General features: G+C 44.1%; 1 protein-coding gene across 12 annotated transcripts; it reads left to right on the top strand.

Moving 5' to 3' along the window:
• The first annotated feature begins 106,935 nt into the window (after nt 1-106,935).
• On the top strand, nt 106,936-209,443 carry TSC22D1 (TSC22 domain family member 1). Of its 12 annotated transcripts, none has more exons than XR_012671759.1 (4): nt 106,937-107,426; nt 108,079-110,936; nt 147,036-147,295; nt 151,457-151,478. XR_012671759.1 is itself a non-coding variant. In XM_075139414.1 (4 exons), exons 2-4 carry the CDS (start codon nt 108,112-108,114, stop codon nt 208,274-208,276), a joined length of 3,135 nt encoding a protein of 1,044 aa, XP_074995515.1. In that variant the 5' UTR covers nt 106,963-107,426; nt 108,079-108,111; the 3' UTR covers nt 208,277-209,443. The 12 variants fall into 12 exon arrangements, 8 of the variants coding, with proteins under 8 accessions (XP_074995517.1, XP_074995523.1, XP_074995522.1 ...); XR_012671752.1 differs by lacking the exon at nt 151,457-151,478 and adding an exon at nt 148,278-151,447; XR_012671755.1 differs by lacking the exon at nt 151,457-151,478 and adding an exon at nt 148,117-148,230.
• Nucleotides 209,444-288,358: the final 78,915 nt, after the last annotated feature.

The following is a 288,358-nucleotide window of genomic DNA, read 5'->3' as shown; positions in this document are numbered from 1 at the left end:
CACTGTGAAGGTCCTGTTTTAGACCTGTTAGGGTCTCTACTCGGCCCACTTAATTCATTCTGCCTCCATGAGAGCCTGGTAAAACCTGAAGGCTGTAGGTGGGGAGGTCCGCAGCTCTTGCCACCCAGCCTTGTGCTCAGACCCCTGTGCAACACTCATCTCTCATTGAAAAGATGTTTTCTTTGCCCTTGACACCCAGCACTGCTAGTCGAGTGTCCTTACCGCCCAGGTGAGAGCTGAACACAGGAGCAACAGCAGTGGCTTCGCAGGGTTCAACCAGGAGGTTGTCCCAGTGAGGGTTATCGGCTGTTTAAAAGCTGTCCCCGGCTGCCGGTCCTGCTCGTGACCGATGGCCACCACCACCCCTGATCTCAAGGGAAATATGACCTGCGCGGTCCTCTGGGCTACCAAGCGAGCCCTGAAAGCCGGAGCGAGCCGCAGGAGGCTGGAAAGGGGAGCGCACCCCTGGGTTGCCGAGTGAGCTCGCGCATGTCTGAGCGTGGAAAATAACCAGGCGTGCAGGAGGCTGGGGTTTTTGGCAGCGGAGCAGAGGCACAGCATTCCTCCCTGTGGTTCTGGGGAGATCTAGTTAAAGTTTTCTGGCTGACTAAAGCTGCAGTTGCATCGTCTGAAGTACATCCCATGTGTTATGATTTTCTGCTCCCCGATGAATTAGGCTCAGAGCTTTAGAATTACCGTTTTTTTGATGTGTGCCTATATTTAGCTTAATTTTTAATAGTCTGCTAGACTTCTCTGTCGTTAGCTAACGAGATCTGGTTCAATAGGTTACTGTGCTACATCCGTGGCCGGTTTGACTTGCAGCTATGAGAAAACCGGGGCCAGGGAATCTCGGAGCATGCATTTGTACACTGCTTATTCTGCGCTACTCCGGGAGCAAATGTGCCTCTGCACTTTCCCCTGATCCCACCCAAGCATGGAGTCCCAGGGTGGCTCGTGGGAATGGCCTGTTTAATTTTATAAGCCTGGGATTTCTGCTTAGGGTCATGGGTGGTGGGGATGTAACCGGAGAGGAGCTGAGATCCGGCAAAACCACTTCTTGGCTGTTAATGGCTCCAGGGAGTAATGATAGAAAAGGCTTCTCCAGCCTGCGTCTTGTGCTCCCCTGAGAGCTGGGATTGCTGAGTAGCCTGAAATTTGGTCTGCTTCAGCAGAAGCTTGGCCACCACTAAGGGAGGCATTATGGGGCAGGATGAAGGAGAGGAGGGGAGGGAGGAGAAGGAGACGGTTCAGTCTCCGTAGCCAGCCCAGCTCTGATAGATGGCTTTGGGAATGCATTGCCCTATTAAGGCCAAGCAAATGAGAGGGTGCTGACTTACAAATACCCACAATTTCTTGGGAGAAAAGACCTAAGAGACAGATGGGCAACCAGCCATCAGTTTCTGGACTCAAGAAGATGCTGTTTATACCAGCAGCCAATGACAGTATCTAAGTATGCATCTAAATCCATAACTCCAGCAGTAAGAATCAAAAGGGTTAACCATAATAAAAACCTAGCTTGGCATTGTGTCTTTTCACTGAGAATCACTGAAGTAGAGATTTTCCCTCTGACCCGTGTAGTGGAGCTCCAGTCACTTGAAGGTCTCTTTAAATTCAGGCCAGCATCCCCCTGAGACAGCACTGATGTTTTCTTGTAGCCCTTTCAAATTTGTGTTAAAAATGCTATACCTGAAGCCATTTTGATCAACTGATATTTGCTATGTTCCAAACGAGAGAGTAAGGTTGCATCCCACCTGATCTCCCTAAAGTGAGACAGTTTTGCTCATGGGCTTTTTTTTTTTTCCTTAATGGTTTTAACGGCACCACCAGGAGAAACTTCATCATTGCCTTCAGCTTCACGTTGCAGTACATCAGAGAAGGAGCATAAATTCAGCAGGCTAACGGGGACAAAGGGTCATGGGAGTAGACCTTGGCAGATAAGCTGATGTGCGGAGCCTGGTGAGTACCTGGGTGGGTAATATATCACCGCTGCTGCAGGGCGAGAGGCCACCCTCTATTGCAGCTGAAATGGAAACCGCTGCAGTAACGGAGGTGGGGTTTCTCAGATGGATGGTGGTGGGGTGAGGTAGATAGGGGAGGGGGAGTTGTGGGCACTTGCAAGTGCACGGTGGGGGAGGCAGTGCCTCTGGTTTTTTCAATCAGGTGAGTCTAATCCCTAAAATCACCTCCTGATCTCAACTAGAGATGCAAAATTCAGTATTAATCTTCAAACAACTTGCTCTCCTCAATGGATAAGCTTTGGCCTCCAGAAGTTGGACCAGTTCCTCTTTGGGACAGGAAGCCCCAGTATAAGAAGCCGAACCCCTGAAAGAAACCATTACCCTGGTCTTTCTCCCTGAAAAAACTAACATCTCGTACTTTGTGTTTTCTGTGGGAGATGTGCTCACACTGGATACATCTTTAGGGGATAGCGTATGCCCCTTTGAGTACCTTGACCTCAAATTCCTAACAGAGGCGCTCTGGCTTTCAAAACAAGGATCCCTTTTTTCGCCTGCAAGGGTGATGACCTTATAGCTCTTGCATTTATGGGTTCTCAGAAATGAAGCTGATGGGTGCTCTGTCAGCACCACTGTAGGCAAGAAAGTTCAATGGGGTGGTGTTGACGTAATTTGTAATCAATCACATCATTTGCAAGTAGCTGTGTAGCATTTAGACAGGTCATAGCACCAAAACATTGCTTGAAAAATTTAGCCTTAGGTCTCTCTTGTGCTCCCCCTCCAGCAATGTCAGTCTGTCTATTTGACAATCCCGTACCCACCGTCCACAGATCTTTAAGGCTAAAAGTGAGCACTGGGTCTGGTTTGCAGGTAGAAGGATCCCAACAGTTCAGGAAATTGTCTTGAGGCCTTGAGCAATGCCGTGGGGAGTTTTTTATCTCAATGGAGTGGAGATGGGAGCTCGGAGGTTGGAGAGCAGAGCAAATGCTAGCAGGCAGCCAGGTTGGAGGGGAAGGGGATTCAGGTCAGGGTAAGACACTCCTGGGTTAAAATGCACTGAATTTGTAAAGCAGTCCTTTTAACTCCAGTGGGACCACAGCGAGACGTACTCCGCATCAGTACCTTCCTCTAGCAGGTCCTGAGAGCAGGGCTGGTTCGAGCTATTACTGAAAGCTCTGAAAAACTCACCCCTGAGTGCTAAACTAGAAAATTACTCCTCGCAGCCCAAATCTAAGATGGCTTTATAAGTGGGAAGGAGTCTTGGGAAGACCCTAGGGGGGCTGTGGCTTCCTACTCCTTTCCCTCTGTTAACGTTGCCCAGTGCGGCGAGCGTTCGTGCAAGAGCTGCCGCGTGCGATCTTCCTCCCTCCTTCCCCCATCAGCGCTGCAGCTGCATCCAGATTCGCAGCTTTCTGTAATAGCAGCTATAACCAACCCCGTAAATCAGGCTCTGTAATTATGGGACCCAATGTGGAATAACAGGATGAATGTATCGGTCAGCAGCCACTTTGAGGAAGACATGCAAATACACCGAGGGGCCCTGGTAGGTGCTGAAAACCGAAATCCTGATCGTCCTAACAGTTTGTCTTAGTGGTGATTTGTGCTTTTGCTGTCTCCAAATGTAGCTGAGAATCAGCTCCCTCCTTCTCACCCTCCTCTGTTACCTTCTCAAAGGGCAACCGCAACCACACAGCGAGCCACGTCTCTTTGCAAAAGAGTTTGGAAATGAAAACAGTGGGCAAGGCTTCGATTTCCCTCTCCGTCCTCTACGACAGACATTTGCAAAAGTGTCCCGGTAAAAGGCCCTGGTATTCTGCAGAGCACTGCTGTTGTTCCTGAGAGCTCCAACTTTGTGCTTTCGGGCTTTTAGTCATCGATAAACAGAGCGATTACACGCTCTTTCTGGATGCGCTCTCTCTTCTGCAGTGAAATTGTTTGTTGCCATGGATATCGCTTTGTCTTGGGAGACACATAACCAAAATGGATTTAAACAGACCCTCGTGGGTCAATATTTCCATAGGAGCAAATGCACATCTTGAGGCTTCCTAGAATTATTTTACTTGTCCCTGATGCAAGGAGCATGAAGCACCCAGAGCTTCAGCTGGAGAGGTAATGGATGTCCCTTAACTGTAAGGAAAGATGGAATAAATTTTGTAAATTATTTTGCCCGAACCCAGAAAGGTAACGGAACCTCTCTGATCTCAGCAGCCAGAAAGATCGGGTAGAAGTTTCTCTGTATTTTGTTCTTGACAATTTGAAACTACTTTTTCTTGCCAGTCCTTATTTTTTTTTTTTCAGAAGTGCCTTTCAGTCTGGGGTTTCCAAGATGTGTCGTATTGCAGCTCATAAATGGACTTGTGTTCTGGGCGAACAATAGTTGTTACTGTTTAACGCAGAGATTTGATAAAATTTGCTAATGACTGCTGCAGAAAATGGGCAGATCGAGTGGAGAGAAGTTTTCAGTTTCTACCCAGGAGCAAAACTCCCACTCCCTGGCTTATGAATTTCATTAGGTGGAACTAATTAAAGGGATGTTTCTTATTACCAAGATGAGAAGCAGTCCAAGAGGAGTCCAGGGAGGTTTGTACGCTGCAGCACAATTGCTCCGCTTTTAAATGCTGTGAAAGCGTTGTGTCCTATTTAATTTGACATTCCTTGTGTTTGTTTCTCTTCGTGACTCATAGCACAACACTGGCAGCAGGCCTAGGAAGTAGGTTATGGGATCTGGCGTGGGGACACTGGTGGATTGTATTCCAAATGTTGTGCTTACATTGCACCACCAGCCATGAGAGCATCCAGCAAACTGTGTTCGTACTGCCCAGCAAGCCGGTGGCTTCAAAAATCAGATTAACAGCTGCAGCAGCAGGCCAAGACAGGCTTGACTTAGCATTTAATTTGCCACATCTCTTAGCCTAGCTTGTTTAATATGAAACAATTTTAGTACGTGAATAAAAAAGCTCTGCAAAATATGCACTACTTCTCCTAGCTGTCGTATTCTGGTTTTAAGCAATAGGTTGATCCCTTCCAGCCTCTCACCCGTCCCCTGACAGAGACGTTGCACTGCAGCCATCAGACCTGCACAAAAATAGGGTGATCAAGTGATTGTTGACAGAAATTGCACGAGGGCTCTGATTTCACCCACTGATGGGAGGAAAACACATTCATTTTCACACTGATGGGGACTTGATGGCAAGGCGGGGTTATGGCGGTGGCAGCAGCTCTGCCTCAGCTCTTCAGCTCTCGGTCTCTCTGGTACAGCCCAAGAGCTCAGATCTTTGCTCCCTCAGGCTTAAGCTAATTAAAAGGCAAGGGCATCATGCTGCTCTTCTGGACTCTGAAGCTGAAAACGCTAGCGGTATGTCTTGGGAAAGACTGGGTAGTTTATCTAACATTGCTCTTCATTTGGTCTTCTGCAGAATAAAGAATGTGCAGCAAAGCAAATAAAGTGTTTAGGAGGGTCCTTTGGCTTTGCATGGACATTTCACAACCAGTAAAGCCAGCAGGGCATAAAATACAGCTGGACGGTAGGCTCTGTCCAACCCCGCTTCCTTAACCCGACCCCTCTCTGCAGAAGGGCCAGAGTCAGGATTTAGGTTGTCTATCTTTCTTTGCTGATTTCTTCTGAAAGAAGACAGATGATTTCGTGCAGCTCGGTGACAGAAAATGAGTGATATTTGGGGAAAGCACCAGAAGAAGTGATTATTTGCAAGCAGAAGAAATAAAAGCATCATTAAAAGATATTTGTCTGTAGTGCCTACCATAATCACGTTAGTGGCTTCTTGTGTCACTTAAAATGGTATGTGCATTTTGCAACGCTTGTATGTGTTCTGTTGGATACAGAGCTAAGACCTCAACTAAATTAAATTTAGTTTAGTTTTGTAAATTTTTTCGGAATTTACAAAGTGGGAGGTCAAGGGCAAGATGCAACATTTATGCTGGCTTATGAAGATCTGAATAGCAACATTACTTTTGAGTGATTCAGGATTGATTTTTTTAAATATTAACTAGAATTCACCTAAGCAATAAAGCAAAACAAAAATTATTTCCTATTGCCTTTCTTGGGACTTGCTTTCTTAAGAAAAGAGTTTCTAAAGAGCAGGCCTGGCCTTCAGGATGACCAGGTCAGCAGAAGCAATACAAATCCAGCTCTTCTGCCACTGTGCAGCATCCAACGCCGCGAAGGAACAGGAGTTTCCTTGGGAATCCAAGGCAGCATGTACCCACCTTCGCAGGTGTTCCTGGAAATGCTTGTTTGCATTTTATCACGCTCTCAGGCACTCAGGGAAAATGTCAGAGAGCACTTAATTCTCCCTGAACTGAAACATCTCCTTCTTTATTTTTTTGCAAGCCGTAGGTGTGAAACAGGAGAGTGTTATTTACTGTTGGTGAACTCACGCCAGCTCCTCTCTCCTTTCCCACAGTTGGAGACTGCCAGGTGGGCCATTCCCCCCTCCTTTATTTGTAGTTGCACGGTGAAACATCTCTGGGGCCGCACCAGTACCGGGATACACGGAAAAAGTGAAATTAGGCAGGTCATTAATACGTTACTTAGGTTTTTGTTTTTATGGTTATTTTGCAGCTTGGAAACAAAGACGAAAGCCAGCGTCATACTGTCAGCCAGCTGGAGACGGGCCAAAACCTGGAGACACACACACACACTCTCACACTGTCTCCTTTTCCTTTGAAATTCTTGACAAGATTTTTTCAAAGCTCCTTAAACATCTGTCTGGCTTCCCTTCCGGAGCAGAGGAAATGGAAGAGGGGAGCCATGACCGAGGCTGTCGGAAGCGGTCACAGACCGGCCGCTCCATGGGCTTGCCGTCGCAGCGGGCTGGCTGCCCGGGCGATGCTAGAAAATAGGTCCCAGGAATGGCTTCATTGGTGTCAGAGCGGCAGATCCTTCTTCTCCAGGGAGGAAATGATGGAAAACACATGATGGTTGGAGACTTACTCCAAGTTTGCGTTTTTTAAATACATTACACGATGTTTCGATGGTAAGTGCGGTGAAAGGGCAGTCTTCATTGCGCCGCTGTGGGTCCTAGCGTAGATTAAGCTCCACAAATGTTGTTACTTTGATTGTCAATTGGTCCAAATCAGCTTAGCGCTGGTAAAACATTGCGTTATCCGTGAAAAGCAACCTCTGCCTCCAGCCAGGGCTGTCAGCTCTTCAGTGCTCACTTTGACTTTTTCTGCAATAATTTGTTCTTCTCCAAAGCTGTAATTTTCTATGAAGAGAAACATTAGATAGAGGTCTGATTTATCAATTATCCTGATAAAAATTACGTGGCTTCCCATCGCAGGTTGATACTATTTTTAGAAATGACATTTTGCCACACACTGAAATAATAAACACCATACAATGATGACTTCTTTTTTTTTTTTAATCTTGTGTACATGAAATCAATGAGTTTATCCAACTGAGAGGAATTACTTATCTTCTTTCTTACTTTTCCCTCCTCAAACACTGCTTCTTCCACCGGGAAAGGCGGTGTGTCAGCAGGATGCGCATTAAAAATGTAAGTGCACTTTCTTCTTGAAATTTTAGCACAAGGTCAGAAATATCCAAATGGAATAACCTGACCGTGAGGTTGACAACTGCAGCCTGTCAAAACCCAAATGCAGCATTGGTCACTGGACTATAAGAAACACATCTTGATAATAACTTTTGCTCCCCTGCAGAATAGCATGTTTTAACAGTATATCTGAAAGATCAAATAATGCCCCATACATCATTTTCCCTACCTCAGCATTGGATGGCTACACGGGAAGAACAATAATTGGTATTCCTGCTTTCCCGAGCTAGAAGATCCATCCATCTGCAATCTTACTGCTCCGTCTTAAATAATGCACACGTCCGTATGTGCATGTGATTTCTGCATGAGAACAGGATCTATAATAGCTAAGCAGTAAGCTCATAAGAAGCTCTGCCTCACCTGCAGGTATAATCCTTTATTTGTGACATCCCAACTAGTTACCACTGGGAAGGATTATGGCTCCGTGTGAGAAGCAAACAGGACCGGTGGAACCCAAGAGGCTAAGAGGTGAGTTTTTTCCACACATTAAAATGTCTCTAAGACATATTTATTAAAAAAAAAGGAGGCACTTGGGTGAAGCTTTGCCCACAGGAATGCTCCCGAGTAAGTTCGCTCCTGGTATGTCTTGCTAATGTCTGCCTCTGTCTTACTTGGACCTTATTGCCAAGGAGAAATGGATACGCTATACAAATTTAATATACAAAAGGAAAAATCTGAAATAGCAAAAAGCACCCATGCTTTAATCCTGTAGAAGTAACCATGATGAATGTTATCTGATGTGCTTTTACCGGTATAATAAAATGAGGGTCTTTCCACTAAAAATCAAACAGCAGAGACTCAAGATTTGACCTGAATTTAGTGCTGGGCGGTTTTGCCCATCCCCTGCCGAGCCCTCCCGAGAGGCGCTGGCTTGCTCAGGGAAGGGGTGAGCTGTGTCCGGTGGCAGCGAGGCGATGCCTCTCCCCGTCCAGCTCTTCTGCGTGGTGCAAACCTGCAGACCCAGCCCTGCAGGACCGTACTGGTAATTCCTGATCATCCCGGGGACCCTTGGAGTATCATTTAGTTTTTCAGGAAAGTGCACCCTGCTCCAGTGACCTGGCCCCACTCAATGTCTCGTATTATAAATACAGGCTTGACCTCGTGGCCTGACTGTCCTCAAATGTTCGTGCCTGAAGGGTTGGAGTGTAATGCTATACCTCCCCATAGAATCAGGATAGGGAGAGATTTCTTGGAACCTGCTAGGACAGGCACCAAAAATAAAAGGCATCTGAGCAACAAGTGGAACCACACGGACACAGCGTTGCTGTTCTCTGTTTGCTTTTCTGGTTGGCGCTTTTATGTTATCTTTTCCTCTTCAGGACGTTTGTGGGAGGTTATAAATATATAGAGTCTGTGCAACTCTCCCGTGTCCCTGTGCTTGGGACTGAGCACCACGGTGCGCACCTGGCATTGCTGCCGTGATGGGGGCTCTGCTGCTGGGCGGCTCTTCCAGCAGCTTAGGGAAGGGAAAAGAGAAGCTTGACGTTTTGTGGTTGGTACTGCTTATGTGGCACAAGTGAAGGCACTATATAAGGGCTGGGAACATTTCTCCTAATTTGGGATTGTAACATACAGCTATTCTGTCTCTCTTCATCCCTGCCCCATCATTGCTTGCATAGAAATCCCACGGCGATGAGCGGCTGGGGCAGAGACTCGGCTTGTTCTAAAATGTGCAGTGAAACATCATTATGAGGTCTGAATTACCCCAAAATACTCAAGCCTGGGAAGGCTCCTGCCCAGAGACCCTCCCACACGGCTGCACGAAGAGCACACAAAAATTCGCCTGCGCCTGTTTTACTGGGAACGCTACTTGTAGCTGTGAGCAAAACCACAAGATTAGTGATGGAACGCAACCTCTGCTGCTTTTCGTGGCAGGGCGCTGCAGCGTTAGGTGGTTTCAATTACAGCGCTGGGACCTGGATGGCCTGTGCGGGCATGCCGGGGATGTGCTTCCCCGCAAACGCCACGGGGCAGGTGGGAAAGCGGACCAGGCTCTTTCCCTCCAAACGCCGAGGCCTCGATTCTGTCTGGGGCTGGTGCACGCCTGTAAAATGAATTCTACCGCTCCAAGCTGACTCCAGAGAGTGACCCTCTCTGCTTAGTTTCTGGTTACCGAGTCCAGGGAGAAGCAAACCAAGCCAGAAGGGTGACCAAGCCCTCTGCCCGCTAACTCTGAACCTGGAAGCTGGCGCTACCGAGCGATGGCTGCGCATGGGATGTTGTGACTTTGTGCAACGCCTGTAAAGTCCTCTGAAGCCTGGGAGCGAGGACAGGGAGGTTTTGCTCCATCAATAACTCCTCAGCGCAGTGGAACAGGCCAGGCAGTAAAATAAGGCTAAATGAAAAATTATAGGGTGAATTTGGCCTCATAATCACACACAGATAATTTGTTGCTTGAACAGAGTCGACTGAATATAAACAAATCTACAATGTGCCTCATTAATTGGAGCTATTTTTCTAGCAAGCCCCATGGAAATATGAAGTGGCTTCGCTCTGCAATTTGCGATATAGTTTGCTATTAAACACATTCAGTTTAATTGTGGTAATGCGTCTCATTTTGGAAGCTTTGACAGCCACCGAGTAAAAATAGCAGAAGATGGCAGAGACCAATTCCCCAGCACAGATGTCCTCCCCCATTTGCTGCGTGCTGTTGGAGCTGACAGGTGTGCTGGGCGAACCTAAGCTGCGAAGCACAATAACGCTGATGGCAGTGAGAGGCATTTTGGGACAAGTGACTTTCCCCTACCAGTAGCACCACATGGGATGGGTTGTCACTGATTTTCACTGCCCGGACAGTCACGATGCCCTGCCTGACCTTCATCCAACTTTGGCTTTCCATCTGTAGTCACAGACCTGTAAGTCTCTGCACAGATATAATGCCTAATGTTAATCATATCTGACTGGTTTATGCAGTAATCCTGTGACCTCCCAAAGATGAGAGAGATCATGCTGGGCTGCCATATACCAAACACTCACATCAGCCTCCTGTTGACTTTGACCTTACGGTGTCAGAGCAATGAACCTTGACAGACTGGCGCTTAAAACAGTAACTTAAAACATTTTTCCATACTTGGGGGTACAAAGCCTTCTCTTTAAATGTACGGTTTATTTAAATCTGTGTGCTTTAGATTGGACAGAAACCTGTGAGTGGGTAAAGGCCAAAGCTGATTAGGATCCAGGTGAGCTTGCCCAGCCCAGAGATCTTTGTTTCGATGACAGAATAGGGCTGCTGCATCCCCAGCCATAGAAGTCTATTACTTGGTACAACTGAAATAGACCTGCACAATATTCGAGAGATTGGGTTTGTCGATCACACTGCATGGATCTGGGCTTTCAGCAATCTGAATATAGCCGAAAAGGGATCATCCAACTTTTTCAAAGAGCTCCAGTCCCAGTGCTGGCAGGTGGCATGTAGCCAAAAGGGGTGAACAGGAATGTGAGTTTGAGAGAATGAAAATAGCTATCAAATATTTATCCAGCATCTCTCTTTTGCCCTTAAGGCAATTGCTAGTGGTGCATGATTGCTATGCTGTGAGGAGCACACCTGAAGCAGCTTCTGGATGTTAAGGGACTTGTGATAGACCTTGAAGTTGTGGCTTTACACACCGCAGCGAGGAGGGCAGGTCTCATTCATGGGGGGAGCAGCAGTGCAGAGATATCTGAGGGAGAAGGTGCCCAGAGGTCTTATCTGTACAAGCTAAAGCACGCACGGTTCGGTGACGATCTGTGAACTCCGGTGACCTCCCCATCCCCTAGTCCAGCTTTGATGCGGTGGGATGGACAAGTAGTCTCTGGACCAAGGTCTTCTGACTGCTTTCTCTGTGCACGCGAGCAGCACGTCCTGGAGAGCGTCAGTGCAATTTCACAGTGCATATTTTTCAAGGACACGTACTGTGATGACACGTGTCACGCAGTGTCATCTGTGCCTGAAAAAATATGGCATTCAAGAGTAAACACTTGGCAGAAACAGCAGCACAGGCTCAAATTTAGACAGGAATAATTTATGCTGTGCAGACCCCGGCTTGCTGGAAGGGGGCACGCTCTCTGGAAAGCAGGGAGGGAAATGTGTTGCTAATTTTGCTAGACAGCTTCTGCCCTCCCCTCCTTTTCATTTTGTAGTTGCCAGCCTGCCTGGTTGCTCTTAAAATAGAAACATCTGACGCCTTGTTTAACTTATTCTGGGGGCCCGCGGGGAGGAGGAGGAGGGGAGAAATCCCCTCTCTGTGCTATGTCGCTCAGGAAGCCCTGCTGGGAATTGCATCCCAGTTTTCCACCTGCCCCTAGCTTCACAACCCCCTCCACGCTCTCCTTTTCCTGCCCCAAGTTTGTGCCGGGTTGGGGACTTCCCTGCCATCGTCCCACTGTCTCACATCACTCTCCGACACCTCCCGGGCATGCTGCTGTCTGAGGCGCAGAGCTGGTGACAACCGCCACGTAAAGGGGGACTTCTCCGTGCCACGCAGGCAGGGCACCCACACCAGCAGCGGGGACAGAAGCTTGAAATGCAGAAAGGGTATTTCAACGTGGTCGAAGCAGAGCTCTCCTTGCATTTCAATGAGCCCTTTATTGTTGCCTGCTTGCTTGCAGTTAATCTCCCCACGCGGTATTAGTGTCGGGAAGGATGGCTTGGTCATGTTGCCATGCTACTGAACACACTGAGTTAGCCGTGAGCGGGGCAGATTGTGCCTCCAAATAGTTTGAGTGCTTCCCAATCCCCGTACGATGACCCCTGCAATGATTGGCGTTCTCCTTACTCCTCTATCCCATGGGGGATCTCCTTTCCCCTTAGTATGAATGAGAAACCAGCTTGATTTTTGCTTTTCTGAGGGAAATACATAGAGAGAGCCTGCAAGGAGGTCCATGAAGTCCTCGTGGAGCAGGTTTATTCTATCCTTTCTCTGGGGAAAATGCAGACAGCCCTCAGAGGCATGGAGCTCTCAGCGGTGAAGTGCTTGGGTGCTCTTTCTGAGCCCGAAACGGCAGCACATCCCTCCCCAGAGGAGACAGGCTTGCAGTTGAGCACAGTGGAGGAGCTCCAGCCCATGGGAGGTACATGCCCACCTCCCCTGTAGTCACGTTGCAGCCACGTCTGCCATCTCATTTGTCCTGAGGACAACCATGGGACAATTCTCTGGAGAGGATGCCCTGCTCTGTAGGTGATCTGGAGGCCACTTTTTTTTTGGAAGGGGTTGTAAAACAGCCATGATGTCATTGGGCTAAATTCTGTCCAAGCCATGTCCTATATAATTTTCTAGTCCTTGTTACCCTGCCAGCTCAAAAGTTGTCCTGTCTTCTAAAATCCTCAATTACAAAGCAATAGGAAATGTAACAGAGCATAAGAAAATTCCAGTGAGAAATACATACAGATGAAAAAATTAAGAAATCTTTCCTGGCAGAAAGCCCCTGAACTCTGGAGATATAAGAAACTTCTCTCCTCGATTTCTCTCTCTTTTTATTATTTAACAAGCTGCTCCCAACCTCATGTCTGGTCTCAAGCTGAAAAGTCTGGCCAGGCCTGGGAATGTAGTCTTTTTGTGCGCGTTGCTTCTCTGTTTTCTCATGGCTTTGCAATGAGGGCAGAGGAACAGGAGACAAGTATTAACATCCAGCCCCGGTTGTATTCCCACCACTCGGCTAAGGACGACCTCGGTTTTGCAAGCATTAAGCAGGATCTCTACAGTCGCGGGAATGTTTGTGTATCATGACGGAGACCCGTAAAGCACTTAGATGTGTTAAGGCTGAAATGACCAACAGGCTTCCAACTACTTCAAAAACAAAGTGACATTAGAAATTTCTATTTAGATAGATGTGACAACGGCAGAAGCATGTGACAAGCCCATCCTAGCTCTACTCCAGGACTGCAAACATAGTTTGGGCATCTGGCACCTGACAGTAGGAAGTTTAAATTGGATTTTAATAATACATTGCACTGTCTGATACCATGATGACTCGAAGGAAACCCACTCTGCTTATACCTTGAAGACTGCAGCCTGCGCTGAATCCCAAAGTGTGGAGGAATCTGCTATTACTTTTCAAAGGGGTGTCAAGCCCTTTGCTATTAAGAAAAAAAAAAAGACAATAAAAGCAAATGACTTGGGTTTGTCATTTCTGTTTTACAAAGGAAGTGACAATTAGGTGACAGGTGTGGAAATTCCCCAGCAATACTGCTGAACACAAAACGCACACTGATTTGAGTCTGTTCTTGGAAATCCTTTACCAACCCATCTCCTAGAAGGAAATGATCACACTAAACCCATTATTTCCTCCTGAGCTTTGAAGAGTTTTTTTTCCTCAGTTGTTTCTCCAGAGAAACTGAAAGGTTTGGAGATTGAAAACATAATGATGGGTCTTAAAAGAAACTGACTTTTAAAATTAGAGACTAACTCAAGAGAGAGGAGAGATGAGTGATGGTAGCTAGCAAGGTTTGCCACTCCTTCCAGGCTTTGTGGTATTGCAACTTGAAACAGCTGTAAATCATTTCCACCTCTGACCTCTGCAAAGCATTGTCTGTGGGCCCCAGTGTAGCATGCATGGCTTGCACGTCTCCCTTTCACTCCTTCCTGGTCACCAGGGTAAAGGCTTCAAGTCCTAAATAACTGGGGTAAATTATTAATCACATGTGCTGTTTAACTAGCTACCACATGGTTTTCACCTTCCAAACTGGAGCCAGCTCAAATTTTTTCTTCAGGATGAAAAATACATCTGGATGCAGCCATGTGGGTTTCTCTGCAGCTTTTACTATGTGTTTGTCAAAGAAGGCTAAAAAAATGGCTCTGTCCATCTCTGTCCTCTGTACCTGTTGCAGCTTGAATTGCAGAGACCACACATTAATGGTGCACGTTATTTTGAGGAGGTCTCACTAGGGCTCCCTGCAAGGGCAGCAGCCTTGCCTGGCCACCATCACCACCTCATGGGAGCTGCAATCCCCGAGCCGTTTTGGGGGCGAGATGGACCTGGTCCAAAATCTGAGCCATCAAATGTCTCCGCCTAACAGGAGGGATGGAGGTGGATGGACTGTGAAACAAGGACCATATTGTCTGAGCACAGAGGGAGCTGCAGGTGACCATCCCCAGTCCAGGCATACGGCCAATCCCATCTTCACTGGTTGGCAGACCTTGCCACTGGACGCGTGCTGAGCAGTTGTGAAATGCAGTGATTAGCTGCAGGGTCAAAACCTTCTCATGGCGAGAACCACTGCCCGAAAGATCTGTAGCTGGGCTGGACAGACGTTACCCCTTGCTCCATCCCTGCTTGGGCACCTCAACCCTGCTCTGCACTGTCAGATTTGGCATCACCAAACTCTTGGTGCATTTGGTCTGTAAATGAACCAGCCAGTCTCCAAGCTGCCGGGCTGATGTTCTTCCTGAGCAGTGACATTCAAAAGCAAACAATTAAAATTGGAGCTACTGCTTAATGTTCCTTGTCTGGTTGTGCATTGGCTGCACTGGCATAAGGTCCTGAGCCATAACGTAGACAGTGCACACGAGGATGGAGGACAGTGAAAATGAAGATATCCCTGCTGCTGTTCATGTCACCTCTCAAAGTCCTAGACAGTCCTGGGAACACCAGGCGGTGGAGGGTACAGGACACCCAAAATATGCCTTGGTCATGGCTTTTTTCTGGGTTGGGTGGGGTTTTCATTTTTTTTTTGGGGGGGGAGGTTGTTTTGGTTTTTTAGGGGAAGATAAATACTTTCCTTCTTTTAGAAACTTCCTGTTGTTTTTGGTTTTTTCCCCCCCTTGAGCTCTTAACCTTAGCAATGATTGATATATGTATATTTTAAGTGCATCAGTCAGCATTTCAATCAGCTGAGCATGAAGCCTGACATGACAGCTCTCTCTGCTACAGCTGAGGTGTGCAATTGGAGTCTGCTTTACCTTTCATTTTTGTCTGACAACGAAGAGGTGAAATAACTCACTACATATTTAACTTTATGAGGGCTCACAGTCTACATCACTGTGCTGCATGGTGACCTGGCAGCACCGTGCCCTTACAGATGTTTATGGAAAGGGACAAAAGGGAGTACTAAATTCAGGACCAATCAAGTTGGTAAAGACAGTATCGTTATGATTTTGCAAAAAAAGAATCAACAGTGTGTTAAGTATGTACACAGGAGTGTCTTGTGTAAAGCGTGTAATGGCCTTAAATACATCAGTGGAAACACGGGTTAGGTGTTAGGAAATGCTGTGTGCAGGAAAGGATAACGAAGCATCCAAACAGGCTGCCTAGGAAATGTGCAAGATCTCCATTGCTGCAGATTTTTAAGACCATTTGAGAAGGGCATTCACCAGAAATGAGATAAATATGTTTAATCTTTCCATGGACAAAAGGAACCCTTCCAGCCCATTTTCCATAATTCCCTACATTATTGCATAAACCAGAAAGTTCTCTTTTCCAAGGCAAGATGGTAAGGTGATGGTTAGATACAGACAGCACCTCCTGTAAGACAAACTGGTTTATTTGCAAAAAAATATTAAAAACTCAGGCTCAGAACTCAGAACTTGCTCACTTCTTCAGGTGTGAAACAGAGACAGACTTACTTCAGAGCTGGGAGACTTAAATACATCCACAAACTTAAACTTGCAGCTTTCCTGGATAGCAAGAACTACAGTCTCGTTGTCGATACAGTTTTATGGTACATTACAATCCTCCCCAACTTTACATTCCAGGGGATGTAAATGAATTATCTGCTTCCCCGGAGATTAACTATTGCTTTTCTTTCTCCTGCTAACATCCCTTCTTCTCCACCGGTATTAGCTACATTACCTTTCGGAGGTGGTCCATCTGCTAGGTATTTAGCTCGCAGCTGCAGCAATCTACATACTGATCTGAAGTTAGGGATGGAGCACCTCCGCCACATTTTGAAGGCTAGCATTCCGGTCGCCTCGAGCCGGGAGTCTGGTTTCATGCCCAAATCTCTCTGAAATGCTACCTGTCCCAGGGCATGCACTTGCTCCGCAGGGGAAGGGTCTCTGGTCCACCTTCTGCACAAGGGCAACATAATTCCTGACAGATGTCTGTCCACCCGTCAATGGTGGAGACCTTCAGCAATGGCAAAACCACAGCTTTCTCAGACAATCTTCTCCAGTGCTTCCTTACTTTCAGTTTTAGAAAGCCTTCTGTGCCCTAATGTCTAACTTCTCACTTTCACCATTAAATAATTTTGTTCTAGACCTGTCTGCCCTCCTCTGACCTCTCCCTGCTTGGTCCATCCATCGTACAGCTTGTGTTTGAAGTACTGTTGCCCAAATCGTGCAGTTCAATCCCACTGAGGACTTTGAGAGAAGATCATCAAGCAGAGCAGAGTGGAATTATCTTGTGTTTTCACATTGGGACACTTGTTTTTATATATACAGTATAAGACTTACCTTTTTTACAGCAACAAGATATTGTTGAGTTATGCTCAGCCTGTAGTCCACTTCCCCAAAACTCCTCCTGACCTGGTGATTCCCCAGTGTGATTTTGTGAAGTTGTTTTTTGCTGTGCAATGCAGAACTTTGTATTTGACTAGTCAAAACTGAGTCTACTGTTTTGCAGGGGATTTCTTCAATTATTATTTTTTTTTAATTCTTAATCTATGCACTAACTTACATGAAACCTCTTCCAGCTTCACGTCGCTAGCAAATGTCCCTTCTTTTCTATTCCCAGGTTATTACTGAAAACGTGGAGTGCCATCAGACTTGGGACAGATCACACAGACCGCGGCCTGAATGTCCTTTCAGTCTGACTGTGAGGTGAGACTATGGCACTGAGAACTACTCTCCAGCTATGATTTTCCAGCTGCTCTTGTAACCACCTCAAATAATTTAATCTAGACCATACTTTCCCAGCTTTGAAAAGTCAAGATATGTGACGTTTACCGATTCTCCCACTATCTTGTCGTGAAAACAAATTTAGATGGTCTGACATAACGTGATACAATTAGATCAGTTTGATGCATTCTAGCTATTATTAATCTCCTTGTTTTCTCCCAAGCACTTACTTACAAAATTGTGTGTGATTTGTTCCAGCAGGGTTCATGGAAGTGAAGTTGAGCAACATGAGCTACCAGAGTTAATCCTGAAGTCCTGAAGTCCATGGAGCCAATCCAACCTCTGCCAGGAGTACCATGGGCAAAGACGTGCTTTAGGTCCCAAATATTCTGAATTTTCTGTGTGTTGCAAAATAATGGGATCTTTGATATTTAATTAAAGCAATTATCTTTCCTATCCATGCGGAAATGTGCCGTAAGTATTTTGCAGGTAGAATAGGCGTGTTCAATAGGAAACGCTCGAGCAGCTCTGGAAGCTGGTGGCAAAGCTGAACTCGCCTTCCCCTTAGGTGAAACTAACCCCTGGCTTGCTCACTGCGGGGCTCTCGGGATCGCGTGCGAGAGGAGGACACCAGGCTTCTTGGAAGTCAAACAGGGGGATGTTGGGTGCTGTGGGGGTTAGGCAGCAACTGAAGTTTTTGGTGCGGTCTAATCAGGGTTTGGGTGTCCAGTGCCATGGTTCTGCGTTCAGGCTCAGACCTTTGCTCGCTTACTTTGCACGCAGCTGTCATGTATTTCTACGGGACTGCAGCTGTCCACGAAAAAGGAGGGCAGATCTGGGCCTTGAGAGAGAAAAAACCCTAGCTGTCTGAATAATTATTGTAAATGGAGGATCCATGCATATTTTTGGATGTGTGGGCAAGGAGGAATCTCATGGCTGTCTCCAGCACAGCTGTGATGCACTGAGGGGCTCTTAACCCCAACAGCTTGGTCTGGACAAAAAATAGTCCTCCCATAGGTACTACTTTCACTGTTTCCCTTATTGCTGATCTAAGAATGTCTTTCAGCTCCTTAAGCATGATAGGAAATACTGCGGATGAGTAAGCTCCTCAGCTCCGACGAGCATGTTGCTCCTTTCACAGCACTCACAAACACCCTGTGTGTTTTGGCTTTTCATTCCTGATGTTTTCCCACACCAAGCCTAGGCGCTCTTACTTTTTTTTTAATTTATTCTACGACATGGTGTGTTTATTCATATATGTTTCTCTCCGAAGATCACTGCAACAATACCATGAAAGGGTCTGTGCAACTCCAGCCACGACAGGTGCACTCAGCTGCTGCTGAAACTACGTAAGGCATCTAAAAATAAATAAACTCGCCAAGTTCCAGGGCAAATCTAGTTTCTTGGGATCTACTGCAGCCAGAAGGAGGAGGGGGCTGGCTGGGGCTGAGCCCCCCCAGACCCCTGCCTTGTGGCAGGGTGCGCTGAGCTGTGCCCCTTCCCACGCGTGGGCAAGGGGAGCTGAAACTCCTGCGGCGGAAACCCTGTGGCTGGGCTGGTGTTTTCAGAGGAAGGTCTGGTTTCTGCCGTGCCAAACGCCGGGTTTTGACAAGCCAGGCAACGTCCTCTTGGTATGCTTGCCTCTGTGCAAGCCTTCTGGTTATAATCTGGGGGAAGTGTAGAGATCACGCCTTAGCTATGAAAACAGTTCTGTTCTCACGACAGAGGCTCCAGCACACCAGCACATAGGAGCGCTCGTTCCCTTCGAGCGGCACTGGTTTGTATCAAAAAAAAAAAGGGGGGGGGGAAAGGCAAGCAAGCCACAGTTTTGCTTCAGTTGTTGCTTAAGTCACTCAATCTGATGCCAAGGAGGGGGGTGCTGAATTTCCAAACACCCTTTCTGGGTAATTTCCCTTCCTCTTCTCACATCCTCAAGGGAAGTTTGATTTTCATAACCACTGTATTTAGGGGTTTTCTTACTCTACTTTTTTTTTTTTTTTTACCATGTCAAATATTTTAGATCAGGCTTATGCAAAAAGACTAAAGAATATGACTGTATTCAGTCAAAAGTGATTATATTCTTATGGGATAATTCGACTAATGAAAGTTTAATTGTATTTCAAGGAACTGTATGCCATTGTGGTGCATTATTTTTGTACCTCACGGCTTGTGCTATTAAAAGGTTGCAGCTGATACAGAGTGATATGGGAGGATGCCAACTGGATCAGAGTATTTAATCAGATTACTTTGGCTTTGAAATCTCTTCATTGGTTAGTTATAAATTTTCCTACTCATTCTAGGGCATTTCTGCTTACTTTTGAGGGCTCTCATAGCATTAGGTTGAAACCTCAGAAATTATTTGGGAAGGAAGAGGTATTTCATGTTCATGTTCTTATTCTGTTTTCCTCTAGTCATTTTTTTCTGAAGTTTCAGCTTGCGTAACCTTGGGATGGGTGTTGAATACCTTTCGAAAGCATGTGAGCGCAGATCATTTTAAAGGCTGTTGTCCACATATCCGAAATCACCTGTCTTCACAGATTTGAAAGGCTTGACTCCATTTTCATTTGCAGCCCTTTGTACAGCTTTTAAATTTTGAAGTTTCCTGTTTGAATAAAAAGCATGCAGGTGCAAAAGGCTGTAAAATATTAGTTACAAATTCAGCCTTTCCCCTCCACCGGTACACTGGGGTGGAAGAAAAAGCAACTACTAATGCTGGGTACCGCAAGCAGAAAGATGAATAACTGACTGATGCTTATGAGAAGCCCAACTGAGTTCACGTTGCTGGAAAAAAACGCCCACCAGAAAGGACATCAGATAGGAGAGTACTCTGCCTGGCGAGGTAATTATGATCCAAACAGTAGATGTATTCAAGGCAAGATGAGAGAAACCCTCCCAAAGTACGGTGCAGGCGGCATGGCGGCGCGGGGGGAAGGCCAGGGCCTTGAGCCCCCGGCCTGGCGTCCGGTGACCCGCTCCCCTTCCCCACCGCTCCTCCATCGCCCTCAGCCTCTCCTGTTCGTGGGGGGACGTGGGCAGGGGGCTGGCAGGGCGCGGGCAGTGGGTCCCGCTGCATTTCACAGGAAGGAGCCGGGGCCAAGATAGTCGCCTAATAAAAACAAAATCAGTGATGTTTTGGACACGGGACAGACGGATGCACTAAATAAGGGCGGCCAGGGCCCGATTCCCAAGGGTTTGAGCTTTATCTGAGCCTGTTTGCTCTCTTCTTATCGAGTAGGGGTGTATCTGGTGCCGGTGCGGTGCCAGTCCCGGCTGGGTTTTTTTTCAGCTTCTCATTACAGAGAAAAGGGGACTTCTGTTATATTTAAAGAGCAGGGGTGGGAAGAAAACCCCACTGACAGCATATGCCTTATGACAGCACTAGCACATTCATTGTGAAAGTGATGGGCAGCTAATGATGTCAGTGCAGGAAAAAACCCAAACCTTGTTTGTTTTTTTTTCTCTCAAAAGCTCTGGCCTGAGAAGGGGCTGCAGAAACAATCACAGCCTGTGAAATCAGGGCAGGATTTAAAAAAAAAAAGAAAAAAAAAGAGGTGGGGGGGAAAGGAGGATATATAAGTAGTGCCAGCTGGATGTGAAATCAATCTGGCATTTCAAAATAATGAAAATATTTCTTTCCCATTCATTTGGTCTGGCATGTAACATCAGCGCTGCTGCCACATCATCATTCAGAGTTAGCACGCCGGAAAGGAGACACCAGCAGAGACCCAGTAGAACAGGACACTATTGTGGGATGGTGCCGCAGATACAGCAGCACCGGGAATGATGCTCCAAGCAGCAAGTACCCAAGCAGAAGCACTCCCTGGATCCAGGGCAGCAGATGGAGGGGGGTCCTTAGAAAAAAAAAAAAAATTTTGCAATTTGCAGGAGCAAATTGAAAAAGGGAGGGCTAGCTGCAGCTGAGATAAAAGAGGGCTGATTGCAATGGTACAACCTTTCCTATGTAAAATCTTGCACTATTTGAGTCGGGCCTCATTCAATTGAGCTTCCCATACACACAAGATGAGAAAAATCTTTCTAAAACGTATGGCACAGCCTTGAGCCAGGTTCTGTTGGCTGGTCTGAGCATCCGAATTCGCAACAGGAGGAACGAACTTCTTCAGTCTTCTTTAGCTTGACCCTCATTTCCAGCCACCTCTCTCTTTCAGAGTCATGCTACCACCAGTAAGTGCTGCCAAAGCAATGAGGAAAAGCGACTTTCACTTCTCTGTGCTTTGGACACACGTACCTGCCCCCTTTTCTTCACCCAGAGCTGGGAGCTGTGGGGATGAAGAGCCATTTTAATGAATCAGGCACCTTGTTAAGCAAGCAAACCCCAGACCTGGAAGTGTTGAACAGGGAGATACATTTCACACTTTGTTTTAATGCCTGCTCAGGGGCCGCTCTCTGATTAAGATGAGCCAGAGACACTGGAGAGCCAGAAGAGCACATCTGGGGGACCACGGCAGCATGGAGGTGCAGGCGGCTCCCATGCTGGGACAGGTGTCACAGAGCTGTTCAGGAGGAGGTGACACCTCCCCACCCAGGGAATTGCCATGTGCTCGGCTGCTGGGACATCCCCCTCTACCCCTGCTCCGGGTTTGACACTGCTTTTCCTGAGGCAAGACACACCAAAGGTAGGGTGTCACTTTAACGAACTGGATGGACTTTGCAATGGAAGGCTCCAGACCTCCTTGGACAAGCGACGGAGGGAGAGGGACCAAAAACAAATTGGGAAAAGCAAAGAGGTCTCCATGGGTTAATATAAAAGGGAAGCTGCTGTAAATCAAGCTGAGTTAGACCCTGCAAGGACAGCAAGCAGCTAAGTCCTTTCCATGGCATAAACAGAAAGCAGACAAGAGGTGAGTAAGGAGGCAGTAAGGGAAGAGGCAAGTTCAGATGTTCAGATAATGCATCAAGCTAAAAAAACACCATAATTCAGTTTTCTATAAGCAGATGTTAAATACTTGGGGCAAAACCAGGGAAGCTGTTAGGAATTAGGGCATGAAAATTCAAGGGGCCACACCATGGGTAAAAACAAAGCAGTGTGGTCAATGCACTTTACCACATAGACAAGATTATCTCCATCCCAGGACCCCTAAAGACTCATTCATCAGATTGCATGAAATCACTAATCCAACAGTAACTACTTTTTCTGTAAACCTACTCAGTCAGAGGTGCTAACCCAGATTTAGAAAATGGGAAATTATTCCTAGCCAGTTGACCACTGTGGTCTTGATGTTAGGAAAGGCCTAGAACAAAATTTGAAGGACAAATAGAAATTAAAAGGGTGTTCAAGAAAAAAAAAAAAACACCTGTGACATTCATACTAGGTTTAGCAGGAGTAGCTCAAGCCAGCCTAGTCTGATAGACAACCGATAGACGGGTAGATAACTGATAGATAAATTATATTCTAGGCATGAGAGATTAGGTAGATCTGATACAGCTGAATTTCAACAGGTGATTTTGATACAGAGATACCTGGAAAATTATCAGGGAAGCTAATGAAGATGGGCATTATTGTAAGAATGATGAGATGGGTAAAGGTTTGGTTCACGATGAGAAACAGCTTTTATACTTTAGGGGAGCATCAAGCCAGAGGGAACCTACCAGTGGCATTCTTTACAGACAGGTCTTGGGTTTGCTTTTCTTAAATACTCACATGACTGTTTTTGGCACAGACAAATGGGAGCGTGCTGATGAACCCTGTCACTACAGAGTAGGATCAGGGCAGTTTTTGGGAAGAACTGGTTGAGTTTGAGGAGCGGGGTAATATGTGCGAGATGAGATGGGGTAACACAGAACTGCAAAGTGATGCACAAAGGAAATTTGTCCATTGAAAGTCATCTGGCCTGAAGAGACCTAAGCACTGGACTTGACTAGGGGTGACTATGGAGAACAAATGTGAGGTGGCTATGCAAAATGCAAAGCAGCCCCAATAGGTGCGAAAGCTAGTACGGAGGAAGGATATCCTCAGCCCTAACAAAGGCGCTGGCAAGCCCTGACTTATACAACTCCAATTACTCACTTTCAAGAAAAAAAATTTACCGAAATCAAGTGCAGATAAGGATATAAAACTGGGCTAAGGAGAAAAAAATGACCTAACGGATAAAAGGTGAATAAAAAGCTTTGGCTTGCTTTCCTTAGCAAAACTGAGGCTGAGAGGAGCTATGGCTGCTGTCTATTGAAAAAATGCAGGTTATCCCAAAGGAGGGATACAAACTATTTAAGCTGGGGAGACACAAAAGCAAATGGGTCTGAACTGTCTGCTATTAGCTAAGGCTGGAAACTAGGGGATGTCTCCTGCTTGAGAGCAGCGAGGCTCTGGGACAGCCTTCAGTCAGAGGCAAATGCCCAGCTGGCATGAAGACGGCGTTTGAGGAGACTGAGAAAGAGCTGTAAGCAAGGGGGGAAGACTTGAGGTTATATGAATTTAATTCCCACCCTATCTTCTTCTGTTTGAGTAGCCAGTAATCCCTTGATGAGCCTCACAGCGGACTCTGTTTGCTCTGCTCTGTATCAATGTTTATCTCATTCGCAGTAGAAAAAGCAAAGCCGGGGAATGGGAATTTCACTCTGAGCAGAAACGCCACGGTGCCCTCGCTCACGAGCTGTGAAGGGCAGATCTGCCTCCGGGTTTCAGCAGACTGTTCTTCAGCCATCTTCCATTCATCGTTGGGAACGACAGCTAAATAACTCCTAGCCTGTTTCATAACGGAGAGACTAGCCTCTCTAAGAGGTAAGAAAGACACTTCCTTTCTTTGCTTGAAACATCATGAACTTTCAAACTTGGCAAGGCTTTTTTGAGTTCGATCTAATAATAAACCCAAACCTTCCATCGCACAAAAGCAACGAGTCTGAACTTGCCTGAACTTGCCTCGGGGAGCTGAGATCCAAAGCTCTGTCATTCCCTCAAAAGCCATTCTCCTCTTTGCAAGGACAGGATGTTGCTGTAACAGGGCATCCTTGCTGTTCGCTCAGCCTCCCTTCCTCGTGATGAAACCCCTCTATAGCGACTCTGGAGGTCCTCCTTCAGCTCCGGTTTTGGGCATACAATGTGCTGCCCAACTAATCCCCGCTCTTTTCTATGAGTGATTTATGGAGACTCCAAGGACATTGAGACTCAGCACATTCTCTGTTTTCCAAATGTTGGTGCAACGAGAGTGGTACTTTTCCTGCCAGTGGGAACCTGAAAGACCTGATGGGCTTTTCTGGCAGGACTCGATGTCAGTGAAAGGGGCGCCAAGCCGCCTGCGGAGCAAGAGGAAGTACAAATGTGCGTTTGCTTTGACTTCCACTGGGAACCGCGGAAAAAATATTTTGACTTGATTTTACAGTTCAGTTTCTCGTTAGCACAATGCGAGCGCTCGGCCAGTGATCAGAAATGTCCTTGCTTAATTTGCATTGGTTCCCGTTCAGTTATTAGGCACAATTGACTTTAGAAGAACAAAAAAACAACCACCACATTGAAGAGCAAGCGAAACACTTCTTCTTTTCTCAATAATTTTTTCTTGCGGTACCAGTTCTTTTTTAAAAAGAGAATGATCTTATGTCATCATGAAGTATTTATTCTGGCAGGGAGGAGGGGAGTCTGAGATGTTTGTTCTAGGTATCTAAATTTAAATGACTAACTTAAGCACATAATCTCCCTAGGCTGCCTATAAAAACCAATGGAGAGGGAAGGGCTCCTCTAGTGAGCAGTTCAAAGGCTCTTGCTTAAGTGAGCAATATTTTATTACCATGCCGTGCAATACAACAGGTGTTTAGGGTTATATTTTATTTTACCCTCTTGCATGCTCCTGTTCTCCAGGATGATGTGAAAAGCACAAGAAGTTCTCTGTATATCTGGATTTGTTACCCACCATCTTCCTGTATTTCATTATGCAAAACACAAAATTACTACAGCACAAGGGAATGAAATAGGTGACTTCCTTCCCCTTGTATAAAAATAAACAGCCCACTCCGATGTCGAGTTTGAAGCTCAGCAATTTTTTACCTATGCAGGAGTGGAGCTCGCTGGCGGAAACCCATCCCTTATATTTGGAGTTGGAAAGTGAGTTTGGACTCATATGGGCCTGATCCAAATCTCATGGAAGTTGGGAAGCCCCTGATTTAGGAACAGTTACACAAAATTATTCCCAAATCCATTTTGCCCATCATCCTATTTGCAGTGGGGACCACCAGCAGATGCTTTTGGTGAATGCTGAAATGGGTTTGCAACAGGCAGGCTGCGACATTTGCCACATCCTTATCCTCCACAGACAGAAGCCGGCTGAAGTCAGGACTGACGCATGGATGTTCGCTTCCCTTCTACATGCTATCTTAGCATTAAGTCTTAATACAGGTTTTCTTGCTGCCCATATAATAGGGAGAAGCTGTAGCTACAATATCTCGCCTTTAGAGAAGCAGTACTCTTATAAGAAAATCAAGGGGAAAAGGTTTAGATGAAATTACTGAGAGTACTCAGAGAGCAGTTACCAGGTTAACACTGTCAAACTGGAAAGATTTATTGGGCTGGATCCCTAGGGATATGGCCTGGGTTCAGGACTATTCAGTATTTTCATTAATAATTTGGATGAAGGGGTAGAGAGCCCCTTTGTTAGAGTTTCAGCTAAGAGCAAGAGACACTAGGGAGGAGAGGATTAGTGCTCAGGAGGTCTCAGTAATTAGAGGAATGGCCTGGAAATAAACAGGATGCAATTTAGTGAAGACAAGTGCAAATCTGCACCTACGTTGAAATAATCGGCTCCACAGGCACACGGTGGAGAGAGCAGCCAGGTAGCAGCTCTGCCACGAGGGAGCTGGAGATATTGTGACGGAGCAATGACTCAGCTGTGGAAGGAAGAAACATCGGGCTGGGTTGGACAGACGGGGATGTCGCGCGTCAGGCACGGAGAGATAAGCCCTTCAGCTGGATCACTGGGACCGGTTTCTGGCATTACACCTCAGGAAAGACGTGGCCGCAGCCCCGAGGAGAGCGAGGCTGCAGAGAGCCTACAAAACAGCGCCTGCGAGGAGAGAGAATGCATTTGTATTTAGCCCGGGGAAGGCAAGGCTGAGAGGAGACACAATAACAATCTTCAAGCGCAGTTAGTCTGCCAAAAAGAGGAAGGTGGTGAACTGTTCTGTGTCCAGAAATTATCCTTTGTGGTTTAACCACGATTTTCTGTGGTTAGGAAAAAAGAGAGAGGGAGAGAGAAATTGAGATGGTAGATAAGTTGACTTTACTGCTTTACTTATGAAGTGCCTTGGGGCATAAAGCACATGATCAAACATAGTCGAGCTACTGCAGCTTAATGAGTTATTGCCTGTTGGCTGAACCATACTAATTAACCATGTGTGTGCTCTTAGCCTGCCTCAATTGCCAGATGAAATGGGCTCACTTAAATACTTGTGTTTTACTTTGCAGAGGAGGCAGGCTGAAAGCTTGCGTAAGATCAGTGATTACAGCTCAGCTGATGGAGGGTGACTTCTAAGGGATGGAAACTTGTCCTTAGTGCTCAACAGTAACGCTGGCACTGTTATATCTGGGAATAATAAAAGGGATTTGACAAGGGAGGAGGAGCAGAACACAGACCTAAATATATAAAGTATGTTAGTTCACAGGCTTATGTCAATAGGAAAGTGGCTCCATACGAGCGTATTGGAAATGTGGTAGCACTGAGTTTCATAAAAGTTCTCAGTGTTTTTTGTTTGGGAAGGCTTGTAATATGGTAATTTAAAAAACGCAGCATTAAGAACGCTACAGAGCACTGCATGCATTTCTCTCGCAACTGCACACACACTTGCTTTAAGTCTGTCCTATTTTTTTAATGTCTTCTAGTAAATTACTCTTTTTGACTCATATCCTCATGCTCCCCTCCAATTGTTGCTCTTAGCCATCAGTAGTGGCTGTTGTAGCTTCTCCTTTCGATGAGCCGTCTTCTTCCTTTTACTGTGATGAGTAATAGCTGTTGGAGTTTCCTGGTGCTGGTAAGTGTGGAGTATACAGTGCTCCAGATTTCTTCTGATGTCCGTCTGTCCGTCCGTCCATCCGTCCTTCCTTCCTTCCTTCCTTCCTTCCTTCCCTCATTACTTCCTCTTTTTTCCCCCTTTGCAGCTGTTTTTCCACTGTTATCACCAGTTTGAATTATGTTGCTAAGGTTGTACATTTGGATGTCGCAATCTTAGGGAAGTTTTTTGTTTGCAGCAGTATTTCTGTCTGTTTGCTCTATGTTGTCCCTTTTAAAGCAACTTACTCTTTTGCGTATAGCATGCCATTTAGGGAGGCAGCAGACTTGGCAAATTTGCTTAGCAGACATACCTGAGAAGTGCTGTGTGAAATGGAAGCAGAGACTTCTACTTTGTTAGTTTGTTGCTGTTTTATAGAGAGTCACACAAATTAGCCTGGAGATGACCTTAGGAAGTTATCTCGTTCCTTTCTGTGCTCAGGGCAGGATCAAATACATCACCGCCCTTTCTGACTGATGTTTGTCTAACCTGTTTTTGAAGCCCTGCAGTGGTGCAAACTCCAGTCCCCCTGGACAACCTTTGCCTGTACTTTCCTACCTTCAACCACTCCATCTGATCCAAAATACATACCTGATGACAAGTCACACACTGTTCAGCCTAAGCCAGCCAAACTACATTCATTTGCTGCTATGATCCTTTCAATTTTCTGTAGGAAAGAGAAATTCTAGAAATCTTCATAGAGATTATTTGATAGCATAAATGTTTTGTAATCTAATTTAGCCTAAAGATTACTGTTTTCTCTTCAGGACACAGATTTTTGCATTGGGAGAGAAACGACCACATACCGGGAGCTATAATGCTACAGCAGTAATGCATACACCGCATCTCTCAAGTGCCTGCAACATGGAAACAAGTTTTCATAGCTGTGTTTTATAATTGTGGAAGGAGGTACTATTATGTACCTATTCGGTGTTAGGCTTCCTTGCTTTCCCAGATACATGCTCTAGACTGAGGATGTGTGACTTAGTTGGAGCTGAAATTTAGTCCGGGTCTGGGGAGTCTATGTGCTGCAGCATGGAAATAATTAGCATCTGCATGAAGTTCATATCCAGATGTGGATCTGCAGCGGGGGAAAGTCTGTGGCTGATTCGAGCTGGGGTTTGTCTTATCTCTAATTTTACTGCAAAGAAATTCTATCTTAAAACAGTACTCTCGCAGAGTCCTTCCAGTACTGCTAATGCCCCTCCGGTATTACCAAGGAAATATCAGACAGTAACTGCTCCATGGAGATCCGAAGTGAAACCATCATACAAGAAGAATGTGAGAACTGAGCAGACTGTATTTCCAGTTATCTGGGAACAACTGTACATCTACAAGTAGCTGAAAATTGTGATGCTAGTACGATTCTGTCACATCCTTCAGCAGATTCATTTTGTACAGACAGATCCTGGTACAGACAGATAGATTAAAGAACAAACAAACCATTTTCTCCCCCTTCGTGCAGAAGGAACTGTATGCAGCTTGAAAGTGAGGGGGGGCGCTGGAAAAATGATTGAACTAGGAGGGTCATCTTAAAATGGATGAAAGAAAGCTTATTTCTTATACAATGAGTAGTGAACTTCTGGGATTTATTCCTGCAGAAGGCTATGGGTACAGGTACTACCAGTTAGTTCAAGAAGTGGTCAGATAAATTTATGGACAACAGGTCCGTAAAGAAACACTAAAGGGAATAAGCAGGGTTGCACTCACTAAACTCCCTATGCAGCATGTCCTACCACCATCAACAGAGGCGTGAGGTGGGACATCGGTCTCGCCGCGGTAGCACAAGTCTGATGTTCATACGAACTGCATCTCCTCCCCATCCCGTTTGCCCTGTCCGTGACTCCAGACCCAAACCTACCTATCACAGGGGTAAAAAAGTTCTTTGCTGGGCTTGCAATAGTCTACAAAACTGGAGCTGGCCTATGGGGAAATGACTAACTGAGGTCATTAGCATAAGGGATACTAGATCTGGATCTAGGTTAAAGGTACTTAGATCTACCAGCATCAGTGTCCAAAGACTGTAGAGAAAGGTTGGTGATAGCAAAACACAGCCTGGGAACAGCTAGCTATTCCTCAAAACCTGCCGGGGTTTGCATCTGGATTCCTCATTCGCTGCTCCAGGAGAGGAGGGACAGACTATTGAACATACAGCTTGTCTATTTTTTGCTTTCACTACCTTTGGTGAGGGTTGGAAATGTGATGTATTTTCCAGAGCTCACAGCATCAAATAATTCTCAGTAGTGGCACAAATAACGTTGTTTCAGGTCTGTGAGGGATTTATGGACAAGAGCCAAAGACCCTTGAAATCGATATCAGCAATTCTGCTGCTCAAGCTGAAGGCAAATCTCCAACAGCTGTCAGGGGCTGGTTTCTTATACCCCCTCTAGCCGCAAGGAGGCAAGACCGTCATAATTAGCTGCTAATTGAGAAACCTGCATCTGAAAAGCACAATTTCAGAGAACAAAGAGCCAGAGAGGCCCATTTCCAGGGCTAATTAGAATTAATTCATAGCTATAAGTAGAAGGGCTCCCACAGTCCTGGGACTCTCTCTTGCCCTCTCCTGAAACACTAGTCTAAACATATGCATACCAATCATAGAAGGCTCAACGTGACTTGTGCGGCTCTTGTGCAATACAGAAATAGCACTGCTTGTTAAAAATGAGTCTGATTTTCATTTTTTTGCAGCCCAGAGCTATGTATCCCTTCTGCAGCCTCTGGTACCTGCACTTGGGTGTGAAGCCTTCTGCCTTCATTGCCTCTGGGGGTTATCATGGCACTTGTCCACGCGGGGACTTCAGTACCGCAGTGCTCACCCAGGCTTACTGCGAGCGCCCAAGCGGCTTTGCTACCTGCCCTTCCTTCCTTTTGTGAATCTGTGTACTAACAAACAAAGTGACAACCTCAGCACTTTTTTTACCACTGCAGGAACAGAGCCTTGAGAGAAAAAAAGGTCTGCAAAACCAGGCCACGCTATCTGTTGCGCCCTCCTGAAGATGGCTCAGGCAGGACTAACTTCAGGCACCTCCATGAGCTTCTGGAGCCCATTTGTTTTTCCCCCAACCCATCCACAGCAGCTGTTTTCCCACCTGAACTGGGGCTCCACCAGAGTCCCCAGTAGCCCTTGAGGTGGTGAGGACACAGGCTGCAGCTTCCAGCCTTCATGTAGTCTCTTAAAAGCCTTCAAGAGCTGATTTTATTCTTTAAGTCCTGAAGTTAAAAAAATCCAAAAAATTCTGTACAGTAAACATCTCAGTAACAGGTCGACCTACAATATTCCTATCTTATTTGAGATCACCATGTCTCTCTTATTTGTGTTTAGGCAACCACCCACCAGTGCCAGCACTTCTTATTGCTTGAGGACTGAATCAATGGAAGGGTGCTCCAGCGAGAAAATGAACCAGATCGTTCCCTTATGACAGCCAAAATTTTCAAAATGCCTCCATTTTTGGTGCTTCCATTTTTAATTGTGCGATATAAGGTGCTTTTAAAAAGAGCCTAATTTTTTTCAGAAGGTGTTGAACACCTATCTTTGGAAGCCTGCAATTATTTCAAGTTGCTTCAAGCTAAGGACCCAGAAAAGAGCAAGATGATAATTGATTTGGAAAAATGCAGGATAACACATTGTCATTAGTGATGATCTTGTTATAGAGGAGGTGGTCTGCTGAATTCTGCTGTGCTGGCCTCCCTGTGTAAGGATGTCTAACAAACCTTAGAAACTTCACAGTTTAATCGTGGGTGTCGGAAGCTGATGCTCCTAAAGCAGACAAGTGGCTTAATTTGCAGGAAAGAGGAGTCGGTACTGCTCAGTAGTTGTGAGGTGCCTCATTTATGGCTCCAAATATAGATGCATGTCTATATCTTTAGTTACCCACAACTGAAAATCTGGTGTGTGACACCTCTGTGAGCGTGTGCTGGGGCCCGCGTGAACACCATCTTGCTGAGGTCGAGAGACTCTGAGCTCCTGGAATACCTTTAGATTTCCTGTTGAAGGAAACTGATTTTCTGAAAAAAGATTTTCCAAAGGATTTTCTGCCCACAAGTACCCATCTGGATTACTAAATTGCAAGAACAATCTTTCAATTCTTTTCTACGTGGCTTAGGCACGTCCTCCTTTGTGTGTGGTGTATCTTGTATTATTACACAATTCCCATGTGCTCATTTTGGTGAGGGATGGTATCTACTGCTGTCATAAACGAGGCCAACCTGCCTTCCCTTGGCCTCACAGCCCACTGTGGAGAGGGGATCCAGCTGCCGCAGTCTGTGCGTGCATTAAGGCTTCAGCTGGAACCAAACCCAGTCATAATCCCTCTGCTCCCCTTCCCCTGCCTCCAGGGCCCCAAGTCCCCTTCTGCACAGCAGCTTCAGCCTGAGAGCTGGGACTTCACACTTCCATCTGACCCGGAGGACCAGACCTGCCTCCTCAAACTTCCCCATCGCTTAGAGCCATGTTTTGCCAGGAGCCCACTAAAGGTTCATGGATAGCTTGAGTCTTCAGGTGCTGCATGCTATGTAAAAGCAACTTGGCAAGCAGAGAGCTGGTTTGTACAAGGTTGCCAAACACAGTAATGCTCCTCACTTATGAGGCAAAATAACACCCTCACCCTCCCCTTCATACAGCCACCGCTCCTGCCCTGCCACCCCAGTCTGAGACCCACCACTTCTGACATGGCTTGTGCTGCTACAAACCCAGGTGCTCCTCGAGACAGGAGCCTCTCATCACTTTCGGGGAGGCTCCCATCAATTTCCTTCGCCAAACATCTGGATTCCCTGTGCTGTCTTCAGTAACTTTACACTGCTCCAGTCCTGCAGGCGAAGCTGGAGGAGATGGCTTGACAAGATCCCAAGTAGTTCACTCTTGCCGAACACCAGAATTTCCTTCCCCTTTACACATCCGATTCCTGCTGCATTGCCTGCAGTCCTACCTTCAGCTGCTGCTTGAAACACTGAGAAGCAGTCGCAGTGGGACTCGCGGCTTTCCGTTAGGTCCCGGTGGCTCATGGTTGCCAGATTTGTTTGTGTCCGCAGTGGCTCGCATTCCTTGTATTAGGTCAGCAAAGCTGGTTAAGGTTGTATACTAGTCTAATTTTAAAGACTTTAAAGCTATTTTTATTTAACATTTCACTGACCTAGCCTGTAGCAGAGCAATCAGATGACTACAGAGCCTACTGCTTGTTGGGCATTGTTCTCCTCCTGACCTTAGGTCTCTTCCCCTTGAAGGCATGAAGCATGGTATCAAATGAAAACTCTTTCCATAAAAGTTATAAAAGTTTCTTTAACACCTTTTTTTCCTCACCACTTTGTACACAAATGAACTGACTGATTGGGATTAGAAGTGGAACCAGAGATACCGAAATACCATTACGATGGTGCTGGGACTGCTCTGTACCTAAGTGATACCATATGTTGGCCAGCTTCTAGCAGTGTTTACTGTGTGACTGCATCGGCTCGGTAGGGATCTGTCTGGAAAAACAGTCAGGGTGGAAAAGAATAGCTGAAGAGAGCCTCTCTCAGCAAGTGCAGAAAGGGCTGCTAAGGGGCAATGCCAGAACTGCCGTCTTTGATGACTTGTTTCCAAACCAGCCAACCTGCAGAATTGGTTATGACCAAGAAAAGAAGACGACTGTTCCAAAATGCACCCAGGAGATGTCTTTGCTCCTCCTTACTCGGTCTGTACACAACGATGATCATCAACCCTGGGGATGGCACCCAGCCAGAATACCAAATACCCCTTTGCCGTGACATTGCATGGCAAGAGACTGCGACCTGCAACAGGATAGAAACTAAAAGCTGGCAAGTGGCTCCAAGCTTCGTATCTAAACCCCATCTGTAGTATTAAGAAGTGTCCGAAGATTTCAGTGCTTGCATGATCCTGCTTTCTGTAGGACAGTCAGACAAACTCCCTACACCCAGTCTGAAAAACAAAGGTGGCAAAGACAAAACTCCCATTGCCAGCTTCGGACATAGGCTTAACAATTAGCTGGCCACATTTTGATCTGTTGTGAAGGGGAATTAATCCCACGAAGTCCTTATAGTCATGCACGTGTGGAGGATGGCTGATACCTCATTTGTATCTCATAATTACTGCAGTTATAACATTTCTAATTTTAAGCAGAACTTTTCTTGCGCTGTTCCCTAAATATTTCTTTTTGAAGTCTTTCATTTACTCCCATTATGAGGCTCAGAATGTCCCAGAATCTGAAAGACATTTGATCAAATCCCGCAGCTGCTATCCCAACAAACATGTAAATAAAACAAAGATTCTGTGAATGGGGATCTCAAGCAGTTGAGGGGAGGATTAGGGATTAGTGAAAGATGATTCTGCCATTGTACTCCTAATTGATAAAAGACGGACCACTGTCATTTTGAATAATGCTGTTACCACACAAGCCTCAAGTAACTCAACAGAAGATCCTGTGTAATCGAGAAGAACCACTTCTGGATGTTTAAAACGTTCCTGTGAAGTTACTCAACTCCAAATGCTTAAAAATGAGGAGCAAAGTGAGTGAGGCGGTATCTCTGCGTCCTCTTTTTAATTGAAAAAATTTCTTTCAGATGAATCCACTTCATTTTTCCTCTGAAAATTGCCTTTCCTGAGCTGCATCTCTTCTGTGCCCGAGCTCCTTCCCAGCCCTGCCAAGGCCCCGCGGTGTGCTTTGATGCTGCATCGTCCCGGCCGGGTCAGTCACTCCTCCCCTCCCAAGCCCAGAAGGACTGGAGAAAATATAAAAGCAGCTCTGCATGATCCCCCTCCCACAGCAGCTTTCCATTCAATGCTTGTTCATCACCTGAACTTGGCATCAGGCAGATTCATGTTTTTAACAGTGAAAGCAGCCAAGCAAATTCGGTGAGATTACAAAGAACTCAAGATAGCTTTACGAGGTGTACTTAGAAATGTACACCTTTATTTACTCTGAACATCAGCTCTTCTGTTGAATATTGCTGCATACTTAGAAGGAATTCAAAAGAAAACATGTGAAAGGGAGCGGCACACTTGTACAATGTGTGAGCGTCACCCTAATGCAGAGGTCGTATTTTAGAGGACAAAAAGAAGATGCCTGGCAACTCAAAACAGTCATCTGTAAATTCAGAGTGGATTTAAACATGGGATTTAAAAGCAGCTCATCTCTGCAGGGTATCTGAGCAAATCCTAACACAGACCTCACTAACTTGGCCTTTCAGGAGCTCCCAAGACAAACCAACTGCTGAGCCCCAAAGCCTCTCATGGGATTGTGGTGGGATCATGTGTGCAACACACCCTGAATAGGGCTGGTCCCGTATAAGCTTTGAGCAAATGCCTCCGTGCCAGCCTCTGGGGGAATGTGCAAGGTGAGGACCAGTCCATCCCTTTGAAGCTGAAGTGATGGCTCTTGATTTAGAGCTGTAGCAGCATCTGTCTGGTTGGTGGGCATTGGCCTCATGTGGGGGAGAAGGAGAAACCATCTCCTCAATGAAACTGGAGCAATGAAGGGTGAAAACCACCAAAGGGTTTAGGAGGTCATACCACTCCGTATACGATACCATGGCAAGTTAGACACTGCACTGAGTGAGCTCGCATGAAGCATGCCTCATCTCCAGCTCCACCATGTAAATATCTATGTCCTCCCAGGGCTGCTCTAGACGCCAAATTTGCCTTTAATACCATTGTGTGGACCCAAGACTATGTCACACACACTTTAAGGCGCCTTTTGGGGAAAGGCTCCAGGGAAGATTAGGTCCATGCATGTCAGAGGAAAAATGGCTATCTTTGGACATCAATCACTCTCCTTTTCTCCCTCCCAAAAAGCAAGTGTGTAAGCAAACTGGCCAAAGGCCAAGGCTGTGATTTTCCTTGCACTCTTCTAGCTAGGACCTCCTGTCCTTCCCCTCATGTCATTCAGGAAAAAAAAACCAGAAGTGCTCTGCTTCTGGTTGTTTGGCAGCTGCTCACAAGCCTGCAAGAGAAGTGAAGAGTGATGTGCTGGGGAAATCTGACTCCCAGTGGGACAAGGATCTGCAAGCAAAAAAGAACTGCTGAACAGATACAGAGGAGCTAAACCGTCGCCGATGGTCCCCTAAAACTCCAAGGAAAGCATTTGATATGCTTTAAGTGGACAGCATGAGTAGCTGGGTGAAATTAAGAAAGGGAAGCTATAGGCCTTGAAATCAGGGAGCTTTTATTAAAAGTGGGATTTTATACTTTCTAATAGCACCCCAAGAGAAGAGCAAAAGCTGTGTGACTTCAAAATTTTAAAACTGGACAAGACAGAGCCCTAGTGGATGAAACAGCATCAATAAATGAAACAGAGTCAATAATCCTGCTTGGGGATGGGGTGAGCTGCTGGCCTCATGTCATGTGTCTTTTCCATTCCCCACTTCTGTGATACTAAAAAAAAAGCCTGACCCAATCCAGGGATTACACGAAGAATGCACTTCAACAAAGGGAAACGCATGGCCTTTCTACTCGCCCTCCAGCAGCATTCAGGACCAGAAGAGGGGCTGGTCTGAATAGTCAGAATTGCATTCCTGGTTGTATCTAGCAAATGCTATGTGGATTCAGAGGCAAAATACATGTACCCTTGCATCAGAATATTTTCTCTCTGTTCTCCTGTAAGCCAGGTGTTAAATGGAGGCAGTGATGGCCATTGAAGCCATTCCTGCTTAACAGCATGTCTGAGACATTATTTCTCCCTGTGTCTGTGCGAGAATGGGCTAGTCCCAAGCACAGCTCAGCAATTAGAATATTAATAGTCCTATTACTCTGCGCCATCTAGTTTGCTTTAAAATTCATGGTGCAGTTAGCCAAGGTTTGTTCATAACAGGAAAAATACAGAGATGCAGGAAGACTGAGTCAGAACAGAGCTTTGAAATGCATCAAGCAACCATTTAATTAAAGAAGGGAGCTCTAATATTATGTTCCGAATGATTACTTATTTATATACTCCTCAAATAGTGCTATTTTTAAACCAGATTTTGAAGAGAAGACAATTTGTGTTTTTACATGCAGACAGTCTTAAAGTTAAATGAGCTGCCAGCACAGCCCTGCCCCAGAGGAGTAGGAAAAGAAAAATCTCCGTGTCAGTCCTTCTTGCTCTTCTGCTGCCTCACGCACCATGAGTGCTAGAGATCAAACCAGGCACCTCAACTTACGCAGGCTTGGCAGCTTCTCGCCACAGTCCCCCTGTGGCAGCTCATCGCCTGGCGTTGTTAAGAGATGGGTTTGGAGGTGCCTGGAGGCAGGTGCCCACGAGCCTGGGGAGATAGTCAGGAAGAAATGTGGGCGTTTGAGGGGGGCTTGTGCCTCCTGGTGAGAAAGAAGGGTTTTGAACGTCTAAATTGTGGACTTCCATGGGGTGAGGTGCAGGCAGGACTTTCATTTTACGGTGCTGAAATTAAATTGGAGGCAAACCTTGCGTCCAAGTGATGAGCTTCATCCTTCACTCCTCTGATATTTGCTGAATGCACCGGTACGGCGTGTGAAGTTAAGCATTTTATGCCCATTTTTCACTGGTCTGAATAACTATGGAAGTTGCAAGGAAATAAAACATTAGCTTCAACAGATGTTTGAAAACTTCAGTTTTTCTTAGGAGTGGAACTGAGAAAGGCCTGTGTCAGAAGAATGAATGTTTGCCGAGTTCCCAAATAAATCTGAGCCCAGCTTGAGAGACTCAAAGCTCAGTGGCTTCTTCCAGTTCCTTCACTAACAAAGGGCTGGACCCAAGCGCACTGAAGTCAGAGAGAGACTCTCATTGACATCAAAGGATGTTGAATCGGACCTGATGAAGCACAGCCCCAGCCAGGGACCAGCAGAAATAACAGCATGTGATGTACGTGACCAACTGCCACTAACCAACCGCTCGGATTCCAGGCATTAAATACTGCAAACAGCGAACTTGCAAACAATTCATGAAAATATGCCAAAAAAAATTCAAAGAAAAATATGTAAGGAAACTGCAATGTGTTTGTGGGTATTCTGTGAGCAGAAAAATATGTTATATTTGTGGAATAAATTAGTCCCTGAGAAGTGTTCCCTCAGCTCAGAGTTGTGTGCAATTAAGTCAGCTAATCGAACTAAAGCTTTTTTTCTGCTGCCCAAGGAAGCGGGTAAGTACAGAGACATGGATGAAACGAGTTGCGTTTTGCTTTTAAAACGTGAGTTGCCAATTATCTCTCATTTCAATCGTTCTCATCTTTTGGATGATCATTTTTGTTGCTATCTAAATGCTTCGGTTTATTCTCTCACAAACGCTGGCAAGCTTTGGTCTGGTGTTTATCCATATCAGACACTACAAAGCTTGTCCAGTCTCTTATCTCCTTCTGATTAGATTACCATAATGCCCTGCCGCGAGGTTCGCCGGGCTGCTTCCCCGGCAGGGAATGCCACCACTGTGAGAGCATCGCGCGCGGGAGGAAATCCAGTGCATTTTATTCCAACCGCATCATACCTTTCGCTGGCTATAAACAAAAAGGATTAACTAAAAATGGAAATATCTGCAGCCGCGATGCAGATCAATTATAAAATGGGGTAACACCAAGAGCAGGCATCTCTCTAAGGTGGTGAGCAGAGCTGTGCAGAGGCAGCACGGTAAAGGAAGGAGGGTCAGGCTCAAACCTTCGACTCACATTTGGTCCTCTCTCGAAGCGTTAGGGCTGCTTGGGGACCGGTTCTGTGCCTCATTTATGGGCTGTCTCAGGAAATCAAAAAGACCCATTTAACTCTTCCCTGGGAGGATCTGCACTCGGTGGCAAAGAGTGGAGTGGAGGTGGGATTGTCCATGCCTACAACACGAGATGGTGGCTTCTGATGGTGGTTGAAAAGAGTCTGCCAGGAGCTCCGTGGGTACCTATGGTTATCTGCACACAGGCAGCCCTCACTTCCAATAAGCCATGCAGAATGAGAGGCAAAGGAACGAAGGAGTTTCGGGGTGCAAACAAGCAAGCTCCGGAGAGAGCCACAGAGGTTTTTCAGATAAGGGATCAGATCCTTAGAGACAGGGAGCATGGAGAAAGACAGGACTCTAGGATAAACTTCTCGTTTGCCTGTGCGTGTTGGCAACCACCGCAGCTGCTCAGTTGCAGGTTTGGGTGTGAGGGTTACAGCTGTATTCATTAAAAACTGGATTTTAGTTCAGCTTCTAAGGTGGGATAGCAACAAGAGCTGCTTTAGCTGCTTTAGCTGTCCCACTGCCGGCTGAGCTGCTGGAAGCTCCAGCTCTCCTTACAGGCGGGCAGTTATAAATACAGGTGGTCATAAATGCTCTCAGGCGCCAACCAATTCTCAATCCCAACAAGCAAGCACCTCTTTCTATCCGAGCATCTCAAACTGCTCTACCAACCTTCACAGACACACTCTCATAAAGATTATTTTACGTCAGGTCACTGAAACACACTGGATGACTTCTTCAAGGTCACACACGAAACCAGCGCGGCATAGACTGCAGGTTGCTTAAATCCCCAAAGATAACACATCTCCTTGCTTCTGCAGCGAGTCCCTGTCACTGAGCATCAGTCTTTGGCCCTCTTTGCCTTTCAGCTGTTCAACTGACTGCTGCTGCTCTCTGCACGATCGAAATCCTGTTTGATATGGTTCTCTTGCTACTGATGTTATTTATAAATGCTCTTACCTTCGACCAGACTGCCTTTTTTTTTAAGCATGTTCAGCCCGTGATTTTGCTTCAAGTGCTGTGAGTGTCTTTTGTGCAGCAGGTGCTGCTCAAAATTAATTGTTTGCCTTGAAATTGTACTCTCATCCAGTGATTTTCAGGTGCACCAGTTGTTCCATTAGGGCTGTCACTACCTACATCCTTTTGGTGAGCACCACATTTTACTTCTCTCACAGCCAGTGTTTCTTCACTCTTTGCAAACTATTTTCTGATTGCCAAGCCTTGCAGACCAATACCTCCCCCTTTTTGTCTGTCACAGACAAAAGGCTACTGAGTGCTGCTCTGAGGCTCATTAAAGTTCATAGCATCGCTTGTTTAAATGGGTTTTTTTAAGTTACCATGTCAAATGTGCTTAGCGTGGGGTGTTGGCTTGCTGCGGTGGTGGGTGTCTGCATGCTCTGCCATGCCCCTGTCGATGGCGGGCGGGAAAGTGCCTGGAGGGGCCCCTGGAGGGAAATCCCTTGGCCTGGCTCTGCAGTGCTGGGGCGGTTTCACATCTCCATCAAGCCTGGGGATGGCTTCTGCACTGCAAGGCAAGCACCTCTTCCCCATCTCCCTAGGGATGCTGCGGAGAAATGGGAGGAGAGCAGGCCAGTCTGGGCTGTGACCTACTGAGGGCCTTTCTGCACAAGGCAGAAATGCTACAGCAAACACTTGGCGTGAGACCTTGACTTGGCAACAATACAGGAGCAGATTTACTGGTGGGGATTAAGTGGGCCTGTGCCATTCCTCTCCATTAACACCATCCAGCACATGGGTGGTGTCACAAGATGCCACGGGAAGCTCTGCAGCTGTCCCCTTTGCAGCTGTATCCAGTTTTGACATCCTGCTCGCTACTTCTGCAGAAGCCATGCTGGCCACTCAGTCACGAATTCAAGTTCTTCAGTCCGAGGATGGTGTAAACGCAGATAGCAAAAATGCATATTGTCTCAAAACAGCTCTAAACATGACAAAGGTTGGGTTAGTCTGCCCTGCAAGGACTGTCCTGCAAATCATGGTCTCCCACTTTTCAGCTAATGCATTGTATGATGTTGTCTCAACTTCTCTCCCTTAGGATCCTGAATCTCCAGTGCAGCTTTTGGTCTTGCACTGGCAATAAGATCTGCCTCGTACACTTCTTTCAGCTTCTGGGAACTATCCAAGTTATTCTGCAAAAGGCACTCCATAGTAGACTTGGTGGTCTCTGAGTCTTGGCTCTGCTCTGCTCTGGGGCTTGCACTACAAGCTAACCAAAGGCAGAGGGGAAAGGTGAGATATTTTTACGTAATTATACAACTTAAATCACACCTAACAACGTAAGGAATAAAGTACATAAGAATGGCATAAACTAGTGTCTCTGTCCCTCTTTTTGCTTGCACTGTTCAGGAGCTATTTGGCTTCTTGGGTCCTGAGTTTATGCATGTACCTAACATTGCCTGGGTGAAGTCTCCCTTGGCTTCTGTGTTTGTCTTGTAGCACAACAGGGTGCTGGTTCCCTCTGAGTCCCTTTGGCTCTACTTACAGAGAAATACAAAGCAACAATAATTTTTCCCTTGTGTCTTCATGGTGCAAAGGAAATGCTGCTTGCCACTTCTGCTTGGAATCCATTAAACTGACTTTTAATGATGAACAAATCTTTTACTGATGATAATTAGTACTCTCTTAGCTTTTAGCATCCGGGTCCTCAAAGCCCAAGGAAGAGTCCATTTCCCAGAGCACCAAACCGGTGCGCCTAGATATGATGGTGGGAGTTAGCCATGGAGGTGAGCAGGACTTGGGTTTTGGTTTTTTTCATTTGTTTTTCAGGGATTTGGTTGGTTCTTGTTTATTTATTTGTTTACTAGTCAGCTGCTCTTTCTGCTCTACTCTCCACTTTCAAAAGCTTTGCTATACTTCTCCTCACGGTCATTACTCTGAGCAGTCATTGCTGCATTGTCAGCTTCTGCCTGTGGCTGAGGTGGCTTCCAGGGGTTCCCTGAGGCCTTCTTTTGCCTTTAGCAAGGATAAAGCTGGGCAGAAAGCTGTGTTCAGTGGCTTCAAGGAGCTGATACACAATTCTTTCACTGCAAATGAAGTTTTCTCGGTTTTTCTTTGCTGAGAGAGGATATCCTCCATTCTCAGACGCTGCCTGCTGCCAAAGGTAGATTATCTAATTCAGCAGTGCTTTTACCATTTTCTTCCTGCCCTTGCTTTGCTTTACCTGAGGCAAAAGGTCTCATTAGCTTTGTAGGAGCTCAAACAAGACAGGTCTCACTCGCTGGTTGCAGGTCAGAAGCTATTTGGTGAGCAAAGCCCTAACCCTTTTCTTGAATACTGCTGCAGCTCATGCAGGTGGGCTCCCTCAACTGTGCTGGCATCTTCGGCTGATCACAGAATCCACGTAAAAAGAGAAATAATTCAGTCCCAGTGACAGAAAGCAGCAAATATTGCATGTCAAAGCCCATCTCTGCCCCTAATGCTGTTGTTTTGGAGTGCAGCCAGCTCTTCCCCGGCAACCAACCCTTCTTCTCAAGCTGTCATCTGCGTAGGTGAGCTTGTAACTGAGAGGTCTGCGAACCTGCTCAGCAGCAGCAATTTTAGAGGGCTGTAATTGTGCTGACTAGGAAGGACTTCTGGTTTTTAGCTCTGTGAATGGAGAATCTGGTCTACAGTAGGTGTGGGAGCTTCTTTTTTTTTTTTTTTTTGAAAGAAACCTCCGTCAGAAGAAATTGGTTTGAGTTCTGGGAAGGATTTTTGTAGGTTTTTTTATTAAACCCAGAGGCTTTTGGAATTTTTTTGTCACTACAGGCCACAAAGTTGCATTTTCTTCACATTACTGAAGCAAGTAAGAAATCCAAAGGCGGCAACTACTGTGCAAACACTGCAGCTATTGGCACATACGCCAACAAGCTGTTCTGGTGGAAGGTGAGCACAGGGAAACGAGAGGAAGAGAAAAACTTAAATGATGCCAGCACAAAAACAAAATCTGAGAAGGAGAGCTTCTCCCTTTTTGTTAGGTTTTGGTGCTAAGGATCTCCTCATTATGTGCTGAGGTAACCACACCATATATTCATTGTATATACAGTATGTGTGTATACAAAGTATATACCATTGAATTTTGCATGGATTTCTAATAACATTCCTGTTTCATGGTTTTATAGTGTTTTAGTGGTGGGAAGCTGGGGTTAATGAGACGAAGGCTCAAACTTATTCAGGTCACATGAGAAGTCAGAGAGGAGGGATTTCCTGAGGCTAGTTTAATTATCTCTCCTCTCTGTTGCAGAGCTCCTCATTTCAGAAATATAGACAGAGAGTTTTCACTTGGGTTTTTATAAAGGAAACCACTTAGGCCAATTGTGAGTGCTCTGGGAGATCTCGAACCCTATGCAAGCTCCTATGTTAGTGTCTTTGGAGGAGAGAGAGGCCAGATGGCCAAATAGCAGGTAGGGCATTAGGAAGCCTCAGGTGTAGTCTCAGGCTCTGCCACAAGTTTGCCCTGAGCCTTTGGACAAACCTCTTCACTTTTTGGTCTAGTGTTTTTCATCTGCTAAAACACATAAGGCAGCTTACCTGTTTTACTGGAGTGTTGGGAAAATTGATCAGTTCCTATTTTAAGTGTGCTTAGAACAGTTGATGCTAAACTTTGTTAAAAAGCTATCAAAGATGAAAAATTGAGATAGAAATTACATAAACTGTAGCCACCCATTTGTATTATTATTGATTTCATTTTGCATTTCTAGTGCAATTTATTCTGGAAGGTCTTGGAATAGAAACAACAAACCTTTATGTGGTTCTGTCCCAGGAGATGATAGACCAAAGATTCTGTAGCTGGCTGCACAATGCAGTTATATATATAGATTGCACAATATTACCTCTCCCTGTACCCTTGCCTGGCTCACGTCTTTAGACCGTCAGTGTTACAACTGAATCGCTGCTGTTATTGCCTTTGCGTAGAGCCAATTGCCTGCCATCATCCTGTCAGACACTTATACCTAGTTCTCCTAATGTAATTTATATTAAGCCAATTTATATTACACAATGAGTGCCTGATGGAGAAGGTACCCACAGGAGGCTTACGTGCTGTTTTCCCTCAATGGTACTTAGCTGATCTACTGACAGGTATTACCTCTCCCCATAGGCTTTGCCTCATTTACATCCTTAGACCATCAAAGCTGCAACAACACAGTTACTCCAAGAACAACCCCTGTTTTTCAGGAATTACTTTGCTGTCCTCTCTGTGGGATACAGGGTAAGTACCTATCACCTGGCCCTCCAGGAGCCCCAAGCCGTGCACTTTGATTTTCTCATTTGGTCTCAGATCAGTCCCTGTCTAGATATGTTTGCATTTCTATTTATTTTAGTTCTAGTTGTGTTTGCGTCTCCTTCTCTATTGAAGTTTTCTCCAGTAAACATGCAATTTGCTCAGCTTCTGGAGGTGCCGTCCTTTCAATGTCTTCCAGTAACAGACCCAACTCCAATTAGGATTTTTGCCTACGTGAGTTAGTTGCCGTTTACATCTGTGGAATTACACTTGTGGAAAACCAACCTGATGCCAGCTCCATCAAATCCTGTTAAGTTTTTCTGTTGCTGGAATTCAGCTTCCTCACCTATTTTTCATATATCTTTTCATCTTTTAGATCTGTAGGGTGCTCTGCTTGCTGGGTGCTTTGGGAGTACTAGGAAATGGGCTAGCAGACAACCCAAAAATAGATGTAAGCAGCTTCAAGTCACCTGAATGGAGGGAGTATACACCTGGGAGGGAGTATGTAACATGGCCATTACTTTTACTTGAGAGAGGAACAGGGATAGGTGTTGATATCTGGTGGCTAATACGGAGGGACAGAGGAGGCATTAATCCCCTCTTTCTCCTTTTGTCCCTGATTAAATCTATGCCAGGCTATGATATAAACTTGCATTTACAGACACAATTCTGCCAGGTAAACCTACAAAATCCCTTATAGAGCAAACATGATGAATCATCGTTCCCTCGTTGCTGTTGTTTAGGAGCTGAACACGCTCCTCTTCTTCTGCCTTGTCCCTCTGCAGAGGGGGCAGTTAAAATGCCCGCTGAAAGGCTCTGCCCATCAAACCGGCTGTAAGAAGTTTGACGGCCAAAAACATCTGGATGTGATGTCCTCATGTGCTGCAGGCTGCAGCGCAGGTCAGCCAGCCCAGGGAGAAGGTTCAGTCTTTTCTTTCTCTTTTGACCTATTTTGTGAGTAACATTTTATGCTACCCCTTGTTGTTCTCTACCTGACTTGGTAGCGTGACAGCCTCAGGGCAGAGAGGGCTCTCAGATCCCGCAGGCGAGGCCACCGGCGCTGGACTCCCTGTCCGATCCCACGGCACTTCACTCATTTCCATAGTGGTCAGATTGCAAATCCGCTTTCCAGAAGGCAGCTTGCATGGCACGGCAAGGGGTAGAGAATACCCTACGAAGTCCAGGCCAGCACTTAAGCCAGAGATGTACCCTTTATTTTTTTCAGTGGCTTTTATTTTTTGCTCTGTAGAGTTTTCCAGGCTTCGGCTCCCAACCTTACTAAAAGAATTATGTGACTTTGAAAAAACAATTCATTTTTCACCACTTCTCCAGCACTGCCAGCTTTTTGTGGCTTTACAGAAAATCTTGTGCTATTTGATGTTTTGCCTAAAGTTACATGCAATTAATCAAAGAAGCTCAGCCTTCACTGAAAAATAAATCCCCAGCTCCGTCCCCGAGTCCGAAGCTTTGGGCTGGCTGCGACGTGCACGCGGTGCCCTTTCTGCACCTCTCACCGCCTCCCTCCCTGCAAGGTGTACCCCACCAACACCATCCAAGCCGTGGACACAGCTTGAGCAGTGGTACTACACAACAATTTTCATTGTAGTTGTCTGCAGGGCTCCTGTGAATTAACACAATGAGACATTTACCAGCACAATGCAACATTTACTGGAGGGGCCCGTGGGGTGTTAGTCGTTCCCCCTCCACGCACGTTAGCTCCAGCTGGCATGGCACGTGCTCCCGTATCACAAAACACGGTCTTGTAGCTGCACATCCCCCCATTCAGATCAGGGCCATCTCTGCCCTTGCTCACCCTGCTTAGGAGTAGAAAAAGAAAAGTTCAGCAAAGGAAAGATTAAGCCTTTCAAAAGGAAGTAAATTATTTGAATGAAAGTATTTCAAGGAAATGATTTTATCGCTCTGAAATTTTATCCATCCTTTAAAAAATAAACAACCTCAGTAACTACTTTTTCAGGCTACATTTTGCTGGCAGTTTTTATCTGCAGAAAGGATTAGCTTATCCGTGGATGGAACGTGCTGCACACACCCTGTTCCCATGCAGATTCATGCGGCGGGGAGCTGCGTTTCCAGCTCAGCGCTAGGACATTTTTCTGTAGCTAAATCAGATGACTGCAAAGACCATTAGAGCAGTTTATCGTTGGAATCTGCAGGAACGTACTGTACCCAAAAGGAAAATGTTCATTGATAGGGGAACTGCAAGATCTGTGATCCTTGTAATTATGCAGATGATCCTCTCCAGAGGGCTATGGTATGTGAGCAGGTCCACAGCGATGGCTTTTGGTTGCAGCACTTTAATAGTCCACTGAAATCCAGCTGTTCCTGCTCTCAAATCCACTTGGCTGCAGCCCTGACTGGCACACCAGCATGAATGGTTTTGTTTCTCACTGGGGACATGCAACGATGCTGACATCCAAAAGGCTCTTTGAAATTAAAGTGCTGCTTCTTCTGGGCTGTTTGTGTTGTTGCTCCGTTGAGACCTAGCAGAAGTTTGCACCTTGCAGCTCACCGGTGGTGGAGACACCAGACACAAGGAGATGACCGATTTTTGGAGCGAGGTGCCATCATCGCCAGCACAGTTTGGCAGTATGCAGGTTAGTCGCTTCCTCCAAAAATCTCCAGTCAAAACCTGGTCCAGGGAAGGATCCCTTGACATAAATACCTAGGTAAAAAGAAAACCTTCTCCTCACATGGCAATGTTTCTGCTCGATACACAATTTGTGCAAGAGCTGCATGTTTCCCAGCATGAAAGCAAACTCATGTACTAAGAGCTTAGAAGGCTTAGAAGGCTCCATGCAAGAAAATTTACATCATAATTTCTTGAAGGGAGGGCATTGCAGAAATCAAAAAGAATTGGGAACCAAAAGAGGTTCTCAAGGGTTTGAGAGCTGTAGCACTGATGGACAAAACAGACAGTGCAAAAATGTGTAAGGTTTGCCGCCAGTGCCCTGTCTTGCCAGGTGAAAGCCATCCTCCTCCCTCAAACACTCTATTCCCATAAAACCATGTCCTCACCGGAGAAGCCAAAGCACCTTAAGGTTGCAGGGCTGTAAATTTCTGGTGACCCTAGGGCGGCTTTTTGGTGGGGAATATGATCCCTGTTGATCTTGAGGAAAACTGTAGCTGTTTCCTGAGGTTTTATCAGGGAGTTTAAAGAAACACCCGGCTGAGTTACGCCTCTCTGCATTCAGAAGATGATCCTGCCAGCCCCCACTCCCCCCAGGTCAGGACCTGGTTGTGCTGTACCCGTTTGTAGGAAGACCCAGCTCCTTCCCCGTAAAACTTAGGGGTTTTAAAATCTCCGGTGGGCAGGATGGGTTGGGAGTAAGGAAATGTTGTTCCAGTTTTCCTGATAAGGACCCAAAGGAAGCGGAGAACAAGTGGTTTTTTGCACAAGGCCGTAAAGGACAACTGTTTCAAATCTGGGAAACAAGCCTGAATTTCTTGACTCTTAGTGCTCTCTCCTTTTTGGCAGTAACCTAACACACTTTTTCGGCCTCAGGGAGCTGGGACTGGCTATCTCCAGGGCAGAGTACAGCCAGGCCGACACAGAAGGAAGCTTTGGTGGCTGCCTCTTGGAAGAGCTCATCAGGCTTTTTTGATATGATTTAATGCAGCTGGCTGCAGCACAGAAACTGCAATGACTTTAGGCCTGCAGTTTTGGTAGGGGAAATGGCCTGGACTAGCTTTTGGTAAAATTTTTACCCAAAAAGCTGTATACCCAAAACCTGCATTATTTTCAGTGCAGGTTGTCCGGGCCTGATGTGAGTTCACCTGTGCAGCTCACTCCAGAGCTCCAGTTATAGGAGGTGAAAATGAGAATTTAAATAGCCAGGCACAGACAAGGGGTAGCACATCAAGTGCTATCTGCCTACTCTCAGGTAGCATTAAAGGGAGCTGGAAAACAGAGGGCAGAGGCCTTCTGCAGTGCCAGGTCCCAGAAGAAGAACTAGATATATCCTATTCCCACAGTACAGCATAAAATTGCAACAGGCAGCTTCAAGGCAAGAATGAAGGCTGTTGCGCAAAAGCATGGTTGGAAGACAAATTGGTGAAGGGTTAGGTGGATGTTCGGAGCAGAAACCAGGATTTATTGGCAGGGCACAGCCCCTGCATGTGTTTTATCTGCCAACAGTCTATTTATATAGGGAAAGGCTTAGCTGAGCTAAACCTGGTGCTGGAAGCCTACAAGATGAAGAGCTGCCCATCCAGGAGCCCCAGAGAGACATAATCCTATGGAAATGCATTTAATGGGGATGATACGTTTTCTCGTATCTGGGGGGCGTGTGTTTCTGCAAAGAAACCACAGGCAATCCGTAAGGCAGAGAAAGCTGCAAAGGCACGAGGAAGCCTGGGTGAATCGGCAGCACCCACGTTTCCCTGCTCACCCAACCCGACTGCAAATGCGTGGGGCTGGGAAGAGGGGCGGGGGGAACTTTGCATGCCGGGGAGCACTGCGGGACGGGGGTCACCTCAGATGAGGGAGAGGAGGGTTTCAGCGGTCATGGCTGTGCTTTGGGGAATGAGGAGCAGGTCGTTGCGTATGATCATCAGGAAAGCAGCTTCACTCCTCTTGCCTTGTTGCCAGCTTTAATGGGAGAAGAGTGCTGGCTGCTAATAAATATTTCACGTTTGTGAATTGGCTTTTCTGGCTGCTCTAAACTTCTTTCTAAGCCCAGTGATGGCTGGTCATCTGCCTTTCAAGCTGTCTCGGATGGGGGTCAGGGCACCCGCTAAATTTCTCTCCTGCCTGCCCAACGCCTACATTTGCTTTGCAGCCGTGGCTCAGAGCAGCAGCACACGGATCCCCCGAGTTGCCTGCTGCTCGATGTGGCATATCCCAGGGGAAGCGCTGCTCCTGCCGGGGAGATGGTGAGGTGCCACCGGAGCATCAGCTTGCACCCCTGGGGATCCCGGCTCCGCGAGACTTCAGCCCCGGGACCTGAGCTTGCTCAGACGGGCACTTTTCTGATGGATCAGCAGCCCCTCGCCAACATGGGGGCTCCACTTTGCTTGTGCTGCAGATCACAGTGCTCGAAGCATTGAAACATATATATTTGTGTATGTATGTGTATATGCATGAATGTCAAACAAGGCATTATAAATGTGCAGTGAAGAAATAACAATCTAGCTTCTTTGATTAAACAGCCTGATTTATAGGGCTAAACAATAGGTTTATCACTCGGTGCTACGTAATTGTTATTGGAGGACACATCTGGTCTCTGAGTAGAAATGCACTTTTGTGACGACAAAGCATTCAAAAATGTGAGGAAGAAACAACTGTCAAACTGGATCTATATATAAAAAAAACATTCAGAAAGGTCAAATAAATTTTGAATGATATATATACTTTAAAAGGTTGTGGAAGAGCATGGCTCTTTAACATTATTGCGGCCAACTTATGACATTTATAGCTCTTCTCCTGCCTGGCCACTGGAGGCTTCTTCATTTCTAAGCAGCCGCTGCGACACGCTGCCAAAAGAATTTACTGTTTTTCCCTAAGTTCAGATATGGAGTTGCAGCCACTTGAGGTGCAGGCCGTGCTGGAGATCGCATGGAAAAATAATGAATTTGGCTAAGTACATGGGTAAATGCATGGAGCAGAAAGTCGGTCTCCAGCCCGGTGAACCTGGAGGGAGGCGCAACTCCCGCTCTTCAGCTCTTACTGCTGAATGTGAAGCCAGGGACTCAGAAATGTTGTCTCATGGCTGACAGGACTTATCACCATCACAAACCGGGGGAAAAAACCCAAACTCACAACAAAGTTAAGGAGATTAGAGGGACTGAGCAGTGAGACCTCACTTGGGTCTCTTCCAGTTTTTTAATGAGGCATAAAGTAGGCTTTTTTTTTTCCTGCTTGTTTACAACATTAGAAATTTAGATTGCCCTTTTTTTCCCAGGAAGACTAAACTGATGAAGGACTTCCAGCAGCACAGGAGCACTCCAACCACCAGCAACCTCCTCCTTCTGGCCACCGACGGCCGCGGCCCTCAGCTTGCTGCCCTCCTGGTCATCCTCACGCACGGACAACACCGAAGGGCCACATTTTCAAAGGTGACCAGCAATTTCCACCACTCGGCCTGCGACATCCTAAAAGGAGGTGAGGTTTCTGAAAGCAACGAGCACGCACGCTATGGAAGAAGCCAAGTCATCTGGAGGTTCTCCAATGTGGCAGCCAGAAATGAAGGCTTTCCACACAAATAACATAAATAAAGCTCAGACTGGCTAGAGAATTCACCTTTCCCTTTAGAAGAATTTAGTCATAACACACTGTTAGCCTGGGAGAAACATGGGACCTCCTACAGCTGTAGGGCTATGTATGTGCAAACTGCATTTAAGGGAAGAGATTGATTAATGAACATTGGGAGAAGAGGTTTGTGTCATCTTTAAAAATACACACTTGCGTGTCCAGATATCTCACATGACAGACGACCACATCACAGAGGAAGAAAGCGTCTGTTAAAACTGGTTTTCTCATATATGAACTGGCGTTTTCAAGCCGCCACATTCATGTCTGTGTGCTACCAAGCGCTACTGTCCCATCCAAGCGTGCAAGAAAGCATGAGTCACGTCCCTTCGTAATTAGGAAATGAGCTTTAAAAAGTACCCACTTTCTAAAAAAACCCTGTTGATATATTTTATTTTTCTCTCTGTATTTATGGGAGTCACAGCTTTGGAAGGAAAACTTAAATTTTTACAAAAAATCAAATGTAATATTTTTATGTAATCCTGTGATTCCAGATGATGATGCCTTATGGGATCCATCAGGCTGTGATACTTGCACTTAATTTGTGAGTCTTAGAGACTGGAAACTGGATACATGATTGTCCTACAAAAATGCAAACAAATCACAAAGATCCTGAGCTTTTCTTCACAGCAGCAAAGAACTTAATAAAGAAAAGATGTTAATACTAAAACTGGTGTATTTTTGTCTTGCTCTGCTTCTTATATCAGCCTCCATAACCTTCCTCTAATGAAATTAAAAAGCATAAGGGCACTTTTTTTTTTCCTTCTTCCTGAAGTCCCCCTTTTCTATGTAAAGGAAGTTAACAAAACAACAAAAAATAATTAATTCCAGAAGAAAACCTGATTTCCTTTGTTGCACGAGGTCTGACCCTGTTTTAGGCTCTGCCTACCAGATCAGCAGCTCTTGGTGGTGCAGTAGAGGTGGCACCTTGTGGGGAAGGTGCTGTCACCCAGTGTTGGGGTCTGCCCGTGACAGCAGCGGCTGCCCCCCCCGAGGGTGCTGGGGACACCAGCTCCTGGAGGGTGTCCAGCGAGGCTCCGGCGGGCAATGCCCCACAGCAGAGGGGTGGGGAGGTTCGTGCTTCATTCTCACAAAGGTGCCAAACACAGGAGATGAAGTTTTTATCTCCAGATTAGCAAACGGGCCTTTCTGGGCATTTTCTTGTGCACGTGCATCAGTTCAAGAAAACTCACACGTGGCTGCCTGTCATCTGTTTCTAGCAGATGGTTGATATTAAGGAAAAGCATGATTGTTTTATTTTCTAGTGTGTTAGGGGTTATCACTCATTACCTTTGGAATTATAAATGTATATTTTCAGCTATGGAAAAAATTTGGGTGGAGAAACATATTGAGATACTTTAAAATACGCAAAATAAAGGAAAAGTAAACATTGAACCCTTTCTGAGGCTAACAGAGCTGCTTCCTCCCTGGCGCTGCACTCAACATGGTCAAACTACTCCCAAAAACCTGAAAAACCACATGAAATCAGAATACGTGGAAACCACCGGGTGCAAACGTAAGGACTGATCCTGCAAATCTCAGGGGCAAGATTGCTTAACTTGGAGCATGCAAAAAGCTCACAGGAGCCGAGGGCATCACACAGGAGTCCCACGCGAAGCCCAGGGTGCGGCTCCATGGCACTTTGGTCCCCATCCTGTCGGTACCGCAGGGGTGGGATGAGCCACTGAGCCAGACCGGCAGAAAACAACTACCCATTAGTTGCAGGGAAGTTTCTTGCTGGTGGAAGGGCTGAGGGTGCACACTGTGGGGCCAGGCACGTGTTGGTGCTGGCCCATGGAAGAGATGGGAGCATGGGGATGGAGGGGGTAACAGGACAGTGGCAGCCCCGGCTCAGACTGATGCAAGTTGCACCCATGGAAAGCAAAAAGCTCTGTATCCCCACCGTATGTAATGGGTTGCCCTGGGCACTGCACTAAATACATTAAGCAATGATGAATATACATATTTTAAGATTAAATCTACTTCCTAATGGAACTTTTCACTGGCAAACGTTTCTTCTCGTGCCTTTGAACTCTGTGTACCTGAACAACCGCTTCTGGGTGGAACGGCTTCCCGAGTCAAAATATCATCATCAAGATTGAAGAAAATTCACAACATCCAGAAAATAGTTTTTGTGGATACAACCAATGAAACCAGCTTCCATAAAGCTCCCTCAGATTTAGGTCTTGATCTGCAAATTTGGTTTAAAACAGCTGAATTTTCTCCGTGGGAATCCTGTTACAGGTGGTGGGACTTCATGCAGGGGAAAATACCCACAGTACGAGACTATTCCCTTTTTCTTGATGTTAAAAAAGGCTTCTAAAATCTATTCCCAGGCTGGCTGAAGCCTTCAGAAGAGTTGGGCTCTAGCTCAGGTGCCCAATCCAGTACTTTTTTCCCAGCTCACTTTATCTCGAAGGTAGAATAAATTCTGTGGCAGTCTTTTGGCAAGAAGCAGCAGCTTCATGACGTGGCGTTATGGGGATATTTCTCCACCCAAAAATCTGACAGCATGTTGAGGTCCCCATCTGAAGACATCCTTCCAGTGCTATCTTGCAGTGAGGTGGTGCAGTGGCACCAAAGCAAGCCTGGTCATACAGGCTGCAGCCCTTTGATCCCCCCAGGGTGGGGTGCAGCCCCCCCACTTTTCTCTAGCCCCAGGTAGGGCCAGGAGCTGGTGGTGGGTCCTTGGAGAAACCAGGGTGGCAGCCTGGGTCTTCTTTCCAGTAGATGGCACTGACTGATGAAGGTACGGCGAAGGCTGGTGAGGACAACCACAGCATGGTCCCAGTGACGCAGGGTGGCTGCACCGACCTCCTGCCCACGCCGTGTTGTAAAGCAGGAGGAAAATGGGGGAATTACATCAGGGCTAAGATGGAAGGTGTCAAAGCTGGAAAGCCAGGCCCCCCACTTCGCAGCCCCGCTGTGCCTCCAGTGAGGCTGGCCGCATCCAAGCCGGCTGGTCCATCTCTGCCTGCAGAGGAGGATGCATTGCCACAACCACCTCTAAGGATTTTATTATAAAGTTTGGGAAAACCATCAAACCAAACAACTCCTCTGCCAGCTCTCTCATCCATCTGGCCTTCGACTTTTCCCTGGAGCAGGGCCAGCTGAAGGGGACAGTCCCACAGCTTTTCCCAGGCCATTTCGGGGAGCACCGGCTGCATCCAGCTGGACCTGCTGACCGAGGACAAATCCTATGGGTTTTCTGCAGTGCCTCCTCGGACACAAATTTCACTGCAGACAGCGGCAGCTTTGCTGCAGATAGCTGGAAGCAAGGACAACAGAACAGGATTTTTTCAGAGGCAGTAAGACTTTTTTTAAAAAAGTCAATAAATAGGAGAATTGTGGGGGTTTAAAAGCAGGAAGATGAGAGGCTGAGTCAGACAGGGTTGCTGACCACAGCTCTGCCTGCGAACTGGGAAATGCAAAGAAAATCATTTCTGCGCTACAGAAATATCTAATTATCATCTGCCATCTCAAATGCCTGCAAAAAGAAACTCCTGCAGAGACCGTTGAAGCTCTTTTAATACAGAAAGCAGGAAAATACTCTGTCAGACTGAACCAAGATGCAGAATGTGATCATATAAATCCCGTGCCTTGGAGCACAGCCCAGGCGTTTCTGACTTCGTTGTTTTTTGCCGCAGTTTAGCAATTCAGCAGAATCACATTTGCAGTCCTAGATCCACCGGTTTTGGTAGCGATGGTACTTGAACTAATCGCTTATGTAAATAAACATTTAAAAACCTAGAGAACTAAGATGGCTGCGAAAAAAGAATTACAATTAACTTCTAGCGATATATTTGGGTGTTACGAATTATCATTATTTTTCGAATTGACAAAGGCCTTATTTTTAGAGAGGATAAAACATGCTAAGCCTGCAGTTCCTGACACATCTCTTTGGAGTGAGGAGAGAGCGATAGCAATTAACGGGGAGGTCTCTGGCAGTGCCAATGGGCAGGGGCTTGTCTGTGTGTTTTAATCTTTCAGCCACCTAAGAGAGAGGAATTGGTGAGGTGGGCAGTGCACAGGTAATTACAATACAAAGGTAATTATTGGTATTGAAAAGAGAATCACCGCTTCAGCAAAACGATCCTGGCCAGCGCGGGTGGCTCTGGGCTGGTTATTGATCTTCCAGAAACCCTCACAGCATTCGTCGGAAGCGGGTTGATGTGATTCCCACGGGACTGCCGCCGTCACCTGTCCTGCTGGCAGCGGTGCTGGGAAGAGCTGCAAAAGGGCCGTAGGTGCGGATGAACCGCACCAAAAATACCTCTGGTGGGCCGGACCTTTATTTTTCCCCTTTGGAATATCTTTTAAATTAAGCATCTCTGGTGAAAAGAAGAGGGCGAGCAAACATTTAGAACTGTTTATTGAATAAAACAAGGTTTTAAAAGCCGTGTTATTGTTCCAGGACACAATGGTCGTTACTGTTTTTGTTAGTAAGTACCCGTGTGATTTAAAGCTGCTGACAGCACCAGACGCTCACAATGAAATCATCTCTCCCTCCCCTCCCCGCAGTTCAGGCAGACGCTCATTTGTATGTATGGGTTCAGCCTGTCTGCTGCGGCTGGCCAAAGCGACAGATACTAATGGCATATGTTAATTACAACGCAACAACTTCCTTTCATTTGGGTGTTTATTAACATTCTCACTTCTGGCCATGGAGGCAGCTGGCGGGAGATGCCGAGGCTGCCGGGGGCCACATGCGATCTTCAATCTGGGACCGCGATGTGCACCAGATTACGCCTGTCAGTCGGCTGGCGAATCCAGCGTCCCAGCGGAGGTTTTGTCCCCCTCTGCTTATAAGGCTGCAGAGAGGTCGGAAAGGAGATGGGAGCTCAGGAGCAAATTCCCAGCCGCGGCTGCCCGTCTCTCGACCACTCCAGGTGCAGCTCTGCTCCGAACCTGGGATTTCCCTGGGAACGCCATTGTGTAACGGGCCCACATAGTGGGAAAACAGCTCAATAATTTGGAATTTAGGGGGATCATAAAGTCTCTGGTGTAACTGGCGAATACAGCCAAACAGGTTTTGCTGGGATTAAGAGGAATTGTCGTCTCACGTAGAGCCAGGATCCATCTACCCTCCTGCCCAATTTCTGAGCATAATCGGAGACAAATATTTCAAAGGCAAATGCAAGAAACATTTAAAGGGACAATTAGGGAGCAACATTTCAGGTGACGTTCCCTTATCTTTCCCTTCACAACTGGTTGGTGACATTGGAAAAATAAGGTAAAAAGTTATTTTTTAAGAAAGAAAGGATATCAGATTCTCGTTTCTAAACCCCTCAACCTTATTGAGGGCCATCTATCTCAATGATTTTTTATGGCATGGAGGTCCAAGGTGGTCAGTTAATTCTACAGTATATTTAAAAAAAAATCCTCAAGTCCCTTTTCAAGTTGTTGTGCTTCAATTTCATGCAACTTTATTCATATCACTGTGCTGGCCAGGAGTCATGGCCAATGGAGTAGGACTGCATGCAGCCAGGTTTTGCAGACAAATAGAGCAAACCCACCAAGCTCAAGGTATAAAACAAGCAAAAAGTCAGACACAGGACCACAAAGGAGAGCAATATGAGCAGACTATTCTCTGTCGCCTTTTAAAAAAATTGCATCAATCAAAAGGCGCTTTCAGGAGCGGTTTGTAGGAGGCAGCTGTGTGGCTGATGGGAAGCTTTGAGGCAGCATGAAAGAAAAATAGGAGAGTCCCTTTGCTTTTGTTTTTAGACTGGTTTTGATGCACGTCAAACCCTCTGTGAGGTATGCCTGAGTATTCGTGGCATTCCTCTCAGCACGCATCAGGCTGCATTTGGTATCTGGGGACTTCACGTAGCACTGTGCTGCTCTGGTGACTATGAGTTGTTAAGCCCCCGCACAATTCCCTACAGCCTCCACTCATCTGGAAGTAAAGCATAATTAGCAATTTTTGTTACCTCACTATTTAACCCTTCTATGGGTTTTCTTTATGCTGTTCATTCACAAATATCCAAGCCAAAATGGTACACCTGCATTTATTTGTTGAGACGTGCAAAGAATTATAGTAGATTAGTAAGACACAACTGTCCTTTACAGTTTGCTGTTTTCTCTTCTTCCTTCAGAATCCTGTTTACCTTCTTGAGGTTAATTATTTTAGCTACTGGTTTGACCAATTTTGTTGAACAACATTTATAAAATAAAATAAAATAAAATAAAATGCTTGATGCTATGCAGATCATAACGTAAATGGCCAATTGAGGAAGAGTTTTGATTTTTGTGCATAGTTCATTCTCAAATTCGAGGATCTTGCATTTGGCCCTGGAGGCTGTTCTTGAGCCTGTTCTTGAGGCTGTTCAGTGTTGCCCAGTGGAGGATCTATAGGGTGAAGCCAGGCCAGGGGATGCTTCTCCCTGGCTTACAGCGCCTTTTTCCCTAGAAGAGATGGAGAATGGCTCCTCTCCTTCTCCTGTGGGACACAGGACAAGGACATACCCCCGCCTATGCGGAGCTGCCTGTGTATTGTTTCTTCTTTGTGCTGACCCAGGGCAGAGCTGAACGGGGTTACCCATGGTCTCTAAGGCTCTCAACAGGACTGGAAAAGTCGTATCTGGGATAAGTAAGCCAGAACAGCAGAATAAACAAGATTTTTTTCAGGGTTTGCATCCAGCAAAATCCCCACACAATCACTTGTCACAGAATACGAAATACAGCACCGAAAGCATGTCAGATGAGCAAGGACACTTGGTTTAGCAGCCTCTATTGAAAATGACTTTGTTTCTTGTTTAAAGACAAGACATTTAATTATCTGGTCACACATTGTTCTCACTCCCCATGCTACTGGACTGATGGAACATTTTAGTTATTTATTGAGATGTAGTAAAGCCAAATACTTTGAATACTACAGCAACGAGAAGTTTGCATGCATTGTACCAGTCCTCTGTATCTCATAGAAAGAGACTATCCACAAGACAGAGGAAAACCCATTTCTTTCTTAATGAGAAAAACACAATCCTATACTACAACAACCATCTAACCAGGATGTGTACATGGGGCTAAGTTTTAACAAGAGCTTACAAAAAAGGGCTAAATCCTTTGTCATTACCCCAGCGCAAGGGCAATCACGCCGTCTGCATACATCCATGGGCAATTGCACGGTGAAGGGATTGTTTCAATGCTCTGTGGCTCTGACCCTACTTTTATATTAATAGAAATGATAAAGTTAGAGCAGGAACGTCCTTGGATGGCTTCTGCTGTGTTCCGTGGGAATGTGCCCCGTCCTAAAGGGTTTCACAGGACAAACCGTCCTGCATGATAGTCTCTGGTTGGTAAATCCCAGCTATCACACAGACGTTCTTGCTTGTGCCCCTCGTCCCTATGTACATAACCACATACCACACTAAAGAGTCCCTTCCCCCCCCCCGAAGTTATATCCTTTGTGTGCATCCACTGAGAAACCATGATACAGGGTTTTTCCAACCATGAGCTCCCCACCGTTGCAGGTATATTCCCTACCCAGTTCAATATGCATAAATTCGTCAGGAGAAACAGATAAAACTGCTAGGCTGAAAGAAGCAATGTGAGAGGAATTGGCAAGAGTTTGTCATTGACCATGGCAGAGGGAAGCAAATGTGGCCCATCTTTCCAGCAAAGCCTGGTGACACTTGTCGGTCGTCTTCTCACCTCTGTGTTGGCCAACATCCTCGTTGGTCCTTGGTGAAGCCAAACGCTCTGATTGCCAGGAGGTGCTGCTTCTGCAGAAGCCCTCTGGGCAGCCGCCTCTCCCTCTAGAAGCACTCTCCATCACAACCCCCAGCTCCCTGGGGATGACCTTTGAGGCAGGACCTCAGATATTGTTTCCCAACCTGAAAACCCAAACACTTTGGAGGCTCATTACTCTTTTCTTTCCTCCTTCCCGCACCATGTATCAAACAACCAACGACTGGAACTGATACGAGACTAAGTTGCCAGTAAAAACATCCCCCCTAAGTCCTAAAGGAATTTGGGATATTTGTCTCTGGACTGCTAAGGCCCTCCAAAGCACAGCGATTGTACCAGTCTTGAAAATAAAAGCTGTGGACCAGGAAGTCTTGAGTCAGGAACAGGAAGCACTGGCTGAACTGATAACTGAAACGCTACTTTAAAACAACCTGGTGAATATAGCGGGACAGCAGCAGACCAGCATGGCTTCTGCAAGGACAGGCTGTGCCTCTCCCATCATCTCTTAGCTCACCTGGAGTAAACAGCAGAACCGATTCAAAACTGGACTTACATTCTCAGCAGCGTTTTAAAAACGCTCCTCAGAAAACTGAAGAGGCACGTGGGTGAAATTCGGTCATGGATAAAAATTGCCGACAAGAGTGTAAGGCAAGAGTTCACTCGCACTATGGCAAAGGCAGCACATGGCTACAGGTGTCCCGGTGGGCAGAGCAGGAGGAGGGGAAGGGAAGAGGAAATATGCTGAAGACATCAATTTGCCCAGGTTAATTTAGACTAGAACAACTTGTGAGGCACTTCAGAGATGAGGTCAAAATAGTCTGAAGGAGTATAGAAAGAGCAATAAAAAGATTTGAGAAGCGGAAGAGACTGAAAGATGAAAAGGCTTAAGTGAGACTGATGGTAAATATGAAGGAACCTGACAGAATGACTTGAGATAACATAAAAAGTCAGCTGAAGTAACACAGAGAATTTCAGCTGAACACATTATTTCCTTTTATTTAACACAAGAGCAAAGTGACATCAGATAAAAATGAAAGACAACGGGTATAAACATCCCAAAAAGAATTGCTGCTTTTTCAGAACAATACGCACCTTAATTGCCATAACTGAGCAGGTGGCTTTTTCCATTCTGCCTGCATACAGGGCCACATCCATAGGTGTGTGACTTCTTGTTTCTCTCGTGACACTAACAGCAAATGCTTCATGCACGGGAATGATTTTCATAAGGTAGCGTTGGAAGTGATAATTCAGTCGGATTCCAGGAACGGCTGGCATTTCCATGACTAATAGGCCCAGCAGGTATGTCAAGAGAAAAAAGTGGTCTATGAGCCATCCCACTTTGAGGTGTGATCCAATCAGTAATTGCCTAAGATTAGTGGAAAAAAAATAAATCCCATGAACGATGTACTCCAAATGTACCTGATTCTGGGATCCTTTCACTTCTAGGATTAGACACTTCTGGAAGCAAATAACTCAATTGATTTAACTAGTGGGCTGGGACCGTGTCCTTAGCAAATGTCTGCAGTCAGGTGGAGATGCTGTGCACATGTTACAGGAAGCCAAATAAATTCCCATTTTAAAAAGCTTCTCTTTAAAAGACAGTGAAAATACACGCAAACCTGCTGGATGAGACTCCAGCAAAAGCATTTCCCTTGTGCATCCCCCTGGAGCCCCAGGAATTCCCACGGGCCAAAGGGCCAAACCCAGGGAGGCTCCGTTGCTACCAGGTGAAATGAGAAGCCCAGTCGCCAGGGCTGCAATACGTTCATTGTGCATGTGCTGCTTAAATAGCATGGCATGCAGAAAAGTTAGTGATTGCAATAATGTGTGCAAGCACAGGCCAACCAGGTCTTTTACTGAGAGCCGGGGATGAGCGGCTCCCCCAACCTAACCCCACAGCTTTCAGCATCTGAGCTGCAAAGGGAAGATACTGCAGCGTGTTTGCAGGAGCAGCCAGCAGCAAGGGGCACAGGACAGAGCACAGACTCCAGCTGTGTAAGTCCTTGCTGTCCTGCAGGACTAACTCTGAAACCACCAGTGAAGGTCACGCAGGAGTGGGAAAGCTGCCAAGCGGTTATATCCCAAAGCAAGAGAAAGTGAAACTGTTACAGTTTAGGCATTTGTTATTATGATGCTGTTTACCTACCTCATTCAAAATTCCTTTTTGCCCTTTACTAAGCATATTTCTTGCTACCCATCTGACTCCTGTTTGAGAATGTTTTGAGAATGACTGCCCATCAGATGGTGCAGCCTGTTTTTCCCAGGTGGCTGGGTGTGGGCTCATGCTAGAGTGTTTGTAGTGATGCCCTTACACTTGAACTCACTGCTGCCCATCGAGTCCTGGCAGAAGGGTTACGTACACATGACTCTTATTCACTCCTTTGGAAAAGTTGGACAGACGTCCAAAGACAGGCTTTGTCTCCATGAGCAAGACACAATATCTCATTATGGTCTGGAAGGATCGTTCTCAGAGATTCAGCGCTGGGATGACAAATCCATAAATTCCTTGGGGATCTGTTTCTTTGTAAATATGCAGACATGACTCAGATTATACTAATGTAGTTATGTGTGAAAATTCAGGGGGAAAATAAAACCCCAAACCACCTTCGTAAGAAAATAAGCTGCAAAGCCAAACATTACTGCATGCTTTTTTTGCCTGGCTATCAGCAGTTTACAAGTTCTGTCTTGTTGGTCCTTGGGAAACAACACATCCCTATGAGACTATGAGCGTCGAGCAGTTCAAAGCAACGCCAATGCTCTCCAGCGTGACAGAAAAAGCAAGCTTGCAAAAATTTGTTGGTATTCTCAGTTGGCCTAGATGGTCCATGAAGTCCTTCCTGTACGCCTCGCTGTCTGATCCTCACAGGAGCAAGTATTTATCCCCTGGGACGCTTGTAGCTCTTGCGCTTGCTAAAGGCTCCCAGATCTCACCCTGCTCACCAGCAAGCCTTCGGAGGGTTTGATGTTGCAAGTCCTCCGCTAATGGGCTGTGCACTAGTGCTAATGAGATTCAGAGCACTGATCACAGGGAGGATGGACCACTTGTTATTGTCCTAATTAATTCAAGAACTAATCGTACGGTAGCATGCTCCAGAAGACAGCCCATCTAACGACCGAGTTAAGAAGTCTGCACAAATCTGTCCCCTCTGCATTCGCCTCTGAGTATTTTTCTCTGCCTTTTGTAACGCATTTGAACAAAAGACGGTAAAAAATCTTGTTCTACCAGCTGCTTGTGTTCTCCCCCATGGCAGCTCATCCTGTACATTAGCTCCTTCTGCTATTTTAAATCATCTGGCATTCCTTTTGGGCCCACCCATCCTGTATACGCTGAGCTTAAATTCTTGACCCCTACTGGGAGATGACATTAGCTCTCCGCTTCACTGCCTCTCCCATCTTACTCAAAGCTTATCTAAACCCACACTTGCTTGTATCTCTGATTTTTCTTTCTCTCTTGGTCATAACACTCTAATTAGAGCCTTGAAGCGTACAGAGATGTGATTTGCATGAAAGGCACTACTCAAAATGAAACTGGTCCCAACACGTGCAGCGTAGCAGCAACATTTGAAGGCGATACGTTATTTAGAGCCCCCACTTCTTGTCGTTATTTTCTAAAACATTCAAAGCCCCCCTCCGTATGCTTTTTTCTAAAGAATCAGAGCTAGTTTCTCTAGTTTTTCTGGATGAGTAGTAACCTCATAGCTCTGCACCGTGTTAAATAAACTCTGGAAGAGTTTCCACATTCCTCTTCAGTGTGTATATATTTACTTGAATGTATATCACCTGCTACCCAGCCCACACAGTGGATGTCTATCTTGTATGTTAAAAGACAAGAAATAAGGCCATTAGTATAAACATCTGCGCTCACCACTTTCTTGCTCCTCCAAAGCTGCTTACTAAAAAAACAAAGATGTGAAAAGTTAGTCAAATCAGAGTGGTAGGTAACTTCAAAGCGAAGTACTGATAGACAAGATGAAGACATCTTCGGAACAATTATTATAGTTAATGACCATTATTAAATATTAACTATAACATTAGATACGGAAAGTTTGTAAATACCACATTTGCACATCCAAGTGGTTGTCTTACATTCGAAACCTTCCCTCAGAAGAAAAGCAGCTCCCGGTGCCATTTGTCATGAAGGGGACATAAGTTACAGAAGACCTGACAGAAGGAATTTGTGCTGTGGCTATTCATGGTGCCAATGCTTTCCACGTAACTCTCCTTTCGTGGCCTGCTTGGGGATGTGTCCCAGGTGCTGGAGAAAAGCCAGAAAAGGGCCATTTCTTGGTAGCATATTCGAAACAACATTTTCAAAACAAGTTCAGTGCAAATGCAATGGATTGGTTCGCTCTGCCCCTAGCAATATTGACAAATCCTTGCTTGGGGTGTCCACGGAGAGCAAGTCACGTCCTTGCCGAGGCATCCTGGCTGTGCTTTGTGAAAGTCCCGCTGCCTGTAAGGATGCTTTCCCCGTCCTAAAAGCCGGGAGAGCTCCCGGCACGCTGTATGCATGGCTAATCCCACGAAGATTTCTGCTCCGTGCTGTTTCAGCAGTCAGCCAGGCGATAGCAAATTGGTTGTGCGGAGTCAAGCGCTTCCCCATCCCCCTGCCTTTGAACCGGCAAGGATGAAGAACAAACTTCTAATGAATGAAGTTCAGTGCATTGAACACACCCCTGGCTGGACTGGTGTAGCTCCTCTGGCTTCGGGGAGAAACGCTGCAGAGGAACAACGTAGGGAACAAAGCGCTCATGCATCAGAGCTGAATTTGGCCCTGTAATTTAAGCTACACAGCACTACATGCAAAATTGAATGTTGTTACCCCAAGGATCAGGCACAAAGGCCAGGCCAAGGCTGAACGCGGTGGCATGGCAAGGGGAAAAAAAAATCAATGAGTCTGGATGGAGAGCTGAGATATTGCTACTTCTCGGAAGGTGCTCCAGCCAGATGTCTGCCCGTAGGACACGAGAGCTGAGCAGAACAACTCCCGCTGCCAGGGGAGGCTGTGCCCCTGCTCATCGCGACACCCCAACCTCTCCTTCAGCAGCATCAATGCCGGTCTCTCTGGTTTCCAGGGCTCTGGCACAGGCAAAGTGAAGAGCAGGGTCACAGACCTTGAGCTCGCCCCTTCCCTCCTCCCGGCTTCAGGACAGCCCTCCCCCGCGGGTATCTGCCCGCTTGGCCCATGCCTACAGCTGGTCCTGCTCCGTGGGGCTGCGCTTATTGTTTTATACAAAAGATCTTTCCAAGAAGAGCAAGCGAGAGAACGTGTCAGAGGAGGGGAAGAAGTGACTTTGTAACTCCAAATAAGTGCATGCAAACAGGGACGATTGCCAGTGATTACTCCCAGAGCTGTGCCTCCCGGACCCACCACATTCCCTTCCCATGCTGTTTGCTCTTCTCTCCAGGCCGACTGCAATCGTTATCCACCAGATATTGTGGAATTTCACTGCCAACTAGTAAAACGAGGCACTAGAAATGAGCTTCCTCTGTAATTACTTCAAAATCCTCAGAGGAGCAGATGTTGAGGCATGTGGGAAGGGCCACCTAGAGCCAGTTGCCCAGGTCCATGTCCAGACTGCAGCCCCAAACTCCAGCAGTAAGAATAGGTCCTGGAGAGAGCTGGCTTCTTGGAGGGGAGGGAAGGGGAGAAGACTTCTCAGAAGATGCTGCAGCCAGATGGCAAAAACCGCCTTTGTGGCTTCTGTACAATGAAGTAGAAAGGGGAGGGAGGCTGGGGTTAAGGTGGAAATGGGTTTTGGCCACAAGGAAATAGATGGGTTCTACAGAAGTGGGGCTGCCCCAAGGTAGAAGAATAATAGTCCAAACTCCCGTCAGTGCAGTTTCATCCATCCCATGGAGCTGAGTTAAGGGTCGTGCTTTAAAAGGAAAGAAACTAATGTAGGGAAGGCAGTCCAGCTGCCATGTCTGGAGGGAGACCCAGCACCCAGGGACCTGGTGGGTGGGAGACCCAGGTTCATGTTTCTGCATTGCATCAGGCTTCCTATGCCGTCTTGGGCAAATCTCTCAGCCTGATGGTGCCTCAGTTCCTCACAGGCACGAGAGGAAGGTAAGAGCTTTTCTTGGGCCCACAGCAGCAGACATACTTGGACGGGATAAATTTTAAATGCTAAGGTGCTGGGTGCCAGGCGAAAGTGGTGGATATTTAGGTAGACAGACAAAACCGTGAGCTGGTGCTGCCAGGTCAGCCTTGATGAAGACACGTCTAGCAGTCTCAGAAAAGAGGTGATTTGAAGACCTCCCTGAAGTGTTTCACCGAATAAATCCTGATTATTTGGTCTTTGTGCAGACAAAGTGATTGTTACCCTAACTTCTTAAGGCACATAAGCATTTAAGCTGCCTTAAATCTTTAAGGTAGCACAATGTAAGCATTAAAGCCAACTTAAATCCTTATTAAGTCTTCTAGGTGCTTAAAGCATTTAAGCCATTTTTAAGTCTTTTTAGAATGACTGCTGATTTCCATGGGAAGGATGCAATGTTGAACGACACTTTGTATGCAACTTCCCCTTAAAGTTCACGCTGTCACACAAGCCAATGTCTCATACGCAGCCTTATCAGGAAAGATTTCAAAAATGTCTAGACTTTAATTTCCTTGCCATTTCAGGTTTGGGCCTGGGTTCATAGCGATGCTTATAAACGTGACAGGGTTTCGAGAACACAATGATCGAGCCACCAACTCATCCTGGTGGTTCATATTATCTCGTATCGTGGCTTTACCACACCGGTCTGTGGTATATACTTCAGAGGACCATAGAGGAAGTTGCAAATGAGTGAATTCCCTGAACATACAGGGACAATCACAGCTCACAGCCAACCAAAAGCCTTTCGCTCTGACTTTTTAGCAGTGACCTTTGGATTGCAATCAACCTTGGAACGTCCCATCTGAAAAGACAACATTTTTGGCATGCCATGAAAGCAAGGCTTTATAGTAGAAACCACTTTTGTAACTTTTACTGTATGATTTGCACTCAGGAGGATGCCGTAACAAACTGCTGAGAACAGCAAATCTTTCTATGAAAAGGGATCCAATCCAGCAAACCCTGTCCTGTGCACATAGTCAAAGAAACCACTTAACTCCATGAACAAGGGCTACATATGCAGCAAATGCTCTAGAGGACTGGGTCGTCAGTTGACAGAGTGCTTTTCCAATAACTCCTGCGATAATTCTGACCTTTTCTGGTTCTTAAGTTCCCTTGCTTGGTTATATCCCTTATACAAAGTAAGACTCTGAATGGCTGATGAAGCCTTCCTGTCTGCTTCTCCTTCAGGCCCTTAGCTTGTGCTGATATTGCAGGCAACCACTGAAGCTATCCTCCAAAGTCAACAGAGAAAGAAGACCTCCAGCAAGGAAGGGCAAGCCAGAGAGACATCTCACCTAAGTGTAGATCACTATGCTAGGACACACGCTTTCCAGCTGAGGCTGACACTACAGGATTCTCGAGGAACCAGGGCACGATTCGTCTCTCTTAACTGTACCCTAACAAAATCTATTACTAGATGGGTCATCTGTGCCGGAACTAGTCACCCTTCACAGTCAATGGGCAGGGATGGGCACTTTTAGGAAGCCATTCACCTGACCTGTTTCACACATCTTAGTACAAAGGCAGCTGCACCTTAAAACAAGCTCATTTCTCCCCTTTATGAATCCAGACAACTAGTGAGATGTAGGCATCCACAGTGTGCATTTGAGCAGATAAAACCATGCACTTCACGCCTAGGTGCGAGCTAAGTGCTTAAAATGGCCAGACTGGATCTTAACTACTGCTCCAGTGTGCATACAAAACTGAATGACTTCCTCGCCCACATCTTGAGGTCAGTTTTGAAGTCCCTCTATACTCTATAAAATGCCATTGCTATTGAATCATGGGGTCAGTCTAGTTTTTCCTCCTTTCACTTAATTGCAAACTGTTAGTGTGTGCCATAAAAGGTTTATGCAAGCATACCCAAGTGGTTTTGAATGCTTTCCACTTCCCTGCATTTGCACGTGAGAAGTTGCTAACTCCCATTTGCAGATTCTCAGCAGATCCGGGGTTTATGACTGAATGCCTCCAAGTTGGGGTATGCAAACGGACGGCAGTGTTTGGAGTCAGTGACCGCACTCATGCCCACGATAATCATGAGCATGTACAAGCCACAGGGAATTGTTAAAATGGAGACTGATTTGACTATAACAAAAGTCTCGACTGAGTTTTGTTATAAAGTGCCTCATTAGTCTGATATTTTTTGTGACATCCCATTGACAGTAGATATGAATAGAGTTTTTTTTCCCGTCTCACACATAAGCAATAGGCACAAATTCCCATGTCAGCTGAAAACAGACCTGCTCTCCACACCAGAGCTGTGTATCTGAAGGACCCGAGCCTGCAAGATGCTGAACATCCCCCGCTGATGAGAGGAGCCAGGTAGTTATTTGCCTCAGTCTCTGGGATAATCTAGCCCAAAAAGGGAATGGAAAGTTCAAGAGCTTATTTAACAGCTCTGTGCCCAAACTTAGCTCGTGCAAAAGGAATCTGCAGGCTGAGCGAGCACAGTCTGCTGCACAGCCCTCTCTCCTTGTTACCTACTGGGATGAGTTAAGCATCCCAGCCCGAGCAGACACCAAACCGAAAGGGAATTGCCACACACAGAGTAGCATCCGGCGGACGGATACAGCAGCCCAGCTCATGGAGCTGGTAATCCAACACGGAGCACAAGGAGCAAAGGGAAGAGGGCTGGCTCGCTCCTGCTCATGCAGCCCAGGGTGATGCTGATCTCCTCTGCTGCCATGAGGCACTACTGGCTCATGGTCGTCTTCTTGGCCACCAGGACCCCTAGGTCCTCCTCTGCAGAGCTGCTTTCCAGCTGACTGCCCCCAGCCTCTACTGGTGCATGGGGTTGTTCCTCCCCAGGGGCAGGGCTTTGCATTTCCCATGCTCAACTTCATAATGTTCCTGCTGGACCGCTTCTACCACTTCTCCAGCCTCTCAACGGCCCTGTGCATGATAGCCCTGCTCTAGAGCTCATTGACTGCTCCCCCTGACTTGGTGTCACTGGTGACCGCACTGATGAAGCAATCTGTCCTGTTGTCAGGTCATGCTCCTGAATCAAAACCTGACAAACTCCTCCAGCTGGACTCTGAACCACTGACCACCACCCTTTGACTGCAGCAATCCAGCCAATTTTTCACCCATGTTATATCCAAATCACAATAATCGGAACAGGCCCTATCAAGCATTAACTTTACAGATGAAGCCACTACGGTCAGGAATTCAAATCCTTTTGAATGCAGCTACCCCTGTTTGAAAGAGAGTCATCCCTCTCCTCCCCCACTATCTAGACATGCAAAACGATTCAAACTGCTGATCCCATGAGAAACAGCACATGTCATCAGAGACATCACAGAAACTATCCATTTGGCTCTGTAACAATAATTCTCACTAGTGAGGAGGTATAAATTACATTTAGTGGATTACAGATCAAAGGCCCTGAACCAATCCTTGGTATCACCTCTCTTATTACTTGGCCGGAGGAAAGACAATATTCCTGGTACACCAAGATATCTCTGTTTATCTGAATGACCTGAAAGAGAGATTTGTAGTTGTTCCAATGAGATTCATAAAGAATAAACTGCATGCTTAGCTATCGCAGAGATGGAAACCATGTGCAATGCACGATTGTTAAATTGCTGATCACCTGCAGAGACAATGACCTTGATTCTGTAGCACCCTCTTAATAGCTAATCGAGCGATCCTTTGCGATTGCAGTCAAGAGTTCATTCTGTGGGCTAAGCCATTACAGTCATTATTCTAATTATCTATAGAGTCCTATTCTTGTGCATGGTGCTGCACAAAGACAAAGGGAATATTGTTTTTGTCTCCCAAAGTTTGCACTCTTAGTTAAAGAAGAGCAGCATTCAGGCACCTAACAAATTGCGTAAGTTAGGGAAGGGTAGAAATTAGCCCATGAATTAGCTAGGCAACATCTGTGAGAAAAATGTCTGAGTGAAAAACTGATGAATTCCTGTCAATCCTCAGCCCCTATATCCTCGCAAAGAGGGAGTGCGGGAAGGCTGAGTGTGTAATAGCCTGGTTCACAGGCAGTAATTCCTCTGGAATATGGTGACTGATTTGCTTGACATTTCCTCCTGACGTTGACAGTATGAGAACCATCAGGCAATTTCTGGGAAGCTAATTTTTTCCTTTCTACTATATGTTGATAAGGAACAAAGAGGTTAAGTGCTCGAATCTCTCAAAAATCCAATATGATTTGGATGCAAATCTCAGGAACCTTTTCTATAGTGTAATGTAAGAGTTTATACAATTCCCTTTTCTATTTCATTAACAAAGTTTCCTGCTGGCAGTATCCAAAATAAATCTGAGGTCTGGCATAACATATAGAGATGACACTATAGAAAATTAGCTTTTTAATTTAATCAATAATATGCCCTTATATGGAAATCATGTCAGAATATAATTATATATCCAAGCAAATGTATAGCTGCATGCTTCTTAATACGACTATGGCAGAGCAAAGCTGTGAACTGAAAAGGAATTGAGAGGCTTCAGATGCCCAAAATATTCTACAGTCCCTGCTCAGATGAATTTCCCAGTGCTAGTATGGCAGGGCTAGGAAGTCATCGTAACGCTCTTGTTTAACAGAAGCCGCTATTTGGGAATATTTTTTTACTCTTTTTTGGGTTGTGGCTGAGAGCATGCCAGTCCCCACTGATACATCAGGTTCACTAGACAGCAGTCTCTTGGCTTGGGTTCAAACAAGTTTGTACTGAATTAGACAGCTTGGCCCAAGAGACTGACCTATTTACTTTTGTCTATACGTCTAACCTTTCCGTTCCTGCTTTTTGTCACCTATATAGCTCTTCAGAGACAGTACTTCTCCCATGTTTATCGTGGCTACTTGGTGATGCTCAGCTTGGCTTTTTTCAGTGCTTCTGCTGCACAGATAGTGACTACTCACAACAACAGCCGTTTGAGAGCCCACGGCTGTCTGTCCACGGCAGGACAGCCCTTATCCTGATCTGCTGGAGCCAGCACAAAAGGTGAGATGGGTGCTCAGTATGCAGAAATATCTGTGTTTTTATTGCTATGGCCCTTCCCTTTTTCTTCTTCCACCATCTGTTGCTACTCCCCATACATCTAGGTCTTGGGCACAGAGTTAGTATTTCCTGTTGCTTTGTCCAAGGCGCAGGTTAGACACACACAGGCATGAGCTCCTTCCTACGTGCAGGAGCCAGTTGGGCTAATTATCTCATGTGAAAATGAGCTGAATGGCTTTCAAGGTCACCTCGTATCTGAGAATTGCTTTTGTGCTACATAAAGCTCAAACCTCCCAGCGGACTCTTCCGCTCTACCCCTATTCTCTGCATTTTCCCATTATTCGGCTAACCCAAGTCCCTTGTTATCCTAGACAGTTGACTTCACTCGTTCTTCAAGCTCAATGGAACGAAAGATTTGGGCCCGGAGTCTTGAGGTATCAGCGAAGCACATATAACAGGGGTGATGAGCACATGCCTCTTTGCTGTTTGCTGCAGGTTGAAGATCAGTGCTTGCTGTGGGTGAAATCAGCTCCTTGTGGAAGCCCAGGCAAGAATTCAGATTTTTCAGCTTTTAAAAGCTATTTGTTATTTACTAGTACAAGCATTTCACAGTGTGCAGCTTCCTACAACACGATATTTTTTTTCTCTTTAACAGTTTAAAGAAAGGAAATATCCTTATAAGAATAAATTAGTGAGAAAAGACGAAGCCCCAGGTGTAAGCTGATCTCAGACCCAGACTTTGCATACACTTAGGGTGGTGCAAGCTACTGCGCTCAAAGGAGTGTGCCGGCTCGGGGTGGCACAGCTTGGAGGATGTTTAAAGGCATGCACTGAATGCTAAAAAAATTGGCAGTTTACTGACGATGGTTCTGCTAATATGTTTATGCAAAACTTGTCCTTTGATTCTCCCAAGGCATGGGCAAATGCATGCAAGCAATGTTAATGATTAGCTACAGAAAGTATCAATGACTGTGAGCTCTTATTTTACTAACAGCATTGCGTGCGTAGGCAGGCATGAAGCTTAACCATCTTATTAGGGAGGGCCAAAGGGCTGGGATCCACACAGATGTTTAGGCACTTATATCCCATGTAGGCACCGGCAGCCAGACTCTCCCCACCTGACACTAGGCACATTAGAGAGGTGCTTATGCTTGGAGCTGAGTCACCTAAGCCAGCTAGACAAAATAGGTGCTTTCGGCAGGGATTCAGACCTGAGCCACCCCTCAGAGCCACCCGTCTCTGTGGAAGATGCACTGCCACAGGTGCTTGAGGGCGGCGAGAGCAGATTTGGTGCTTTGCAAGACAGCAAATGAAGATAACCACTGTCCTGCAGAGCGTGGTCCATAAACAAGCCTGGAGAGCTAGACGGCTGTTGCACCTTCATTTCTGCCTTTCAGTTCCTTTCCAGGAACTGCCTTTCTTTCCATTCCTGTAGTTGTGTCTTCCTGAGGACACTGAGGCTTTTTATGCTGTGAAGAAGTTTCAAGTTATGCTTTTATTTCTTAAAGTTATTCTTTTATTTCTGCACTGCTCATTCAGTTTTTCTTTCTGCAAACCACCTAGCATGGAGAGGAGGAAAAAAGCACAAAAGCAGTTACCTGCAGGTAATGCAAAAGAATACCTAGAAGGTTTAACCTTTGATAGAGTGTGTTTGTCCAGTACCTACAGTTTAATTAACTTACTTCTAGAGCTGTGCTAGCCTGTTTTAGAGCACACCAATGCAAACATTTATTTGCAGCTGCCTGCAGTGAGGTTACAAATCAACTAATGATATAATATTTTCTCTTGGAATTTATTCTATGAAGATGATTCATACCGGACAGCTAAATGCCATCAGTGTTGTGTCAGCTTTTACTGACTAAAGTATTTTTCCATATGTGATAGTGGACTGTTCTCATTAATGGCTGAGCTGTAAAATTTTGCTTTCCCTCTTATTTATGGTACTGGAAAAGATCCAATGTAGCACAGTACATGTGTAAGTCATTACCCTCCCTCTAAGCTCCCCCCCAAGTATGGAATGTTACTGTATTTTAATATATTACAGAAATAAATAAATGTTATACATGTGGGGGATGAGTATAAATCAGACATGACTCAAAGGGCAAAGGGGCTAAAACAGAGTTTGCTGGGCCTGAAAATCTCCAGAGCTCAAGGGCTCTGGTGGGGGGGGATGCTGTGCCACTGCGCAGTGCTCCCGCCTCACTGGTTTGGCCATGTCCAACCCTGCATATTGCCAGGTTTCCAATTCATGCAAGTTTTTGGGGCTGGTCTTTAAAGGGCTTGCGATATCCAATATGGTTTGGGTTGTGTGGTCTGTGCAACAGGCAATGATGCTTCTCACTGCCGTGTCCCAAAGCCTGGCGCGGGGAGCCTTTCCTTCCCAGCGGCCGCCGGGTTCCGCGGCACCTCCTCAGCGGGCACCAGAGCTCCTGTCCTCGAAGCCTCCCGAGGGCCAGATCCAGACCCTGAGCACTCCTGTCCCCACCTCAGCGGCTTCAGCCAGCCACTGCTGTGGCTGTCCACATTTCTTCTCACTGAGACAAGTAAAGGCTGGTGGAAGATAAACGTAGACACCCCTGGGAAGAGGGACTTCCTGAGTGCCTATAAATTTTGGCTTTCTCCTGTTCCGGCCCTCCAAGCCTTGCATTTCCCCTTGTATTAGTGGCCTAGATTGCAGAGAAGGACTGTGGTGATCGACTTCCCTGAGGAGCTGTGGCTTAAATGTCCTCACCCTGGGGAATAAGATGTCCCTTGGCTGTTGGCCCTCACCATTGACAGTGTCACCTCCAAAAGGGCAGGAGCCTTTTGGAGAGCTCTCACAGCCCCGCCGCGTGCAGGACCGTGGTCTGTACACCAGCAGGTGCCATCTGCACTGGCAGGGAAAAGGGGCCACTGAGAACTGATGGCACACACAGCGTCCGTCCTTATAGAATCATAAAATGGTTTGGGTTGGAAGGGACCTTTAAAGATCATCTAGTCCAACTCCCCTGCAGTCTTCAACTAGATCAGGTTGCTCAGAGCCCCGTCCAACCTGGCTTTGAATCTTTCCAGGGATGGGGCATCTACCACTGCTCTGGGCAACCTGTGCCAGTAGTTCACCACCCTTGTTGTGAAAAATTTCTTCCTTATATCTAGTCTAAATCTACCCTCTTTTAGTTTAAAACCAATTCCCCCTTGTCCTGTTGCAACAGGCCCTGCTAAAAAGTTTGTCCCCATCTTTCTTATAAGCCCCCTTTAAGGACTGAAAGGCTGCAATAAGGTGTCCTCGAAGCCTTCTCTTCTCCAGGCTGAACAACCCCAACCCTCTCAGCCTTTCTTTATAGGAGAGGCGTTCCATCCCCCTGATCATTTTTGTGGCCCTCCTCTGGACCCGCTCCAACAGGTCCATGTCTTTCCTGTGCTGAGGGCTCCAGAGCTGGACGCAGTACTGCAGGTGGGGTCTCACCAGAGCAGAGCAGAGGGGCAGAATCACCTCCCTCGATCTGCTGGCCACACTTCTTTTGATGCAGCCAAGGATATGGTTGGCCTTCTGGGCTGCGGGTGCACATTGCTGGCTCATGTCCATCTTTTCATCCACCAGTACTCCCAAGTCCTCCTTGGCAGGGCTGCTCTCAATCCCTTCATCCCCCAGCATGTGTTGATACCGGGGGTTGCCCCGACTCATGTGCAAGACCTTACACTTGGCCTTGTTGAACCTCATGAGGTTCAAACGGGCCCACTTCTCGAGCTTGTCCAGGTCCTTCTGGATGGCGTCCTGTCCCTCAGGTGTTCTGCCTGAACTCTTTCACCTCTCCCCGAAACAGGGTGGCTTCATCCACCCTACCTATGGACAATCCTGAGTCTATGCCCTGAGCTCACCAGCCTAGCTGTAGGCACCAAATCCACCCCTAAACATGCTGTGTAGGTAATGTAGCTGCCTAACTTGGGCCATCAGAGATAGCTGATAGGTGGCCACCCAAGCGCTGGGTATCACATCTCCTATCCTCGACGTGCCCAAGTCCCCCTTTGGATCAGGCCTTGAGTTAGACGTGCCGAACTCCCCAGCCCAAGCATTTATGCTTTGATCAATTCTCCATCACAGAGGGAGCGAAGAAAAAAAATATTCCTCCTGCAAGAGCCTTTTCTTCCCTCTGGATCAATGCGTACAACTTCATTTGACATCAGTGGGAGCTCTGTCACAGATCAAGAGCAGTAAATGGCCTAATGGAAAGAATAATAATGCTCTCATGCGTACATACTGCTTCTCATCCATCTTGTGGTTTTAAAGACCTTCCTCTTAGCAAGCTTGCTGATCATAATGTTCACCCTCAGCTAATTCATATCTTTTAATTATCTTTTCAAAGGTGCTATCGAAAATCAGGAGGAAAATGGAAAAGCGCAGAATACGCAGATTACAAGCTGAAATGAGATGCTCTAAAAGTTGAGTCTTTCCTCCTTTGAAATATAATAGGCAATATAAGTTAAAAAAACCCCAACAGTAACTCTTATTAGAAGCACCATAATTTAAAAACTGTGAGCCTGAGGTTTAATTTTATCCGTAAGCTGCAATGTAGTACTTTATTGACCTCAAGTTTTTTTTATACTGTATTTTTCTTCTACCTCCTAATGCTAAGAGGCACATCTTTATAAATCACTGGATTATTCACTAATGCAACACTTTCTTTGTATTTCATGTGGGAAGAAAATTTATTTGTTGTGGGATTTTATTTTTCATAGCGTTTTTTCCATGGATGTTGCATCTTTGTACCTTTCATCTAATACAATATTAGCATTCATGATGGAGCTAACTGCTTCCTTGATATTCACTTGAAGCTGGATAACAAAGTGGGAAAGAGTTAAGAGAAAGACAATAGAAATAGAAAAGTCTTGCATATATGTGACAGTTACTTGTCTAGCAGCAGCATCATTATGTCCCAAAAAACCTGTTTCTCTGTTTGAGATTTCATTCTCATTTTGATGTTTTGTGGCTCAGTGGACACTTAAAATAATTATTGTTATTTTTTCCTATTGCCTGTATAGCAAAAATGTGCTGGCACTCTCACAGATTCAGTGGTCTCATTCACTTATAGTTCCAGAAGTGAAATTATCAGAAAATGTTTTTTAGGATATTGTGCAGTCACCCAAGTAGCACACACAGAAGGGATGTGAGTAAAGCTAAATTATTTTCTATATTTATTTCAGCATCGAGAAAAATATAAATCATCATCCTGTTACTATAAGTGGTTGTTAGGAAGAAATTGAGAGTTTCTTGATGATATAATTGATGATAAATTCTTAAAAATGAGGATGTTAAAAGAGTATGATTGTGTTAACAAATCGTAATGGATTGATTTTCAAGAAATATTCTGTCTATGTCAGGTATCACCATATATTCACATTATGGAAGACTTCCTACACAATGAATAAATAATAATAGCCTGAACACGAGGAATCACAATAAAAGCATTTGCTTTTAGTTTCAAAATGTACTAAAGAACTAAAATTAAACGCGTGCTTCCCTTCCCTCAGCCGATTCATCTCCATCTTCAACAGGGAAGCAGAAGCACATCTGTATGTTACACAATAGAATGCAGAAATTGAGACTATTGATAGAAAATGATTTTATTGCATTTAGCCTACTCCTTGGAGATGAGCAAGTTGTTATTGACCAAATGTTCAAAACCATGACATGTAAATCTGCCTTCCTTGCATGGCTCAAGAGAGGAGTCTCTGAGAACATGAAGGGTTACTAGGAGGAGAGAGACATTTTAGCATGAAACATGCACCAATGTGTTGTAGTCCTTAAACAAAAGGGACAACTTCCTTCACGGTAGGGAAGGAATTCATTCAGGAATTCTGAAATTTTAAGAGAGGGCTATTGGGGTTTAATTCACGCGACAAAACAGCGCACCAGAAGGTGGCCTCTTCAGCGGAGCCCTATTTTCTACCAGGAGGGTTGGGGAGTACTTGGCTTGTCCAGCGAAGCCTTGGGACAAATGAAACCATATGAAAATGTTTGATATTTTCCCCACGAACACTGGGGTGTGAGAGAGCACAGGGCAAAAAGCCGAAATGCCTTGTGAGCAGCTGCCCGTCGGTCGTTTGGGACCCTGCCAGCCGCCGAGTGGCGGGGAGATGTGCGGCTCCGGCAGGCTCTTCATCAAGGGCCAGCAAACAGGCATGCCAGGTAGCGGGGCACCACTTCTTGGCAGGCTGGCACGATTTAGACAACAGGAAGGATTATCGAGACCATACGCTATTTCTTCCTCCATTTTAACTCCTTTGAGCTCCCATTAACAAGCACCCCAAGCAGCTCACTTCCAGCTTCCAGACTGCTTCTCATGTCAGGCTCTGAAGCAGTTTCTTTTGCAGAGGTCACAACTGAACCTCGGAGAGGTTAAGTGTCTTTCCCAGGACTGGAGGGTGACAGCAATCAGGGCTATGGGGAGCGATGACGAAGATAGGTCACGCAGCAGAACAATTGCAAGTCAGGAAAGGAATCTGGGCCATGGGATGCTCAGACCCCCGCACAGCCGGACGTACGTTCACCACGGTGGGAATAAGAAAGAGGACATTGTTTCTTCACATGTCTTGGGCCTGAATGCTTATCCACACGGAGCCGTCTTCAGATTTTTTCAAAACACGGTCAAGCCCAGGGCTTTCCTGGATATCGGGGGACTGCTTCGAAGGAGTTCATAAAAAGCAGTGGAGACTAACGGAGTCTTTGGTAGGCTTGAACGCCTTATTTCGGCTTTGCAGGATAGATGTCTGCAAATCAAAATAGTTTGAAAAAATCACAGATCCTACCTTTATCCAGAAAATAGAACCGTGTAACAAAAAAAAAAAAATCTCAGAAAACATTCACCAGAAAGATATCATTATCCAGACTCCTTTAGGAAAGTATGAAAAAAAAAGATGAGATCAAAGGTAGCTACACTAACTGCCTTAAACCGTGTTTATACATAACATTTTCCATGCATTCTGCTTGTAAAAGTAGATTAGGATTGGAAATGATTCAAAAGCTTCTTCGAAATAAGCAAAAGCCCTCTGAATAGGGACGCAGCTTTAGGAATACCAGCACCAGGATGAGGAAATGCACAAAAAGAGGTTCAGATGCAGATGAAGGGCTGTAAGGGAAGCTGTTGTAAAGCTGTTGGGGAAGACATCTAGACATCCAGACATCTGGACACAGGGAGTTGCTTGTGTCACACGAGAACCTCAGCCATGAATAGAGAGAACCCACAAGGACAGACCAAGGAAAAGGACTCTTAAACTGAGCTTCTGGCAGAGAGAAATGAGAATAACCTCAGTGTAAAATCTCTTATTCTTTTTCTATTCCATTCTGGGTGCAAGAGAGAGAGAGAGTATGCATTTGACTTATCTTTTAGTCTGGCTTTTCCTTCTTTTTCTATCACATCACAAGAATGCTCTTATTTAAGGAGCTAAGGTAAGCCTGGGAAATGAGGGTGGGTACTTACCCTCTGTGTGGATGGACAGAAGCACAGAAGGAAGCAAAGGGAACCTGCCAGCAGCTCCTGGAGTCTAGGATTCATTGGAGTTTTCGATCTTCTACAGCTGTCACAGAGGTTCATCAGTGGCCTTATTTCACTAGAAGATTTGGGTGTGTTAGATTATCCATGGGAAGCGCGTAAGAGCTTCTTTGCAGACTTCATGCATGCAGTCTGGGTTTCTTTGTTGGGTAGGAGAAGGAGGCAACAAAGGAAGACATCTGCTTGGAAAGGGCTGCTTTGCATGGGGGTGATTCTTCCCCCGACCATTTTTGACGAGCAAAGTTCTCTTTGCACCATTTGAGAAGGATGAAAGAAAAGTATCCCAGTGCAGAACAGATCCTAAGGAATGGCAAGTGTGTCCTCTATCCAAAATACACTTGAAATACAAGATCTCAGACCTACTGTTCAAGGTATAGGTCCTGCCTCCTGAGCACATGCTTTGCTTTGAGTCCCACTGAAATCAATGCCCCTTTGAAGTGCACTTTCCTACTTTTCCAAGAAGCACAAGGGATATACTTAAAGGTTAACCTAAGGTAATGGCACTGTAAGCTATTTTAAACTTTGATCTATAGTCTTTCCATCAGCAGCTCTATAGATGGGTAAATTCCTTTTGATGCCTTCAACTGTGTTGCTGTACACCAACATTTAGAAATTGCACCTCCTGATTTATTGCTTGAGTGAATTTCTCTTGTTGCAACACAAGGCACAAAGGAGCTTCTGAAGACCTGGCCGGTTCAAGGACTGGTTTGGTCCGAGCACTTCTGCTGCTGTCGGTGTCGGGAGAGGACTTACACCTTGTGTGGCACAGCAACGATGGGCAGGCGAGAAGACACCTGGGTGAAGACAGGATTGCTCGGACTGCTGGCGGACTACTGGACCGTAGGTGTGTGATGCAGAAAAGCTTCAAGGGAAAGCAAACTCGCTCCAGCACAGGGATACCTCACCCCGCCGTGCTTTCAGCTCTATGGTCCTGGCATCACGCGTGGGCGAGTGGGCAGCAGGCTCCAGCGTGTACCACTGACATCGCCCTGGCTGTCCGTGGGGTCGTGTAACATCAGGTCAAAATCATCCTGAGCATTTCCTTTCACGTTGCCCTGCAAAGCGCATCCTTCGCTTTCTGTCACCCCCGGCTCTCCTCCAGAGCTCTGACTTTCTAGGTTTCTCGTCCCCTTGAACATCTGCCTTTCAGCTGGTTTTTCCCTAGATGTATTATGTTTCATTTTCTGAGTGAATGTCACTTTGTTATTTCTCAGCTGGCATGTGCAGACTTTTTCTATCCCCACTGGTGTTTGCAACAGTATTGTCTATGAATCTTAATAAACCAGAGTGCAGACTATCAAAGACAAGCACTTGGGTTGTTAGGAACCGCTGAGCTAATGAAAGGGGAAGATGAACGCCCTGCCCTCAGCCCCGGAGGTGTGTTCAGACTCTGGTGGCACAGAGGGCCTTTGAGCTTATGCCTGATCTGCAAAGATAAAGTTTTCATCTGTTTGAAAAGAAAACAGCAGCGATGGTAACCCCCCCAACCCTGATGGTTTGTATAAATGTACGGCAGTAAAGATGAAAAGCAATAGGGATGGAAGAGGAAAAATCATCCCTCTTAAAAGTGCAATTGGCATTTCAGAGGCTGCTTTTGCTTTTAATTTGTGGGTTTTGGAAATGAATGCACATTCGTTGATGTTACAAAAGAGGACTCGTGCTGAGTGGGCAAGTTTGGTGATGTGCAGAGGAGCTGAGCGAGGAACAAGTGCTGCCTGAAGGAGGTAGGCGCTCAGCCTGGCTTTCCTCTGGGCACCCAGAGTTGACCTTTAAACCAGACGTGAGTTCTTCCTGAGGCCACCAGGATTTTTATCGCATGTGCTGGGATTTGGGGGGATGCTTGGAGGCTGGCTGGGGCATATTTATAGGGGCAGGTTCAGACTGCCCCACAGTTACCTTGTCTGTCCATACTTCAGGGTGCTGCCCACTGAGACAGCCTGGGTCTGGCATTCCCTCCGCATCGGAATCCTCTTTTCCCCTTGGAGAGGACTGTTTTCCCCAACCCCATTTCAATGCATCTGCATGTCCTAACTATCCCTTAGCCATTATAAACAGTGAGTAAAGGGTGGTTTTTAAAACAGCACTGGTGTATCCCTTTAAAAAATACTCCTTTTCCCCTTCTCTCCTCACCTTTCCCATCTCTTTCTTTGCTGGCTTCAGAGTGAACGGTCAAGGGCAAACTTGATTTCACAGGCTTGGTATTATGTATGGTAGGCTGGAGAGCAACAGCTTTCTGAAACAAGTATAAATATGGAAGGTCTCGTGGGAAAAGAAAGGAGGATGCACATATAGCAAAAAGGAAAGCTAGGATGAATGAAAAATAAAACACTGGGGTGATTTCCTTATGACTGGTGAGTACTTGTTTAGTTCAGGACGAAAGGTATTATTGTAAAATGCATTAGCTAGCGTGTTCTAACTGCTACCTCTTAACATTCATATTAAAGAATATTTTTAATTTTAATATATTATCATATATTTAAAGGTATGGCTCAGACTGAAGTGAAGGCTAATGAGGAGCTGACTTTGCTCTAGCTGGCTAATCTGTGCTAAAATAGTTTTCCTTGTCTAGATTAAGGGCACAGGTCCATGACTGCAAGCAGTTGCAGTAGCTGATCAAGTTGCCCCTCATCAGCTGATCTGCAGTACTGGTTGAGTGCCCACTCTTAGCTCAAGACATTGAACTCACGTGATTTCCCAAAGGGGACCCTCATGGAAAATCCGAGCCACAGTTTATGTTAAGACGTATAAGGCAAGTAGTTGCTGTGGCCCTGGTAGGCACTTTCAGCAGAGGATCTGCTTAATTTTTGTTCCAGAAGTACATCTCTTGATACCGTGAGGTCTGGGATCTGGATCGCTCATCAGTCCTTTGATCCTTTAAGAGTCACAGCATCTACGTGAGGCACTGCTGATAGGCAGTCTGAATAAAGCCCCTTTCTCTATCTAATCTGACCGGGCTGATGTAATGCACGATACGAGCCAGCATCTTCACGAGATAGGAATCTAGGAGCTGCTTATGTGGCTAAGCCTTATACCAGACACTGCCCGGTAATGTTGATTGGATGGGGGAATTAACTAGAGGAACAGTCAAGGCTCTTTGATTAAGGGATTGCATCAATTGTCATAAGATATGTTTGCAAGAAAGATCTGTGGTTCCTGCTAGTAGGTCGCTATCAGTTGTGGCTAAGAACACTATCTTGCCATCTGTTCTTGGCAGGAATTGTACAATCCTTTCTTTCAAGTCGCAGATATTATTACACTTACTCAGCCTTTGTCAGCTCAGGACTTGACCATTATAATGCTCCCTGCAGGATGCTGCTCGCTGCGACCATCTGGAAAAAGAAGCTAGATCAGTATACAGCTGCTTGCTTATTCAGTAGCATTTCATACCGCAAATGTCTTACACATCTGCCTTATTGTCTGTCCCAGCTATTCATTTGTGGGTGTGGTAGGAGGTGTTGCTTTGAATCTATACAATGCTGTGCATGCACACACAAAATTACGCTACAGGAACATTAGGCCGTGCAGTGGGGTACACCTGGGAAACATCGGTATGAAAGTGGACTGTGAAATTTCTAGTTTAGAGGCTTTGCAAGAAGCCTCTGGACTTCGTTAACTGCATGATAAAGGAGTATTCACACCTCCCATCTCAGGCTACATGGGCACAACCTCTCCCCACCAATTACATCTCTAACTTCTTCCTCTGAATTGCCCTCAAGCCAGATTGCTGTGGTATCCTCCACTCACTGTGAATACACCGTCTCCCCACCAGTCACAAGCCCTTGCCTCATTCCTTGCACAGAAAGGATGGTGCCCACCAAGTGAGTTCAGTGTTTTGTTTTCCATCGTTGTTCAATGCATAGCCCAATGCCCCACTGACCACACGTTATCCAAGCCTTTCTCAGAGGCAGATCTGTTCCTCTCCCCACGGTCCCTTCTGTGCCACCCATCACTACTATTTATTCTCATAGCCTCGTTGGTGGGGGAGACGGTGGTTTTATCTTCATCTTGCCTGACTGTGGTTGCTAAATTCTCCTAGGGTCTCACCTGCTTTAAGCATGCTTCACCCTTTCACAAGCCCTCACATACCAAACACACTGCAGAGCCATCACCCCTGAGGGCTGGAACCAGCTCAGGGCCGCAGGTCTTTCCTCACTGTCACCATGTCTTGCTGCTGGTGGCCAGGGTGGCTCTCAGCTCACGAATGGAGGACATGGTGTCTGTCTCTCCCGGCCTTTCGACATTCCCCTGCCTGGTGCCCAGGTTGCATGGAGAAGGAGGTGCCCAACTCAAAGGCAGAGGAAACAAGCGCTGGCACAAAGATGGGAGGTCATGGGGAAAGGATCTGAGAACCGGGCGTCTCGCAAGGAGGGGAAGGAAGAGAGGAATAAAGACTGTGACTGAGGTAAGGCCACTGGCTCTGTGGGCTGGGGTGCTACAAAGACTGCACCAAGGACTGGGAGGAGATGCTGGGTGAAGGATAAATAGCTCACAGGTTGGAAAATAGGAAAGGCTGGAAAGGTTAGGAGACCAGGACAAGAAGCCAGGGATGAGAAAAGAAACAGCAGAGACTGGGAGAGGCTGGAGCATGTTCTCCACCATGGTCTTGGACAAAACCCATCCTGGCACTCCTCTGTTGGCAAGAAACAGCCACAAAACTCACCCACAAACTGTGCTATCATCCTCATCTTCTTGCTGGTCCAAGGACTGGATGGCAACCTATCGCTATCAATTACTCCCCCAGATCAAGTGTCTGAGTTACTTCAAGTCTTGGAGGATCAATCTACCACAGACCACATCTAACCTACTGGCTTTTCAAGGCAGATCTTACCTGTGGAGACAAGGTAGAAGCTAAAATTCAATTCACAGTGGAATATCTTTGGAGCTACTGCCAAACTAAGTGTCGTATTTTCCCGGGTAGCGTTCACGTTAAGTTGTAGCAGCAATGAACGCGTAGCTCTTCTGTACGCAGTTACAACTGCATGAGGAAATCACATAGTCTATTTGTACAGCCCGTTAGCTGCATAACTGGTCTTTTGTACACAAAATCTCTGATTCAGCAAGTTCTTTAATCATGTGTCCCACTTTAAGCATGTCTCTGAAAATCGGGCCTTATGTCACGTACCTCTGAAAAATGAATTTTTGTAGCAATTTGCAGCTTTTTCTCTCATTTTAGCTCTCCTGTTGGATTTGTCTGAAATTCTGTGCCTGAAGCAGAACATCAAGCAAACATAAATGTTCATATAAATGATTATGTTTGTCCAACAGTTATCTTTTTATGGCTTAAAGTGACACTTTCATCATTTTCCATTTTTCTGCATTATTACCCCACAAAAGAGGACTACCACTGTAAAAAAAATCTGCTGCTAAAAGTACCCACGGTTTGGGGTTTTTTACCTCCTTTTGGTTAATGGGAATAAAACCAGACACCAGAAAAAGCCACATTTTACAGGATCTATCTACCTCTATGTCCTCCCTTAAATTCCATAAACTGTATGGGCATACCATATAGCTTCACAAGTTTGTTTGCACTTCTTGAACACGCTAAATTGGCATGATCCCACACAACCTATCATGCACTACATCCAACCACATGGTAAGAAATTTGCCCAACTAACAGTTTTATATCTAGCTCATGTACACAGTACAAGGCTAGTGATTCAATGTTGTCTGCTGAGAAATGGGAAAAAATTATCTGTATTATTAAAACCTAGCAGTTTTCCTATGCGTTTAGTGATAATATTTTTTGACTGGAGTTATCTAAAATGCATCTTGCCTCCTACTCCTTGTTATGTGCATGACAGCCTTCATTGCTGGCTTCCCCAGAGATGATTGATTGTACTTGGGTATCAGAGAGCACGTTCCCAGGTCTCGGGAAGTTTTTGAAGGCAGACCGTGCGTGGCTCCCCTGGTGACTCTCAGAGGAGGTATATGCCAGCCGTGATGGAAAGAAACGATGACCTCTCTTTTTGTCTTCAGAAACTTTACAGAACTGTCCATGGAAAGCCAATTTGGGAATCAAATAACCTTTGCATTTTCTAGGCTGCAGCCTGAATAGGCAGAGAAGGAGGAAACCACTGTCAATAAATGCAAAGCTAAAAATAGGCAGACCAAAAGCCTCAGCAGAGCTCTGGAAAAATTCTGAAGGTGGAAATAAGAGTTATTTATAAGGTTGGGAATTGAGAGGGGAGAAAGAGGTCAGTAGAAGACTTTATTTACATAGTTCGGGTTCCAGAGATTACTTTCCAGTGCACACAGCATCATTAGGAAGTGTTTCTGCTTGAGTCCTGAGTCCTAGCTACCTTTTGTGCCTACGCAACACGCTATGCTGTGCCAGGAAGCAGGTTTCTGGGCTTTCCCGAGATGCAAGAAGGACAGGACTCAGGAGCTGCAACTCCACGTTTCAGAGCAGAGATTCTTACTTGCAGATACATGTTTTGCGAAAGCACTTTTTGGAGTCTGAAAGCAGGTTAAGCTGCCTCCATAGGCATGGTCCTAATTGGTAGGTAGGTACATAGAATTATAGATAGATGCGTGCCTGGGGTGGAGTCATCTTCTCTAACCTGAACTGCAAAGAAGTGAGTTTTCCAAGTTAGCTAGGGTGTATCCAGACATCTCCACGATGGCAGGTGAACTTTGATGATTAGCATTGACTTAGGCCATCTACACTTAAGCAAGTAGTGCAGTGCAATAGGAGTAGATCGAGAGAGAGAGAAGCGCTGCTAAAAACTTGACATTTACACTATACACATTGGTCTCGCTCTAGTCTCATCCCATTACCACACCAGATGTGTCCCTAGGGCACATCTTTTGGTTTAGTTTCATCAGCAAAGGATCCAGCTGGTGCCTCCGAGACCACTCCATAATGCGAACCATAGCCTGGAAAGTAGGGATGCCTGGGGGATGCATTTCAGAAGCACTCTCCCAGTGCAAACAAAAACTCTGTTGCAGACACATCCTTAGATTAATAATTTTTATACACCCAAAATAGCTACCATGATACCTATGCCTCAATCTGAGCAGTACAAATGTGAGGTCTGAGACAAAACCAAGAAGATTGATCTCATTTACACTTCTAAAATTTGAAAAATAGGTCTTCACCTCGCGTTTTCAAAGGAAATAGAGCGAAAGTTTATTTCATAAGAGATCACGTATATTCTTTCTATCTTTACTCTTATAGGTAACTAAAATATTTGGTTATTTCACTTGAGGCAGATAACCAGCACGAACAAATTCCGCATTATAACAACTGTTACAATTTTATTTAATGAGAAGTCTTGGGCAAGCTTAATAACAGATGGATATTCCAGCCTAATGTAATGTAATAGAATATAAATGACCAGTAAATGTGTATTTAAATATCTCCTCTTGGGTGTATTTTAAATTGGCTATTTACATTAATTATGAGTTTAATTGCTAGTGAGTTTCATGAAGAATTTAATCTAGTTTGCCATATATGAGAAAGAAGGACAACAGTGATGCAGGTGCAGTGCCCTGCCTGGTGGTTTGAGTGGACCCCCTTGGCAGTGGAAGGACACCTCTGAGAAGCTGCCTGCGCAGAGCAACATCAGAAGGAAATGCTGGGACAACCAGCTTCTTGCCCAGCTCCTGGATGAAATCATCGACAGCATCCCATGGAGAAGCACTAACAGCTCAGTGACCTGATTTACTGCTTGCCCTCACAAAACGATTGCACCGGCGCAAGTGCAGGACGGTGAATTGCAGTGTGGAGGTGGGAAGGAGCAGCCAGGGCAGAAATCACTTAAATCAGCTTTGCTGCATGAGTGAGATAAGGAGCGATGAGGTGGGAATGTCTCTTGCTGAGGCTGGAGCTTGAAAAGCAGCAGTAGTCCTTCAGCAGCTAATTTAAGAGTAGTCCTGTATATCAGAAGGACCCACTGACTGCACAGAATAAATAATACTTGATACCTTGCGAAGGGGACTATCAGATCTCAGTCAAGCTGATGGGAATTAGCCTCATTGGAGGGGATGTTTGCAAGGCCAGACCATATGCAATACTGATGCTAAGTGATTTGGCTATGACATAACGCAGACGTTAACGACATGTCAATATTTTGTTACACCATTTTACTCTCTGCTCTTCATTAAACCCTTTCAGTGTCTGAAAAGTCATTTCTTCCCAGTCGCCACCACACTTGTTAGAGCCCTCTGTCCCCAGCAGCCTGGTGACAAGGCTGAGAGGGTCTCCCGATTTTCCTGCTGAAACAAAGCAGTTCTCTGGAAAGCGTGCGGGCAAGAGGGACCCAGCAAAGGCCATTTCCACTGTGAAGCTTCTTGGGTGTTACACTGTTTGGGAGTGAAAAGACTGAAATTCTTTCTTAAAATCGAGGCTCAGGCTTTTAAGGGGTAGGATCCCGCAAATGGCACCTCAGAAACAGCATGGGTTCAGCGGCACCGACTGGTTTGTAGGTAATGTCATGTCTTTGGAAGGGAAGACTGGCTGTACAGCCGTTGTGTAGGAAAGCCTGTATCACAGAGGCTTCATTTGCGCTAGCCTGGGGACAAACCCTTCTCCAAGAGAAAATCCTACTGCGGACTGTTCGGTCAGAGTCAGTGCCTCACCGCTCGACTTAGAGCCTCGATGAGGTACGTGACAATAACCTGTGAGTACAACACAAACAACAACGCGGGGAACAGCTGTGAACCAGTAAGGCGGCGAGTGAGGCTGGTCTACGAAATGGCTGTGTGTCTTGGTCCCAGTCTTCACTCCCATGCTCTGGATCTATCTGCACGCACTTAAAATTTAGATGAGAGATTTTGCCAGAGATTTTGACACCTGAGCCAGCAGGAAAACAGAGTGCAGTGGGAGTAAACCCACACCCCCTATCTTTATCAGCTACCTCTGCATCAGAAAAAGGAGACAAAACAAGGTTTTAATTTCTCAGGGACAGGCTGTTAGACCTGGGAGCTCCTGAGTATCACAGCGATGACTGCTGAGACCAAAACTTTTAGGGATACAGGGCAAAAGTACCCTCCATCACAAGGTCAGGGGGCTGAAAGCTCGTAGCACCTCTTGCTCACATCTCAGCGGTGCAAGCCCTCCGAACGCAGCGCGCTGCTGCAGCCAACTCCCAGCTACGGTCCCAGCCTGCAGCTGTTCCCGAAAAAAACCAGCCCAGGTCACCGGCTCCACCTGGGACTGGCCGGGAGCATGCCCCAAAGCCTGGCCCTGCATGCCATACATACCTCAAGCCCCTTGCAATCAACGGGGGAGGCGGCTGCGGGGGAAACGAGGGTCAAGCCTGTCTCATTAACTGCTAATGAACAAGCTGCAAGGGAGGGGGTTGTTTTTTGGCTTCCTCCGGAGAGGGAGCCTAACGTAACTAGATATGAAGACAAAGGTGACAAGGTCATTCCTGCTTCTGACGGCCCCGGGTCGCAGCTCTTTCCACCGGCGCTGGGTCACAGCCTGTGCCGACCCACCGGGCAGCCGGGTGAAGCCGCCGCACTTGCCCGATGTCAGTCAGGGAAGGGGCAGGGAAAGGCCACGCGCTCCTTCACGCCGTCCTCCGAAGACAAGCCGTGCTGCACGTCGCCTTCAGTAGCACTTGGGTAGCGCCTGAAGCTTCGGGAAGAGTTTGAAGAGGCTGGTGTTTTGGAAATAGGGAGGTCTACTTAAAAAATGGTACCGTAGCTGGAACCTGGATGTGCTCCGCCAGACTTAAACCTGTGGAAATCGCCACTTTGCAGCCTGTACCACTTTCAAAATCCTGGAGCTAAGGTCAGAGGTGGTGTTAGCGGTGATGTAGATTATCTGACATTTGGCTGAGATAAACAAATGATTTGGAAATTGCCACCTTATTAATGGGCAAGACCATTTTACCAAAGTTTCTGGAAACGTAAATGCCGCCAGTGAATATATCCTCCCAAAACATGTCTGTACTGTTCCCTGGACTGGTGAAGAACTAAAGAAAAGGACACTGGGAGATAAAGTGACTTGCTGAAAGTCATACAAAAGACCCACTGCCTTGCTTTTGGCATTCAAGCCAGGTACGCACGTTGGGAGCAGACTCACCCCACGTTCCTTCTGTTTTCTGAAATGAACACCCCCAAAGGCTGAGCTCTCTGGAGGGGCTTGTCTCTCCCCTTTTATTGCAGAGGGAGCCTTATCTGGGTACATGGGAGTAACTGGAGACAACTGAGCCTTTCCTGAGACGCTGTCCAATACCCTTATAATGATATTAATGGCCATTCCCAGCTGTGCTATTCTGTCTGGGATCAGGATTTAGCCTGTGATGGAGCATGTTTGCATTTCATAATCTGCCTCTGAATTCTAACAATAATCCACCATAACCACTGTAATAGACTCTTCAAATTAAAATGCTGTTTAACAGGAAAATGAAGTTCTAGAAATGTATTGCAAAATTAGAATTACCCACAAAATAAAATAATTTTGACATGACATATCTGGCTGTAAATTTGCCTTGCAACAGAAATATTCATAATTACAGTAATTTGCAGCTCAGCCTCTTACTGTAGTTATATGATCCCATAATTGCTGAGTTGTCTGCAAAGCGCCGGTTGTGCTAGCTAAACCAGTTTGCTGCTTTAAAGGAACAGACTGTGAGCCAGCTCCAGTGCGTCCTGAAGCCATGGAAAACTTCCCAGAGACTACAGCGAGCAGCGGGCTGGACCTTAAACTGGAAGGGAGGATATTCAGCCTCCTGCAGAACAGCATTTCTGTAACATTTGTTCAGAAGTGTGGAATACTGGGATGGAGAGACATATTGGTTAAAACTGTGTCAATCAGTCTCTACTATAAATCACTGCATCTTAACTGAGTAGTTCTGGGTTTATACCAATACAAATGGAAAATACTCTGGTCAACATCATGGATAAAACTCTGGCCTGTAGTTAGCATACAAAGCTGTTGATTTCCTCAAATTCAGAACCGAATGTTCACTTCCTGGGAGCCAGAATTAGGAGAGGTATAATTCAATAAATACTACTTCTAGCTTAAATGAACATGCTCCCTAAAAAACATTGAATATTTGGGCTCTACTTGTAATTAATGACCTTGAGAAGATAGTCTGTTTCTGCTGATCACATATGAAATGGCACAACCCATGGAGGTATGTTCTTAATAACACCAGTGAGCAAAGAACTTGCATAGGAAAGGAGAGCCTGAAGTTCAGGTCCTTGATCCCAGGGCAGCACCTGCATTTAATGTTGGGTAAAACACAAAACGAATCCTAAGATCCTGTGTTGCTAAACCCTGAGCCTTCAAAGCCATCCTCAGCCTGTCCTACCATCTTGTTTCCATGAATCTGTGTTGCATAGTGGTTTATATTCAGCAAGAAGAGAGACTGCACCACCTATGGAGCTATGGTTGTCTCCCAAGATGTGGACATTGTGGGTTTGAACTCCTCTAGATTGAGGTGCAAAGAGATTTCCCACCTCCTAAGAAAGTCCTCTTACAACCAAGCTGTCAGAGACAAGCTGTGCTGCATGGTCAGACAGTACATAGTGCTGGTGGGACCATAAATAACAGATAGTTTGGGGTTTTTTTATAAAGCATGAAAAACAGGGTTTTTTTGAATAATGAATGACTACTATGTAAGCTATTTTTCTTCTGGTATGTAAAATAAATGTTACACTCCATCTCATATTTTATGACACTAGGTAGAAAAAGAGAAACTTGGAACAAATAGGTTTTTTTATTTATGCCAATGTTATAGCTGTGCTTGTTCAGTTGTTATCCTTATTGAGTACATATTGCGCATTGATAACTCCTCTATTATCTAATGTATATCAGTAATGATCACCCACTTATGAAGCACCTGTTGCAGCCAATAGCATGAGATTTCTTCGATAAAATTCTGTGATCAAGGTTGGCCAAGTACCAACCTAATTCAGCTAAGAGACATACGCAGTAAGAACTTTCTGCTGTGCCTGGGGAAGAAGCAGCAACAAGCCACTTCATCTAAGAGCTTAGGAGAGCAAGAAGGCCCAGTGTCATAACGCCTCTTAGCAGCCTGAATCCTGCTGCTGATGGGATGTCTGCTTGGAAATGCCCCATCCGTCCAGGCTCATACGTTATAGTATTTCATTATGTTCACTGTAACTTAATACCTCCTACAGCGAGCAGGCTCCCAGCACATAAAAACATAACCAGCTTGCGTGGACTCACTGCTGTGATGAATCCTGAGTAGCGTGCCACAGTATTTTATACTACAGGTTTTATGGCAGTTGGTTACAAATACTAGTATTATTAGAGAAATAAAATATGGCTATTCAGCTTGTGTAAATCCTTTCAAAAGACTATTTCAGTACGTGACCTCTGGAAGAAGAGTTCACATGCACGTACTCCACATTTTCCCTTGCAGCGGGCCAAGCAGAGAAGCTGCCAGTCAGGCTTTGCCCACTATGTTTCAGCAGTTTGATCCTCCTTCTGACCTTGTCGCACCAGGCTTTTCTCATCACTTATGTTTAACTAGGTTTTCTGTCACAGTAGTTTGAACAACACTGTACATCGCTGACCTTCCTGTCCAGGAAGGAGTCCAACTTCAGAAGCCAACACAGCTGGACCAGAAGCCAACACAGCTGGACCTGGGATTTGGTTCATCCCCACTCTGCAGTGCACCCTCTTCCTCCCTGATCCGCACCCTGAGCTGCTTGCCCTTCTCCCCCCTTCATCCCTAGCAAGCCTCCACCTCCTCCTCGCCAGCCCCAGGGGTCAGGTCCAGGATGCTGTGGGTGGGGAGGAGAAAGATGAGGTGAGATTGTGGTTGCTGCCATGCAAGCAGAAATGGGAGCTGCAGGGACAACTGCTGCTGCTGGGAGGGCCACCTCCATCCCGGCCAGTCTGTCCTCTGCAACCCAGTGGCAGCTGCATCAGTCCAGCACATGCAGTTAGTCTACGGCTGGCACTGTGCCACTTTCCTTTTAAGAAACAGGCCAGGGGGAAGGGACCTGCAAGCCACCTTCAACCTGCAAGCCCATGGGCAAATGCCTGTGAATAAGCTCAGTGTTTCTTCTGGAAGTAACGGATTGCAGTACAGGAATATGGGGACCCAGAGTGCAAGCTGCAGGAACAAAAATCACCCCTCCCTCCTCCCTGCACGCACACCATCCTGAACTAAATGTCGATGGCATCAGTGATCAGAGCAGCGTGCAAGCTAATGGACCAACAGCAAGAGATGCACCGCTACCACCTCAACAGAGAGACCTTTTGGAGTAGGACTTGATTCAGCGCTGTCTCTATTCTCCATTTTTTTTTGTTTCAGGTAGGTCTTTGGAGTGGCAGGAATCCAAGTGCTTCTTTCAGGATGTTCCTCCATCCTCTGCCCCATCTCTTTTTTATTTTGTAACACCCACCATGCCTGCAGTTTTTAATTGCAAGTACCTTTCTCCCACCCGAAGAGCTGTCAGTACCGATTCCTGGTGTCTAACACAGTGGTTCCTATACAGGGAGACACTGCTGCCTGCAGAGATGGAGCTGGAGCCCACAGACAGGCTCTGCAATGGGTCCCACAGTGACCTGCAGCATGTGATACCAAGGATCCAGCTTCTCAGCAGTTTTTCTGGCTGTATTCCAAATCCTGGGTCAAGTTTATGCTTCTCCATGGACAACCAGCAATCCTGCATTAGGTTATCATCTTGTATCATCTATTTTTTTTCCCTCTCTTTAAAAAAAAAAGAAGAAAGAAAAGAAAATCTACATGACAAGAGGGTTGTTAGATCAATAAGAAAAGCAATAAAAACATTGACTTTATGGACCCTCCTGCCCTCGGCTGTATGTTTTGTAAAGCACTTTTTCAGTCAGTGCCAGGCTGGGATTACTAAGTGTGACAACCAGATGCAGATAATCTGCATGTACAACAAGCTGAATAGCTGGACAGTGCAAATGGCATTGATTTTTGTCATACTTAATGAAAGTTATTATTCTGACCTTAACGCTTCCTTAACTTTCAAAGCAGTGCATGGTGTTTTAGCTTGATGGCTTCCTGGCCTCACACTGCTCCTCTTCAAGACAATAGGAATTTTATCATTGATTTCAAACGGAACAAACTCAGACCAATGGTGTCAATAGCAATTGCACCGTAAGGCTATTCTCTTGGAAAAATGAGCTACCTTATCAGGTTACTTCTGACCATGAAGTACCACAGTACGTGTGATGGCACCAAATATTTGCCATGTGACATCATACGGCTCTGCACATTTCCTCAGAGTTTTCACAGCTAGTGTGGCAGGCTTATTTTCAGGTGTCTGTTTCCTCTAGATTCAAGCCAAAGTCCAGATCTGTTGGCAGTGATTCCGCAAAATGTCGGTAGAGCTTATGCTTCTGTGGCCAAAGGTAAACTGAGTCATTCTTTTTAATGAAGTGTTCCTTAATTGCCTTTATTCCTTTGAATAGCACAGTAAATAGAATATACATTTCATAAAGAGATCATAGAAAAGGAGAGTTGCCAATATAATTATATAATCTTGCAAACCCTAAACCTGAAATTTCCTTTTGTTTGCTGTTTTACAGCACATCTTTTCATCGTGCCCTCTATAGCTGACAGAATAATGTTTGTTTAAAAAAATATGTGACAGAAAATACCATGGGAAAAAATGTATTGTTAAATCTCAGCCAACCCGCGGGAAGGCTCAAGCCGGGACTGTCAACACATACAATCCCAATTCAATGTCTGCTCTTTGCAGCAAAAGAAGGCAGTGCGGAACTAAGCAGAAATTAATTAGAGGACTGAAAGGAAAGAACAGAGCAAATTTTATTTCTTTCTAATCCCAACCCAAACCCAGCTGGCAAATACCTGCCTACTGTACAGGCATATAGTTTCACTTCGTAGTTCCTCCCTAGTGAAAGCTATGAACTAGTTTACAGTGAAATTATAATCTTTCTTTGAAATCCCAAACAAAACTCCTACTGATTTCAGTGGAGCTAGGCTTTCATTTGATAAGCTTATCTTGTGCTATTTCAGCACTTCAAGAAACCAATATTAATATTTTTTTTCCAAATCATGCATTTCTTGGTCTGTGTATTTCAAGTAACTCATCATAAACACTGTGAACATATGGTGTGATGATATATATTTCTCAGAGCTGGGGGATGTCGTTTTACTGCTTGCCCCTCACCAGAGGTACACTACATAAACCAGGCAAAAGAATTCTGTGTACCTCTCCTGGCATAAAGCAAGATCAGCTCTTCAACTGACCTTTCTGATAGGAGATGTGCCTTGGGATTGCCGAACTGCTCAGGGCTTGAAGGTACCCACAGGCTCTGCCTGCAAATGCCTCTTTATTTGGCTCGGTTCCACCAGCGAAAAAAAAATTGTGCCACACCCCATCAGATTCACTCAAATCCATTTTGGACGCTTTGGACACTCTCCAAATGAAAGCAGCTAGTTTTGCTATTGCTAAGCAAAGGTTTGCACCTTTGATGATGAGTTGGAAACATTGCTATGGAAGCAAAGCATTAATAAAAAACCCACCCAGGCACTTAAACTGTGTTTGATAGCTGCTTATGCCCAAGCTGTCACTTAAACTTTCTCTGAAGCTTGATGTTAACCACAGGAGCCTAAGCCACAACTGGTGAGCAGCTGGTTTTTGAGGTGCTGTCGTGTTTCGTACACCAACCTTCCCAGACTGTCATTGCACCCAACAGTATCAGGGTTTCACTGTGTGCCAATGAACCTCGGAGTTCACAGGATCCCTTCTTCTGCTAAGCTACTAAGGAACCCTGCACTATTTTTGCAAGCCTTTAAAACTGGTCTGGACGTGGGATGTACAGCCAGTGCCAGGCTTACCGCCCTGTTCCAGAAGAAGACTGCCCTTCCCAGATGGCATGACTTGCGTGGAGAACTTCTGATAGCGTCATAGCAATGTACACATTGCTTATCACACAGAGAATTACATACAGAGCACTTTGACAGCCTCTGGATTTGTGGGAGACTAGCGCTGGCTTTCCATAGAGACGTTATGAGTTATGGTAGGTGTGGGGCTTGGCGTGTCACCTTCCCACCTACCTTACATCAGTATTATAAAGTCATCATCACATATGCTATTGTATTAGTAATGGCTATACAACCACCCTCCACAGCTGCTGCAGCGCAGGGTTGCAAGCCAGTCTGCAGCAGGACTAGGAGAGCCTGGTTCCCTGCAGCTGTGCGGCTGTGAAATTCGGGAGAGCTGTGACTATAGGGTTTTTATGCAATATCCTTGGCTTCTCTTTCTCTTACACTCCTCTCTCCATCCTGATGTCGTATCAGGAGTGAAAGTTGCACTACAACCTTTCTCCTCTACTTGCACTAAGCTTGTACTAACTAAAGGTGTTTGGGACCTCTATCTTTTTGTCAATACGCTAAAAATCCCATATTGCTCAGAAATATAAGTAATTGCTGGGGTTTGTAGAAAAAAATGGGAAAAATATGCACTCATGGAAGTTTCAAATCTTTTGGAAACTAGGTTAAAAAAGTAATACATTAGATGCAGGGCTTTCACTTTCTACCATGCTGCTGAACAACGGGAGTAAAATGGTCACAGTACTTTATTTATAGACATAGTGCTAGGACAGTGCTGCTGGGCACCTCGCTGGCAGGGGCACTTCTGCTCTGTAGAAAAACCCTTTCATCAGTCGGAAGCCAATCTTCATCGCTTCCCTCTAGTAACGTTTCTAGCTACCAGGCACACTGGAAACAAAAGGCACAGGATTAAATGCTGTCTGTGGTTTGTTGTCACCAAAATTTGGGTATAGTTATAGCCACATTATTAACTCCCTGAATGTATTCAAGTGCCTTTCTGAAAGATGGGGTTATGCACAAGACAGAATGGAGTACTGCTGGGATGTGATGTCTTTAGAGCAGCTGTGGCAGAGGCTCCAAGATGTCCGGCATTCCTACAAAACTGAATATCCTGGGATTTGTTGCCCACACCCTTTGTTTATGCTGTCTTTTCTACTAACTTCTCAGGTGAGCAGGTAGTCTGCATGGAGTCTGCTGCCTTTGAAGAAGCAGAATCCCTCTCACAGCACAGAATAGGGACTGGTTTGGAGGTTTTTTTGCTAAATATGCACTTCTTTTGTCCACCAGCAATTTAACAACTGATTATGTGGCTTTCTAACAAATCACTGGCTTAAAGAATATAGAAAGAAATAACAACAGAGCAGAGAGACTGTAAGTCCTGCAAGACCCTTGTGGAGATCTCTGCCAAAGTAGGTCAATGCGTTTGCACATCAGTTTTAGCAGAACTGCTGGAAGATTCCTGAGAGAGGTAAAAATCTGAAATTGCTTTATTTGTTGCTGGTTTTGCAATCTGCTTGGACTTATTTAAAGAAGTGGTTAAAAATATACTGAAACAATTATCATGGCAACTGAGACAATAGCAGTCACGTTGAGAAGAGAAGCAAGACGTTTGTATCATTATGCAAAGCTCTAAATGATTACTTCGGTAGGCTGCAAATGTTTCTGATTTAATCCCAGACATTTCTCATACTTATTATAATTTTTAGCCTTAAGAATTAACAAATTATGAGAACTTTCAGAAGCCCACAGCAACATTCATCATCTTAAAAAAAATTAGTTTACCTGGGATTTCCTCAAACAGCAGGAGAACAAACAGAAAATTTCTGGGAAGTTTCATGAAAGATGTGCCAATCCAAATCCTGGTCTGTATCTAGGAGCCATAGCATTTTCTGCATCCTAAATATTCATATCACTTGATGTACAGGTTTTGCTAAAATATCATTACACTTATACTAACATACCGTGCAAATTCTTTGGTGCCCTAATACCTTTCTCTCAAACCAGTACGTTTTCTAAAAAGATTCCCAAATTTACTTCTCCTTTCCCAGTCTCCTGTAGCTAAATTTAATTCCTGTTTTTTCAGCTTTGCTAAACAGCTACAACTGATAGCCAATTATAATTTTTGAGCTGTGTTTTCAGCCAAAGAGCTGGGTTTAGGGCTCTGGAATGTAAAAACTCAACCAGGGCATTTGTATCACATGCGATTGCAAGCCTTTCCTATAAATAGCTGGGGCAGGAGAGCACCTGTGCTTTTTCCTCCCAGCATTTTGATGGATAGCTTTGTTGGCATCTCTGCAATAGACACTACACTAAATTCAAAAAAGAGGCTGAGTCAGTTCTAAGTGATGGAAAGCGTCCAAATTCTCCTTGGCTTTGATTCTAACAGAGAAAGACATCATTTTCTTGTCTCCTTCCAGATTAAACTCCATTCCATTTTCTGCTGCCCTCAATGCGCACTCCTGAAAATCCCACAGATGCATTAACATTCAGTCAATGAGATATTTCTAGCAGCTAGACTACTATAATGTTTAGGTTCTTCTGTAGTTGCAAGGCCTTGATTGTAGCCTGCCCTTACAACACGTAAATTGTCTTTAATTTTGACAGCCTTGAACAATACCATCTTGACAGCCTGTAATGTCTTGTACCCTTGCTAGCTGCACCATCCTATCTTTAAGGCTGCCACTTTCATCTTCTGTTTTTTCCTGATAGAGAGAAAAAATTCATAATCACTATCCAAACCATGAAGAACCTGGATTTTCATGAGTGCTCATGGAAATTCATGAGGAATCTTTTCCTTTTCAGCGCAGATTATTTGGAAATCGCTCAGAATGTGGGTGAAAAACCAGCGTTTACATGTTCTTTCTTCCGCTTGTGCAGGATAAATAAACCACCCTCAGCTTGTAGCGTATCAACAATTCCACGTTCAGGCATTGGGGGAGCAGGATGAAGGGAGGGATAGTATATCAAGGGAAGCATGAGAAGCAGGTTCAGGCTGTGAACATAAACTATATCTACTGAAGAGACCAGATGTGAACCAGCTAACGTTGTCGACCTCTTAAACCCTCCTTTTGAAGGTTTCATGCTAAAAAAGTACAAGTTTGTTTCTGGCCGCTTGCAACCTTTGGTTCAGTTGCCTGCAGACTCAGGAAGATTTGCTGCCCAAGTTTACAGCGGATCATATTTTCAAGGTTTTCTTTGCAACTTCAAAGGACAGGAGGGTACTTCAGGCTGGAAACGGACAGCAACAGCACAAGCTTTAGACTGTGCAGAGTGCTGGCACTGTTTGGGTGCAGGCCATTCTGACATATTGCAATATCCTTGACCTAACCTTGTATAAGCCACCTTGCATATGCTAACATATGCATTAGCTCGGAGCAAGCTCACCAACCAAGAATTTACCCCATCACTCAAGTGGCTTCTACTATCTGTGTAGAGCTTCAGATTACTACACTGCTGAGAGTCCCCAAGCTGGCTTAATAGTAGCTCATGTACATCTCTGCACACCCACAGTCGTAGATTGCTTGCTACACAATGTAGTCAAATGTGTTCAAAAAGCATTTGAGTGGCCTTTTTTCTGCTTAAAAGTCAGTTCAATTGAAGTAATTCAGGGGGCCTGAGCAAATGTAGAGCTCCAAAGGGCCAGGTTCCCTGAGAAATTACAGCTCACCTTACATAAACCCCATCAAAACAGCCAAGATTGGTTACAAAGCATGCTTCGCCAGATTTGACCAGTTTGTGTTTGTCCACCACGTTTCTAGCCTGATTTCCTTAGGAAAGGTTTGTGACTGCAGCCTTTATGCAAGCACACATACTTGCACAAATGCGTGTGTGCATTTGCATGTCTATGAATTCCCCTTCCCGTCACTGTCCATCACCTACTAATCACTTTGAAGCTCTCAGCCACTTCCAGCCAAATCTGACAGCAGAGCAGAGATTTCTAACACACTTCTTTCCTATGGGTCTGTATAAATAGGCAGTTCGTTAATGGATAAAAGCTCTATTAGTGTCTCAGTAGTCCTGAGGAAGAGGTGTAACTCCTATTAGATACCAGAGACTATGTCTACACTCTTACATTAAATTTTCCAGGATGATTTTCTGACATTAAGGGCAGCAGGCAGTGAACAGTCCATGCCATGTACTACTAAATGCTCTTGCCCTCCAAAACAGGGTGGCCAAATGGAAACTACCTGCTGGAAATGCCCTTGGCCAAAGCTCGCTCCCAAACTGTGTTCGGCAGCCACTTGGGAGACTACAGGTGGGCACAGGCCAGCACCGTGCCAAGCACCGTTGGGACAATTTGACAGTACAAACGAATGAATTCAAGTGGCCACGAATGTTCTGTGGGACTGTTTGATTTAGTACAGAAAGGGGTTAGAAGTGCCCCATCCACAAGAAAAGTTTGAATCAAGGTTGCTACCACATTAGACAATGGAGAATCCAAGTATGAAGTGCAAACCCTCAATACATCTATTGCTGACAGAACGACTTGTTTAGCTGATGGCACCTTATTTAGAATTCACTCCCACCAGCAACCCATTTCGGATATGATATAGCAACTCAGCCCTGGATGCCAGATGCATGAGCTGGTTTTTTTAGCATTCATTTAGCTGTTCATATTTTGTTCTCTAGTTTGTTTGTATTAGCTGTCACTGTGATTGTTTTTTTGAGACACTGTAATTATGTGCACCTTTATCGCTTAACGTGTGAATCAGATGATTTACCTTATTTGCTATTAGTGGTCATGACTGAGAATTCAGACCATGACCTCCAGAGCTAAAGCATGAAGATGTTAAAATCTTAGGGTATGAAGTCTGTTAACCAGCAGCTGCAAAGTCTCATCTTCCACAGCACAAAGAGAGATAGAGGACAAATACTGAGTATCTGGATACTGGATATCTGGAGACCAGCCTCCTGCAAGAATAAACAGCTGAAAATTGTAGCAATGCTGAGAGGAAGGTTAAGACTCTGAGGAGCTGGAAAGTTGAATGCCCAGGAGAACTCCGAAAATTGCAAGCTTTAGGCTCCATCTCTTGGGTGCCAAAGAATGAAGTCTAACACTGCTGCTGCAATATTATTAACATCTCCTGTTTGTATTTCAGTGGCACCTAGTGACCCAAATCCAAGACTGAGCCACCCAACTGAAAAATGAATACACACGCAGAGTGAGTTTATGATGTGCACACATTCTTTCCAAGAAGAGAAAGACTCATGTGAAGGAAACTCTTTTTGCATGCTTTCTTCGTCATAAATACACTTGCTCCACGAACAACAGCAATCATGAAACTCCGTTGCCTACAGACTTTTGTCCCCCATACAGAGTAGGGCTCCCTCCTTCCCACTCCATCAACGCTTTTCTCCTCACCACAACATCCCCCCCCTTCAAGCTCTTTGCCCCCGGGGAGGGACGCGCGGTGGCTGGCCAGAGCCCGCAGGCTGGACCGCGATGCCGTGGCCACTGTCGCCCCGAATGGCCGTGGGGATGCCTGTTGTCCCACGAGAGCAGTGGGACACCTCCCAAGTGCATGAACTTTAGGGCCAGCATACCTTTGCAATCTCTACCCCAGCCTGAAATCAACCAACAGGTTCAAAGTTATTAAAGAGAGGCTGACAGACAAGCAGACGGACAGCCTGGCAGAACAGTTGTGTAAGCTTTGTTTCCTCAGGAAAGCAGGCTAAAAAAAGAAACAAAATGCAGTATCCACTCATCATTGTCTACAAAAACACTGAAATCAGCTATTTAACACTTTGTAACGAGCCTAATGGCTCAGCAGAGTTATTTATTCTGCTTGAAAAACCTGTTTCTGGGCCTCAGAGGATTAGCTGAGAAGCAGCACAACCTCTCTATGACCCTACCCGAGAAGAAGCTGGTCTAACTGGAAGTCTGAAAGCACTATTTTGAAAGCGGTGGCTGCTATGCATAGATGTGCTAGAGCTGATCTAAGCTAAGGGAAGGTTTTACAGAGAAAGAAAATAATCTAAGCATCAGAAAGGAGAAAGAGTTAAAGAAAAGGAGAAGTGAAAAGTTAAGGTAGAAAACAAATGAAGGAAAAAACCCAGAATCGGCACAGCAACGAATGCATTTCAGTGTGCTGAGGAACACGGTATATAATTTAAATGTCAAGTTAAAGGTATGTTAGGTCAGTCGATAGAAGCTGAACAATGAAGAAATTTGTAGAATACAGATTTGGTCTTCTTAAACACTTTTTAAATCAACATGAAGCATCAGTGCCTCCAAATGCAGCGGATGCCAGAGCGAAGAGCAGGCAATGTCTGCAACATGTAGCCAGGGCTGAACCCACAAGTCTGTTTTCATCTACCTGCCAGCATTTGGTTTGGGAGGTCATGTTTATGTGGACTATAGCGAGCTGTCCAGTTTTGTCAGAATGAAGACAAGAAACGTGGGAAGGAGCTCTCGGCTGCCCAGGCCAGGCTGAACCCGGCTCAGAGCACCCTCAGCTAATGGTACCTAACAGCAGGGGGATGCAGAAGTGTCAATTAGCAGACACTGAAAGCACCACCAAGCTTCAGTTAGGAAAAAAAATATTAAAATTATATACATAAGTAATACAATACACATATATTCACATATAAAACCACATATATAAATATTTACATATATATGTATATGTTTATATACATACATATATTTATCTATATAAAGAATGTGATTTTATTCCCCAGCATAATGTTGAGGAATAAAATCACATTCTTTCCTGCACTGGATAATCACCTGCCACTTTAATCCTGGTATCAGGTAAGAGCCTTAAATTATAGATTATTGTCCTTTGCCAGATAAGAGTATTGTATATATTAATGGTAGGAATAATCTTACAGATTATGCGAGCCCTCTCCTGATCAGCATAGGATTACTCTCTACAGGCAATTATTTAGTATTGTATCCTGGCTAAATTTGAGTGTCCCTGTAATTGATTTTCTATCACTTTCTCATGGACTGTATTTCACTGTTAGTGTCCAATGTATCTTCAAAACTGCTTGTTCTGATGTTCAGTCTAAATATTCTTTTTATTATGGCATTGGCTCACATACTTCCCACCTTACTCTAGGTCCCTACTGAGAGACACGCTAGACAGCTAATTACCCTGGGCTCCCCTCGCAGTCAATGGAGAGAAATGAGCAGCTCCAGAGGATGCAGAGGTTGTAGGTGAAGGTTCCTGTTTTCTATGAGAAATTTTACAGCAACACTTCTAATTCAGCTGCCTCACTGGGGGTGAGCTGAATCTGGGTCTGAAATATCACCCCCCTCCTTTAAATAGTCAGAGGTTATTATCTTGTGATTTAATGCCTCGGCCTGCAGACACTTGCAAAACAAACACACATTATGACTGAAACTCCAGCTTTTTCCAACATCACTTTTGTTGCATTTTTCTGGGCTATTTCGAGTCCTCCAGTATACTTCTAGTACCACAGCATCCTTAAATTATTACAATTCCTAGGGTATACCAGCAACAGCATCTTTACAAATGTCACCAAACATTAAAAATGTTACTTTGCATCCATTTTATATTCCAAAACCATATCTAATTTCGTGTTTACTAAGTGTGTGAACTAAGCAAACGTGCTTTTTCTGGAAATACTAAGCCCGCACATTATTTCCTGGACCTGTCTGGTTTCCACACCATCTCTCATCTTCATGTCTGTGAATTTCATTTGTATCCTATTAACTTCTTCCTCTACGCACCAAGTAAAAAAAGTACCATCTCCTGCAGCCCACGCCAACGGGGAGTTGTTAGAAGTCCTCTCACCAAGGACTCCCCTTTGACCATCCTCGCTAGGTGCTGAGAAGACACCTGTCAATTCGAGAGCAAGTGCTCTGGATGTTTCTGAGCTGGATTTAGCATGTGTGTTAACCATGATTTTTGTCTCTTGCTTCCTACAGATGGTTTAAAAGAGATGACCGAGTCATTGGGGAGACACCGGGCAGGGGGTGTTAGCTGCAGGAAGCAATTCCCGAAGCAATTCCCGAAGCAATTCCCTCTCTTATGGCATCGCTGTATTTCGTCTCATGGGACAGGCGCACTGACATACTGCCCCTTATTCAAGTAGGACAGGCTACTTGATCAGCACAGTCTGAGGCGTGTTTTGACACTATTTCTGCCTTTCCTCGTTTATTATCTAAGAATTCACTTGGCAGCGAGGTGTGGCAAGCAACCCTGAAGGTTTTTAAACTCTCATCAGTGCTTCCATGCCGAAGTACTAATAAAGGTATTAAGACTGAGCAGAAATAAAGCACTTTCTAATCAACAGAAACATGCTTTTTTGTTTGATACCCTATCTAAAATAGGCAATTTTCTAGTCTCTTACTAACAACAGTTAAAATGCCTTAATGAGTGGTAAAACTGGAAATGAGTAATGTGGCTTGATCCTAAAGCACTGAAATACTGCAGGGCTGCCTTTTAAGCTAAGACACAAAGCTCCTATCAGACAAAAAGTTAGCATCTTCCAAAAAATATTGGCGAATACCTGGTCTTGCAGCATACGGAGTAACTTTCTTCTTGATAAGGACTCAACACTGTTACCAACTAAGGTCAATATAATCCTAAGGCTCCATAAGACCACACCTTAGCACCTACCTCATCGTTTTGTCTTCTGAGCCTACAAATATTTACACATTTAATGTTAAGTTTTTAGGGCTTTAGTGACCAAAAGTTAACAGTCAAGGGACTATTCACATGACTGAAGTTAAACCTCTGACTATGTGTGTGAACTCTGCACATCTTTTGTTCTACTGAAATTGATAAAGGCAATTTTTTCTGGTGCTTGATTTGGAAATCCTAAACCTGTTTCCCACTGAATTTTGTCACAAGGACATTTAATTTGTCTTTTCAGTGCTTGTCAGTGTATGTGTGCAGAAGCAAAAGTTTCACATACAGTAATTTAAAATGCAGAGATAATCAAAGAGAAGATGCCTGAAAAATTATAAAGTAGGGAAACAAACCAAAGACCTCACAGAAGTGGAGGAATTAAATTTACTATTACTGTGAACAAGTTTGTATGTCCTTTAGCAGTGAAATAATATAGTATAGGTGATTTTTATTATTGGAGTTATGGAAAAACATACCAAGTGACTACTTATAAAAATTGTGTATACTTCTGCTATGCTCATGACCAGTCTGTGCTTGCTTTCAGTAAGCAGTACAGTTACATTACGAGTAATGCATATAAAAACCAAAGTTTCAGTTTGCTCAAGTACTGTCCAATAGAAAATTCTGGATTTGTGCAAACAAATATTTGCTTCCACAGAATATGTTTTAGATGGGAAGAAATACTGTTGACACAGCCGAAAGGCAGATGAAAATTAGATACACAAGATTCAGACAATTAAATGAGTTCAAGAAGGATTTCTCTGTATCCTTCACAACTAGGACAGCCTATCTGCCTCTAGTTACTATGTGATAATATAATGACAAAAATTATGTGGCTGTGCTAAATGCTAACTAGCTACACATTCTACTTTTCCAAAGAATTCTGCATCAAACAAGCCTGGCACTTCAGGGGGAAAAAAAAAAATCCAAAAATCTCTTTATTTATTCCTAGCCTGAGATTTTAAAGATTTGTGCCTCATCACAACAGACGCATTCACCCCTGATCATTCAAGAAAATCACACATAAATTGCAGAACTTTTAGACATCACAGAACTCCCAGTGTAGTCAGGGGACACAAAGCACATTCTTAAACAAAGCATTTTCCTAAGTGCTTTCCTCTATCAGGGTTAGGATCGGTCAAAAGAAAACAATTCCACACAATCTCTGCAACTGAGAACTACAAACTAAGAGCTCACATTTCCAACACTATTAAATAGTCCTGTGCAAATGTTTATGATTAATTCATAAAACCTAAAACTAATCTAAAAAACTGGTTGACTGGCTATTTTCCTCATAGATTTTCCAGAGGTAAGAAAGGGAGGGTCTATTTAACATCTGGACCATTTTTCAATGACTTGATCATCTATTTTATTTGATCTTCAGCTTAATTGTATATACCACTTGGCTGACTAATCAAAGATCAAACAGTTAACAATCTAAGACCTGTACTCTACAAACACTTAATTAAATAAATGATCTCAGACTACAATGGAACTGCATCCATTAAGTTGTAGGTTGAGCTATCTGAGAAATACTTTCCAGAACTTGGCGCTTCTATAAGATGCAATTTCATCAGTAGACTACAAACGCGAGTGAAAATGGAGAAGTAAAGGAGAACAAGATGATAACAGTGATAAAATCATGGTGGTCTTTTGGCTGGTAATGCATCAGTCACGGGCTGGTGGAGGATTTACTTTTCACCCTCGCTCCTGCAATACAGTGCACATAGTCTATACACCCATAGTCTATACAGTTTAAAGTGATGATAAAGCTTCTAGAAATCTTCCATAAAATCTGAATTTGAATGCAATCCCCATAAAAAAGAAACTACCTACTTGGCCACATTCCCCAAGTGCAGGTATAATGAATATTTTAAAACAACTTTTCCAGATGATCTAGAAAGATATGATTTCTAGTATATCGGCATTGGAGGAGCCCTGACTAGTCTAAAGGAAGCTGATTTTTTTCAAGATTGCTAGAATTGTCAATTTCTGCAAGCATTTATTTAATAAAACCCTGTGAGAAAACTTCCCTTTCCAAACAGTTCAACATTATTTCATAAGAATTAAAATATGGACTGAAAAATGTCTCAGTAGGCGTTTTGGAATCAGTCAGTGAACCCAATCAACCAACTAACCAGCCAACTAAAAACAAAACAAGAAAGGAAGATCAAGACTTGACTTGAACTTTCTAAGAAAATGCAGAAGTAGAATTACAACTTTTTCAGAGCTGAAAGGTGAGAATTTTCTTAGGAGTACTTCTCTAAGAAGGAAGAAAAAAATTGCATACATCTTTGCAAATCAACTTAGAGACTACAGTCAGCAATATTAATGAACACAGAAAAGTCTTCTGTCTAAACTAACCATGGCAGCTTCATATCATAGAAAAATCTTTTCATTAAAGTTTTTAAAAAATTATTTATGAAGCAGTCACACAGGATTTAAAGCACACATCAGACTGATTTGCCATGATTCTGACCATCTTGAGTGAAAAACCCATAGTGTTCCTGGTTTTGGTTTTGTAATTACTCTGTACAAAGACATAAACTACTGCATATGCTAGGATGAACGCATACAACTGTGTCAAACAGTAAAGGAGCTAAAGAAAGAAAATATTAAAATACTACTTTTTCGGGTATCCTCGGAGAATCTGTGGTGGCAACAAGGCTTGTTGTTTCCTGTCCTGGTTTTGGCTGGGATAGAGTTAATCTTCTTCCTAGTAGTTGGTATAGTGCTATGTTTTGGATTTAGTATAATAATGTTGATAACTCACTGATGTTTTAGTTGTTGCTAAGTAATGTTTACACTGATCAAGGACTTTTCAGCTTTCCATGCTCTGCCAGGTGCACAAGAAGCTGGGAAGGGGCACAGCCAGGACACCTGACCCAACTGGCCAATGGGGTATTCCGTACCGTATGACGTCATGCTCAGCATATAAGGCTGGGGGAAGAAGAAGGAACGAGGGGATGTTCAGAGTGATGGCGTTTGTCTTCCCAAGTCACCGTTACGCGTGATGGAGCCCTGCTTCCCTGGAGATGGCTGAACACCTGCCTGCTGATGGGAAGCAGTGAATGAATTCCTTGTTTTGCTTTGCTTGCGTGCGCAGCTTTTGCTTTACCTATTAAACTGTCTTTATCTCAACCCAGGAGTTTTCTCACTTTTACCCTTTCGATTTTCTCCCCCACCCTATCGGGGGGCAGCGAGCGAGCGGCTGCGTGGTGCTTAGTTGCTGGCTGGGATTAAACCATGACATTCCTGTCTGAAGAAATATTGGATATATGAGAGACAGATCTCGAAATATTTACACTGTGAAGATCTTGTTCTCTTGCACTAACCTGAATGATAAGATTTTAAGGTTGAAATAAGAGTTCTTCCAGACACTCACTCTCCCTGCCTGGCAGCAAGGGCCGCATCAAGCCTATCTGTGCTTGCTCATTCAGGAAGCATGTATATAGGAGATGCAATCCAAGGGGATTCCTCTCTCTATACTGGCAACCCTCCAGCGGTCTTTAGTCTCCAGCTGAGGCAATGACGGGATTGCAGGGCCGTCTGCCCTGTAGTTGTGAGCAGTGACTACAGTGCTAGTGAACAGGGTGCTGGATCCATCCAGTGATGACACAAGCACCTCTGGTTCCAGCTAGTCGATTGATACAGTTCATTAAAAAACAGCAGGTGGACTTGTTTGGAATAACTATTGGGTAATTTCACTTACTGTCCATACATGAAGGTGGTCAATTGTGTTGTGGCTGAATTTTGAAATATTTGGTGTTTTGTAAATGAGGTGTATGATGAAATTTCTTTTCCCACAACTAAGTAACACAATTCGTAGCAATTAAATTATTAATTTCAATGGTTTAATTTTAATTTAATAAACCTTAATGGATATGAAAAGGAATTAAAATCTTTAAGAATCCCATTTTCATGCTTAGACTAAGGCTTACAAAAAATAAAGACAGAGAAGTGTAAGCATATACCTGATGAAAACAGATAAGCAAAGAAAAAAAGGTGTAACATGAAAATGTTCGTATTTACGAACTAAGAAGTACTAAAAAGTTTATAGCCCAAAAGATTACCAACTATTCAAAATGAATATAAGTTAGTGTGGGCAAAATCAGACCTTTAACCAATGACAATACTACCGTTTTAATTCTTTTTCAGGCTTGTTGATGTCTATTAGGTGCATACAAACTTTATAGCTCAATCCTTTTTGAGTTACTTTTGCACAAATTTTTAAGGTTAGAAACAGATTCATCTGCATTCATAGCCTATGTGCTTTAAAAGTAGTTGGACTGTGTTCAAACATTCAAAAAATCATCTTTGAGCTGGGACTAATCACAGAAGACTTAATTCCTCGAGGAAATTGTTCTGGGAAAGTTATAAGCAGACAGAACAGGAATTTATAATGGAAGTTGGCTTGCAACCTCGGGCTCTCATCTCAGAAATGTTTACACATATGAGTATCTCATTAAAGACACACATAAGGCCTCTTGATGCATCAAGCATCAAGACATCGACAGATTGTGGGCACCTTTGTGATGCTTTCCTGAAAACTGACAGGGTTACACGGAGGCTCCTCCCCGTAGGCAGCTCACATTCAGGTACTCTTCAAGCTGTTCCATCTGATCACCAGTTTCAAAAAATAATACTGTCCTGCTCTCAGAAAAGGCAGAATCTTATTTAATTACGTGTCAATTGTTTCGTAGTGTTCAGCACCGTCTGTATACAGGCAGTGTCCTAGAGCCATGGAAGGAGCAAGGGTTGCAAATCTACCTTTCAGGTACCTGGAGACCTGAGCTGAATGTCTGCATTCCAGACATAAAAGGAATTAGGCTGCAAAAGGCAAGATTTTCTTAAAGCCACCCCTGTCCGCACACCCAGTGAGAGCTAGATAAGCTAAGTTAACAGGGAGAGGCAAGATGGAAGGGTGAAATTCAGGAACAGGCTGCAAAAGCTCCCACTGTGTGTGTGACCTTGAATCCTCACCCTTTTCACAAAATGGAGCTAGAAAAACAGCTTTTTTAGTACCTCAGTGATTAAACGCCATGCACCAAACATGGGAGACTCGAATCTCTTCTCTGCCTGAAGGAACTAACATTTACATCTCCCACAAGAACTCTCTAATGACTCAGCTATATGATATAACACCTCAGACTCTCACAACTTCTCTCCCGTTAAAATTGTACTACTCTTCATGATGTGCTTAAATACTCACTGCAGCAAACGCCAAGCCCTGTTTTTTGTCCCGTGCCCTGTTGACTGTCCTAACCAGTGGGCTTCATAGTCAGAAGAATTACAGAATTAGCCTGAGCCAGTCAAGTCCTGCAAACATTTTATTATTCCACGCAAACCAGACCAATTTCAGTGATGTGAGACATCTCCACCTGTGCTTGGAGACGAGGGGCGTGCTGCCAGGAGGCGGGAAACACGAGCAGCTCTCCAGGCACTAGTGTGCACCCTACCACCGGGCTGCTGCAGAAACAGGGAGAGGGTGCGAACCTGTCCCCCTCTCCATAGGAAAGCGGGATGCCCAATTTATCGTGCTCTGAAAGCGCTCTTGGAGAGGGTCCTGCTGATGGGAGAGGTGGAGCAATTTGGATGGTGTGAATCTGTCAGGCTTGTGTGGTATGAGATACCTGCCTACCTGCCGGGCAGCTCTGTGCATGCTAACAGCTACAAGGACGCGAAGGAAAATCTCCTGGCGGACATGCACGCGTCAAGCGTTTTCAGAGATCAGATGGTCGTGGCTCCACAACGAGGAGAAGCTCTGTTTGGGACAGGGAAGAGCTGGAGCAGCCCCACCGTGAGGGGCCCGTCGAGCTTCGCAGCCCAGCTCTGAGAGGGCCATGTGGTCTTTCCTCCCCGGCGGGATGCCAGCACTGAAACAGCGAGGGAAGATTGGTGGATTTAAATTAAACCTAAACCTCAATTCCGTTTAGTAACTTAAAAATACCTTTGAACAGCATCATTTTTGGAGCAGCGCTTCGGTGCGTTTCCTCTCGAGGCCTCATCAGAAGCTCCTCCATGCACACACGCAGGTACACACGTGCCGCTTGTGAATGCAGATGAACAATTCCACCTGACCCGGCCGCCTCCGGCCGTCGCTCCCCTCCGGCACCGGCCGTGCCCCCCGCCCCGCCGCAGCCCCGCGCCACCGACACCGTCTCGCCGCCTCAGTGCGCGCTGCGGCATCAGGCTCGCACCTCCACCCTGCCAACGGCGGGTGCCGCGGTGGCAGCACCCGGGGCCCCCAGTCACCGCCCGGTGACACCGTCCTCCCGCCCCGGGGCCCTTCCCGCCCGGCCGGCTGAGCGGGGGGAGCGACGGGTACGGAGAGGGCGGCGGGCGGCGGCCATTTCGGGGCGTGAGGGGAGTCACCCGCGGCGACCCCCGCCCCGGGGGGTCGACCCGCCGGGGACACAACGGGGAAGGCGGCCCCTGGGCGAGGCGCCTCGGCTTTCCCCAGGCGCGGGGAGAAGGAATGGGCAGGAATATTCTGGACCGAGGGAGGGGAAGGAGAAGGTGATGAATAACTTGAATAAATCTGCAGCGGAGCTGAGGAGAGGGAGGCGGCGGCGGGTCATGTGAGGCACAGTCATGCTGCGGGCCCGGAGAACAGGCAGAGAGGGGCACCTGGGGGGCGAGGCGGCCGGCGGGGAGGGAGGGCTGGCTGGCTGGCTGCCCACCCACCCGCCATAGACATAGCCCGGCGCCCCCTCCCCAGCCAGGAGCGCCGCCACGCGGGGACACCCCCGCCCTTCCCCCTCCCCGGGCTCGGCGCCGCTCGGCAATTTCCGCCACGCGAGCTGAGCCTATTTCCGTCGGCCTCGGCCAGACGGGCTTTATGTCTGCCAGCGGGGCGCGCATGCGTGGCGGCCGCCATCTTACGTTGTCTCTCGCCTGCCCTCCCCTTTGGCGAGCTTTCCCCTCCCCCCTGCAGCCCCGCGCAGCGCCCTCCTCCAGCGCTCCGTGAGGAGACGGGGCCGGGAGGGGGAGAGAGCCGCGGCGGCAGGGAAGCCGGGAGAGACCCGGAGGGAAGAAAGGACGGGCAGACGCGTACGCGGGAGGAGGGCTGATCCCAGGCGCGGTTCTGCGGAGGAAGAGCGGGTGCCGCCTGTTATAAAGGGGGAGGAGGCGGAGGGGGAAGGAAGACCGTGCGGAGCGGAGCCTCCTCCAGAGACAGCCAGACACAGAGGGAGGAGAGAGAGGCTGCCTGGCTGGCTCCCCCTTTCTCCCTCCCTCCTTTTCATGGACTCTCTTGTCGGGCTGCTGCTGCTTTTCTTCCCTCCTTATTCCGTCTCTTTAATACCCAAAATGATTCAGCTCCATGGCTGCCACTGACGGGGATGTCCCTGCCCGGCTCAGCCTGCCGCTGCCGCCCTGCTGTGCGCCAGTCCTGTACGTATCCGCGCTCTCCTACTACTACTACTACAGCGGTGATGGCGAGGGGCGCCGTCCGCCTCGCCGGGCTGCCCTGAGGGCCCGTCGGCTGCCCTCGCCCCGCCGAGGAGGCGGCGGCCCGGCGGCTGCGCCCGCCGCGGAGAGGGCGGTTCTGCCGGCTGCCGGCGAGCCGCGGCGCCCGGGTGAGCCGCGGGGAGGAAGGGGCTCGCCCCCGGGGCCGGCCGGCTACCGCGGGCATTTCCTCCGCTCGCTGCCCACCCCCCGGGAGAGGCGCGGGCGGGGGAGGGGGGCGGCCGAGGAGAGGGGTGGTGGTGGAAATCAAAAGGGGGTGGGGGGAGAGAGGGCGAAAGAAAGTGAATGGTGGAGGACTGGAAGTGTCACATTCAGAGGCGCTAATCTAGAGGCGGCGGAGGACCGGTCCTTGCCCCCTCCCTGTCTCGGAGGGGAGGAGGAGGAGGAGGGGAGGGGGGTGGTGGTTAGCGGCGGTGCCGAGGCGCCTCAGCCCGTGCTCTGCGGGAGCTGGGGGGGGTTGTGCGTGGTGTCTCTCTGCCCTGCCGTGAGCGCAAAGCTAACTGTGTGTGTGTGTGTGTCTGTCTCTCTCCATACCGGGGGACTGCACTCTTAAAATATACCCGATACAATGCACCAGCCTGACTCAGCCGCAGACATTAGTGCTAGGAAGATGGCGCACCCGGCAATGTTTCCTAGAAGGGGCAGCAGCAGTAGCAGCGGCAGCAGCTGCGTTACTGCTCCCACTGCACCAGGTACCGGCGTTGGGAGCGCTGCCCTCTCCGCCGAGGATTATCAGCCGCCTTTGCTGGTCCAGCCGCCGCCTCCATCTCCTGCAGCATCTTCATCAGTGGGTCCACAGCCGACACCCCCTCCTCCACAAAGCCTGAACCTCCTCTCGCAGTCTCAGCTCCAGCCACAGCCTCTTGCACAGACTGGAGCTCAAATGAAAAAGAAAAGTGGCTTCCAAATTACCAGTGTGACCCCTGCTCAAATATCAGCTAGTATGAGCTCTAATAACAGCATAGCTGAGGATACAGAAAGCTACGATGACCTGGATGAGTCCCACACTGAAGACCTGTCGTCTTCAGAAATCTTGGATGTTTCTTTATCCAGGGCCACTGACTTGGGAGAACCTGAGAGGAGCTCCTCTGAAGAGACTTTAAATAACTTCCAAGAGGCAGAGACTCCTGGGGCTGTTTCTCCAAACCAGCCTCATCTTCCTCAGCAGCACCCTCCTCTGCCTCATCACCCACAGCAGAGTGTTGTGATCAATGGAAGCGTTCACCCCCATCACGTTCATCACCACCACCATCTTCACCACCACCATCATGGACACCATCATCCATCGCATCCTGGGGTGGGCAGTGCCCCAATTTCTGGAGGACCACCGCCCAGTCCATCATTTAGAAAACTATCAACAACTGGAAGCTCTGACAATGTTATATCAACTGCACCAGTTTCTGCTGCATCATCCGCTGGTTCCCCGGCATCCGTCGTGTCTAATATCCGCACTACAAGTACTCCTGGCAATTTAGGTGTAAGTCCTGCTACTGGAACTAGTACCTTAAATAATATGGGTGGTGGTAGTTCTAGTGTGGCAAGCAGCATGCTTGGTACTATAAATTTAAGCAACATCACGAGTACTGGTAATGTAAATGCTTTGTCTGGAACTAGCAGCAATGTTAATGTGAATATCTTGAGTGGTGTTGGCAATGGTACGAGTGCTTCCTCTAGTGTCATTAACAATGTTACTAATCCTACTGCAGGAATGGCAGTGGGATCAAGCCAGCAGCAGCCTGCATCTGGCACGTCAAGGTTTAGGGTTGTAAAATTAGATTCTAGTTCCGAACCTTTCAAAAAAGGTAGATGGACATGCACTGAATTCTATGATAAAGAAAACACTGTTGCAGTTTCAGAAGGAGTAGCAGTAAACAAAGCAGTAGAGACGATAAAACAAAACCCGCTTGAAGTGACTTCTGAAAGGGAGAGCACCAGTGGGAGTTCTGTTAGCAGCAATGTAAGCACACTGAGTCACTATACAGAAAGTGTGGGAAGTGGAGAAATAGGAGCACCTACTGTGGTACAGCAGCAAGCGTTTCAAGGTGTGGGTCCGCAGCAGATGGATTTTAGCAGCGCTGCTCCTCCGGCAATTCCAGCATCTAGTATACCACAGAGTGTTTCTCAATCACAGCTTGCACAAGTCCAGCTGCATTCTCAAGAAGTAAACTATCCACAGCAGAAGCCAGGGGTCCAACCTCCTGCACAGGCCAGTCTAACCACTGTTACTGGGGTTCAGCCAGCCCCAGTTAATATACTAGGTGTATCCCCATCTCTGGGCCACCAGCAACCTGCCATTCAAAGTATGGCTCAACAGCAACTACCGTATTCTCAGCCGGCGCAGCCTGTGCAGACTTTGCCAGTTGTACAGCAGCAGCAATTGCAGTATGGACAACAGCAGCAGCAACAGGCAGTTCCTACGCAGATGGCTGCAGGTCACATTAAGCCAGTGAACCAAAACTCTGTTACGGGGGCTATGCCAGACTACATTCAACATCAGCAGATCCTTCAGACTCCAGCCCCTGCCATGCAGCCTGGTTCTACAGGAGTAGGAGCAGGGCAGCCGGTTCCCGTTGCCCAGGCACAGAGCATGCAGCCGTCAGTGCAAGCACATCCAGCCGCTGCCCCAGCTCAGCCTGTAGCACATGCTCCAGCAGCAATACCAGGTGTAGGTACCAGTGGTCAAATGCTGAATGTTGGGCAGCAAGGAAGCGTAGCTGCTGTGGTGCAACCACCATCTGCTGCAAGCCAAATTCCACCTCCAGTCATGCCGTCAACGGCTGCTCCTCCATCTTCACAAGTAGTGCAGCCTGTGCAGACAGGAATAATGCAGCAGGGATTACAGGCTAGCACTTCAGGCCTTCCTCAGCAAATGGTCATTGCTCAGCAAAACACCTTGTTACCTGTACAGCCGCAGGCGCAAGGAGTGGAATCTGTAGTCCAAGGGATGACTGGCCAGCAGCTGCCGGCGGTTAGCCCTGTACCTTCTGCTAGTACTGTTCCTGCACCAAGTCAAGCTGGTTCAGCTGTGCCTCCTGGCATACCTTCTGCTTCTATAGGTTTGGGACAGCCACAGAATATAGCACAAGCTTCGGCTGTGCAGAACGGGAATTTGGCTCAAACTGTTAGTCAGCCTCCTTTGATATCAACAAGTATAGGTATGCCAGTGGCACAGAGTGTGCCACAGCAGATACCGCTAAGCTCTACCCAGTTCCCCGCACAATCACTAGCTCAGCCAGTTGTAAGCCAAATTGAAGATGGCAGACGCCCTACAGAACCTTCCTTAGTGGGGTTACCTCAAGCTGCCAGTGGCGAGAGTGGTGTTGGAGCATCAGCTGTTTCAGATGGCGGTAGCAGCAACATTCCATCCTCTGCTTCCCTCTTTCCGCTGAAGGTGCTGCCATTGACAACGCCCCTCGTAGATGGTGAGGATGAGAGGTAAGACTGCGTATAAATTTATTAAAAGATACACTGTCTGACAGTTTGATTTGCACTAACTTGCAGGTTTCGTTACAGCCGTTCTGTGAAATGAAGCAATGTGATGTTTTTGTTTAATTACAAATATTGTTTCTCCGGTCCCAGTGCATGTAGGTATTATATTAAAATACTTGTTTTTTCTCTTGAGGGGGTGGGTTGTATTGATAATGCTCTAAAACTACTGCGTGGGTAAATTGTGTTTAATAATCTGTGACTGTATATTCCCATTGTATAGAGGAAGACAATACTGTGGAATGTGGGTACGCTAGTGGTGATTGTAGTTTAGATTATTTATTATACTGAAATAATTAATATTTATTCGTAGGTAGATTTTTTTTTTCTTCACAAGCCTAGACTTCATCCTGCCTCAGCTTCTCTTTTTCAAGTATTGACTTTACTCAGGTTGAACCAGTTGTGAGTCTGTGGTGTATGTAGAAGCCTTCTCTTTGACAGCCAAGAGATGCTTTAGGCAAATGAGTATGGTGGGAAAAGGGAGGTTCAGCAACACCATTGTGGCTCTTTAAATTGAACTTGGGGCACTTTTGGTCTTGGTGGTTTTGCTTCAAAGCATTAATCCATTGTGAGAGCCGCTCAGGCCTGCGGAGGGGTGGTGAGCCTTTCAATTGGGTGCAGTCAGAGTAAGAAACTGCACGTTCTCCCACCTTCACCTTTTCAAATAAATGACCACTGGCTGGTCTTAATAGTATGTGCATGTGAGTATTCTCATTTCTTTGACAGTGTGTGCAGAGAAGCTGTATCAGTTGTGAAAGGCCCTTGCGTGTGCAGGCTGAAGTGATCCAAACAGCAGTTTTAAAGTACAATTGTTTGATATTAATTATGCGTGGAAATTCCTCACTGTATTGAGGACCTCTTGTAAATGCATTTCACAAATGGACAGGAAGACTGTGGTGGTTCTCCCAGAGAACTTCTTGTCTAAGAAGCTACATTAATGGGAGAAGTAACTTTAAGATAAATAACCTTCCTTGATAATGTGAGAGAGGACAAAAAAGAACACTAGAAAAGAAAAACTGATGCTCAGGAGGAGACAAAGGAGACCACTTACAAGGTGGGGAAAAATGCCATAGCAATGGGAGGTGAAGTACTTCTTAAATATCTTCTTGGTGCCATAACTTAAATCAGAAGTAATATCAGTGGCCAAACTTCATTAAAAAAAAAAAATTAATAAAATGGGTTGCTGGGAGAGGCTGGATTCTTTTCTTAATATTGAAAATACTAACTCTATCAGCAGTCTCTGATTATGTTGATCATGAGGTGTTGACTGCCTTAGTGGCTTTCATCACATCTTTCTAAGATGCCAGAGAGCTATAATGAGTAGCAGCTTGTCTTCCAGGAGTGCTAGAAGACAAGTTCCAACACTGTTTCATTCTGATTATGTTTTTTAGTCAATAAGTACCTGAAGGTGGTAGAAGACAGATTGAGGTGTTAAAGCCCACAGTGTCACCATTATGCTACTACCAGTCAATTTTCTCAGAAACGTTTTTTGGTTTTCCTTCCTTCGATCCTTCTAAACCAGAACACTAATCCTTCTCTTCAAGGGTCCTGTTTGTGTTTTGGTGGTGTGTGTGGTTTTTTTTGTGGTTTTTTTTTTCCTTTTTTTAACCAACCAACCAAAAAAGTCCCCTAAGCCTTCAGGGGATCCTAGCTGAATGAGAGAATCATAAGCTCATTGATACTCAGTGTTTTGGAAAATGACATCTAGCATGTGACTGTACTGTGATTTTAAGAGCATATGTTAGCTGTTTGTCATGATTGGTAGTTTTTCCCAGAATGTTTAAATCCCTCAGGGTAACAATAGCCAGAAATACCTTCTTCCTCTGTTATTTGGCTAGCCAAAGATCATATCCTTTCTTCTCCCATGCACATTGCGTCTTTGTTCAATCTGTCATCTCCAGGTAGACTATACTTTTGTTTAGCTGCAGTTGGAAAAGCATTTAGAGGCTTTACACAGAGCAGGATATGACTCTATTAAATGGAGACCAAAAATAATTGTGTTTTTTTGCATGGCAGTAGTGGTCATGTCACACTTGTGTACAATTAGGTAATTTACAGCAGCACTTCTCCCTGTATATCTGCCTGTAGCATTAAAAACTTAGTGAGATTTCCGCTTCTATTTCTGCTTCCAGGGGATCTCAGGGCAAGGTATTATTTATATTGTCATCTTGACTGGAATTTCTTTTGGTCTGGAGCTTAGACCTCATTACTCACTAAAGGCAGTGCAAGATACGCTGTTATTCTGCTTGGCTCCTCACTTTTCTGGCTATTGGATGTCTCTGGAGTTCTCTTGAGATTTTTTGCCTGTTTGTTGGATTATTCCCTGTTTTACAGGAGGTAAAGTGTATTGTACAAGTACATAAACAGTTAAGCAGGTATACTGTAAATATGCGTGTATGAAATCCCCATTTCTCTCTCTCTGTCTCATGTGCACACACACATCTATCACTGAAGATTTATATCGATACATCCCAAGTGATTCTAAACCTGGCAAGGGAAAAGGTAGGAGAAAGAAGTGAGTAATGACATAATTGGGCCAGTGAAGAAGCTGTAAAATTCCATTTGGTGTGCCTTTGAAAAAACATCTGACCCAGGTAATACCTTGTTTAGATTAACTCCCAGCTTTTGTTAAACCTGTGTGTAATTGCGTTTAAAGACCGCCAGTATCTTTAAATCTTCAGCCCTGTTCAGTTTTAAAACACCATTTGCAGCTCTTTCTATGCCTGTTATCAGGGCATGGCCTTTTAAATATAGAGAGTGTGGAGTGTATCTGCTTTGAAAACTGTATTTCCCCAGTTTGAAAACCTTTATTTCCCCAGTATGAATGATTTTTTTTTTTAATCTTCACTATGACTTGAAATAAGAGATATTAAAAATGAACTGCTTGGCAGGATGCCATATGGAAAATTAATTTGCAAACTTTATTTATTAAAGAGAGGGTACAAATAATACTGTTACAGTTTCTGTATTAAAAAAAAAAACACCACACAACAACAAAAAAACCCTACCCCTAGTTCTTCTGACTAATCTTTCTTCAGCCTGTTGGGTATGCCATAGATGTTTGTATGTTGGTAGATTCATCATCTCTTCTAATATTTCAATCTACAGAAATGCAGGCCAGCTTTTTGGATGTTGAGTATCTTTTCTTTTTTTTCTCCTTAGCTTGAATCATGGTATGGACTCTTTTTAGTGCGTGATTCTCATATAGTTTCTTGGATTTGCAGCAGTTACCTTGATTTATTCAGTTCAGTTATTAAATCCTGTCAATTTTAGATATGGTCTTTTGAGCTTAGTATTTAATCTCTAGAACTGTAGAAGAGGATTTCTTTTATTTTTATGCTTTTGAAACTTCAGTATGGAAAAATACATAGTTACATTGCAGTGAATTCTTTTGTGTATTTATACTTAGTGTTGCAAAATCAGCTTTACATCTTCTAGACAGTGCTTTATTATGCTATAGATGCTTGCAATAAGATTTTGTACAGAGTTGTATAATTCTTAAATTACCTGTAAAGTGAAAACTTAAAAAAATCAATGTATTTTACAGCATTTATAAAGGCTGCTGTAAGTGAATTTAAAAAAACTTAATCTGAAACATTGTTTACCATTACTCAAAAGCAGATTTTGTGAATGAAGGATAAGAGAACTAATAACTGTCTCCTTGTCCTTGGCAGCATTTCCTGTAGAGTTGCTTTCATTCTTTAGTCTGATGCAAGTTGTTTTCACCTGTTTGTGCATTTCATCCAGCAGTGAAGCAAAAGAGAAAGGAAGAAAAGGTGATGATAAAAACATAAAACTGACATAGAGATTTGAAGTATTCTTTATTATCTGACAATCCTCATAATTTTCTTTTTGAAGAGAATTTTTTATTAAAAGATCCCTTTACAGCTGGACAGAGGAAAAAAAAAAGTGGAGGAAATGTTTTCTGTATGGGATGTGTGTTTTGGCTTGTTATTAAATCTGTGGAGAGGCTGGAAGATGAAAGCTGAACGTGAGAATTGAAAGACTTGTGAACAGCCTTTGAGAATCTCTAGTAGTAGTAACTAGCTTGTAAACCAAGAGTACAGTCAGGAAATTGGATGAATTTTCATCATGTATGCAAGTATGTAGTGGGAAGGTTGATCGGGTACAAACGAGATTTTTACAGATGTAATTTAATACCTGTTGAAGATGTTAGTAAGCAGTATTGAATGAACATATTAAAGTAGAACTAGAAGTTTCAATTAAACATTATTTTTGATGCGGTAACAGCTTATTTTGTAAGCTGTTTTAGAGTTTACATGGGCTTTTTTATTTGCTGCAAGTTTTGCTTCTGTGTATTTGATGAAAAAGGGAGAAGATACTTTTTAGAAGATAAGAATTTATGCTATGGCTTAGCATGGATTTATGGTGGTATTTTTTTTTGGTTGCATCCTAGGGGCAGTGTTGTTATTTTCCATTTTTCAGATTTTAAACTTGCTTCAGAGTCTTGTCACTGATTTGAAAATTGCATAACTTGAATTCTAGGAGATTGACTTTTTTTAAAAAATCTGTTCATATCTTCGATTTGGCTATTTATGGAACTTGAAAAAATAGTTATCCTCTGTAATGGAAAGTCGCATGAGTAAAAAGAGAGCGCTTTGGTAAGAAAATGTGGTTGCTGTTGTGTCATGCTGACAAGTCCAGCTCTCATTTCATCTGATGAAATAAAATACCTATCATTGGTAGAATTGACTTTGTTAGCTCTCTGCTCTAAGTAAAGAACAATGAAGAATTCAGGGTCTGCACCTTGTATGTCTGCTGGCCAGCTCTCTCAATACCTGTTTGGATGGACCTTTCTCTGGTGCCTTTTATAGATGCATTTTCTGCATGCTATGATATGCTTTGAACTAAGGATTGCTACAGTGCTTGGTATTGCATTGTCTTTAAAGACAGGAAGAACCAACAGATTTCAGGGGGTTGTAAAAGTGGTAATTTAGCACTTAAGATAAGGCAGATTGTTGGACATGCTGAGAAATGTGCCTCTCCAATGGATAACGTGATTTCCAGAAAATGTTCCTTAGCACTACAGTTTTGGTTGCTCTTTGGAAATTGTCAGTGTATAAGCAGACTAAGTCATCTATGTATGTGTATGTAAAAACAAACAGACAAAAGGTTTTAGAATATTTAATGTTGAAAAGCAATCTTTGTTACTGTCTCAGATTTGCATTCTTTACATTACAGGCTAATCTGGAAATTAGAATTGTCTGTTTGTCAGTCTGTGTATTGGTAGTGAAGTGTTTCAGCCTTTATAAGTTACTGTGATCTAGATAATGTCACAATAGACTAACGACCGTAACAGTCAGTGGTAAGCCAGCAAAGTTACGAGGGCAGGAGGGGAAAATAATTAAAAAAAAATCCCCTCCCCTCCTTCCCCCCAAAAAAACCCCCCAAAACAACAAAAAAACCCCAAAATATATCTTGCTTAAGTGTAAGTAAAAAGACATGTGGATAGCACACCTATGCTACAAAAAACCACCTATAATAGTGCTGTTCACTTTACAGAGGGTAATAAAGTAAATAAGCCTTTTCAGACTTGTCTCTAACAGCTTAGGAAGTAGATCGAGTTGTAAACAGTAGTATTGCTGATAAAGTCTTTTAGAAGAAACTACACACACCTGAATATCAGTGTAATAATAGCAAGTGTATTCTTGGTATGACCTTTTTAGGAATAATTTGTGATCTGGGTTTGCAGTTTGGTGTAGGTGAAATGTAAACGAGAATAGAAAAGAATAGTGTGTCTTTGTTCTCATTGATTTAATGCACTGGTTCTTTTCTATTCTTGATTAATTTATGAGACTAAAATGTGCTGTGTGTAAGAAGTATTAAACTTTAAGAAATGACTGAAAACTTTTAAAAAAAGTGGGCCTATACCTTTCTTTTACTGCACTTAGGCCACCAAAGGCAATGCTATTAAGCAAAAGCATGCTTTAACAGCAGGGACTAAGGGTAAGATTATTCAGTAAATTATTTCATGGTAATGATCACCATAAATAAGGAACTAGTTTATTCTCAATGTGATTGTACAAGAAACCATAGCCTAAAGCTAAGATGGAAACAGCTCTTGAGTGACTGGAGATACCACTTTGTTCATTTTAGCCTGTTCTACAGCATTCACAGTTACGAATTGCATGATGGAAGTGCAGCATAATTACGGTATCAAACTGGAGAACTTGGTCATCCTTCTGGCTTTAATGTCTTGCAACACTTTAACTCTTGGTCTGTCTTTAGAATTTACTAACAAAGATAGTAACTGTGCTACGATCAGTTGTGGTGTATCAGATCATTTTGTGCAAGCCTCCAAACACCTATTATGCATTATCAGTGTTTGAAGCAGGATTTGGTTTGTGGTTGCAGTTACATGCAAAAGTCTCTATCTTCCACTGAAGCTGGATAGAGTTTCCTGAGAGAGAGATTTAGAGGTTATGCATGTTTGGCAGGCAGGGGTTGTAATGATCCCATACATGCAAATGGTAGAGAGTATTGCCTGTGGTAGTTTGGGTATTTTATCACTGTTAGTTACATTATGGACTAAATGACTTGCTAGTACCACTAAATGAGGACTTCTGACTTTAGTGCTGTGCAGAAATTAAGAATAATACTCATCATAGTTCAGATACAACATTACGCTTCAATAACTGAACTTGTTCAATTTTATGAAACTTTTTACACTTGCAAAGTAAAATCTTGAACACTTGTTTTGGTAGAGTAGAAAAGTCACAGTAAACTTGTTCACCATTTTTCTTTGAGCAAGCAATTCATTTGTTATTACACTTTCTTTAAATTATTTTGGCATTATTTTTCGTACTTCAGAAATGACTCCTGAATTTTTTTTTTTCTACTCCACTGTCTTGACGTACACTTCCTGGTCTTGACTTTGTCCAAGTTGTTATAATGCTTTTGGTAATTTAATCTTTTTTTTTTTTAACTCAGCAATTTTCCAGAATTTCAGTAAGAATTTTGTGAGTACGTTGGAATAATACAGTAGGAAGTAAAGCAGTTTGAGGTTGTTTTATCATTAAGGATTAGAAGTTTAACACTTTTTTGAAGCTGACTGTAAACCTTGGAGAGGAACAAATGTATACCACTGATGTTTGTTTTTTATCAAGGAAACTTTCAGAAAACTGTGCTTTGAATTTATTTTAATAAAACTTGACGGGTAGCTTGATCATCTGTTTATATGCTTTTGAATAACCTATTCTTTTGACTATAGTGGAGGAGTATGGTTTTATAAATTGCTAAAACGGGCAGCAGCAGATCTTCTGTAGGTTTAAACTTAACAGAAGGATATGGGTGGGCCCACAGTCTTTAAAAAAAAAAATGTAGACAGTATTTCTAGTAAGGTATAGATTTGATAGCAACTGGAAGTTGGTTGTAGAGTGTTTTCTAACCTGCTGCTGAAGTGTGCTAAACTACTTGGCCAGGCAAATTGTTTGAGCTTGTGTGTGACTTAAGTACTTGTCCAACTTTCTGTTTGTCTGTCTGTCTTTTTTTTTCTTTTGTTGTTTTAATTAGCATGGATGTCCAGCAGGAACTTTTCAGGGCTCTGACTTCATGTGTAATCACGATTTGAACTTATCCAGCGGTGGCTTAAGCAATGGTATAAAAGTATTGTGCTAAGTATTAGGGACAGCACTGAAAGCTGCTGAAAATGTGGATACACATTCAACAATGGTCTTGGTGTCTTAATGCATTGAATAATTGCTTTTTTTACTACTATACTGCAATGTAGCTCTTAAAGATGAGTTATGCAGATAAGATAATTTCAGCACGCAGTGCTATTAGTGTATGCTTATTTCTGTATCCTCAGCGTTACACTTGATACATTCCTGTAAGATCAGAAGGTGCAAATCAAATGTAAGTTACACCTTTTTTTTGTAGATATTTTTGACCTTTTATTTGTAATCCATTGTCTCATGGGTCAGTAACAGTCCTAGTTATTGGTAACCAAGTGTTAATCTTTTTCAGTGCTTGCATATCTAGTCAGTAGTCCTTTTAACAGCGTAAAGTTTCTGAACGTAGTTGCTTGTGCTTGGTTTAGAAATGGTATTTTCCTTTAGATCGTTGTAAACATATGTATGATATAGAAATACTTTTTAATGTTTTTGCAGTAACTTTGAACTCCCTGTGTGATGTAGAGGCATGAAATCCCTGTCAAGATGAGAGAAAACTCAAATGCCTTTTAAGCTTCCTCTGACCTTCACTTCACCCAACTTTGTCACAGTTGTGCATAGATGAAACAGAGATGATGACTGACAGTCATAACTTACATATAAGAAACTGAGGAAGTGAAAGAATTCAAAACATAATCATACTAAATTTGTGTTTCCATATATTTAGTGCTGTTATAGCTAGTAAGGAAGATTGTGATTAAAAATAAACCCAGTAACTCATGTATGATTGCTTTGACTTCTGTTGTGACTGCAATTTTAAAATATTTCTCTTTTTAAAGAAGCGCAAGCAAAAACAACTCAGGCGGAATCTGAATTGTGAGTGACCTGTTTGGCATATATTGCCACTGAGTTGGGATAAGCATAGTCAAAAAAAAACTTCTGTAGATTTCCTGGAAGATTATTTTCAGCTTGGTAATTTTACTGGGTGTATGTATATGTGTCAAATGTATCATAATGTGTTTTTGTACCATGTGAAAAGATTCCGTATTTCTCTGAGGAAGTCTGTCTGTGGACTATAAACGGCATCTTAATTCTTACTTCCAGGTTGAGCCTGACAGAAGTGGAATACTTTCATTTCCTCTGGGATTTTGTGAGGGTTCATACAGCAATGCCTGCCCTATAGAAAGGCATGTAAGGGGAAACAGAACAACTTGGGATGTTTCATGATTGTCGTGTGTGTGTAAACTTATGCAAGGTATTAATTGTCATTGTCACTTGCAATACAGGATTCTCAAATTCTGAGTATTTCTGAAATCTGGCAAGGAAGGATTTTATAGTAATAATTAATTTATATTCAGCATTATGGTTTATGTTATAAGCTGTTTAGTGAAGATCTTGGCCCGGCCTTAACTTGAAATGTCTACTAAACATTTTGATTAATTTTTTTTTTGTTTTGGAAATTCTTTGGTCTAAAATTCTGAATGCTATATATCTGTATTCTTGTATATGAGAACATATAAAGCTTAATTCTTAAAAAAACAAACAAACAAAAAAACAAAACCAAAAAAACCCAAACACCAAACCTGCTGGTGAGAGAAGGAGCAATTGCTGCTCTTACAGTTTCATTTCTTGCATTCTTACAAAATAAGACCAAGTGAAAATAAAATAAAAGGAACCATGAGTTAATGACTACATCTTTTAAGTATTTGTTAAATAATTTACTGTAGCACTCGAATTCAAGTTATAAATGTACCTCTTTAATCTATTGAATGAGGTTATTATGTTAAGAATGGATCAGCATATTGCACTGCCAAGTGTTTCTTTAGTAGGCCTAATATCCTAAATTGGGTGAAATGGCAAGTTACTTATAAATGTTCAGGGAATGGTGCAGGCTGTGCGTGTGCCTCCATGTTCTTTTCTTTCTTTCCAAGTTTGTGAGACTCTTTCCAATTCCGTAATTGCTTGTGAAAGAGAGGAGTTCCCGAGCACGTATTTGATTGGAGAGAAGGGAGGGAGGAAAGGTGGTGTGAAATGTTTATGATGGTGGTTTTGGTTTTCTTCTTTCTTTTTCTGGTGGGGAAAGGGGTTTTAATTTTTGAAATGGCATCAGGCAAGTGTGTGTTGGAGCCAAGTATATGCAATTGTTGGCAATACAGCCTCTTCTTATTTATGGGATAGTAGCTAAAAGGTCTAGTTGTGTGAATTGGGGCTCTGCTTTGCTGGCTGCTTTATAACAAAGAACAGAAAATATGATCCTAAAGGACTTGCTGTCTGATGTCCATATCATGTCTGAATTGGTTTTAAGACAGGGATGCTTTAAAGCAGGCAAAATCTTAAATGTTTTTAGTGATTTATGAAAAAATAGAGCAGCAAAGCAGGATAGTAATCTGTATATTCCTGTAGAGATGTACCCTGTTAACAATGAAGTACACCATCTCTGGAATACTACTGCATTGAAAATTATTTGAGTCACCATTTTGTCATGAAAGCATGGGTTAGCCTCTTTTGTCAAGTTTCACTGACTCTGCTCTTGGGATGTGTAGATTCTTAGTGCTGCTTGCTTATACTGGAGCATGGCAAAGTAATTGAGCAGCCTTTTTAATTTATTGGAAATTAACATGTAAGTGGAAGATGATGATTTGCATGAAGATATTTTCAGCTTGAAGAGAGTACTGTGATCTGTGGAAGGGGAAAAATAAATATTAACATGTTATAGTAGACAGTTGTGGCTGGCAGTAGTTATTTTCACTTTTTGCATTTGCCTGACCATCAGAATCCAATCTCTGAGAATCTTTAACGTGTATATTTACTGTCCAAATACTTAAAATATTTAGAACATGCTTTTTTAGTGCCTGTGAAGTTATTGGATAAAATTGTTTTCTCTGAAAGTATCACAAACAGTCCTCCAAAGAATTCTGTAAATGATGTTGAAATTGTGTGAAGTGTTCGTAAGTATTTTCAAGTAGGGGATTGTCTTGATATTTACTGACCTAAAAAGTGTTTAAGAAAGCCATATAACCCTCCCTCTTAATAGTTTTTGATTGGAGAGACATTTAAGGAAGCTTGCTTTTTTTAAGTTTTATTTTTGAAAAGAGTTCTCTCCTACTCCAACCTCCGAACACGATAGACTAAACCATTCTTAATGTTTCAGGAAAATGTCCATTTTATAAATATCTAAAATGTTTTCTTCATTTTTATGTTGCAAGAGCAAAAAAACCCACCAAACCCTAAACATTGTCATATCTTTTTGTAAATGATGGAGTTTGCGTATTATGTTAGGTGGAAGATCAAGTCGGATCAATGTAAGATCCATGCAGTTATCCAATAATCCCAAACACCCTTTCTTTCTTCTATTTTGGCTTTTTAAAATCTTATAATTCAATGAATTTATAGGTACTCTTTAGAATTACTTTCTCAAAGTTGCTGTCAGATAGCTCTGGAACAGAAGTACTTCATGATAGACGCTAGACCTGCTGTCTGTGACTTAAAAGGAAAGTTGATATCTTCTGGATTAAGTCTATAGCCTTTGTGTATGCAGACAAATCTTCCCATGCTTTTGTTACTGCGATCACTAGAACAGTCACACAGCTTGCATTCATCGAATAATAGTGCCATGTAGCTTTGCACAATTTGGCATAGGCAACTTGGCACTGTCAGGTCTGTGTTCAGAACTGTTCAAGTGTAAGTTTTAGTTTTCTGTAGTAAATTGTAATATGTATATGTAGTGCTTCTGTAAATTATATGCTAGAACTTCTTAAACAATGCCTTTTCTGCTAAAAACTTCAAATTTCTTGGACATCATTCCTAAAAATGTAACTATAATATGAAAAATCATATAATATTAAATTATTAACTTCTGTAGCATTTTATATGCTAAATATATATACTCTATCCTAAGGTATACATTTATAATGAAGTTATTAAAATGATTTGTCCCTGTGCAAAATACTTTGAGCATGATGGGTGAACGCTGGACATCTTAATTTTTGCTCATCAGTTGCATGTTTTCAGCCACTGATTTATGTTGTCTGCTTCTAATGAAGAGGCAAGATTTAGAAAAAAATCCCTTTCAGAAATCATGAGGTTGCTGGAAAGATCTAAATTTTGCTACAGAAATAAGAGTTAAAAAAAGTAACTACCATTGGTAGTCTAATCTGCTTAAAGTGACCACAGTGAAGAAATGTACCAAACATAATTGCTGGGAAAAGTAGGCTTTTTTCTATATGAAAGAAGATCCAGCCATGTCTGAACACTATTTAATTATAGTGTCTCTCAGTGAATGTGACTAGTTTCTGTGAGATTGTCTTTAAGTGGTAAACAAAGGTTGGTTGTTATCTCAGACTGGTAAGAAATGGTTTGAAATGCAGTATCTGAAAAGAGATTTGCAATTTTTTCTGGTGAAGTAAGCAGTTTTTCTCTCTGTAAGTATATTGATGTTAGTGGGTTGAATTAAGATTGCACAGACATAAAACATGAAAATCATACAATCATAGAATAGTTTGGGTTGGGAGGGACCTTTAAAGGTCATCTAGTCTACCCCCCCTGCTGTAGGCAGGGACATCTTCAACTAGATCAGGTTGCTTAGAGCCCCGTCCAACCTGACCTTAAATGTTTCCAGGGGTGGGGCATCTACCACTGCTCTGGGCAACCTGTGTCAGTGTTTCACCACCTTCATGGTAAAAAATTTCTTCCTTGTATCTAGTCTAAATCTACCCTCTTTTAGTTTAAAACCATTCCCCCTTGTCCTGTTGCAACAGGCCCTGCTTAACATTATGTCCCCATCTTTCTCATAAGCCCCCTTTAAGTACTGAAAGGCTGCAGTAAGGTCTCCCTGAAGCCTTCTCTTCTCCAGGCTGAACAACCCCAGCTCTCTCAGCCTTTCTTCATAGGAGAAGTGTTCCATCCCCCTGATCATTTTCATGGCCCTTCTCTGGACCCGCTCCAACAGGTCCATGTCTGTTTTGTGCTGAGGGCTCCAGAGCTGGACGCAGTGCTGCAGGTGGGGTCTCACCAGAGCAGAGGAGAGGGGCAGAATCACCTCCCTCGACCTGCTGGCCACGCTTCTTTTGATACGGTTGGCCTTCTGGGCTGCGAGCGCACATTGTCAGCTCATGTCCATCTTTTCATCCACCAGTACTCCCAAGTCCTCCTTGGCAGGGCTGCTCTCAATGCCTTCATCCCCCAGCCTGTATTGACACCAGTGGTTGCCCCGACCCAGGTGCAGGACCCTCATGTGGTCACATGGGCCCACTTCTCGAGCTTGTCCAGGTCCTTCTGGGGGACCACCTCTTCAGTTCTGGCTTTTCTAAAAACTAAAACTGAATAAAAATCATATTTGAAACATGGCAATGAACACCTAAAATGCCAGGATGGCTGCTGTTGGCTTGGCAGCTTGATCTTCTTGAAGTACATACTTGTATTAATTCATCTAATCAAGTAATTGATAATAATAATAGAAGAAAGAGCTGCTGAAGAAGGAACCTGAGTAGAGCCCGGTGGAGAGCTTGAAAATCCTGAACTGAGGTTTGCATTTTGGAGCAGTTTGCAATGGAGATTCTGAACCTTTAGCCTTCTACGAGGAAAAGGTATCTAGAAATGTATGTGCTTCTCTTACCTTCAATATAATTTCTTGGGAAGGGATGGAAGAGTTTCTCTCTACTCCCTCTTCATGGCTTATAGCCAGAAGCCCACTGCCATAGGAAGAAGTGACTAGTGGAGAAGCTAGTCTAGAAGGCCGGCTAGAGTGGGTTTTGTAGAGTCTGGCTAGTATGACCCAGTGTTGTGGGGATGCCGTATATCCTTGGAAGTGACTGTTTTAATTGATGCTTAACTGTTGAGGCCAGCACCTTCCAGAATTATAAGTTATAAAAGCAATTAGTTGATGTTAATTGTAGATTTACCAGGTTAGCATATTTTATGTGCATGCAAATTGCATTTTAAAATTTGCTGTTCTTGATGTGAACTGTTTGTGTTGTAGCTTCGCTGTATTGCTCTGCTTATATACCTAAGTACAGGCTTCAAAACTTTTTTCTGCTCCTTTCCTGATAATGTTGGCAAAATGCAACACTTGCAGAGCTAGGTTATGCTGCTTGAACTAATGCATCCTGTTTCTAAGCCTGGAATGGTGTCTTACAGTTCTTCTGCTTCAGCACTGTGTCCTGTGCTTGTTCCATTTGTCCGGTTTGGTTCCGCATCTGCTATTCTTTGCTTGAGAACTCTTGATGAATGGTAAATACTTTGGTTCAAGAAAACAAGGCTGTCTGTTGGTGAGTCTTTACAGGAGAAGCAATGAGAGGTGGTAAGAAAAAGGATGGGTATGAGCGATTAACTAAATGATAAGTTTGCGTGCTGCTAATTCCTCTTGTCAGACTGTGGGAAGATCTCCATTTGTATTATTTTCCCTTCTTTGTTTTCCTAGAGAGTCACTCTTACTTAACCAGAAGTATTGTCCTTGTACGCTAGGTTTGCTTGCTCCTCATGTTTGGTGCCAGCAGGAAGTGAAGCCGGTGTTAGGGCCAGTGGCTTTCCTTTTCTATTACTTCATGCATACATTCTCCAAGTACAATGGAGTGTCTTATCTGGTCACTTTTGCCTTCCTAAGGATTTTCCACTCTTCAGTGGGTAAGGATTTTACCCACTATTACTGTGGTGAATTAATATGTTTAAGAGTTCCAAATCTGTTGCCAAATGTGCCAAAATGGTAATTCGGTTTTGGTGTGGACAGATACAAAGCCCAGAATGTCCATCTTGTAAATTAAGCGAGTACTTAATAACTTGAAAACAAAAACTAATGAGTTAAGGCCTGCGGTGTTGCTGGAGCCTGTCCTACAACATCTCAGAATTCAATTGTGGTGTTGCGTTTTTTTAAAATGACTAAAGATGATCTACAGGGATTAGAAGGAATTCAAAATGAAATAACAAAGTAATACCTAAACCAAGAAACAAATCTCTAAAGCTGAATGGTAAACCTACATCAGACGTCTGATTGAGACAATGACTTGTAAGGAGCCTAAAGCTATGATAACATATCAACTTTTTTGTACTTTAAATTATAAATGAGAACTAGTTTAGAACAAGATCTGGACCTTATGTGCCCTCAAATAATTTGGGAGCAAGAGGACATGGGTAAAATTGCCTTGACTAATTTTAAGAAAGGTTTTGTCTGTGGAGCTCATTGCCACAAGATCCCATGGAGGCCTAGAAATTAGCAGCATATAAAGGAAAAAATGTGTATGTGTGTGTATGTTTATGTAGGAAATGATACAGAATTGTAACTGTACATGGAAAATTAAATGACTTTTAGCTTCAGCTTCTAAGACTACTTCTAGCTAATACAGGGGAAGCAAGTACATCTTTGAGATAGATCTGCTGTATCTGCCACTTTCACCTTTTTCCGTGACTTCTGGAGTACTTGGTGCTGGCAAGTATTGAAGACAGGATACTACTCCACGCCTTCTTATTCCAAACTAGAAATAAACTAAAACTTAAAATCATTTTTATTTACACTTTATTGAAAATGGTATTGAAGTGTGAGGGCAGGAGAGGAAACTAATCAAGTCAAATGGAAAAACAGAGGTACAGAAGAAGGCCATACATAACCCTTGACTGTTGTTTATAGAAATGTGAATGATTGCGGTTGATCCCATGGCTGCTGAAAGCTAGCTGGGATGCAATGATGTGTTATTGACTTCATGGAGTAGCAAAAGTTTAGAGATTGTTGCACCTTTAAGGTAGAGAAAGGTGTTAACAACTGCCATACTCTTCCAAAGCATAGGTCAGAAATTAAGATGTCATGTAAGCAGAAGCCAGTTATTTACGGTTTCATTTACAACAAAAACACTTATTCACAGTTGTTACTTTTCAGGAAGCTGTTCTTGTGCTTGAAAAGTGTAATGGTCAGCACAGCAATGGCTTAAAATAGCATTTTGGATGCTGTAGTACTGGCATTAGAGCCCCACTGGCAAACATCCAGGATGCCTGTAAAAGAAGAAAAATGCTTTAAATGTTAAAGCTTCAAAAGGCAGCTTCTGATGTTTAAATTTTCTAAAATTTTAAAGTTATATGCCTATTTACAAAATATTTGAGCGTGAGCTTAAAATCCTGTAAAGAGTCACTTGATAGAAACAATTCTTACTGGCAACACAAAATAATTAACTCTATTATAAGAGTGCATGTAGGGTAGCTAGCTGCGAAGAATTACTGAAATTGTAGAGAGTAAAGTGGTAGCTGCACCTGTGAGGTAAAAAGAAATAACCTCCAGCAGTTGGATTTTTCTGTTCTCCCTGCTTGCATATTTTTCAAATGCTTGGTTTTACATCAGGATACACTGTAGGCCTTTCTAGGCTAGTTCTTCTTTATAAACATGTAAATATGTTATATGATGGTTATGTGATGGAATTGAAGTACGTTGTTTGTCCTTTTGCAGGACACTGCAGGTTCCAGGAGGAGGGATAGTCTTTAGCAGCCTCCTTCTCTGCTCCCCTCTGGTAGGTAGTTACATCCTGCCTCAGGAGAGGAAAGGTGCATTCTGTTGTGATAACCCCTCTTAGAGCGACTGTGGATAACTCCTATTAGTTGTTGCTAATGAATAAATAGGCAAGTAGCAAGCATTTAAAATTACCAGGTTCTCAATTTTACTGCTGCCTGCAAAAGACTCTGAATAAAAGATGTGAATGCTTCCTGCGCTTCCCCTTTGAATTCTGTCAAGTAAATGCTGCTACCAAAGTTGCTCTGAACTGTCTTCACAGTAAAAAAAAAAAAAAAAAAACAAAACAAAACAAAAAAACCAAAAAAACCCAGGACAGTTCAGCTTGATTCATGCCTGTGTGGTCACATTTGCAACCAGGACACTAACAGTCATTTTAAAGAGTGTTACCAGGGCTCTGAGATCGGCACAGCTTTTTCAAAACACTCCCTCATCACAGTGCAGCTTTTTCAAATGCTTTAAGTAACATTGAGGAGGAATTTGACTTTATGCTACTAATAGATTCTGGAGCATGTTTTTCAGGACTTCCATATTTCTAGAGCTGCTGGTGTATCAAATGCTCTGCAGATCAGCAAGCACGTCAGAGGTCACTAAACCCTAAAGAAGACAAGTAATCTACTTAGGTTTTTTTTCTGACTTTATTTAGAACTTCTATTTTGTAATATATTGCAAATAGCTTTCTTTTCATTGTGTTGTATTTCTGTTTTAATTCATCCACCAGCAGACTACTTACACAGAGTAGAGTATGTATATCTTATCCAGTCTCTGGAAATGAATGTTTTGCTTAATGACCTGCTTGGTTGTCCAAGCTTGTGCTTGGACAAGACCTGAATATGATCCCTAAAGGTACCATTGTGGGAAGGACTTAAATCAAAATCTGGGTTAAGACAAGGCCCAGGTACTGTATCTGCCTGTTTCTCTCCTTATCATGTGGCTATTGGCTAAATATTAGTATTGTATTTGATCTACAGCACCTGTTCCAGGAATCCTACTTCAGCTGGAGGAGTCTGCAGACTTTTCAGGGGTTGTACTTGGTGTTTGGAGAGGGTGCTTGATTAAACTTTAAAGTGGAGTGTGATGTGGATTATACGCAAATAATGCAATTATGTTGCAAGTTAGTAGTAAAATGAGTAATAAATTTAGAAATGCAGGAAGCCTGTTGATCTTGTTTTAAATATAAAAAGTTTGGCAAAACCTACACTCTTTTTTTTTTTAAATTAATTGCAGTTATTAAAACCAATAAATTACCTTAACATTTTCTAGATATCAAATACGAACTATCTCAAATGTTTCCTGTTGACTGCAATATCAGGTAATATTGGAGGGAACTACTATGTTTGGCTTAAAATACGAAGTTCAAAAACCAAGTAATATACTTCAAATCATTGCATGACATAACTAATGTGTAAGACCAGTTAGCAAATGTGGTTTTAGACATTAGCTTAGTGTCTTGGCATGAATTTCTATACTTAATCCATTTTTTTGTCTATAGTCTATAACCTGTTTTATGTAATAAGTTCATCTAGACTATCTTTCCATTGCCTTAATGAAGCATCTTGAATATGAGATTAGAAAGTGCTATATAACACTAACTAGAATAGGATTAGCCAAGTGTTCTATTTACACTTTAACTACTGTTCAGGAGAAGTATTTCTTCCTTGTGCTGAATAGTCTGTGTTTGAAATTTGCATCATATTCTTGTCTAGGTGATATTGTAAAATGCTGTGTTTATGTATGAGAACATTAAGGTGATGAATTAATTCTTCAGTTAGCTTTGAATATCTTAAACTTCTCAGGAAATGGTTACAGAGTTGTTGGAAGTGGAATAAAATATCCATAAAGAAATAACAACCATAATTCTTATTATGTTAGTGCTTACTGTGTGCCACATCTTGCTCACATGTGCTGAAAGAGGGATAAACGTGAGCATCTTACATTCTTGGAAGATAAACTGTGTGGTAAAGAGTGGGGAGGGGGATGCAATCACATGTATAAACCTAAGTGTAGCTTTACTCTTAAGAAAATGTACCCAACCCTCTCTAATATAACTTTGTTGATATTTCTGTGAAGCATCCTAGGAGAAAGAGATCTGAAGAAGTTGGTGACTTTATTGATCTGTGTTTTTTGGACTTGATCTGTATCATGAAAAAGACAGCAATTTTATTTTTATGTCACTGAGCAATGCAAGACAGCAGAGCCTTTGAAGATCAGGAGTAGAAGCTTGACTGCTGGGGAAAACTATGCTCATGAAGGTGGTTAAGTAGCCAAAATACAGGACAAAGAAGGGGTGCTGATAATCAAGACTAAAAGAAGTATGTTCTTATGAAAGAAATCTTCTGGTGGGTAATGTCTATAAACACCAGTGGGTGAGGAGGGGCAGGTAGGAAGATAAAGCCAAGTCCATTGATTGTAAATATATCCTCTTCCTCCAGATATTACTTTCTAATAGTATGTGTTGTTTTAACCCTTTATTTTAAGATGCCATACTTACTCAGTATGTTTAGGTATCTGATTAGACTGGCTAGCTCCTTTTTCAGAAGCATTTTCCACAGTCATTGACTAGAGGTGTTTTGCTGATCTTACAAGTGTTAATCTTGTCTTTTTATCTTCCATATTTATGGTACTGTGGAAACATTTTTAAGATGTGCATGTAAGAATTGTATGTGTATGTGCTGCTTCCTGTATACAACAGGATATGCCTGTGATGAACAGTTCAACAGTATAAGGGGCTAAACTGCTCTGAACTAGCCGAGTTACTCTGTAGGACACTGACTGCTGGGTTGGATAAGTTTATAAATCTGATTAGTCTAATAACTTAGTGCCGGTAATTTTAATAGGTGCCTTTTGCAAAAACTTCTATTATGCCATCAGTTATGATTTCAGCAGAAGTGTTTGAAGTATGCAATATTGGTTAATAAGCTGTGGGGATGGATGGAATGTTACTTCTGCTAGATGAGGACTTAAGGTAAGGTGTTCCTGATATTCTTCTTTTTAATTACTTAGAACTAAGAAGTGTAAGTGTTGGCTCTGTTTTGCCTTTGAAAAGAATTGTCACTGCTGTTTGCATTTGCGAAACAATCATGCTTTTGTAATTAAGGGTTTGAGACTAATGGAAGAAAATTATGAAAGGGATTGCAGAGTTTCTGGTGTTGCAGAGTATTTAGATGCTTTGCTTTGGTTAATTGATGTGGCTTAAATACTTTTTAAAAACTGTATACCAAAATGGTACCGAAGTTCTTTTAAGTAAAAAAAAGTCATGTAAGTAGTGTGAGGGTGAAGACAAAGCTCAGAGGAAAAAATAAGGAAGCCAGAACAGCTCAGTGCATAATTCGTACTGTGTAAATTGCTTTGAAATCAGTGACTCCTGATGTCAGTGCCCTTAAAAAATGCAAAAGGGAATAGAAACACTTGCATGTTATGTAGATCTCTACTGAAAAACTTGTTATTCTTGTTAGTATGTGACTTATTTTAAAATATAAACTGGTAAAATCTGGAAGCTTTAGGAGATACCAGATGGGAAAGAACAGAACTAGAATTTCAGTGATTGTATTTACTAATAAATGTATTATTCATTGGGATGAGACTGAATTGCAAATATTTTTGCATTGTTTGTAATTCATACAGAAAATATGAACTGTTCTAACGACTGTGGAACCTGATTCAGATACTTGTGTAATGCTATTATTCTATTTTGGTTTGGATGATCTGATCCCCCATATTATTTAAGCTTTTCAGTTGCTGCACAAAAGAACCTTACATCGCATTCCAGCATCAAAACAAGCTGTTAAATTCTTTTGTTTGTACTAATAGTTTTTGTCCTTTAAAGGTTAATATAATCAGTTCAAATAAGCTGTGTAATAGAAAGCCTACTTAATAATTAAAAAAATCCCAACACCTGAGGTTTAATGCATGGAATTTCCATCTGGGAAGGGAGATAGACAAACAAATCTTTTCCTTAACTTTTTAATTGATACTTGATCACTCTTGCAATCCTGCATAGATCTAAGAAAAGGATTGTTAAGATATTTAGCATTTCTGATATGGTAGTTATTTCTGTGCTGTATCTAGGCAGGATTAATTTCAAAGCCTTTGACAAATGCTTATTATTTCTAGATATATGGAATCCATTTTTCCCTGGAGGAAAAAGAAGAGTAATGTAGCCAGGGAAGAATTTTCTATTGGAATTTACTCATAGCCGTCTAAAAAAAATCATTGAGATTTTGTACTGCAAGTGCTTATTTATGTATTTGGGGTTTTTTTTTGTCTGAATGGCTCTCTAAGGGGACATGAGGAGGAGGGGTGGGGAAGCGCGAGTTGCCATGGTTTGACACAGAGTTGATTATATTAGTTCTTTGAACCTCTCATATCTCTCTCGCACCAATGAACCCCAAAAGTAGGAATTTGGATACCTTCCCCCTGAGGATTTTGATTTTTCACAACTTTGATTTTTGTTTGAATAGTTTCTGAAACTTTTTATATCCTTAAGGTTTTTAATAATGCAGCTTTAGCTGAAAACACACGTGTACTTAAAGAGTTTTTATTGAAGCCAGTGGGATTATTCATGAGTTGTGTTATGTCTCTTCTACTGTGTTTGCAGTATAGTGTTTTCTTTATCATTAATGTGGCTATTAGTTTATAAGAAATAGAACAGACATCATAGCTTTAAAAATCTCCAAATCTTTGGAGATTTTATTACATTTTTATATTATGTATTATATGAAATGCCAATGCTAATTTCAAAATCTTTGGCCCTGTTTAAATAAATCACTGTCTTTAAAGGGTCCCAAGTGACTGTAAGTGTTCACTTGACAACTAGGGAGGAACAATTTAGTCTCCTTAATTCTGCTTATGGATTTGAGTTAATACAACTCAACACTTCAGAAAGTGGGGTTTACATTATATGCTTTCCTGCTCCTTTGGCTTATGTAGTAGTCCTGGCATGTACTCTCTTCAAAGGCAATGTGTCCCAAAGCATCCTGATGAAAATCCCTTGAAGTCAATAAAAAGTAGTGTCCCTGAATATTACTTGCTGTCTTTGCTCTTTTTGGAACTGGCTCTTTGAAGCTTCTATTTCTGTTCACACTTTCTTTTTTCATGTCTGTTGGTGTTTCCTGGGTTAAGTCACACAGATAGATAAAAGAAAATTAACACATTTTCTGCAGCTGTCTCTTGGCTCTTCAGTTTCAAAACAAGTGGTTATAAATTAAAAATTACAGTTATTGCACAGATTCAGGACTGTATCAGTTGGAGAAGAATTCACCATCTTTACTAAATGTTTTACACTCTTGCAACTAAAACGTTAAGATGCAATCTTTTTTTATGTGCTGCTCTAGTTTTTTCTAGTTACAAATCAATAATAGACTGTTCCCATCAGTGAAGGTATGGTATATTGCCAGGAAGAGGCGCTAAACAAATAGAGAAAGGCTTTCCCTAAATTGGGAAATATCAAATTGTGACACATGTGTAAACAAGAAAGTTTACCGATTTGATAATGAGGTGTGAGAATCATATGTTAAATATAGTTACTTAATGGCCTTGTGGCACATTGTGCTTCACCGAATGCGTGATAGTTTCTGTAAAGAAAAAGCCTGCTTTTCCAAAAATTAGTATACAGGTCTCTTAAATGCAGCTTCTGTTTCCCATAATAAAGTACAAGTACCATTGCTACCCACCTTTTAAAAAATGGGCATGAAGAAGGAAAGGTGGTCTGTTGGAAGCAAGCAGGGCTAGCAGCTGAGTCTCAGAAGTTGGTACGCTGGAACATCTCGCAGTTTACTATTGCTTTTGTAGCTTGTTATTCCTTTCTGCTAGCAGACCCTTCTTTGAGCAGTGGGGTTGGACTAGGTAGTCTGCAAAGATCTCTTCCAACCTCAACTAGTCAGTGATCCTGTGAGAAATTAAATACGCTTTTATAAATTTTAAAAAATTTATTAAAAAAAATTAGAATATATTACTTATGCAGCAAAGAGTCATGATTACTTTTTGGTAATTCTGTTTTTGTTTTTTTTTTTTTGTTTTTTTAAAAAGAAATGAACATAAAAATTGGGACCTATGATGATAAAACAGGAACTGAAGGAACTGAAACTGAAAACCTTAAATATCTTAGGTTGATGTGTAGACTGCAAGCCTGACTTGTATTAGTCGTCTTAAGCTTGCAGTTAATTCTTGTTTCTCTTGAACACCTTTAACTTATTCTTGACACACACCTATATTTTATTTAGATTTTTTTTTTCCCTAGAAACATTTTTCAAGAAACTTTATGTAGATATGGCTGTAAATTCCAATGGCTGGCTTGTTTCAAACAGCTTGCTTCCTTCGTAAGGTCCCTTTACCTTTCTCTGTTTGCTGTCTGTATCTTTGCCTTCCTCCCCCACCTGTTAGGTTGCTTTATTTGAAGGCTTCAGATGGGATGTTTTGGGAAGGGGGAAGGAAAGGTGGTGTGGTGAATTCACCATAGTATTTTATCTCTGTTAAGCCCACAGTTCTGGCACTGGTTATTGTCCATATTTAGTTTATTCTAATACATTATATGGTTGTCAATTTGACGTAAAAGTAGCAAGTTTTAGCAAGCTATACAATTTGTGTACAGTTTTGTATCTTAAGTGTTAGTATGGTGAATATTTATTTTTAATGAATTTAGTTTACTACACTGTAGTTTGAGAGAGAGAAAACATCTACGTTTTTGTAAAATAAAATTTCTAGGACCGTAAGAAAACTTTTTGTTTCTTCTGCGATCTATAACTAATGCTTGCCCGTTTTGTCCTTTGTTGCCTTATAGCCATATCATGTCCCCTTTCCTGGCTCCTTCAGTCTTGGAATTCACAATACAATCAGGAAAGCTGCCTTGAGTTCAGCCCTTCGGGACTGAGGGATTTTTAATTTTGTTACGCATGTTTTTGGGGAGACCTTGGAGGAAAGAAAAAATCTTGGTTTTGTTCTTGTGTTCTGAATTCCTTTTCACTGGTACTTGTAGAGGAGAACAGAAGCTTGAAATAAAGGCTGTTCGAGTTTGACAGAGTATCGCAGGAGAACCTGCTGACCTGCTGTTGTCTGTTTGCCAACTCTTCTACATTTCGTGGTACGCTGTTATCCCGTTGCTTTGGGCAGCAGCCTGCAAGCTTCTGGGCAGCTGTCGACCTGTGCAGGCTCTGAAACTCCTTCCAGAGGAAGCAGCAGCTAGGTAGGTGTAGATCAGTCACACAAAGTGAAGATGCATATCCATTGGACTTGCTGTATGCATCTTGGTAAGTCTGAAGGGATCACTAGGCCTAACTAGGTACTTCAGACCTATTGTTTCCAGATATTCTAGCATTGGAAAGTTTCTGTTCGTCACTTTTCCTTTCCTCATTGTGTGTCTTCTGAACTGGTAGAGAATGTGGCATAACTGCATGATGGAGTGAAAATAACATGCTCAGACTTCGTTATGCTAGTAATTCAGAACTTGTTAGGGTTTTTTGTGGTTTTACTTTGGCCGGTGAGCAGACCAGAGTGGGTGTATTGGAGCCAGGAAAATGGAATATGCTTTTGAATCCTTGTTCAGATTTATTCGAACTATTTATTTTCCTGTTTGTTGGATTGCTGAATGGTTTTGGTAGATAACTCGAGGCAAAACAAAGGTGGAGGAATTGGCAACTGCATGTCCCTCTTGAAACACCCTGTCTTGAGCCTGTTGATTACCTTTTCATGAACTTCTGTGAAACTGTTTGAAAAAGCTAAGATGTTAAGTATTAAAAGGTACAGGTGAGAGCAGATATCTCTAAGTCTGTCTTTGCCTTGCCAGGTCCTCTCTTTTGGGGTCTGGTTATATCACTATGACAACAGGAGTTTCACAAATGATAAGCCTGGTTTCCCACGATGCATTTTTAAGATATATTAGTGTTATGGCTGAGAAATTGCCCATATTTCAAATGTCACACTGAATGTACCTTGATGAAAATGAAAGCAAGTCTAAGGATAAAGTCAGCACAAGAAACAAACCCGTGATTGTAGCCTCCTAATTGAGTTAAATTACCCAAAAAATCAGACCCTAAATTTTTTTTTCTAAGGTTGTAAACTACCTGAAAAGTGCAGGAAGGTGCTTTTTCAGGTACACAGCATAGGAACTGGGGAAAGCTCAGCAAAACTGTGTAAAGAATTCTATTGCATTTCTGCTGCAGTCTTAGGCTGAGAACTCAGAAATCCTTCTTTTCAACTAGCCTTTTAGCTAAGATTTTTTCTATGTTGAATTGTTGAATTCTTTCTAAAAGAGTATGCACTACCTTTCATAAATGTTTCATAAATGTGGTTTTGCTTCTGTGGAAATATTTGAACTTTGGTTTGTGTTAGGTAAATCAAAAATAAGATAGTGAAGGGCATTTGTTCCTCCCCAACCGCAGAGGATTGGGAAGGAACTTTTTTTTTCCCCCAGTGTACTTTTGACTTATCTGTTGCATTCCATTTTATTGCAGCTTCATGTTCTAATAAAACCTCTTTGGTTTTAGTTGATTCTTTATTTCATGTTGTCTCTTGGATGGTATTTATTCTAGCACAGACTAGTCCCTCTTCATATTTTTCTAAAACGCACTTGTATTGGTGGTCTCAAAGGAAGAATGCTTATGAAACTGAGCCAAGGATACTTCAAACTGGGCACTCAAAACCATTTGGAGTTGGAGAACACTTTCAAAACATTCATCCGTGCTTTGGTTGGTTAAAGGGGAAGGGATTTCTAAAATGTTGGGTACTTAAAAACTGGGAACTTAATGTTCTTCTCCCCCAATACAGGCAATTAAAAGAAGTGTGGGGAAGAACAATTGTATCTATTGCAAAATATTCTTGACAGGGCCTAATTTCTTCTAAATGCTTGATTGCCAGCTCTGGTAAGTGCTAATGTGTGCATTGATCATCCAAAAAAAGTGCATGTACAAATTTCAAATTAAAATTGCATTAAAGCTTTGAGTTGTAAATTCAACTGATCAAGCTCTTTGAAATACAGCGCAAATAAGAATGTGTATTGGTTGTAAGTCTTGAAGAATGAAAGTTGTCTTTCTGAGAATCCCCCTATTTTGATTGTTTAAACCTTTATAATCTGATTTTTCAAAGTTTCCATTGTAAATTGTCATGCTTTTTATTTGTTTTAGTATGTGCCTCTCTGTTAGAAAAGCTTTGGTTTCAGGGTTTAGTACCTGTGATGCCTTTTAACTTTTTTGCACAGTGACGGCAAACATTTTGATACTGTCTTCCATGCAGCCTAAAGTAGTAAATTGGAAGTAATAACAAAAAGTGTTTTGCCAGCTTTGCATATTATTTAGAAGGATAAATTTTAATATTAGCGGCTCTCTTGTCAAGCATAGCAATCACTGCTTTTAATAAATATTATCATGGTAGATGTTGTTGTATGATATTAGAATGGCTCTTAAATATTTGGCAAATAAGGTGGTGTTGAACAAACTGCATTTGAACAGTGTTTAAAAACAAAAACCATATAGGCTTGCATCAGATCGTGAAAGAAAAGCTGAATTGTACCTAAAAATAGCATGGCTGATGCAACAGTCAGGCTAATGTTGAAGCCTAGGTATTATACCCATAACATTGGCTCCAGTCCTGCCAGTGTCTTCATAAATGAAGAAAGTTAATGCTGCAACAGTGTTCCAGTCAGTGGAGTTCATTCCAGTCAGTGGCTCTGCTACAGGGGGAGTGTAAGATGTAGGAACCAACCTTAAAAGATTTGACTTTCAAGTCTGTTTCCCACCCTGGGTATTTTTGTTTATTATTTGAGAAACAAACAAAAAGTTCCATGAGTACTGGAGGTTTTTTTAAAAAAAAAAAAGTCTCCTTGATTCTGGCACTGCAGTTACCCATTTCCTATTGCCATGCTGCTCTTCCCTTTGCCCCCAATAATCTAAGTTCTTCTCATATCTCCCTCCTCTGCCTTCCCCACTGCAGTTCCCCTTTTGCTTTGTGTCTTTTGGCTGCTGGCTGCCTGAAAAAAACAGGCTGGGCTGCTGCTCTCTCAACTTGGCATGTGCTACCTGGATAGTGGTGTTGTCTGTCGGAATGAGTAAGTTTGGGGTGCCTCTTGCCATCCCTTGCCTTGTGCTTGTGGAGGCAGAAACAGGGCTTGTGCTCATCTACTCCATTGCTTTCATGACACTCTCCTATTCTTTGAGGTGTCAAATTTAAATTGAATGGTGGCTTCAAAAGTTGTTTTGTAGGGAACATGCAGCAGGAGTACTTGGTTTGTTGTATTCTTTGGGTTTTATGTTTTGAACACCCAATCAAAACTGAGATAGAACTATGTGTAGTGGGCGCTAAATCTTGTGGAGTCTGAGTGGTTTATCATTGCAAAACATTTAAGTGTAGTAACTAGAAATGTGCAAGTTTATGGAGTTTTAAACTGTGTATCGAAACTAAATACATTTCTAGTAACTTTTAGTCATTTACTAAGCAAAATGAATAATTCTAATAAAATGTGGAGAAGAGTTTATTGTTATGATACCTATGAGCCCTCTTTTCCTATAACTTGTAGTTTTTATGTTTAATGTTAGCTGCAATTCTGAAATGGATTCTTAAGCTTGTGTGAATTTGGCTTCCTCATAGTAACTCTGGTTCCTCCCATTGAATTGTGTACTTTATGATTAGGCCATGTGGAGATGGATTACTGATGTCCTTGTCCATAGTGTCATGTCTTTACCTCAGATTAACTTTGTTTACACTATATATTCATGCTCCAAAAGAACATGTAGTAATGGTTTAGATTTGCCTTATGATAGATGGAAAACAGGGTATTCAGATGATACTGACTTCTCTGATTTTTACATTAATATTTTACATTAATACTTAGGTCACTGCTCAGAATAACCATTTGCTCTGATTTAAGTGATAAAGAGGAGGAATATGTGTTGTGTTAATGCATGCTGGGGAATAGGTGGGGAAAGAAGACATGAAGCGGTTGTGTATAGTGAGAAGAATGTTAAGATTTACATTTTCTCTTCACTTTCCTTTTAAAATACTTACACTTTCTCAATAATGTCTTTTACCACTGCTTATTAAGTTGCAGTTAAAGATTCATCATAAGTTAGCATACTTTTTTTAGTCTACACACAGTATTGTTTTGCTACAGTTAAAGAGCTCTAGATACTGTGGAGCTCAAAAATCTGTACCGTCCAGTTAATGACTCATTTTCTTAAAGGCCAATGTTATCATGGTTAAATTGTTGGCTCTTTGAGAATGGTCTGCCAATGTACATGCTGCTAACAGGCATCCCAGTGATTCCACTGGAGTTGTGGAGTATACTTCCCCATGTCCTCGCCCCCCCGCAATGCTCTCTGTCCCCACTTTGGAGATGGGAAGCATCTTCCATATATTTTTGTTGAATGCAGAATATATATTTCATTGCACATTTTTGTAATGAACTGTACTAAGTATGAAAATAAATTATTACTTGATTGTGGTAATGAGAGACTATCGATATTTTGTTAGTGCTTTTGGTTTTGTACTGCATCCCTTTTTCTGTCTATGTATTTTAAATGTACAAGAGAGAAAAAAATTAATTAATGAATGAAAATATTGAGTAATAATATCAAGATACATTGCTAGGAAAGTAAACTTGTGATTAGCATAGACTTGAATATGCCAGATGTCTGAAATCTGCATTCAATTCATGTGAAAAAAAAATGTTCTAATGCTGTATTGCAGTGTGCCATTCAGTGCTCACCCAAATATTTCCTATAGCTTCTCTCCAACGAAGTTGTACAGTTGCCTATTCAAGTACCATTAGAATGCATTTTATTGGGTACCATATATGATTCTTCTGTCATGCAGGCTGCTTAAATATATATGCATGCTTTATTTTATAAAACAGAATGAAAGAACTTGACCGGTAAATGGCAATTCCCTGATGACTTGAAAAAAGGACATTAAAAGATTGCCCTGGCTAGGAATAGCAGACTGTTACAGTAAGTCACATCTTGAAGTATGAAATTGGCAGTTCTGTTTGAAGAATTTTTCTGTTGGACTGAAGTCTACAATAAAAATAGTTAAGAAATAAAAGAATAGAAAATTACTTGATGTTCACATTTAAAATTATATACATGAAGTAATAATCAATATGATGCTTGTCCAGCAAAAAAAGGAGGAGGAAAAAAAGCAGTTACGCAATATTAAACTCTGGTCTAGTTTGCAAAATGCTTATGGGGATTTCAGTTATGCAGATATTAAACTATGAATTAAGAATCATTTAAAACTTGGAGATAGCTACTGGGAAGAGTAACTACACTTAAAAAAACAGACTCATTCTCAGTTGAATTCTGTATAATGTAATGCTTAACTCTACAGCCTCTAGAGAATGGGTTTTGAACACATGCCAACAATGAAGGACTTTTACTTTATAAGGCATCCGCGTTGCAGTTTTCTTTACGTTGGCTATGTCAAGCTTTGTCACGTGCACTATGCTTTCCTTTTTGTATGTTTTAGTAAACTAGAAGATGGAGTTTGACGTAATTTAAGAGTCTGTAAGATAGTTTCCTAATACGAACTTTTTTGCATGTAGAATTAATGGCAGCATGGAATGCTTGTGAGATTTTTAAACTTTTTTTTTTGGTAGCTGGAAAGCCATTAAGTAGAAAATACAATACTTTGCATATAACATACAGCTAAAACCTGAGAACTTTAATGCAGATCTCTCTCAGTCCTGCTGCAAACTAATTTTAGAATCTTGCCTTAAAAAGAAAATGTGATGGAAGAAAAGGAGCCTTGCTGGTCTTTTATAGGAGAGTTGATCTTACGAACTTACAGGCAGAAGCATTTTATTAAATATAGCAACTGTTTTGAGGAAACACTGGCCTTTATGTTTTGGCACAGAAATCAAAGATCAGGCAACTAGTTTCATTAAAAGAGAGTCATGTCAAGAATATCTCTGGTGTATGTTGTTGTCAAACTTGCTTCAAAATAAACTATGCACGTTGTAGATACTAATCACATACAGAAGTGTTCAGAATGATTCAAATGGTGGTTTTTTTCAAGAGGGTTCGTAGTGTCTTGGGTGTTCGCCTGAGTGTGTGGGAAGCTTTTTTTAATCTGTCCTGGATTGTGTTTATTTTTGTCAATGAAGTCTTGACTCAAATGAAGGAAAGAGGGTCCTGTGAGATTCAGTGTATGGTTAAACACTCTCCAACCCAGATCAGTCAGTGGGGTAAGTTTCTATTTTGGTACGGATGCTGGATGGCTGTCTTTTTCCCTGTTCTGAATGATTTTGTGAAAGCAGTAAGCCTAGGCTAGAAATAGATCTTCATGTGTTTTCACATGTGTTTTTTTTATGTATCACTTGACACTGTTTTCTTTCTCCTTGCACGCAACCTAAACCAAGTGCTAATATTTCAACAGATACAGAATGACAGTCAAACACTGGTATGCCTGTGAAGAGGCACTGCCAAAGTTAATTGTCTAGTGCAAAAGCTGGGAGTTCTGACTGATCAAAGCAGGTAGGTGTGAAGGTGCTTGCATCGAGAGGAGATGCAGGGACAACTCAATGCAAACAGTTTTACTTAAGCAGAGCCAAATGATACATTTCAAATGGCCTTTACCTCAGCTGACATATGAACATTTTTATTATAAAACTTGTGGTGGTCTTATTCCAAGTCGTATTTGAGAGAATGACACAATTTTAATTTGATGCTAAAATGTGGATGAATTTGAGGCACTAGTCCAATAAGGAAAGTTGAGTCAGCAAATCTTCAGAAAACATTTAATTAGCTAATTTAAGACAGCATGTTTTGTGTGGTGGCAGCAGTACAAGATAATCAAGAATGCATTTTTCATGTACTGTTAACACCTACTAAGTAAAAAAAAAAAATGTAATTCTAATCTAATCCATAAGTGACTGCACATGAGACTTTTAAAACTTGAATCTTTAATCTAAGAGTCAGACTATATATTGCAGAGGTATCATGGTGTGCTTGCACATCATTTGCATGACTCTAAATTGGTTTCTGTCTCCACTGTCACCAGCGTGTTAGACAAAAATAAGCCTTAGTTATGTCACACACTTCGTGCTGGAGAACTAACATGGCTTACAATAGCTGACATCAGTTTGTGTCTCAGCAGTAACAGTTACTAGAAAACTCAGTCCAGTTTTGGCTGTAGAGTTCTTATTGCTACTGAAAATGAGGAAAGAATCAAGCCCGTTGGTCAGACTGCATGCTATATTTGTAAGCTCTAGAGTCAGGAAGTTCTTTTAACATAAAAGATGTAGAAATGAGTATCTGATATGGAAAGTAACATAGTAAGTGCTCAATTTTGAAATGCATGTTTTGAGTACTTTCCAAACTAGAACTTCTTAAAACTGGTGACTTTAAAAAAGCAACTCATTTGTTTAGCTTTTATTTTCCAGTGCATCCATGTTGCCCTTTACTAACATTAATCTATCAAATACATATATTTGAGTAAATATTGCATGAAAGGGGCATTTTTGCTCTATTTGAGTTGTCCGGAGATCCCAGATACCAGAGAAAAGTCATGAAGGAGATGATCAAGGGTAAAAACCTGCAGATACAAGCCTTGAGCTATTCTCACCTGAAAATTCAGTTTGGACCTCACCCCACCCAAAAAAAGAAAAAACCCAAAATCACAGGCATCCAGTCTGGTGTGGCTGTTGAACAGTACTGGAATCACTCCTCTTAACATTGCTTATGTGTAGTATTTCAGCTTCCAGGTTCTGCAGACAGACTGACTGAAAGACCCTGATCAGAGAGGTGTAGGAATTATGTCAAGATTGAGAACTCAATAAGAAAAATGATGCTTTAAAAAAAAATTGTATAAGAAATTTATGTAAGCTAATTGCATGTAAATGGAATCGAATTCCATCAAGCAAGCCATGTATTAAGAGCTAAAAAGGAAAGTACAAAGGCACTGTTAATGTTAAGAAACTACAGATTTTATGTAACTTCTTCAAGTAAGTTCAAGGTATACGTAAATACTGTAAGTTTTGTTGCTGTAGTTGACTTCCTTAACGAGGAAAAAAGTGAACAACCTGGCATCATATGATGTCTTAAAAACACTGATTTTGTTTTTTGGTGGTGGTTTTTTTTTTTAATATCAGTTCATGCACTCTGCCCAGAAGCATAGAATTTCCTAAGGCTGAATGAAGGTCTGTCTTTATGACAGAAATGTATATTAGTGCCAGTAAAGTCTGTTAATCTGATTTAAAATGTGGTTTAGTTAGGGCAAAAGAAGGTTTGCTCTCAACTGTACTTGGCATAATAAAGACATTTAAAAATATTCTTGCAAGAAATACTGGCTGTGTTTCTCAAATGTGTGTTGCTGTGACAGCTGTATACAATTTTGGAGTTCTCTGTCATGCTGAGTTCAGAAAAGCTGTAGCTTTTTACCACTCCAAAACTGGCAATAGGAAGGGTCTTTTAGGGATCTATGCCCATCTCGAGTAGGTATTGTCCAACGTCTTGTCTGATAATCTAGACAGTGCTGTGGCCCTCTCTGGTTTTTACTAGGCTTTAAAGAAATTGAGCACAAAACATTTCTGGAGAGAGGCCAAATGCTTTAAACAAATTCTGCAATTCAGAAAGTCAAGATTCCTACCATTCTATTTGTCTGCAAGTTTAGCTTTTAATGATGGGTTGCATGACACTTAATCTTTTAAAATCAACACTTTGATCAGTGGTTTTGCTGCCTTTTCTCCATCTTGGGATTTGATAACATTATCTGGTTTAGCTGTTGTACTGCTCAATGACTTCTTCCCTTCTCTCCCGTCAAGTCCTCTTCTCCCCTTCCCCCCAAAAAAACCAAAACCAGGAAGTTTTGGGTAACTAGTGGGTTTTCTATAGTGTCAGTAGTTCGGAATTTAAACAGTCAGCCTTACATCACTTCTGTTGATACTTTAATATGCATGTCATGTTGGTGCTAGTTTCCAGGAGAAAGATGCTTTACTAAAATTTGTTGTTCTTGTAATGTTTATTTTGAATAACAGTTCAACTGGATGCTAGTGCATAGATCCTGCAGTGGGTTTGCAGCCTGCCCATATTTCTAGAAGTATGACTAATGGCAGCAGGGCATCAACTACTTAACCTAGAACAAGTTTCACTTTAGGAACTGCAAATACTCTATATGGCTAGTTGCAGTTTGAATCTAAAATAATTGCATGATGCTTTAAAATTTCAGTTTAAGAGTTGATCTAAGCTGCAGGTAACTTGAATCAGGTGTGGCACTTTGCGTTTTGTTTCCATGTTCTTTCACTTGGATCCTGCAGTTGTTGGAGCTGCAGTATTAGAAATAAAAAAAAGTATTGTTGTTTATATTCTATACCACTTACCAATACATAGATTCAGTTTTTTGCTTATTTTGCAGATGGTATTGTGTAGAATTTACTCACAATGTTACTGGCTATTGAGCTTCTGCTCACTGATGCAGAAGAATGGGGATCTCTCTTCACTGGCTCTTGAATTAGTGAGTGGCAGTGAAACCTGCCATGTAGAGAAGGAGGGTGGAAGAAAGCGCTAAAGGGAGTTTTCTTCCCAGAATATCTATCAACAGTCAGGTCACAATGGAAAGACAATGCAGAGATTCCTTTCTTTGCCCAAAGGAGATGAGAACATTGGTTATAGGGTTTCTTACCTAAGTCTTCTGTATGCTCACAAACAGAACTACCAGTGCCTTTCCTGACTTCATCTATATCTGAAGATCATCAACATATGTTGTTCTTGTGCCATCACAGCCATAATTTCTTCCTGCTCCAACTAGAAGGATCCCATCACAGCCTGCACTTGAGGTAAATCAGCAAACTCTACGGTACAGTGACTGATAAGAGCTGTTGTATATTCAGCTCCTTAAGCTGGTTTGACATCCCATCTCGGTCGTGTGAATCACTTCTGATGATTGATGTGAGGCAACAAAAAAACCTCTCCCAAAATTCCCATGAGAGGGATTCAGGTACTTTGGATGGTCTATTCTAGACCTCTTTTCCGTTCTTTTAAATCTTTAGAAGAACAAAGGAGTATTTATTAGCATTTCTCATCTCAGAATGCAGAAAGATGTAGTTGTTTCAGCCTGAAGTACATGTCTGTATATAGGAATCAATCAGGCTAGTATTTTTGATAGCTAGAACACAAAAATTACCAACTGGATTTATTCTTTAGAGTTCAAGACAAGTCTGTCCAAGGGAAGAAAGATGTATGAAAGGATAAAAAATAGAAGTAAAGGATTCTCCCTTGGGAAGAAAGATGTATGAAAGGATAAAAAATAGAAGTAAAGGATTCTCCCTTTCTTGGAAAAGGAGAGATACTATGACCTTGATGTAAGGAAAGGAATTTAAAAACAAGTTATTCCTAACAGCATGTTTCAGATTGATCTTCCATAAAGTGTTTTGTTGTTCAGCTGTTTCCATGAAGAAAACACCAATGGACAAAGTCATCATAAATGCTTTTTTTTCCCCCTTAAATTTTATATTGGAACTTTGTCTCTTCTACGGAACTGCTACATGAATAGAATAAGACCAAGTAATCCTCTCTTGTACACCCCTGAAACTTCAATAGGTGATTTCATACTGTGCAGTATATTGAAGGTGATCTGGAGTCTTTTTTCCAGTGAGTAGGATCTTTCCCTGGTGAAAAAGGATTTCTGAAAGGCAGCCTTATCTTGATATTACAGAGGCCCTAGGCAGATTCTTGTTTGAAAAGAAGCTGCAATAAGCTGCTTCATCTGGGTTGATTTGCTCTGATACCTTCTGTTGCCCTGAGCTGGAAAAGAACATTGACTTTGGAAGTGTTAGTAGTGTTTGTAGGCTTCAAAGCATCACCTGAAATTAAGCCTATAATGTTATATATGGCATTGTAGTTATGAACTGTAAGTAACAAGTATTAGCAACTTGGAAAGTTCCTCAGATTCAAGGTATTGCAAGTTATCCGGTAAAAATAACCTTCTATTCCCAAGGGAATCTTAAGAAGAAATGTGCTTTTAATTATACTGTCCTTTTATGATAGTTTCTTCGCCAGTAACTACAGAGCAGTAGAAATTTGCATTGAACATGTTCTGTTTATTATATTTTAGCTTCTTTTATTTTTATCTTGTATCCTCTACCTTACTGGAAGAGGAGAGTATAAACGTCATCCTGGAGACATCTGTTGGCCAGGTACATTTATGTGAGTGTTGGTCAGTTACTCTTTCCAAACAGAAAGACCTTCTTTCACAAAACCATGCATGTGGGATGAAAAGACTGAACCTGACTCTCTGACTCTCTAACTTTGAAAGTTGATCTGAAATAATCAAAAAGGCAATGTTTTGTCAAATTGAAAGCTATAGGAGCACATCTTGGTCTCATGTTGTTGAAAAGTCATGAAATTCCACTAAAAGACAATTAATCCTATTATTTCTATAAAGTAGTCTTGCTATTTAGAGCAAAACTTCTTACCTTAGATTGAGATACCATCACCATATTCCATGTCCTCAGAGGAACCAAGAAGTAGAGTATCTTTCTGCACACCCAAGCAGTTTCTCTGGAAGAAACTTGTTGATTTTTCTGTTTTAATTACTGTAGGATATCAGGTTCTGTCCTTGATGGCTTTATCTGCCACCTGTTTAAAAAAAAAAAAGGAAATTTTCCCATCTGCTATTCTAACTGCAAAAATTAAAGATGCCTTTTTAAAAATATATTATTGCTGTGGTTTTAATGACAAAACCTAGCTTTTTTTCCAACTCTCCTTGTATTATTTGGAGCACAATGAAGGAAAGGTTCTTTGAGGAGCGGAAAGCTTATAATTGAAAGACACATGAGATACCTAACCATATAAAGCTATTTTGTTTAGGTGTGTACTTTAAAGGAGAGGATGAAGAAACACCACCAAAATTGCTCCAAAATGAATTAAGTGTAATTGCATCAAACATAATGAGTAGCATGCCTTCTTGGTTAGCTATTGGATCATACTCTACCTGGTGTCTTGAGAGCAATGAAGAGCACTGCAGCTAAAATGATAGCGCCTCATCTGAGGCACACAGCTTAACAGCTAACCTATGTGCAAATACCAGACGCTGTGATGCAAAAGGTATAGCAATGGATAATAACCAGTAAACGCATACATAAGCAGCTATGCATATAATTGTGTTTTAAGTCCAGTGACTTCTAGTTCTGTTTTGTTGCATGTTGGCTCCATGCTACTGATAAAATTTCACAGGAGTCTTATCATCTTTCAGGATTTGTGAAGAAGAAAATTTCAGCATTATATTTTTGTTCTTCAAGTAATGACAATTAACTCCTAGGACATCTAGGTTTTCAGGAAAAAGGAAGAATATTCTAGAAATCAAGAAACCTGATCCAGGAACTTGAGTAGGTTCTTAGCTTCCACTAGGTTAAGTCAGAGGTTGTCACAAGAGCATTAAACTGCTGTCAGTGTTTGATTGATCTGGTTTTGCGAATAAAGTAAAAGACTTGAGATTGGAGTAAGACCTTTACAGAGGAGTTGGGGGTGGGGTTAGGAAGTCATTGCTGAGGGAAACGTTCAGGTAAGTATTATCGTTTCTTCTTAAAGAGATTATGGGCGGACATTCACTCCATTACAATAGATGCCATTTTTAATTCACTTGAGAGAAAGTGAACAGAGGAGAGATTCGGAATTTTTTTCCAAGAAATGAGCACTTAAGGGTTTTTTTTATCCCCTCCCCTCCCTACATCTACTTGTAACAAACTGAGAGAACTTTCTGGACAGAACACCTTATGATTGATCTCGTCTATTGGTACATGTCTTAAGTCTTGAAAGTTCACAGCTCAACACTTTGGGTTTTGGTTTTTTTTTTTTTGGCATCAGAGCATGAAAATACTGCATGTCTATTACTCATCTCTTGTCATCCTCCCCTATTGCAGTGACTATGTGTATGTCTCTGTGTGGCAGAAAATGAGGGAATGCAAATCATTATTCAAGAAGTTACCAACTAGCACTTTTCCTTCCCCTCCAGTCTTTCTGCCTCCCTATCCTGGAAGTATGGAGTCTCTGCCTCAGCCTACGGCTTCATTCTTTTTCCAGCTGCCCACAAAAGTAAAGAACCAGTGTGAGAGTTTGAAGAAAGAATCCGCTCAGAGGACTGAGTCTCAAGTGAAAGCTCCAGGTTGCAGACTCAGAAAGAAACTTCCTTTGGGGAAGGATCTGCTTCCAGGATTTGCTCGTCTCTTTTTCCCTGGGCAAACAGAGTTCTTGAAGCAAACAACAGGGTTGCAGGTAGGTAGGGCCCCTTTGAACTGCCATCCGCTCAGGTGTGAAGGATGGACTTTATGCTGTTTCTCGATGCTTTTTTTTGTTGATGTTGTCTTCCAGTTCTCTAGGCTGAGAGAGGGAAAGAGTGTGAGCAGTTTAAAGAAAAAGTGGGGGGGGGAGAGAGAGGAGAAAAAAATATCCTGAGCACTTGGAAAGAATGGTTTTTTTATGCCTCTGTGTAAGCTTCCTGTCCATGGGTCATATTTGTACTTCAGTTCTTTGAAGCACTAATGACATTCTTCGTCTGACCCTTTTCTAGACAGGAAACTAAGTCAAGAGTAGAAACTGGTGGCTGGGGCCAAGGTAAGACCGGTGATTGTATATGGCCCATAGCCACACAATTTTCATCTCCTCCCTGTCTCTTTACACCAGTGCTAGGTTTGAATGCACAGTAAGGTGGAGGCCACCAAATGAGTTTGAAATCCAACTTGATTCCCAGCACTGAAAAAGTTCGCCAGTTCTAAATGTGTAAATACGTTCTTCCTTCAGAGGAGCCTGTGGCTGCTGGGTTTAAGTCCTGTTTCTTTGTCCATGTGAAAGAAATAGACTGGAACACCCTGATTAAAGGGATGTGCTACTAACCCACATGATCGGCGATCCCTCAGGCCCAGAGAAGGGGAATCAGTAGAATCAGCTCAGGTAAATTCTGCCTTTCTCGCTTCATGCTGTGCAGAGCAACAAACTCTTCCTTGCAAACATCGGTAGCCCACAGTCAGACCTTTCTTTCTCCAGCTATATCATTGCTGGCACAGGAAGTTTATTCTAAATTTCCTTTTGATTTTTAGCAAAAGGAATCACTTGAAAACTGGCAATGAAATTCTAAGGAGATTTTACCATTCCTCTTTCATGCTGAGTTGAAGTCATTTGGAACTATGTTACGTGCATTATTACTTTGGTGCATCTTGTGACTCTTCTCTCCCTCTTCATTCCCTCCAAATTGCTTCAGGACACCTTCTAACCTTTATACTGCATCACAAGCCTTCAGCAGAAGATCTTGAGAGCCATTTATGTTGCTGGAAGATGACTGGGTTTGGATCTTGACCTTCCTTAAGCAGGATCTCCTGACAAAAATGGGATTGGGAAAGAAATGACTCCTTTTTCCATCACACAGAGCCACCCTAGAAATGGAGGCCTAGGCAGAAAATTACTTCTAATGCATCATTCTTTAGGAAACTTGTTTGGCCTCCCATGGTCCTTTTGTTACAATGTCATAAAGTTGTCTTTTATAAAACTTAAACCTGGCATCTTCCTATCTGAAGACCAAGTCAATAAATCCAAGTTTGAGAGTTTACAGGTCTAATAATGTGATCGGATCTTGCTGTCCCCTGCATAGGAGATGCCACGTGAATCTGTGAAACAGGGTTCTGCTGTGGTTCAGACTGTTCTATTTGTAAAGCCTTTTCTAGTTATAGTCCATTTAAATGATTAGAAATAATATTAATAAAGCTTCTTGTGAAAATGGTATTAATTAGGCTTCTACCTCTCCAAGTTTACTTTAAATTTGAGCCAAAAGTGTCACAATGGCAATATGGGCAGTACTGCATCTTTTGAGATTTCCTGTGGTTTTTGTGTCGAGAAAAGGTACATTGGAAGTGTCGAGAGTTATGAAAGAGGAAAAACTTACATTTTTTCTTTAAGAGTGAAAAGTTATTTGTTAGAAAGCAGAAAGCTTTTAATTGTTTTCTCCCTAAGGGATTCTATAGTCAAACTTAATTAAATGCCTTGCGAGATCTCAAATAAAAACCTTATGTTTGGTAATAGTGAACAACACACGCACGCCCACGTACGTTTGTTCTTTTCGCTATAGGAAATTAGTTTTGAAGAATAGGAGTTACTTTTAATGTTCAGATTAGGAAAGGGGAAAGCTTTGTTCTGAAGCTGAGTATGAGGAGGGGTGGCAGGAGGGTGAACCAGACCCTCTGGCAGTAGGTGAAGAGCACTTTTATTTTCCTGTTTTCTGCTTCTGGAAGTTGGAGTAAACTAGCCAGATGTTTGTGCTTGAATCCAATTCATTTCTTAAATCGGTTACCACAAAACATTGTTTTTTAACTAATGCCTAGATCTTTCATTAAATTCACTAGCATATTTAAATTGTTGAACAGTCTTAACGTAGCCCTGAGGCTACTGCTTCATGGCAGTTGTGACTTCTTACTATGCTGGAATGCATTGCAGTTTTAGGACATTCTAAAAATAATTGTTCAGATGGTGCTGTTTAAGTACATACTTATGTAGTGAGCCATTTTCACTGGACTTCCTGAAATTTGGCTCTCTATTGGATGGCTTTTTAATATCCTTCTTTTGCTGTGAATATCAAACTTCTTTGTCTTGCTGCTTCTGTGGTTATCGAGTAAAATGCTAAATTTATAACGTGGTATTTTTAGAAAACTGATAGTCAGATGCATATGTTAAGCTATGCAACCACAGTAACACTTGTGAAGTTTAAAGAGAAATCAGTTTAACTCTAATGTATCAAATTCAATACTTTTTTTTAATATCTGGAAATATGTATGTGATGACCTTAAAATTGAGTAGTTGTTACAGGTGTAGACATGAATTGTGTGCTGAACAGGAGTAATCTAGAAGGTATAAGCTGAAAATCTATGAGTTTCAGAAATAAATACTAACATCTGTGGCTAGAGATCTGTGCCAGTAGTGCTTTTAGTTGAAAATATCTGTTTTTCCAACTTCTAGTCCATTTAAGGTTTGATATCTTTTGTGCCTTCCTTAATAAGTATACTTGCCTCAGCCACAGTTTTTGGTCATTTTGTTCTGTAATATAAGGTAAATTTAAGACCATTAAATACTTACGAACACTAAATACTTACAGTAAAACAACAGGGGCACTGAGAACTGTTTCTAATGTTATTGTTTCAGTTGCTAAAATGACTTTACTCTCCCCCTCCCCCAGTTACAATTAGGAAAACAAAACAAAACAAACAAAAAAAACCTGTTGCTATTCTACAGTCAGTATTTTGATACTTCTTGTCTAACAGCATTGTGTTAGCATATTGCTATCATGCTCTGAGTCTTGCAGCCGGAATCCTGGGTTCTTGATACATCTTTAGAGCCATAACTCCTGCCTTTGTGTTATTAAATAATAAAGATGTCTAAAACCATTTTCTTCTTGTTTATATTGTACTTGACATAATTGTATGAGTATCGAGTAACTCTTCTGACTGACTCCAGAATGCCAGGAAATGTGGAAAAACCCCATATGATTTTAGAGGTTTTTAATCCCCAATACTAACAGAATTTCACAAAATAGACTTGCAGTGTTCCTATTTCTCCTCTTTCTATTCCCTTTAAGATTCCTTGAGCATTTGAGCTACCTAACTCACTTCACGTAATCCTTTACATCTTCTTGCCCAGATGCCAACTCCTTCTAATTGTTTCATAGCCAGTCAATAAAATCCTGGCTGTTGACAGCTCATTTTTTCCTCTCCCAGAAGAGCTATCTTGTTTAACCTGAAGGATTTGCTTTCTTCTTTCCATGTTCTATCCACCCTCTGTGGCTTATGTTGCAACTCCTTCTCTGTTAGGGGATGCTTTGAGAGTGAGGAAGTATTCTGTAAAGATCAGGAAGTTTGGGGGAAAATCTTGCTAATGTTGCTACTTCAACCAGAGCTAAACCTGTCATTTGAGTGAGAGATGCTTTGTCGGTTTAAAGTAGTTTAAGGAAGGGAGATGTATCAAAAAAGTGTTCCTTTTGTAAACCAGAAAATGATGTTGATTTTATAAATGAGAATAAAGAGCATAGGTTCTGGGTTGTTTGTATTCCCTTGCTTTACAGTGAGGGAGGTGGGTAACAAAACATTAACAGTTTTCCATGAACTTCTGAAAGCCAGACTGGTTCCATCAGCAGTGGCGTGCTGCAAATTGGATTTCATTTCTCCAGTCCTGTTTGCAGGGCATTGGGGATTGAGCAGGTAGCAGTGATAAAAATCCTTTTTCAGCTCTTTTTTTATTGAGGAAAATAGATTGATACCTTGGCTTGCCAGACCTCTGTTATTGATCCCTGAAAGAATGAATGCGATTTAGGGATTAGTTTAGAAAAGTATTTTTAATTGAAAACTGGAAAAAGGCATTCGCTGAAAGCAATGGTAACAAACGGTTGAACCCTTCCAGTTTTGTTTCTTGCATGGACTTTATGAAGAATTGACGGCTGCACAGCTCCTAAGCCAGGTCCATAAGTTGATATCAGCAACATGAGGTGAGTTGGTGGGTTGTTTCAGGAATTGTTGGGTTTTGCTACTTAACCTGGGTTGTCTAAATGGCATGGAAGGCATGATGAATTAACTATTTAAAAATGGTTTTGAAGACAATATTAAGTTCGTGTTTCTTCTCCTGATGACAGTGATGCTCCCTTGATCACTTGCTAATTTTTTTGAAGAATATAAAATTGCTGTTCTAATCAACTGTCCTATATTATTTCATTTCCTTGATCCACTCTCACTCATGGGTGGTTTTCCTTTTCTCTTTCCCTGGTAGAAACTGATGTTTCTTGCTTTTTCTATGTACTGATCAAGTAGAGATCAGGAAAATGTGTGGGTTTTGGGCTTCTGTTACAGAACAGTAAATGAAGAAATCTGTCTTGCACAAATGGGTATCACTTTTATGGGGGCAAAATAATTTTATTTATCCTGATGGACAGTTGTAAGAGATTGCATAAACAGTTAGCAAGGCATATGGCTTGGGGTGGTTTTCTTCTTAGTAACTACTTCAATAATTTCAACCTTACCAGTATCTGACCCCCTCTTGCCAAATTCAGATAAAGATATCCTCTGTAATTCTGAAGTAAATAGCATTTGAACAAATAATGAAACTTGTATGATTATAAATTTAATGTGATAATAATAGACTTTTGAAAATTGAAATGTGATTTAGATAGATTTCCCCAAAATTTATCTTTGTGGTGACTTGAACTGAGGTTTATGTATCATAGAATATTTATCATAGAATATTTATCATAGAATATTTATCATAGAATATTTATCATAGAATATTTATCATAGAATATTTATCATAGAATATTTATCATAGAAATACCTCTTTAGAGTTCACATTAAAATCTCAGTAATATTAATATAGAAAGATTGCCAGCAAATGTAAAGTGCTATTGAGGAAAAGCACTCTTCAGAAATTAATATCACTTTAATTTTTACAATTATTGGCATGGCATAGAGCGAAATTAACTGTCTCTCTTTAGTTTTAGCTTTTTTGGTGAAAAATGAAAAGACATGTCAAACAATGCTATAGAGAAGCTGTAGATTGAATGGTAGATCAGCATATTTTCGTAGTTCTAATACTAGTAAAAATACAATAGAATTTTCTGCAGCTTACGTGCTTTTTTTCTGTATGTTACCTTGATTAAAATTGATTTAACTGCCTAGGCAGCATGAGCTTGCAAACTTTTTGCTTCTTGTTGGTAGGAAACCTTTGTTAAAAACACCAGGTAAAATACACTGTTCTGTACTGTCTGCGTGGGGCTACAGGAAGAATGGAAAGACTGTTTGGATATGTCTTTTTGAAGAAATTACTGACAAAGAAGATTCTTACCTATTTTTCCAAAGCTTGGTTCCCTATGGCTAGGGGAAGGCTTAAGGCATAAAATCAGTAAATCTTGGCTCCTTAAGGTAGAAGTTTAATTCTGTTCTCCTTTGTTATGTTGTCCCACAATTGTATATCCTGGCATTTACCGGTGAGGGAGGGTATTATAGAAGGCTAGGAAATACTGTTTAATGTGGAATATAAGTGAAGTAGCATGTGAATGTGAAACATGAATCTCTGAGAAACGGTGGAAATACCTTGAACACACATAAGCCATGACTTGGGAGAGCATCCTTATCCATTCAAGCGTTTCAGGGGAATTTTCACACACCTGCTGCTGGCATGTGTTTAGAACTTTTCAGAATAGTAAAATTTGAAAAACTTTTTAAAATGTTTTCCTGATCTCTGGTAGTACTTTGCATTACATGAGAAAGCATGAAAAACTAATTTGCAAGATCCTTGAGTACGTGTATAAACGATGGAGAGATGAAAATCAGAGTGAAGCATGTAAGAATAAATGGAGAACAGCTGACTTCAGCACAGTTGCTGTGTACAGATGGGGTGTTCCTGGGTGACTTCAGGACTACAGAGAAATTGAGGCTGAGTCAGATACTGGAACAGAGCAGGAATTGGAATAACAAGCAGCCAGCTAATATAGAAACTCTCTCTTAACAGGCAGTAGACTTAACAGAAAATCACTTGCAGCAGCTGATCTTCCCCCCCCATAACACTAGTAAAGTCTGGACTCCTATAGATTTGTAGCTTGTGTGGTTAGGTTCTCTGGTGTCTAATAAAGTATAAGTGCTGATTTGAAGCTTTATTATGCGTTGGGCACTGGTTATGTTTATCACCTAATGGTGTCTAAAACAGTTGAGTTAATGCTGCAGCTCTTTTTTAAGGAGGAAGTAGGGACAAGTTATAAGGGCTGCTGGACTTCTCCATTTATTTTTATGTAGCTTTTTAAGAGCTTGTATATCTTCGGCAACTGTAACCCTCTGTTGGATCTGGTTGAAATTAGAAATAGATTAGAAAATTTGATAGGGACATGAGAATGGGGACATTCACAGAAGGAACTTGTTAGTTCCTTTCCTAAAAAATTAAGAGTAGTTGTAAAAATGAGAATGTGCTGTAACAAACTTTTTAACTTTTCATGTGTTAATCTCTTTTCAGTTTTAGCCGTATAGTATCCTAGAACGCAACTAGTATTTTTCATACATTACTTAATTGATCTCTGAACTTTTTTAAACAGTGTTTACAAAGCACCCGATGAAATTATTTTCTTTCAGTATTTTAGGGAACAGTAATGTTTTCTTCTGTTATGTATTATGCTGAGGAGTGTTCCAAGAAGGGATTTCTGTATTGACATTTTTGTTCCCTTTGTACTTGCACAAGGGATAGTCTTATAAGTAGCTGTTCCCTTGTATTAATGCTAAATTTTATCGCATTTTTTTTAGCTATTCTTCCCTATACTTGCATTAGCTTTGGAGACTTTTCCCATCCATCTCTATTGAAAGAGTACACTAGTCAGGTCTCTGTAATACTTCCTTTTTAAGTAGCTCAGAACTGTTTTTTTAATAAAGCAGTTTTGCAAATGAGAAAGATGAACAGTAATACTGCATTTGTTCAGACAATAAATGTTTAAGAAAAATCAAGGAAACTTTTGTCCCCATATCAGTCCTCACTTTGTTCTCCAAAAATACGTATTACTTGGAAGACTTGAATGTATCTCCACGGCTAGCAGTCAAACCAGTGCTTCCAGTATGGCAGTACTTCAGCTGCAGGGTGTTTTGCTTGTCTCTCCAGGTCATCTTAACACCCAAACTCCTGCTTGTAGTTGAACTTAAGTTATTGTTTCAGATTAATTTTCTGCCTCCTTCAAAGACTCCTTAAAATTGTAATCTTGGTGGCAATATAATAGTGATACAAAGGGCTATGCTCCTTGCCCATTCCTTATGACCTTTCAAGTTAAACATTTTTCCAAGGGCTTTAACACCATGTATGAATGGATGAGATAAATCTAGGATCTTCACTTGCCTTTACAGTTAAGCAGTGAATGGCTTATATGGCCACATTTTGTCACCCTGGACTACCATCTGTTTTGTGTCCCTCTTGGAGCGCCTACTGTTTGAAAATCTGGCTTGCTTTGTGATTCAGTGTACTTTATAAAGAAACTCTCCTTTCTGCCTTTATGAAAATACTGAAGTATGTGCAAAATGTTATGACTTGACTAGCTGTTCGTATTTATTTCTTTGCACAGAGTGCAGAATTATAGATTGGAGATATTTGAGAACCACAGTGTGTAAGGCCATTGTTCAGTGAATAGTCTCACCAGTTTGATTGGCATGTGATATTCTAAGGACACTCCTTCTTGGAACATTTTTTATGTGAACTGCACTGGAGTAAATCACGTAGTGACTGGCTTTCTGCAAGACAGGTGTTCTTGTTGCCTGAAGGAACTCTTTCCTGCTCTACCTAAAAGCAAATACAATAAAATTGCCAGAGTCCTGTATTTCTTTCCCCCTTCTTCGCTCCTGTGTTTCCTCTTTAATTTCTGGCACAATAAAGAGATTTTATTTGGCAAACTTCCCTCACCCATCAGAGAATCCTTGTAGGTTCGATAAACCTGGAAAATTAATTGCTTTCAATATGATCCATAACCTAATTCACGAAATACACTAATCTTGATACTTAGAAAAAGCAAGCCTCGACCTGTATCAAAATACAGGAATTTACCTTTTAACCTAGAATTATAGTGATGGTAATGTGCTATGAATGCTGTTTCCACCTTCCCCCTCAAATCTAAACTTCTGTTTAGTCTGTATAAAATAATTCAGGATGTCATTTTTTCTCCTTTTTCTCTCGATGCCAAGAAGGAGACTTTGGTTATTAAATGAGACCCATGGATAGTATTTCAATACAAACATTAATTAATTTGGTTTATAAGGCAAGAGTTTTTATATACACCCCAAATGAACTTGAGTTTCCTAATTTGCACCCAAAGTTGAAAATTTTTCCCTCAAAATTCTGACGTAAGCATAGGCTGTTATACAAGGATTTCATCAAGACAAAAATCCCAGTAAGGTGGAGTTTTGAGACCTATACTATGAAGTACAATATCATAGGTGATACAATATTTCTTTTTCTTTTTAACATGATACAAAAATAGTTATGTTCAAAGACTGGGGATTGTACCCTGGTGTGTTTTTTTTTTTTTTTTACCCCATAGCTTGAGGTTTTTTAAAAAGGAATAATTTGGACTTGTGAGTGGTGTGAGGCATTGCTAGTGAAGACCACCTACTTTTAATAAGCCCACTGCTCTTCTTGCCTAGTTCCTGTCTTATTTCGCACACTGATCCTTTTTTTTGACTGGGTTTGTAGTAGTGTCTTCCTCCTGTAAAGGTAGTAGAAAAATTTTTTTTAGTTAAACATTTAAAAGTTTGGTTTTTTTCCTCTGCTGTGCTGTTAGTGGCAGCTTCAACTGTCAGTTTGTGTTAGCCTTTTGCTAAATTAAAGCATTCTTACAGGTAAGGGAACGAAATATCTATTTTTAGTGTTTTATATAAAATTTCATGCTCTTGTATATAGAAGAAATCAAAATAGTATATTTCCAACCCATGAATATTATCTGTGTAGGGGTGTGGTTATATATACACAAATATGTGTATATCAGGTTACAAGGGGATCTGTAGTTGAACAACTATATTGTGTATTTTTTTGCACTGAAGAAGAGTTTTGGAGATGGTACTGTATATTGTGTGACATTTATATTGAAGGGTGAAAGAAAAGTGGTAAATTAAATTCTGAAGTCTTAAACTTATTTAAAGAGCTGCTTCATAGCACTAGACGCTCATAGTGACCTTTAAAATGAAAGCTAAAACTAAAATAAGCTCAAACTAAAGCAACTAATGTGATTGCCTGCAGAAAGCTAAGATAACGAGTTCTGCAAGGATTCCAGAGGAAGCTGTTCCTTTGGTTATAAGGATGCAGAAGACTACTTTTAAAGTGAGGACATTCAGTGAGCTTCAAAACCATCACTCTTGGTACCTTTTTAAGTGCTCAGTAAGTTAAAAGCATGAATTTATATCAACTCCAAACTCCTGCAGCATGTAAGAGCATATTGGAGTATCAGGTATATTCTTTTGTGCAACTGAGATTGTATGTCTATATCTGTCTTATCTATATAAATAGATACATAGATATGTCTAACATATATATTTCTATAGATAGATACAATGTGCTGGTGCAGAATATCACTTTTGTAAACAGCTTTGTCTGGGGACTTAGAACTTTAATTTCTTCCTTTTAATGTTCAAGTCCATCAAACCCAGCATCTAATCATTAAATAGATAAGGGCTTGAAAATAACTTTTGCCCAGCCTTTCAAAACAATATTATTATACTACATTTATCTAGTTGATTACACTAATGTGTAAGTGAATGGTTTTGTCCCTGCAAGGAGCGGTGATCAGTCACTGCAGCGGTGGTGCTCCTCTGTCACTAGATAGGGCTGTACGAAGCTTTTTTTTTTGCTGTTACTCCTATGTGCTGCTTTTTTGACTTGACCTGAATGCTCTTGCCCTGTAAGGGCAGTGAGGTTTAAATGCTGAGCACAGACTGATTAACAAGGCATTAAGTCAGTTAATTCTTTCATTTTTAAGTAAAGTATTAACATGGGTTTGGTGGTCACTGATTTACATTTTGAGTAAAAGAGATGGTTTATGTAAGCAGTATGGATTTTTAAACCATTTGTGGTGTTTGTTGGTTTTAGTTCTCAATCTTAAATTGTGAAATTTAAAGAAATAAGTTCCTGAATCTGCTTGCTCATGGTAGCTATTGCAGTGATGAAGAACAGATATGTTACTAACTTGTTTGAAGATGAAGGCTGTAAATGAATATGAAGAGCGAGCAAGCGTGGTTCAGAACAAGTATTTGTAAATGTGTTTTTTTAGAAGGGATTTCCTTGTGTTACAAACACTAGCTTTACTTATCAAAAGGTGGCTCTGCCACTCCTATGGCTTAGTACCTGAGTGAGCTAGCTCAGTAAAAATTGGAATAAAGTGGGCTAGGGCTTGAGGAAGGTGGAATCATGTCCTCTAGAAATGGTAATGAAATAACATGACCCGCAACTTAATTTTTCAGTACTTTCTAAACTTTAGATACAGTGGATTTGAGTATTTCTCAGTCACAACCATAGCAGTATGTAAGATCAAGACCAAAGGTCCCACTGGAGGGGGGGAAAAAATTATTGAAATCCTTTTGCTTTAGAAGTGGATTCGAATGCTGAAGTGGCTCTCCTACTTTTGTGTTGTATTTACAAGAGCATCAACTCAAGATTGCTATTTTGAGGAGATGCCTTTGTGTCCTGAGGCCATCTATAAAACGATTTTTCATAAAAAGATCTTTCATTCACCTAAGAACTCAAGAGGTTTCATTAATACCACTTTAATTTCCTGTTTGTGGGAAGGACGTAAGATCTCTGTATGGCATTAACAGAGGACCTGTTACTGCAGCCTCCCTGAGAGGTGGCTAGTGAATTTTCAAGGAGATGTGGTCTTTGGATAGACAGGTGCTGTCTAACGCTGTTACCAACTCGTGGTACCTTACCTTTTAGGCATCTGTGTCTTGATTTATGCTCTGTGAGCTGATGTGCCCTTGAAGAGCATGTTGGTATTTCTGGCAGACATAGTTGCCTGTTGTATTTTTCTTGCAAATTATGGAGTAGGAGTACCTTCTGACTCTAAACACGTGCTTATTTGACATCACTGTTGTTTGAAGGATGACAGTCCATAGGGCAGCGCTTTTTCCCCAAATGCTGTGTTAAGCAGTCCTGCTAGTGCTGTTAAAAGGGTCTGTTCAGACATCTCAACTGGACATCTGGGGGCTCTCTTCCTGGGGGATATTAACAGCTTTTGGGTTATACTAAACCTGTTTGTTACAGTGTGTCGGAACAGGTGGTGTAGTTTGCTGCATGTGTAGGGAGAAGCGAGACACAGGCTTCCAGGAGAGGCTATTCCTGGGAACTCCTAATGATTGTGTAAGGACTTGGTACAGTAAACGCAAGTGCTCCAGGTTTATCTTGGTGCCCCCCCCAGCTGTGTATCTTTTGTGTGAAAGGCCATTATTCATGTTCCTGGAGGCCAGAATAAGATAGAGGAGTTTATTGCTTGCAGATGGTGCTTCACATGCAGAAATACGTGCTTTCTGCTAGTACAGATACATGACTTAAAGAACATCTTACATAGCTTGGTCTAACTTTTAAATTGTTTTTGCTAACACAAATCTGAGGCTGGAGTTCTTGTTTTCTACCAATCCTTTTTCTAGAGCTTATTTTGATGTTACATAGACCAAATAAAATTTCTTAGCAGATTAGTTGTTACAATAAAGGAACCACAATTTACTGAAGTAATTTACTGAAGTCTTGTTGACTGCCTTTTAAAATAGGACTGAAAGTATAAGTGAGAATAGGAAATGGTCTTTGAGCCATAAAGACTTTGTTTTCCTTCTGTCATACATATACTTTGAACTAAGTACTGCACTCATGATTTTACATGGAAGGAGAATCTGCACAAAGAATCGTTAAAATAATGTTCATGTAAGTATAACAGATACTTGATGATGTTAAGTTAGTCATTTCCTCTGTAACCTGAGTGGTGAAACCATAACAGTTTGACTAGGGATTTTTAAATTCGTGTTTCTCTGATCAACAACATTGAAATTGATGAAATTCTCTTAATTCTTTCTGTAATATTTCCTTCTGAGAATTTTAGGCCATGTGTAACTGTTACGTGTATCTAAAGATACCTTCTTGAAAGGCCTCTCTTTATGCCTTCGTGTTTTTATCACAGTGATATCCAAGTTCTAGCATAACCAGATGTGCCGGGACTTAGTGTTAAATTTGGTCCAACTTGTTATTTTGGTAATGGAATTAAACCAGTACAAATTTGACACTATTGCATTCTAATATTAAAATTATCCCAGTAGATCAGTACGAGAGTAGTTCTCCATTGACACTGATGGTGTGTGCTTTGTTTCCCTTCTTCTTTTATTGTTATATTGCAAAATAATGTGGTTTTATGGTATGATTTAAAAACCTATGACTGTTGATCTGAGTAAGCATATGTAATGTATTTAAAAGAATCTGTCTGTCTTGTACCACTTCCTCCTGTATTCCCCGACTCTCCCTGGAAAAATTCAGAGACGCATTTTAACATGAAGATGGAGTTGATGTGTAGTCCATTATCCACAGAGACTTCAGGCCTGTATGATGCCAGGTACTGTCATTGTATAAATATTAAATGTGTATTGTTTCATAAAACTATTTAACCTGAGGAAGTGATTATTTAAATTAATTCTTCTACTGGGAACATGTTTTTACTAATGCAGTGCATGTTAAGTAGATATCGTAGGGCTGGAGAGGTAGGGAGTTGTGTCCTTTCTCCTCAGCCCTACTCTGTCGAATTCTTGCATATGCTTTAAAACTTCGAGTGTTGCCTTGGAAGTTTCCCCCCCCCCCCCCTTTTAAAAAGGGTAGCAATATTACTCTGTTTTGGCTACCCACTTCCACTTGGTGGGTACGACATCCTTCTTGCCACTTTTTCCTCCCTCTACCCCAGCTGTTATAATGTGGGCTTTACAAGCAAAGTGAAGCTTCCGCTCATGTTCAATACAGAAAAGATATTCTCTGTCCTAGAAACTTCACAAACAGTGCTAACAGGTCAGTGTTTGTGCAAAAGCGACTTAAATCCATTGTATATTCTCTTGCGTGATCTTTGTTGTATATCCTCGTGTGGATTCTTTGCACTTATGTCCATGTTGAGCTGTAGGCTGCTAACAGGGATGCCACAGCTTCCCCAATAATAGTACAGGTGAGAAATCAGTAATGATGAGGGAAGGATCAAACCAAAAAAATAAGGCGATGTATGTTGGGAATGACTGTTATAACCTAAGCATATGGTTGTGTGGGTGGCCATAGACTTTCTGAAGCTCCATGCTTAGAAAACCTGCCTAACTAATATTTGGGTTAATCTCTAGCTAGTAGAGCATTCAATTTCAGACATTTGGTAATCAGAATTTTTGTAGTCTCACCCACCACTCCAAATTCATATAATTCATCTGTCTATTTTAAACGTGTCTCTTGTGGAGCAGTTCTAAAATTACCCACTGTTTTGACCTGACAGTAACAGGAATATGTGAGCTCCTCCTGCTGCTGTTCAGCTGGTGTATGGCTGCTTACACTATTCAACTGAGAGGATACTTCTGCATGGAAGAATGGGGCATTTAAAATGCTACACTTCTACTGTATATTTCACCTTTCTATAGCTGTGACCGACGGGGTTTCCGTTCATCATTGCAGTGATGAGAGCTTGACTTGTTCGTTAGGCAAGGTGTTCAGAACCCCTCACAGAAATTCAGCTGTTAAAATGTTGCTCCCTGTATAAACCCTGCAAGACCGTTTGCTTGCCCTTAGTGGGGTTGCCCAGCCATGCGCCCTCACTCAGCTTGTCTGGCGCAGCTCATTGCTCTCTCGGAATATGAATTGTTGTATGATTTCTTGCACAAGGGAATGCACCATTTAACATCAGCGAAACTCATGGAGGGGGCGTTAGAGTATAATTCAGTAATAGTAGCTGTTTTGCCAGATTGTAAATTATGTCATTGGGATCAAATAATTTGGAAACACTGAGGTTTTAAGTCAAGTAAAAATAAAACTCTGCTTTTCAGAGAAAATAGAAGTGAAGAGGGATCTGAAAGAGCTATCGCTCCATGTATTGGTAGAGAAGGACAGAATTAGGATTGCTGGAGAAGGTAATATGTGGGATGTGATGGAAGAGGGCAGCTTTTCAGTTGTAACATAAGAAGCATAGCCCTGGTTCGTCTTTGTCTGTTCCTCTTCCATTTTCTGACTAACTTTTTTTTTCTCTTGTGCATTAGCAGATTTGCATCTTTGCAGCTGCTGTAGCAGCTAGTAAGGAGAACCGAGTTCCCTTACCTTCTAGGCATAAAGTGGTACTTTGCAAATTCTAGATAATGGCTTTAGTTTTGCTTCCTCTACCTTGCAGAACTACTATATAATTAAAACTTCAGCTTTCCTGTCATCTCCCATACAACCCAAACCTCCCATGCTTTTGAATCTCTTTACAGTTCCAATCTTTTAAATGCTAGTGGTGAATGAATTTTTTGTCATCCGATGATTTGGATAATTTATCAAAAGTTTAAAAAAATCTGTTCAGTGTTAGTTTTGTGTGTAGTTCTGTGAATTGTGAACTAAAAGAGTTTAAAATCATTTGTTTGCTGATAGGCAGTGCTATGCAAACACTGTATGGTAGATAGTCCAGTTGCTTAGCAATAACATTAACAGTCATGAGTGTTTATAAAGCAAATATAATATGATATGGTCAACAAGGTATGTGGTGCTTTTTGTATTACTAAGTGTCCTGATAACTGTTGGAAAACGTTTATTAGGATTACACATGAGCAAGCACCTGACACTTAAGAGCAACAACTTCAGTAAGTAAATCTGATAAATGATGTGCTTGTGTTTTTTAATCTAAAACCCCACAACTTAAAACAAGTGGTGAACATGATGATTTTCCAAACACATTAGCTTTGAACTTTGAAATGTTATTTTTATGGCTTCGATAAATACTCTTGGAATAGATTTGGATGTCCAGTCTGGAAATACTAAGGGTGATAGCTTATGTGATCAAAAGGCTCGTCTCCACGCGCACAGCGAAGCTGTGAGGCGCAGCGGCAGGCGGGGGAACCCCAGTAACCTTGTCAGAGAAACGAGCCCCCTGACCTGGCTCCTGCCAGGGCTGTCACTGGAGATCATCAGCCCCAGGGACCTGGGTGACAGCCACTTGATGAGTAAATGGAGAGGCTCTGCGGGGTCAGTTTGCAGAATGGGAAGGGGGGGTGGGGGGTAGGGTCACCCTGGGACGACTTAGGGGATGCAGGAAAGAACATTTTGGGATTGTACACAACTCAGCATGGGCTGCTTAGGGGAGGGATCAAGGTTGGGGAAAGGAGGGGTCAGGGTGATTTTGGGGGAAGGAACAACTGTGGGGAAAATAGAGGGGCAAAGGGATAAAGTGAGCTGGTTGTGTGTAAGCAGGTGGCTGGACAGTATGCTTGTCTGGCCATGCCCTGCCCTGATCAGTGCAGTCTGGCCTGTCTTCTCATGAAAATCTATTTCTAATTGTTGGATAAGGGGCTGTCTTCTATGTGTGTCTATGGGGGTCTCAGTGCCAGCACCTAGAGGCAGACCATGGGTGACGGGTCTGTGTGCCCGGGTCGAGTGAGGGTGCATGCAGCGGTGTGTGATCGCTAGGGACTATCAAGCTGGACTAGCCAGCAAGCGGCTGTGAAGAGATTTGGGAGCGGCTGTGAAGTCTGGGCAAAACATGTGTGCATCTGCGTGAGACAGCTGGAGGAGCTGGCTACTGGAGGAACTGGGGGTCCAGGCCAACTGCTGGGGGGACTGTGGGGTCTGGGGTCTGGTGAGACCCCTGTGTGAGTGTATATCTGTGCATGAAGTAACCAGAGGCAAGAGGCTCCGGGGACCAGCTGCTGGCTAGACTGAGGGTCCAAGGCCAGATCCTAGAGGGATCCGTAGTGAGTGTGTCTGTGTGTTTGCGAGGGCGTCTGAGTACCAGCAACTGGAGTGGGGCCACAGGGGCTCGTGTGCCACGTGCGGGCAGCTGGGGAGACCGAGGGCCTGGGGCAGCTGCTAGGGAGACTGAGAGCGAGCCCAAGGCCAGTTACAGTGGTATCCATATCATCTGTGTGTGCATGCACACACGTACATATTCTCCTAATAGACTTTAACCCTGATCAGAGAGGAGCAGGAGGAGGCTGTTAGTGCTGCTTGTGTTTACCCAAGTGCTGAGTTTGTGTCGACCTGTGTGGCCAGCCGTGTATGTATGTGCTGTGCATGTGTTTTTGTGTGCGTGCCTATGGGGAATGTGTGCTCAGCCTTGCTACTGGGCTGGACCTTGGGGCAGGGAATTGGGGCTGCATCGCCTCTGTTGAGCTGCTGGATTCGGCAGCTACTAATAAAGGGATGTGGGTCTGAGAAGAGATGCTGAGGCTCTTTGAAAAATCTCTCCTTATTAAACCTCAAACTGAACATCTGAGATCACTTACTTCAGGAGATACTGACTCTGGTTTTCATATGTACTGTGCTGATGAAAAGCTTAAGAAACTTAGTATAATGGAATAGTGGAAAATTATTTTAATGTAAATATTTACAGATGCTGTGGCTTCCAGAAAGTCATAAGTTTGAGATTACATAATTTGTAACTAACTTTGAGCATATATCATTTAGAAGATAAAATTTGGTTTAAAATACAACTTTAAATGGGCATACTGTGTTTGACAGCATTGTTCCCTTGCTAGACCTCTACGAAGTGGATTTTCAGACTGTTCATGAAATCTTTTTGGTAGCATATTGTCATTTATTTATTATTGTTACACTTTGTTTTTAGACTACTTAGGCAAAATTCAGGGTCCTAAATCTGACCTTGAAGCCGTCTGCCCACATGTGTCCCCTAGAGAAAAATCAGACAAGCAACTGGATTGTCTCCAGTTCCTGGGATAGTCCTCTATTTTGATTTAGTGGAGGTTGCAAATCACATTAAACCTGTAAAAAGTTTCTCCATAATGACGTAAAAAACTTAATCTGAACAAAAGCCATCATTCATAAAAGTTTCTAGATACTTAAACTGTTCTTTAGTAATATTGTCTAATCTTATGTAAGTTGACAGCTTTTAAAAAATATTTTGTTTTGGTGAATTCTCTCAGCCACCTATTTGGCTGGAGGAAATAACCACCAGACACAAAAATAAAAAATAAAAATTAAAAAAAAACCCAACAAACAAAAAACCCAAAGGAAAACAAAAAAAAAAAACAAACAGGAAAAGTGGAAAGCTACTTGCAGTAATCATGTGAATAAATGTTTGATGCTGTTGTGGTCTATGGAGCCTCAGATATTTTGCTGCAAGGCTGCTTCAAAATGTCACAGGCACTGCGTAAATAGGTTGCTATTGTATTCAGCCATATTGTTGTATGTACGCAGTACAGACAGTACAGACACACTTGTCACCTTTTTTTTTATTTTTTTTTAAAATATGGTCAGACCTCTGAAGAAGCTCATGTTAGACACTTGGCATCATTCGAAGATCTCATCTATTTTAAAGCAACTGATGTAGGGGAAAAACGGGGAATGGTTTGCTTTGTGTGTGTGTACTCCTAAAAAAACTGAATGGCTTGTGCTATTTGAGGGACGGTATGCAGCCTACTAGCTGAAGACTGATGTAACACACTAGAAAAGAGAGTTAAAGGTCTCTGATATCTTAATGTGCAGTGTGGAATAAATAAGTCAATGCAGTATATAAAAGCTGAGGGGGTTACTGAATCTGGAAAGAACTGGTTTAAGTTAAAATCTATAGGGTGGAAAGGTGTGTTTGCCTGCCTCAGGAAGATGGAAGGAAGGGTCCTCTGCTGAATTTAAGATAAAATTTAGATTGAGTTTTTGAAACTAGAAGAGAACTGCCTCATCTTTAATAAAAGAAAAAAATATATATTAATTTCAGCAGAGGAGTCTTTTGGAAAGAATGTGTTATGCAAACCAAGTTTCCAAGGAGTCTGTAGACAAAACAAACTTTAAGGCTTGATATGCAAAATGACTCGTGTTCTAGTGCAATTATTGGAGTGTGTATGTATTATCAATAAACTAGTATAAAGGATTATATGAATCTTTGAAAAAATCTTTTTGTGAGTGTTGAGAAAGATTGGCAGTCAGCCTTGTGTGACACCAATGTGTTGGAAACAAGATCTTGTAGTTCAGATGACCTGTAAAGTTCTGGATCTGGTCTTTGAATGAGAGTCAGATCTTTGAGAGTGGTGGGAAGGTGTCAATTCTGGACAATAATGAATTGATGAAATAAGTCTGGTACCTGATTTTGGTTTTTGTTTGTTCGCTGAGGATCTTAGTGGGCACGTGTCCTTTCAGTCTTTGTCCATTCTTCCACTATGGATACACGGTGCTTTTTATTTTTGTATTGTTTCCTGGCTTGCTTAGCAGGTGATGACTCCTGCTCATCGTTGGCAATTGAACGCTGTGGCTCCATTATAGGATTAAATCTTTGATTCAGAAGTCATTAGCTTCATCCTCTTTGACCACTAAGTACCAAAATAAATGTTTTCCATTTTATATTCTGTTAGCTTCTACAAGATACAACTTGACTTCTAAAGCATGTTAGTATTTAATCATAATAAAAAAAGGGTAGGTCCCTTACCTGAATACTTAGATAAGGACTTTTTTTTGTCTATGTAGTGTCTGCTTACTGATTACTCACTTTAAAATGCAAAACATCGGGGTATGGGAACAATTGTCTGCAATGATTTTGGATTCAGTTTCATGATCATATTTTCCCTTTTACTTGTTAACATGCTTGCATGCCTATTCCTGCCTTCACTGATCTTATAAAAGCTATCGGCTCTTTCCTATTCTTGCTTGCCAAAAAGTCTTAAGCTAAATTAGTTGATGAAAATGTCTCTATTCTGCTGATGCTGAGTCAGAAGTGTTTATTTAAAGATGATGAATTTAGTAATCATCAAACCATGTTTAAATCATCAGGAACGCTAATTATAGATAGGCTAACCTATATTTCTGAAATACTTAATGACTTGAAGCCCAACTCCTTCTCGCTTCACTTAATAAATGCATTGGTTTCAGTTGGAAATGGGTGACTATAATTCACAGAAGACAAAAGTAGTCATCATATAGACGAAAACATGAAATGTGTATCCCATGATATGGGGAGGAGAGAAGCTGAATGAGATTCTCATTCTTTTCTATGCTCTTTAGGGTAAAAAAAAGAATAAAAATCTTTGAGATTCTTTATGCGGTATACATAATTATGACTATTTTGTGTTGATGATGCTATCCTGTGTTTTGGTATATTCTGACTATAGCTCTGCCTTTCCGACTCTGCTAACTTTTTTCTTAATTCTCATGTTTTCTGTTGGCATTTTTATTAGCTAATATTTGAGGATCATACTGTTGATTATAGCTAGTGTGTTTGAGAGTCAATTTGAGGAAGAAAACAAGTCTTCCATTTAGCTTAACAATTTATTCAACACACTGTTTCCAGTAACTATTTATAGTGGTAGTATGCATCACTGGCTAGAGTAACTTTGCATTGAAAGCTAATTCTGAGATGCAGCTATTTTAGAGAAGAATGAAAAGTCTCCAATTTCTTCTGTGTGAAGACAGGGAGACAGTTACTGAGGTAAAGCTTGAGTCTAAAACTGTGATCATTCAATTTTTGTCCATTACATGTCATGAGGAAATATCCAGATTGTTGTGTCTTCCTTTTGCTAATCTGGAAGTTCTGTTTTCTTAATGATTGTGAAATGTAGTGTAATGGTCTTGCATACTGATGTGAAGCAGCGCTATTTTACTGAAAATAGAACCCTCTTGTATTTTCAGAGACCAAAATGCCATTGTTTCTGGTTTTGCTTTTAAAATTAATGGAAACCTGGATAAGAAAAAAGGGAAGGAGATGAAAGAATTTTAATGGCTGATCAATTTAGGTGAAGAATCTGTCCCATTGTGCATGATCTGCTTTCAGAAACTGATCACCAATTGTAGGGAAAAGTCCTGTTTAATTACAATCAATTGAAAAATGATTCAGTACAGCTTTCTAATGTGGAAGCATTTGAACTTAATGGACCCCGACATGTTGTGCTAACTGGTGATAAATATAATTCATGCAGAGCAGGCAGGTACAATTACTCTTACTTAAGTTACTGTTAGTGTGTCTGTATTCAGGGTGTTTATGAATATTCTTACATCAAGTTTTAAATAGAAATAATGAGTCTGATGGGCTCTACTGGTATAAACAAGGTCTTAAGCAGACTTTATTTTTGAAAGTGGAACGTAAAATAAAAAGAACAAAAACATATTTGACTGTGAACAAAATGGATGTGGTTTATGGGCTGAGGGAATTCTTTTTATTGCTGCTGTGACTTTAAGTTATTTTTCCAGTAACTATAGGATTACAGTGGCTTCAGGAGAAATGGTATAGATGGCATGTGAGATCAAATAATGCTAAATTTTCAAAATTGGTATTTCCCACAATTGCTATGGGAAATTCTATCCTGTTAATGAAGATAGATTCAATATGCCACTCTTGCTGATGAAAAGCAGACTTACTCAATTGCCATGGACGATGTTATATGCATTGCTACAGCTCTCCTTTCCTTGCTAACCTACCCCTCCAAGTTTAGTTTTAATATGGATGCATAAAGGTGTCGTAGGAGAAGAGTCAGAGATCACTCAGACAGATCTGAGCTAGTAGTTTATTGAGTTCTAATCAGTAAATTTAGGTATGTGAAATATTTAATAAGTACAGATGGGTTGGTGGTCAATACTCTACTACACTTAAAGTTAGTACGGGATACAAAGATTATCGTGTAAGCTTACTATACATGTCTTCAATGTTACATGCATACAAAAATGTCACCAACCCATCGATGCCTGGTGTCAGGTAAGGGATCTCTCAGCCTCGAGAGGTGACCTTGAGAGGCGTCCCTACTCAAGGGGAGATCACAGCTGTGCAGCCAGCTGCTATGGAGGGAGAGCTCAACAGGCCCTGATGGCTGCAGATATTTATAGTGTAAAGTGGTTGATTTGTAGTCAGATTTTCACTGTGTTAATGCAGTTTTGGCTGCTTATCAGCCCAGTCTCTAGCCAAAACGAGTTTTTTTTTTGTTTGGTGCTGAGTTCTCACCGATAGCCTCACACAATAGGATTAACTTTGATTAGGCCTACTTGCTGAGTGTCTGCCTGGACCAAAGTTCAGTTAGTTCAAACAGGAGGACTGCATCTGTTATAAAAGGTAAGACTGTCTTAAGATGTTTCAACCTTCTGAGAGCTTTGGGAAAGAAATGATTGTGAACAGTGATTCCCCTGAAAAGAATGGGTTTATCAGAGGTTTTCTTTAAATCCTTCCCAAGATTCAAGGATCAAATATACACACATTTTCTGATACCAAGTGCGAGCCTTCTCTTTTAACGTTTGGAAAAAAGTAGGATTTTTATCTTGATGATGGGAAAAACCCAACTCCCAGCACTTATTATCTAATTCTCTTCAGTGAGTTCCTGTTGTGTCAAATTACCCATGTGTTTTGTTTTGTTTTGGTTTTTTTTGCTGTGACCTGAATCTCTCAAAACTTTGTGACAGCAGGGGATTGTCACCTCATTAAACTTTTGTATGGCTTTGGAGCCTGGACAGTCCGTGTTTGAGAACAAATGAGTCTGAGCATTGGAAGAATGTTTTGTGCCTGTGTAGAGTCCCAGATCATAACTGCCAAGTTTAGGCAACTGCTTATCTTTGGGCTATTCTTAACCTCAGCAAACATGTATTGCAAACATTTCTAGCGTGTCTCTAACCTTGCTGTCAGAGCTCAGTCTGGAGTACAACTTCTAGCATAAAAAAAAAGGAAAAATTCGTCATAACTTTGTGACCATCAAGTTACTGAAATAGTAGAAACATTAGTCTTTAACTCTGTCCTGGTTTCGACTCCGGGTTAAATCACAACAAACTCGTAGAAGCTATAGAAGGACATTCGGTTAAGCGTGTGGTTACTATTGGCAGTCAGTGCAGGCAGGAGTGCTTGGGATTCAAAAAGTAACTGGCTCTTAATAGACTTCAAAAATACTTCAAATTGTAGTTGCGTTAACACAGACATTTTGAGAATAATGTTAAATGGGATGATACAAGGTTAAGATATGTCTCCAGTTCATTTATATAGTCTTAACACTTCACGTACTCTTTCTTCTGTGTTTTTTTCTCTGAACTGTAGACGTCAGCAACATTCATTTATACATCTCTTCAATTCATTTCTACATCTTTTAATTTCAATGTTTCTGTTCTCCTTTTCTGCTTTATTTTGCTTTGGAGTTCCAGAAGTGACTGCAGAGACCAGTATACCCACTGAGTTATTCATTAAATCTATATCTCTGCACTTTAACAAACTCTTACTGGTGGTTTAATTCAGGCAGACTTAATCTAAACATTTGGACTGAAACAGTGTTTCATCATGTGATATGTTATTAAGGAAATAGTCCCAAGATACACAGGTGTTGGACTTTATAAAAGTGGTCATTTGAGTGTTACAGAACCAGCACCAAAGCGTATAAAAATCATTCAGATTCTTAGGCAGGTTTTTAACATAAAGTTAAGAGCAAAGCATTCTAATTTTTGCCTGCCTTTTTTAAATACTACCTATAGCTGCCTATTAAACAGATTTGGCATTTTTAAAATGGATTCTACTTAGTCTTAAGTCTGGAGATTTCAGAGCATTAACATTTTGGATCAGTGTCGTGGGGTTGTTTTTTAGATAAGATCTCTCTTGCCAGTTTGGATATAGCCGCCTTTCAATGCTGTCTGCACTCTGGATCATGACATCATACCTAATTACAGTATAATTGTTTGTGACCGTTGTTTTTAAATACATAGTTGGATCTTATTAGTGTGATCTGGTGGTACAGTTACACTGTCTTGAGTTCTTGAGGTTTGTGGGTGGTTCGGAGCTAGAACCTACTTGTATTTACATTTGCAAGGCAAGCGAGCAGGGTTTCATCTGGGACAGTACTATAGAACCAGTTGCCTTCTGTGTGACTGATGTATTTGGTCCTCTTTTCACTGTTACTTTTTACTTTGATATTCCGCTTCTCTTCCCCTCCCCCACCCCACTCTACAGTTCAAATTTAATTTGGGCACTTCTGGAAAGGCTTCATGTACTGAGTTTCTTGCTCTCTTCAGCTGCTGCCTTGTTTACCCTCGCCAGTGGAAGACTGAGGGAATGTGACTTTCCTCCTTAAAAACATCCAGGAGGGAGAAGAGTTATTTATACTTTTTATTTTTCAGGCTGGTATGATTTCTTAGCTTAAACTGTTGCAAGAAAATGTGCGTGACATACTAAAGGCTACTGCTGTTGGAGAGCTGAGAGTCTGGTTTGGCCTCCAACCAGGAGTGCAAAAGCCAATAGCTGAAGTAACTTTTAAAATATAGCTTAATATAAGGTACGTTCTGAGGAGTTGCTTGCTGTACTTCTGTAACTGTACTTTTGATGAGCCATACAGTTTCTCCTGGTTCTCATATCCTAGAGCTGTAATACTTTGGGAACCAATTGCTAGTTCTTCTGATGCTCTGTTGTTTTCCTTTCTGCTGTTTCAGAAAATAACTCGTGCTGTTTTAGTTGGGGTAGGGGATCACAAACACGTGGCCTTTGCTGATCTGAATTGCAAGGTCTGCACCGTTTTTGTTTACTGCTCTTCAGCAGTCCTAAGGCTGAGTCTTTCAGATGGCATCTACCAACTTGTGGTGGTCTGTCAAGGTAGTAGTGCCCGTGAACTTTGAGCTCTGTCTATTCTTGTTCTATTGCTTCAGAAGACAACCTGATGTAATTTCGAAGTTAGCCCTCATTTGAACAGGAGGTTGGTCTAGATGAACTCCAAAGAACCCTTCCAATCTAAATTTTTCTATTAATCATTGGTTGGTAGCACCTACTGAGTGGTTTCCAAGGCTTCCATTCTAGCTACTTCTCTTGATCGCTTTTTTCTTTTTATTGGACCTGCCGTGTCATTACTTGCTGCCATTCCTTGAAGATATAAACTTCAGTTCTCTAAGTTGTAGAACCTATAGCAAAAGACATTTCGTCAACTAGGAATACTTGCCCTTCGGTATTCCTCTTTGTGTGTATCCTGGACAAGGTCCATTTTCAGAGGGTTTTCTTGTAATTTCATATGAAGTAGACAGTAGAAAGAACTCAGCTACTTGAGAAAGTAATCAGGAAAACTAAGCCAATTCACTAAAATAATTGACTAAAATAATGCTTTGATAATTAAAAGTATAAATATGGTTTTGATCAGATAACTCGTGGAGTCTACGTGCAGTATTGGAAACTACAGTAGTAGACAAAACTCTAGCTTGGCACAGTAACAAAAGATTGAGACTCTTGTGTCAAATCCTGTTATGGCAGTTGAATCATTACTAAATTTGGAAGGGTTAGCGGCATAAAATGCCTGTTTTCCATTGAGTTCACAATCTTGCAGGCACATTATCTGCAATATACTGTGTTCCAGTGCATGGGTAGGTAAGTCAGCGGGGGGGAAGGTGAGGTGGAGGAGCGCAAAAAAGTCAAGGCTTAATCCCTTTTCTGTGATTACCTCTGCCATGCCTTCAGTTGTCTGAATTTCTGAGCCTATGGATCTTCGGAAGGAGTGAGTTGGAGTGATTAAGTTTGAGGTGATCCCATATCTTTTTTGATGATGATGTCTTGTCTTACGAGCTTTCACACTGCTGGGCTAAGTAAACTAACAATAGTTTCCATTAATGCTTGACCTGGCAATGTGCATGTTCTGCCTCTTCAGAGGGAAGGCCAACGTAACTAACAAAACAGTGCTGACATCACTTTTTTATTAGTGATGCTTTTGGCAATTGAAGAATAAGTCTTTGCCATGTTGGCTGATGCTCTGTTAAAACAAACAAACAGAAAAAACAAGGAAGGGGAAAAAAAAAAACCAAAACAAAAAACAATACCTTCAAGTGTTTGGGTGTTCATAAAAAGGAAAAACACTGAATTACATATTCACCAGCACTGAGAATGATTGCATGGTGGAGTGCTCTACATTTTTTTTTTAAGCTTCCCATTTTTCGTAAAGAAACATTTTCAAAAAAATAATAAAATCTGATTTTTAAAAGTATATTCCAGCAGTAAGAAGTCTTGGAAATTAATACTTTCTGAAATCTGTGTGTTCTGACATTCCAACATCACTTGTGTGCCTATGTCACATACATGCACTTGTGTGTTTTTTCTTAAGCTAGGTTCAGCAAGGTCTTGTGTTTTTCCTCATAGTTTTCCTGGGAATAGTGGCAGAATTCGAGTGCCCAAGGTCTTGCTTGCTTCAGTATTTGCTCAAAAGTAACTGCCAGTGAGCAAAGTCGGATTGGGTCGGGGGTGAGAGTGCAATGACCCTTTGGCATCTACAGATAAAACAACTCTTTGGATTTTTCTTTTTCCTGTCATGTGCTGCAAGGCTGGCACAAAGGATAAGGATCATTTCTCAATAAAGCTGCAATGCTGTGGGCATGTGTTTATTGTGGGTAAGCTAATGACCTCCTAGCAATGGAAGGTATGAAATTTACGGGAGTTTTCAGGAAGACACTGGAGGGAATCTAGTAATCCAATTAATATAAGGATTATTTTAATCTGAGAAGTGACATTGGCTTTACAGTCGGGAAAGGAGAAGGATTTTTAAATATATTGTCACTTCAGTGTTTTGAAAGGAAAAAAAAATAGATGTCTCAATTTATGGAGGCATAATGTGAAATGCCTTTTTTTTAATGTATTTTTCACCCATTGTTGATGTTCTGGTATGACACCAGTAACTTGCTACCCTGGTCTGTGTCTTTTTGCTGCTCAGCGGGCTGAGGGAAGGGAGGGCGTTGTTCTAGCTTGACTTGACTTGGCAAGCATGGTGTGCTCCAGCCTATCTGCCATGGCATCTTGGAGGTTAACTCTCCCAAGAAAAACATGGTGTGCTCCGAGTCTGGTTCAGATAACTGTCGTCTTCTGCCCCCATTCACAAGCAGGCTCCAGCAATCAAAGGTGTGCTGGCTTCCTCTACGTGGGGCACGGGGGAGATTTATCTGGGCTTCTCCTGCATGCACACAGCCTTAAATATTTACTCAGAGGGAAAACCAACACAGGTTTTGGCCCTGAGCTCTTTCTAGATGTGAAAGTGTAGCGAGTGACTCTGATGGATGCCCTGGGGAAGGAGCCGGCTGGCAGGGTTTGGTACTGCGTCCCGGAGGCACCCCCTTGCTCCGGGCAGTCAATGAGAGGTGGCGCTGGTGTGAAACTGGCCCAGGGCAAAGATTTGCTTTCTTTAGGACTCCGTCCCTCCGAGCTTCCCCTTGGGACATTCTTCATGCATTGACTCCATAGTAAAAGACAATTACTAGGGGAGGATATAAAACCAGATATGAGGTGTGTGGCCCAGGCCTGGGGGGATGCACAGCATCTGGGGACAGATGTGCCCAGCAGGTCCCAGTTTCCCACCTCAGGGTTGTGCTCCGCTGTGATCTGAGCCCATAAGGTGGGTTTTGTCTGCAGCACCTCCGAGTGCTGTCACTGGGGCTGGACGCTCTTATTTATACGCCCGGCCTCTGTGTAAAAATGAAGTACTTCTGTACCCTTCCCTTTTAGCCATTGTCTGTGTACATGCAGGCAAAATTGGCCTGTTGTGTCTTAGTTTTCAGACTGTTCCCAGGAGATAAAACAGTTTTCTGGAAGAACGAAGGAGAGCTTGAACCGCTGCGTCCCACTTTATTTGGGCACCTCATGATTATTTTTTTTTTTTTAATTGCAAGCTCTGAGTGGCTGCGAGAGCGGTTCCGAGCCCGGAGGTCCACGCAGGGGACTCCGCAGCAGGGGAGGGCTGCGGGGGCAGCCGGGAGAGCCGCCCCGCGGAGCGCTGCGGCGGAGGCCGGGCCCACAGCGCTCCCTGGCGGCCGCGGCGGGGCGCTGGGCGGGCCGGCCGGCGGCGGGGCGGGCGCTGCCAGCGGCTCACCGCCTCCGTGAGGGTTATTCCCCCCCCAAATCCGTAGCTGTGCAGAGAATGGGTGGGGGGCGACCAGCCCCGCACGTACGGAAGGGTGAGGAGACGCGGGCAGCAATACCCTCCCGCTGCGGAGGGTCCGGCTGGCGGCGTGGAGCGCGGCTTCCCTCTGGCAGCGGCCACAAGGTGGCGGGGTTGAGTTGCGGCTGCTTCCCTCCTGGCTCGTGAGCTATTAGCAGTTGATGTACTTAAACGATTTTAGCCGTGAAGGCACGTTTTGGCCGTATACTTTCCTTCTCTAAATTTTGTCCAGTTACGTGAACAGGATAAATAACCCTGTTTGACAGAAGCGGTGCTTGTGTGGAAGTAACATCCTCAGGAATGGTGAGAAGCTGTCCATACCTTGAAGTTTTTCTTAGTGGAAGTTTAATCTCGGGAGTGCTGCTACACCAAATGCAGTATCAGAGGAAAGGCCTTGCAAAGGGGAAGGTCAAGTCCTCATTTCCTTGAAAAACAGCAATGGAGGTCAGTATTAACAGTGCAGAGTGAATAAAGTGGGCAGAATATGAGGAATTTGCACAATTTGGGGTCTTGATTTCCCCCATGAGATGTTAATGTTCTGAACTATTGATTTGGGTTTTACTCTTAAGTGGCTTGTTTCTCTGGAAGCAGGATTCAGTCTGAACACCATTTGATAGCCAGTAAAAAACAGAACTGCTTTGGTCAAGAATAACTCGTGTCTGCACGTACTGGTAGTTGGAAACACAGCTGGATCCACATTTGACCAAACTAACAGTAGTTAGGGTTAGTGACGGGTGGGTCAGGGGAAGGAAGGGTGATGCCCCACTATGGTCTACAAGAATGCAGACTCTGATGGCATATGGCAGTCATGAAATGGTATTCAGTAAGTTAGGCAGAGCTTTCCACTGACCTTATATATGGGCTTCTGTGGGGGGGTTGATGGAAGTAGCATTGAGGTTGCTTTTTCCGACACCAAATCTGGCTATTTTGCATTTATGTATGATGGTGATTATTTCACCTTCTTATAGATTGATTCTGCAGAGTCCTAGTTTGAGGTTTCCTATTTAAATTTCATTTCTATTCAGCTTTTAACTTAGATGTTTAGTGCCAGACTTCTGGGGATAAGTTGTCACTAGGGGCTATACTATATTAGCTGTGTATCTCTGAATAGAGGAGTGGCTGCCTCTCCAAGCCCACAGACCCCAGCAGGAGAGAAGCATTAAAGGAAGGAAAGGAAGGAAAGGCAGAAAAAGCTTCAAAACTGCCAGGGCTGGGTTATGTTCAGCTGAGGCTGTGGTGTCAGTGATGTAGTGTATTGGAACAGAGTTCGCTCAGGTATGGCACTCTCAAGGCATTCTTAATTATTGTTGTGGTTGAATGACTCCCAGATTGTATGATCATAGAATCATTAATCACAGAATCCCATGATGCTTGGGAGAAAAATAGTGAGTGGTCTATACCTGTACTTACACTTTATATCTTTTTTTGTTCAAGTTCCCAGTTGTAAACAGGGAGGCTTTTCTGTCTTAGCGTGACTGTAAGAGTTAATTCCACATATAAAGAGCCCTCTGGGGGCACGGTTGGTGTGGATAATGTTGAGCCTTCCTGCATGCAGTGAGACTGGGGACTTTCTGATTACACAAGCATTGTGCACTTCTGATTCCTATTTTTGTGTGCGGTGTGCTGTATGGGAAATTTAAAAATATGCAGGACGGCTTTAGTTTTCCTCAAACATCATGTACATGGTCAAATGATAGTTTTGTGTGGTGGTTTTTTTTTTAAAGCTGCATTGCTATTTTAGGTGCCTATTTCTAGTGCTGATATCAGTGGCAGTTTCATCTTGCTATAATATTAAGTTGGTGCAGAAGTAAAGAATAAGAAAACCAGAAAAAGTTGGTTTTGTGCATTTAGAGGAGTGTTTGTAGCAAAAATAGATAATTTGGCTTTCATGGTTGTTGTATGGAGATGTACGAGTGTTTTATAGGCAGCTGAGCTATTATACAGATAGGGGCCTTGAAGAAGAAAAAAGCAGCCACCTAACTGGTAGATGAAGGGAGTCTCAAGTCAGCATGAGTAACCACTGTAAAAACCAAAATGTGCTATGTGGAATACCTTTTAATTCTAGTAAAAGCTTTCTTTTATGCATGAACATAATCAGCAATTTGAGACTGAAAACTATCTAATTTTCTCTTTATTCAGGTTGGCAAGAAAATAATTGAGACAAATGATAAAACAGAATTAAGACTATAAAGTTCAAATTTCTTCAGATACCTTTTGCTGTTTGAATTGCTGTTTGCAATTGAACAAAGGTTCAGGTCTTTAAAAATCATAATCCAGCTACTCTTCCTGAGAGCAATGGGAGTTGCTAGATTTTTAGCGCTTTTTTGGAGCTGTTGAGCTGACTGTAAAAATATCTGAACTTAAAATGGTTTTAGGGTTAGTCTGTGCAGTTTAGGATAACATGTAATGATTTTTTTCTCGTGTTTTTTTTTTTTTATCCTGTTACCTTTGGCTTTGTTAAGGTGCCAGACTGATCTTTCTTTGTGTGCTGTGGATCTCGGCTTTCCTTACAGCGTGGTATGCTAGAAGAAGAAACAGTTTTTCTCCATTCTCTACAGATTATGCATGCTTGATATCCATTGCCCTCACCCTCTACCCATCTCCTTATGCTACCCTCATGCTTGGCACTTGATTGCTAACTGTGTCTTCTGGGGGACAGGAGGGGGGAACACCTGGAAGGTTTATTATGTGTCAGTCTACTAAACCAAAGTACCAGAAAGGACAGAGAAAAGAATACGAGGGAGGTGGGGAAGGAGAAGTGGATGGGCTCAGAAGCCAGGCGAACGAAGCACAGGAACAGAAAAGGTGCTACTAAGCTCCTTCACAGTAAGGGCCTCAGCTTGAGTAACCTTGTGAAGTCAGTGTTGTTAGGTGCTGTGCCTAATGGCTTTTAGCTACCAGAATTCTCTTAGTCCACTGAATTGATTTTTTTTGTGTGTTTGTGGTTTGTTTATTTTATGAGCTTCCCTTTTGGAGTTTGGCTTATGCTGGCCACTGGAAAAACGGCTTTATAAGAGGGGAGGATATTTATAAAGGCTAGCCTTAGTGCAGAAGATTTATTGTGTTGGGCTGCTTCTGTGATTAGTGGAGAGAAAGGCAGGGACAGTGGGACCTTAGGCTGGATACTACCCTCTAGACATCTAACCTTGCCTATGCTAAAGTGAGCTTTGGGAAACACCTCTTGATAGCCAATATGTGAATTACTTTCAGTAAGATTTTAAGCAGACTTTTTTCTTTTTAGCCATGTGCTTATCGTGAAGGGTTACTTTGAATGGACCAGACAGTGTCACAGGTGACAAATCCATGACTTACCCATATTTTTTTGAATAATATAGCTGGATAATGCTATATCTGTGTCAATACCTCTTTACTCCTAGGCACAAATGATTTAATCACTTCTCAAGTAACCTTGAAGTAACAGATTTAATGTTAATTGTACTTGCTGTTGTGTATCTCTTAATATGATAGCTTTGATTATAATTTAGTTTTTTTTTCCTCTTTTCTGCTGTCCTTTCTGCCTGCCTGCTTATCTTCTTTGGAATGTGGTTCTTCAACTGTTCTGATAAACTTCTGACACAGGTAAATACCAGTCTGTTTGCATCTGTATTTACTGAGCATGCCCTCTACTTGGCAGTTTGCAATGAATCTTGAATCGGACATGCCACACACTTAGCTGTAGACTGGGAAAGGGAAATCCTACTGCCATGATGGGTATCATTAGAAAAGATGATTAGCCAGGAAAATGGCTTGAATATTTTCTTCCTTATCTGCTTTTCTTATTCCTTCCTCCCTTTAACAACAATAACAACAAAACATCCAGATAGACAGATAGTAACAACAGCAAAATTTCACGTTTGCTTTTTGGTGGTAGCACGTCCTGTCTGGTGTTTCCTGGAAGACCTTACGCTGATAGTGGAGTTGGCGTGTGTGCGTGTGCGTAAGGAAAGGGGAAAGCAGCCTAGAATGAAAAATGTTTATATATTCTCACTTTCCACCTCTGCTGGTTATTCATTTCTGCCTTCACCTTTATATTGTTTGCGTGGTGTAGCAGGTAATGATTTTTTTGGTTTTCCATCAGATCCAATGCAAAGGAGAAGGCAAGAACATGTGGGCAGGATGAAGTAGGAGAACCTTTCATGGCAATTAGTTGGAGCCCATTGTGAAATACAATAGTGGAATATGTGTAATGGAGTGAGAGGAAAAGAACGTTATTTAACTTGTCTTGTTAGCTGCGTTCATGCCTTTTATTAAAACATGGAAAGTTCAGCCTTTGTCAATGGAAAGCCTGTTGCCATGAATGCCTGAGCAGATTACTTTCATCTTTGGACTTAGATCAGTATGTATGTATGTATCAATAGCGATCACCGCAGATGTCTAATGGGATATTGAACTGTTCACTGAAGGAGAAAGTAATAAACTTCGATATTTTTTTTTTTTTTCCCCCCAGGCGCCTTGGAAACAAGAACTCTCAGTTCTTATAACTTGATAAATTGATATTCAGAAGCCGGAAGTACAGAGACTTTTTGGAATACACTTAGAACCCATCATCTTTACTGCTTCTGGTGCATTTTTCAGTGAACAATATGAAGTGTTAGCCATTATTAACTATAGCTGAAATGCAGTTAGGTCAATAAACTAGCTTTGTGTCTGTCCTCCCCACTCAAATGCCTGCTCGCTCTCTCTTCCTCCCTATGCTCTGAAGAGGAGTGAAAATAGCACTGTATTGTTTGGAGCTCACACAGAGTGCTGCTCTCTTAAAAAAAAATCCTCATGCTTGCGGTGACCGAATCAGTTGTGATTGTGGAAAGACGGGTGTAGGCTGGCTTTTTGGTTTTAATTGCTGCACTGTTTGACCCATCCCTAACGAAAGGCAGTTGCCGTAGTGGTTAAACCAAGGACTGCTGGTGCTGTACTGAACTGCAGTGCTTCTGGCGGAGAATTTGTGTGGTGGAGAGGCTTTTGTGCATGGCTACAAAATGCAGGACAGTACAGTTCAGGGCTGTATGAGTTGTTTTGGAATGAGCTACCCTAGCATTGCCTCCTTAGCCCTTTCTAGTGGGGTAAGCTGAGCCACATAAAGATCTTGGCTAACATAACGGTTTTACTTCTGGTACCTTAGGTTAAAGTATTTCTCTAGTACATTGCATTTAGAGCATGAACTAAGGAGAGAGTCGTCATAGGCTGGATGTTTTTGCTTACATACATGGAGAAGAGAGATTGAGAGTCTGAAACTTCTGATTTTTTTTTTCCTTTTTTTCCTGTTTTCCAAAAGCTTTCATCATCCCTGGAGGTATGACGTGTAGATGCAGCGCTTAGGGACATGGTTTAGTGGTGGGCTTGGCAGTGCTAGGTTAACGGTTGGACTTGATGATCTTAAAGGTCTCTTCCAACCTAAACAATTCTATGATCATAAGGCAGTGATGTTATGGCATTAGGTTATGAATTGAAGTGCTGTTCTGCAAAGGGAAATTGTAGGGCTTTGGCAGCTGCTCACTGTAGATTCAGTTTCGTAATCCTTCCCTTCCTACGTTTCTCTTCTTCCAGAAAAATTTGGCATTTCTGAAAATATTCTTTCTGTTTTTCAGATGTTGTATTAAATGTACCAATAAAATAACTTCTGCTGTTACCTTTCTTTTGGGTATTTTTAGCCCATAATTCCTTTATCCTCTTCACTCCCTCATGTGGTTCCTGACCCTTCTCTCTTTAATGCCTTGCTCTTCTTGCTATTTGCTGTACTTTTTCTCCCTATTCCTTCCCTGCTTCCACTTGCCTTTTTATTTCTATTCTTTTCTTCTTATTGTTATATCTTTTAGTTCACTGACATGTTTTTCTAGTTTCCAAATCTGTAGTTAGATGGGTTTCCTATGATTCTGTTATTTAATTTCATGATAAATACATTTCTCAGTCTCATTAATAATAGCCTATATAAAAATAATCTCTTCCTCTGTGAGATGCAGTAATACGCTTCCAAACCTCTATTTTGGTCTCCCAAATAACCTCCGTAGCTTTTACTTACCTGACTAGAGCAATTAATTTCAGGAAAATGACTGATAATTACTGGCTGTGGAACCGAAGTCCCAATTTCTCATTTGAGAGGCTTTTCAGCAGATCTGCAATGTTGTCACATTCTGTGCTCCTTACTGATAAGGGAAAAAACGAAAATATAGTCAGAAGGTCTCTGAAGAAAATGCTTTGTCAGAAGCAGATAATTTCAGAATTGCTTGCTGTTGTTACATAGCCAAATGAGAAAATTGAAGGTTGTGACTTTCAGTCTTTTCTGAAATAAGCAGTGCCGAACACGCTCCATTTAGAAGAATACCAAAATCGATACAGGTTAAGAGCTGTGCAAGAGTTAAATGTTCACAGTAAAAATAATCAAGTATAGGATTGGCGCTATCTTCTAATGCCTGCTAAAGGAACTAACGCTTAGTGTTAGGGTGTTGTTGACACTTGAACTAATGTGGCTTAATCATTCATGGTGGACCACTCATGGGATTCATTACAGGAAAAAAACCTTGTCGTATCGGTGGCTCAAAATGGCAAGGTATTTAGTTGCTATCTACAGTGTTATTTTGTTGCTGCTGTTTTCCTGTCAGACCTCTTTAAGCACTTGTACATGTTCACAGAAATTGGCATATTTGAGTAGGTTTCACAGCACCATGAAAGTTATCTGTACGAGAACAGATTATGCACAGAATACTTGTCAGACCCTGAAGTTTCAGTTTCAGCAGCAAGTTACACCCTTCTGCCTGCATTGCGCTGCTCATGAGAGTTCCTGCTGCAGTACCTCCTGTCCTGGTGGTCCAGGAGCCAAATGCTCAGGCCTGGTGGAGTGGCTTTGCCATTGGTAGCAATGGGTTCCTGGAGGGCTTTATTCTGGTTTAAACATCAGAATAGTTTTTCAGCTAGATCTCGCCTCGCAGTGTCTGGCCTAAACGAAGAAGAGAATCAGGATGGCAAAGCATGGCTCACTCCATGGGAAAATGTTGGGCATGGCAAAGAAACCTGGTCCCTCTGGTGTCTGCAGCTTGCTTTAGAGCATCGAAGGTCATGTTACAACTGCTGTGCTCGTGATACTAAAAGCATATGAATTTGTGCTTGTTTAGTGTCTTGGAGGTGATGCTGCATCGTCCTACTACTTGCCTCCTTTTCAAGACAGGTTGACTTCTTAAAACTAAGATGCTAGCCTCACAGAGCCCAAAGCTTTTTGGGCCTGAACTGATGCTTGAGCGCAGGCTGCTCTCTGGAATCTGAAAGAAAGGGAAAATTTGGGGGAAGAGAGCTGTAGAATTAAAAATTCTTCCTATCTTGATAATGATTAGAAGACATTGTTGTAAATCTTTAACTTATTTAATATGGATGTCACCAAATGCCCAAGGAATGTCAACTGTAACTTAGTCTCATAAGGTTCCTGTATTACTGAGGAGTTTCTGGTATCCAAGAATAGCTGTAACTGGGACTTGTTAGCCCACACCTAGTGATGAGTTTCAGTTTGGAGGTTTGGGCAGGATGCAGATTTGTTTTGGAATTGTTCTGTGAAGGTTTTGGATGGCCCTTCTGAATAGGAAGGCTTGTGAGTCCCGCTTCGTGCTGTATTTGTCTGTTGAAATTAATTTACCCTTAACTGTGAGGCTCCATTTCATGGATCATATGACTGGCAACTTCATAGTACTCTCAAGTTCTCTTGCATGCATAGGTTAAAAAAACGCCAACATAACCAAACACGTGTGTGTTTGGGGGGGTTCCTTCCCCTCCAATCTAACTGAATGTCCAAAACTCCTTCATTACTAATTTTGTATTCAGCTGATGTAACATGCAAAATAAATTGACAATCCCTTGCAGCAAAAAATGCTGAGCTGCTGTTATTGTGCTGTGTCAGTCAATGTTAATCAGGCTCTTCATTAATCAGAGATTCTGCTGGTTTGGATTTCACAGGTGCTACAGCAAAAGAAAGGAGCACTTGCTTTAGACTAGGATAGCATAGTATAACCAAGGTAAAGAGATGCCTTACCTGTAGAAGTAGAAGAGATACTAGGCTTGTCTCCTGCAGGATTGATCTGATTTTACTGAACTCCACGATACAAAAAGCAGTAACCAGTAAATATTCTAATTGGCAATACATATTCAGTACCAATGATCTTAATTACTGCATCCCCCCCAAGATATTTTACTCAATTTTTTAACATGTTTCTTTGTCCCAGTACTAACATAGTTCCACAGCTTGAATATGCTTTGAGGACATTTGTTATTCTGTATGATTAAATGCTAGAAGTTCAGTGACTTCCAGTTGGTGGAGTGTAAAGCATTTACTTGCAGATGGCTCACTGTGGATCTTGCAGAAAACTTAACTCCCTGTCGCTGCTCCTTCATGCTTGTGGTGGCTTCCAGGTGTTCCTAACTTGTGTTCTTAAATCAGGTCTGCTCTAGAGATTCAAATTCATATCTCTTTAGCAGCTGGGGTGGTTGATGCTTCATATTTGGTGGTTTGAAAACTGTCTCTTCCCTGGGTAATTAACTCAGAATTAACCAACCAGAGTTTTACAAAGTCTCAGAACTACATGATGTGAGTAATTTCTTTAAAAGAAAATAACTGGATCAGTTCTTGGAAGAAAATTCCCTTGAGTTATTAAACACTAAGTTATCCCTTCTTGTGCAGGAACTCCTCAAACTGCTGACTGCTGAAAGGTAGGAGGATACTGTAGGAAAGTTGCGTTTATCTGCCTGCCTTTTTGGGTTCTCCCCCAGGCCTCTGACCCTGGCCTTGCCTAGAGGCCATCCTGGCCTATGTGGGTGTTTCAGACCCAGCAAGATGTTTCTTGTACGTGTTTCTTGATCTTTCACACAGGGAGGATTTGGTTTTTGGCAGTATATGTAGTGGTACTGAGATGAAAATAAAAATTAAGTGTAAAACAACATGCTAATTCTGTGTAATTGTAATGCTTATCTTTCTGTAATTGAAAGCCTTACCTTTGTATTGCTTGGTGATGACTATGAAGGATGTGTAAGAATATTCCTCAGATGCTCAATTAGGATGTTAATAGCTAAAGACACTTTTTTGAGTTGCTTAATGATGGGTTGAAATAAAGCTATCTTCTCTAACTGCACTTCATGACATCTGTTCAAAATAGGAGGACAGCAAAGGTACAGCAGTGATTTCTGCTGATGGCATTTGGGAGTGAGATACTTCTCAACTTGGCATCCATGCACTTGTCTTTGACTTCAGTGCTTTGGTTTTCATTATGGTGCAGATGTCTTTGTACAGCTTTTTGTGCTTTTTACCTTTTCTCATCATCAGTTTTATTTCCTTTGATAATCCAGAATGCTTTGTTTCACTGATGAGTTCTAATGAATCTTTTCTGAAGTCAGATTTGGTTTTTGTGTGCTGCTGTTGCTGACTAGCAGCCTTGCAAAACACTTTGTGCCAAAGTACTCTATAAAGATTGATTTAAGATGGGAGAGTGGGGGGGAACAAAGCATTAAACCCCTCATAAATTATGATGCAAATAAAATCTGGGGCATCTCCTGTAACAATAAGCACTGCAACTTGATATAAATGTTTGTTTGTTCTTTTTGAACCTGTAAAGTCTTGGAGACTGCTGTAATCACAAAACAAACTTTGGAAGTCCAGAGTACTAATGGCCTGTATCAATCTTAGATCACTATTTTATTAATTTTTTAACCCTAAAATATCTTAAGGATTGCATGTTTGTAACTTTAAAGCTTCCAGAAGAGCTTGAATGTTTTTCTGATATATTTTCTGCTTTGTCAAGCACTCGTGTGCACATCAGAATTTTAAATTTATTCCTAGTTTGTTGCATCACATAAAAATGGACATTGTTACCATAGGGCTTTTTATGTCTGCAGAACAACCAGGGGATCAGGCCCAGCCGACACGGGTTCATGAAAGGCAGGTCCTGCTTGACCAACCTGATCTCCTTCTATGACCAGGTGACCCGCCTAGTGGATGAGGGAAAGGCTGTGGATGTGGTCTACCTGGGCTTCAGTAAAGCCTTTGACACTGTCTCCCACAGCATTCTCCTAGAGAAGCTGGTGGCTCACGGCTTAGACAGGTACACTCTTCGCTGGGTAAAAAACTGGCTGGACGGCCGAGCCCAGAGAGTTGTGGTGTATGGAGTTAAATCCAGTTGGCGGCCGGTCACGAGCGGTGTTCCCCAGGGCTCAGTATTGGGGCCGGTCCTGTTTAATCTCTTTATCAATGATCTGGATGAGGGGATTGAGTGCTCCCTCAGTAAGTTTGCAGACGACACCAAGTTGGGTGGGAGTGTTGATCTGCTCGAGGGTAGGGAGGCTCTGCAGAGGGACCTGGACAGGCTGGATCGATGGGCCGAGGCCAACTGTATGAGGTTCAACAAGGCCAAGTGCCGGGTCCTGCACTTTGGCCACAACAACCCCAGGCAACGCTACAGGCTTGGGGAAGAGTGGCGGGAAAGCTGCCTGGAGATAAAGGACCTGGGGTGCTGGTTGACAGCCGGCTGAACATGAGCCGGCAGTGTGCCCAGGTGGCCAAGAAGGCCAACAGCATCCTGACTTGTGTCAGGAATAGTGTGGCCAGCAGGAGCAGGGAGGTGATCGTGCCCCTGTACTCGGCACTGGTGAGGCTGCACCTCGAATCCTGTGTTGAGTTTTGGGCCCCTCACTCCAAGAAGGACATGGAGGTGCTGGAGTGTGTCCAGAGAAGGGCAACGAAGCTGGTGAAGGGTCTGGAGCACAAGCCTTATGAGTAGCGGCGGAGGGAACTGGGACTGTTTAGCCTGGAGGAGGCTGAGGGGAGACCTCATCGCCCTCTACAACTACCTGAAGGGAGGTTGTAGTGAGGTGGGTGTTGGTCTCTTCTCCCAAGTAACAAGCGATAGGACGAGAGGAAATGGCCTCAAGTTGCGCCAACGGAGGTTTAGATTGGACATTAGGAAAAAATTCTGTGCTGAAAGAGTGGTCAAGCATTGGAACAGGCTGCCCGGGGAAGTGGTTGAGTCACCATCCCTGGAGGTATTTAAAAGATGTGTAGCTGTGTTGCTTAGGATCATGGTTTAGTGGGCATGGTGGTGTTGGGTTGACGGTTGGACTCTATGATCTTAGAGGTCTTTTCCAGCTTTAATGATTCTATGATTCTAAAGGTTGGCTTGCGCTTTATTTTCTGCTTTTTGCTATGGTAAAGTCTGGATTATTCAAGCTGTCTCTCAAGTCCTGTATAGTACGTTTAAAATGAACCTGCTAAATGTTTACACCATGAAGGTATGGCAGCTAACTCAGTGATGTGTGACATGCTCAGGAATTCGTGCTCAAGTGCTGCACTTCATTGAGACTGACATAAACAGTAAATTCTGTTGGCTGAATGCCAGATTCATTCACTTACCAGGTTAAATCTAAACTTGGGCTGATATTTTGGGTTTTTTTTAAAGCAAACTGTCAAGGAGTACCGCAAGTTAAGTATCTTGAAATATGCTCCCTCATCTCCTTTGGGCATAAGACCTATGGGCAGGGGGGGGAACCTAGGTACCCTGATGCTATCATGCATGAAATCTTGTTGTTTTTTATTTCATTAAATGCTAAAACTTACCCGTAACTGACATCCTAGTGTACCCACAGTGATAATTCATCTGTGCGCAATCTGTCACTTTACATAACAGCCAGAATGGTTCAGGACAAAGGAAGGAAAGCATAGCTTGGTGCTGAATTCTTGAATGTGACAGGAGAAGAAAGAAGATCCTTGTACTTAAGGCATTTTTCAGTTGCAGCTAGAGGCTATTTTTCAAAGCAGTAAAAATGTTCCATCGCTTAGTTAATCCAGTTGACTTACAATTTCTCTGTGGTTTCTATTACCTGTAAGTTGTTGACCTACATGTAACTGAGCAATACTTCTAATTACTTGGCTGCATTGTTACCAGAATGGCAAATTTATGGGAATGCTTATGAGAAAAATCACGTGGTTATTGGAATACCTGTCTCTGCAGTGGTTATGTTTTAACATTTAATTTTATTTCAGTATGGTAACTGACAAAGCAAATCCCTTGCTGTTTTTCATGAAGGTGATAAATGGAACTGATAAGACTCTTCTGGGGCACAAAACCCCCAAATAAAAAGGTGATAAGTTGGAATTATGTGCTTTTAGATCAGTGGTATAGAAACTATTTTACTTGGCATAACTGGAGAATTAGCATCAAATGAAGCCTGTGAGTGTTGCCTTGCTGTAAAGTCATCACCGGAATTGGGGCTGAAGCATGAGGAAAAGCGATTGGTGTTACCAGAGATGGAGCTACCTATGGCTCCTATGGCTTCTGTTCATGGGCCCAGCAGAATGAAGCAAATGAATATATTCAGTAGTCCTGCATCATACATGCATATATATCTATATATATATCTTTGCCTTTCACTTTCAAACTGACTCTGACATTACTTCTTTTAATAAGCAGAGCAAATTACAAGGATTTTGGCGTAAGCTCCTGAGAAGGGTGCTGGAAAGATAACTGTTTTTACAGTATTTTTTTATTTGTGTGTGGGCATGAGTTGATAGTAGTTAGTTATTTATCTTTCATAAATTATATTCAGTGCTTAGATTTGTGTCTCTTAAGAAATAGATTCCCTCCCGCCATGTAACATTTAATGATCCTTCTGGCTATAAAGGAAACCAGATTGGAGTCAGAGCAGCGTTGGAGCTGAGCAATCTATTGGTCAGATGTGCACAACTTACTGGACCTTGTTTTTAACTGTCTTGACACAGCCTCTAGCATGTGATGAGGGCATCTTGGAACAGGAAAGGAGAAAGTAAAGGCTGTCCTCGGGAAAGGTTAATGTCACTGCTTTCATCCCTCTCCCACTCCAACATACTTCAATATGTATTCATTGTTTTAGGCATCCTGGAAAACACCTGTGACCAGTGCATGTACTGCATGCACAACAGTTATGGAGAGAGATTGTCTTTCTAGCTGAAGTCAACCATGCAGCTTTACAGAGGGGAATACAGGCAACAGAGCTGGCAAGAAGGATGTTAAAAACGGTTAGGAGAGCGGCTTAAAATCTGAAGCCGTCAGCTCTGTTGGTGCAGTTCTGTGGGATACAGATTCAGCTGAGCTTGAGTGCCACGGGTCAGCCACGTAGTTTATAGAACAGCCAAGGGAGGTTGTAGGATATGTGATATATAAGATAATGTAACCAGTGGGATTCACTAGGGATTATTATTGTACTAAGTCTCTGACTATGAAAGAATATATAAGGATGCCACTCAAATTATAAATTCTGTGTTGGTTCAGCTTTCTGGAATTGGTTTTGAGTATTTCTCTAGTCAGCTTGATCCTTCAGCTCTTTAAAATAAGCAAGACTCCTTGCTATAAGTAATATTTCATCTTGAATATTGAAGTTATTCAATAATACTGGGTCAAACTTTCTCATCTTAATGGTTGTTGATTGCTATAATTGTTCCCTTTGTTCCTAACTGACTTCCTTGAAAGCCTGTTGAAAGTCCACTTCCTTCTACAAATCACCCCCCCCCCCTTTTTTTAATATGCAGTTGTACCATGTTAGTCTCCACTTGAAGCTTTCAAGAGTAGCTCTACTTTCAGAGCAAGTGTCCCTCTCACAGGGCCGTTGTACCTGTCTGCTTCTCCTCCAAGGACCAAGATGCTGGAGTACAACTGCTCTGCCATCTGAGTGGTCCCACCTCCATGGCTTTTCGGTGGGAGTGAGAGGAGAACGCTCAAATGAGCCATGACTGTTACCTGTTTCCATGCTGTGCTGAGGGAGATGGACTCAAGGCAATGAGAGAAACATCTATTGTAAAGTGTAACTTGTCTGCTTCAATCTCCCTTGTGTGCTTTAAAAGGAACATGATGCTCTGTCCTTACAAGCCAGGCGCACCAGGCTCTGGGAAGACCGTTTAGAAATACTCTGCACTGCTTCACAGTCAGTAGCTCTGATGCCAGTTTAAATTATCTGAATTCCCTCTTGGCTCTGGGAATGGGGAACTAATCCCACTGCACCCCTCACCCCAGGAAAAAAAAAATTGTGTTATTTCTTTTTGTTTGCTTCCTTTCTACCTCCTAACCAAAATACTCCCTTTGTGTGATGGTGGACTTGCTGGTTCTAATAAGTAGGATTGGTTTTACCCCTCCCCCCCCAAGCCAGACTTTTCTTTTTATTGTGTAATACCAGCTTCTCTTGCCTTCAGTTGCCTCTTCAGTGCCTTGGCAAGGTACAAGAGCAATGCTGCTAAATAGTAGATGGCCATGCTCTGAGCCAACTTTTTTGGCCCTTCCATTTTGTTTCTTTCCTATATAGTCTTACAAGGCAAATCTACTTGAGGAAACACATCTGACATTGCTTTTGCAGTCAGTGGTAAGCCCAAGTAATACTTGCTAGGTTTGATTTCTGGTTTTATCTCTGCATTTTTGTGGTGTCGGTCTGATGGAAAAGTGTAACATCAGTGCCCATGCTGTCTTGTGTGGTGGGGGTTCCTGCACACATACTGCCAAGTACCTGGCTATTTCCATGGTTGAGGGGTTATCTCCGGCTCTCCAGCTTGTGTGTAGACTGGGAAGGTGAATCTTGTTCACTTCTCTACAATGTACTGTGGGCAGTCAACTTTTGTTGGCACTGAAAAGTGTTCACTATGATAGGGGAAGGGAGTATGTTTACACCGGAGCAATGTTAGATAATGGTATCTATGCAAGTAGGCTCATAGTTACATGGTATAGATGTACTACAATGCACCAAAAATTCCTTAAGGTGATCTATGTTTCTATGAGGAAGAAATATGCAATATGTGATTGAATTTTGGACGGATACATGATGAGTAATCTTTATCTGGTTTGCAGAAGACTCTAATCAGATTGATGTCTGTAACTCTCGTGACTGGCTCTTGTGATAACAGCAGTCAGAGATAAGATTTGCTTGTGTAAAATGTTCTTTCTGCAAAGCCGGTATAGTTGCTTCTGTGTTTAATTACAGTTGCCACTAAGCACTAAAACTTTGATTTGAGAAGAAGTACAACTCCAGTGCCTTTGTCTAAGCAGAATTAGCTACCTGTAGCAATTAACGGGTGCTTTACAAAAAGTGGGAGCAGGCTGAATCAGCTTGAGAATTGGCAAATTTGGCACTGCTAAAAGAAGATGCATTTGTTTGAGATTTGAAAATCTAATCGTGAAGATTTTAATCTGTCTTGATGCTTTATGTAACAGAACACCATGTGATCTCAGGATTTGTAGTGTCATCACTGTTTGTCCTTCTTGTTTTTGATCATGACCAACAACTATTAAACTCGGCAAACTTTGAGTAGAAGCAAATGGATAATCTTTAACGGGCGAGGCTTTGTGATTCTTGAAAGTGCTGCCGAGTTCAGGACCCGTGGTTAATAGTGGAATGCTAATGCTAATCTTACAGCTGCCAAGGACTGAGAGGTATTTTGTTCGATCCTCTGTCTGGGGGAAACTAATCAGCAGGTACTAAATAGATATATCAATGAAAGTGACGCTTCTCCAGAAACAAGGCTCTGACCAAATAACCATGAAAGTGTTATTCTTGGAACTGGAACAGCATCTAAAGAGGTATTTATAAAGCTTTTAATTTTTAGATGCTTGATTTACTTGCCTTCCTCTCTTTTTTTTTAATGGTTTTTAAAACTGTTTCGTTGAGCAAGTACTTAAAAATGCTTCTCCTAAACCAAACTGCTTGGCACTTGTTAAAACTATTTCAAGCTAGGCGTATCATACTGGTTGAGAGTACTGTGTCACACAGTGGTTTACTTATTCACTGAAAATCTCCATGTCTTCTAAAATCTTTACTGCAATATTTAAAATAATCCATATTATAAAATGTTTGCCATCACAGTACTTTTCTTTCCTCTTTTCAAAAAAAGTTATTCCGATTATTCCAAATCTTAGGTGACATAATGCTAAACCAAAAATGAGAATTTTAACATGATTTGAAACATATTGTCAAACAAGTTCGTATTCATTCAAATACTTTTCATACAAAATATATACTATCTTCTGTCTTGTCACACGTTTAAAGAAAAGTTTAGTTAATCAGTCTTGTTAAATGTTTGGAGAGGCATTGAAATACAGCTTAGTCTGCTGCAAGTTACATTTATTAACCTCCTTTTCCATATAAACAGTGAAATATAAAATGCATGTTTTTGATCTGATTCCTTTCTAGTGTTTAAAAGAAATATCAAGTAACTTGGTGAACGGGAAGAATTATTTTACTGAGTTAAAAATATATGAGAGTGGGGGAAAAAAATGCCCTGACTCTTCATGTTGCAGAGTTGTTGTTCTGTATACAGAAGGCAAATACCCTTCTGTGGGAGGGAGCACAGAACGTGTTCTTTATAACTTCTGATCTCTGAACTGCTGCTTTTGTTATGCCACACCCAAAAAATCCAAAAACCTTGCTCTTATCACATAAATTTTGACAAATACCAATTAATACATTTCACTCGACATTCTTGTCATGTTATGTTTGTGGTGTTGCCTGTGGAGAATAGCTTTCCTCTCTGAATGGTGCCTCTTTAAAGAATATAAATTTATACATTGGAAAACTTTTTTTAAAAACTCATTTTTATTTCTTCAGCAATCAACAGTTTCTGAAAACGTGCCTCAATTTTCAAATGAATGTTAAAAATTATACTAAATTAATTAATCTGAATGCCTAAGGAACCAGTGTAATGGAAATCTTTTATAATAGCAATTGAAATATAATGACAACAGGTATGTTATACTTGAGCAGCGTGTGTATACAGCAATGGACTGTGTCGTCATATGTTACTGAACAAGAAAGGAAGTATTGAGAAGATTGTTTCCTACCACAAACCAATCTATTCCACAAAACGTATAATGAAAAAAGTGTGATGGAGTAGACGTGTGACTTTCTTTAACCTTTCCGCATTATTAAGAGTTTTTGCTATAACTGGTTTTTTACTGACACACATAGCAGCATGGTGTAGCGCTTCTCATCATAAACCAAAATCTGCATCTGTTAACCCTATACAGAAAACTTGGATGATTTCTCCTGTATTCTTAATCAGCAAGCTACTTCCTGTTTACTTCTCATTTGCTTTTGTTTCCTCTAGTTTCTGTTGCAGAGACGCTGGTTTTGCTCTAGTTGTTTTCCTGTAAATTAAGACTGGCTGACTGTCATGTAACCATAAATTGCAAATGAAGGAGAAACTTTAGCCTCTCTTGCAGCTGTTCTTGGCTAATGTTGCATATGGTTATATTTTCTTTCCAAAACTGACCCTACTGAATGTGTGGGCCAAATCCAAAGAAGCATTTGGCTTTCTCCAGGTTAGACGCAGAATCGCTTTTGAGAGAGAGTGCAATTGTGTGCGGCTTTCTGGAGGAAAGAGGAGTGATTCCGAGGTCAGGCATCTCATTTAAAACTTTCAGGATACTGACACAGTTGGTCGATCTTTTCCTACTTGCAGTGCTTTGTCAAGGGCAGTTTACAGCATACTGAGAAGGGCTTTTACTCTTAATAAAATTAAATACTTTTTCATTTTAAGTTTGGCTGCCAGAATGAAGTCCAAGATCTAGAGTCTAGGCACTGGAGCTCCGCCAAAGTGCTTTGGAGAAGTGATCCCTAATGTCTGTGTGCTACTGGGGAGCTGTCTGGCACTAGGCAGCTGGAAGTGGCGATTATATGGGTGTGCAGGAGCTCCTGCTTCTCTTGTGCAGACTGCAGACAGGTGGCTGTGTCCACTTGAGATTGGTGTATTTCAACACCTCTCCATATTCATACTGAGAAAAAGGCGTTGTGGCATCTTCTGTATTTCTTCTTGAAACTTGGTTGGAAACACAGATGATGTGGGCCAGGGGCGGGGGGGGAGACAATAAGTCAGAAGATGCTTCAGCCTCTGATTGTGGCATCAGCTGGAAGAAGGGGGTGCTAGATGCGCCTGCCAACCCGTGGCATAATTAAGGTGGGTTGTAGCTGATCAAACTACAAGAGCAGTACTGAAGGCAAGGAGAAAAGCTTCTGTATGTCTTGCACTATTGTATTTAGGTTATCCTTATCTGAACTTCAGTAACTTCAGGTTGTTTAAAGCATATCTTGGTGAAGGGCATCCAGTCTCTATCTGATGATATCAAGGGATAGAAAACCCACTATATTTATGAGCTAGTCCTTCTTACTGTTTTTAAAAGGTAGGCTTTAATTCATCATTAGGCAAATATTAAATAGATGAACTCTAATATGGAAAATCAAAACAAAAATCTGACAGCCCCTGAAACTAGTAGTTTCTCTATTTAAAGGTAATTGTTCACTCTACTTAAAGCAGATCTCAGTCATTCCAAGGATTTCAAGGATCCTTTCAAGTACCTTGACATCTTTCAGTCTAACAGTGTAAGTAAATTCCCCCAACCCCAATCTCTTAATTGGTTCAATGGTTCTTTCTACCCGTTTCAGTTTATCAGCAACTTGTTTTAAAATGCTGAGTTCTTCAGAAACGGAGCTGAAAAACAGGTTTGGGCATACTAATTCAAGGCAGGAGCCTATCTTGGTTGCACCAGTGCTACCCTGTGACTCAAACATTCACTTAAAAATATTTTTTGTTTATAGCTGTCATGATTGCTTGTACTTGAACTGCTGATTGATGTTACTGTCTACCTGCCCAGGGCCTCTAGCAATTAGTAGTTGCCAGGAAGCGTCAGAGAGGAATTCCCCCATTCAGTACCTTGTGTGGGAGCAGGCAATGCCTCCCTGGATGGGAGGCTGCCTGGGGTGGTTTTTGGAAGAGGTGACTTGTTCTCTGTGCTTGATGGGACACTGCAACAGTGGTTCCCTGGCTCCACTGGTGAAGCTGGAAGAGGGCTTTAAATCCTGTCTCACAGCAGGGGCTTTCTCTCCTTCCTATAACTTGACAGTAGTGTGACAGCTCACCGCATTGATGCTATAGAAGAGTGGCCACTGGACATCTGGGCTAACATGCCGCGTGAGAATGAGGAACCTGGGAGCTGTTTTGGACTCCCATGCGTTACTAAGTGGGTTACTCATCTCAGACTTCTGATACTGGAGTTGGTTGGGTTTTGTTTTTGTGGGGGTTTTGTTTTGTTTTGAGGATTTTTAAGCTGCAAAGTTTCAAGGTGTCATCTTAATGACAGTGGTTTCTGGAGGATGAGGTAGTTGTTTTCAAGAAGTGTTAGGTGCCTGACACAGTCTATACATAAGCTCAGACCTTGTTTTGTATGGAACAGCTAAAGAAACATATTTTAGGTGGATATCCACCAGAAAACAGGCATCAGCAGTATGAGGGAATGGACTGGGCTGCTTTATAACCAGGATGCCACTCATAAATTTAGCCAACTTCATAAAGATGATTACCTGGTTACTGAAAACGTATAAAATAATATGCTGTAATCTTTCCTTTGCAAATTGTGTATTAAAAGATTAAGAGTATATCCTCTGTTTGCAGAATGTCTGGCTCAAGGGTGCCTAAATGTCAGTGGTGTTTGCCCAGCGTGGTCACCACAGACCTGACGGTCTCAAGGCACTTGCTGTTTACAAGCCAGAAGATGCAGTCCTGTGGAAAAGGAGGGCTTTCTACTGCCTGAGTCTGCTCTAGAGGAGCAGGAGGGTGCTGAGGAAGGCTGAATCCCACCTGAAGGAGAACCAGGACTTCAGGATATATGGGCCTTCTGTAGATGATGTGGACCTATGCCAGTTGTGGACCTATGCCAGGCCTAGAAGGTGCTCCAGAGACACGTTCCCTTCTGAAGGGAACAGAAGGCCCAATATGCAGACTGGACCCACTTCTTAGGGAAGTGTGCTGCCTCCCTGGGGTCTGGGATAAAGATTCATATCCTGGTATGGCCCTCAGATTATTATCCATTACTGATTTTTCAGGTAGGCAGTGATGAAATTGCAGCAAGAAGTCTGCAGGCAATCAAGAGAGACTTCAGTGCCTCAGGACAACTGGTTAAGGGATCAGGAGCACAAGTAGTGTTCTCCTCTGTCCTTCCAGTTGCAGGGAATGATGAGGGAAGAAACAGGAAGAGCCAGCAGATATATACCTGGCTCTGAGCCTGGTGCACCGGCAGAATTTTTGGTTTTTTCATCGTGAGTCAGTCTATATGACATCAGGCCTGCTGGCAATACACAGGGTACACCTGTCTCAAAGGGGGAAAAGGATCTTTGCCCAGGAGTTAGCAGGGCTCATTGAGAGAGCTTTAAACTAGATTTAAAGGGGCAAGGGATAAAACTAGGCTCACTAGAGATAAGCCTGGGGTGGCACGCCAATGTTTGAGGGACAGTGTACTAGTGAGGTCCTTTAGTCTGCCATCTCAGTGGAGGTAGGGGCTGGAGATCCAAGTGGCAGCAAAGACGCAAGGGTTATGGATGTGTTAGAAACCACGGAAGCGCCTGAGAATGGTCATGTAGGAATTAGGGTTTCTCCCCCCAAAAAGGTGGCGGGATCAATAGCCCAGCTGAAGTGCATCTACACCAATATGCATCATGGACAACAAACAGGAGGTGCTGGAAGCCATTGTGCAGCAGGAAAATTATGATATAGTTGCCATCACGGAAACATGGTGGGATGACTTTCACAACTGGAGTGCTGCAATGGATGGCTATAAACTCTTCAGAAGGGATACGCAAGGAAGAAGAGGTGGTGGGTTAGCCCTGTATGTTAGGGAATGTTTCGACGGTCTAGAGCTTGACGGTGGTGACAATAGGGTTGAGTGTTTATAGGAAGGAATCAGGGGGAAGGCCAATAAGGCAGATACCATGGTGGGAGTCTTGTTATAGACCACCTGACCAGGATGAAGAGGCTGGGAGATATTCTATATACAGCTGGGAGAAGTTTCACAATCGCTAGCCCTTGTTCTCATGGGAGACTTCAACTTACCAGATGTCTGCTGGAAATACAATACAGCAGAGAGGAAACAGTCTAGGAGGTTCCTGGAATGTGTGGAAGATAAATTCCTGACACAGCTGGTGAGGGAGCCAACCAGGTAAGACATCCTGCTGGACCTGTTGTTTGTGAACAGAGAAGGACTTGTGGGTGATGTGATGGTTGGAGGCTGTCTTGGGCATAGCCCTCATGAAATGATAGAGTTTTCGATTCTTGGAGAAGTAACGAGGGGCGTCAGCAGAACTGCTACCTTGGACTTCCCGAGGGCAGACTTTGGCCTGTTTAGGAGCCTGGTAGACAGAGTCCCTTGGGAGGCAGTCCTGAAGGGCAAAGGGGTCCAGGAAGTCTGGACATTCTTCAAGAAGGAAATCTTAAAGGTGCAGGAGCAGGCCGTCCCCATGTGCTGAAAGACAAGCCAGCAGGGAAGACCACCAGCCTGGTTGAATAGAGAGCTTTGGCTGGAACCCAGGAAAAAAGGGAGCGTTTATGACCTTTGGAAGAAGGGGCAGGCAGCTCAGGAGGACTACAAGGATGGCGTGAGGTTATGCAGGGAGAAAATTAGAAGGGCCAAAGCCCAACTAGAACTTAATCTGGCTACTGCCGTAAAGGACAATAAAAAAGTTTGTATAAATACATGAGCAACAAAAGGAGGGCTAAGGAGAATCTCCATCCTTTATTGGGTGCGGGGGGAAGCATAGTGACAGAGGATGAGGAAAAGGCTGAGGTACTTTGCCTCAGTCTTTAATAGTAAGATCAGTTGTTCTGCGGGTACCCAGCCCCCTGAGCTGGAAGACAGGGACGGGGAGCAGAATGAAGCCCCCATAATCCAAGGGGAAATGGTTAGTGACCTGCTATGCCACTTAGACACACACAGGTCTATGGAGCCGGATGGGATCCACCCAACAGTACTGAGGGAGCTGGTGGAAGTGCTCATCAAGCCACTTTCCATCATTTATCATCAGTCCTGGCTAACCGGGGAGGTCCCAGTTGACTGGAGGTTAGCAAGTGTGATGCCCACCTACAAGAAGGGCCAGAAGGAGGATTCGGGGAACTACAGACCTGTCAGTCTGACCTTGGTGCTGGGGAAGGTTATGGAGCAGATCAACTTGAGTGTCATCACACAGCATGTACAGGACAACCAGGCGATCAGGCCCAGCCAGCATGGGTTTATGAAAGACAGGTCCTGCTTGACTAACCTGATCTCCTTCTATGACAAGGTTACCCACTTAGTGGATGAGGGAAAGGCTGTGGATGTTGTCTACCTAGACTTCAGTAAAGCCTTTGACACCATTTCCCACAGCATTCTCCTGGAGAAAGTGGCTGCTCATGGCTTGGATGGGTGTACACTTCACTGGATAAAAAACTGGCTGGATGGCCGAGTGCAAAGAGTGGTGGTGGATGGAGTTAAATCCAGTTAGTGGCCGGTCCCAAGGGGTGTTCCCCAGGGCTCAGTATTGGGGCCAGTTCTGTTTAATCTCTTTATCAATGATCTGGATGAGGGGATCGAGTGCTCCCTCAGTAAGTTTGCAGATGACACGGGAGTCAACACGGGAGTGTTGATCTGCTCGTGGGTAGGAAGGCTCTGCAGAGGGACCTGGACAGGCTGGATCGATGGGCTGAGGCCAACTGTATGAGGTTTAACAAGGCCAAGTGCCGGGTCCTGCACTTTGGCCACAACAACCCCATGCAACGCTACAGGCTTGGGGAAGAGTGGCTGGAAAGCTGCCTGGAGGAAAAGGACCTGGGGGTGTTGGTCGACAGTCGGCTGAACATGAGCCAGCAGTGTGCCCAGGTGGCCAAGAAGGCCAACAGCATCCTGACTTGTGTCAGGAATAGTGTGGCCAGCAGGAGCAGGGAGGTGATCGTGCCCCTGTACTCGGCACTGGTGAGGCCGCACCTCGAATACTGTGTTGAGTTTTGGGCCCCTCACTCCAAGAAGGACGTGGAGGTGCTGGAGTGTGTCCAGAGAAGGGCAACGAAGCTGGTGAAGGTTCTGGAGCACAAGCCTTATGAGGAGCGGCGGAGGGAACTGGGACTGTTTAGCCTGGAGGAGGCTGAAGGGAGACTTTATCGGTCTTTTCAACTACCTGAAAGGAGGTTGTAGCATGGTGGGGGTTGGTCTCTTCTCCCAAGTAACTAGCGATAGGACGAGAGGAAACGGCCTCAAGTTGCACCGAGGGAGGTTTAGATTGGACATTAGGAAAAAATTCTGTGCTGAAAGAGTGGTCAGGCCTTGGAACAGCCTGCCCAGGGAAGTGGTGGAGTCACCATCCCTGGAGGTATTTAAAAGACGTGTAGATGAGGCGCTTAGGGACATGGTTTAGTGGTGGAGTTGGCAATGCTAGGTTAATGGTTGGACTTGATGATCTTAAAGGTCTTTTTCAACCTAAATGATTCTATGATTCTATTCTATGAAAATATGCTGAGCTGGCACATCTGTTCTGACTCTCTTTTGTTTGCAGTGTGGCAGGATTAGAGGGAAGAAGTCTTGTGCTAAAGTGGGTGATACATCTCTAAAGCCATAAGGCACAGTCAGGTCAGATTAAAGTATCTATTTATCTGTCTTTAGGTAACTTTTTTAAAGTAATTTTTAAGCGCACCTCGTTTCATAGTTTTATGTACTTTCCCAGGTGTCTTGCATTCTATTTCAAACCAGTATTGCTTTACAATTTCTTTAGCGAGGAAAGCTTAAATGTTTTTTAGGTGGAGATACTCTGTTGGGATTTCTGCAATTGTGAGTCAGCAGGATTTGTGTCTCACTTTCTCACTCCAGCATCTAGCTGTACCTGTTTCTCAATGCCGTACTGAGTTAAAAGCATGGGCATACATCAGATTCCTCTCGTATCCTCATTTCCACGGGGAGGGGGAGCGGGGTAGGAAGCACAGGCTGGGCAGAAAATCATCCAGCAAATGCCCAATGTGGTGGTTGATAAAGGGAAGCGAGAACTTGGGATATACCACGCTATGCAATAAAACTGATAAATCGGGTCACATTCTTGTGCATTTCTGGAAATTCTCCCTGCGCTTTCTGAATGGGTGGAGGTACCTGGGGTTTGATTTCTATAAGTGAAAGTTTCCGTTCAGGTATAAAAATACCTTTAAATACATGAGAGTGATTTCAGCCTGTTAAAGTGCACTTCTGCTTGGATGAAACAGCAGGTCTTGCATTTTCTCTAAATGTTTTAGGAAGTTACCAAAAGATGATTAGCTGTGGGTTCAGGCGCAACTCAAGCAGAGTGTTTTGACCACTCAGAAATTAGGAAATTACAAATTTGTGTAATATACACACATTAGAGCCAGGGGAGTTAATCTGAAAGCCATTCACCTACTTGATCATTGATATTGCTAATACCTTTGAAGCCATTTGCTGGTGATTGCAAAGAGACTGAAATTGTAGGAGTGTAAATAGACAACTGGATAGGGATCTGTGGTCTTAGTGTATTTGCGGAGGAAGAAAAGTGGCATTGAACTCTTACCTTATTGTCTTTATTCTACTACATGCGTAACCGAGTTGCAGTGTTGGGGGTTTATTATTGTTTAACAGAATGGCCTTAAAAATAGTTCTGCACAACAGGGTGATAATGAGTGATCTGCCACCTCAAAAGCGGAGCAGTGGCAGACCTTCATCCTCCTTCAGGGCAGATTGGATTCCATGTCCCAGGTGCTCCATTCCCGCACTGCAGTCTTACGTTTTGTTCCTGTACTTTTCTCCTTTGATCATCATTGACTGTTTTTAATTTCCTTAGAAGCTGGAGTAGGGAACTTCATTCCAAAGTTCCTGAAGACCATAGGACAACGCTGGCTAATTGCAGAGGTTTTGGCTTTGTTCCTGGCAACTTTGAGTTGGCTTCTAGTGTGATCTACTTCTGTGGGAAATACAGGCTTAATTTCAAGTGTTAAATCGAAAAGTGGCTGTCAAAGGGAAAATGATATTCAGTGAGAAGTATAGGCCAGCTGTTATGCCATATAAATAATTTCTTCATAAGCATGCCTAAATTATTAGCTGATCCAAGATTTTCAATATAGTTTCAAGAGGAACAATTAGAAAAAGGGAAGGAGGTTGGAAAAGAGGAAGGAAGGGTTAAAAAAAAAAAAAGCATAATATGTGTAGGCTTTACAGGGGGCTTAAGGTCCTCTGTTCCCCCCTTCCACAATTAGCACCAGTCAGTAAGACGTAGTACTCCCACTTCATGTGACTTGGTGTGACTTTTCTGCAGCCTTAAGGAAATAGAAGATACTCAGAATTTTAAAAATAATAAAAGATGACCCTTTTCAGTTACAGGTTAAATTGGCTGGTTTTTAATTTGATGACTAAATCCCACTGTGTGCTATCAAGGTAGGGTGGGGTGGGTGAGTGTCAGCCACTGTCCCGGAGTCCCTCCTGGGCTGTTGGCCCCCTGGGTCAGAGATGCTGTTTAATATAGAGAACTTCAGCCTTCTAAATGCCTGTAGTGTCACTGTGCCAAACCACTTCCTCTACTTGGTATGTTTCTTTTGTTATGTTAGGTGTAACTTGAAATGCTCCAGTGACTCTTTCCTCCGCTCTTCATTTAATTTTGGAGTACATGGTGGAAAAATATGTTGTTGTACAGTTAGAACAAGTGGGATTAAATGCTAGTGTAAGTGGTTTTTACTCTGAGGTGTTCTCCTTGGCTTTGAGAAAAGCATTGCACGTGAAAGCTATGCATAAGACCAGGGAATTGAAAGCTCTTTTTATGAGTTTAGATCTAAAATTATTTAAACAAAATTTCACAGAAAGGAAAAATGAATTTTAGCTCTATGCTTTGGGTAGTGAAATTTAAAGATTGTAACATTTAATCACTTTTCTACATATGCTGCTTTATGGCACTAAATGTTTTTTCTGCCCTTCCATCCTGGGGACAGTGATAGTGTACAGGGTGATGTGTGTTGCTTTCTAGAGAAAAGAAAATCTATTCCTGGCCCAGATGTCTCACTTAAAACTTTCAGGATGCTAACACGGTTGGTGGATCTTTTCCCACTTGCAGTTCTTGGTCAAGGGCAGTTTATGGGATATACTGAGGAGGGCTTTCACTTTTAATGCAGTTAAATATTTTAAACTCACTCATTTTAAGCTTCGATATGAAATTGGGGAAGCCTGTGATTCCCAAACTAGATGTTACTGCAAATGTATAACTCTTTAAATTTAGATGGTATAGCATCTGGATGCAATTTCAGGTTTTGAGTTATGATAGACCTCACTTGACTCTCTGAGGAGACTTTGAAACTCAATGGATGTGCACAGAACAGGGTCCTTCATCCCAACCGCATTGCTAGATGGTCATCTATGGATGATCTCAGGAAAGGGGATACCACATATCCTTCTCCAAGCATCAAAATTGCTATAAGATGGTTCATATTTCCTTGAAGAGTCCTCTCTGACCAGTGAGGAGTGGATTATCTCTGTATTTATCCATATCCAGATACTTGATACAGACCTTATGTTTTATTTTGTCAGCATTAAAATTGGTAGAATCATTATAGTTCTCACTAAAACCAACTGGGGTTGACTTAGCAATTAGTTGCCTGTAAAAGAAAGAGGATATCCTCAAAGGAGCCAGTGAGAACCTCTCCTTGTTTGTCTTTTGATCTTACACGGTTATCTTCTTGCTTTTAAATGTAGCCTTCTGTCTCCTGTGCAGAGCACACAGCGTGATACTTCTGTGTATGCATTGCGATTAGAGATACTGTCAGGTTATTTCCAGAACCCCAGTAGGGTGTATGGATTCTTTCTGCTGAATATTTATTTAGTTATGCTTGCACATCTGGCCAAAAAAAAAAAAAAAAAAAGATTTACAAATGTAGTATTTCATTTCACTAGCATCTTGCATAGCTTTCCCTTTTATCTGTTTTTCACGGAACTAAAAACCAATTCCTAGCAAACCAAATTATAGATGCAAATAACTTTACTATGGGGGAGGAAAAACACATTTAGGAAAATTGATAGAGTAATATCTGGTAGCAAGAGGTTCTTCAATTTAGCAGAGGTATGCAAATTGAAATCTGCAGAATTCAAACTAGAAATAAAATACGTGTTAGCCTTTGGAGCTGAGCAGTAAGTTCTCAATGGCTTGGTTTCATTAAATCAAGATTCTAGCTACAAGTTCAGAGCTGGAAAAGGAAGTTGGCTGAGATTCAGTGATCTTTATTTAGACTATCTGAATGTGATTTTTTTTTTTTCTTTTTGGTTCTTAGTCTGTTTAAAAAAATAATTATGACTTACTGTGGGGAAAAAAATTAATTGGGTAGCTTCTCCAGCCTATCTTGTACCTTTACTGAAATGAAGAAAAGAATCATGGCCTATTGAAATAAATAATCCTTTAGTCCTTGATGTCAACGGCAGTCAGTTTCCTCTTTAGGTTATTAGCTTGGAGCAATTTTGTGTAAGTTTGATACTGGATGGGTTGCTGTCAATACACAAATAGTTTTGAATTTATTAATTTTAAGGCAGAGTAGTACTTTGCCATTTATTGACTGTTTTTAGATGCCAAGTGAAATGTAAAGTCAGATGTCATGTAGAATCTAATTACTGTAGTCTTTTCTTGAGTAATTAACAGATTTTTTTTTTTAACCTCTTCAGTACTTTTATTTTGTAGTTGAAAACTAGTTCAAGTCCACAGGATCTGAACCTGTCTATAGTGTAAGGTGAAAGTGTGCTGGACAGAAATTGCTGTTTTCTAATACAGTTTCTGGTGTGGGCTCTTTGCAACATAGTCAAAATACGAAATTTATTTTAAGTTCAGGAGATGCTTGTCTAGGGCTTTTAATGTTGGCTTCTGAAGGGAGCATACATTGACAAGGTACTTGAAAGATAAATTTTTTAAGTGAAAGAATTTTTTCACACACACACAGAGAAATATGCCAAACCAGACTTGCATGGAGACAAAATGATTCTGTGCTGCAGCTTACCTCATTATGTGCTTAAGATGAAAGGCACTTTTTTCAAGTGCTTAGCATGATTAAATTGAGACAAGAGGAAATTATTTAGTTGGAGAAACAGTGCTTAAGAACTGAAACACTACAAAAGGTGAAGCATGCTAGAAAGTCTTTTGAGTACCATATATGTTTCAACTTAAGCAGTTAATTTATTTGAGGATCAAAGATGCTGGTGAGCTACACTATATTGTGTTCTACCCTTCTTGTTTCTCAGTAACTCATTTCGAGTCTTTTTCTATTACTTTATGCAGTTTGTGAACACCTGGGGTGCTCCACAGACATGCAGGCTTCCAAAGCGTGTGATCCTCCGTGTGTGTGGACTCTCAAGAAATGTCCCTTGTCATGTATCTGACAACAGGGGCATGAATCGGTCCAGCCCGGTGCAGACCTAGAGTGGCTTTGCACAGATGAGGAATTCCGCAGCCTTTCTCACCTCTGCTCCTAGGAATGTAAAATTGTAAGCTTTTGCAGGAGAGGAGTTCATGTCTGATATCGTGTAGTATCTGTTAATGAGGTGTTAAAGAGATGGTGGGAAGGCACATTAGTCATCTTGACTCCCTTCTAGTGCTGTAAAGGGAGGGTGAGCGAGTCAAAACAACATAATCTGCGTGAAGTGCATGTTGAATGTCAGGGTGGAGGAGGCAGGAAGGGAGACAAATCGATGAGCAAGCAAGGGGAAAGGGAGTTCGGAGGATTATTTGATCTTCTATAAGTTGTTTTATTTCATAAAATATATTGAAAAAAAAAAGCAACAGCAGAACCTCAGCCTTTAAATATGGTGTTCGGTCTCTGCCCTTGTCAGGCAGACGACGGAGTGTTGAGGCGAGAACATCGGAGATTAGTGGTGCTCCCCTACTCCCCGGTTTTGGGGATGAAAGTAGTACATGTTATGGTTTTTTTATTTCCTACATGATCTGCAAGCTCAGAGCTTTCTCAGCCATAAAGGGAGAGACTTACGGTTTGCTTTTTTTATAGGGTGGGCAAAGCAGAACATGCATATTAATATGCAGTCCAACTTATGCAGCTGACAGCTTTCTGTTGAATCACAACTCAGCTTGTAGGCATCTAAAAATAAATGAAGGAATTTGCTAAAAGACCACTGAAGTTAATGGAAGATGGTTAATGAGTTCAGTGGGAATTGGATTTAGGATCATATCCGTAGCTCTTCTTCATGAAGATATAGTAATACAGATTAGAAGAGGGCAATGTTATTTATTGTTAATTTAGTCTAAGAGTCGTATGTAGAATGATGGCATTTAATAATTATCGTTATGGCAGCACCAACAATCATCCTGGAATGCATCCATGACTTTATTTTTACATGTACAAATGAGAATACATACAAATGTTTGCTGCCTGTCCTGCAACAGCAAAGCAGGCGTTTCAAGCGTATGTCTGTTCAGGCATGTGAGTTTGCTATCTTAAGCGAGTTATTTTATAAGGACCTGATTAGCAGAGAGATAGGACTTCTTGCTTTTTACGCCTAATCTGCCCTTTTTTGATTAAGAGCTTCAGGGGACCAAGATTGCCCCTGAACTTGTGTCCAGCTGCAATTTTGTTTTATGTCCTGAGTAACTGCCATTCTGAGGAGTCATTTGAGACATTACTGATTTTTCAAGCCCAACCCTTCATAAAACATTAATTTATATCAAGTCTAGGGCAGAAGTTGATAGAGGTTCCGGTACAGATGACGTGCTTTCAGAGCTGTTTATTAAATGGCTTACTTGATCACTGAATACGATGAGTACCGTTGTGTGTAGTAAGTAACCTCTGCAAAGAAAGTGGTTAGCTGAAGTGTACGTACAACGTACGGTTACTGGTGTTTGTCTGTCAGGAGGTGAGAAGTGGAGCCTGATGCATATGTTTTAATGTGTTGCTTCTAATTTACTTGCTATTAAATTTGCAAGTCAGTACAGGCAAGGTGGTTGGTTTTTTTTTTTTAAAAAAAACTTCCTTTAACTTTCAGCCTGTTGGGCGCTATCCTGTGCAACTTCCCCAGATACCCGAAGGGCGAGATGAGAGCTGTGCCCTTGTGGGATGTGCATCGTATGTGGTACCGGGAAAGCGGCTGTGAGGAGCTGTTATTCTTAAATGTGACCTCTCTTGTGAATAGGATTAGTTTGTACTACTCTGCTGGTATTATTGAATGAAAGAATAGTAGACTAGGACAACATAAATAAACTAAGAAGGATGATGCAGATACGCAAATGCTAAATTTAGCTTTAAGATGATTATTCCGGGCCTCCTGGCTTTCCTGCTTCTCTGGGAGCAACACCTGTGACATATATGTGACTTCTAGTTCTTGGAGAAGTTTGCTATAGAGAATTGAAGAGGTTTTTGATTTTATTTTTGTGCCTTTAAGTTATGTAATGCCTGATGAAAGCGCAGGTCTAGAAAATAGTGTTTTTAGAGGTCGGCTGTTTCTTGTGGCAGTATTTTGTGGTAGTCTAATTCAGCCTTAGGTCTCCTTCTAAAGGGTTACTGGTAGAGAGGATCACTTGGACTGGCTGTGACTGTAATGGCTGGTATTCCGTGACACACAAGAGCGTAACATGTGTTGAGAAATATACCACAGTTAGGTGGGAGAATAATTTTTCCTAAATTATTAATGCATGTGCTGCAACTTTTAAGACTAAGTGCTGTACGGTATGATCTAAAAATCAGTGAACAGGCATTTTCCCTATTACTGTAGAAGAGTATCAGCTGGCTTGCTAGACATCTGCAGGTTTGTGCTGTGTGCGCTTTTTGTGGATGATCTGATGGCTGAGTATTTTTTTCATAAATGGTTTTACGGGCTGGCAAGGCCTGTGTAAGGGATAAAGAGGGATCGTTGCTGCTTTAGCAGATTCGTAGGAGCCTGAAACGGTTTTATCTGCAGCGCGCATCATGATGTGTGTGCGTATCTTGCTTTTGCCGCCTTTCACAGGCGAAGCGGGCAGAGCTATCGGGCACGGGTTTCATTCTCCCGGGCTAAAATTTGCCGCGTCGGGGGCAGCGCCCGAGTCTCGGGACGGGGCGGTGGATCTCCCCCTGGGGGGGCCGGGCAGCCGTGGGAGCCGGTGCCAAAAATTACCCGTCGGGGGCCGCTCGGCGGGGCTGCCCCCGGGTGCGGCGCGGCCGGCGCTGCCGTGTGCCAATAGGTGGCGGTGTCGGCGCGGCAACGGGCGGCCCCTGGGCGGCGGGGCCCGCGCTCCCGGCGGCGGCTGGCGGCCCGACGGGCCGCGCTGGGCTTCCCCGCCGCTCCCCAGCTCCTTTAATTCTTTTTTTTTTTTTTTTTTTTTAATTCCCTCTCCATTTTTGCGGGTGGAAATGGGTACGGTGAACCGCGCTCCGGCACCCCGCCTGTCAGGGTTTCACGGGTGAGGGGGGCAGATTCTGCTCTCCCCCCCACGCGTGCGGGGCCGTCCCGCGTGGGTGCTGCGGGGCGGGCAGGGCGCTGCCGGCTCGGGGGGCTGCGCGCCGGGGGGAGCGCCCCTAATGAGATGCGATGGAGCGGGGGGCGGCGCCTGGCAGCGGCGCAGCCAATAGGCGGTGGCGCCGGCGCATAAATTATGGGGGGGGCCGGGATGGCCAGGTTTTGTGCGGCGCGGCGGAGCGCTGACCTCGGAGCTGGCCGAGCGCAGCCCCGCGCCCCGCAGGGTCCCGCCGCCCGGCCCCGCCGCCGCCCCGCCGCCCGGCGGAGCTGCCCTGCCGCCCGGCGCTCGCACACACGCAGACGTCCGGAGAGAGGGAGACCTGATTTCTCCGGGGAGCGTTTCTGGCGGCGGTTGCATGAATGCCCGATGTTGTAGACCAGTGGCAATGGATCTAGGAGTTTATCAACTAAGACACTTCTCAATTTCTTTCTTATCGTCCTTGCTGGGCACCGACAACTCATCCCTGAGGCTCGACAGTAGGTAAATAAGTGTTGTGTCCGAGGGGCTCTGCCGGCGCGGCGGTGGCGGGGCAGGTGAACGCCGGGCTGGCTCCTTTGTCCGGGGGAGCCGCAGCGGCGGCACCGGGCGCCCGCCTCGCCTCGCCTCGCCTCCCCGGAGGGGCTGCCATCCCCGGCGCGGAGCGCTCCTGCCGCAGCCTGCAGTTAAGCTCCATCTTTGTGGGCTGCTGGGGGGAAAACGTCGGGATATTTGACCCGGCTGCAGGCGGGGGGTTCGGGGCGGCTTCACAGGTTGCTTTGCTGCATTGGAGCATCCCGGTGAGGTGGCGGCGGCAGGGCAGCGTGAGGATGACTTTCTCAGCCAACTGGCTACCAATGCCCGCGTCTCTTATCTCTTAAATAATTCAGCCGCTGCTAATGTATTTTTTTTTTCCTCTTTCTTTCTCTCTTGCAGCTCCTCTGGTGCAAGCGTAGTAGCTATCGACAACAAAATCGAGCAAGCGATGGTACGTACCGATTGGGGCTTAAAACCTTGTTCATGTTCAAAGCAGTAAACAATATTGGGATGCGTCGGGCGATGGTTAACCCGTGCGCGGACGCGTTTTTGTAGCGGGGCCGGGGAGGAGGGGAGGTTTTGGGGGCTTTTTTTTTTGGTGGTGGTTGTTTTATTGATGAAAGGCTTCCTGCGGGGAGGAATGCGCACGTTTCTCTATCGATGCCGGGGAGGGGAATGACGGCATCGCTTTTGGCTTCTGCCTCCCCAAACGATCGATCCCGGCTCCATGCGGCGGGGGAGGGGCAAAGCCGGAGCAGAAAGCGGTGTTTGTTTGGGGGGTTTACCCCCCCCCCAAAGGGGGGGTGTTTTGGGGTGCTTTTCATTTTGTTTTTTTAACTCCTCCAAGCGCATCCCGCTCCGGGCCACCCCTGCCAAACGGGCGCATCCCCAGCGGGCTGCAGCCGGGTCACCCTCCGCCGCTGTCCCCTTCTCCCGGCCGGCGGCCGGCACGGGCATCGCGGTGCCCGGAGCCGGCGGCTCCCCCTCGGGGGCCGCCGCGGCCGCCGACCCGGCCCCCGCCCTGCTCCCGGCGCGGTCCCGCCGCGCTGCGCCTGGGGCCCGGCCGCCCTTTGTTACTGGAGCGGTGCCTGGAGCCGTTCTCACGGGAGCCTCTGCCGACTGTTGCTAGGCAAACTCCGAGCCTTTAACTCCCGGCTATAAATAACTCGGCCGCTCATTGGCCGAGGCGCGCTCTGACGTCACCCGCGGCCGCGCACGGCAGGCGGGAGGGAGGGAAATGCGGCAACCTGCGCTGAGAACTGGCTGCAGCCGGTGCGCGGGGGGCGGGGCCTTGGGCCGGGGGCGGGGCCGGGGGCGGGGCCCGCTGCCCGCCCCGGGGCTGCACGTGTGCGGCGGGGCCGGAGGCAGCGGGTTGTGACCCACTCCCCGGTCACCGTCCCCGGCTGGGGCGGCCGAGCCCGGGCATGTCGTGGCCGCTGCAAGGGAGAGCTTTGCCCGGCCCGGCTCCCCCTGCTGAAGTGCAGCTGGCTGTGGGGCTGGCCCTGTGGGCATGAGCAGGGCACTCGTGGCCCCCGCTGGGATGCTCTTCTGCGCCCGAGAAGAGCTGGGTTCACACTGGCTCTCTGTGTCGGTGGATCCGCTGCATCTCCAGCTGAGCTGAGTGGGAGCCTGTGCCTGGTGCTGGGCTGCTTTCCTAATGCTCATGCTCTCTCCTGCGTTTCAGGATTTGGTAAAGAGTCACTTGATGTATGCGGTGAGGGAGGAAGTGGAGGTCCTCAAAGAGCAAATCAAAGAGCTGATAGAGAAGAACTCCCAGCTGGAGCAAGAAAACACTCTGCTAAAAACACTCGCCAGCCCAGAGCAGCTTGCCCAGTTCCAAGCACAGCTGCAGACTGGTTCCCCGCCTTCCTCTTCCCAGTCACAAGGGACAACACAGCAGCCTGCTCAGCCAGCATCACAGGGGTCAGGTCCTTCAGCGTAGTTCAAGATGTCATTGCCATCGTGATCGCTGGCCTCTGGACTGCCCAGAGCAAGAAGGACTAGTGGGAATCCGCCACAGCCACCCTTCATCCATTTCAATGCACGTTGCAACCCAGACTGAGGACTCCATGCCCTGCACACATCAGGAGAGGCTTCTCCTCCCCGTATTACACACTCATCTGTCTCTCTCTTCCCTCCCTTCCCCCTTTGGCTTGAAGGAGTCTTTGTTCTTAGGTTGACTGAATAAAATAAACTTCTTCCAGAGAATTAGCACAAGTACACTGGGGACTTGAGCAGCTTCTGCAAATGGCTGAGAAACGAAGCTGCGTGCCTGAATTCTTTTGGTTTGTTTTTAAATCTTCCACTCATCCAGTGATATAACTGATACAAGTGCTTTTTGAGCTTGGAAATATGAAGAAATAGACTGGAGTAAAAAGTGATGGCTCAATCCCCCATAATGCACTGGGGTTCCAAAGTGAGGACTGGTGCATAGGATCTTAAGAGGAAGAGGGAGAAAGGTAAATTCAGTGTTTAACACTTAATTGTCACCTGAAACCTTAAGTGCAAATACTTGCACCGTTTTCTGAAGCAGTGGACAGGTGCGTAAAGCTGTATTATATATAGAAAGCAGGTAGGTGACGTACAGTTGGGTCATAGGATAATTACAATGAAGGTTATTTGCCTACTGTATATTTGTGTATTTAGTGTAATTACTTTGTAAAATAGAAAACTGTAACTATTTAGGTTGTACAGATTGAAGTTTAGTTGTTTCATTGGCTGATCTGAAGAAGTTTGGAAAGTTGTTTTTTTTTTTTTTTAATGCTACATAAATAAGAATGCATCTACGCAACTGTTCAGAATTTGGCAGATTTATGCTGTTTGTGTAACTTCTGAAGTTCCCTGGTTGCTGATTATCTTGAAGTAAATCTTTGTTCATTGTAGTTCGGTTCAAGACAGGAAAAACCACTCCAAAAATTATCAAACCCTGCTAGCAAAGAATTTAAAAAAAAAAAAAAAAAAATTGGATTTCCCAGTATGGATTTTTTGCATATGATCTGTATAGTAGTATGCATATGTTTTTGTGCATGTTCTCTAAACAGTTGTAACACGTCAATGTATTTAACTGTTGCACTTGTCAACTTTCAATAAAGCATACAATGTTGATAAATCACTGTTTGTATATTGTACTAATGTTAACTGCAGTCACTTTCAACATGTTGCAATGCAGTTTTGCATGAGCAGTGAGGTCAGGAAGCATAGGTCTGCGTGCGAGCTCCTGTCTGTCGGCTTCAGAGCTTTCTTAAAGTTTCAACTGAAAATGCAGCTCCTGCTTTCCACAGTTTCTTAAAAATGCAGTGAGTGTGAAGTCAAATGAAGGAGGGAGGAGTAGGGGTCTGACTAAGAGCTCCTTATTTTGGTCAGGGCTGTTGGGTGCCTTCTATACAACGAGTAGTAGATAAGCAGGAGCACAGACTTTTGCTGTATGATCAGCCATAAACGTATAAATCTCGTGCAACAGTTGTTCTGCGCCCCTGCCCATGGGTCATCCCATGCCGGCAGCAGCTCCAATGCCCTTAATTTGGGGTCACAAAGGCAGCGGGCATTACAGCTTCCCCAGCAGGTCAGCCATAGCACTGTCTTCTCTCGAAAACTAGTTCTAGTGATGAGACCAGGCTGAAATCTTGATGTCCAAGAATTTCTCACTTTCACCTCCAAGCTCTTACCTTGATTATTTCATAATTATTTTTTTTGTGAGTTGAAATCATGTAAACTTGTATTAATTCTGCCTTGTAAAAGTGTTGAAGAGAATTTGCAGTCCTGTGCAAAGATAAAACTGTTTCCCTTCAGTTTGAAAAAATCCTTTTTTTCTTTTTTAGTCATGATAATTAAAATATAACCGAATCTAAACCTACAGATTTCTAGGTGAAAGACTATAGATATGGTGCGATAAGTCTGCAACTGAGGGAGCGAAGGAATTTGCAGTTTTACAGTGAATTCTGTTTACAGGTGTTAAGGATGTGAATCTTGGATACTTATGGTATTCACAATTAATGGGATAAAATAGTCAGTCCTTTTGAGGAGTAGTAGGACAGTACTTTGACCGTGACAGCGGTGTCCTAAAATTTGAATACAAGGAATTGATCTGACTTAAAATGTAAGAGTTAATTACAAAGTTTTTTATATGGTCTTATATATGACTGCTTACTCCATATAATGAAAATCAGGAGGTACCATTCTCGTGGAACTTTGTATTATTGAGAATAGTCAGGTGTAGCAGAGGGAACGAGAAGGCTGAGGGTTCAAAGGCAGGACGGATCACCTTTTTGTGTGATTTACAGCTAAATTCTTGCCTTTGGGTACTCATCATGCAGCAGTTCAGGCACTGCTTAGCTGTATCACAGCGCAAGCGGTTGCATTACCTTTATTGGGATTAGTATATCAAAGTGCGTGCGTTGAGTGCGTCTCTGTGGGAGTGTGAACTTTAATTCGTAGTTTGTGTTCTTGAGATTTCAATATATAATTTAAGAGTGCTTTTAATGAGGAAACGCCAGAGAAACGCGAGGTGCTTTTTTTGACGGATTAAGCTAAAATTAGAAATTGATGATAGCCTTTGTGGCAGAACAGCACTTGAATTATCTGGACTGACAAAAGGAATGCTAATTTTGGTGCTTTTTAAGCAGCTTAATTGTCTCCAGTTGCCTTTATATTCTGAATGTCTCTTTAGCACTTCTAGGCCATAACATGGAGTATATTAAAAAGTCCATATTAACATGCAGATAGGCTTTTTCACCCGCTTCACTGACCAAAATCTGCAAATAATTATTTTTTTTGTTTAAAAAAAGAAATTGACCTCTGGGTTTATTTCTTTTACTTTGTTTAAAGAACAGCCTGAGCATATTCTAAATCCAAGATTATTTTTTTAACTGTTCTTTAATACAGTATCTGGAAATGTGAAGGTTTTTGGTTAGGTAATACATTGATAATTTTAGTACACTGTGTTTCAATGTTGGCAAATCTGGTCATTTGGTCTTAGGTACCGAATAGTTTTAAAACTATGGAGCCGGTTTTTGGAGCTGTTTATTAATTGCTAAAGTTAGGCAGAGCAACCTTTTGTTGCCGAGATGATTTTAGCAATAGCTCTGTCAAAACTGCAGCCTCTCTCCGTGAAACGGATTCAAATTGACTAAAATTGCACTTGAGACCCAAACAAAGAGTAGATGTTTCAGCCGGTTGTGTTGTAATACTTCTGGAATGAATTGTTTTGATTTTTGCTTTTGTTCTAGAACAAATCAGTTTTCAGAGCATTTTAAATCAAATGTTGTCAATAGTCAAGAGTATCGTCTTTTTCCACCAGAATTTTTCTTTGTGCAAACTCTGAGATACTCAGATTTTCATCCACAGTGAGAATCAAATTAAATGTAATCTGCCTTTTATATGTCAAGCTTTTTATTCTCTGCATATCTCCAGTTCAGTAGTTCTTCAGGCTATATTCAAGCTGTTTGTCATTTAACTTCTTGTTGACATTTAGCTGCACACTTGCTTTATTTTTAACAGCAATATGATAAACTGATCTAAGCAAATTATCACAGAGACCAAGTTGCTATTTTTTTCCTCTTGTAGCTTTTTTTTTAAAACCAATAATTTTTGAAAAATAATTTTAAGGCAAGTCCAGATTGGCCAAATTCTGAGGGCTCTGTAAATACTTGGGGAAGAGAAATATGCTTCAATATCACGCCTGAAAACTGTCCGGAGAGCACCCGGACAAAACCTCCCAGCAGCAGTGGAGTAAATGCAGTGCCTTAGAGATGCCTCTCCCTAATTCTTATGGAATAAATCAATGCCTCGGAGGCAGCTTTCCGTTTTTCAATTGGAGAAAGAACGCAGCGAGGCTATTTGGGAATTACCACCCTTGATTTCTGTAGCTACAGTGAATGTATTAATCTCAATACAAAGAATTTTAATTATTATTTATTCCTTGCAGGGTGAAATGGCAGTACTCGAGCTCGCTGACTGAAGCATACTTGTTTAGCTTAATATATGCCATTCGCAAAACCTCTTGTTAAGCATCTTGAGTACTTAGTAACAGTTCACATCTTACAGACGTTGCATTATTTCTTGCTTTTCTCCTCTCTCTTTGGGATTATGCATTTTACCTTTCTGGAGAGTGTTCTGCTGGGGTGAACCCGAAAAAAGTTAAAAATCCAAGGCTTTGCCCAAGCTGGAAATTAGCCCAATTCCAACCATTGCTGGTCAGTGTAACTTCAGATGTATGAAACTAAACGGAGAATGGTTGCTGGAGGGAGCTCCTGGGAAGTCTGGAACGAGCTTTGGTGTTTGAAATGCTTGTTTGAGGATACTCTGAAAAACACCTGCCACTGGCCCGATCCTTTTCCTGCAATGAGTAAGCAGACTCTTCCGACTGCATTTAGTATGTGCTGAGCTAGGCCAACAAACGGCGTGCTTGAAAATCCCATGGCAAGGAGTTTCCAGCAGACACTGGCAACTGCCCTCCTGAATCGGGGTCCAGTTTCCAACAGGAGCAAAGCCAAGCTCAACAATGAAGTTAAAAGCCAAACCATGAATAAACTTAACTTCCTTACATTGTAAATACATCGGAAAAGGGCAGCAGTTCAAAAGGGAAAACGAGCAAAACTGCGACGACTTTCCTTGAAACTAAGTCCCAGGTGGTGGTTGTTCATTGAGATGCCCCCAGGAGAGCTGTGCTGGGCCAAGGGGCAAGAGAGTTTGGGTAGGACATGGCCAAGAGGCCCCCGACATGTAGCACAACGGGAATATGTTACAAGCGTAATGGCCAGCTGAGGAAAGGGGAAACAGTTCTCAAAAACCTTGTTCCTGAGCTAAGCCAGGTTCTTAGGTCATCCTGAAGCTGAACTTTGATTCTTCAGCTGTGTTGGGTGGGGGTGGGTTTTCAGTGTTGTGTATGTGGTAATACACATTGGATGCGGTTCAAGTCGTCATGAGAAAGTGGCTACAGGCAGAAAAAAAAAAAGAAAAGGTCGTAACACTCCAATTTACAGTCTTCTGTTTGGGTGTACTGAGAGTTCTGTTAAAGTTCTCCCTCTTTGGAGCTGTAAAGGCATTGTAAAATGGTGAGAGGTTGAGGTCTGGCAAGTGCAAGCTCGGGGCGAAACCACCTGAATCTTGGAAGTAACAAAAGGGCAGCAAATAAAATTTGTCAGCCTTTAAAAAACAAAGTCAAGAACAACAAACCTCTATGGCCTTCAGAAAGGAAAGCAGATCTGTTGTTCATCAGAGAGTATGGGAAGGGAGGGAGATGAGCTTATTTGTGGATTATTTAAATTACTGTCAGCTGCTTTCCAGTCCAGTGTACATTCAGGATCTCTAGGAGTTGGAAGCTGGGTATCTGTGCTGAGCTCTCGCATCTCCCCCAGAAATCTTGCTCAAAGTATCTGCCTGCATTATGCTCCCGGTGGAGGCTGCAGTAAATGGTCATTCTTCCTTCCATTAGTTTTATTACTGAGAACCAGCCTGTTCTGCCTCTCCGCTGCTGCTTTAATCAAAGCTTTGCTACCAGATAGCCATCAGAAAAGACATCTGCAATTCAATTAGATATGTGCTTAAACTCACGATCTCTGTGAAACCGGCCGCTGCCAGAACAGAGTGCCCTCCACGCCGTGCGCTCACCGGGGCTGCAGCCTGCAGGGCTCTGCTCCAGCACTTCGGCCTCCTGCCACTGGCTCGTCCTCCCTCCTCCCCCGCTTGGCCCTGCTTACAGATGCTTGAAAGGAGGACCCCTTCCTCATAGGAGGCTGGTAGGAGTTTATTTCGTCTTCCTTGCAAAGCAGGAGAGAAGCTAGAAACTTGGCACCACTCAGGAGCCACAAAACCTGCTTTATAACATACCGACAGTGGTTGCCGCAGAGTAGTGTCTTTCTGCCCCGGGAGGTCGGATAAAGAGGCTCCAAAGGTGCTCCAGGGGTAAATTATTGCACCTTTTGCATGGGCAGGAAAGCATGATGAATTGGTAGAAACGTCCATACCAAAAGAAGTTGGACTTCTTTATTTTCACTGACTTACTTCAGTCTCCCATGCTGTAAGCACATATCCCCTGGTGCCGGCTGCTCCAGGGCCACCATTCTTGCTTGCAGTGACCCTGTGAGATGGCTGAGGCGAGGTCCAAACACCTTCTGGGCAGGCCAGACCAGCGAGCCTCTGTGAGGAACAGCTCTTTGGAAATATTTCCATGACCAGAGAGGTAAAGGTGACCTCCAGGTGATGTCAGGCTGGTCCCTGACACATATCACAACCTTGTTTAAAAATGCTCCAGAAGGATGTTACGAAGTGCTTTTTAGTGGTCTTGCTTAAAGCATTTCTAAGAACTCGTGAAATCACAAGTGAAAGCAGTCAGAAGGGAGGTTTCTACAAAGGCTTCTTTGTAGAAAAGATGCAGTTGACAAAAACCCCAAACCCGAAGAAAAGCGAAGGTGAGTGCGGGGAGTGGATGTGGCTTGCAGCTCACTGCGAGCTTTCCTACCTTCAGGGAGCAGCGGCCTCCAGTTGATAGAGAAGCAGGTTTAATGGGATGGGAGAAAAGCAGATGGGGATCAGGACAATGCAGCTGAGTGTAGCCCCAAAGGGTCGGGGTGCTGTACCTGTCTGTACCCCGAGTGTAGGCTTTAGCAAAGCCTTGGTAAGTACCGTGCAGCCATGGGCTTTCTCCATCTGCTATTCACACCCAACAGTGACAATAAAAGCCCTTCACGTCTGTCAGGGTGAGGTGAAGAGGATGGTAGTGTAAGTACTCATAGGCGGTGCAGGAAAAAGTTCCCTAGCCCTTTTTCCCCTTCTCCATCAGCTTTAACTTTAAATCCGGTGAGTAATGGTGGTGGATCAAGTTCAGTCATGCTCTTAATGAACGCCAGCTCCCCATTTAATGGGTTCCTGTAGAGGATCTGAGCCAGGACAGCCTGTTTGCTCAGAAGGCAATTACTCCTATTTACTACTAAAGTGCCATAAATGCAATTGGGCTTTCTAAGGAATGGCAGTAGCTGCATTGCCAGGGCACGTGGAGAAAACTGAAGCAACTCCAACCAACAATAGGACACAAGTAAGTCAGGGCAGGGGGTGCTCAGGTAGCATGATCTAGGATAGAGGGAGATGATAGGAAAGACCGTATTCTCATGTGACTTCTTGGATGCCAATATCAGCATTGGAAATGTCAGAGCCGGGCAGTGATTTTACTCCAGCCCTGGGCTGCTTTGGTGGCCTTGCTAGCCGGAGAGGTCTGGGAGCAGATACCAGGGCCAAGCTGCCAGGATGACCCCCATGCAGAGCAGGGGAAATTTGAAAAGGCTTGAAGAGAGAGCCCTTTTTTTTTCCTCTCTCACGATACTGATTTTCTTAATGTATTTTTAATAGATGAAGTGAAATCTTACAGAGGAAGGGAAGTCTAGCGTGAGCCCCTATCTGTTTTAAAGGGTTGCCAGCAGAGGAGGTTTGGGGATATTCTTCTACTGGAGCATCTTCAACGCCTGCAGTGCTCAAACTTGCTCCTGGACTTCAACAGAGCAAATGTAACGTGCCCGGACCTCTCAGGCCATCTATGCTGAGCGTGTTGGTTCAGGAGGTAGAGGACCTGTAAGACCAGGCGATGTTGGATGGGCATGTTCAGCCAGCCATTGCCCACCCACCCTTCCCTTGAGGAGCCACCAGCTCCTGGCTTGACCGCCCCAACCCCTGCGTGCTTCAGTGCTGCTCCTCGTGAGGGTTAATGCCTCCAGCGAGTGCTGGGGCAAGGGAGGGACTGCACCTCTGCACCCCGTAGCCCAGAGAAAAACACTCCGGTTTTCCATGGCACTTGTATTTCATCTCAGCGTGGCTGCTCGCAGTCAGCCCGGAGGTAAAATCAAGCCGCATCACAACTCTGTTTGCATTTCACCATAAGTTAGCTGCTTCAGTGGAAAATGCCCCTTTCTTTAAAAAAGCTTCCTTCTGGGCATGTGAAAATAAAGGTATCAGTTATTAGTAATTTAGAGAGGAGAAAGCTCTCATGTCTACAGTCTGTTGTTTACAGGAGGGTTAGATCCTTTGCCTTTCTCAAGATACATTTAAGGTAGGCATTTGAATTAATCAAGAAGAATGAGCAATGCAAAAAAAAACCCCAACCCAAACAAATATAAACAAAAAACACCCTGCAGAAGGTGAGGGCAATTCTGCACATGGTGATTTTTGGTGGTTTTGGTCATAAAAATCTTACCCCAATTCATCCCAAGGGGAAGAAAGAGTATTTCCAGCACAACCTGGCAGCTCGTCACCATTCCAGTTCCCACCCAAGTGTGTGCCGCAGCACCCAGGGCGTGAGCAGAAAACACCACTTAATGAAGTGCCTGGCATGAAAACACTGCACCCTGGTACTGGAAGACTGCCTGCCCACTCGTCCCTTAAAAGTCACTGCCAAAATACTGCACAAAAAAATGCAGTAATGTTCTTAAAGGTGGGGATTTCTGTTAGAGAGCAAGCCCCTTGCTGGGATCACAGGATCTCCTAGTGTGAACACGGTTGTATTTTAGCAGTGGCTATTACTGTTAATTGATCCAGTGTAAGTAGAATCATAGAATAGTTTGGGTTGGAAGGGACCTTTAAAGGTCATCTAGTCCAACTCCCCTGCAGTGAGCAGGGACACCTTCCACTAGGTCAGGTTGCTCAGAGCCCCGTCCTACCTGACGTTGAATCCTTCCAGGGATGGGGCATCTACCACCTTTCTGGGCAACCTGTGCCAGTGGTTCACCACCCTCATAGTAAAAAATTTCTTCCTTGTGTCCAATTTAAACCTACCCCCTTTTAGTTTAAAACCATTACCTCATGTCCCATCACAACAGGCCCGGCTAAAAAGCCTGTGCCCATCTTTCTTATAAGCCCCCATTAAGTATTGAAAGGCCACAGTAAGGTCTTCCCGAAGCCTTCTCTTCTCCAGGCTGAACAACCCCAGCTCTCTCAGCCTTTCTTCATAGGAGAGGCATTCCATCCCCCTGATCATTTTCGTGGCCCTCCTCTGGACCCGCTCCAACAGGTCCATGTCTGTTTTGTGCTGAGGGCTCCAGAGCTGGATGCAGCACTCCAGGTGGGGTAAGTACTGTGATACTGACGTTGCTACACTTAAAGTGATGCTTTCTGCTCAGTATAAATTGGGTATCTTGGAGTGCTATCCATCCATAACGACCTTGCGTGGGCTGTCAGTGAGGACTGACCCAGCCTGGCTAGTCCCAGACCTCCGACTGGCCGTGGCCAGCAGCAGGCACATGAGGGAAGGCCTGGAGCCGTCCTTGTCCCTGAGCATCATCTCACCTGCCAGCAGCCAACAATTTAGGGACTTCCCAAACTGGAGGCTGCAGCTGGATACCCACGTTTTAGAGTTGCCATTGGACATGTCCTCCAGGCATGCGCTTAAATTAATTCCCATTCTTGCGCTCACTCTGCAAGAGCAGTTGTTCCCCAGTTGTCCCTTTCCAGTCTATCTCCCCAGGCTCCCCAGGGCTCACGCTTGCTCCCCAGCATAACAGCACCCCCGGAGCCTGGCACTGGCCCCAGTCCGTGCTGTTAGCCCACGGGCGTCACTTCAGACATGGAGTTTTCTGCTCTGCATGGTTGCCTGGCACTCGGTGTTGTGAGCTCCTCTGCAAGTCCTCTCCCTTGACGTTTCAGGTAGGCTCGCACGGCTAACGTGGTGTCCTCTGCAGACCTTGTCTCCTCACCTTCACCACCCTCACCTGCTTGCTCAATTACTTAAAAGAAGTAATCCTCTGCTTTCAGAAAAGAAGAGGACTTTGGGTATTGGCATCCCTTATCAGCATTGATTTTATTTACTTTCCTGGGTGAGTCGTTAGACAAAACACCTCTAAATGGCTCGCTTGCATTCCTGTGCAAGCTTTTACTTTCCCTTTCTCTGACAAAGATGTCATCCAGGCAGGGCTGAGGCAACCCAGCTAAGGGAAGTTTTAAATGAAAGCGCTTCGACCCTTTTGAGATGTTGCATATGAAAACTCACAGACATCAATTTCCTTTTTCTTTTTAAAAGGAGGGAAAAGAAAAACAACCTTTACTTTTAGTCTAAATTTTCACAAAACTCCAATTCTAGCTATACTTAACTCTAAAGTTTGCCAATGAGGCTATTTGGCAATGTCAGTATAGTCAGTATATGTATGTGTGTGTATGTATATATATGTATGTATATCAGCTATGATCTATGTTAGAAGAACACCCAGGATATACCTTCAGTATTGCTAATTTCTGATGACCTTATCATAATGCCAGGTAGATTTGATGTTCCCATTAAAGTCTGAGCTCCTGAAATCATGCTGCTCCTATGAGACTCATACCTTCTATTAAGAATGAGTCAGCTTCTAGTCTTCAGTTTCTGAGGAAAAGAGCTGAAAATATCAACAAGCTGCAATACATCGAGCCAGAAATCAGAAAAGAAATAACAGAAAAAAAAATCCAGAATTATTTCTTAAGATTGAATGACACATTTGGGCCTGACTTATGAGGTTTTAGGATGCTTTGACAGCTCTAAAATTGTGTTGGAGCAAAGTTGCTGTGCCTTATTCATGTGCGCTGACAGTAGCACAAGCTGCCTTTGGTGTTACGGTGCCCTGATCCTGCAAGAAATTAATTAAGGGTTTGGGGTTAAACAGAAATACAGGATCAATCTTCCCCGTTCACAAAGTGGGGCTGAAATTTTTTTCTTGATGTGTGGCAGTTTCATGATATTTAAGCGTGTGTTGGATCTTTAATCTGAAATACCTTTTATTGATTTCTTTATTAGGGAACATTTTTGTACCCACAATATTTTGTCCGGTGACTCATATTATATGCAAATAATCAAGCTGAAATACTAATTGCTTTTGGAGAGGGAATAAATGATGACATTGTTCAAAAGCAATTCAGTCTGTTCCTTAAGGCAGAAATAAAGGTTGCAACCTTTTTTACAAAGATGGAGAAGGCAAACGGCCGCTCACTTTTAGCTGTGCAAACAGGTGAGGAGAAGCAGCGCTCGACTGGGGTCCCACCAATGCTGCAGCTGTACCGAGCCTCTCAAAATCAGACCTTGCTTTTACTTCAGAAGCAATGGTGTTCATTCATTCACCCCCAAAAAACTCTCTGGAGTGCTTTTATTATAGCATCTACAACCTGGGCACTGTGCAGCACCCACTGCTATGTAGTAGGCAGCTTCCTTGGGGAAGGGGCTCCCACAGACCGTGCCTCCAGGGCTAGTGCCCTTCTGTGCCTGGTGGGACGGCCACCCTACAGCCCTCGGTGTTTTCTCACAGTGGCCCCAACGGCGAGGGCAGGTCAAGGAACGGGAACCCTCCGACAACAAGTTTCCTAAAGCTCAGGTTGCGTTTTGCCATGAAGGGTCAAGAGAAAGCAGTGACTTTTTTGTTCTCCGGAAACCGCTGGCTAAATCAACCAGACTGAAAAATAGCAAGGGCCATTTCCAACAAAAATAAGCAGCCGCAGTAACGATCCCATCGCCAGTCCCCTACGTGTGCTGTTCTCCTTGCAGAACTACACCAGGAGCGTAGCAAAGGAGAAGAAAGAGAATCTCTTAAAAAATAGAAGTTTGACCCTTTTCTCCCCCAGCCCCCATGAAACTGTATGTGTCTGTCATGAGCCTGTCAGGAGATTTAGTTTCTCTCGCCTGTCTTAAAATGTGTGGACAGGGAGGTTTCCAAGGGGGCAATTCCTTCGACAGCTGTATTCTACTGTCAGCCAAACGATTAAGCAAAACACTGCAGCCCTATAATTACACGTAAGGCGTTTCTCACGTACCGTGTGAGGCTGGCAACTGCTAACGAAGGTCTGGCTGCGTATGGGACCGCTCCGTCTGGAAGATGGTTGTGTGGGCAGCCTGTTTCCTTGACCCATGCAAATAGAGAGACAGAACATACAGTACGTTGCCGCTCCGGCAGATGCGTCCTGACAAGGTTAAACCAAAGGGCTTTGCTGGAGCGGGTAAATATGAAGGCTTTCCTGCACTGTTTACTTAATGGGGGGCAAGGCACTTCACAGAGGGGCAGCAGGATAATAGATCAGTCCTTCTGGAGACGTCTTTGGTGCTGGGAGAGGCATGAACATCTTATGAAAACGTGTTTAAATGACACATTTGGGACCTGGACTATTAGTGCATAGTGCACCTCAGCATGGTACCTGGCAATCTTCAAATTCTTCCTGCCGGCGAAGGGTGGGGTGTTTGCTGCCTGCTGTACAGGCAGTGCCGACACGGCGGTGGCTGCCAAGCACAGCCAAGTGAGCCGTCAAACGCTGCGGTTGAAGGCTACGCTGCGCTTCTCCAAGGGTCTCTGTTGTGGCCCATGAACTCTGTTTATCCTGGTGTGCATCACCCCTACCCCCTTTGGTAGCCCAAATCAAAGTCCTTCTTCACTGAGATGAACGGGCATGGCTGATAGAGCCTCCTGCAACAGGACAGGCTCATGGTGCCACGTGGTGTTCATCTGCTCCTGGGCACCAGCTGGTCCTCACGCTGGGCCAGAGGGGAGATTTTTGTAGACGTTTCTGACTTGTTGGCAAACAACTGTTGTATTTAGGCCACAGCTCCATAATTCGGGAAATCTTCCACTGAGGAAGAGATGGGCTCTTCGGGAGTTGTGGTTGTCACTTCCCAGTGGTTTCCCCCTCTTGGTGAGGAGGGAAGCCCCCGGGCACGCTGGGCTGTGTGGTCGGCTGGGTCATCCAGCGTGGAGGAACGGCACAAGCTAATTGCTAAGTACCCATTGGGTACTAAGGCATCACAGGTGGTAGGAAAGGCTTTAATTTTTGCCTGGAGAGGGTAAGGAAGGGGAAGAGGTGCTAACAGACAATCAGTAAGAGTACACAATAAACAACCCGTGGAAAGCAGGTCCTCTTCTCATAGGGGAGAAAATACTGAATTTTCAGTTTTGCAGTATAAACTGACTTTGCCTTGTGCTGACACACCCCGAATATAGTCTTTCAGGAAGAAAAGCATGAAAGCTGTGAATTTTGGGGGAACCGTAGGGAAGGAAACATCTGACTTCTATTCCTGTCGGTTGGTTTGCAACACCCGATGCACCCCTCCAGCCTCCCAGCCTCCGGATTTCTGATCTTTTCTCTTAATAATGATTTATTGCACGTTAAAATACTTACCGCTGGGTTGAAACAACAAACGTACACAATCCTACGGCTTTTGTTTCTAAACAGCCTGCATTTAAAAGGGGAGAAGATGAGCTAAGGCTCAATCATTTCTTGAGTAGCCTTTGCTCCACCGATGCTGGAAAGTCATTCTCGGGACAGTGACACCCGCCGACCCGAAGCATCAGGGGAGGAAAGCAGACCTAAACGTGAAGTGGCCCACGCTTGGCGTCTGTTTTTACTGTGCATACTGACACAAAACCCCAGCGTGCGGCGGCCTGGGCTGCGCTGGGACGTGCTCCGTGTGTTGACGCTGCACCAGCATGTGGCTCTGTTGCTACAAACAACTCCCCGTGCCGAAACGCCTGCAGGCCGGCGCTGCCTGGGGTCTCCTCCTGACCTTGGGCGATGCGATACAAGTCCTTCAACCCCAGACTGGTTTGAATGCCTGTTTTGAAATGAAGATATCTGGGAAGCCAAGGACTTTCTCTTGGAAGGATTGAGTGCTGTGCCTCCGATGGCACATCCCAGGCTGGGAGACGGCGATGTGCACCACCGCCGACGCAGCAAATGTCATTGCTGCAGCGGGCTGCGGGTAAGGATGCGAGACCAGGCTCAGGCACACCTAAGACTTGTTATCTCCTGAGCTGGTATTCATCCTATATAATTGTAGAGATGTCATAATATGGATGTAGAATGACTGAATCTTTAAGGGACCTGTGGAGGTCATCTGATCCAACTGGCCACTCAAAGCGGGGCTAACTTTGGCGTTAGAGCGGGTCACTCAGGGCTGTGCCCAGCTGAGTTTTGGAAACCTCCAAGGACAGAGATCCCACAGCCCCTCTGGTCAACCTCTTCCAGTTCTTGAGATTTTTTTTCCCTAATACCCAGTCAGACTTTTCTTTGGTGCAACTTTTGTCTGGTTTCTACAACAGAGATATCTTTGATTCCTTTATAATCATTGTAGAGAAACAAATTTCGGGCCCCTGAAGTTTCTCACCTCTTTTAGGGTGAGATGAATGGCAAATTTCAAATGAGGAGTGCCCATCTTTCCCCGCTGGTGAGACAGGCTCCCCTCGTGCATGCTGCTGCTCTTCTGCTACCAGTTATTCTGGGCTGCAGACATCCCCTCCAGCTGCCATGCCCATTGGAGACAACTAACCCTGTCTTGGCTGTGTTTGTCCACCTGGAAAGCTAGAACAAGGAGGAGTAGACCCGCTTTTAGGGGGAGGAAGAGGGGCTGGTTACCTTCACCTGCTCCACCTGCAGCTCCCATATTCAGGGGCTGCACACTCATGCCCAGCCCCTCTTCGGTGCCTGGGCACTTGGCATAGGTGACTATGGAAGAGCCCTTCTCCTCTTCAGCATGCAAATTAAGGCAGAAATGACAATGTACAGGGTTTTTTTTCCCCAGCGTGTAGCTGCAGTATTTGTGTTATTGGAAAGCTGGGGGCTCTCCGTGGAGGCATCCTACATCCCGGGATAAAAGGCAAACATGTGTTCAGGGGGCTGGTGGGAGTGGTGGGAGCGGCATGTTTGAGAAACATGGATGAAAATAATCCTCGAGCAATTAATTTATTTAGGAATGACAAAAAAGCCAGCAGGTGATTCTTTTGTTCTCTGACAGGGACAATAATCTTTTGTATATAAAAAAGGCTTTCAAGAAAAGCTTTTCAAGTTGACTTCATCACAATTTTTCAATGGAGCATTTTTGACAGAAGATACGGATTTGTTGAAATGAAAAGGATTACAAAAAATATTCAAAAAATGCTACAAAAAGGTCACAGTTTTGTAGAGAAAAATATAAAAAGAACGCTTTCAATTCACAAATTGTTCATTTTTTAAAAAATCTGGAATTTCACACTGATATTTTGAATGTTATGTGTTATGTAGGGTGGGTTTTTTAACATTACGGCTGACATGTCGTGAAATCATCACGGCGCATAATAACATCTTATCATTTCTAGCTCAGAGTGTTGCCTGTTTGTTGTAGTGAAACAGTTTGGCACCTGATCAAAGTGTCTCCTGCTTGTCTTGTAAAAAAAATAATGTCAAACTTCCATTACAACACAGACAGGAGACACTTTGATCTAGAAAAGAAAATATGTTAGTGTTTACTAAGTGGCAGATGGTTTTAATAGTTTTAAAATGAAACAGAATAAAAAAATAGTAAGATATTCTTATATAATATGCAGCACTAATGAAATGCCATGAAATGATACAAAAAAAAAACAACACAGAGAAAAAGTGAAGCGAAAGTAGGAAAGAGCATTTCTAGAGAGTAACTTTTTTGTTGGTAGGGGTCTTTCCTTTGCCATTGGCTTTTGACCAGGCTGGATTTGCCAGGCGCTGAGCCTCTCCCACACGGTGCTACCGGGATGGGGGCACGGAGTTGGCAGGGCTGTGAGCTGGGAACGCCTGGCTTGTTTAAAAAGAGAGATGAGGATGACCACTCCAACAAGGATGACTCTTGCGCTGTTGCCATTGGCTTGTTTAAATGTCCAGACCAAAATTCCAGATGAGCAAAAGGATATTTTTGTTGAATACATTTCTTAAACAAAAACAAAACCCAAAAAAGCTGCCTGGTCCGGAGCATAAACTTGAGACGGCTAGCTGTGGTACCTGGGCATCTCTTCCAGGAATCAGCATGCTGAGCGCCTCGTCTGACTCAAACCATCAGGTACCGTCTATTTGGGAAGTGGATGCCAACCTCACACCGTTGTGCATAAGCATTCGTTTGTAAGAATAATATTTTTAAAAGTTTCAGCATCAAACAGAATCGTGTACACAGTGTATGGCGTCCAGAAACAAACACACACGTATTCATCACACAAATACACCCTGGCAAGAGCGGAGGGAAATCAGCAGACCAGCTCCGGGCCAGCTTACCAATATGGTTAAAATCAGGATAAAAGCAAAAATGTCCTTTTCTGTTGCAGCTCCTTGCCGTTAGGCAGGTTGGTAAAAGCCCGGTGAGGGTTCCCATTCCCCTCTGATAATCCATCCTGCCCCGTTTTAACTGTTATCTAATAATGTGGAACCATCACCACGGATACGGCAACAGCTGAGATGGCGGGTACCTGTGTCCCGCAAGCGCTGGACGTGTGTGGGCAGCTGCTGGTGGCATGGCTGGCTGGTGGTGGGGCACCATACTGGTGTCCCAGTACGGGCTCCCAGTTGCACAGGCACCTGCCAAATGGAAGAGCAGCTGACTGCTGGCCTTCCCAGATCAGACTGTGGCAAGTCTCCAAAAGACACGAGATGGCCAGAAATGTATCTGCGTTCATGCCATCGAAACTGGGGGTGTCCAAGCCTGAGGCACAGCTGCTCTATCAGGAGAAGCAGCTGCGACACGGAGTGGCTGCGCTCCCCGACTGTCCCCAGGGGCCTGATCCTGCAGTCCTCCTGCGTGCCAAGATGCTGGGTGTCTACCTTCCTTACCCGTCTGCAGGATGGAGCCAGCACAGCTTGCAGTGTGCCCTGAAAACTTTTCGCCGTGGGATTCCTTATATGTGGCTTGGTTGGGTGTTGCCTCTAATATTAGGAAAAAGCCAAAGAGAGAAAGGAGGGGGACAGCAGGGCATTGAAAGGGAACGATGTTCAGCTGGGGCATCAGGCTTGTTTCTTCCCCGGTGGCTTCAGAGATTTACTGTCACTCAGAGCAGGTGCCGGTAACTTCATGACAAATCCTAAAAGCACGAGGAGGGCTGGGGGGGAGGTAGACCCCATGTCCTGGCGGCTCTGACACAGGGTTTGCAACCACTTTTTCCTGGAAAAGCCCATGGGAGGGTGAGGAGCTGCAGAGATGCTGTAGGCACGGCACCCCATTGCTCTTCCCTTGTGTGTCTGCATCTGCGGGGCGAAGCAGCCGATGCCCCCACCGCCTTTGGGAGGTTAAGGGGGTAATTTGGGAGTGGTGAGAGCCCTCCTACTGAAAAGGCAGCAGCTTTCCACTGTGGTCTTCATAACACAACTCCATGTGCTTGCGGAAAGCAAGTCCATGGTGCATGAAGGGTTACTGCAGGAGGGAGCACTGGGGAAGAGGAAGGACAGATTTCAAGCCCCGAGTCAGCCAAAAAGCTGAAATTGTAGGAAGCTGCACTGAAAAGAAGAAAAAAAGAAAGGGAGATTTGAATAGATCCAAGCCTGCTGAGGGGGATAAAAAGGGAGAAAAACACCGCAGGCATGAAACCCTTCCAGCTGCTTTCCACAGACTGGGCACTGCAAATTTGTCACAGGAAATAAAGCGGAGAAAGGGAGTGAGACAGGCCAAGGCAAGGAGGGCACAGGGAGGGATGCTTTCAGCCTCCAAAGAGGCCGGAGGGCTGAGCTCACCTCCACACATGGGCCTGTGGCCAGCGCTGGATTTTGGGTGCTGTCAGAGACACACGGTGGGTACGTGGACGAGGTTGGATGGGGAAATGTCCCCTGAGGACTGGCAAAAGCAATTGCATCAGCTCTGCCTCCGACCCACTAAGGGTGAAGCGGGGAGAAGCTGCGAGAAGAGTGGGTACTGGCTGCTTGGTCTGTCTCCTGCAGCACCCAAATGTGCTGCACCTTCTGCAAGCATCTGGGGGAAGGATGCTGCCAGCCCGTGATTTGGAACATGCTGCAAGACCTGTCAATCCCTCCCTTCATGCAACAGATGAATTAGCAAAAAAAAAGATATGGAAAGAGGGAAGTCACTGGACTCCTCATCCAGCTCCAGTTCATGGAAATGTGCTTCAGTCTCCCACCACTGTGCAGGCAGATGAGGACACCTTCAGCAGCGGTGACATTGTGCATCCACAGGATGCCTTTCATTCCTGGGCACTGTGCAAACCCTAATTTAACCCTGAATAGGATATACAGGTTTTAGTTGTAGATATTTAACAATTAGCTAGAGCTGAGCAGGTCACCCCGCTTCCTCGATAGCCAGCGGGAAGGAGGAGACACCTCCCTCCAGACCTGGGTTATGTTGCCTCTGGATGGGACACGTTGCCCTCACGCTGTCCCGCAGCAGTGCCTGGGCTGGCGCTCAGGCAGGGATGCTGCACTTCGGGATGCCTCGGAGGAGGAACACCTCCGGGCCGCTCACACCATCACCGTGAGGTGCCGTTTGGTCTCCCATCCCCTCTGCAGCTCCAGGCACCAGGTAGCCCCAGCAGCACCTGCCCTGGGTGCCAGTGGCTTCTACAGCCTGTAGAAGCAAATTAATGAAGAAAGAGGGAAGGAATGATGCTGCATCCTCATGTCCAAGAGATATCAGGCCTTGTTCTGTCTAGGAGATGAAGTAGCTATCATCGAGAAGATGTGCTTTCCAATGTGACACAGCGTGTCAGGAGTCTCCATTTGGGAAGGTTACCAGTCACGCGCGGTGGGAAGGCAATGCCGTCACATCCTGCAATCAATCCCCTGGGTGGGACCCTGGAGCTGTGAACTCAAACCCCTGCCAAGCCCCTGGGGATGGCATGGGGAGCAGTTACCAGCAAGGCAAACGTTATGTTAAATGCCACGGTGTTGTGGAGAAAAACATTGGGAAGTGAAATGATTGGGAAGTGAAATGGGAAGTGAAACAGAGTTTATGGGTAAAAGCTATGAGGTTAATGAAGCTGTAGAGGCCAACCTGAGATGCAAGTTTGTGTTTTTGACCTTTGGTGTTTAGGAAAGGCGTACAAAAATTAGCTCGCACACATAGAAAACAGACACGGACCTGTGCATGTGAATCCTGGGGTTGCTAAGGGTCCTCCCTGGGAAGAAGTGAGCGGGGAGAGGACGGGAACAGCTTTACGGACAGGTACCAACAGAAATGAAAGCAGGGAGTTACTTCAAGGAGCAATGGCCTGAAGCTGAAGGAGGAGCAGGGTTCAGGTTAGACTTTGAGATAAGGAACGAGCGGTGGGGAGAAGTCACCCACCGAGGCGAAGCCGTCTGGGCTCGCACGGAGCTCGACAAGCAATTCGGAAACAGCTTCTGCCAGCAGGAAGCGTTTGCTTAAACACAGCCCCCCCGGCCGTCTTATTCAAGAACAAAGTCGGAGTTTCTGAGAGCCAGCACTAAACCCAGGTCATTATCAGCGCTGTGTTTTCAAGATGGGTCTCCAGATAATGAAACTAATTCTGTTTCTTGGGCGAAATTTCTGTGTATTTCACTGATGGCTGAGCGCAAATAATGAACGCTGCTCGGGGTTCAATACTACAAATGTTTTTGCTCAGAAATCAATCCGTCCGTCAGGCGATCATTTACTGCTAGAAAAATCGTGTCGTCTCCCGAATCCAGCTGTGAGCTTCAGCAGATGACGCTACCTAGTCAGCTGTGTGCTGTTGACTTGCTCTCGGTCACAACAAGCACGCTTCAGCTCCCGCGCTCGCTGCCTCCTCCTCCTCCTCGGCCTCCAGGTGCTCTGGGGCAGATTTTGTGCCATTTGTTCCTACGGGGCCGGTTCAATGTGACGAATATGCGGGGAGGGAGCACTGCAGGCAGCGTTTGTGCTGTCTGCCCGAGGATGCTTGAAACAGCTGGGTACCTTGTCACAGCAAGGAACGACTGTTTGGAGATAATGATAACATATCAGATATGTCTAAGAAGTTGTTTATATATTTTTTTTTAACTTTTTCGCTCTTAGTTAAAGGTCACAGAGTCAAAAACCCACAGAAGCCCAAGTATGGCGGCTGTTAAAGATCAGGACCAAGCACCAAACCCAACCTGGTCAGACTTTGTTGAACCCCTGCAATTCTGGGAGGAAGCAAGGAGATAGCCTTACAAAATTATTTCTACCAGCATGCTTGTCCTGGTATAAAAACATCATCTTGGGATGTATCCAGCATGACCATTGGAGAGTGTGAAAAACAAAGGCCTTCAAAACACGTTTCAAGGCTTGTAAAAGCTTGAGCGGGTTTGAAAGGCTTCTAGGTACCAACAGAGCATGGTGCAGTGCAGGAACCAGACCTTGTAGCCCCCCGGGACCCCCCATCCTTGCCTGGGAAGGTGGCCCAGTTCACCCCAGTTAGAAGTCTCTGATAAGCTTGTAACCTAAAATCAAACCATGAGAGCAGATTTTGTCACCTAGGCTCATCCAAAGGTCTTCTCTTGAGGGTTACTAAAGCTATTTTGGATGGCAGCGGTGGCAGTCACTACCCTCCCACACCAGATGCCAGCCTGCAGCCCATGAGAAAAGACCCCAACCAGCACCTCCACACTGCTCAGCACACCAGGTACTGAGCAAGGCGCTCACCAGCTTTAGCGTCCACATTTGTTAGCAAGACTCAGCAGCAGTTAAATAACGAACACTGAAAGTTTGGGGAGGAAAGGTAGCAAAATGAACTTTTTTGCGATTTCCAGAGCTTGTTCCTAAGCCACAAAGACAGGTTTCAGGGGGAACCACACCAGGCTGGTGACTGCTTTCCACCTTCCAGCTCAGCCCCCTGCCTCCCCTCCCTGCCCACCCTTCGGAAGCACATTCATACCTGGTCTGTGGACAACAAAACCAAAGAGAGCCAGCAGCTGGGTCCTACAGGGGACTTCTCCTGTGGCCTCGAAAATATGGATGGGGAGAGGGGAAAAAGTAGATTTCGGTTGTTAGTGCTTTGCTCTTTTGTCCTGCTAGCTCATGTAAAAACAGTCGCAGAAAGACAAGATAAGGAACTCTGTGGTTTCAACTTCTAACCTCAAACAGCAAACACTCCTCAAAAACAGTTTACTCTGTGGTCACGTTGCTTCGAAGAAAGGGTAAGGAGCCCAACTGAAAAAGAACACAATATAGTAACTGGAAAATAGTATTTAGTCACAGAGGAGCTGTAAATAAAATAGAGGATGCTCTGAGATCTGAAAACTTCAACAGCCCCATAGCATTTCTCTGCCAGGAGGTTTCTTCTTCTTCTTTTTCTCAACCTCTTTGAGGTTGAGATGCCTCAGTCGTTATTCATCCAGGCACCTCCTCCTAACAACCAGTTAAATTGTTACCCCCCTTCCCTCAAATCCCATTAAAATAGATGCTTTTCAGCCTGTGCCAGGAATATTGTTATGTGAAATGTGCTAAGGTTTTGCAACTTCTATTCAGTTTATTTCGAGTCAGTACAACGAAGCAGTGCGAGGCAGGGCTTTGGGGCTGTGGAAGAACGAGGAAAGGAGAAGTTCATTAATTTATAGTAATTTTGGACCGCTGAGTTTCATTTCCATGTGTACTGCTAGCACAGTACTCACGGAACAGGTTGAAGATTTAAAAAAAAAAGAAGAATTAAATACCGATATGTTAACTATAGCACTTAGAGCTTCACAGAAAAAACAGATGTTTTCTAAATGCAGATGTTGCCAGGACTGAAATAACAGCTGACATATACTGATAATTTTACTCATTAGACTTGTTCAACGGGTGGAGTTTAGCAGTGGTGGAGTAAAGGCTGTGTAACGGGCTGACTCCTTCCCCCCCAGCTCTGAAGATTAACTGAATTTCTACTTCGGCTTCCCTTTTTTCTTCCTTTTCCTTTCCACTTTTAATTTCAGCGCCATTAGTGTCTTCTGACATCCCTCCCTTCCTTCCCCCGCTCTGGGTACCCTCCCCGTGGAGGCAGGTCCTGGGGCAGGTCCCTGCTGGCACAGGGGGCCTTTCGGCAGCCCCTTCGGCTGTGCCCCATCCCCAAGGCAGCCGCAGAGCGGAGAGGGAGGTTCAGAGCAATCACCCACGAATCTGCCATCCACATCGGTCCCCTCCCACCCAGGGTGATGCTCCCACTTGGTGCCGAACGTGACAACCGAGCTTCAAATGCAATTTTGGGGCAGAAAGTGCAAAATCCCGCTAACTGGCACAATGCAACCCGGCAGGAGTGTCCCCTTGACCCGAGGGGTGAGACCTGGAGCCGCACGGGGCTGCGGGCAGAGGAGGCACGGGAGCAGCAACCGAGAATCCCAGGCTGTTTGTGCTGCGAGCGGTAACTCCGGCTGTCAGTCACGGGTGCTCCAAGCAAATGCTGCTTCACACATCAACAAGTGGCGGGAGCGAAAGAGAAAACCAGATTGACTTCATTTAAAGTAAACATGAAAAAAAAATCCAACCAAACCCTCACTTCTTGTTATCAGAAAGGCACTGGGCTGTAGAAACACTGTGTTTTAAATTAGCTTGTAATAGTTGACTTTGAGTTGCGGATTTTTGGAAGAAAAGCAAATCTACCAGTTTTTCCTAAAAACATCAAAAGCCGTAACATATTTTCTTTTAAAGTTCATCTTCAGAGACATGAGGGTGATTCAACAGTAAAGCTGAATTGTGGCCAAACGTAGCTGAAGAGAAGTCCCACTTCTGAGGCAGAGTGGGTAGCTCTGCTCCCGGCCACCCAAAAAATCCCGGCTACGGGTCTCCCTCCTCCCCCTTGGGATACCAGGAAATCACCCCCTTCCTTCCCGGGGAAGCTGCACCGCTCGGGTGGGGGGAAGGGAAGGGAGTACATCTGCACTTTGCTTTCCACCTATCTCCTTTTGTTGGTGGATTTAGACCAAGCAAAGAGCTGTAAATGAGTTTTAAATAAAGGCAGGCTAGGCTTAAATTAAAAGCTCTCCTTCATAAGCCCGCTTTTGGCTGTTGTCAGCTTCAGCAGCCCAAATGCTGGTGGGTGGCGTTGGTGGCTGGGTGGACCCGCCATCGGTGGAGCGGTGCCGGAGTCGGAGCCCAGGCATAGCCGCCATGGTCATGAAGGGGAGATTTCGGCGCCCTTTGGCCACAAAGCCACCGCTCCCCTGAGCCATCTATATATAGAGACATACGTACACGTGTTTTTTTTGCAGGGTGGGGTCTGACGCTTCCTCTAGTGGTTTCACTGGGGCAGATGCACGCTTTGCAATGAACCGGCAGGTTTTTTTTCCTCCCTTTCGAAGAGGATGCCAGGGAAAAAGAAACCCTGCCTGCCCCAGACCCCGGGGAGCATACCTGAGGTGTCCCCCTGAGAGTCCCACCACCCCCTGTACCACCCGAGCACCGCCTTACTGGGGCTGGGCTACCTTTCCTCTCCCGTGGGTGGGGGTTTCACTGTGCTTTTCGCTTGCCATCCAGATCCACTCTTTGGCCATCATTGGTTTCTCATTTCATATATATATTAGTTAATTCTAAGTATATATACACATATAATTATATATATATATTTATTATATATGTTTTATTGTGTATAATTCTATCACATATGCATTTTTTAAGAGAGAGGGGATGCAGCGGGGGCTGCTGCTGCCTGTTCCTCGAGCCCCCCATGTGTGCATAGCCCCCCCAAGTCCCCTTGCCCACCGTAGGCTGTGGCACTGGGACACATGTGGGGCTCCACAGGAGGTGGGCACGCCTGATCAGGGAAGCCCTGTGTGTCCCCCCTAGCCCCACAGTGTGTCCCCACTCTGTGACCTCCATGTGTCCGGCCACCTATGTCACATCATGCCCTGCCATGCCTGCCCCCCCGTCTCCCCCATGCTCCCACTTGCCCCCACATGTGCCCACGTGTCCCGCCATGCTCTCACATCTCACTGCATCCCCACGTGTGTCCTGCTGTCTTCCCATGCCTGTCCACCTGTGCTCTTCCACATGTCCTGCCATGCTCTCATGCGTCCCATCACAACCCCACAAGTGTCCCCCTTCACCCTTGTGTGTTTTCCATGCCCTTTCAAGCATGCCCTTACAAGCACACATGGGGTCCCTCTGCATGTCCCTCTGCACCTTCATGAGTGTCCCTGTGTGCCATGCATGCCCCCCACACCCTCCATGTGTCCCACCAAATCCCCTGCATGTCCCCAGTGGTCCCCAATGCATGTCCCACCACGCCTCCACACCTGTCCCCTGCATCTTCCCCTCCCTACTGCCCCATCCCTTGCTGTCCCTGGGGCAGCGGAGGCTGCCGACACCTTGGTACAACGTACTGCCACACCCTGAGGTGACACGTTGCAAATTTGGGAGAAGCAGCTCCCACAGCAGCGAGGATGCTGTCCGAGATGAAAGCAAAGACCTCTTTCCTTTCGTGATGCATGCTACCACCCTCTGATGAGCACTGCTTATTTTGAGCCCTTTGAGTATAGGCTTTCCTCTGGGGGAGAAATCCGGGACTTGAAATGGGAGTGTTTTGGTGTAACTTGCCCACTTGTGACAGACGGACCGGTTCTCAAAATGAAAGTGCAAGCAGCTCTCCGGCTCCTTCGGTCCGGGGCTGTCTCAGCTTTCAGGATATAACACGTCCCCAGGAATTATTTCAAGCTGTAGCGAGGAAAACACATGGCAAACTGTCCAGCTGCTTGCAGTAGCCCTGCAGAAAGACCTGCATGACTACATGTGGGAAAAGAGAGAGGGTGCCCCACAGCATAGCTGCATGGCCGGGTGACTCCTGCTGTAACCCCCGTAGGTTGTTACTAACAACCAGAAAACAATAAACCTATTGCTACATGCTTTTTAAGCCAACTTTCAGCTGACAAACAAACAACGTGATGGACCTTCCCGAGGAAGGTATTCTGGTGTTTGCTTTGAGTATTAACATTTCAAACCCCATTGTGAAGGGCTGGGAAGAACTTCAATCATTGATTGGGATGGTGCCATCTTTCTAGAAAGGTGTAGGGGCCTCATTTTCATATTATTTGCATATCTTCTCATTTTACTGGGCATGGAGAGAGGAAGGCCGTGTCCGTGTTGCTGTGTGGTGCAGAGACCTCCTGCCCCGGATGCGTACCGAGGTGACACTGTGGCTGACAGAGCAGGCTTGGCCGCCTGGGTTAGACCGGTTTTGCATCCATCCCAGCGTCCATCTCCAGCTGTGGCCAGATGTTTTGGGAGGAGGGAGAACAGGGCTTGTGAATCTCCCCCTGCCAGCCTCTGGGATCTCTGTTCCCTTCCTGCAGGTTCCTAGTGCTTGACTTGCTCTCTTGATGCTGCCGAGTGTTGAGCTCATGCTTTGGTGGACACTAAACACGGGACCCAGCTCTTGACCAGCAGTGCCCATGTGAATCTAGGACTCTGTTTTCCCCCTCCAAATACCTAATTTTGCAGTTATTTGTGTTGAATTTCACCTGCCCTTTGACCACTCACACCGTGTGCAGTTCCCACAGTGTGTCCTTGTCCTCAGATAACTTCTTATCAGCAGCAAACTCTCTCACCTCACTCCTCACGCCTTTTCCAGGCCATTTACGAAGACACTGAGGAGCCGAGGTCGCTGCGCAGACCCCCGTGGAAGGTCACTGCTATCACGCTGCCGTTATGAGAACTGGCTGCCTACTCCTGACCTCCGTTTCCTGTTTTTCAGCCCGTTATCTATAGATAGCAGGACCCGCTTTCTTACACCCGAACGGCTGCGTTTCCTGAGGAGCTTTCTCTGCAGCATCACTTCGTCCTGAGCAGCTCCCTGGGCTAACGGAGCTGTTGTACTCACAGGAATGGGTGCACTCGCCCAGCACCCAGCCTGAGCCTTGGGACGGCTGTACCTGTGCCTGCAGGTCCAGAGCCACCCCACCTGGCTTTGAACACCTCACTCAGGTGTCTCTGGTAGAAGCATGGGTCCCCTCTGCGGTCAAGGGGAGAGAGAGGCAACTCTGGACCCTCCAAGGGGCTGATCGCCACCCATCATCTAGGGCAGATGCCCACCATCTAGAGGTCTTGCAGCCACCAAGCTGCCGACTCAGGGCTGAACAGCAAATAGCAAAAGTCTCCACTCAGCAGAAGTCTATAAGCATGTGTGGCGTATTCGGTGTATGCATGCATGCCACTGGGACCAGTATGGTTTCTGAACAAGCCCAGGTGATTTTGCAGCTGGGACGGGGCTCAGAGCACATGCTTTTAGCACTACTGTTTTTCTCATGTGGTGGTGAGTCAAGTCCAAGACCTTTCTTGACTCTGCTCTTACTGTGATCGGTTCCTCCTGGTTGCCATTAAATACTCAAGGCGTATATGGAGTTGCCCCTCACTAGCAGCACTTGAGAAGTCTATGCAGTACCTATAGTAGCATCGTGACAGGACATGCCGGATGGGCATGACTTGTTTCTCTTCACTCAGCTCTGGACGACAAAAATAACATGAAATGGCAACAATTCTCTTATTGTTTTATTTAATGATAATTTTCTTCTCCCTCCTCTCTCTGCCCCTGAGAGGGACGTTTTGGCAGTTTGCAAACATCCTCCTGTTCACATTCACTGAGTGTTACTGCAGGCATTTCTTTCATGTGACAGCTTGAAAAAGGGATGTGAAAGCTTTCCTTCTTGTCTTCCTGGCCTTTCCCTCCATCATCTGACCCTCATGAATGCTCTCCAGCAAACAGTTTGCCTTTCTTGCATGGTAAGGTCTGGAAATAATTGCCTGCCACAGCACTTATTTCCATCAGTGAATAAGCTTGTGTAATCGCACTGTGGTCTTTGCTCCACAGTTCATTTTCTTAACTCAGAAATGTGTTTTTATTTTTTTTTGCACCATTGCATATATTCTGTTTATCCCCACAATTCACTGTTGCCAATAAAGTAGGAAAATAAGGGATAATCACCACTTAAATACTTTCAAACCAATGCCATGTGTGGGGAAAAGATCCCAACCAAGGAAAAAGTCCTAGCATCCTCGAAAGAATGTGCATCGAATGTGCCCTAGCGAAAGTACCCACCTTTCTGATGGATCGTATAAAAACTCAAGGTCCTGACAATCTGACAAGCCACCTTTTGATTCTTCAAATCCCCAACCACAGATCAAAGGTTGGCTCAGAGCAGCGGCTCAATTGTTATGGTTCTTGCTGATCATTTGTTTGTGTTTGGTATAGCAAGCTCTGGGAGCAGCGAATGTCGTAATCTTGTGTCATTGTATAGCTCCAAGGAGATTACTGATAAATAACAGCAATATACACACACACATAATGAATAGAGGCAGCAGCCAAACAGGAGAATAATTGCCATCTTCGTGGAGTTTATTAACTTAAATTAAGCAGAAACAGTTTTTGGGGGTGGATTCCACCTTTTTAATTTCCGGAAAAAAACAAAGGCCAATGTACATCTTTCAAAACCTGTGCCCTGAGAAATGTACCTCATGTGACGGAGAAGGTGCTGTGGATATGTGTGCTTTTTTTTTTATTGCGTCTAGTATTCTCTCCGGGACCGGCCACAGAGAACTAAGCTGGCCCCGTTCGATCCGGACATCACCGTGACCTGGCCCCCATCAGAACATTTGTTTCCTCATCGAGCATCGCTCCTGTGCACTCACCTCCATGAAGTGACCCAAAACCAGGTGCTCTGAATGTCCTCCCTAAATCCGAATGATATTTCAGTGTTTTGGCATGGCTCCAGGGTCCATGAGATTGCACCATGGAGAGGTTGTTCCTACCTCCCCCCATTTTCAAAGCCAGGGGGTCTCTGCCCTGGGGGCCCTGGTGCAGCCACCCCACTTTCACACCTCCAAGCAGAGCTACTCCAGGTTTTGCTAAAACCAAAGGAGCTCCAAAAAACAACCGAGTGCCCAAACCATTTTTCTAGCTCCAGCTTTATCCAAAAGCCAACCTGTAATGGCTACTTGGTTGCCCATCCATGGTCTTATTATAAAGGAAATTATTCCAACAGAAAAATCTGGGCAAGCTTTGGCCAGATTCAATTACATGTGTGAGCCGCTTTTTGCCATTCCACTTATGCAAAGCAGCAGTAAACCCAATCTAAGTAACTACTTGTTTAACCAATTTAATTCTGTTTTACAGCTTGGGAGTGATCTAAAGCAGTAGGATAGCAAATCTATCCTGAATACATACATGCTTTAGAGATAAAGGTGAAATCTTGGTTGCACCGAAATTTATGAGACTTTCCCTAGGATTTCTCATCCACTGTCTTGGAAGTCCTGTCTGGGTTTCAACATCAAGCCACCATCTTTAAGTTCATCTCTACAGGTGCTAGAGTTCAGTTAATCAGAGCTGAAGTTGATCGAGTTGACAACTGCCAAGGAGGCGGCACCGCAAGGCAGATTTTCATCTTTGTTGGCTGGCATTAATGGGAAGTCAGAGGAGTTCTCAGTACGTGCCGGTTTAATTAAAATTAGTCAGATCCTCAGTTAGTGGAAATTAGCAAAGAGGGAAATGTTAGGGAATTCCTTGCTGCTGAACTGTGGAGAAATGTATGCAGGGACAGGATTTCCAGGTCCCTCGCTTCGCTGATGTGCGCCGCACGGGCCGGGTCCCCTCGGTGCAAATGTGGGTTTGGAATCGCACTCCTGGGAAAACCAGTCCGTCATGCTCCTGCGCTGCGGCTCCAGTCTTCTCCCATTCCGAGTTAATAATAAACACAACCCAGCTAAGTGATATACGTGACACGTTTATTACCATGTCCTTTAGAAGCAATTTCCTTTCTGCTCTGTTTTCTCACAGACAGTGTAATTACCAAGTTAAAGGGAACAGGAAAAAAAAAAAAAAGAAAAAAATTTCCAGATTTGATCTTTCCCAGATGAAATGGCAAAATTAATGAACCAGTGTATACTCTTCAGAGACGTAAGGAGATATACCTTAGGGTTAACAGCTGCATTTCAGCAAGTCTTCAAGTGAAGGGAGAGAGTGAAATCAAATCCATGCAGGTACAGCTTAGCAACAGGAGATTTTTAAATGATTATACCCAAGCCGTTAGTTTGTGCCTATATGGAAGTCAGGCATCATGACATTCCCAGCTATGCTTTACAAAGCAAACCCAGCCATCGTTCCTCACATAACAGAAAAAAAAATTGTTCCATACAGAAAAAAAAAGAATTTGAGGCAAAACCCTAACGCTGTTGGAGCAGGTGACCATTGACTTTATGAGAGCTAGGGTTTCCCTAGCATGCTGCCTCATCTTGGGTTGTGCAGGGGGGAACACAGCGCATTTTGTGTTGCATGTTCTTCCTGTCCTGCTCTGTAGCCCCATCACCAGGGAACCTGTTTAGTTGAGGACCAGAAAATAATCCCTCTATTGCAAATTGCTCACCAGCAGGTGCCCTAAACTGTCCTAATAGCTGCATAAACCAGGAGTGTGAGCGAGGGTGTGCAGGCTGAGAAGCATGGGGGGAAAAGGCTGTTGGATTTCTCTGCACCAATGTGCCCAGTGAGAAATAGTTTCCATGCATGCTTTCAACCTCTTCTGCTTGGAAAGAAAGGACACAGCCCTAAGGCACGATCGCTACAATGGGCTCTATGTAAGATGCTGCTTATAAGCATTTGTCAAACTGCAGTGAGTGCAGGACAGTGTGGCAATGTGTCCTCATTCAGCAGCGCTCCCCATGGGCGATGGATCATGCTGGGAAGTGGGCAGGCCGCTGCTTGATTCTGGCAGAGGGAGGCAATCTAAGGTGCTTGTGTTTTAACCTCTAAAGTCCCAAACGATTTGGCTTCTGACATTCTCAGAGGGCCTGCATAAGTGTCTCTGCCCATGGGCCATCACAAGCAGGAGCACTGTCCAGGTGGCGCGACCTGTGTGTTAAATTGTCCCCTGGAAAGTGCTCTCTGTTTCCCTGTCGGTCCAAGATTTGCAAACTTTCAGGGCATACTGCAAAACCTGCAGTTATGCATGAATCTGCCCGCTCCATACTAGCTTTCAGGAAGGGTAATTTAGCAGTAGAAAACCAAGGAGGCAGAGACAGCCAGCTGGAGGGCGACGTGGGTGGAGTGGTGATAGACAAAACACGTGTGTGGTGTTGCAAGGCAGACGAGGCCCCTGCACTCACCCTTCTGTAGCATCGCCAGAGCAAGGGCACCCCAAGGCCATCTCCATACCAAGCATGAGGGGGACCCCTTGGAAGGGCCAAATCCTCTTCCCTTCATGGGAGGTCTTGGTTTTTGGGGGCCGCTGTCCAGTGGGGGTTGGTCCTGAAAGCCACCCTGGCCAGGGCGGGCATTGGGAGCCCCCCCGGAGCTCCCCGTGTCTCCAAAAGCCCTGGTGTGTAATCCCTCATGGCCAAACCAACCGGTCAATGGGTCTGGTGCCATGGCACAACTTCTGCTTTTTGCCAGGCGCTGTCATGAGATTGGCTTGAATGGGGATGTTTACTACAGCTGAGGGGAGAGAGGGGTACCCTCGGGTTTGTGATGCTGGGATATCCCCATGCTGTGGGTCAAACATAAAGAAGTAATTAGGTTTAATCCTTCCGAGGCAGAAATCATGGGTCAGATTTCAGCTGGCGTAAATCAGCACGGCTCTGCTGGGGTCAGTGGAACAAACCTAGCTTGTGCCAGCACAGGCTCTGGACTGGTGCCTGTCATTGTGTGCAGCCACAAACACTGCTGAGTGCCATGAAATTAGAATGAAAGATTAATAAAATCATATTTTGCATTGTCCTCAGCACAGGCAGGCCATTTGGAATAGCACAGCAGCCACGTATTGCCAGTGGCTCTGACCCATGTTGTTTTCAAAACTCACTGGTGTGCATGGAAATTAATATGGCTACATGGTGAAAAGTATTATTCTCTCCATTATTTGGTAATTTAGCCTTATGGCTAAACAATTCACTTCATTTAGTCTTATAGTTTTTATTTTAATTCACACACAGCACTTCCAACTGCTTCATCAGCTGAGCTGTTCTCTAGACAATATTCCTGGGAACTTAGGAGCTGGTGCCCTGCAGGGGTTTGCTCGTACGCTGCCCCGATACCAGTCAGAGCCAGGTGTGTCAAAGGAAACATCTCTTCAGTTCTTCATCTCCTCCCGCAGTTCCTCCAGAATTCCTCTTCATTGACAATCGCTCTGAGATAACGTTTCATTACAATTTACGATAACCATGGCCATTTGGCAAGTTGAAGTTCACTCCTTTCCTTTTACAATATGTATGACACTGATCCAGTGAAAGAGTTAATATGCAGATTTTTTTATTTTGAAACAGCCTCTCGTGACTGTGTACTAGCCTGACATTCTGCCCCTTCTTCCCTAGATAAGAAAATATGTTTTTCTAAAATCCAGCCGTTTGCTACCTATGGGTTAGACTCCCTCCCAAAAATAGTAATTGAATTTTTCAGGTCCTATCTCAAACTCACTTGAGGTGGTGTTGCTTGGATATTAAAAGGTATTGTTGCCTTAAAAACAGTAATAGTAGATTTGCTATTTAATCATATCACACTTTGCAACAGAAGCAACTTTGTGGTTCAGCTGGACACTGGAGCTGAAAAAAAAAAAGCAGATTAAATTTTATTTCTTGGAGGTGTAATAGCCTTTATTCTTGCAATTACTCAGCTATGTCTTCTCAGATTAGAGTTAATTACTGAAAAAGATAAGCTGTTCTTGCTTTCACTGTTACAGCTAGGGCGATACTGGATCAGTATTACATGGCGCATGTTCATTGCACTTTGAGAGACGTATTCTCCAGTGAAAATTGACAGAACAATTTCAGCAGACATAAAACCTTCTCCTGAATTTGCACAAGGCCTGCAGATGCTGCTGCCATGGAGTAAGTTTTTGCGATATTTTCTGTAAAGACGGATCAGCAGAATTGAAAGCGTGATGTTGTCTTAGAGATTATGAATGCATCAATCCCCAAATGTGCTAGTGCTTCAGTTTTATGTCCCTGGCATACCCAGGGTGGCTTGCTGTGCATTTCCTTGTACAGAAGGAGCCTTGCTAGGCCAGCTGGATGACAACGGAAACCTTAATAGGCACACTGTGGATCTGCTAAAGGGTTGTCAAGCATCTGCAGATCCCTATTTGATTTCTCCTAAGCTGGAAAAGACTTCTCAAACTAAGGGATTTCCAAACAACTGTTGCTGGGACACCCTTGGTTCCTGGCCGTGGCTGGGCTCAAGTTCCATCCCCTGCATCGCAGTGAGCAACTTCATAGCTCAGACAGCCAGAACTTGGGATCTTGTGGAGCAATCTCACCTGTGGTACCTATATCAGACGAATCTCAAAGGCAGCTCTGATTTCTCCTGGATCTCCTGTTCCATGTCTTGCTAGTTAAGATGGGTATTTATAGTTTGGGCCACCAGGTCTATATTGTGTGACTTGCCCTGGCAGATGTGTGAATTTGAAACATGAACTCCTTTGGTAGGATTAATGCCTGGACGTCAAGGGGGTATTCCCTTGATCTTCAGGAGCCCAATGTGTCTCTGTTGATCCAGGGACAGTGGATTGTCTAAAGGGGAGTCAGAGCTGTCTGATCTGTCCCTCTTCCCTTACCTTTCTCTCTTCATTGGCTGCTGAGGAAGCATGCAGACATTAGTTTTAGCCATTAACACCCTCTTTCTACCCCTCACAACATCCTAACTCAGTGCTCTGCTTGTGTCCGTACCTCTCTCTAATTTTGCACATCATTACCCCCTGGTAATCACACGTTCAACTTAATTTCCTCGTTACACCTGAAAAAACTTCCCTGTCAGGAGCAGGACGTGAGAAGGGTTTCATTCCCAGCTGCAGCCCCCAGTTTAGCTGCAAGATGAGAGGAGACGAAGCCAGCTTTGCTCAGCCCCTATACGACAGCAGGGTGCTGGGCTGGGAGAGGAGGGAGGGTGGTGGCAGCCTGCGGTCCCCCTCTGCCGCGGGCTTGCTGTCTAATCTGGCGGTCATTTCATCTCAGAGCACTCTGCTTTGGCCTGTGAAAGGTGTTGAGCAGAGCATTTGCCCAGCTTTGTAAAACCCTTCGCTATTACAGGTGGGCTGCGCTTTCCAAACATTTCTGACTATTCTCACACCAACGTGCTTGGCTTCCCTCCTGTCTTCATTTAAATCCCCCTTGAACACTCACTCCTTCCAAGAGGCCTATAAATGCTAACCTATGTCAAGATAATGTCATTATCACTAGCATCGATGGAGTAACTCATCAAGTGCTGAAATAAATCACTTTCCCTGGGGATTACTGCCTAAAAGCCAAATGTAATCAGTAAAGCTTGGGTTTGACAAGGCTGTCACAGATAGAATTCATTTACTAATGAGTTGCAGCCTAAAGTCCACATTGGTAATGTGTCTGTGGTTTTAATGAAACATTACAGAGACCTTCTTCTTAGCATTTGTTGCTTGTTAGATATGCTGTTTGTCAGATACGTCTTCCCATTTGATGGGAAAGTTTTTTTCTTCCTCTTCCTCCAGCTGAACAATAGGTCTCTGAGCATCTGCCAAATACTGCTTTCTAAAATCATTTTCACTTCTTTGGAATAATGTACCTTTTCGGCCTAAATCAACATGCCATAATCAACAAGCTATAATATTGCCTGTCCATGGAGGGATGCTGCCTTTTGCAGCAGTTTTTATAAAACAGTTTCTCCTGACAACCGCTGAGAGAAAAATAAAGGTGCTATCTGTTCACCGTGCTATCAGGAGAAAACTTGAATCATCGATAAGGATGGTTTCTAAGCAACCAAATGCAGTCTACAACCATAATAACAGCACTTGGAAAGTAAATCACTTAGTCTGGTACACACGAAGCCCCGCTCTCCAATTAATGGCAAATTCATATCAGCTCCATTGTCTGGCAGACACACATTAACAGGGCTGAAGTGGTTCTAAAACAACACTTTAAGTGGTAGAACAAAACTCAGAGACATTCAGATCTCCTAAAGACTAATCGTTTTAAAGAGGTTTTGCAGAAAATGTCCTAAAGGTTTTAATAGAAAATAACAATTCTTACCTTTTCTACCCTATAGGATATTCCAGTGAATTGTGTCTTGGTTCAAGGATGACTCCTAAAAGTTACAGCAAAGATATTCATTGCCGCAGGTTTTTGAATATTTTGCCTAACTTTCCCGACAGAAAAGTGACCTAAGTACCATCAAGTGTGTGTTTATTAGAGTACAGCATCTTTATAAAGAAAACGTGCTCTTTGTAAGAGAATCATATACTGCGTCATTGTCTGCTCTACTGAAATGTAAACAAAAGTCAAAATAGGATCAAAAATGATCTTTCTCAGTAGGTAACATGGAAATCTGTAAAAAATACCTTTTCCTGTCACAGTCCACTGCCTAAATCCATCACTCCTCAACTCTACTCCCTGCCGTGCATCTTTCTTTCTCATCTGCTCCTCTTCTCCCGTCTTACTGCTGAGAGAGAGCGATGCTGCCTGAGGGTTGGTCCCCAATGAGCTGGTCCCAGAGGAGATCTCATCTGTGGTGGGTAGCCCTTCTCCTCTCCCCATGGGAAGGGATGCAGCCCCTGCTTTCTCTTAGCTGGGGAACAAGCCAAGAGGACTCACATCTTCATCTCCATCCTCCTGGTACATTTTAACAAGCAGGGAGGGACCTAGGAGACCTGATGGGCCATGAAAAAGGAGGTAATGTTTTAAAATGCACTGCAGAAGAGAGCAGCCGGCAGCCAGTTGTTGCTCCTCATGCTTTTTGCAAGGAGGGCAAGGGCTGCAGCGACTGGGCCTCGGGTGGCCCCATTATGGACATGTGGTTGGGAACAGGGCGCTGCCACCATGGAGCACTTGGAAATGGGAGAATGGGGTTTCGGCTGGGGAAGGAAGCATCCTTGGTGGTTAGGGACCGGCTGGGAGGGGTGGTGGGGAGCCCGGGGAAGCCTGCTCGTTCGCTCATGCATGGCACTCAAAGGGTCACAAACCCTGCAGTCCATGTGGGAACAAGGACCAGAACTTCAAAAAAACGGATGTTTGCTGGGGAAAACACAGGCACTGCGGCCACCCAGGAGCCCGAGCAGCTTACAAAGAGCTTTTCATGCTGTAGTTTGGGTCCTTTTAAGTGGCATGCTAAGATCTCCCCGTAATTTCTTTTGGCCTAGCTGTAAAATGGGGGTGGAAATATTACATCTGCCCTTGCTTTGTCTGATTTGCCTAGTTAGACCGTGTCTGGCACAGTGATAGTGCTGTACACTACTGAAATACAAGTAATACCAAATTACTTGCAAGACCATGGTAGAGGAGCTGTAAAAGCTCAAGGATACAGCAAACAAGAGTGGAAATCTGGGTCTGGCAATCAGGGGAGGGAAAGACTGTGACTCTGTGAGTATTAGTTGCAGACTTCTCTATGCTAACGCACAAATGACAAATATTCAAAATGGGTGATGGCATCATAGGCTCTGTCCACAAGTAAAATGCTCCTGGCAAGCTTGATGCCGTTAGTTTTGGGAACATACCCTCCATTTCTTCAGGGTGGTGAAGGTCCACTCCACCTGCTCTCATGGAAGGACATTTGAGCAGAAGTCTCTCCACAGGGCACCCTTTCGGGAGCAGAAGTTCCCTGAGCCCATGGGGAGCAACCATGTGGCAATGATGTGTACGGGCCACCGAGGCAGTGCTCAGTGGAGGACCCTGAATGCCATGCAGGAAACTATGGGAGAGCAGGCAGGAAGAGAGGAGCCCCTTTCACAGCAAGGCTGATGCTGTCTTTAGCTGCATGACCATCAGCGCAAAGCGAGTCAGAGCAGACAGGTTTGGAGACTTGATGCACAAGCAGAGATTTCAAAAGGAGAATTTTGGATACCTGCAGGGACTCTCACCTAATCCCAAAGAGTTCTCCAGGATGATAAGAAAACTAAACCAAAGAAATGCAAGGATGTATTCCCCCCCCCCCCCCCCCCCCCGATCTATGTATTTCTCATGCTGCCTGATTACAGAGTGTATTTTGGACTAGAAACCAAGGTGAATCCTGTGAGCATAGAGAGTGCTTCAGGACCTGAAAGGAAGAGTCCAAGGAATGTTTGCACCTGTGTAGAGATTATTTCATGTCTTTTCTATTTCATGGCATATTTTATATGGGTATATGAAGAAGCGAAGATATTTAATATTGCTCATGAGCAGCAGGGAGCAAAGGACACAGAGAAGCCCATCCACCTGCAACCCGTGAATCCAAGGGCAATGAATTCTCCAGCTAAAACTGAAGGAGCTTGTGAATGCCACTTCCCCATTGACAGAGCAGGGGACAGCCATGCCTCTTCTGTGTCTAAGCTTGGGTCATAAAACCCAGCCTGAAGGTGGGTTTTGGTTCTGGGTGACCCCCTGCTCTGTGCTAGGAGGAACTCTTGAGGTGAGAGTAGGTTGATCTATCAGGCGGTGTTGGATGCCCTGGACTCATGACAGTGGAGAGGCTGTAGGAGAGGCTGGAATGGGAGACCTATCACAGATCCATCTCTGCTGTCCCATCACAGCCCTGCAAATCTGTGCAAAGAGTGGGTTGGTATTTTGGGGACCCACCTGCCTATGCTGTGTCAGCTGTGGAGGTATTCTCACGACACAAGACCAAAACATTGAATAGCAGCTGGGCTGTGGAGAGGGCACAAGGAGTGGAAAGGTCTCTCCCCTACACCTACATCACGGTTTCATAGAATCATAGAATAGTTTGGGTTGGAAGGGACCTTTAAAGGTCATCTAGTCCAACCCCCTTGCTGTCTTCAACTAGATCAGGTTGCTCAGAGCCCTGTCCAACCTGACCTTGAATGTGTCCAGGGATGGGGCATCTACCACCTCTCTGGCCAACATGTTCCAGTGTTTTGCCACCCTCGTTGTAAAAAATTTCTTCCTTATATCTAGTCTAAATCTACCCTCTTTTAGTTTAAAACCATTCCCTGTGTTTCCCATGTTATTAATTACCTGCAAGGAAGGAATTCAAAAGTGCAGACATAAGACATCTCTGGGGTCTCCACAGCTCTTGCAAAAGCAGAGTTAAAAAGCCCAGAACATCCTTCTCAGGGCAGCTTCAGACGTTTCTCTCTCTCCTGTTTTAAAAATTTCTATGTCAGCTTCTCAGCTGTGCTTGCATATGGGGTACATATGGAGAAGAAAAAAAAAGCAATGACTGGCGCCAAACAGGGCCTGCTGCAGCTTTTAACAGTCCTCTCCGCTTACCATTAAAATGCAGCTTTGTCCAGTGAAAATGCTGCTTTATCACTGAAAAAATACTTCCCAAAGACACGGCCCTTGGAGCGCAGCAGGGAAATGTGCCGCGAAGCAGGCGGCTCCGGGGTGGCAGGAGCAGGGGCTGAGAGCAGCAGCCAGGTCAGGCTGTCCCGGAGGCACCCAGCCCTGCCAAGCCGGGTGGCGGGGGCTCAGCAGCCCAGGGAGCTGCTGGGTAGATGGGCTGGGGTTGTTATGGGAGAAAACAGCGGCAATGCCCGGCGTGCCCTGCTCAGGCTGCCCCGGGTGACGACTCAGGGGACCATGCCAAGCCCCACATCTATCCACCACGTTTCACTCCCCGCCATGCCTCCCCAGATGGGCAGCTCTCCTCCATCTCACCTGGACGTTAATGGAGACGTCTCTCCAGCTCCGACGGGCTGCCTCCACCTGGGACCTGGCCCTCTCCTCTTCACATCCCTGCAGTCCTGGCCTCATTTCCGTGCTCCCCAGCCCGCGTGTATCAAAAGGCAGCGGTACATGCCTCTTTGCATCCCACCACCATGCCCCAGTCTGGGAGCCAGCTGGTCCTCCCGCTGTCCTTTATTTTGCATGACACTGCCCAGAGGGGTCAGTCCTGGCGGGGACTCCTCTCCCCATCGGCCCTGGCAGGGGGCAGGAGGAGAAGCGGCGACTGAGACCCGGAGAGCGACGTGCCAGCGGGGCTTGGGAAACCCATCCATTTTCGACGCCCGCGGCGGGCTGCGGCGCTGCCGCCATCCCCGGGAAGTGGCTGGCAGCTCCTTTGAAGCCGCCTGCCCCCCATCTGCCTGCCAGCTGCCCTCCCCGCTGCGGCTGCCCGCAAAGGCGTCGTGGGCGGGAGGCGGAGGGGGAGCGATGCTGAGGCTCAGCGTTCGACGGGATGGTGGGCTGCCCGCGGCGGGGATGGGCGGCGTGCTGCCCGTGCAGCATTGGAGGGCGGGTTTTTGGAGCGGTGGTTGTGAGCTGCGGCCGCGGCCCTTTGGGTCTTCCTCCCCTCTTCCATAGCACCTGGTAGTAGCAGCAGGCCAAAATCTATTTCTGATTAAGGCAAATTGCATTTCAGTGGGATGCCAAATACTGGCACAGATGTACAGAGGACGTTTGGCTTGGAGCTGCAGGAGGACAGTGCTGGTTATAGTATGAACCTGCACCAGGACAGTGCTGGTTACTGCATAAACCTAAATTGCTGTTTCAGAGGCGCCCAGAAGCAGGGAACAAGATAGGGGCTCGCTGTGGGCAGTGGGGTTTCTTAATCCTTTCTGCTGGTTCTTGCCAAATCCCGTAGGAAAGAGGGCTCATTTTTCAAGAGGTGTTTTCTTGCCTGCACTAACTGTGCCTGTTCTCATGAGCCATATGCATCTCACCCACCTGACAGCATCCTTGGCAATCTGTGACGGCTGCATTCCCTCTTAAAACGCAACAGGAGGCTGCGAAATACTCGGTTATCAAAGCTCTGTCTTTTGGCTGCACCGCATCTGCGATCAATATCCATTTCAAGGCTTCTTGCATGACACTGCAGAGTTTTCTTCACCAAACAGGATGCAGAATAGATGGGAAATGGTGCACTGTTTTGGTTTTTTAATCTTTTTCTTGTCTTTTATGCAGTTTCAGCAGGTATATTTTTGCATTCCTTGTTTCAAAAATATATACCGGCACTTATGCAGTAGACAGCCTTTACCGCTGATATCTGCTCAAATTATCTCTCCCTGCCCAAGTAAGACTTGTATTAATCTTTTCCTGTAGCAACCCATTGGTGAAGAGCTGAACTTTTTAGCAGTTATAGTCAGCTAAGACAAATTTTTATGAAGTTATTTCAAAAATGGAAAGAGAAATTAAAAGTCAGATTTCATCTGGAAAGCACTAGTTGCAAAGCATTAAGAGGTGGTGGGATTGGTAAAAAAAAAAAGGAAAGAAAATAATGACCTTCAGGAAAACTCTTTTTTTTTTGCCAGCATTGCTAAGTTTTCAGAATATTTTGCCCACACTCAAAGTTACCCTTCTGGGGAAAAGAAAAGGATCCCCTTTTTTCAGAACAGTCTCTGGGAAACTGTGAGAAATCATATATTCTGTCACACCGGCCACGCTGAAATTTCTGTGGCAACCACAGGCAGAGACAGAGGTGAAAAATACTGGGTTGGAGTGGAAAGGAATGAGTGGCTGCTCTTGGGGTATAAGAAAATAACACAGGTGTTAAAGTGCCCTCCAGTGCCAACCCAAACAAAGGGTGGTTTGCTCTTAATTTTCCCTAGAGTTACAAGGGTGTAGTTTCCAACTACAATGAGATTTCTTTCCGTAAAATTTAGTTTAGGAATCAAGATTATTTTTTTAAACTGAAAAATTAACAAGTCCAGGGATTTCTGGACTTATGTGCTTTGGCAAATGAGGTCGATTTTAATGGCATTAGCACCGAGTGGACAAATGGGACTCATTTGCTGTATAGTGGATTCCAGATACATAAAAAAATTGCTGGATTTATGAATACCGTGTTCACGCTGATGAAGTGCCTGGTTGTTGCTACTTACAATTTAATACTAGTTCCCCTTCGATTTTTTTTGTTGTTGTTGTTTTCATCCTATGGCCTCTTTGGGGGCAGGAAAAGAAGAAGAGAGCAAAAGGATTTAGAGGATGCGAGCAGGGTCAGGCTCCACACGCGCTAAAGAAACAACAAATTGTTTGAGGTCACAGACATTGTTAAATCGTGCTCAAAATGTCCAGTACTTTTGTCCCAGCTGATATCATCAAGCAGATGTTTAGTTGTTTATTAAACGTGGAGATAAAGCTGAGCTTGCCAATGCAGCGTGCCCGGGGCACTGTGCCAGCGGGAGATGCTTCAGACCTTGGCCACCGTGCTTTCCTCCCCGGCGAGATGCTTGCGGAGATGCTCGGGAAGGGGTAGCTGAGACTTGGAGGGTGGTGGGAACACCCTGACTCCTCTCCCTCCTGTCGCCTCCAAGGAAAAGAAGAGGAAAAGATGTGGGGATTCCTAAGGCAAGGTGTGACTTCCGCTGCTGGACCCTTGGTGGGGTTTCAGGCAGTCCCAGGAGGGAAGCAAGTGGGAAGGGAACAGCCTCTCTTGTCTCCTTGACCCATCCATACCTCTACGGGACTTGTGGGCTTTCCCCCTCCCGTGCAGCCATCCCTGTGCAGGAGCAGGGCAGAGCAGCTCTCGGATAGCCTGGAGCACTGCTGAGCTCCTCGTAAAGTCCACTGATTTCAAAGGGAGTTTTGCATCAAAATGTTTTTAAGCACTTGCCACTTTGGGTTTTTTTGTATACTGAAGTGGCAGTACTCTGGGAAAGGTTTGGCGGGTTCTCAGCTCCTCTAAACACATTTCCAGCCGCAGCCAATGCCAGGGAATCACTGTGGCTGGCTCTTGCTTCAAACAGCATCGTAGACCTGGTAGGAGCAGAACGCTTCTCTGGGCCATTCTGCCTCCAGAAACTCCTGTCACGCACTGTTGGATGTGATGCTGAGTTGTCTAGGGGGAATTTCTGTGGCTCCTGAAATATTCTGACCTCGCAGGTGGCCTTGTTCCTGTATCAATGACTAATATTCTTCAGGTTTATTATCTGACTGCTCTTTTTTTTCAGTAATAATTCTTGGGATCTGGTGTAAGGTAACAATTCCAAATCGACAACATTTCTTTAAGGTTATCAAAATACACAGAAAAAAAAAACAACAAGAAATGTCAGAAGAAGAATTGACTGGGCAAGTAAAGTTCTATTACTCTATGTAACGTTCCCTTTGAAATGTGGGTTTGCAGTTTCATATTGTACCATAAACAGCAGATAGCTCATGTGCCCTTCTGAAGGCTAATTTACTCGTGTAACTTTGCGTTACATGCCTTGTGTTCAGCCTTTATAAAAAAACCTGATGTGACCTTAATAATTTTCTGCCTCCTGCATTTCATGCTTTTCTTCCTACTTATTTTTACACTTAGAGATTCTTGGCATTGCTTATTTGAGATATTACATAAAAGACTTTAACAACTGCAGCATTTTTTTAAACATCAACCCTCACAAAATGAATGTAACATCATCATTTATTTCTAATAGGAGTTGATTTCCCTGCTTCAGAGACCAGAATATCCTTACGTAGCATCTGGTGAAATAAAGTCCAGGAGGAAAGAAGTTAACAAAGGAGGCAGAGACAAAGATGAAGACAGAAAAAGCCAGTATCTTTTTCCATTTAACTGTAGGCACCTTCTACTGTCACAGCTGTTCCATGACTCCAACATTTGATGAGCTGATTTGATGAGTCTGTACTGTTAGGCTTATTTAAATATTTTGAGGCTACATGGCTAAGGTCTAGGGCTGGATTCATCCTATACCTGGAGCATCAGAGGTAAACGTGCAGCTGACTGAATTCCCTAGTCTTGCAAAATCGGGCATCTCTAGAGAGTGGTTCACATGTCAGGTGGGCCATATCTCCATTTTTTTAAAATAGACTAAGGCCAGTTTTGCAAAATGTGTTCCAAACCCATCTGTCTTTATTGAAAACTCAGGCAATTCAGGAAATCTTGCCAGGGAAACGAACCTCCAAGTCACCATCCCAAAAGGAACCAGGCGGAGAAAATATTTCTGCCCTTTACCTAGCAAGAAAGATTTGAAGACAGTTTAGAAAAACGTCTTTAAATCACATTGCAAAGGTGTTCTCTACAATGAAGATGATGGTGAGTGCTCAGTGAGATTGTCAGATGCCAACAGGTAATGCATTTCCGTCAAGATCAATAGAACCTGGCAAGGCAACACTTTCAAAGAGTCTGCTAAGTAGAAGCTCCTTTTTCCAGGCTGGCCATTAAATGCTCAAGAATCTAAATCTCCCTGAAAATCCCATTCCTCAGGAGTTAAGTTGCTTTTCAAAATGGTATTTGGGACCCTAAGTCATTTTTCAGAGCACCTTTTTGAAAAATGTTATTGTAGATCCTCTTAGATGCTGCTTGTGACCACAATATGTTGGGGAGGGGTTGTGATATCCAAGAAAATTTGATTATCAATTTGTTGAGCGTGTTCTTAGGCAGATCAAGTGCAAAGAGTAATTTTATTTAGCTTGAAGTATCTGGTAAACATAAAGAGAAAAAGGGCTCTGTAGTTGGACAGGTCTTATCTCTGTATCTTTATTTACATTTTCAAAGAACACTGACGCAATCGAGCTACCAAAAGAACTGCTTTCCATCAGCCTGGGAACAGAAACAAATTAGTCTTTAATAGTGTTGTGTGAAAACTATGGCAAACGTTATGTAAAACTGTGCAAACAGAATGTTTGTGTTCTAGTTCCAGGTCATTTAGTGGGCAAAAAGAGAGACATTTTGTGTGAAATAGCCATGAAACGGTTTGCTATTATATAAGGATAGGAACTGCTAGATCAAACTAATGGTGACATGCCGAGAACCAGATGCTTCAAAGCAAAATGCAAGACATCCCAGTGTGGATAATTATGAAATATTCTGACCATAGGGGAAATTTCTGCATAAACGACTTTAGTCCTAAAAGGCTACATGTTTATACTGCTTCTGAAAAGGTTTTAGCCTGATTTCCCGCAGACACAGGGCTTATGCAACCAGTGTGCTGCCTGGCTGTGCAAATCTCTGCCTCCCTCCCTCCCTGTCTGCTCTCCTGCCTCCAGCAACCTCTGAACACATCCGATCTCTGGAGAGGAGGAGAGGAGGTCTCACAAACAGTTAAGTTCCTGCAGGTTTCATGAATATAAGCTGCTCCCCAGTGAGGAGAGACAGGTAATCGTGCCAGCTCAGGGTGAGCTTATACCTCATTAGAAACCAGAGAAACCACATGGGAGAGCATCTTATAAGTGCTCCAACTGTGGGAAAAGCTTCAACCGTGACTCTCCATCAACATGAGATGCAAATCCTAGGTAGCTACTGGCACTAATGGCACTATCTCTTTTTCCTATTGATTATAACTTTGGATATCCTCAGGATCTAATATAAATGCTTAATTCTTTGTGACTGAACGTGTTCTTAGCTTTAACAACATCCGGGGGCAATGAGTGCTAGTTGAATAACGTGCAGATAAGACATTTCCTTTTGGTACCAGAAATCTACAGATTTCGTTGTAGCTCTTCCCATAAAGCAGCTGGGCTTAATTAGTGCATGATGCTCTTTACGGGCCAGCAGGCTAATTTGTAAATTAATTATAAGTAACTTGAAGGCAGTCTCGCGCCTCTTGGGAACACTAGAATTAATTGTTTCAAGGTGTTGAAACCTTGCCTCTTTGCCACACTGGGCTGTTTGACCCTTCTCTGGAGTCAAAACCATTTTAGAAGATTTTTTATTTTATATTGTCCCTCTTCGCGGACCAGGACGAGGCCATCCCATGGCACCCATCTTTTCACACCGAGTCCTGCAGAGTCCTCAGGATGGAGATACTGAGTGTCTTCAAAGCTTGGCCATCTTCTCAAGGACCTAGACCACAGTGAGCCACCCCATGCCAATCTGTTCCCCTTGCACTGCCAAATGCCACATCTTGTACCGCTTCTTCATAACCTTCACAGCAGCATGAGTTAAGTGAAGCCTCCTAGCAGAAGATCCGTCATCCTTGCCATAGTGGTCACATTGGCCTGGATAGTGTTTAGACATTGAACAAAAGGAAGTTCTGAGGTGGAGAGGTGGGTCCACTAAAGTAGAAGGAGATATGTATATGTGTTTCCCACAAAATTCAGCTACTGGTATAACATTGCTGATGGCGAAATTTATTCACAGATATTTTGGCAACTTCTCGAGGTAGTCTCATTTCCATTGCAAATGCACACCTCTCTCTACTTTTCATTAACATTTGTGCAAGGATGGTATTGTTCTTAGGAGCAGTATTGGGAAGGCACTTTGACACACCCACCTGTGGGTTGCTTGCTTGTAAAATAAAATAAGTAAAATAAAATCAATCTATATTTCACTTGGAAGCCCAAATAATTTATAAGATTAATCGACCTGTCAGGGACAGTCAGGGCTGGCAAACAATGTGTCATGTCTCAGACGGTGGATTACACAGTTCAACTGCTTGACTGCAAACCTCAAATATGCAGAAAAACATAGTGCTGGAGTCTGTTTAGGCAAGACGTTAATTGACCAAGTTTAGAAATTCACAATGTATACATTTCTCCCCACAATGAGCTGAGCCGTGTGTTCATTCAGTTTTCTTGGAGATGTGGCTTTTATTCACATGGAAGCAGAGGCGCTGAAAGGACAAGGAGGCCCGGTGGCCTGAGAGAAGAGGAGCAGCAAGACCCTGCAGGTCCGAAGGGACAGAGACCCTGGTAACTCTGAAGGACTGATGGCTGTTCTTAGCGGTCTCTTTCTGAAAGGAGGCTCTGAAGAATTTTGCTTGTTTTTTTGGTGAAGTTGCTGAGCGTTATGTGTTTTTGACAGGACCCCTATTTTGATGTAATATCGTGCTTCTCTCAGCAGCCATATCAGCATGTTATTTTCTGTACCTTTTTTTTTTGGACCTGAGACATTTATGTCCATGAGTGCAATATACTTTATGTTCCAGTCTTCTTCTCCATGTCTACCACACATCCTCGTTTCCACACTCCCACATAATCTACTAGAAGGGTGATTTTTTGGCATTTGAGAGGGGTGTTAACAAGGATCAGATGCTGCCATCACTTATGAAAGAGCTAGATTTCCTTCACCAGCTGTGGCATGCGCCAGTAAAAAAAAATCCATTGGTGTGGATGTTACAGCAAAGTTCTTGTATTTAGCAGGTGAAAAGTCAATACTCGACCTGTAGGGAGATTTGCTCATGGAAAACCCCTGGAAGCTGTTTTTAGCAGCGGGACATTAGTCACCCTTGGAAGACTGCTAGCCACTCTGTGCTTCTGGCTCGCACCGTGCCGTGCCGTGCCGCGTGTGAGGAGTGCTTTGGAGGCTGCACAGTGTTAACAGTGACTCCCGCTTTGCCTCAGGTGTTGAGTTTAAGCGCATGGTTCCTGGTTATTTTAGGAAAATATGAGCTCACGTTCCAGACAGCTTTCTCTCCAGCCAGAAGACATGCGTTGCGGTCCTTCCCTGTGCTGGGGGGCCAGGAGGGGTAATGCCCTGTATCTGCGAGGAGCGTGCCGTGGGATTTCTGCCGAACCGGTTTGGGGATGTGGGGTGGTGGGGTGACAACGCAAGGGCGACCGAGGGCTGAGAAAGGCATGTTTTCTATGTCAGATGGAGATCAGGCAGAGGAAACAGGGAGCAGTGAGGTCATGGAGCGAGGTCTGAGGAGTGGAATCTATTAGAGCATCAAAAGCAGTGGATTAAGTCATGCTGTACTAAGGCTAAGGCAGCTGCTAAAAAAACAAAAAGGAAAAATGCAGGTGAAGAAGGAAGAAGTCAGTTTGATAGACCAGAAAGCTGGCTTGCCCACAGGGATGCCGTCTCAGAGCAACGACTCTCCTCGGGAAGAAGAAAGGCAGCTGCTGCCTGATGGACAGTCACCCATCCCCTCCAATCTCCAGTTCTCCCCCTGATCTCCAGCACCTCTAAGCCTTGCTCAGCACCCCAAGGAGAGTGCCAGATTTGGCTGGCTGGTGGAGAAGGGGAAGGAAAGCCCCGGCGAGGATGGCCTTGCGCCGGCTGTGCGGGCACGGGGATGCAATTTGGCAGGAACTAGTGGAGGATCAGCCGGATCCCTTCTCCCGGACCAGCCAGCCCTTTCCTTCCTCTGTGGCTCAGACAGGGGTTTGCAGAAAATAAAGGCTGCTAACACACAGTGTCACTGCTTTATACGGAAATGTCTCGATATAATACATATTTACAGCTTTTAATGATGTCTTTATTACATTAGAGTCTAACAGCGTGTGGACCTTGAATTGGATAAGCGGAGCTGGGAACAGTTTTTCTGATGGAGGGTACGCTTAAAGGCCACTCTGGGGACAACCAGAAGGATTTGGAAATTCAATTCCTTTGCTAGATATGACCAAAATGAGCAAATATGAAAGTGTTAGGAAAGACACAGCATTTCATTTAGACATCTCGTGTTGAAACACTGTGATGTTTTGCTTGGAGAATTTTCAGGACCATGGTACCTTTCATTCAAAGTACCTAGAAACATAAAACATGAAAAGTAAAACAGAAAAAACCAGGCTGAACAGAGAGTCCTGTTTGATACAAGGCTGTTGGGAGAGGAAAAGTGGTTGTTTCAGCTGCTAAATTATTCCTTCAATTTTACTGCTAAGGCTCTCCTGAGTCGCTCCAATGGCACAATGGGGTCTTAAATCTTGCCAGGGGATCCTCCTGGCGCAGGGAAACCCCTGGGTGGCCCCAAGCCAAGGAGGTTGCTTAAGAGAGGCTACAGGCACGACTCTCTGTATAGGGCCGAAAGCACGTGGGAAGGCACAATGCAGTTGAGAAACTCACTCCTCTGTTTCCATTTTGTGGCTTCTGCAATAATCTTTCAAAGGAACCTTATAAACCTCTAAGTAGTGGGTTTTTTAAAACATTGCTGTTATGGTAATAGTTTAGTGCTGCCTCCTTTGTTATGTGTTAATGGTGCCCTCCTCTTAAGTCTACTAATAAAAGAAACTTAAACCTCAATGTGAAAGTCCTTGTAAAGTTACAAATCAAACACATTTGTGCTGTTTTTCCCCGATATGCAAGACACTGGAGCGGCTCTGCATTGGGGGTTAACGTCAGACCTTAACCAGGGAGCTTACATCAGCTGCAATGCCTGCTGCTATGCGTTCGGGGTCACCTCCTCTATGTACAAGGCAGAGCTGTAAAGGAGTATTTTACACAGCAAAAGGTCTCTTAAACGAGAGGGGAAGGGAAGAGATGGGGAAACTTCAGACAAATTAGGAATAATAGAGAATATTACATCTGGAATCTGGATAGGATGATTCATAATCTGTATCAGGCTTTGATCACCTCTTTAATATAACTTTTGAATCAACTTCTGGAATATATTCATATAGAATTTATTTCCCTGCAAGTGAATTCTCCAGGCTTGTTCACAGGTCTATGGAAAACTTGCCTTTCAATTACACTCTTTAATTCTATATATTGCCATAAATAAAATAGGAAAAGAGGGATGTGTCTGATTTTCCCAAATTGGCCAGGGTGTCACCATATGTACTGTGCAGGCAACCCGGTCCTCAAAGCACTAGACTACTGTTATCTTTGTAAGGGGGTGTTGAGTGCATGTAGATAACGGCAGAGTCTGGGCATTTTTGGAGAAAGCTGTGGTTTAGATGGCATCTTGAGAAGCCTCCCAGCTTTATATTTCCTATGGTTTCTGTGAGCAATTACTTATTGGGGAAGTAAATGAAAGAAAAAACCATAAATGAGTGGGAAGTGTAGACGGATTTCTGGAGAAAAGTGCAGTGGAAAAGACAGGAAGGCTGAATTTAGACAGACCTAGAAAATATAAAAATGAAGCCAGCTATTCCTTTCCTATTGCCTAGACACTGTGCTTTTATAAGCAGAAAGAGTGAGGCTCTCCGTAACCTCACGGAGTCATGAAGAGGTGATGGTTCGGCTCACCTAATCTCGTCTTTATGTGCTTTTGTGCAAAAGCAAGGACTGTCCCCTGTGAACACTGTGGAGATCAACTCCTGCTTAGCCACTGAGTACTCTCAGAAAAGATGATGTCTCAAGATAACTTTTTAAGACAGACAGGATCTTGCTGTGGAGATTCTGAGCTTCTGAGGGCTGGCACGTTTCCATATGGTGTCTACTTGGGAGCAGATAAAATGAGGGTGGTCTCAGCTTTTGTATTCATGGGTGGGTGATCAGTTTTGACCCCAGATGATCTTCCAAACCCTCAGGAAAGCTTAAAGTAGGTGTGCGCATGCTGGTGTTCTGGGATGATTGAGTCTGGTATTAAGCCCTTCTTTGTGCATCACGCGGATGTGGCAGCCCCGGGCACCTGCCGTTTTATGTGTTTGGGTATGATGAGGTGTACGTTCCCAAGGACCAGCCAGGCCAAGGCAGTTGGCCACTTGGAGCTGTCTTGAGGGACAAATCCAACCCACTGGTCCTCGTTTGAGCCATGCTGGTGAAGCTGGTATGCGGTCATGGGCCTGTTGCCTCACTGAGACAGAAAGGATGTGCCCATCTGGACCATGAAATGAGCTGCTGGCGGCAGAATCCCCTTCCCACGTATGTTGTGCTTTTCTTAGAGTGGCATAAGGAAGTCAAAAGCTTTCCAAAATGGGACAGAAAGTTAAAAAAAGGAAATTATTTTCATAACTGGAGAAAGGCAGAAGAAGTAAGAGAGAGCCCTCGAATGGCTCTTTATTTCTGTTGCCAGTGGTCCCAGGGTGAAGGCAGGATCCTTATGCATACCCGCCTGGTTTCTACCACAGGATACAGCAGGGTTGACAGGTTTCCAACGGGAGGGTTAGATTCTGTTAAAGCAGCATTTTCTCATGGAAAATATTTTCTGTTGGAACATTTTTGGCTAACTTTCGGTATGAACGTGAAAGGCTCTGACAGCAATGCTACAGTTACTTCATCCATTAAAAGCAGAGAGGCTCTGGAGGGGCGGGAGGGAGCTAAAGGTGCAGCCCCTACCTCTCTGTGGTGATGCTGAACATGGGCTGCCCTGTCTGCAGTTCTGGCCTACCCCGAAACCCTGCACTGGTGGAAGCCCGGGGGCTTGCAAGCAGCGTGGCACTTGGCTAAGTGGCGGTGGCTGGATCTGCGCACACAGGGCTTGCTCCCCATGCGCGAGCCGGCCATATTATGACTTTCAGCCATATTTTAATCCGATTGATGGAGTGGCCGGAGATGCTGATGGGATTAGAGCTCAGCAGGAGGACGAAGCACTCGGGATTTGCCCTCGCGCCGATCCCTGCAGCACACCAAAGGGGAATGGCTTCTCCTGATTTACAAGCTGTAAGAACCCTGTGTTGAGGTGGAGCGTTTCCTCCAAGACATGGGTCCAACCCAAACACATCTCACAATCTGCAGCCAGAGCTTGTTCTGACTTTTTTTTGACCGTGCGCAATGCCTTGTGCGTGGTCTCAGGCATTGGGACGCACCGTGGGGGACCCAGAGGCACCGTGGGGCTGGTGAGCATTCAGCCCCGCTTCCCACGAGGCAACCTGCCAGGTGGCAGTGCTGTGGGCACCTCGTTTCTCTCCACCGATCAGATGACAACCGAAGTAATTGCTCTTGGGGCTGGCTGGCTCAGAGGAGATTACAGGCTGGGGTCCGTAATGGGTGTAAATCACCCGGTGCTCACTGGCAGCAGCGGAGCAAGGTGGATTTGCACTTAAACAGACTCCTTTTCTCTTTTTCCCCACGAGAAAAAAGGAAAATTAAGATAAACCATTTCTACACCTCCTGATTGCTTTGTTTACAGGAACGGTGTCTCTAAATGCTCCTGTCTGAAGTTCCGGAGCAATCATCTGAACGGCTGTCACAAGGACGGAGAGCGCTCCCTCTCCAGTGAGCCTCAGATTTTAAGGCCTGAAAGAGCAGCTTGACACCCTGTGACCTGCCTGCTAATGTTCCTAATCCACCTCTTTATAAATACACGTTTCCGAGGGGGGTGAAGGGGCGGCGGGGGAGGACAGCGAGTGCAGCAGGGAGGATCTCGCAGCCTCGGGCTGTGCTTGCGGGAAGCGGATGAAGGTGCTCACAGGCTAAGTGGATTAAGCCCAGGGAACGTCAGTTCAAAAATAGGAGCTGCAGCCTGACATAAAGATCTCGGGAAGCGAAAGGATTCGCCGGTGACCGGTGCCAGGCCCCCAGAGGAAGTGAGGGAGGGTCCAGCCCCGCTGGCATTTCCTACGCTGGATGTGGACATGGTATGGAGATGCCCAGGGGATCCTCCTCCTCCTCGGGGTATGGCTCTGCCTGGTTCTGAGCCCTGCAGCTCACACGCACCCCTGCAAGATGCAGCTGGTGGAGCAAAACCAAAGCAAGGTCCTCCAGGGGCGGCTGCAAGGGGAGGGTGCTCCCTGCCTGCCCCTCGCCCTACCCTCATTTTAAGCCCACCAGGTATCCGGGCTTGTTGGGCATGGCCATGCCTGACACCAAACCCTCCTCCAGAGCAAGAGCAGAACCTGGAGCTAAAAATAAGATTGAGAGACGTTAATTTAAAAAAAAAAAAAAAAGATTGTTAATAAAATAACCATTAAAATAAGAGAGAGTTAAAAATAAGATTTAAAAATAAAAGTAAAGTAATAAGAATTAGCATCCCCTCTTTGTGCCTCCCCGAACTTTTTATTCCTTCTTTTCTTGACGTAGAGACTGATATTCTTCAGGACCGTGGCTGATTTTACCTTATGTCTTGTGTATTGAAAGAGCATCTCCAGGGCTTTGCTAATCACAGCAATACCCAAGTTAATGACAGTTCTTACTCCTCTACAATATCTGACATTTTTTGACTGTTCCTTTTGCACTTTGCCCCATTTGTTTTCTTCACATAGACAGTTACGCCTGTCTTTAAAAAGTAGTTGCCCTTGTAATCTGAAGCATGTGTTGATTGCATGTTTGCTAACTCAAAAGCAGCTGAATGGGCTTTTGACCAAATATTAAAAAAATGATTACTCTTTGACCACTTTTAATCGTGTTAATGATTTCAAGTTTGAAGCTAGTAAGTAATGAAGATGCACAAATTAAAGCACGATGTGAGGGGTAGTGACTCTTTCAAACTCTTGATGTTATTATGAAAATAAGCATATCTTGCTTTATTTTTTTTCTAGATTTAAGTATGCAAAAGAAGCCCTGTTGGGTTTCACATGCGTAGGACCTGTGCTATAAAATGGCAGCTATGATCTCACATCTGTCTTTCGGCCCCCAGGAAAGGTTAGCTTTTTGTTTTTGTCCTGATACTGCAGGAGTTAACAGCTTAGGGGTTAGAAACAGGTCTGAAAGTCTCCAGGAAGATAATACTTGGGAAGACAGGTTTAAACTAAATAGGAAAGCAGATTTCATCAGCCTTCTTGGAAACAACCTGACCAGAGACTTGTGATCCGTTTCTAAATTTGGCCTTTGCATTTTCTATGTACAGGAAGTGATGAAAACGGCGGCAGTAATCCCCGGTGAATTTGGACACGCACATCAGGGGCTGAATGCCTTTGTTTGTTATAGGGCCACGGTAAGTTGGGTGTTGTAAACATGACTCATGACAAGCTTAATTAAGACAACAAACATGGGAAATGTAGCAGAAGGTCACGCATCTTTCTTCACAGTTTTGGCAACTGAAGATTTCTCTGAGAGATTTGACTGTGCTGCACCAGCGCAAATATAAATACAGGTTTTATACTAATCTTCTCTTTCCCAAAATGATTTTTACCATTTTTTTGGATGGTGCTAAAATAGTCTGAATAGAAAAAAACTGACCTAATGCATGAGCACATTAAGTTGTGGCAAACCAAACTGCAACTGATGAAAATAAAAGATGTTGTGAACATATGATGGAACTCCTACTGACAATTTGGTCCTGCCCCAACAATGACAAATTTACTCCTGGATGAATCAGACTGAATGTATCAGACACTCAAATACCCACCTGTCAATGCAGAACCTGCCTGGTTCTCAGACTTCCAAATGCGCATTTGGTGTTCAAATGAGCACGCTCCCTGATGGGACAATTTGTTCCAGACTCATTACCCAAGCTTCGCCTCTCTGCAGACGTTGTGTGGAGCCTCAGATTTTGGTTCAGAGAAGTTTCTTCCTAAACCAGCTTATGTGGTGAACAAAACAGTCCTTATGAGTTCATACCTATAGGCACAGTGTTCTTGAGAAGATGGTGGTGATACCACCTCTGCAGAGTGGACAACAAGCAGGCACTGACTTAATGTTTTGTTCATGGGGGGCATTTCTGGGAACTTCCTACACATTTGGAAATCTCCGTGATGCAAAGTTGCAGCATCGTGCTCAATGCCTTACAAATAACATAGCATGGTATGCTCAGGATGAACTCCATCTACTTTAACATTGGCCGCTTGAAAGCTAAGCAACCCATTAAGTTAGTCAGCTGGGCTTTTCCTACAGTCAGCTGAGAAAAAGAGGTAGGTAGGAATATCTGGAAGGAAGTGATCCCATGTCTGCAGTAGATGAGACAACTCCATAGGTGCCAATTTCTCAACAGTGAAGCCAGACAAAGAAGCCCTGGTGATTAGCTGAGACTGCCGACCTAACTTTCAGATAGCTAAATTAAATGAGTCCCAGCCTCAGAGACAGGAGTACTTGTGCCAAAACACTCCTTCGCATGCAGGTCTTGTAAAAGCATGCTTCTTCAAGACTTTAGACAAGTTTATACAAAATATTTGAAAAGTCTATTATCAAATAAAATCCTCTTGAGGGTTTTGAAGTCCAAGAAGAGCAGATTCATACTGGTGTGGGCAAAACCCTCTAGCATGTGAAATTGATTAGCTGGAAAGGAGCTTTTCAAAATATAAGATTTTTAGGTTAACGCAGCCTCTTGATTTTCCCTAGAACTTGTGCTCTTAAGTCCTCCAGAAGCATTTGAAAACTCCCTATCCAAATTAAAGAGAAGTATTAAATTTATGAAACCGGGAAAGTGAAATTTGGATTCTGATGAGAGTTTAAGTCACAGGACTTGCAGAGTCTATCCCAGGATTCAAAAGTATTTTAAAATACATCTAGATGAAAGTCACAAATAATGCCAATATGTCTTTGAAAATCTACCCCTTAGTTTCTACCCTTTCTCATTCCCTTTAATTCAAAGCAGCAAAAACACCAAGTAGTTATAATTTCAGATTGTCTGCTGGCCTCTGTGATTAAAACATCACGTTCGCATAAACTGAATGTGTGTGTTTGAGGGAAGGTTTTGCATGGCTTACTGTCTTAAAAGGAATGTTTTGGATCATTCTGGTTACGTGTATGGATGGATTTATCAGAGGATTCTCCATTAAATCACCGCACTATTTTATTTTATTTAAGCATCTTACTAATAATTATGAAACCAGATCAGTCTGATTTTCTCATGAAGACATTTTGTCATGCAACCCCAGCATTCATATTAAGCATGTTTACAGACCAGAAATGCATGCACATGGCCAGTGTGAATTTCTGGAGAAACTAATGATGGGCAATTTTACCACCAGATTCCTCAAAAGCCACTGTGCTCTGTTTTTCAGGGAAGAGTCTGGAAAGCCCCATTATTTACAGGGACAGAAAAACATTGCAAACGTGGAAAATGAAGCCCCACTCCATTGTGCAAAACTCCCGTAAATGCAAAAAGACTCCAAAAACCAGCGATGGGGAAAGGCCCTTCCTCCAGGAGCGGCACAGGCAGCCGCGCTGCAAGAGGGAACGCTCCCAGCCGTTGCAAAATGACGGTACGTTGCAGTAATATCCTCCAGTCACTTCTGTTGCAAGCTGTCGCGTTTGGGAACACTGCGGCGGGGATTAAACAATACTCTCCAACAGATTAACCACGGCATAGCCGCAGCCCTGTGCGGGTTCCTTGGCTGAACTGGTGACAGCGGGAGATTACGTGACCTCCGTGCAGCACGGCTGTGCGGCGGCAGCAGCTCTCACCGGCCAGGCTTTGCTCCCCGGGAGCGTGGTGCTCAGCGTGAACGTTTCGGCATGAAAGAAGAATTGTGGATCCGGACGGTTTTGTCAAAGGCCCCAGCCTCTCGCTGGCTTGGGTTGCGCTGCAGTGAACTCAGCATCCTGCAGGGTCCTGTCCAGGCAGCCTGGCTGTCCCAAGTGAGCTGATTAGCATTGACTCATCAGTCTAACGGCTCTCAACTTGAATGTCCTATGCATTCCTCTCAAAGCTCATTCAAAACCCAGAGCTAAAGGGCAGATGAGCACTGTAGTGAAGGGGGAAGTATCATGTTTTACTACCAGATTTGAGAAAAATCCTATTCATAGCCCTTCTGGGACCATACTGGCTTCTGAAATATATTTTCTCTTGAGAGCTGAACCAAGGATGCAAGTCAGAATGACACGACTTTTGTGAAATCTGCATTTGCAAGGGGCAGAAGGGAGAAATCTCTATAACCACAAAAAAATAGTTCAAATACCAAGGCAAGAATGCACAAGTAGAATTTGTTTTCACTCCTTAAATTTTATTTTTCAATGTGACTGTGGTTTTTTTTTCTAGGGCAGAGGACTCTTAAGGATAAGAAGGAAGTCTGGATGATCAGAATAAGGAGGTCTCTCATCAGAATAATGACACCAGTAGCTCTGGTCAGGTTGGTTTGCTCTCCTGTGCATTTTATTCAATATGGAATGGTAATAACTACTGAAGAAAGGACTCTGAGGGTCCTACTAAGTCAGCTGAGGCAAAACTCCACTTTTAGGTAAGGAAATCTTACCTGAGTAAGAGCTCAACATAGACTGTAAAATCTGGTCATGAAATCCTCAGCTAAGTCGTTAAGAAACCAAAATCCTTCAGACAGACAAATAAAATAGGATTTCCAACCTCCATAGTTATTCGTATGCTACTAATGAGCTCTGGCATCTGTGGCAGAATTGTTAAAGGAGTATTGATCTCCTGCAAAATTTGGTGTGTAATAGTGATTCGCAGACACAGAGAGAATATCAAATCCTCCTCCCTTGTTATTTCCCAGTGGGCTGATCAATTGGGGAATGCTGGAAATGCAGATGGCATTTCCATTTCTCCTCTTCATCCGTCAAGTGGTTATTTGATGGTCCATCTGATCAGTGTGACTGGTTTTATTTTTTTTCCCTTTTCACAAATAATATTATTGAATGTTGATGTTTGACACAGCCATATGTCATAAAGCAAAGGTTTAATGAAGGGAACCAGTTATAAATAGGCTTTTGCTCCCGAGTAAAATGAAAGCAATTTCTTTTTGGGTAGTTTTAAAAATAGCCACTGCTGTTAAACATATTTGTATTTCAATGCACATTTCTCCTGCTCTTTCAAACCTCGCTGCCTCCTCTACCGAGAGTGTCACAATCTGCATCTGCGGGCAGGACTGTGAAGCAGTTTTCCAAGAAGAACAACCATGAGCACACCAGTAGCACCTTACCCAGTGGGAGTTAGGCATGGTTTTACGAGCTGATGGCACATTCAGCCACGGCAGGGAGCAAGCCGCAGGTTACCATTTCAGATCCAGCATTTCTACCTGACCCATCAGGGTCAGACCCTCCCAGAAGACTCCCTTGGGCTGATCTTACACACGTCTCAGAAGAAAAAGAAGTTGTGTTGTCCTCAGGGAAAACTGCTGCTGTCTTTTCCTGAGGACTGCTCATGCCATTAAAATCTGGAGCAGGGAACTGAGGTCAGCGAGCTTGCGTCGCACACCTGACCTCTTTGCCTCCATTGGAAAACCTACCCAAATTTGGCCAAGCGATAAACGTCTATAAAAAATCTATCCCTACATGATCCATGGAGACTTCTGACTCCATATCAGGGTTTGAGCAGTAAAGATGAAGCATGAGACCATGGACTGGAGAAGAAAACAAGATATTGAATAGCTGTTCATTAATCAAGTGCTGGGAACAGAGAGAGAGAGGAGTACAGCGGTAAAAAATAGTATGCAGTTCTTATAATTAAAGGCTGTTTCAGGATGCATATGTACAGAGGGAGGTGAGGGAGTAAAGTAATATTACACAAGCAACCTTAATTTACACATGCTTACTTCTGGAGTGCTCAGCTTGGTAATTCTGCTGCTGCTTTATGGGCACAAGGCTTTTTTTTTCCTGCTATATAGAGTGGTTTGCTGCCTTTCAGTTCCCTGTACTTCTCTGGCTTTGTAAGATGTGGAATATTTGTGACTGCCTTGTGCTGCGATGATGTGATCGCAGAGCTCTTTTCAGCTCTGTGGAAGAAATGAAAGGTCGCACTCACTGTGAGAAGTTGCTAAGAAAGAAAGAAAGAAACCCTATTTTAAGCTGTTTCACAGAAGCATATACTGGTTTGATTGGTTATTGATTCCAGTTTCACTATGGAGAAAGCACATTTTTAGCCACAAACATATGCAGCCACATGTTGAGCTGCAAGTGTGAAAACTGCATCAACTGTAAGGCTCTGCTGCGAGCTGTGCTGAGCCCGAGCATCCGAAAAGCTAAGGACCCACATTTCCCTCTCTAGCAAAAGGCACCAGTCTCTTGAGGAAGGTTTTCTTGGCTCCTTCAGCTGTGTTGAGCTTTGGATTCAATTCAGTTAGGAGTCGGTTGTGACTTGGATCTCGCAGGCTGTCCCTAGACTGGTAAATTAAACAAAGCCGTGGACTGCTTTGGACATTGGAGCGTGACTGTCTATTCTGCAAAACTGTTGGAGTGGTCCAGGGAGTGGTGGAGCCTGCATGAATTATCGCCCTCCCGACAGTGCCTAGGCACGGGAGTGCGAGAGTTGAAGAGGATGCTACAGGCTCTGCTGCAGAGGATGGCTTCGGTGTCAGACACTGTCCATGGGCATGATCAGTGTACTAGAAAGTCGTAGGTATACACAAGTATATGTGTGTATATATGTATAAACATAGGCAGCCATACTTGCCGGAGATATACAGCGAGGTAACGCCTTGCAAATCTGTTCCGATTTCAGTACTGTATATGAAGAAGCAAACTCATACATCTTGCCTCAGAGCGCATGGAAAGAAGAGGTGTGGGGGCTGCACAGGTTTGGTTCTGCTTTTACCCCAGCTAAGCCAAAACGGAGGTTTTTGTGGTGATTCACCATTACCCGAGGGCAGGAAGAATATGGGCAGGGAACAGGAACGCCTGTGGATACTGGGCTTTTGGGATACCCTTTCTTCAGATCTGTGCCAGTTCAGTCGTTAGTTCAGAATAAATAACAACAAAGTATCTCCCTGAATCAATGTTTGTAGGAACATAGCCCAGGGTCAGGCACATTTAAAAAGGACATTTTTTTCCCCTGAAGAAAGCCAGAGTCTGTGAAAAAGAACAAGGGAAAGACTTGGAAACCGTTAGCTATTTCCTGAAGGCTTTTACCATTCCTTCTCATGCAAGTCAACCCGTGCTTTGCCTGGATGAGAGCGGGTATTTCTTTTTTCAGAAGTGCTGGAGATATCTTATTTTCCTTTTGTGGGAAGGTTCCAGACCCTGCAAACTTTCTCCGTTTCTTGGCCTGAAAGAACTGAAATGTGGTCACTTGTGTGGGCTGCAAAAGCCATCTGCTTGGGCCTGTTTTCACAGGAGGCTTGAGGCAGACATCCCACGACAAAGAGAGAAGAGAAAGGAGTCCTCTCAGTGCCTATTGGCAGTGAGCCGCTATTGAAACAGTTGTTTCTGTTTGCTTGCTCCTCACTTGTGTTGCTAATTGTATTTTAGGGACAACGGGTGCAGGTCCTCAACGCCCGTGCGTGTGCATGCGTTATTACATCCATCTGTCTGTCCAGAGCAGCTGGGTACCTCGAGCAATCCTGTTGGTATTGGCTGACCCATGTTGAAAGCTCCTTTCTGCTTGATTTCAAGTAGGAATTGCAGACATCAGTCTATGCTGACCTGCGGATCTAGATGACCGTCCATCCAAATTCTGGTCACCCATTTGTTATTAGCAAGATTCTGGCCAAAGTCTGTGATGGAAGTTGTCTGGCCTGCAGACCCAGGTTTTCCTTCTGTGGCTGGCAGGGAAAAGGGCAGGTTGTTGCTAGAAATTTGCCCTATATAGGATTGGGACACGGCCAAAGTGCACATCTGGAGCCATATTCCCCCAGTTTAAACCAGCCCTGTTTCTCATTCCGGTTTCCCTAAATATTTGATCAGTCGATGAATCTTCCTCTTTGGTCCTATGAATATTTAATCGTATATATAAAGTCGAACAGCTCCAACAAGAGAGATTTGGAGCCATTCTCCCCCACCACAGCACATGGCTGGGTAATGACTGACGGAGCCTTCAGAGTCACGTCAAGCCTTTGCTGTGATTTAGACAGCAGAAAGGTTTCAGCCTGGGCTTCCCCCACACCCGTGTGATAGGGTCCCAAGCAAAGGCAGATCTTTCCTTGGTCATGCCTTGGGGTTTCAGTCCCACCAGCTGCAGTTTGGCTGGTTTCAATGGCTACGTTTCTGAGTCAGGACCTAAACCTGGGCTCCCAGGCCACGGGCTGGTTTGGAGCCCCATTGCTTAGGGCTATTCCCCTGGGTAGCAGATTGGGCTTGGAGAGAGCTGGTTGGAGGGACCAAAGCAGAGGTGGAAACTCAGCAATATCACTGGAGTCCAGGACCTCTGCCTCTTCCAAATCCTAGGAAGGGCTAAGAACATACCCAGGTGCCATGCTATGCCCTCCCCAGGCCTTGTATGGGGGGGAGCCTGGTTTCTTGGCTGAGGACTGAGAATTCACTCGGCAGCAGTGGGATGAGGAGGAGCAGGGCACTGCAGTGCTAGCATGGTCTTGAGGGCCTGTGCCCTAGTGCCTGGTCTTGGTACCATCGTAGTTAATATTAGACTCAAACACATCTGCTTTCTAGGGTCCTCTGACCCTTGAAGAAGCAAGGGGATAGATTTTATATCAGAAATATAATGCCATTCAGTAATGAACTGGAATTACTTGCTTGCACCATGCTGGTCACCATAAATAAAGGAATTTGGCCCTTTGCTTTTGTTTTGAATGTACCATAGCTTTGGTTTCTGGAAGTGCTTCTTTTTTGATGCACTTCAAACAAGGGGCTCAAAATGGCGAGAACAGGATCAAACTTAGCGTCTCATGTTTCTCACCACTTCTCTAGCAGAAAATATGTTTCCAAAAGCAAGCCAAGACCACATCAAAATCATATCATCCCATGTCCATTTCTGCTTAATGAGGCATCTTCATGTAGATCAGTTAGCGCAAACTCTTATTCATTCATCCTTTCACTAACCAGTCAACCACAAAAATATATCTGACATTTAAATGGTGCAGGAGGAGAGACAGGCAGGTTAGCCAGGCTGGAGATAGGGCCAATAATTCCACAGTGTAATAAGAAGGCTCTCAAACAAACACCATATGAATTAATTGAGGCTGAACTAGAAGATGCCGTTTTTGCTAAGGTTAAGAACAGCTGACAGCTTGACCTATTCTTGCAGTTTACCGTACCAGCATGAGTCCCGGACTCTGCTTGTCTCTTCTGTCTTTAAATGCCCAATGCTGGATTTAGCCTCTGCACAGGGTTGGGAAGTCCCACCATTTGCAGGTCGTCCCCCGGCCCCAGTCCCCACTGCTGGGTGTACCCAGGTGGGTGGCAGGGACCTCTCCTCCCAGCGTTTGCTCCCCGGGGTCCCTCGCCCCTGCTGTCGGAAGCACAGGGCGAAGGCTGACGGTGGTGCTAATGGAGTGTGAGTGTGTATCGAGGTTTGTCATGTGGATGTTATAGCTTGTGACTGTGTTTACCAGCTGCTTACACGACCCGGAGTTAGACTCTGTCTACAGGGGTCCATTAGGAGAATTTTCATACCGTGTTTATTCTTGGGGAAAAGACATTGAAACAACATGACCCCAAACTGACTAACAAACCTGAAAATTGCGGAGTAAATTATCACAGGGAAAAGGTACTCTCTGCTCAGTGCCTGGTAACGATGCTTTCTTGCTCTTCTGTTTATTTTAACCTTATGTTTCTATGCAGGTAGCATAAGGCCATGGGCAAAAGCATCTCACAAGTACCCACTGACTCCAGATGTGTCAGGTCACTGTGGATTTCACAGTTGTTACCACTGACTGTTATCACCTTGCAGCTTAATGAGACACCAGCAAGAGCAGCTTGAAGTCTCAGGTGATGTGTGTATTTGCAATACATTTTTAAGGCCACATCTTGAGCTGTGGGTAAGGGTTGAAGGCACACATCAACCCTGCCAGGCGGAACCTGAAAAGTGATCCTTATGGCCGCTGTCTCTGTAGGAGCCACCAGACTGTCCAACTGGAGAGGAGAAGAAGGGGCAGGCTGAGGACAGCATTTCATATCGATACTATTCCTCTTTAAGGCCTCTTCATCTAGGACAGCACATGCCCCAGGATAACCATACAAACAGGTGTCAGACCTCCAAAGCTGAGGCAGAAATAAGGTTTTGGTCCTGAAATGGACCTGAGCATAGTCACGGCTGGCTGATTATGTAAGGAAGATGCTGATGTTGGGAACATCATCTGTTTGGGTTGTAGTTTCCAAAGCACAATAACAACTACAGTTCAGCAGTGGTGTTGGGAAGGTGTGGAAAGCTTGGGTACTATGAGTGGGATTCATCACTCATAATGATTCATCATTCACCACTCATCAGATGGCAAAGTTTGAGGTTCCCCTTACCATCCATGGAGAGGAAGGTTCATTTGGCTAAGCTTATCTTAGGATGTGATGATTTTCCCTCTGGAGGTGCCTCTCTCCCCTCCTCAATTAGAAAAATATCCTGGAAACAACTTGCTCTGACCTGGACGTGTTTCCTATAAATGACTAAGTGAGCCCAGATGGTTCTTACCACCCATGTGGCAAGGAGACATGCAAAGTGAGCTACAAATAGGAGCAATGGATGCTGGTCCTTGGCTTGTACTGATTAATCCTCCCATGGAGCTGGCCTTGGCTTTCCAAATTGCAGAAGTGCAACTGGCAGCAACTGCAATGACTTTTCTTTAGTACTTTGCACCAGGTTGTACTGAGCAAGAACTGCTGATGTTAAGGGACATTCTGGGTGACTTCTTCAGATCTTTTCTACTCTAGGAGACTGGTAGGAAGACAGTTTAATCCCTCTTCTATAATTAGTTGCTTCCTTCTCTTGTATAGAATTGAGTTGGCTTCCTTCTCTTTGAGCATGTTCTCTCCCTAGTCCGCGAAATGTTAGAACACAAGGGCAGTAGTGCAGGTCTTCGTGCTTTTGCTGTCCTGCCTCTTTTCCTAATGTTTTTGGCACTATTTCAGCTTCACACCTGCCTCTGCATGCTTACTCTGACCCGGGACCCCTACCAGCTGCTACAGCCATGTCCTGATGCCAACCGGGATGCCTAAGTGCTGCAGCAATAGGATGACATTCACAATACTGGACCTCTATCTCTTCCTTTTTGTGGGAGGGAAAGCACTAAGCAACTTCTCTGTGAGCTCTCAGCCTTTTGCAGGAGCATGCTGCTAATGGGTTGACTCCCAACGGCAAAGACCTTTCCCAGCTCCCATGGATTTCCATGAGATGTGTGGGCACTCAGCACTTCAGATTAACAAGCCCTCCTCCTGCCAAAGCAGGTATTTGCCTGCACATGCCGTGCCCACATGGGAAGACCTGCTTCCAGAAATCATCTTCTTACAAGCCTCAGCCCTGTGCCGGGGGCTCCTGCAACTTGATCGGGCTTTGCATTTATTCATGGGCTAAGAGAATAGGTATATTTTAGTCAGACCCTCTCTGAATCCAAAGAAAATCAAAGCTGAACATCTCTTCCCAATGTTACCAATTGGTCCAGTGGTTTTATCAGCAAGATCTTAATCCCTTTCAGCTATTAGGGGGAAGTCCAAGGCAGGGTGAGACTGGAAACAGGAGCGATTTTCACTTGGATTTTCATCTTTTCTTTTCTCTAGTGCTGTAACCTGATAAAGAGGCAATGGCGTTTCACAATGTGCTATTCCATTCACTGCTGCCTGCTTAAAATGAGGAAGGTGGAGGAGTAAGAAGAAAAGACTCCTTTAAATCCGTAGAGGAGCATTGGTGCCTGTAAGAGCTGTTTAAAGAAGAAGTAAAGCCACTTTAGCTTGTTGATCTATTTCTGCACTGTAATTTATGCTGCCATTCAGTGTCAGAAAGCTATTGTAAACCGTTGTATAAACCCACACTGTAGACTTGAGGGGCTCTAGCCCATGGCTCTGCCAGCACTAGCATACTGGTGATAGGATAATAGCAGGTTTCACTCCTAAAAGTTTTTTTGGGGGGGGTTAATGTACAAGAGGAAGAATTTTAATGATTCCCAACAGACCACCCACTTAGCTATTAGCAATAGGCAAGCTACAGTGTATACATCCTTGTAGAGGTGAGTTTTGAGAAGAGATGTGAAATATAAGCTAGGAGCTTTCACAAATGATTTGTGGAAGGCGCTCCATGAAATACCACATCAGTGAGATATCTCAGAAGAGAGCCCAGGCTGGGAAATTGCTTCAGAGTAGCAGCTGGGGGAAAGATACCATTTCTTTGGGCATTGCCACTCATATGAGAAGGGAAGCTAGAAGAAAGATCATTCAGGAGGATAAAGTGCGCTGTGAGCAACAGGGGAATAGGCAGGACAATGGCATAAAGGAAAGGTGCTGAGGACAGGATCCGTCTCAGCTAACATTAAACATTTAGTCATCTAGACTCTCTTTGTGGTCAGCAGAGCGCGGCACTCTGAAGGCATGATTCATCTGACCTATTTTGGGCACTAACCTACCTCGGATGAGGTGAATTACCCTTTATACACACCTATTTCTTCCTACTGATTCTGAGGGGAGCTTCAGACATGTAGCACAGATACAGACATCTGTATTTTAGACACATCAAGAGAGACAAATCCTCCTTTGCACGTGGAGTGAGACTGTGAGGGAGGGCACGCACGGCCACACGGCATCCTCCGAGTCTGGGACAGCATCCAGTCACCATCCGCCCTTGTCTCCAGGAGAGATAAGGAACCAGAAAGACAGAGGATGGAAACCAAGAAAGGAAAAGAGGGGAAAGAGGACAGGGAGCTTCGGTTCAGCCATGTTACATTTCAGCTCTTCCCAAGAGCTGCTGTAAGTAATTTGGGAGATGTAGGCTGAGGAGAATAACACAAGAAAATAGAAACGGAAAAATGAATTTTAAAAGTTTCACTATGAAATGGGCTTCTTCATGAACATTATTATAACTATCAACTAAAAAAAGAATAGTGGCATTTTCTCATTACCACTTTTTCTGAAATTACATTCCAAAATCTTTATGGACTATCTTAAACTTGCTGAGATGCATATTTTGCACTGAAAATCAGATTTTGCATGGGCAAAAAAAGAAAGCTTTTGTGATGACTGCAGCACAAATTTCTGTGAATGGTTCTTTAAGCTGCATTGCCAGAAATGTCATGAATCTGCTCAGAACTCCAAGGAAGGGAAGTGGTTTGAAATTCCTAACACTGCTCTTTCAGCCAGAATAGCCATTTTGGGTGTATTTCGCATGAAGCATGGCTTCAGGGCTTGATATGTCTTCATTCTGGGCCCTGTATTGTGCCAAGGAAATTCTCAGTGTTTAACAAATAATAATAGAAATAAGCTGTGTAAGCATATGTGAATCTTCACTTTATAATTTTTCGAGTAGAAAAATGATCTCATAGGCACATAGGAAATAGAGCAGATGGTAAAATGTGTGTTGGACTAAACTCAGGCTGGAGACTAAGTCTCCTAGACAATAAAAGCACAAATGCTGGACAGTCCCCTCCAGCCATGCGCATGAAGTACGCCTTGTGAACTGAGATAGGGGAGCACAGATCAAAACAGATTAAGAGGCCACCTTTGATCTGTTGTTTTCTCCTATTACTGTAAGTTGCGGTGCTGTGATCTGTCATTCCCTGCGTGGACATTCAAAGGTGTTTGCACCAGGACAGCCCTCAGCTCGGTTACTGGGAGATGGGCACCCAGCTGCATTATTCCAATTTTCAACATGTGCAATTCCACCCATTTCAGAGGTCTTTCATCTGCAGTGAAACTGGCTCAAGAAGTTGGTTCTGGATAAGGTCTTGTAGCTTAACCTTGCTGCTTTTCTCCTCCAGAGATCCTCATTGGTGGAGATGGATGAATCCTAGTCCATACTCCTGTTTCAAAGCACGGGTTTCTCTCAGTGACAAGGGCCAAACTGCAGCCCTGGGCAACAGCAAGGTAAGTTGAGAAAATCAGGAATAACCATGAACTGCCTGAGTTCAAAACTGCTGCTGGAAAGAAAAACTGAGAAATGGAGTCACGCCAGACTGCAAGGGTTTTGCTCTGTATACTAGCGAAACAGAGATTAGCGGAGATTTATAAAAGCAAAGCACACAAGGAAAACCTCTTCACAACATATTCCTCACCAGAAAGTTGGTAGGTAAACAAAAACTGCACATCCCAGGTCTGTTAAAAGACGTAAGCTGAGCTGAAAGATTCCTTCAATGGTATCAATGTAAATATTATGAGTGCAGGTCTGGCCAGTTAGTAGCCCCTGATTGATGTACTATATTAGATTCATGCCTGCTGCAGGAAAAAATTGACTTCTGCTGTCATGTCAGTTTTTATTCTCCTTTCTCTTTGCTATGGGATGCCTGATGGGCTATTCTGGAGTGTTAAACACAAATCATCACAGTGCTCTAGTAGATATGCTTCTCTACCTTGGGCAGATCATGTGCTTCGGAGATCAAACAAATTCATGTCTTTCCACTGGCAACCTCCGTTCATATCAATGGCAGTGGCTTTGGCGCAGCTATCTAGGATTTCATGGCAGAATTTAATGAGGAAAATGCTAGAAAAATTTCATTTCACTTTTAAAAATCTTTCCCACTTTTTTTTCCTGCAGGTAATAGGTTTTCTTCTGTAGTAATGATAGTATAAAGTAATTACAGTGCAGGGAAGACCATTTGAAAATGGAAGAACTGGCAATGAAAATTTTGTATAGGGATGCTGAGATCTCAATGCTAAGATGCATTGAAATAATAGGATCTAGGGTTTGGGTTGTTGGTTTTTTTTAAGATCAGTTTATCCACTAGGAATTAAATATGTTAGTTTAAAGCACAGGACCCTGGAAGAGAGGGTCTGCATCCTATCTCTTCCATTGACCCCAGCGCATGTCTTGGGGAAATGCCCCTGCACCTCTGTTTTCTCGAAGGCAGATGAGACACAACCGTGTCTGCTTACATGATAGAGTTGTTTGGGCCACATTATTTTATAACCTGCACCCTGAGTCCGTGGAGGAGCACATCTCACCTCCCCTATTTAAATTACACCAGTATTTGAAATTGCAACCTGCTTTGAAGTAAGCTACACAGAGGTTTTTAGCGGTGGAGGACAGTGGGAGTTAGGGACAGAGGGAGGAGGTGGGAGGTGCTGGCTTGAGAGGAAACTCTCTTCGTGATCTCTATAACTTTCCTTACTGACAACTGGAAAGGGATTTTCCTAATAGAAAACCTGTGAGCTATATGAGGAGGGTAATCCACTTGACCCTTGCCCTCTCCTAAGCCATCAAGCCATCATGACATTTCATTTCTCATCAGCTGCAAGACCACTTCTTGGGATTCATTTTGATTGCAATGCAAAGCCGATGTGGCTCAGCCCAGGAGGAAGGCGAGGACCAGAACGGGGATGTTGGAGCAGGGCACGCAAGCGGGGACATAGCGATCATATTTGGAGAGGGTGAGAGCTGGTGGCAGCGAGGAAGATAAACAGGGTGTGTTTGTGCAAGTGACCTTATTTGTATCAGCATGCCGAGGAGGGACCAAATGTACTGCGGCGAAGGAAGTGAGTCCACACACATATGGGAACGGGTCCAGCACTACGTGGTTGGCACAAGCCCAGGCGCTGCTTTGCAGGGTGACAGCTCGGGGTTTTCAGGGCAGCTGCCGTCCCCAGCACCGGGTTTTTGGAGCTCTCTGCATTGCAGGCTGTGCCGAAACGGACAGGGCAGTTATCAAATGCTCGCGGGAAGCGTTCTGCTCTGGCACCCACTGTCCCACCGGCGGGCACCAGCAGTGGGGAGGACCCCCATGGTGCTGAATAGACCCCTGCGAGCGATTCATTCAAAATCATAATTTGTTAGTTCAAGATTTGGCCGCTGAATGGCTCGTGGACCAATTCTGACTTTTTTTTTTTTTTGTATTTGCTATTCACTGAATATTTTGGGTAGATATTTATCCAGTGTGTACTGTGTATTGCAGAATCCAGGAATATTTGCTTTGGCTTTTCTTCCTGGTTAGTTAGGGTGTGCGGTTGCTGGCCTAGATCTCATGGCATTGTTTCTGACTACGTAAATGACATTTTTAAACAAGAGAATAATGAATACAGACCAGAGAATAAGGCACATCCTGTGGCAATTTCACACAGGCAATTTTTCTTGCTAAAATCCATGAGGGGCTCAGCGGCTGTGATTATTTACACATGTACTTAATGGCTGTCCACATATCATTGATATAAGGTAACAGGCACCTAATAACCAGAGCTGACTGAGTTTGGTGGGTGCTTTGAATCATCCCTCTTTTCGTCCATGTTTCCTTTCCCTCTCCTTTCTGTTTGACTATGGAAGCAGTTCTAAGGAGGAGGAAGAAAACCTTCATTTGAAACCGCATGAAACCAAAGGCTGGGTGTAACCAGCTTCAAATCCAGACAAGAGTCAGCGTGTAACTTCATGTGTTACTGTTTTCATCGTTCAGCACATCACATGGATGAGTGGCATTTTAAAATGCACAAAGGATCACCGTCACACATGCGGTAATGTGTGCACACACGTGCACACCCATCAGTGCACGCTTACTTTACACTGCAGCCAGTTCAGCTGTGATGCCAGCAGCAGCCCAGCTGTGGTGAAGAAAGCTCAGCCTGAACGTTTCCTCAGCTCCCCAGATGGGTTTTATCCCCTGTGCCGAGACCCACGTTGCCACAGCTAAAATGGCAATGAGCTCCACATTATCTGGCAGTCAGAGAAATTACTATACTCCTCACAAAAGCTAAAGATTTTGCTTTTTCCAATTCTTTGAATAAGATCTTGTGGTTATGTCAACACAGGCATGACTTCAAGAGATCGAAACCTCAGCATTAAGTGTCACAAATCTATGTCCAAGCCCCAGATGTGATCGTTGGTAGACAGGAGCCGTTACTAAAGAGTTAACAATCCATCACTTCTCATCCCACAAACAAATTGCCAGCAAATCTTCTTGATGGTCTTTTAAAAGTAAAAGAGATCAAATATATGAAAAAAATATTTTGAATGCCTCTAGAAAATAATCCTGGTAAAATACTGAAAAACACAAATTGCACTGACATGGGATTTTATTATTTGCAGGCGCTTTTGTTCACTGCCTGTGCAGGTCCGTACCTAAACTTGGAGATGCGATGGGGACTTGCTGCGGGAGGACACGGATGGAGATGAGCAGGTGGGGACGGATGCTATTTGCAAATCGCCAAACTAACTGCTTATGAGAGAGAGTGGAAAACCTTTGCCTGATGGAGAGGTTTTCATGGGGTTTGAAGGCAAGGTGCAACTCTGCCCGCCACCCACATGCTGAGGGAGCTCTGATAGAGAATATCTCGTGCTGTGATCCCATCTAATCTTAGGAAGCAATTCAAGTCAGCAGCGGTGATGCCTCCGTGAGCCACCTTGCCAACAGCGATGCTCTATTTCCACCACTGCACCCCGTTCCTGAGATTAGGGAGGACTGGTGCTGGTGTAAGCCCCCGCATATCGCAGGCTGCCAGTTGCTCAGAAACCCCTGCTCTGAACTGGTTTCACGGTGGGTTGAAAATACAGCCCTGTCCTCAACGTAACCTCTAATCTTGATTAAAACGCTTCCGGGGCCAGGCAGCCCGGGCTGCATCCTTTGGTCAATTCTGGCAGTGGCTCCTGCATTCCCTAATCCCTGTTAATATCACTGCTTGTCAAAGAAGATTTATGCCTTTCCTGGAAGATGCCCGCCTGTTTTGTACCAACCGGGGGGAGAAAGAGATGCCTCATCAGCTGGTGCCGGGAAGAGCAAGTGGCAGATAAGAAAGGCATCCTGTTTTCGGGGGAGAAGGCGCAGGAGGTGGGCGAGCGTCTGGCTCCAACTATTAACTCTGGCTGCTAGCACCGCTCCTGCCCTTTCAGGGTGGGACTTAATCCTCTGTTTTAACCATGCGCAGTCCCTGAACCTCTCGTGGCAGCGCTCATGGCAGAGGTACGAACTTTTGTATCCTGGCCAAACTGCAGGACAGATTATGTTCTGTTGACCTATATTCCCCTAAAGTAATTTTCAATTAGTGCAGCGGTTAATCCTCCTGTTTGCACCATTAAATTTCTCCCTGCCGCAATGCTGAGCTGGAACTCCAGAGTCCACGCTCTATGGGGGCATTTTGCTGGCTCCTCTGAGCAGACAGAGAAACACCTCCCTAAAACAAGCCCCTCCTCATATTCTCATGTTTCCTTGGAAGGCCTGTCCCATTGCTCCAGGGAAGCATGAGACCTACTCCGAGCGGTGGAAGGAGAAGTCTGGTCCCCAGCTCTTGATTGATTCCCCTGGGGGCAGGAAACCAAAGCCCAGCGTGGGGGGAGTTCACGTAGGGCATCTGCCCAGCTAGCACAGGCTGCTCTCCGTGACCTGCCAGGACTGGAGAAATTAAAGGTGGCTTCTGGCTGGAAGATCGGAAGGGTTGGCAGAGGCAGCGGGAGGAAGACCTACAAGGGGAAGCAAAGGAGAGGGGTGTGAGCCGGGGTAGCAGCGTTTGTGAAAGATTGGCTGCCCGCCCCCTCTCCAGCAGCTGGGAGGAAAAAGGGAGACCTGGTGTTTGGGAAATGAATAGAGGACATGTCTGCCTTCATGAGCAGGCTCAGGAAAGGAGAGGAAGGTGGCTTCATGGGGTGGGAATGAGGACTCATCCTGGCCTTTGCTAGTCACACGCCGAGCAGTTTGGGGTCGCTGACTCTCCCGGCTCAGCGCAGGGCTCGGGGTGCCCACCATGGCCCTGGCACACCAAGTGAGCCACAGCGGTGCCGAGCCTCTGTGCAAAACAGCCCTGGGGGTCCTGGTGGGCAACGTGGGCCAGCAATGCTGTGTGAGACAGAGGGTCACCAGCAGGACAAGGGAGGTGATGTTCTCCTCTGCCTAGCACTGGTGAGGCACATCTGGAGTGCTGGGTCTGACGCTTGGTTCCCCGGTACAAGACAGGCACAGACATGCTGGAGTAAGTCCAGCCAAGGGCCATGAAGATGGTAGGGGACTGGAGCATCTTTGATATGAGGAGAGGTTGAGAGAGCTGGGACTGTTCAACCTGGGAGAAGAGAAGGCTCAGGGGGACCTTGTCAATGTATATAAATACCTGATGGAGCTAATGAACAAACTCTCCCTCCTGCCAGTCCGGCCTTCCCCTGATTTGTATGCCCTTGCACCTGATGGGGTTTTTTTTTGCCTGTGGACAGTTTTACATTATGTTTTTCGTACATTTAGCATACACTTGCAGATGCAAAGCACTCATGTATGGGCCCGTCAGTGTGGTGTGAAGTGTGCAGAATCCCAGTCTTCCTCTTCCACCTCCCACTCCTGTTTTATTCTTGTTCTGATGTGAAATGCAGAAAGTTGGTGCGTTAGTCAGTCAGTCCTTCAGCAAGTACATGGTGGTGTTGAGCTGATGATTGGACTCGATGATCTTAGAGGTCTTTTCCAACCTTAATGATTCTATGATTCTAAGTAGGGACATTGTTTTTTAAATAAGAGAAATTATTGAGGCTAATACCCCTTGCTTATAACAGGGAATTGATCTACATTACCAATTTATGCTCAACTTTGAAACAGTCCCATACAACCACACAGCCACTATTCTAGCAAAGTTTTTCACATTATCTTCTTACTATGGGCCTATAAACTCCCCTGACACCTGCAAGAACCTCTCTGTGTAGTCCCTGTCACTAGAGTAAGATGAAGCATGTCTTAAAATGTCTTCTGCTGTGAAATTCCTCTGGGCTTAAAAATCAAAAAGTTGTTTTTGATTGAGGTTGAAATTATGTGATGGAAAACACAAACTCTCTCTTACCTGGGTTTTTCTTCATCCTTTCTTTTCCTGCTTTTGTTGCTAGGCTCAAAGGAATGAATATGGCCCAGGGTTTTGTCCCCACCTTTTCCCATATTTCCCTTCGATTTTGAAATTCTCCTCCCTCTCCTTCTTAGGCATTAATCGTTTCTCCTTTGTGTGTGGAACTTACACAGACAACCTGGGGAGGAAACAAACTTTAGCTTTGAAAGGAGAATTTGAAAAGCAAAATTAAAGTTTTGATAACATAAAATGAAAATCTATTTCTAGTTCAAAGTTTCTCACTTATTAAAAATAACAACTTTTCCAATAAATATTTGAGAAACCCCTCATTTTGTGGACAGCAAAATTTTTCAGCTGAATGTTTTTAACAGTTCTAATTGTATTTATTATCTGTCTTAATTTCTGGTAAATCAGTATTGTCGTTCAGAGGTAGTTATGAATGTTTCTGTCCTTTTCCATCTCTCAGTATCAGCACACTCCTGTGGGAAAGTTGGAGAACCTCTGTTCATGAAATAATAACATATTGGTTCATACATATTAATGTGCAACTTTATTAGAGGATTGGTGCACAAGGCAGATCAGGACTAAAGCAAATGTGAGTTTCGGGAAGCCTGGGAGTGAAACTAATCCATCTGCGAAGATCTCAGGTTAAGGCACCATTTCCAGAGCTGAGGCTGAGGCCGGAGGGGGCAGGGGATTGACCCTGGCTATGGTGAAGCAATCCTTCCCCAAGCCCTGCCGCTGGGAGGAGAAGACATCAGGAGCAGCAGTAGGATGCAGCGCCGGCTGGCTCGGACGACCATGCGTCACCTGCCAGGGACAGCTCAGAGCTCCCTCCCTCCTGCCCCCAAACCTCATTCGCTTTCCCACAACTATCAGGGCTGTTTTTCCAGGTCTCGCTCCCTGCCTGCGTCCTCCTCCTGCCCAATGGTACGTCCTTTAGGCAGCACAGCTGGCAGCTATCTTCTGCTACATCCCCGCATGCTCCTCGGGATCCTGTGTGCCGTAGAAATGAAAGAGCAAATTATGCCCTCTGACTTCTCATCCTTGACAGCATCACCTGTGGGTTAAAACCCTACCTGGCTCACTTGTCTCTAGCTCGGCTTTCAGAAGCAAGCTAGGCATGGCTTGTGCAGAAATTATCCCACCGAGATAAGGTGGGATAATTATCCCACCGAGATAAGGTCCAACACAAGGACCTCTACATGACAACCGCCGCTTCTGCTAAGCCACGGCTGTAACTGCCTGTCTTCCCTCTGCAAGACCTGCAAAGAGCCAGCCTGACTGGGACCACAGGAGCAAGAAAACAGGGTTTGACACTAATTCATGCAGCCTACCTATTGCCATTAAAGATTTAACTGTTAACACCCCTGAACAAAACACCTGCGAGATCCAGTGCACCACCTTCACACAAACAGCCCCATGGCCAAGGGTCCTCAGATCTGTACCAACAACCAGCACCTTGCATGGGATGAACATGTTCTGCTGATGAGTCAGAGCAAAGATGAGTGGCTGCATCCCTGCCAGGATGATCGTTCACACACCCACTAGATAAGGTGCTACTTGCTGGTCCTGGGTACCTTCCCTGGAAAGAGATGATTAACTGCTCGGTGAAGGAGGTGTTGTCTTTTATTTTCCTTTTAAGCAGAAAAATGTGTAGAGGCTGATGTCACCCCTGCTGTGACAGTGCTGTGGATTTGGGTGGGTGTTTTTGTCTTTGCTGCTGATAAGAGCTCACGTGCTGTTAGCTGTCATGGAGCCAGGCTGGACCTCACCGAAGCTCACGGGCAGCTCTCAGATGGCATTTAGTGCCATCCGAGATACTCCTGAGTTTCCAAGAGGGCTGGTAGATGTGACCAGATCCACGGGGCACCTGTGCCTACAGCTGAACCGACCCCAGATCAGTGCCGTCTTGCAGCGGTGGACCTTTGCCAGGGTCATTCTAAGGGTGTCTATGTCTGCTCTGCTTTTCCAGGTCTGGGAAATGGGAGACAAAAGCCACCAGATAACTCTGCACAGACACTCATTCCTCGCCACCCTGCCCGGTCACCAAAGGGCACCCGAACCCAGTGCAGGTGTGGCGTGGCTGCAGCCGTGGATGCAGCATTCTTTAGCTCCAGCAGACATTACTCACCCGGGCACGGTGCCCAGCGTGCTAACGAGGTGATATGGCTGTTGTGGATGTGGCTTGTGCCTGGCCAGCTCAGGGCAGTGGCACAGGGAGCAGATGTCTGCTGGCTGGTCCATGTGCTGATGGGTTCCCCATGCAGAGCCTGGGGAGGAACCGTGGCCGAGGGCACCTCGCAGGGAGGGGAAGCTGCTGAATGAGCCTGCAACGAAATGCAGGCAAGATGTGCATGGCTTAGGCAGTGTTGACCTGAAAAGGTATGGTCACCTACAGCTGCTCAAGCAGATGTCTCTCTCTGCTGCTAAGCCTGAGCCCAGACTGCAATCCTCAGCCAGGTCAACAAATTTGTCACCCCGTTATTAGAGGCTGTTGCCTTGGATATGAAACACCCATCTCTGCCTGAGTCATGGCAGGAACTTGGTGCCACATCCTGGGAGAAGGTCCCATCCCCTGTGTTATCAGGATGCCTGTGACGTGGGGCTCTTTTTCTCTCTCCTGCCATTAACTGCTTCATTTGCTCCAGGCATGGGCAGAGACAGGGACTTTGCAGCCCCTTGCCAAGTGCTGGTACGAGGGAGGCAGAGGATCCCACCAGGGCTGTCTGGTTGCATGCTAGGATGACTGAGGTGGCTCACGTAGGTTCCCTGGAGGGTCAGGGTTGCTGCTGGCCCAGAGGAAGCACTGTGCAGCCAGCCCCCATTGCTGTATAGTGCATCCTGCGTCACCAGGCAGGCTTCCAAATAACCACACTGGCATCACTCTGCATTCTTGCCCAGGGCCCCAACCTCGCTAGCAAACCTCAAGCAGGTCAGATGCAGAGAGCGCTGTGGCCTGCAACGGCATGAGGGAGAAAGATGCTCTGGGTACTTCTGGAGATGCATGTGCCAAGCACCCCTGGGGAGCTGTGCTCCTCCTCTCCTGCCCAGCATGGGCAGGCTCCTGCTCCAGTGCGTAGACAGCTCAGCAAGGTGGCTTTCACTTGAGATTACATCCCGAATTTGCAGCATCTACTGCTGCAATCTCCATTAGCTGGCTGAGAGAGTCTGGCCAGGGTTACAAAATGGGAGAAAGGACCCAAATGTCTCTTGGTCTGTTCCCCTTGGCAAGACAGGATTACGTGTGTCAGTGCATTTAGAGAGTCCTCCTTCTTGGGAATCACTTCTGTCACTAGCCTTTTCCTGGCTGGTGCCCATGCAACAGCTGAGAGGCAGCTAATATAATTAGCAAGACTTAATGAGGGACAGTGCTGTTGGCCAGCACCGTCAGTGGTTGTGGGGCTGCTGAGCCCTGTTCCGGTCAGGGCAGAACCCACTCTGTTATCAAGCATCTGCCTTGAAAACCGGCTGAGGTTCTACCCTTTGATTTCAGATTAAATACAAAAAACCGTGATTCAGCTTTGTGGGGAGAGCTCTGCATTAAGCTCCCAGAAACGCTAACCTAGCTGGGATCTACCTCACGCAAGCAAAGCCCTGAATGGTGCCATGGGCAGTACTGGGACATGTACTAAATGGGAGAGTATCTAAATCATCACTCTTGTTTATCCATATATGTTGAATATTTTTATGCTCAGTAGCCTCTTGGGGTCTCTGGCATCAAATGTAAATGTATTAATAAAACTATTTAAAACATACACATCGTCCTCCTTCCTTCTTCATGAAAATGTGACCTTTTCTTGCTCACAGGTTTTGAATTCTGCCTTCTTGATTGCAGAACATGAAAAACATACACCCTGCACAATGAAAACCAGAAGCCTCATAGCCTGAGGTGTTCTTTAGCGTGATGCGTGGATTTGAAAAATCATTTGGGATGCAGCAATGGCATTTGATGACTGGACTTGTGCCTTATTATTCGTACACAAGCATGCCAGCTACCGGGGACACAGCTTAAACCACACTCCAGGTAGAGGAAACCAGCTGAAACAGTGGGATCAGAGGTAGTTGATAATACAAACCAAAACTTTCCTCTCTTTACCTTTTCTCACTAGGTCATTGCTAGGACCTTCTACAGGTTATTTTCCTGTAAGTACTGGTGGAGGACTTGTGTTCATAAAGGAATGAGGTTGGAGAAAAGTGACTGCAGCCTGCTATCTCAGCATACCTGTAACGTAGCTGGTATTTCTCTAATCTCTGACAACGGTTTTTGTAACAAGCGATAAACTTGTATTTTTTGTTAATCACTAATTCTTACTTGCAATGAAAAACAGATCAACCCCATTTACACTGACTGTCTACACCAAGGTGATAAAGTATATTCTAAAGAAGCAGAATATAAAATGTTTAAGTTTTTCTTCAAGGTGGCTTTAAATGAGCTGTTTTAAACCACATTGCTTAAAACCGGTTGATAGGAGCTGAAGGCACCTCCAAGCAATCACACCTCTTGCTTTGGTGCCTAAATCCATACTGTCACTTCATGAGATAAAGTCTTTGGTATCCATACTGACCTAACGTGTTCCTGACCCATAACACCTGCCCCTGCCCCTGTCCCTGTCCCTGGCCCAGCACCGTGGTCCCCCAGCTCCCTGGCACACTTTGCACGACACTGTGAACTGAACTGAGGAACTGATCTGGCTTAAGAAACATCTGCCAAAACCCTCCCCCCTCCTCTTTTTTTTAATCTGGATCAATTCCCCAGTCTGGTCCTGGTGCTAATAAAGCTGACAGGGAAGAAAAAACCTGGAGGAGGAGGGGTGAAAAAGGTGAGAGAGTAAGAAAAATCTTCATCTCATCCTGCTGCTGTGGACTTTGTCTGATGAGACCACACAGCCTGAGCCGTGTAGCATCAGGTACCACATTGGGAAAGGTCACCCCAAACCTTACAGCTTCGTTGAGTCTCCGCTCTGGCAGAAGGAGCTCAGGGGGATCTCCATCAGGTGGTGGCTCCTAGAGGGACGTCAGGCAGTAGCAGGGAGGACATGGTGGGTGCCAGGGAAAAAAATGAAGGAGCTGTTGGAAACAGAGCTGCTTTACATGAGAAAAAAAGTGGGAACACTGCCTTTTTAGTACATCCATCTGTACTCTGAAGAAAGTGCATGCCATTCAGGGAAGAGTGATCAATGCAGACTGTTGTGGTGCCAGGCACGGTGTTACAGGTGTGTCAGTTGATGGGATTAAGACTTGCCTTTTTTTTGCTTCAACAGACTGATTTTATGAGTATGCAATGCACTAATATGGGACAAGCCAAATGTGGCCACAACCGTCCTTTTCATATGCTCTCTGCCAAGAAAACCACCCGCACGTGAAGCCTCGTCTCTAGGAATCTTCTCTGTACAGACAAGCAATTTGCAGCCCATGACCCCAAACCATCAGCAGATGCCATTGTTATTCTCCTAGATGTTTGCCTGCATCCCAAGGGTGCATAAACTCACTTGCTCTCTCTCCCTTTCCACCCCTACCCCTGTTTCAAATAGTAATAGGTCATCCCAGAAGCATGTTTACTTCCTTGTCATTTTTGGACTCAAATATAGAACAGCCCAAATTGTTTCAGGCTTAAAATTTTATAATTAACCAGTGGGACTCAGTGGAAGAGCTTTGCAAAGTACAATGCACAGCTAAACTGAATGACCACCCCTGAGTTTAAGCACGTGAATGTAGAGACCCAGCACTGCCACTCGCAAGATTTTTGTTTTGTTTCCTCCATATGTGCAGGCTTTAAGTACTTTCAGTAAGTAAGATTTCTTGTACAAGCTCAGATGTTTCCCTATTCGCAGGTATAACTGCATTGCACTGAGATGGTAGTTATTGGGATAAACTCCTAGAAGGGGAGTGGGGAGGGAGAGGACTGTGCTTGTCCTTAGCAAAGGGAGCATCATTAGAGTCAGACAGAGAAATAGAAGGCCCCTAATTAATAGGAGGAATTCATACTACTTAGAATCATAGAATCATAGAATCATTAGGTTGGAAAAGACCTCTAAGATCATCGAGTCCAACCGTCAACCCAACACCACCATGCCCACTACACCATGTCCCTAAGCGCCTCATCTACACGTCTTTTAAATACTTCCAGGGATGGTGACTCAACCACTTCCCTGGGCAGCCTGTTCCAAGGCTTGACCACTCTTTCAGTAAAGAAATTTTTCCTAATGTCCAGTCAAAACTTCCCTTGGCGCAACTTGAGGCCATTTCCTCTTGTCCTATCGCTAGTTACTTGGCAGAAGAGACCAACACCCACCTCGCTACAACCTCCTTTCAGGTAGTTGTAGAGCGCAATGAGGTCTCCCCTCAGCCTCCTCTTCTCCAGGCTAAACAACCCCAGTTCCCTCAGCCGCTCCTCATAAGACTTGTGCTGCAGGCCCTTCACCAGCTTCGTTGCCCTTCTCTGGACACGCTCCAGCACCTCCATGTCCTTCTTGTGGTGAGGGGCCCAGAACTGAACACAAGATTCGAGGTGCGGCCTCCCCAGTGCCGAGTACAGGAGCACCATCACCTCCCTGCTCCTGCTGGCCACACTATTTCTGATACAGGCCAGGATGCCGTTGGCCTTCTTGGCCACCTGGGCACACTGCCGGCTCATGTTCAGCCGGCTGTCAACCAGCACCCCAGGTCCTTTTCCTCCAGGCAGCTTTCCAGCCACTCTTCCCCAAGCCTGTAGCGTTGCATGGGGTTGTTGTGGCCGAAGTGCAGGACCCGGCACTTGGCCTTGTTGAACCTCATACAGTTGGCCTCAGCCCATTGATCCAGCCTGTCCAGGTCCCTCTGCAGCGCCTTCCTACCCTTGAGCAGATCAACACTCCCGCCCAACTTGGTGTCGTCTGCAAACTTACTGAGGGAGCACTCAATCCCCTCATCCAGATCATTGATAAAGATATTGAACAGGATCGTCCCCAAAACTGAGCCCTGGGGAACACCGCTCGTGACCGGCCTCCAACTGGATTTAACTCCGTTCACTTAGAGAAAATATCAAAAATACAGCTCATGGCTTTATGAGTTGGACTCTCTTCTGCATTTTATATGAGTCAGATTTAGTCACTCATGGCTCTTTGGTGATTCCAAACTCTAAAAAATGCTCATTTTAAATCACTTTGGCTGCTCTGATTATCCTGGACATCATTCCTCTATGTAGATATCAATGCAGTGGTTCTGGTCAGTGGAGACATCTGAGCTAAGACACCAGCAGCTAGAGAAGGAACAGTATCCTGGGCAAGAGCCTTCAGTTATTCCCCTTTGAGCTGGGTGGAGAAGTAAACCCTCTGGAGATACATCCAGGACTCGTGCGGTGAAGAAGCCTCTGAGTCACTGGAGAAATCTGATCTCTCCAACTCAGCGGTTGCTGAATGGGTGCAGAGGGAAAGCCTGTCACTGCAGGCAAGAGGTGGCCCCGAAACCCCACCTGCACAGCAGTCGGCCAGCTCCTGAGCCTGACCCAGGCCTGCTGCTTTGGAGGTGGGCTTGACAGAGCCGCCCGGGTCCGTCCCCAGTGCGTGGCTGAGGCTCTGGAGGTGTTACCGTGCTACACAAAGAAACAGTTTTTTGACATATATTTTTTATGTAGGAGCATCTGGAGAATATGACACAGAAGGGACTGATCGCATTATGAGTTTCTTGTATTACCTTGGCTGTTATATTATGTAAGAGAGGCAGAGTGTCGTCACGTTATTATTGTAATTAAAGAATATTGTGCTTTTAATTTGCACAGTTCCTTCCTCAGCATTGTTTGATACAAATAGATGATAACAGACTGGTTATTGTGAGTTATTAATAACGTATTATATACTTACCGTATGCCTAGGAGCCAGAGCAGTAAGCAACGCCACTTTGTCCTAGGTGTCCTTCCCTGCACACACAACTAAATGGATCATCTTTGATCTCTCTTTGCCTCCCGAGGTCTCACTTCAATTTGGGCTTGCTGCTTACTGTTCCCTTCACCCCTGCCCCTGGCTCCCTCTGTGTTTGAGGGAGTTCAGGTTCTTGGAAAAAAGAAAAACAGTTTATTCTGCTTTCTGCATTACCTCTTGCATTTGTACGGAGTGGATGCTTTGGTCTGTTTTTAATTTCCAGGATTTTATAGTGCTTTTGAGTCCAAGGTGCTAAATATAGATCTAACCCGTAATAGCCAGCCTCTCTTTCGTTTCTGTCTTACAAAGTTATTTTCTGCTTTTATCATTTAAGCCTAATGGGTTTACATTATTAGGAGCTCTCCAGTGTGTACAACTTGGTTATGAACAAGACGAGTGCCTCAAAAGTTTCCAGGAACATTTGTCTGAATAAAAACAAGCAAAAAAGAGACTTTTCACTGGCTCTGCAGGCAGAGGACTGGTGCAGTGCAGGATGGCACCTTCCCTCTCTCCTCCCTACTGCAAACCTGTGTATGCCCTCTGGGCAGGGTGAACGCATCCAGCACACTGCCTAGAAAAATGACATGCTGGAGAAAAATCAGCAGACAGCATGAAAAGCGCTGGCTCAGGCATCTCGTGTTGGCAGACTCCTACCAAAATTAGTTCTGGATAAGCCAGTACATCTGTAGTCAGAGCAAACTATTCCTCTTTCTTCCTATTCCTAACACAGTCATGCCCAAAAAATACAAGTCAGGAAAATGTTTGGGGAAACTATTAAGGAGCACAGAGGGAAAGGAGTATTTATGTATCCAGACAAATATGGAGCCATTTGAGACAAATATGAAGTCATGTGTAATAAACAGCTTGGATTTATAAGGACTAAAGCAAGCCAAACACAAATGATGGATTTTTGGGACAGAACAGCCCAAACCAGCCAAGGAAAGGAATGTGGTGGATACAAAGGGCCAGGACCACAAGAAACACAAGGACCACTCAGCACAACTCTGGAGCCATATCTGTGCTTTCCCAAGCCTAATTGATACTAGTGGCCCAAGCCAGTAGCTGGTGAGGAGTGGGGTATTGGGGAGCCTTGGTCATGTCACTTCATCTCTGCCCAAGTATCTTCGTCCCTGGCTATGCAAGGGGGATATGTGGGAGGACTTCTGTGTGATCAGGGGATCCTTCCTTGTTGAGCTTGTTTGGGGTTAGGGTCTCTTTATGCAAGATTCCAAGGAGCATGTCTGAAGACCCATAGAAGTCAGCATTGGTTTGAATATTTTCTTGTTTTCAGGTGCCTTTCAAGGGCAACATGTAACGTTTTTGGGAAAGGTGGGTCTTCAGTGCTTGGTCAGGTCCCTCCAATCATTTACTTTGCATTACTTTGCAGTTCACCTGGGGTCTTCTTTGGAAGGAACAGGCTAGTTTCCTCTGAAATAAACTTCAGGTATGGCTATGAGGATAGTTCACCTAGGAATTGCTTCCAGTAGGCACTACAGATGATACATCAAGCCTGGCTGCCCTACAAAGCCTTCCAGCACTAAACCAGCATTCTGTGCATTTTGAAATATGACTTTATGTCCATAAGCCGTGCTCAACTGTGGCCGAGAGAGACTGCAAGGAAGCTTTTATTTGGTTTATTTTGGTTTGCTGCTGGAAGCATCGATTTTCATAATGCTGTCCAGAAGATCATAGGAGAAATCTGCTGCTGCTGGAAATCATAGTAGCTGTATAGGTCTACGTTGCTTCCAGCGGAACAGATGGCCCAGGAGCGGCGCAGGGCTAACTGCTGTACCCATCCAGAAAGTGCATTGCACAAGGCAGGACCAAGCTGGTCCCAGCTGTATCTTGGCAAACAAAAAAAGCTATGCTACGTGGGAAAGGGGCATATGTTTACCTTGAGTGCACTGATGACCATGTACCCCAGTGGATGGGGAAGCTCAAATATGACAATTCCAGTTAGGCTTAATTTTTCCTAGAAAGAAATGCCAGAGCACTGATGCACATGGCTAAAAACTTTGCTGCTGGTGAAAAGGGGTTCTCCTACATTGCTTCAGACTGTCCTGGAACCAGTTAGTCCTGTCTCCTGCTTCTGAAGTTTTGTGCTGTTCCTACTATAGCAAAAATTAATCCCAAATAGTCAGAGACTGACCATTTGAAATACATTAAGAGCAGTGCAGGGACTGCAAGTTAACAAAAAAAAAAGACAGGAAGTAGGGTGAGAACATGGGCAAGAACCTAAAATGATATGATGTCCTATGGGTACATGAATTCAGATGATTCAGACCATGATCATTTCTGCCTTGCCCAATGCTCCAAACTCCAGTCTCTGGAGCCCGCAGGGTGAGCGTGCCCAAAGGAAGCTCCCACACAGAGCGGGGACCAAATGTTGTGTCCATCACAGATCTCTTGTGAGCCCTCTGCTTGGTCAGTGTGGCCTTAAACCAGGCAGAGGCTGCTCTGGCTGTGTGAGTGTACTAGTAAAATGAAAATGGTCAGCGAACAAGCCTGAACGGTGTCCCACGCTCATTCATATTACAAATTATGGACACAGTCCTTGATACGGTTTTGGCCCGGTCCAGCTTGCACTCTGCCGGGCAGCATATCACCATGGTTAGCAGTGGTCTGGGCTCGAGAGCTCAGCTTGAGGAATACTTCAATCTGTCCTGTGTCATCCCAACCACTAAAACCTGACTGACAAAGCCCTAAATCAGATCATCTTTTAGCTCCTCTTGCCTTGCCCTCCTCCTGGCTAGTAATGCCTCTTTTGAGGCCAGCTGTGAATTATCTGCC

This window comes from Calonectris borealis, chromosome 1, assembly GCF_964195595.1.
Source record: "Calonectris borealis chromosome 1, bCalBor7.hap1.2, whole genome shotgun sequence".
Taxonomy (NCBI): domain Eukaryota; kingdom Metazoa; phylum Chordata; class Aves; order Procellariiformes; family Procellariidae; genus Calonectris; species Calonectris borealis.
Note: the sequence above shows the minus strand (reverse complement) of the source record. Positions and strands in the feature narration are given on the sequence as shown.

Bases quoted from the DNA above. Each gene is read 5' to 3' on its own strand.
- TSC22D1 (XM_075139408.1), top strand. From the start codon at position 108,070: ATGCACCAGCCTGACTCAGCCGCAGACATTAGTGCTAGGAAGATGGCG. The intron at 110,937-206,733 runs GTAAGACTGCGT...TCTCTCTTGCAG, and splicing joins GTAGATGGTGAGGATGAGAG to CTCCTCTGGTGCAAGCGTAG. The intron at 206,786-208,018 runs GTACGTACCGAT...CCTGCGTTTCAG, and splicing joins ACAAAATCGAGCAAGCGATG to GATTTGGTAAAGAGTCACTT.